Source organism: Bactrocera oleae, chromosome 3, assembly GCF_042242935.1.
Source record: "Bactrocera oleae isolate idBacOlea1 chromosome 3, idBacOlea1, whole genome shotgun sequence".
Taxonomy (NCBI): Eukaryota; Metazoa; Arthropoda; class Insecta; order Diptera; family Tephritidae; genus Bactrocera; species Bactrocera oleae.
In genome coordinates, this window is record NC_091537.1 from 12,607,652 (window position 1) to 12,896,009 (window position 288,358).

At 34.8% G+C, this 288,358-nt stretch overlaps 9 protein-coding genes, 1 long non-coding RNA gene and 5 other non-coding genes across 19 annotated transcripts; 11 read left to right on the forward strand and 4 right to left on the reverse strand.

Annotated features, from left to right (window-relative positions):
- Window positions 1–18,610: 18,610 nt before the first annotated feature.
- On the reverse strand, window positions 18,611–29,931 carry mon2 (Mon2 homolog, regulator of endosome-to-Golgi trafficking). 2 transcript variants are annotated; one of them, XM_036366515.2, is made up of 22 exons: window positions 29,614–29,931; window positions 29,108–29,239; window positions 28,535–28,960; window positions 28,351–28,476; window positions 28,089–28,289; window positions 27,781–28,015; window positions 27,568–27,709; window positions 27,369–27,495; window positions 26,985–27,288; window positions 26,613–26,914; window positions 26,347–26,541; window positions 25,897–26,285; window positions 25,669–25,831; window positions 25,182–25,607; window positions 24,893–25,114; window positions 24,667–24,821; window positions 24,433–24,595; window positions 22,265–22,549; window positions 22,010–22,194; window positions 21,441–21,914; window positions 19,687–19,769; window positions 18,611–19,626 (listed from the first exon to the last, which is right to left on the reverse strand). In XM_036366515.2, exons 1-22 carry the CDS (start codon window positions 29,734–29,736, stop codon window positions 19,421–19,423), a joined length of 5,064 nt encoding a protein of 1,687 aa, XP_036222408.2. In that variant the 5' UTR covers window positions 29,737–29,931; the 3' UTR covers window positions 18,611–19,420. The 2 variants fall into 2 exon arrangements, with proteins under 2 accessions (XP_036222408.2, XP_014092987.2); XM_014237512.3 differs by having other exon boundaries at window positions 26,982–27,288.
- A 193-nt stretch (window positions 29,932–30,124) lies between these two features.
- Window positions 30,125–31,159, reverse strand: Trf (TBP-related factor). The gene is made up of 3 exons (XM_014237502.3): window positions 30,999–31,159; window positions 30,849–30,937; window positions 30,125–30,794 (listed from the first exon to the last, which is right to left on the reverse strand). Exons 1-3 carry the CDS (start codon window positions 31,056–31,058, stop codon window positions 30,275–30,277), a joined length of 669 nt encoding a protein of 222 aa, XP_014092977.1. The 5' UTR covers window positions 31,059–31,159; the 3' UTR covers window positions 30,125–30,274.
- Window positions 31,160–31,484: 325 nt separating this feature from the next.
- On the forward strand, window positions 31,485–45,639 carry Hydr2 (abhydrolase domain-containing protein 2). 4 transcript variants are annotated; one of them, XM_014237495.3, is made up of 7 exons: window positions 31,485–31,641; window positions 32,314–32,627; window positions 42,069–42,238; window positions 42,295–42,462; window positions 42,523–42,709; window positions 42,848–43,197; window positions 43,676–45,639. In XM_014237495.3, the coding sequence occupies exons 2-7, from the start codon at window positions 32,335–32,337 to the stop codon at window positions 43,858–43,860; spliced, it is 1,353 nt and encodes a 450-aa protein (XP_014092970.1). In that variant the 5' UTR covers window positions 31,485–31,641; window positions 32,314–32,334; the 3' UTR covers window positions 43,861–45,639. The 4 variants fall into 4 exon arrangements, with proteins under 4 accessions (XP_014092970.1, XP_014092973.1, XP_014092972.1 ...); XM_014237498.3 differs by having other exon boundaries at window positions 31,490–31,641; window positions 32,395–32,627; XM_014237497.3 differs by having other exon boundaries at window positions 31,490–31,641; window positions 32,410–32,627.
- Window positions 43,513–43,594, forward strand: TRNAS-AGA (transfer RNA serine (anticodon AGA)). Its single transcript has one exon. It is a non-coding gene; the product is annotated as a tRNA-Ser (tRNA).
- A 1,756-nt stretch (window positions 45,640–47,395) lies between the features above and the next one.
- Window positions 47,396–47,477, forward strand: TRNAS-AGA (transfer RNA serine (anticodon AGA)). Its single transcript has one exon. It is a non-coding gene; the product is annotated as a tRNA-Ser (tRNA).
- A 601-nt stretch (window positions 47,478–48,078) lies between these two features.
- On the forward strand, window positions 48,079–48,160 carry TRNAS-AGA (transfer RNA serine (anticodon AGA)). Its single transcript has one exon. It is a non-coding gene; the product is annotated as a tRNA-Ser (tRNA).
- A 1,479-nt stretch (window positions 48,161–49,639) lies between these two features.
- LOC106619421 (U-Kazal-Dg21.2) lies at window positions 49,640–50,492 on the forward strand. Its single transcript, XM_014237503.3, has 3 exons — window positions 49,640–49,904; window positions 49,987–50,163; window positions 50,321–50,492. The coding sequence occupies exons 1-3, from the start codon at window positions 49,670–49,672 to the stop codon at window positions 50,356–50,358; spliced, it is 450 nt and encodes a 149-aa protein (XP_014092978.2). The 5' UTR covers window positions 49,640–49,669; the 3' UTR covers window positions 50,359–50,492.
- Window positions 50,493–55,732: 5,240 nt separating this feature from the next.
- Window positions 55,733–208,475, reverse strand: LOC106619416 (uncharacterized). The gene is made up of 11 exons (XM_036366519.2): window positions 207,610–208,475; window positions 188,089–188,223; window positions 185,189–185,302; window positions 175,044–175,240; window positions 173,671–173,791; window positions 172,567–172,704; window positions 168,629–168,760; window positions 162,273–162,416; window positions 143,874–144,649; window positions 124,501–124,667; window positions 55,733–55,856 (listed from the first exon to the last, which is right to left on the reverse strand). Exons 1-11 carry the CDS (start codon window positions 207,970–207,972, stop codon window positions 55,786–55,788), a joined length of 2,358 nt encoding a protein of 785 aa, XP_036222412.2. The 5' UTR covers window positions 207,973–208,475; the 3' UTR covers window positions 55,733–55,785.
- On the forward strand, window positions 79,383–80,630 carry LOC138856400 (putative gustatory receptor 22a). The gene is made up of 2 exons (XM_070107514.1): window positions 79,383–80,407; window positions 80,469–80,630. The coding sequence occupies exons 1-2, from the start codon at window positions 79,400–79,402 to the stop codon at window positions 80,628–80,630; spliced, it is 1,170 nt and encodes a 389-aa protein (XP_069963615.1). The 5' UTR covers window positions 79,383–79,399.
- Window positions 81,497–82,915, forward strand: LOC118683875 (putative gustatory receptor 22a). The gene is made up of 2 exons (XM_070107515.1): window positions 81,497–82,504; window positions 82,561–82,915. The coding sequence occupies exons 1-2, from the start codon at window positions 81,497–81,499 to the stop codon at window positions 82,729–82,731; spliced, it is 1,179 nt and encodes a 392-aa protein (XP_069963616.1). The 3' UTR covers window positions 82,732–82,915.
- Window positions 83,529–84,895, forward strand: LOC118681538 (putative gustatory receptor 22a). The gene is made up of 2 exons (XM_036366520.2): window positions 83,529–84,629; window positions 84,686–84,895. Exons 1-2 carry the CDS (start codon window positions 83,622–83,624, stop codon window positions 84,854–84,856), a joined length of 1,179 nt encoding a protein of 392 aa, XP_036222413.2. The 5' UTR covers window positions 83,529–83,621; the 3' UTR covers window positions 84,857–84,895.
- Window positions 85,306–86,717, forward strand: LOC118681539 (gustatory receptor for bitter taste 22e). Its single transcript, XM_036366521.2, has 2 exons — window positions 85,306–86,495; window positions 86,558–86,717. Exons 1-2 carry the CDS (start codon window positions 85,488–85,490, stop codon window positions 86,708–86,710), a joined length of 1,161 nt encoding a protein of 386 aa, XP_036222414.2. The 5' UTR covers window positions 85,306–85,487; the 3' UTR covers window positions 86,711–86,717.
- LOC138856245 (uncharacterized) lies at window positions 115,581–116,844 on the forward strand. Its single transcript, XR_011395375.1, has 2 exons — window positions 115,581–115,686; window positions 116,062–116,844. It is a non-coding gene; the product is annotated as an uncharacterized lncRNA (long non-coding RNA).
- TRNAR-UCU (transfer RNA arginine (anticodon UCU)) lies at window positions 179,012–179,085 on the reverse strand. Its single transcript has one exon. It is a non-coding gene; the product is annotated as a tRNA-Arg (tRNA).
- Window positions 208,476–224,903: 16,428 nt separating the features above from the next.
- TRNAR-UCU (transfer RNA arginine (anticodon UCU)) lies at window positions 224,904–224,976 on the forward strand. Its single transcript has one exon. It is a non-coding gene; the product is annotated as a tRNA-Arg (tRNA).
- Window positions 224,977–288,358: the final 63,382 nt, after the last annotated feature.

Here is a 288,358-nt window from a genome sequence, read left to right on the forward strand (position 1 = left end):
TTTTATTATTTGTTTTTTATAATTTGTTTTTATCATTTTTTTTTATAATATTTTGTTTTTTATTATTTGTTTTTTATAATCTGTTTTTATCATATTATTTTATAATAATTTTCTTTCAATTTTCTATCTAATACCGAAATTCTTCAATTTGTATTTCAAAAACATGCATGTAAACCAAAATTTATCATACACCACTTAAATCTAGTGTTATGTAAACAATTTGTGTGCATTGCCATTGATTAGCATAATTATTAAAATTACCCTTTTTTCTATTTATCTACAAAATTCTTCTCCCTAAATCCTGGCAAATAATTTATTTAAATAATAAACAAAAAACCAACCGTCCGTCACATCCAACCCAACAACAAATGTGCCGACGATTATTATTGCAAATAACCCCACCGTGGAATGTGTGTAGTTGATAAACGTGATGCAAGCGTCGAGTAAAAGCATAAAATTTAAACAGAATTGATTTAACGAAAAAAAAAAAAATAATAATAAAATACTATGATAAACTCCAAGCGTTAATCATCACCGACATCAACAGCATATAACCAAGTATCACCACCATGTACCACCATCGCCACAACCATCATAATCCATCAATGTTATCACTAACCCAACCAAACAACCAATTAACCGACCAACCAATAAACCAAGCAACCAATTAACCAACAACCAATTGACCAACGATTAACCCATAGCTGAATGTTTTACATACATACATACATGCATATGTATATTTCCTTAGTTTCACCAGTTTACGATGAACCTGGAGTATATAAGTTTGTTAAAATTAAGAAAAACTGTTGTTCAAGCATTTGTTTGTTGTATTGTTAAGAATGTAATGAAATATTATTATTTATTGATAAAACAGAATTTTTTATTATGAAGCTTAGTTGCACACAAGTGTATCGTACACTAGTAGTGTTGGAAAATACTAGATGAAGAAGCATTTTTCGTTTTCTAATTTAACCAAACAGTATTTATTGTTAAAAATTGGCGCAAGGCGGACATTTTATTTAAGTCTAGGTTTTGTTTTTTGTATTTTAGCAAAATAATTTATGTTCTGACAGTACATACATATACGTTTTTATACCCTGAACAGGGTATATTATGCTTGCCACGAAGTTAGTAACACCCAAAAGCAAATGTCAGAAACCCTATAAAGTATATGCATATATACCTATATGAGTCGACTTAACCATGTACATCTGTCTATCTGTCCGTCCGTCTGTATATATGCAAAATAGTCTCTCAGTTTTTGAGCTATCGATCTCAAATTTTGCACCAAGAAGCTGCTCATTTGTCGCAACGGCCGATAACGGAACATTATAACATATAGCTGCCGTACAAACTGCACGATCGGAATAAAGTGTTTGTAAGGAAAGCGTTGTCAATTGACGAAATATCTTCACGAAATTTAGCACGGGTTATTACCTTAAGCAATGATGCCATCTCCAAAGAAATTGTTCAGATCGGATCACTATAGCATATAGCTGTCATACAAACTGACCGATCAAAGTTCTTGTAAGGAAGCTTTTGTATTTGTAAAGGGTATCATGGCTTCGGTGCAAGCGAAGTTAACATTTTTTTTTTGTGTATTAATTATTGCATTCATTCATTTATCAGTTTTCGAGCTTTAAAAAGTAGTAATGTCCGCTGCTTGACAACACAATGCTGTAAAAATCCAAATAGATTGCCCTTTAGTTATCAATTAAGCATTAGTTTATTGTTTTCCCTTTTTTTTTTGAAGAATATTCCTCCGCCTTAAGCACCAGCGAAAACTTTTTCATGTGCAATTGTATGCAAACCCTTATCCTTTGGGCAAAACTCACAAGCAAATTTGAAAATATCAAAATTTATAATAAACAGTCGTAAATTCATACACTTATGCTACACTGTGTTGTATGAGCATAACACAGAGATAAAATTATTATAATGTATAAATAGTTATAAAAAACAAATTAATCGTACTTATAAGCTAATCTTAAAGATTTTTGCAAACTTTCTTCAGCCTATTATATACAAACTACCTTGAATACCTACTACTACATACTTACATAAAACATACTCACAAACCTACAAAATAAAAAAAAAATTAGCAAAGAAAAGTGAAGAGCAGTAAGAAGTAAGTTTGTTATTACACTAAAGATCACTTATTTATTATAATTACAGGAAGAAGAAAAGGAGAAATTATGATTAGATTTCCTAGAAATAAAACAGGCATACATAATGATTGTATGTATGACTCACACACAAACACTCACTGTTGCAATCGTCAAGCTTAAATTCCGAACAAATCCAAAACGCGTGTGTAACGAGTACGAGCATTAGAATATAGAAAACTACTACAACTACAAGAACAACAACAACAACAACAGCAACAAGAACAAGAACAAAAAAACATAAGAACAACACGAGCAAGAAGAAGAAGAACTTGAAATCAATTGTTTTATTGTATTGTAGTACCTAAATGTGTATTCGAAGCCGAAAGTGATAAAAACTCCCAAACAAAATATTTACCTAATTGCGAAAATTAGATAAAACAAAAAAAAAAAACAAAACAAAAACAAATCGCAAACAAACACACACTCACCTAGATACATGTTTAATAAAAACGGCGGTACTGCTGAGCGCTAAAATATTAATTGCAAAGCATGAATAAGATAATTTGTTGCGCAGCCATAAACAAAAAAATCGTATAAAACTGTACTGTAGAACTTAACGCAAAAACGCAAAAGACCTGACGAATTGATGCATTGCAGAAGGCGGACGTCGTTACTCGCGCAGAAAACTTTGCGCCACGAGTTGGGCGCAGAGTGGCGAAAATGTTTTCATAAATTATGAAAAATAAAATAAAGAATTAAATAAAAATTTAAAATGTAATGCAAAGAAACCATTAAAAAACTAAACAAAAATAAAATAAAATAAAATAAAGCAAGAGCAAGTAAATAATTATGAAGATTTTGTAATACAAATGTAAATGAAAAACTGAAAAAAAAATTATTATTGACAACAACTTGGAGAGTTAATTCAATATTTACTAATTTTATGGTGCAAACTGTTGAATTGTATAATTTAAATAGTGAAAAAAAATTTAATATAAAATTGTAATTACAAATATATAATTTATTAATTGACTAATTAGTTAATTAGCATGTGGGCAAATTAAAAGCAGTAAGTGGTGGTAGTAGCGCGGCGAAAACCTTTAGTTAAAAGCAAAATATGTTGCAGGTTATGTACGAGCTTTTAACTTGCCCTCCCCCAATGTATATGTTTAAGAAAAACTGCCAAAACTTTAAAAGTTCCGGACAGTTTTGTCGGTTAACAAATAAATAACATGAAAACTAGGATACAAAATGTAAGTTAATAATGTAATAATAATAAAACTATTAATAATATTATGAATAACAATAACAATAGTATTGAAAATTTTAAATTGATAAATAAACGCACTTTAATTTAAAGCAGAGCTTATGTGAATAAATATGAAAAATGATAAAGTTGAAATAATTTTAGTTTTTGTTATTAGTGGCCAAACAAATTTGAGTAAATAACAACAACACATTTGAAGATCCACTTTACGCGACGTAGTTTAACATGAACCTAATGCAGGTTTACATATTCGAAAATAGTTAAATGTTTTCCAAAAGCATTAAAAAGAAATAGAAAAACACTCAAGCCAACACGCGAGTCACATGTGCCCTTTCGCTATACCCAGTTATTTTCAAAACTACTAGTAGCTAATATTAGGGGCGGTTGTAGCCAAAAGACAAGAATGCAAGTTTACAAATGTTAGATTCGGTAGTTAAAAAATAGCATGCAAAACTTTTATTGAATGAGTTGCTAAACTGAAAACAATTAATCAAAAATTTTAAAGACTCAAAAATTTAGTTACTCTGCCATCCTATTAAAGAAAAAAAACAAAATAGATTACACAAATTACAAACATAATATTATGTAAAGAGCTAATGGTCAATGCGTTTTTTAAGCTCGAAAAAAATTTTTTTTTTTGTAAAAATTAAAAAAAAAAATTTCAAAAATTAATTTAGAAAAAAATAATTTAGGCAAAAAATTTGATTAAAAGTAGAAATAAAATATTCAAAAATTGTTTCAAAAATTATTTCAGGGAATTTTCGAAACTTTTTTTAAGTGGAAATCTGTAAAGAAAATATTCAAAAATTATTTACAGAAATTATTTAAATTATTTTTTTAAATTTTTTTTAAATTTAATTAAATATTTTCGAATTGAATTACTAAGCCACCCTGTATGCGGTTTTAAAAAAATCTTTTCAAAATTGTATCTGAATACATATAAAAATTTTATCGTTTTTTTTTCTTAATAAAAATAACTAAAATATTTAAAAAGTCTTCAAAAATTATTTCAGTGAATATGTATATGAATGTCTATAAAAAATTTTTTTGTTTGTATTTTCTTAATAAAAATAATTCAAATACACAAAAAACCCTTTCAAAAATTATTTCAGTGAATATATATAAAAAGTTTCTTGTTTTTTTCTTAATAAAAATAACCAAAATATTCAAAAAATATTTAAAAAAATTTTTTCAATGAATATATATTAAAAACTTTCTCGTTTTTTTCCTAATGAAAATATTCTAAATATTATATTGTAATTATACATATATATAAAAATTTATTTGTTTTTTGTTTTTAATGAAAATCACCAAAATATTCAAAAAATCATTTCAAAAATGATTTCAGTGAATATTATTACAGTGAATATGTATATGTATGGATATACGAATTTTCTTGTTTTTTTTAATGAAAATAATTAAAATATTCCAATTATCTTTTTAAAAATCTCCAATTATCTTTTTATAAAATATATAAATATGTATATGTATGGATATACGAATTTTCTTGTTTTTTTTAATGAAAATATTTAAAATATTCCAATTATCTTTTTAAAAAATATTTCAGCTAATAAACCTAAAACTTTTCTGAAAGAAAATGATGAAAATATTCAAAACATCTTTTTTAAAATTTTTTCAGTGAAAAAAAATAAATTTTTTCCTATTGGTTTTTTGTTTTTTTTTTTTGTAAATAGCATTCTAAGTGTTGGCTACAATCCCCTTAAACAGGGCTTACCAATTTCTTTTAAAGCAGCATTCCGGTTTTACAAGCATTTCGATCCAAATTTATTGAAAATAAAAAAAAATAACAGAAACATAATACAAGTCCCTTAGCAATCGCTATTAAAAGAAAATATCATGTAGATAGGTGATTTCACCGTTAACTTCATAGAAGAAGAGCAAGACGCATATTAGCGTCTGCAAATTGTTGAATATTGAATATTAATTAGTGCTTCTAGTTATGCGAATTTTCTTCTATATACGTATAACTACATAAATTCATAGTAAAGTGATTCGAAATATTTATCGTACAATTTATATGCGTGTAAATTGTAGTTAAACAATATAAGACAATGGTCGTAAAATTCTGATAATTTAATGAAATTTTGCCCTTTCGGACCGTCCGAAGAATTAGAATTAACAAAGTTAACTAAACAAAGCACCTGACAATTCGGACTGTCTGAATGGTGTTTTATTTATGTAGATGATGTCATTCTTTTTAGCTACTCTTAACATATACATATGTATGTACGTAATTAATTGATATTAACACGTAACGGAATGAAACCTTCAAACACGCTTTCGGCCTGCTGTCCTTGAACTACTACCCCTGTAACTGTAACAAACAAGAGCATTTTTCTATTCTAACAATCATTCAGTTACAATGATTACTGGAAATGAAATTTGAAATATTAACCTAAAGTTTCAAGCTTTGTTCACAAAGCTAGACGCAAACTACTTAGGTATAAAATTATTCTTTTATCATGCATCTTTTAGCGGTAGTTAGAAAAAAAAACAGCAATGAAAGCTTTGAAAGCTTCCAATGGCAAGTGACAGTTTCAATGAAAGTACCAAAGCTCTGCCGACTCACTGTGTACTGAGGTGAAAACGTGTTGGAAAAAGCTTCAATGAAAGCTACAAAGGCTTTGTAAATCTGTCTGTGTACTGTGGTAAAAGCTTCCAGTTGCATGAGTAGTGAAAGCTTATTGATATTTGTTAAGGTTATCTTTTTTTTTTAAACTGTGCGCGCATTTCTCTAAATATTCATTTATATATGTATATATTAGCCATAATTAATACATACAAATAAAAATCACTGTTAAAGGTGCCACCAAATTGTTCCTTCTATCTTTCCACACATATTTGTTTGTAAATAAAAAATTTTTTTTTTAAATATTATAAAATAATAACAACACACTTGCATACATAAATAAAGGCATAATGATGAAATAGCAAAAAAAAAACCAAAAAAAAAAAAGTGAACATTTTTTACAACGAAATTAAAATTCGGAAATTGAAGAATATCTTTTGTTTTACGTGAAAATTATAAAAACAAAAATTATGCTATGATTTACACATTTCAAATTGGTTATAATGAGTGTACTTACAATTAGAGGAAAGAAACTGAAAGTTTGTTGTATTATAAAAATCATGAAGGGCGTTAAACTGTATGACTATTTTAGACTCTTATATGACACGCGTATGTACATACATATATTGACATATATACCTGATTTGCGAATAAGTAATTTTTCAAAACTTCGTTAAAAAATTTAATTTAAGTATGCTTCAAAATTTTGCTTTTTTTACTTTTCATATTTTTGTGCTTTTTAAAGCTTTTTATACGTGTTTTCGATTTTCATTGAAAGAACGGTCGTAAAGCTCGCAGAATATATTGCATAAATATTATTAGTAACTCGATACTTAAGTATTGACGTGCTTATTCTTATTTTTTGTTGTTGGAACAAATTTTTTACGACATTTTTACGATTAGCGGTTCTGCTGTGCCGTCAGGTTCACTCAAGGGTCGACGTTCCGTAGGCAGGAATGCCTGGCATATGCCATAGAATTCAGTTATTAAAAAATGTTTAAATTTCTTTTCGCCTCAAGTTATCTTCTTGGTATATATGTATGTACATACGTCGGTGTTTTTTAAAAGCGAAAAATGTTTAAATTATTAATGCGAACGTATGAATGAAGTTGGAACAGATGTTAGCTAATTTGTATTCGTAGTATTGATGTCGAGGGCAATGAGCGTCTAAAACTTTGTTCAACCCAAACTTCTGCCTTATAATTTATAAAAAAAAAATATGAAAATAAAATATGAAATTGATATAAAAAAAATGTGTTAATTAAAATATACAAGTAGGAAAGATTCACTATACATAAATTAGTATGTATAACTTGTTGTCAAATAAGAAATTCAGTTAATTTAGTTCAATGTGTGAAATTGCATATATACATGCATGCATACATACATATGTACATACCTATATATATGTAGGTAACTTTATACTCATATACTAAATTAATTTACTGTGAAAGTTTTAATATTTTTTTTTTTGGGTTTTTTGGTCTTGGCGCAACTCAACATTAACGAGTTGCCAATTTAAGACAAATTTATATTTCATAGCAAACTTAAACATTTAAACTTACCGAAAATGTAAATTGACAAAAATTGTAGCTCTTAAATTTTCCCACTAAAAATATATTAAAATTAGCATAGCATAATGATAATACTCAAACGGTAATGTTGTAAGTAAATACATACATATATTTTTAATTAGGCATAAGAATGATTTTGAAGAAAAATGAAATAAAATGAAATAAAAATTTACACACACACACATACATTAAAACATACATACATAGATATAACTAATTGACATAATACATGCATAACATATACTCATTCATTCATACATATGTACAATCACAATTCATCTTAAAAACAAAACAGCTGCATTAGGTTATAACGTTATTACCAAAGCAGTAGCGTGTTTCATACTGGTTTTTGTATTAAAGATTAAATGTATAACAACAACAAACATAGTACATTCACCTTTATGCAAAATATTATACATCAGCTTTATGCAACAGACAGCCAGACAACATAATTGATTAATTAGCGAAAATAATTAGTAAAAGTTTTGTAAAAACTTCAAAGACATACAGACTTACTAATCTAACCTAACAAGCATACAAAACATACCCACATACATACATATAAAAACTATGCAAATAAAAGTTGAAGGCATAAAAAATTTATATAAATTAAGTAAATTAGTGAAATAAATTGATAAAGTTAATGCTTACTACATACTACGGGTAATAAACTTATAAAAAATAAAATTACAACAAAACACATATAACACACACTCACATAATTCAATACATATGTACATGCAGACAGACAACATACAAGAATAAGCGAACGACAGACAGCATAAATACTAGGGTGGGTCAAAAATATTGAATTTGTTTTCGCTTGCTGCTCAGAAAAATAAATTCTTAGTCACCTCTAAGAAAGTCTCTTCGCTGTATGCTTAATTACAACCGGAAGGTGCTCCACCTTACAATTTAAAATTTTTTTTTTATTATCAGTTAGAAAAATTAATATCTCGCTTACAACTACTTGAAAATAAAATATCTCGTTTCATAGATTTTGTAGGAAATTGAATGCTCTACAAAAGAGTCTGTCACGACTTTTGCGTAAACCCAACCATTTAAAAGATATTAAGGGTGCAAGTTTGGTTATTTTAAGACAATTTTTTTTCTTATGAATATTATAAAAAAATAAAAAAATAATTATAAATCGGAAAACTCATAGTTTTATAGGAAATTTACTGCTCTACAACTATTATCATTTATAATAAAAAAAAGAAAAAAAATTACGTGTATATGTATATGATATGCTTTGTTGTTTGGCGATGAATATCTCGTAAACGCTTAACTTAATCCAAAAATTATAAGAGACCATTTTGCAGTAAATTTCCTACAAAATCTAAGAAACGAGATATTTTTCTAGTAGTTAGAAGCGAGATTTAAATTTTTCTATACAATACAATAATAAAAAAATAAAATAAAAACTGTAAAACGGAGAACCTTGCCGTTGTAATAGAGCGCAGAGCGAAGAAACTTTCTTAGAGATGTCTTAGAACCTATACTTCAGAGTACCAAGCGAAAAAAAAATGCAAAAATTAAATTTTTTTTTGACCTACCCTAATAAATACTCATAGTATAATATTATATATAAATTTGGCGGAAGAAAATTGCATTCAACACACACATAAAATACATACACGTACATGTGTACATGCATAGTTTCAACGACAACAACAACAACAACAACAACAACTACAAAAGCAAGCAACATATACTGCTATGTTCACCAGCTGATAAATCAGAGCAAATTGTATAGAAAATAACGAAAACCATTTACATTTAGTGTTATAAAATATGAAATCAAACTAAGTATAATATTAAAGGAGATCAAGCGTTTTTAATATAGTTATGAAAATACATACATACATACATACAAACATACATAAAAGCATAAAACAAACAAAAACACTACTCCAAATGTCTTCAAAGTGTTAGGAAAGAAAAATGAAAATCACAGCGCGGCAAAATAAAGGCTGTTGGCTGAGAATTTGGAAAGTTGCAACATAGGAATTTCATAGTTATGCGAAAATAACTAAATTGGCGTTGCAAAGTGCGCAGTAGAAACTAATTAAATACATACATACATACATACGTGTTATTTTAAATGAGACACCGACATTGAAAATGCGATATAGACACAAAACTCTGCTGATAGTCGTAAAAGATATGCGAAAAGTAATGCAAAATGAACCAAAAAAAATAATTTAAAGAAAAATTTTATAAAAAATAAAAATCCACAGTGCACCCACATATATATACATACTTACGCTTTTGAATTGTTTCACAAACAAACAAATATACATACATATATGATTCAAAATCAATTAACAAAATATATTTGTAATATATATAAAAGAACCATGGCTTCAGCGATAAGCGCGCAGAAATGCATAACGAACAAACTTCAAAATTACTTGCACGCAATACATACATTCATAAATGAAGCTAAATAATAATAATAAAAGCTGAACGTTTTGCAAGCGCTAAACACTCTATGGGCGACGGATTTGGGCACTTGATTTTTGAGTGTCTATGGTTTTTTTAAAAACTTTTGAATGCAAACATTTAATGAGTGGCAACAGTTTTGCGTTCATAATGAAAGATAACGGATAATATATATAATATCTTGCATTATATTAAAATTTAAACACTTCGGGTTCGGATATGATCGGCCGCTAACTGTCAGTAGCGTTTCACAATACAGCTATCTATAGTTTATTTTCGGAGAGCTTATTGATTGTTTTGTATTATTATTTATAATACAGAATATACATAAAATTAGTATATATGCATATGTATAAAAATTTATATATGGCAGACTTTTACAACTGATATTTGTATTTATGATTTCCAACTATGTTTAACCAGTATTTGTTAATTTATTGACTTTTTGCTCAGCGGTTTTTTACCAGAAAATTTTCTGGCAGAAGCTATGAGCTCTCAGTAGTTGAGGGTTTACTCTTGTGTAATAGCTTTTCTGATCTGTGAATATCTGAAAAAATGTCATTTAATTGAGACCCTGACTATAACATTTCAATCCCGAAGACACGATTAGAACTTCTCACACAAGCCTTGAAACGATAATGCATTATTAAAACCACCGAGATGTTGAGAGAAGAGTGGAAATTTCTTTTGAATACCACACCTATAAAGATTGAACTTTTTTGAAACCAATTTAAATTTTTTCAAAGGCGATTCGCGTTATATGGGTTTCACGGCTTTAAAAAAATTGTTTTTTTTATTTTCTTTTTTAATTCTATAACATCTCTAGAAAATTGCTCAAGTTAAACTCAGTAATAGTTTTGGAGAAAAGCCTTGAAAAGTTAGCGCTCGAGTTCAGTTAAATAGGCACTTAAAACTCTAAACGCGTTCATCTCGAAAGTGTGTTTTCAAAGTCGTTTGTTAAGGTTTCTCAACCGATCTTAATGAAATTTTACACAGATCTTGAAGATATAGATTTACAAGGTCTTGAACGTGGAATTTTGCAGTTTTTTGTAAAACTCTGCCAAAAATAAAAATTTCACTTTTCTATTTTGCGCTTCGGCCAATATCTATTGTAGTTTACTATCTTAATTAAAATACGGATTTTTTTCTTTTTATTTCGGTTGATACTGTAAGAAGTTCTGCAATCAACGCGGAGACAGCTTTCTTCCGAAGGACTGCCGGAAATGTCGTCGTAATGACCGAGGTTAGAAAATTTTCCTTTGAACATTTCACAAAATCTTTGTAAACTATGTATCTTTGAAATAATTAAAAGTTATGAAATAAAAAAAATATTGAAAATATACAGCTTTTTGCACGAGCAAACCCATATAAGCGATAAGAGATACTTTTTGCTTTCCTTTTCCTTAATATTCCTTGTGTCAATAGTATTAAAAAGACGTATGGCAACAGACAAACATTATTCATATGCAAAATATAAATAATTAGTTAATTTTGTTGCTTGAAATGAGTATTCTCTCACACACTGCCAAGTTGGTATTATTAAAGTGTCAACATTTATACTGTGTGTATCTTATCAAAGCACTTCAGCGATAGGAGATACTTACGTCAGGACTGCAATTACGAAATAAGTATTTCAAAATCGATTTGGTAATCACATTTACTTTAGTTTTCATTCATTCTTCTATATAGGTGCATATACATACTTATATAAGAAAAAAAAATATATATAGTATATTTTGTACACACAACTGTACATGATAATTAACCTTTTTTTCAATCGCGCTTCGCTAAACAATTTTTATGAAATATTTTCTTTTTTTTTTTGCTTAAAATATACGTGCTTCGAACCAATCTGTTTAAAACATGAACTAGTTTTAGGTATTTTTGAATGTTACAGTTACTTTTTTTATTTTTATTATTCTCAACTACTAAGCGTTTTTAAAGAAAGTTTTAAAAGATTTGCCTTACTTGTATACACCTACATTTTCACCACACTTTATAGGTATAATACCATAACTATAGTTTAATTAGACTTCAAGCTCTGCTTCATAGAAGACATACACACATATATGTCGTTGGATATATTTGTCAAAATTAAGAAAAAGAGCACACACAGCATAGAACTTAAAAATGTTTAGTTTCAAATTTTTTTGTTTTTTTTTTTCGCTTTCGACGCCCAAAAATCAAGTGCCACCACAACACGCAAGCCATATAAAAGGAACGCAACATTTTTGAACCAGAGATGTGTTCATTAAACTAATACAACAACAATATACTTATTGAACTAAACTAACTAATGTGAAAATAAAATAAAAATTAGAACAAAAAAGTAATTAATCAAAGAGGAGCATGCAAAATGCAAACTTTAAGATACGACTTAGCCGGGAGAGAAACTAAAATCTAAAATCATTTAGTTGCCGCTTTTTGGTAATGAAACCACCTTTAGATTTTAGATAAATACTAACATACCTACATACTTTATACTAACAACAAAGTGCAACTTTACTGTAAAATATACCCCACACACACTATACTATATAGATATATACATGTATGTATGCCCCTAACTAACTACCTAACTACTACCTAACTACGTACATAATTATGTTTGAAGCACCAATTCTCAGCTTTAGTTTTTTCCAACTTTTGAGAGAAATATTAAAAAAAAAAAAACACTAAAAACCAAAAATAAAAACAAAAACTATATTTGTATTGTTGAAGCGTAACTACTTTATTATGTATTTTTATTATTATTATTATCTACACTTGGATAGCATTAAACTATTGTACACTTACTAAGTAAATATTATTGTAAAATTCGCGCCGACAGACAGACACACGCTGCTAATAGCAAACACATACATATGTACATATTACTTATACATACATATGCAAGTGGAGATGATCCATGTATTGTTAAATTTTTACCGCAAATTAATTACTGTTAAGTGTGATCATGGCCACACACCAACACCAACACCAACATACAAACACATATACATACATACATACATACACCTGAATTTACTTCAACATACTGCAAGCGTTACACCTACTGCAATAATAATTGAAAAAACAACAACATCCCATCATTGCAAAGAAATAAATATATCCTATAGGAAATTACATTATAAATTTAACAATTAAAAAAAAAAAACGTATGTAAAATGTTATTTACACAAAAATTCTACACGAAACTGAGTAAAGCAAAAGCAAACACAAACCAAAAGCGTTTAGTCTAAATGAAATGCAATAAAAACTGAAAAAAAAAATTAAAATTAAAATAAATAAAAAAATAATTATAAATTGAAATGTATTATACTTAAGAGAGTTCCATAATTAAATAGGTCCACAAAATAAACATAAACAAGAAGTGTCACAATAACTGCTGATTGTAGGCGATGATTTATACCTTTCCCTAGAGCACACACGCCACCCAACACATAACCAGATTTCAAAAAATAAAACAAAAAAAAAAAACCGAAAATAAAAATAAAAACAAAAACTAAAACTAAAGTTTAATAGTCTAATAAATTAGCAGATTTAAACTAATTGAAAACGAAATCGAAATTGCAAATGCAGCTGAAATGAATTGCAATGTACGGTATAAGTTTAGCAACACAAAAACCAAAAACAAAAAAAAACTGTGAATTAAGTAAGTAATTTAAAAACCCAAAGGCCCACAAATAAGTTAGAACGACTTTAACTAGTATTAAATGCCTGATGTGCGAATAACTGAAAATTGTGTAAAATTTACATGCATAAAACAAGACTAACGTATCGGGCAATGTAACAAAAGACGACATTTTAACAACAACAACAACAACAACGGTTACAATAAACTCAACACAGTTGTGCGCAGCGTTTTCAACAACCATGTCGCTAACATAACCACAATTTAAACAAATGAAGTCATTAGCACACACAAACACACACACACACAAACACATACACATACACTTCATATACATACACGCATACATATGCATGGTATATGCACATTGGCAAATTCGCATAAAATATTGTGACACAAAACACATGTGTATATTCCTTACAGTTTGATAACGTAAAACTCAAAAACACAACAACAACAACAACTCTGCAAAATTACCGCATGTACGAGCAATAAGATCGTTAAATTAAATAGTTTTCAGTTTTGAATCAGCAACGTTTTTCCAGTACTGCAGTTAAAAATATACCAACGGCGTTTAACGGACCGCAAACCTAAAACTAGTAACATTAATGAGTAATAAAAAACCAAAAACAAAAACATAAACAAAACCAAAAACAGGAGTTATAAGACAAACACAAACACAAACTCGTTGCATTAATTAAAGAAAACGTAGTATTAATTAATGATAAATTAATATATATCTATATATATACGTTGTATATATATACATATATATATATATTATATAATAAATAAAAATGAGTTAAGAAATTAATTTAAAAATGCATAGAGCAAAAACAAAAAAATATTACTGAAAACTTGATTGCCTAATTCTAATTAATATAAATATAAACAAAATAAGTAAAACCAAAACAAAAATCGCATATATACATATAAAAATACTGAAAAATAAAATAATAAAAAAAAACAAACAACAAAAATGTTATTATACTTATTATTAATGATAAAAAAAATTAATAAATAAAAAATTTTATTTAGATTACTACAAGCGCTTTTTTTCTGAACCACACGTCACCCTGTGCAGGTTAAGTATTATATAGAGTGATCCATTTCGAGGTTCCCTACTTTTGTAAAGAAACAAATACAAAAGATTTAAATTTAATAGGCAATGTTTATTATTATTCAAAAGAACATTTTTTTGCATTTATTTTTTGAAGATTATCTCTTTTAATGTTGGCTGCGGCTACGTCTTAGTGGTCCATTCCTTGAGTCCAATTTTCGATGACTCGTTCGAGCATTTCGACTGGTAGCTAGCGAATGTCACGCGTTTTGTTTTGTTCCAAGGGCTGAATTAAAGCGAGATTGTCCGCATAGACTTTAGACTTTACATTTCCCCACAGAAACAAGTCTAACGGTGCGATATCACGCGATCTTGATGGACAATCGACCGGCCCAAAATGTGATATAATATTATCTGCTCAACGAAGTGTTCTCTCAATAAATTCATTGGTTTATGTGATGTGTGGGAAGTGGCGCCGTTTTATTGAAACTAACCTATGTCGCCGAGATCACAAGCTTCAATTTCAGATATCAAATAGTCGGTTATCATAACAGTCGCCATTGACGGTTACGTTCTCAAAGGCATCATTTTTGAATAAATATGGACCGATGATTCCACCGGCCCACAAATCAATCCAAACCGTGGTTTTTTCTGGATGAAATGGCAGTTCTTGAATCTGTTCAGGTTGCTCCTTGTTCCAAATGCGGCTATTTTGTTTGTTTACATACCCATAATCGCTCAACAAAATTTGACTCGAAAACGTCGGATCTTCTTGAAACTTTTCATGTAGCTTGAGAAGGTCGAGCGGTTTAGTTCTTGCACAATCTGTATTTTGTACTCTTTCAATTTCAGATCTCGACGTAAAATACTCCAAGTCGTTCGATGCGTCAGTCCGAGTTGTTCACTGTGTGTTGGGCGTGGTCTATTCGGTCGAATATTGTGCAATAATGAATGTTGGGCCTCAAGATATGTGATGGTGTTTCGAACAATACTGGCAAATAGGCTCTCAAAATTATTTCAGAGTCAGTAGGAAAATTTTTGTATTTTTGATAAAACTACTGGCTTTTACTGGTTATCCGGCAAGAAAAGAATCATGATTGACAATAACCTAAGAATCTTACTCTGCTCTCATAAAATGGACAAAATAACTGTGAATCGAACTGGATGTCGACGTCGGTGGCGTGAAAGTTGTTATAAAAAATCACATTAGCACTCACTCCATAATCTTTGCGTCATCAATACTGTCTAGCTCAAACAGCGATCTCATAGAGTCAATGGATCAGTAATGTCTTTCAAGCCGCTTCTACGTGATGAGACCGAAATGCTACTACAAGTATTTAAGAAGCTCTCTATGGAAAACTAACGATCTCAAGTCTCGCGAGGAGAATATCTGAACAGCGCAATATAAAAAGATGCCTTGCTCACCTAGAAGAATAGATTCAGGTACACCTCAGAGATTCAATGTCAGCCGCACTAAAGAACACATGCAAAACTATTGTTCTCGAATATTGCGGTATCTTTTGTGAATGAAAACTAAAGTGATGCCATAGAAAATACCTTCACTGTTAGAGCTGAGCTCTGTGAAATGGTTTACGGAAAAAATGTTATTTATAAATATGTGGTGTTTAGATCTGTGTTATCTGAGTTGTATCGTTTACGTGTTCAGTGGTGGATACTTACAGCGCCAATTAGGTGGACATCATCTCCAGCCAATCGGGTCTGAGCAACCCGAAGGGAACTGATCTGTATTCGACCCAGGACTGTCAACTCGGCAATATTTATATATTTCCCAAAATTAGTTTTTTTTTATGGTAAAACAAGAAGTATCTATTCATGGATAAGCTTCAGGAATATTAGTGTGGGGTTTATGGAGCTGTGCAAGAACTTTTGTAATATAAAGTATTAATTAATTTTACTTGAGAGGACCAATGGACCTCGCGTGCGCATAGCAGACGCTGGTCGCCGACCCGCTCCTGTGCAATAGAAGGCAGGAGATCTTCTGAACTGCTTTTCCTTAGCATTATGAATATTAGCATGTTCTTACTGGACATTGTCCAATTGGCATTCATGCTAAAAATCTTGATGGTGAGGTGGAAATATCCAGCCATTTTCTCTTCCATTGTCCAGCCTTTGCAAGACTGAGGCTGAAACATCGCGGCAGACATACCTTCGGTGAACCAGCTGACATAGCCGAAACTGACATTGGCCGCCTCAACAAGTTTGTGATCGACTTCAAGCGCTTTGTTGATTTGCAAGGGTCTTATGATCTATTATATAGGAGTTTTAGTCGTTCTAAGCAGTCCAAGTGAGCTCCTTGTTACAATCGACCTCATAACCTAACCTAACCTACTTCAAATTCTATTTCTTCATTCAAAAGGGTTTCAAATGATTTAGCAGCTGTTCGGAAATTAAAATTCTATCCACGCATGCACATATTCGCTTTGTTCAAACTCAAATCTTATCAATCACGTTATCAAATATTTACTCGTTTGAAATGTCGCATTAGGAACACCTTGAAGGCAAAACAAAAAAAACGAGCTTGACGTGCTCATGCCAACATTTTATTCGCATTATTAGAGCAAATTATGCCCAAATCAAATTTTGCGTATGTGCAAACACACCTTATCTGTATAATATGTACATTGTGATGTTTATATAATGAATATATTTATATGTATTTATGATTTATGTATAGGTATGTATACCTGGCTGCCACGGCTATCAGACACTTGAGCGCAAACAATCCAATTATAATAACAGCAACTGTTGGGCATGACAAATTCAAATCAAATCAGATATTTTAAAAATTTCCAGAACATAATGACGTCTACGCTGACGTCATCACTGCGTTACGTTATATAGTCGCTGGTTTTAAAAGTGAACACAAGTTGACAACAAGAGGCAAATACTTACTTAATACGTGTATTCTCAGGGCCGTGGGGCGAAAACCGGTGCACGGGGATGATTGTAGTGAATTATTGGAGAAAAGAATTTGCAAAAAATTGTTGCAAAACACCGGGTCCCACTGAGAAATATGGGTCCGGAACAAATTGTCCGCGATCTTTCTACCTCTCTCCTTCACTGTGTATATTACATATATGTATGTATTATACTGACATAAAATTTTCTCTGAGTTTCATTAAAATACCTCCACATATTGATGAATATATAAGATGTAGAGTTAACCAGATGTTTGAAAATAATTTTATTAGTTATATTCAATTTCGTACACAATGCTTCTTCTTTATTTTTTAACATTGACTCCCCTCCCGTGTGCCAATGACACATCGCATAACACATTATGTTGCAGTCTAGACGCTCACCGCGCTACTTTTTTTTCTAATATTTACGTTTTTTAATAAGTGATATTTTTCGAATGGATTGTCCGCAAAGAATAATTTAAAAAGTTATATAAAGGTATTGAATGAGCCTTGAACATAAAGTAAATAATTTTGAAAAGGATTAGTGTTGAAGTACAAATAAAGCGCTTTTACAGCGGCGGCATTTTAATTTTTATTATTTTTTATATAAAAAAAATTAATTGTGACGTAACCATAACAGTTAGACATCTGCTGTCGCGACATTTTTTGTAGCTAATTATATGCTCTGCAAAGTCATAATACGTTATTTGGTTCTATAATCAGTATAAGCAGTAGTAATCGCAGCGCACGCTATGTAAGCAATTTTTTAGGTAATTTTTTATACTCTGAGTTACAATATTGGTGTTTTGTAAGGATTTCTAACTTTTTTAAAAATATAATATAACCTATGTTTACTGGAGAGAGTGTAGCTTCCCAATGGTGAAAGAGTTTTTCAAATTCGTCAAGCAGCTTCGGAGCTTATACAATTCAAGCAAACCAACAATCAAATATTACCTCTTGTAATATCAGTATAGATAACGGTACTAAAACGGTTGAATGAGAAACGAGTTTAGTTTTTTTGCTTTTCTTTGCCTAATACTTTGTGTTTTATTACTTTATCAATGGCTGAAAGTACAGTAGGACAAGAAATTGTGTATACTATATTATCAATATTTTTTTGTTTATCGATTTCATCTTATTAAAAACGTTCACTACAAAGATCTCTAAATATAATTAGTTTGTATAGTAAATATAATATTTCATAGGTAAGAACTTGCGTCTTGCATTTTAATGCACTAAATCTGCTATGCTATTATATAATACGTGTTAATAGTAGTAGTAATAATAATAATAATAATAGTTATAATAATAATGTACAAAGTATAAAAGCCAATTTGGATTTCATAAAACATTACATTCCAACAAAAGTTGAATAACTAAAAAACATTAAACAAACATTAAACATAAACTTGCCGCAGCACAAATAATTAATACATATGCACCGTTGCAATAAAAAATTGCCATTTTATTTAAGTTGTGAAATTTGGAATTTTCGCTTTATGCGCTAAATTTTGACGGCACATAATCATACATACATATAAAATATACGCGATTGTAAGCGCACAACTGCATACGCCGGAGTATACATAATAAGTAACAGTTGGTTAAATAAGTATGTGTATTTGGTATACTTGTATGGGTAGGTAGTTAGCTTATCTAAGCATGCCCAAAATAAATATCAAACTTTTATGTTTTTATACGCTTGCAAATGTTATTGTAAAAGTCCCATAAACGTCATTTAATTGACGGCACTAAACGTCGGCTGTATGTGTATGTATATATATGTATATAAGTATTTCTCTGTCTTTCGTTATATATTTATTCTTGTCCATTTGCCTGCGTGGCATTTTGTAGTTTCGCATTATTTGCAGTTTCGACATTTAGACACTTGGGTGGTTGCAGTAGATCTGTGTACTGCAGCAACGCTTCACGCAACGAACGCGACACCTCTGGCGATGTTGTTGTGGTACAATCAACGAGATACGGATATAGACCGATAAGCTGGTCCCACGCCGGCTTATTTACTAGATATGGCAAAAACGATAAATAATATAAACCAAATTTGTATGGCATGATTAGGTTACCTTTTGATGGCGGTGCTTTTTTCATGGACACAACTAATGTGGCGATTGCCTTTAGTACGAAGGAAATTTCCGAAAGGCGGAATCTGAAAAAGATTATGCAGATATAAGACTATATATAAACACAGTAAAAATTACAATAACAAGTTATATTTTCACTTGCATATGTTGGAAGTTTAAGGGTTAAAAATTTTGCGCTATTGTCATAAATATAGTTCGTTCTAAATTCGTTCGTTATAATTAAAGAAAAAAAATTGCTTACAAAATTTCTTGTTCCGAGAAAAAAATTTGCTTTTTTAACTTTTCTGTTATTTTTTCGGGAATTTTTATACCCTGAACAAGGTATATAAAGTTTGCCAGGCAGTAACACCTAGAAGGAAACGTCGCAGACCCTATAAAGTATTTATCTAAATTATCAGCAAGATGAGCTCAGTCGATTTAGCCATGTCCGTCTGTCTGCCTGTATATAAGCGAACTAGCCCTTCAGTTTTTAAGCTATCGATCTGAAATTTTGCACACGTTCTTTTCTCCCCAAGAAGCTGTTCATTTGATGGAATCACCGAAATTGGAACACTATAGCATATAGCTGCCATACAAACTGAACAATCGGAACCAAGTGCTTGCATGGAATATCATTACACGAGATAATTTCACGAAATTTGGCACGGGTTATTGTCTAAGACGAGGGTGCTATCTCCGAAGAAATTGTTCAGAACGGATCGCTATAGCATATAACAGCCATACAACCTGACCGATCAAAATCAAGTCCTGGCGTGGCTAAATTTTTTATTTGACAAGATAACTTTACGAATTTGGCATAGATTATTTTCTAAGGCAACGATACAGTCTGCGGACCACTATATACGGATATAGCTGCACTTTGAACTGGCCGATCAAAATCAAGATATGATTTAATGCTATAAGAAATATACCGCTGAAGTTTATTAAGGGGATATTCTAGTGTAGAATTTCAAAAAAAATCGATATTTTTTCATATTTACAAAGTTTAACTATTTAAGTATATGTCTACGAGAGGATTTTTGAAAATTTAAATTATAAAATAACAGACATACTGACCCGGCTAATCGAACAAATCACTTTACGCGAAACTTTAAATGCATTTTTCTCAAATCAGACTTTTTTTAATCGATACCCAAGATTTCTCGAGTTCTACTGGACCGATTTACTTGAACTTTTCAGAGAATCTTTTTTATATACCTTCCTCAAGTATAAACTAGCCTCAGCCCCGAATTCAATTTTTTACTTTTTTACAAAATACGAGAAAATAAAATAAAAAATGTTTTTTTTTCAAACAGTCGCCATTTTGTCAAAAATTTTTTTTACTTATCGCTAGTTCATACTTCAGATCGACAAACTTTTTTTTTTAATTTCAGATGACTAGGAGGGTTGAAATCATGGGTGTGCTTATGTGCCAATTTTTTGAGACCCCCACTTCATCAGCTGCCAGTTTTTCAAATTTTTCTTCAACTTTTTTCTTTTAAGTTTTTTCTGTACTTTTGTAACATTAATAAATAACTGATAAAAAAAATCGATAGTAAAAAAAGTTTCGGACACTTGAAAAATTACCTAAAATTCATGTTTCTCGACTAGAATACTTTCTTAAAGCTTCAGTGCAGCCGAAGTTGACATTGTTTCTTGTTTAAATTTTCTAATATTTTTTCAAGGACATTTATATGACCAGAAGGATTCACTCCAAACCAATTAGTGTTGATATATACGCCTCGCAAACTACGTACCTTGGTAGAGGGCACTTTCCACTCTGTCGTTCGTCATCGTTGAAACGCTTCAAGACCTCCTGGAATCGATGTAACAAAGCAGTAACCGCTAAGCGGCCGGCAAAATCTTTGCCACCACCGAGCACATTCGAATTCAATGTTGCATTTATGCCCGCCACCGTTGCCGATGCCGCCGTTAAGCTGTTGCGATTGTTGTTGCAAGTGTCGTCCAGCAGCGAGAATTGTAAGAGCGTTTCAAAGCAGGTCTTTGCGAAGATTTCACGTAATTTCCAATCAGATTCATAGCAAATATTCGAGTCAGATGCGGAATGTATGGAGCCTTTGTTGAGTAGCACAACAATTTGCATTATAAATTGATGCGGCATTTCGTGCGCGTATGGCAGCACCTCGTCACGCAACAGTTCAATGACCTGACAATCAATTGTTTCGTCCAGCACAATTTCATCCAGGCCACGATCTTCAATTGTACAAACGCTGCGAGCAAAGATTAATTAATTAATTTTAAATTGACAACGACGAGTAATAAAGAGGAGAATAAAGAGTGTGTGCGTGCGCGCGCGTTTACTCACCTTGCAGGAAAGAGAAATTTATCGAATGTATCGGCCAAGTCATCCCACATGCCGGTGAAATAGTTGGGTTTGGCGCGTGCCACCTTCAAACCTGTATGTAGGACGGTAATCAAACTCGAGATGGCCAATTTCCATGTGCTGGACGAAAGACACTTGTACTTCATGGCGAGCGGAGTGCGCAGTGCCTGCGCGGGTAAGAATTTACAAATGATATATTATATAAATTTAATGGCTGCAAGTTAGGTTGGTGTTTACCTTGATAATTTCATGTAAAATATTTTCATGCATGACACAATCCTCCGTAGCGGTACTTTGATACAATTTAACGCATATACTAATCGACTTCTCGCCAAACGGTATGAAATTCATGCTGACCATTTCCACGGAAGCGTTGTTTGTATAATGATTCGCTGTCTTGACGTACTTATGCTCGACGCCTGTGTATGCAGGCGGCGCACAGGCAAACTTACTGAACACCAGTAATTGGCGAAATATAACAGGAATCATATGCTTCAAGTTGGAGCCTTCTTTAGTGGCCTCCTACATAATATTAAAAAAAAATACAAATTAGAAAAAAAAATTTATTTTAAATTTAAATTTAAAAAAATTTAAATTTAAAAAAATTTAAAATTAAAATAATACAAAATTAACAATAAAAAATTAAATTAACAAAAAAAAAATACAAAATAAAAAAAAAAATCATAAATGAAACAAATATACAATATTAAAAAAAAATTAAACAAAAATATACACAAATAAAAAGCAATACAAAATTAAACAAAAAATTCCAAAAAAAAACATAATTAAAAAAAATTAAAAATTATAAAAAACAAACGAAAAATAAAAATTAAAAAAAAATACATACTTAAAACAAAAATTAAAAATTTAAAAAAGAAATACAAAATTAAAAAAAAACAAAAATAAATTTAAAAAAATCAAATACAAAATGAAACAAAAAATTCAAAATAAAAAAATACATAATTAAAACAAAATTAAAAAAAAATACAAAATTTAAAATAAAATATAAAAATTAAAACATACAAAATTAAACAAAAAATTCAAAATAAAAATAATACATAATTAAAAAAATAAAAAATTAGATAAATATAACATTAAAAAAAAAATACAAAATTAAAAAATAAATACAAAATTAAAAACAGAAATATACAAAATTAAACAAGTAAGGAAGGGCTAAGTTCGGATGTAACCGAACATTTTATACTCTCGCAAAGTCAAATGGTACACTCGTTTGAGATTTCTTTGTGGATTGGCTGATATTTTCGATAGAAGGTCAACTATCGGCACTGGGGTCCACATATTTAGTACTTAGGGGCTTGAACAGTTTCGGTTCGGTTTAGACAATTTTTTGTCACAAGGTGGCATACTTTAAACGTATTATTCACGCAAAGTTTTACCCCGATATAATCATTGTTACCTGATTTGCATAGTGGGAAGTGAAAGAATCAGATGTAATTGAAAATGGTGTTATATGGGAAATAGGCGTGGTTGTAGTCCGATTTCGCCCATTTTCGAACTATAATATAGAAATATGAAAATAACGTTATGTACCGAATTTTGTTGAAATTGGTTAAGCAGATCTCAAGATATGGGTTTTCACCTAAAAGTGGGCTGTGCCACGCCCACTGTCTAATTTTGAACGCGGTTCCTATAAAGTCATCTTATACCATCTCAGAGATAAAATTTAATGTCTCTGGCGTGTTTAGTGCTTGATTTATCGCGCTTTTAGTAGTTTTTAACAGTACCGTTATATGGGGAGTCGGCGGAGTTGCCACCCGATTTCAATTATTTTCACACCGTCAGTAGAAGTGCTAAAAACATTTGCTTCTAGTGAATTTTGTTATTATAGCATTAGCGGTTCAGGAGATATGCACATTAAACCTATTAGAGGCGGGACCACGCCCACTTTTAAAAAAAAACATCTAACTGCAGATGCCCCTCCCTAATGTGAGCCTGTGTACCAAATAACAGTCTTGTATCTTATTGCGGAGCTTAGTTATGGCAAGTTATTTGTTTTTGATTAATGGCGTTTTGTGGGCGTGGCAGTGGTCCGATTACGCCCATCTGCAATACCAACCGTCTCACGGTACCAAGAAACATGTCTACCAAGTTTCATAAAGATATCTCAATTTTTACTCAAGTTAGAGCTTGCACGGACGGACGGACGGACAGACAGTCACCCGGATTTCAACTCGTCTCTTCATCCTGATCATTTATATATTTATAACCCTATATCTAACTCGATTAGTATTAGGTGATACAAACAACCGTTAGGTGAACAAAACTATTATACTCTGTAGCAACCGGTTGCGAGAGTATAAAAAACAAATACAAAATTTAAATAATATGTATTTAAATACTCTTGGGGTGCGGGGGAAATATATGCCAGTGAGAGCAACCCAAACCTTTTGTATGAGATCCATGCAGTCGAGTATGCCGTCGTGCAACGGTGTGAGTAGTGAGTCGGACACAGAGGACATCATATATGGAACGGCGTCAGTTTGCACGGGTATACAAACCGCATTCGTCAGTACAATACAGAATTTTTCAAAGTCCTCCAAAGTGAACCTTTAAGCACAAAAATTTACAAGTTAATATGCTGTTTGGCATATATATGTTAATATGTATGTTGGGCGCACCTTTGGTGTATGTGTTGGAAAATTGCCGGGAAAATTTGTATCAATGCGGTTAAAAATGCCTGACTGGGCACGTAAAATTCCTCCTGGTTGTCGTTGTTTTTCGTTGTGATCTTTGTGCTCTCAATGCCGATATTTAGCCAAATATTCCAAGCAATCTTTTCACAAAAGCAGAAAGCGTGTTATTATTAAACATGTAAATAAACAGACACAACAACAACACACTTACCGTCCAAATTTCATCGTCTTTAACGCGTGTTGTCTCCTCATCCGTAAGTGTGGCGGCTTTATCGGCATTATGGTACATGATTTCTTGTAGCGACTTGAGCGCAGCCAAAGAGACTTCGCCATTTTTGCTCAATGCAGCATTTTGGATGAATTCCAAAACCAGCGACCAAGCGCGATCGAAATCACCCAACATTTGCAATAGCTCACGCTTGGTGTTAAACACCTGAAATAAATTGGAGGTGGTGATGGATTAAGATTGGCTATACAAATTTTTGGAATAGCTTGCATACCCTGCACACGCCGGAGAGTGTGAGCACTTGTGTCTCCGCCCACTGCTTTTGGGCGGTGTTACGCGAGTGGTGTATCAGTATATTGCCGCTGGCATCCACTTTCTCATTACTGGCCGAACTGGAGAGCGCACGCACATTATCCAAGAGTGGGAATAGTACTTGCCAAACCAAGGCTTGCCATGTGGGCGGATTCAATAAGCTGCCGTGCGCCGAAATGGTTGAGAAGAGTGTTTGTCCCGCTGATTTGCGTACCGCTGGTCGCAAGTCAACGCACAAATCACCCAGTTTAGCATACAAACACATCCAGAGCTTATCGAATTGCGGCATTTTCACTGTGCCTGGGAAATCAGGCAATATGGCCACCTCCTCCACTTGGGTCGACATTAGTTTATCTTGATTTTGATTGAAAAAATCGGAAATGTTCCACTGCGAATGTAATATAATATTATTTGTTTGCAAATTGGACCATCAATCACCATGAACTCACCATCAAACCAATAGCTGTAAGCGAAATATTCAACTCCTGCGTTTGTGAACCAAATTTGGCGGCGGTGCGAATGCACAGTGGCAGGCAACGCCAAGGCATTACAGTTAAAAAGTCGGTAATCACCAACTGAAGACACTGGAATGCGGTGCGTATTAATGGCTCGCTGAAATTATGAAGTAGTGAAGTGTAAAATATAAATATTTTTGTTTTTAAGGCAAACACACGCACCCGTGATGCTCATTCACTGCGCCAATTATCTCGATTATGGCCGGCCAACCGAAGGATAATATTTCGCCTGCGCCATTTAGTATCTGCAGCACACAGTCAAGTTGGCGCTGACGCACATCTGCATGCATGACCGTCGAAAGCTCCGAAAGTGGACTTAGCAACATCGTCTGCAGCTCCATATTTTCCTTTAGTGGCACGGTATGTTTAAATTGCAGTGCCGACTTAACCAAATAGGTAATGGCTTCCACACCCCATTCGCGCATGCGTATGTGACGATGTTGGCAAACCTCTAGCAAGTGATTGGTAAGTGGACGCCACAAAACCTCAATGCGTGGCATATTCACCAAGCCGGTTTCGAGTAGTTTTGCGACGGCGAATAAGGAGGGCTCCTAGCAATAACAAATTTATGTATGGGTTTAAATAAAATACAAGAATGTAATATTTTGTTACCCTGTTGGCATAAGCGAGTTCCATAGCTTCGTGCGAAAGCTTGCATAATGCATCGATCAGATGATGCAGCGCTATATCGTTCAAACACTGACTGGATTCGAAGAGCTGACTCAGCATTTGTGACAACACCGGCAAGTCGGCCATAACTGCCGTTTGTATGCCCACATTTGCTTCAACGGCTGGCTTTGGAAATGCCTAAGTTTAAAAAAAAAAATATATATATATATGCATGTTGTTTATCACTGAAAATACGCGAAAGCACTCACTTGCAAACTGCCGCCCGTGGATGGCTTCAAACCCAATATCCACACCAGGTGTTGCAGTGTCTGCAGCACAATGTGCCACGATGTGCCGAGTATGCTGCCGTTATTGCGCGCCAAACACAAAATTGCACGCATACACTGTAGATTTTTATTGGTCAACATGACCGGCGCTTGCATTATGCTGTGCGGCAGCGAGGCGCTGGGCAATGGCGTGCCCACAGCTACGATTTGTTGTCGAAATTCACCCTCATTGCAAGTGTTCATGAACTGGTTGTTCAAATCTTGGCTATTGCTGCGCGCATGACCTACGAATAAGAATGGCGATAATTTTTCATGCATAAAAAAAATGTGTGCTAATAATCGCTGTACTACCACGCAAATCTGCATCCATGTGTGCATTGTTGGCGAAAATTGCCGCTGCATAGTGCGGTGGGAAAGAAGCGCGGCACATGGATATTATGAACGCGTCACGCGGTCCTAGCAAGTCTAGCAGACCACAGAGAGCAGCATAACTCTGCATTGCTTTTAGTATGTTATCGGTTGTGCCTTCGTCGATTGAGGCATCTATAAGCGGCACGAATGCTGAAAGTAAACCATTCCAACTGGAGTTGATCAATTGTATGCACAACGGCTTGTGTTCCTCCTCTGTGATAATATCAGCATTGTGGATCGCTTGTTGCTACATACATTGAATGAGAAAATAAAAGAAAAGTGTTTTGTAACAAATAAAATTTTGTGGTTTTCGAATACACAACAAACCATTTCGGGTGTTCGTTGTATTACGCAGCCAATGGAGCTGGTTACATCCAAAAGTATGGCGTAAGCTACAGAAACGCCGTAACTGTCCGGTATGTTGGGTGCCTCCAACTTATCCAACATCTCCAAACTATAAATGAAAAGCAAAATTAAGTTATATTTAACTAGTTGCAGTGAATAATATAATATATTTATAAATTACTAGACTGCTTTTGCCACGCCAGGCGCAAAATTGGTGACTAGCGATAAGTAAACGCCACGAAACATGAAGCCACATTGATTGCCCGAGTTATGCGCAGTTGTGGGATTATTTTGATTAGTGGCAGGCAGCTGTCCATTTTGCACTAAAAAAAATAAAAACGAAAAATATATTATACTTTACAATTTTTTCTTTAATAACATATAGCTCACGTACAAGCTGCCGCATTTATTAACGAATATCGTACGAACGTGCCCAACGATGTGATCATATCGTGTAAAATATTGGTGGCATGATTTTTTAAATCATAGGATTTACAAAAGAAAGCGATTAAATTTGGTTTTGTGGCCAGTTTGTGTATGACTTCCAATGCCAAGGCGCGTTGCCAATGCGGTTTGTCAGGATCGAGAAATTTAATTATCAAAGAAAGAAAAATTTCACATTCAGTAACCTACAAAGCAAAAGCGAAAAATTAAATAGACATGCAAACAAACAAAATTAATTATATAAAATTTCTAACTTACTAATATCGTGTGGTACTTCTGTATTAGTATTGCCACTAAACGCAATAAACGCATACTGATGGGAAAATATGGCTTATCGTTGGGGACTGCCGTATTGCCGTTATTGGGCGTCGGTACCTGGCGATGCTTTACATTTGGCGAAAATAGTTTAATTACTAATGCACAAACGCGTTCTTTTAGCAGCAAACGAAAATCGTTATTCTAAATATTAAAAGTGTATGTTTGAATATAGAGTGAATACGATTATTGCTAGAACATTTACCTCATGAAAAACTGCGCTGAAATTAGTTAATACTGCCTCGAGTAATTCTAAACCGAAAGTGCGTGTCATTTCGGTCATACCGATAAGCCAATACGGTTGATCGGCATTTACTAGCTGCACGAGATCCTAAAAATATGTTTCTGTTATATAATACACTAGTTTAAATATATGTAAAAACACTTACTTGAAATAGGAAAAATGCATCCGCTGCAAAGGTCTGCATTTCAGCACTAGCTCCAGTACTGTTATCAGTGTCCAACGCTTCTTTATTTGCATTTTGATTTATTCCTTGTAGAGATGCCATAGAGTTTTTTTCCAAGTATACACGTTCAAAAACCAATGAAACAAGTTGACGAATAGTAGCACCTGCCGTGTTAACAATGGTGGAGTTTTTGGTGTAATGTAGTCGAAAACATAGAACTAACGATTTAGCTAATGTTTCGCCATGCACCACCGTGTTGGTAGTTAGCAATAGCGTGACAGTTTGCAAAACCTTAACCTCTTCTATGTTATTTTCCATAAGCATCCATAATGCATCGGTTATGTAGCGTGCACCCTTTTGATCAACCACCTGCTGGGTGATAAGCCGCTGCATCATGCCCAGACAATACTGTAATATACAACTTTAACGTTAGCAAAGGTAATCACACACAAAGCGGTTACTGATAAGATGGTTGGCAATATTTGTGACGAACAAATAGTTATTTACGTGCATATATTTATATATAACTGTTATGGCAAATGACACATGACTCACCTTAATAATTTTAAGGTCTTTGGTTTCGCATCCTTGCACAAGTGGATACAGAATTTGGTTTACCGTGTAGTAGACAGAAGTTTGTTGATTATTACTTGCTGCACTCAATTTGGAAATAGCCTCTTCGCATGACTAAATTGACAGAAATAAAAAAAATATATATGAAAAAATTATTAGGAATATGAATTAGTTTTCAATGAGAAGGCAACAAAGACATGAACATTCTATTCTATTGTATGTAAAATCATGCGGATTTATTTACAAAATATATACCAGTACTTAATATAACATATATAAATATTTGAAAACACCAGTAATTGATGAGAACGAAAAATAAATGACAATGTTCATATGTATGCATATACACATAACTCCAATGAACAAACACCACCCCCTACGTACGCCGCACCCAGTTGTGACACAACATTACATTTTCGATTAGAAACTGCCCATGTATGAATTTTTTGCTCAATTAAATTAATATAAATGTATATTAATTTTCTAACCTCCTTTATTAATGGATACTTCTTTTTAGTTTCCAAGGAAAGTGTTTTAAAGTCTGCCCGTAAGGCCTCAACAAATTTATGCACCGACTCATTACCACCCGTCGAGGTGCGTACGAATGACATTTTCACGTCTTTTTATATTTTAACAATTCACAAATAAAATATTAGTTCTTTTCTGCTGCTTTTTACACTCAGCATTACAACAAAATGGTTTTGTTTTATGTATAAAATTCCAAATACACTTTTCTTCCAATTGAAAAACCACGAAATTTGCCAGATACGTATCTCGTTTTCTGTTTGTATAGTTGTGTTGTTTTTGTCCAATTTGACAGCTGACGTGACAACATTCCGTTAAAGAGCCAATGTAGTTTTTTACAAATGGTCAAAAGCAGGGTTACCAGTTCCATGTAATAATAAATACAATATAAGCAATACCGAAAGGCCAACGTCTTAACGAAGCAATAAACGTTTGCAAGTATGTATGTACACAATGTAGATATATAAAATACAATTGTTGTTGTTTATTTTAATGATAATATATTTTTCTTGACACTATATAAAATATATGCATAACTTAATATTTTTTACAGGCAATATGACAATACAGCTAACATAAAATACGACACCTTAAAAAAAAATACGTTTACACTATATAGCAGAATTAATTCTTCCGGAAGCTTAGTAAAGTGGGATATATTTTTTCCAGACACTCCATTATATCCTTACGTGCTTTCGCGCCGGTAAATACAATTTTACCATTCACAAATATTAAAAGCACCATACGTGGATTAACCATGCGGTATATTAGACCCGGAAACAGTTCCGGTTCGTATGAACTGAATTGACCATGCATTTGATTTAAATTTTCAAGCCGTATAGGGAATCTCAGATCCACAGTCGCTACGATATTTTGTAACTTAAAGTCTACAAACTTCACTGGATATCCCAACTTTTGAAGTATACGTGCAAATTTTCTAGCCCCTAAACTTGCTTCAGTCTCATTGCGTGCTCCAGTGCAAATTATTTTACCAGTCCGAAAAATTAGCGCCGTACAGCGTGGTTCACGCATGCGCATTACAACACCATGAAAGCGGGAAGGAGTGTATTCTGAATTGCGTGTGCGAAAATTGATATCCTGGAGATTCAGTTCGCAACCCACAGAAACCGTAGCTACGACGTTTCTGAAAAAGCAAAAAATATATTATAGCTCACAATTTTTAACAAAGAATACTTGCTGTAGTTTGACCTCATGCTGCACATCCTTTGGCTCAACGATGGGAGTGGTAGCAGGTTGCTGTGGTTGCAATGTGTTGTGCGGATTTTGCTGGAAGCATTTTGCGAGAGCATAAAATAAATTATGCGCAATATATAACACACATACTTACCTTATTATTAGAGGTAGTTTGTAATAAATGTCGTAAAGATGAATCGTTCGGTGAATCCATGGCAAACTAACCGATATAAACAAAGTCAGCATGTCCGAAAATAAGCAGAAAAGGAATATAAAAGTGCCAGCTGTTTAAACTGCTCTTCTTCTTCTACAATGCCAAGAGCCATCATAGGGTTGCTAGTTTTCATGACACAATTTTTTACTTGAAAATAATCCGCATCGAATACATTACTGGAATGAGAATATATAATATATATATTTTATAAATCATATTTCGAAACCAGCCATACTTCAAAATTTAAATGTATCTATAATTTTATTTATAAATTTTTTCTTTATTTTATTATTGGTGAATGACTACGAATGTTAATAAATTTTTATTGTTCTATAATAATATATAATGACAGTTTTAAGTACTTTTTATGTATTACAAAACTACACTCTATGCAACCCTGTTGAATCCAGTCGTTCTCCAAAACTAATTGGAGTTGCATTATAAGTTTGAGAATCTTTGAGCGCTTCGGTTGTGAGATGTGAGTGAATTTTCCGGAAAAATAAAAGTGCAAACAAAATATTTGGGTCTGCTAAATTTTCAAGTAAAAGTAATCAAAATTTTTGAGACCGGTGGAAATTTGAATGTGAGTTTCTATTTAAACTGCTAAGAAACATGTTCAAGTGAATATTCTGGAAACACATACGCGTTTCGAACTAAAATGATAAAAAGCCAGCGGGCGTAAATAAAAACGAAAAAGAATATACGAATGACTTGTACGTGTAGTTTCAAAAAATTCCATTGGCATAATTTTTCATTGTTTATATGAAATGATGGCTAAATTTTCAGTAGGGAAATGAAAACTGCGACAACAAATAGAGTAAAAAATAATTAAAGACAACAGAAAGAGTTAATTATTGTGAATTACAATAAAATTTAATCAACTTAATTGCAAGCAAGAAAATATCTATTTCACTCGAAAGAAGTGATTGTGTGATATCCAAACAAAGAAAAACTAGCTACATCATAAAGAGACTCCGCAAAGAAAAATAGGCGAAGAGAACAAAAAATTAATTAGAACGAAAAATCGCCGGTTAACACTTCGTTTACGCATTTAGTTTCCTCGTAATTGAATTGAGGATACGTTAAAAACGATAAACTAAATATTACTCATAAAATATACAACAGCTGTATGATATTGCGCATTAAATTCGTTTTATAAATTACAAATTCTTATTCTAATTACTATTAATAATATCTAATTTTTATATAAATCACCACCGTATAACAGTTGCTTTTTTTTGATAACATACTAAAGCTTTATACAAATTCTTCGTGCATGCTTCCGGAATTGTTGCTTCGCCTACATTTATTCCTTGATGACTTACTGAAATCAAAGAACGAACTAATACAGATTGTCACCGATTTTACATTATTCTCCTTCGATCATCTACACCTGATAAAACTCATAGCTAAAATGTCGACGGCATTTCTTACCGCCATAGCGGTCATAATGTGCATCCTTTTTCGAATACTAAACGTTAACAGTCAGCCGCTTAAACCAAGCGTGTGGTGTTTGGATCAACAGTTTCTGGATTGTATCTATAAAATTGCACCAGTACTAAGAGAACCGTAAGTACGCAGTAACTGTGAAATATTCGTAAAAGATTTGTATGTATTTACATACCTCCTACCACTGAAATATCACCTCAGAAAATACGTAGTTAACTGCAAACAAGAATTTTATTTAATTAAGTTATCAAAAAGACTTCTCAAAAAGATAACATATACTAAAATTTATAACACTACTTTGAGTTTATTATTGAGATTGATTAAACAATTCGATTCTAACAATATAAATATATAATTACAGCCACATTATAAATCAATGCGATACTGGCTACTGCGACTGGCTTTATGTATGTACCTCAGCTGTTGGAAAATTTCCTTACAGCCTTATCGGTCTAGTCTTATTTTTATAATAGTAGAAATATTCGTTTATTTTTATTTTGCATGAAATAAGACCGACAAATATTGAATCCCTTGTGTTGCCAGTTTTCAAATTAAGCTAATTCTGTGAATCAAGATTTTTTACTAACAGCTGGTCACCGTGTGATAACATATCTAAAAACTTATACATACATATGTATATAAGTACATTTTTTTTTTACTTATCGGATGTAGATAAAGTTATAAGCATTTGTAAACGTAAATTCAAATTCAAATAATAATGGGTAAATATGTAGGAAGTAAGGTATGTAAATATTTATAATTATAACCGCTATATGCTATATGTACATATGTATGTGTACTCGTATGTGTAATGTTTACATATATCATATGTATAACACGTACTCTGTATATGGAATTTTAAAATTCTGACTCAATTAGATACTTTATAATATTTATATATATTATATATAGATTTATAATAGTCAAATAACTCTTATAGTCGTCTATATAGAAGGAAGGACATTTCTAGTCGTGTAAAAAAAAATAAAATTTCCAACATCTTTGCGCATCAAAGATAACATACTCGTACATGCTATGCCAATGTGGACTTGATTAGTAAGTCGTACCAGAAAGTAAATAAAAAGTAGCAGTTCTTTTAGTTCCATTTTTTAATAAATAACATAAATATTATTTTGAATATTTGTATGTCTGTACATACAATGGAAAGCCAAAAAAAACTTGCTGCGTTGATAAGCCAATTTTGGTCATAAGATCATATATTTTAGTAAATGAAATCTATATGAATATTAAGAATATTACATACATGCAAATGTATGTATGTATGTATGTATATACTTGAATGAATTTAATGTTTGCAAATCGTCTTGTCATTCAATTGATATGCTTACGCTTATTCAGCTTTGTTTAATTGAACTGAAACATTAAAAATCTAGCGAATTTCTCTCTTATCATCTATTTTAGTAATTTAATTATGATATTTTAAACGTCCTAGGAATTATATTACCCGTTTTATTTGCAATAAATGGCGATATCGGACCACTATAACACCTACCATACAAACTGAACGGTCGGAATCAAGTTCTTGTATACAAATTTTTTTTTTTATGTGTGAAGGGTTTTCCAGCATCGGTGCCATCGAAGTATCGATCATAAATGGCACTTCTAAATTTTTTAATAATTTGAGGAGGACTTATAAACCGGAATTACAGGCTTTCTAGCTGCCAGATAAACATATGTACATATGTATGTATTTTTATGGCTTGTTTGCCAAAAAAGTCGAAAAAGTTTTCGCGTAGGCGAATAAAAAATCATAGCGAACTATGTGTGAATATTTCTTCTTTTTATAGAAGATACTTTATACATATGTATATTTGTAAATAATTCCCACATGAACATGTTAATGTATACTAAGTACGCCACAATGTCTGCTTCAAAATCTGTGATTGATTAGCAAAACAAACAAAACTATTTTAAACGGAGCACATTTTGTATTCTAATTGTTATTGTAGAAAGACATTGTTGATCGCATGTCTAAAATGCATGAAAATATGTGCATGTGTTTGTATATGTTTGGTGTATACATGTATTGTATATGACATAATATTTTAAATGCCGGCAAAACAAATCGTCAGTGGAATATGCATGAGCTCATATACACGTTTTTTTTTGTATACATATGTTGACGGGCGTACATATGTATCTACGTATATGTAAGCTAGCACGTCCACTCAAATCAAATCGAAAAACTGATTTTTATTTAATAACAAAAACTTGCGTAACAGCAACACAACGTTTGATTCCACTGATGGCTATATTTGCAAACACCAACAAATGCTTTGGTCGGAGAATTCAACAAAAATTGAGTTTAGCGGTATTCACATTACTCACTTTAAGACGAACGAGAGTTTATGGTTTTATTGTTTTAAAGATGCATAAAAAGCAATAAATTTAAGTACATTTTATTTTCTATTTAAATAATTGTGTGCCAGTCATAGGATGACTCAACCACCTGCTTACACTATTTTTCATTATTATGCACATACTGCGTTATCTATGTATTTGTGGCTGTACCAAATCTCGCTTTCAAATTTATACTATTTATCTTCTACGCATGTTCCCCTAATTTACACCTATCAAAGTGCGTATTAGAATAATGCTTATTTTTATATTTTAATACAATAATAGTAGAGCAACATTCAATTCAATTCAGTTTGGTTGGCATAAAACTTGTATATACTTGTATGTATGTATACATATAAAGGCGGGTTAAACAAAAAAAAATGATTTTTTCGGTTCGTACTCTGAAAAATTGGTTAATAGACACCTTTAGAAAAGCACTCTTAAGTATGAGCGCTTAATTGTAACGGAAAGGTTACGAGATATTCAATGTCAAACATCAAACCTATCAAAGAAACACACAACAAAAAAAAAGGGGGAAAAGTGATAATTTTGTAGAGCAGTAAATTTCTTATAAGAATTTGTCCTATAAGAATATGTCTCAAAATAATTTGCTTTGCAATTTAAAATGCAATTTTTTCATTGAGTTATAAAATTGAAAAGAAAAAAATAAACTTGTATTAAAATAGTCAAATTTCCACCGTTAATCACTTTTAAACTGTTAAGTTTACGAAAAAACCGTAAAATACCATTTTGTAGAGCATATAATTTCCTACAAAATCCACAACGAATTATTTTTTCAAGTAGTTGGAAGCGAAGTATGAATTTTTCCATCTGATAATAAGAAAAAATAGAAAACCGTTAGGCGGAGGACCTTCCCGTTACAATTAAGAGTATCAAGCGAAGACAATTATTTTATTTGACTCACCCTAACGTATATACATAGGTACTTTTGTGACTCATGACTAAATGTGTGTTGTTTTTGGTACCTTCAGATATTTTTTTTTTAAACCGCCTTGTTTCACTATACACATATAATATTATATACTTATGTATATTCTTATTATTGTGAAATAATTTTGGGCGATAGATAAATCTAAAAAAAAATGTAACATTTTTATTATACCCTGAACAGTGTATATAAGTTTGCCATGAAGTTTGTAACACACAGAAGGAAACGTCGGAGACCCTATAAAATATATACATAAATGATCAGCATGATGAGCTAGGCTGATTTAGCCATGTTCGTCTGTCTGTTCATCTGTCCGTCCGTTTTTAAGATATCGATCTTATATGCAGCATACAACCTTTTCTCACCAAAAAGCTGCTCATTTGTCGAAATGACCGATATCGGACCACTATAGCATATAGCTGCCATACAAACTGAACGATCGGAATCAAGTGCTTGCATGGAAAACTTTTTCTATTGACTAGATATCGCCACGAAATTTGGAACGGGTCGTTATCTCAGGCAAAAATGGCATCTCCGAAGAAATTGTTCAGATCGAATCACTATAGCATATAGCTGCCATACAAACTGAACGATCGGAATCAAGTGCTTGTAAGGAATTTTTTGTATTTGTGAAGGGTATTATAGTCTCGGTGCAATCGAAGTTAAAGGTTTTTCTTGTTTTTAAAGAATTTTTATTACTTTATGACTAACTAATTATTCTTACTGCAATATACAGTTAAAAGTTTAACTTTCATAACCGACTTATCTCATTTACTATAAAATTTCTATGACGCACTCAACCCCTTTATTTTGTTTGAAGTTTATTTTACGATAAGTGCTAATATATACGGAAATATAGCTAATGGCTTTATATACCAAAATCCAGTTTGAAAATAAAACAATGTTTTTTTTTTGTTTTTTGTTTTGTTATGATATTTCTCGTTTTAGATATTTAAGAAATTCTTTCTTTCTTTGTATCTATGTTTATATATTTTTTAATGATAATTGCCAAGCTTTTCGTTTTGTACTTTGGACTCTAGATCCAGTGTATATACATGTGCATATATGTATGTATGTTTGGATGTATCCGACATTCACCATTTGTGATTGTGCAAGCACTAAGAATTAGCAAGAGCAAGACATAACCGTTGTTGATAAGATATAGTATTGTCAGTAAAATAATACACAAAGGCACAACTAAATATATGTATATAAATACATTATCTATTATAATGCATATATATATGTCTGTATATGATATTTTGGGCTTAGAATAGTTCCAACGAATAATACATGGATACAATAGGCATATCCACACCCATATAGTATATACATGTACATATGTGTGTATAGGCGGGATGAAAACCTGTTGTTTATTCAAATTTTCATTATTTCAATAATTGCCAATTAACGTGTTTTACTACAAAAAAAGCAATATAATTATAGGTTACATGCATTAACATTATTTGAAATTACTTAATGGCGTGAAATTACTACAATTTCCATCATAAAAAAAAATTTAAGGATGTATTTCGTACACAGATGCGTGTTTTCTTCCCAACAGCGACAATAATAAGATAATACTTTCAAAAATTATATTCGGCATGAGAACATATCATTTGCTCAAATTTGACACGGACTAACAAAAAAAAAAAAACATTTTCACAACTTATATTTATTATTGCTTTCAAAATAGGCAACTTTTGAGCCAACACGAGCATGCCAACGCTCCAATCCACTCCAATCAAATTTTCCATACACTTTTTATAACCCTTGGCTGGGTTAGCCTCCAATGCATTCAGCGAATGACTTTTCACGTCTTCACTGGACTCATGGCGCGTTCGCGGAAGCGCATATTTCAATTTCGAAAACAGCCAAAAATCACAGCGAACCAAATCGAGTAAATACGGTGGCTTAGCGATGACTCTCGTTCGTGCTTGGCCGAAGAGTCCCACACATCCGGTCGTTTACAACGATTTGCTTCATGTAGACGCCTCTAAATGGCTAAGTAGTATTCCTTATTGACTGTTTGACCCTGTGGAACGCATTCAAGGTTAACCACATCGCGGTTATAAAAGAAAACGCAGCATCGCGGCCATTTTTGGAGCGCCAGTCGCTAGATTGTTGAACAGTTTCGTGGTCATATTCATAAACTCATTTCGTTTCAATCGTAATGATAAATTAAATGAAGATAGGGCCCTCAGCTACGTTGTCAAGCATCTCTTTTGCAACCACAACTGGACAACTCAAGTCATTTGTTAAGGGTTTGGCATTTAAACGCTTCTCAACAAATTATGCTGAGTCGATCCATAAGAGACTTTGAGATTCTTTGCTATCTTTCTGATGCCAGCACGACGACTTTCAATAACTGTTTCTTTAACTTTTTGAATTTTTGTTTAGATGGTATAATATATATTAATCCAGGCAAACATTCTTCTATCCACTTGGTACTGTACCAGCAAGAATACTATAAACCAATAGATTTTCTAAGCCACGTTTTAAAATTCGCGTTCACTAAATAATAGGCTTAATTGTTTTCTAAAGTATGATTTTATGACTTTTATTACGTCATCTAAAGTTCAGATTCTAAATAGTTTTTTTTGTAGTTTCGTTCCTATTTTATATTCAATTTCATTCATTTAATCTATGTAAAATCTTGTATGCAATCAAGAATGATTTCAATTAATACTGTTTTATTATTTAATAATATATATATATTAGGGTGGAGCGAAATTTTTTTTTTTTGCTTAGCCTGAGGGTAAAATTTGTAGCTTAAAAAAAAAACTTGGAAAAAAATAAAAAAAAATAAAATTTCCATCTATAGGCTCTCTCTCTCACATACTTTTAAAGTAAATTTCGAGTTAAACTTTTTTTGAACAAAAAATTTGAACTCCACATTTATATAAAAATTACCGAATTTGACGGTTTTTGACTCAACATTTATTTCAACGCTTAAGGAAAGCATGTTGTCGTTTAAGACTTATTTTTAAAACTCCAATAATGACCACAAAAATTTTTTTTTTAATTGATAACTTTTAATTGGCCAGAAAGAGGGCTTTCCACAGAACACTTATCAAAAAAATTTTACGAAATAAAAATTTAATTTTTTTTCCAACAATTTTCTTGTTTTATAATCTACAAATTTTACATTCAGGCTAAGCAAAAAAAAAGTTTTCTTCGCTCCACTCTAATGTATATTGTAATATTATATTCCCTCGTATATGTATATTTATAACTGTATTTAGCTTTATTTGTGTTAGTTTTTGAAGGCAATTAGATTATTGATATGTTAATGATTTTGAGATTTTTCAATATTTGAATAACACATAAAGAAAGTGAGATAATAATTATACCAAATACATAGCATATATATACCATGCACTACCAAAGTGTCATAACATAAAATCCGATTTTTCGAGAGATTCAGCTTTAATTTCAGCAGCTGGCACGCGGTAACATATTCATTTTTACTGCATGAATCCTGATCGGACAGTGTCCAGGCTGGACTCCAACAATCACTGAAAGGTGGGCTTTGCTGAGAGCGAAAAGTTTCCTGGACCTTCTGCGATTTAACCTGGGCCAGAAGGACCTTATGACTGCACAGCTGCTAGTAGTTGACCAACGCTTGCCGATTTGGTGTGAGGCCCAAGTCTGCAGTAATGACCCTCAGGAGGTTAAAGAAGCTCATACCCGTACATTTTCTGCGGTTATTGAGACTGAAGTGCCTGTCCTATTATTACAGCTTCCTAATTACTTAATGTGATTGGCTCCCAAAACTTTAAATGCGTTTTTCTCAAAACGATGTTTTTTGAACTGGTGGCCACTGTAGCTCGAAAATGGCTCGGTAGATTTTAATGAAATTTATATAGCTTTTTGAAAAAATGAAAAACTAATTCAGTTTTTTTTTTTTTTAATTTCGATTTTTTAATCAACAACTAAATGTTGGGTTTTTCCCGAAAATCTGGAAAAAATTTATCCTGAGGCCGCTATTTAGTTAATTTAATAAAAAATAGCTTCGATCAGGTTTTAGATTATCTATTATTAAAACAAAATTTTTTTGTCCGATTGGTTTTAGAATCAACACAAACAGCCCTTACTTTTATAATAATTATTATTTTTTTTCATATTCAATCAATTCAAATCGAAACCTTATTTAATAATTTTTTACCTTATTTAATAAAATTTACTGACAAAAAATTATTTAAAATTGCAATTTTTTCATATCATTGACTACACCTAATCCAAAATACCAAATTCACGTAATACCAAATTGAAGTAAATGTTTCGAATGTTCGCCTCTATGTTTCCCCTTTGCTTCTAGCTTTCATGAGCAGCGAGCGCAAGCTTCAAAATGCCGCAAAGACTCGAATTTTGTTTTAAATTTGTTTAAACTTTGAACCACTTCAGTTCGTGGTATAACAATAACAACAACCATTTCCATTGCATTACATTATATCACTAATGGTAATTGTAGAAGCGGATTACACGCGCTCGCATCCTTTAACAGTACACTTCAGTAGTATACTAGTTGCAACTACGAAATTCAAGGTCAGCAACATGGATGCGCACAAATATTGCAAATTATGCAATTCGATACCCTGACATTTATGTAAGTGTATGGCACAAGGTTCAAGTTCAACGCTACAGCCAAATCGCAAGTGTTTCGTTTTAAAACAACAAGCGTAAAGAGAGGAGTCATTTAAGCAAAAACAAAATGAATGCGTGAAGTTTTAATGACACAATTCAACAGCAATAAGATTATTTAAAAGTTGAGCTCGCAAGGGAAGTAGACGAGTGGCAAAAAAATGGCAGTAATTCTATAAATGCATTATGTAAATGCTATAAATGAGATACATATATATTCACTTGTACTATATACAGTGATTAAATATTGCACATTATTTCGACATGCGTGTCTCGTTATTGCTGCGTGCTAAATCGTGAGGGACGTGCTCAAAACCTTCAAATAAACAATGATCTCTAGGGCAAACCCACGCAAAACAATCAATTATTTAACTATATGTATTTTTCTCTGCTCGAAAGAATATTTAAATTCTGTGAGAATATTTTACGAAGAAAAGTACTTTTCTCTTCCCGAAAGAATATTTTTCCCTGCTTGGTAGAATATTTAAATTCTGTGAGAATATTTTACGAAGAAAAGCATAAGCTTCAATTGAAACTTAAAAATAATCTAGTATTAAATGAACCAAGCACATGTCTGCACAAATATCCATGACATGTTGACTATTATCGCCCCCTTTCGACTAGATCAGTGCTCGCTTGTGTATAGCCGGAAAACAATTTGCCACAGCGCTATCCCAAGAATTGCATAGCGTTAACTCATTACATACATACATACATACATGCATACATACTTGTAAGTATAGTGCAAATGAAAATGACCGTAAATTGAATAAATTTGTGGAGGTCATGCCACTAGTCAGTAAATTCAACGTGATTAGACCGTCGTAAAAAGTCAAAAAGAGCAAGCAAATTTGAATGTCACGTTTTACCACTGAAAGTAGTGTTTTCAAAATACAAATTATATATGTATGCTTTAGGCAATAATCCATGCCAAATTTCGTGAAGATATCTCGTCGCATGAAAAAGTTTTCCGTACAAGCACTTGATCCCGATCGTGCAGTTTGTATGGCAGCTATATGCTTTATATATATAGTCGGATATCGGCCGTTCAGATAAATTATCAGTTTTTGGGAAAGAAAAGAACGTGTGCAAAATTTCGGATCGATATCTCAAAAACTGAGGCACTAGTTCGCGTATATACACAAAGACGGACAGTCGTACATGGCTAAATCGACGCAGTTCGTCACACTTCTGTGTGTTACAAACATTGTGACAAACTTAATATAACCAACACAGTGCATAAAAATACTTTTTAATGTAAAATAAATTAAATCTTTTTTGTAATACTCTCCCTTTCCACCTCTACCTGTCATCGACAAAATAAATTAATGGTGATTATTAAAGTTTTTAATAGCTATCATGAGAATAGTGTCTGGAAAACGGCTGCAATCGTAAAGGTGTATCATTAACAATGCATTAACTTGCTGGTCTTTGACTAACATGTTGACCACAAAGATTTGTATCACACGCCTTTCGGCTGGCAGCGAATATGTGCTAATAAACTAAAAAACAGTTTTCTCCATACAAATTATATTCTTTAAACAATTATTTTCGAAAGCACCTGCTTTCTTCGAAAATGCCTATAATTTTCTTTGTTTATTTTACAGTTATGTTCCCACGCGTTTATGGGGTTTCAGTGGTCACGTACAAACGGTGTTGCATAGCATAGTGGGCCGTGTGAAATGTCCTTGGCCATTGGGCGAGCGAGTATATCTGTTGCTACACGATGGCTCTACGCTCACCTACGATCTCTATCAACCGATAAATGAAGCTGAAGGTAAAAACAAAATACCGAATATAAAATAAGATTTTTAAAGCTTTTTGATGTTTCAGATGATGTCACCATCGCTATTTGTCCTGGTATTGGCAATACCTCGGAGAGTGTGTATATACGCACATTCGTACACTATTCACAAATGCATGGCTACAGATGTGCCGTACTCAACCACATCGGTGCATTGAATAGCGTACAAGTGACATCGACGCGCATCTTCAGTTATGGTTGGTGCATAAAGTCAATATTTTTTACATACTTAATAATACATTTTCTTTACATTTAAGGTCACACGGATGACTTTTCCGAAATGGTTAACAATTTACATAAGAAATACCCAAATAGCCGTATTGTGGCTGTCGGTTTCAGTTTAGGTGGCAATCTTGTGACTAAATATATGGGAGAATTAGCAAAGTCAAAACCGAACACCATACTTGGTGGCATATCAATTTGTCAGGGGTACAACGCAGAGGAGTAAGTATGACAATCAATTTGGCATAAGAGAGAAGGAGAACGCGCGTTCTTTCTCTATAACATATGCTCTGTCTGCATATCAATTGTTTCTTGGAATTTGAAAATGAATAGCAATAAATTGACGATTTTCATTTGCAGAGGTACGAAGTGGCTTTTGAATTGGCAAAATTTCCGCCGCTTCTATCTGTATGTGATGACAGAAAATGTGAAGAGTATTATACTCAAGCATCGTCATGTGTTGCTGTCGGACGAAGTGAAAGCACGTCACAATCTAAACGAACGTGAGATTATCGCTGCCGCCACACTGCCGGAATTAGATGAGGCTTATACACGTCGTGTGCACAATTTCTCCACTACACAGGAGCTATATAAGTGGAGTTCATCGCTGCACTTTTTGGACAACATCGACAAGCCAATGATTTTCATTAATGCTAAAGATGATCCACTAGTGCCGGAGGAGCTGTTGCCGCCCATTAAAGAATTCGCATGTGAGTACTCAAAATTTATAGTGTTTAAATTTCAATTAAAATAAATTTAAAATTTAAATTAAATAAAACAAAAAAAAATTTAACTACAATTTAAATTTATACTAGTTAAATTTTTTTAAAGTAAGCATGAAAGACAAAACAATTAAAATTGCTCATATGCTCAAAAAAGCACGGGTTGTTAGTGCAGATACATATTAGAAAATATTTGTTTAATTTTCTTGTTATATGATACACCCTGTAAGTTTCGTTTAAAATTTTCGATGCCATAAGCTTTGTAATGGTTTGTATAACAGTTTGCGCAACTAACGGTAAAAAGCAGTCGTGGCCGAGCGGTTAAGGCGTCTGACTAGAAATCAGATTCCCTCTGGGAGCGTAGGTTCGAATCCTACCGACTGCGAAGCTTTCAAAAATTTTTTTTGTTCTATTTCTTTTTTTTTTAATATGTGTATAGTTTTTATAATATTAAATCATCTTTCAGCATCCCGCCCCAATGTAGCATACATTGAATTGGCTCATGGTGGACATTTGGGATTCTATGAAGGCGGTTTAATCTACCCTAACCCAGTTACATGGCTGGATCGCACTGTGGTGGCCATGGTTGGCTCCATAGTAATGCTACATATGGATGCTGTGTCTGGTGCACAAAAAATTGGTTATGAATAGGTGAAACAACAAGTTTCACACACAAACACACAAAAACAAGTGGAAATCGCACTTAAATTAATATAAATATATACATAATGCGAATGAAGAAATGTCACAAAACAACTAACTTCTCTAAGCATATACATACATATGTACGTAGGAAAAATGCACAAGCCATGGACATTTTCTTTGATAAATTTGTAAAATTGTAATGTTTACTTCTGTTGAATTTTTAATTCGTATTTGTTCATGCAAACATAAATTCGCATTCGCAAAGAAAAAATGAAAAATAATAAAACAATTTGTTGTTTTCTGCATTTGTTGTTTTTATAAAAAATTAAGTGAACTTAACTGTATTAAAAAATTATTCAAAGGGTTTGAATAAAAAATTCCATTTATCCTAAATATATTTTTAGGTTAAATTAATTGTATGCATTTGCCAAGCAGTTATTTATGTAATTTTATATGTGTGTGTAAATTGTTTACAAAGCTATACGTACTCTTCTTTATAGTAAATGCCCATTTAGCCATAGCATTTTTAATTTTTATTTTTAAAGCAACTTATGTATATAGCTTTTTAACTATTTATTATTCTATATTTACAATTTATAATTTTAGCACTTTTGTGCGTTTCAATCATATCACAATAGCCACCAAACTGTTAAATTAACGCTGAACTTTTTTTTTTTAATATTTGTATTTTATTTTAAATTAATTGTTGCACTAGCTTAATATTTTAGTTTGGTATTCATAATAAGTTAGTTGTTTAACCGAAGACAGTAACAAGTACTCAAAATACAAATTACTATACAAAAACTAAAAAAAAAAATTTTAATTGCCGGTTCAACAATGAAAAAATTTGATTATTTGCTTTCACTGGCATTTTAAAATCCGTTAGACTTTAAGTATACATATATTGTGTATAGCAATTTTCAGGACCGTAAATAATGATTATTGTTGCGATTTTTAAATAAACAAATCAATAACTTAGAATCGTCATACAAAAAAAAACAGATTATGTCATATTAATCCTTTTGCGACGATCTAAGCATTTCCATGATGATTGATTAAGTTCTGTGTTTTATGATTTCCTTTAACGATAATGCTTAATTTTATAATAAATCATATAGAATCATTATTTTTTGAGCAAAAAAACATTTATGATTTTTAATTTTTTGTTCAAAGTAAAACTCACTTTTATATCAAAATGTGTCTTGTTTGTCGTTTTGTAATTAAAGAAAGAATCTAGTTCAGTATTCATTTAGTAAATCATCATTATATATGATTATTATTTTTTTGCTCAAAACTAATCATTAATTATGTTTTTAATTTTTTGCTCAAAACTAATCAATATTTATGATTTATTATAAAATTTATCAAAATTAATCATTATCGGTGAAGAAAATCGTAAAACTCAATGTATAGTCATAATTACGTGATTTTTAAAATAAAACCTATAATGATTATGGGCTCTGGTAATTTTGCCATTAAAGTTTAACAAATTAAAGTGTAAAAATAATACTTTTTTTTTGAAAGAACTTTCTTATGAATATGACAACTGAAATTTGTACTTAAGTTCTTTTATAAAATTTGATGAAAATAAAAGAAGCTTTTTTAATTTAATTGTATGTTAATATTTTTAGTTCTAATTAAATAAATAAGCTTACACTTTATAGTTACTTAGTCACAACACTTGCAGCAACAGTTTGCACTCATTTAAAAAAAGTTAAATATTTGCATCGTCATTTATTGTAAACGAAAGAATACAAATAAAAGCCCAACAATAAACGTAACAAAGTATTTTGCAAAGGCCTTATTTTGATAAGTAGCATAAAATTGTTCCTTTTGAAATGACATTTTTTTTAGACACTTTGTGATTTTATTGTTCTTTTTTAATAAGGTAAAACAAACAAACAAATTTATAGATATGTTTGTATGTATACTGCGGTAATGTCAAAAATATTTATAATATAATATTTATAATATTTTTGTAAAACAATGCAAAATGTTCAATAATTACAACAATTTAGTACCATATACACCCAAATCTTCAGTGCTAAATGTGAAAACTAAAAAATGTTGGCCTTGAGCTCAACCTATAGTTGGAGAATGTAGCTACAACAGTATAACTTTTCCACCGGCTCATAGTTTGCGAAAGCAGCTGAAAACTTTCACCTTTAAATGCCGTATTAAACTAGAACTTTGATAAATGTCTTGTTATATTGTTTAAAAAAAAATAAAAAAATTGAAATATTCATAATAATATGAGTGTGTTCAATGCCGCTATAAACGAAAATTATTAAATAATAACCACGAAAGTTGCTTATAAAAGTATTGCAGAAGTATAAGATATGAAATTAAAAACTATCAACTATCTCAAAATGATTTAATGTTTGTGTATGTAATTCGACAAGAACTAAACAATAAAAAAAATTAAATATTATATAAAAAAAAAAATTATGAGAAAACTTAAAAATAATATTGTGCTTTTATTTTGCGTTCTGTTAGTTGATATCACGTCGGTGGTAGGGCATTCAATGTTTCAAGGCGCTTCCTAAGCCTAAGCCATTAAATTAGTCAACGCACATTATGCTGACCATAACATATTAGCAAGACTTCAAGGCGAAACATTATATAGCTATAAGGCCTTTTTAGTATTATATAATGGATCTTAAGATTGATAGAATTGTCTGTTGTGGGTGAGTGAGTGAAGTTTTGACATATTGAAATAAATTTTCACGTAAATCGCAAAACTTATGGCTTAATCTATACTATTATTATAAAAGGAGAGATTTGAAACCACTTGACGTATTTGAAAAATACTTTCTTCGTTGGGTAGCTACACTCTCCGGTGAATATAGGCTATATTATATTTTCAAAAAAGTTAGGACTCCTTACTAAAACACCAAAAATGTAAGCCAAGATGTAAAAAACTAGATAAAAAATCCCTCAACATACATAGCGTACGCTGCGATTACTACTGATAATAGAACAAAATAATGTATTACGACTTTGCAGAGCAAATAATTATCTACAAAACATATCGCGACAGCATATGTCTAACTGTTATAGTTACGTCACAATAAGTGTTTTTTTATATACAAAAAATTATTACTAAAGTGCTCTTTATTTGTACCTTAGTATTAATCCTTAACAAAATTAATTACTTTATATTCATGACTGAATATTCGTTTCGAACTCTCGAAGTGCTCTTTATTTGTACCTTAGTATTAATCCTTAACAAAATTAATTACTTTATATTCATGACTGAATATTCGTTTCGAACATTCCATACGAAAACATAATATGCGATATAGGCGTCATTAGGCCAAGAGAGGGGAGTCAATGTCATGAAATAAAGTGCAGCGTGGCTCACTCGTCCAGTTGGCTCCCTACGAAGCGGTCATGTGCGGAATTGAATATAAACAATATTAAAAGCTCGATATTCACATAGCATCGTCAATATGAGGTCCTCTTCGCCCAAGTGGGATGATAAAAGAAATAAAAAAATTTATAACGCTTAAGTTGCGCAATGGGCACACTTATGGGGCATGCAGTCGTGGCCGAGCGGTTAAGGCGTCTGACTAGAAATCAGATTCCCTCTGGGAGCGTAGGTTCGAATCCTACCGACTGCGCAGAAAGCTTTTCGTGAGAAATTCGCGGAATGATTTGTTTTTTTTATTATTATATATTTCGTTTTGGTGTTTTTCGTAAATTTGTTATTGTAATTAGTATAATTATTAAATCACATAAAACTATTATTCATATTTTACTTGATAATGGTAATCGAATTTTGACATGCCCTAAAAAATGTTCAGCAGCAAGAAAGAAGCTAGAGACGACAAGTTGTGATAAAGTAAAGTAAATAGTAGAGATTTTAATTATATGGATTTTATTATAATTAGGAGATATAGCAATCCTCTTTCGATGGAAAAGGTGCGAAATATGTTTAATTACATTGATTAGTTGATACAGTCTGGTAAAAAAACAAAAGCTGGCACTCATAAGGTGCGATCCAGGTTTTTTTTATGTATAAGTATCCATTTTCTAAAGGGTTAGGTGAGTTTCAGTGGTTCAAAAAATTGTATTTTTACTATATCTTTCTTAATTTCAAAATTTCCCAACCCACTTTACCCCTTAAAGGGGAATGAGAGAGCGAATTACTACAAAAACTTTTATGTATGAAAACACATGTCTACGCAGTTTTGTAGCACATTATGCAGTGAAAGAGAAAAAGCAGTCGTGGCCGAGCGGTTAAGGCGTCTGACTAGAAATCAGATTCCCTCTGGGAGCGTAGGTTCGAATCCTACCGACTGCGAAGACACCTAAGTATTTTTTTTTTTAAATTTCTCACAATTTTAAAGATTTAAAATTTTTATAGTTTGTAAACGCAATCAACAGTGATGCTGAAGCGACATTAATGATTAAACTTTTGGAAATTATTTTTTATTATAATGAATATTCTTTCATTCATCTGTGTTTCGGCATGAAATATGGCGCCATCTAGCGGTAAGACATTCACAGATAAGTTTAATATGAAAGAGTTCACACACAGATGGCTGAAAAATAATTAATGCGGGTCACCTTACTTCGCAAGAAGATTCTAAAATTGAGAACACGCACACACAGGCACCTACAACCACCTCAGCAGTAAACCCCAAAATTTTTATGCTGTAACAACAATAACAACAGGTCAACTAAATTTTCTTTAAAAACGGACTTTATTTAGTTTACACGGTACTTTTCAATATTTTCCATTTTTTATACCCTGAACAGTGTATATTAAGTTTGTAATACCCATAAGGAAACGTCGGAGACCCTATGATATACACACATATAATATATAATTGATAAGTATAACGAGCTGAGTTTGTAGGAGTTGTATATCCAAACTAGTCCCTTAGTTTTTGAGATATCGATCTGAAATTTTGCATACGTTCTTTTCTCCCAAAGAAGTAGCTCATTTGTCGAAGCAGCCGATATCGGACCACTATAGCATATAGCTGCCATACAAACTGAACGTTCAAATATTGTACATGTCCTTGTATAGAAAACTTTTTTATTTGACGAAATATTTTCACGAAATTTGGAATGGATTATTTTAATAAGCAACGATACAATCTTCTATAAAAAATGCACATGTGAAGGGTGTTATAGCTTCGATGCAATCAAAGTTATAGTTTTTTCTTGTTGTAACTGTAAATGTATTTTCCACTCTCTGTTGAAAAGCTGCGCTAGCTCTTAAAGTTAGAGAAGCTGGGTTTCTTGCCGGTTTTAGGGTTTAATAGAAGAACTTAAATTCTGTCAATTCAGGATACAACTTTCCTCATTTCAAACTATTTTAAGTGGATTCTATAAAATTTCGAACTTTTCAGTTGTTTTGATAATGCTCGACCATGTAATGGGTTAGTTAATATTATTATCAGTTTGTAGCACAATGACCTGAAAAAATACCTTAACTGCTGTTAATTTTGAAAATAAAAGCGCTTGTTTGCATTTGTAATGCACGCGGCTTATCAAAATACGAAAACGAAAAGTCGGTGAGTTTGCCACTTAACTACTTAACTACTAGCCAGCTTCGTTCGGCTTCAACTTCAGTGCCAAGGTTAAGCATACAATTTGGATAACCGATAAGACTGCGTTAACTGTAAGTATTGCTAAGCAAATATAAAATATTATATATTACCGTTAAAAGTTCGCTTAACAACAGATAATTATTGAGATTGCTTAATTGTCTGATAGAACTTAAGATTTTGTATAAAATACCGCTATAAACTGACTTATTTCACAGTTCAAACGGAACAGAGCTACTTTACAAAGCATAAACATGAAATTCGCTGTAACGGTAATACTTGTGATTGTGATTTCCTTAGCAAAAGCCGATCAAGCTAATACAAGTGAGCGTTGCACAAATGCATGCCCGAAACATTTGGATCCTGTTTGTGCGGTTTCCGGTGATGAAAGTGCTGCCACGGCGTCCGGTACAGTCGGCGTAGGCGTCGTGTACCGTTACTTCCATAACGACTGCTTACGACGTTATGCGAGTTGCAGCACCGGCACTGGTGAGCGTGATTTAACATTATTTAATAATAATAATTTTTTATTATGTTTTTGTGATATAATTTATTTATTTTTTCATTGAAGTTTGGCGCATTACATCTTTGTCGCTCTGTCTCAAGCATGTCGATCCCTTGGTGCGTGAGCAGTGCTTACGTCCTTGTCCATTTATTTACGAACCAATTTGCGCTTTTAACGGTAAAAGTAAGGAGATTTTCGGCAATAGCTGCATTTTGGAAGTGGAGAACTGTCTTTCAGTTGATGGTGAGTAGAGGTGAAAGTGTGCAAAGCGAAAATATTGGTAATACTCTATAAGCGTAAATATTAGTTCATGCGAAATTCATAATTGTTCAAATAAAATTTTCGGAAATATTTTTCAATCACAAAATCCATCAAATTATATATTCTTTTTATCCTACAGCATGGACTTTGGCAGATGGCAGCGATTGCGGCTTGTAACAGCGCATATGGGCATATATACATATACACGTGCTCTATACATGCATATATATAAGACTATTTAACCAATTATGTACTTGAAATGATTACCTTGAAATTCCGCCTAATAAAATGCTTTCACATAAAAATTCAAAGTTTTTATTTTATTAATTATATTTTTTCTGTTGAATGTGTCAGAAATTATACAAAAAACGTTACCTAGTATTTATTGTTACAGTTACTTACGTTTTTCTTCTTTGCTTACAATATATTACTAATTTACTAATTTTCTACACTAATACTTAGTCTCAGTTTATATGCTTAACCATAGTCATTGTTTTTGTGTTTTATTCGTTATATTTTTTTTACTTAAATAATTATGTATGGCTTTTAGTTATTTACTTCGTAACATCTCTTCGCTATTTGTTCTCAATATTTACAGTTTAATAAATACACATTATAAATTCTTTTATTTTTGTATAGTTAGGATGACATTTAATACTTAGTTCGTTTACGCTAAATTCTTAAAATTTGCTTAGACTTAATTTATCAACAACTACAAATATTATTATTTTTTTAACTACAGTTACTTTCAACTTATTGTAAGCACATCTGGCGTAGCTTGCACTCAGCGCAGTGTCTAATTTTGTTACATTTTACTGTACTTATATTTTCTGAACTGTAACTACTATAATGTTTTTGCTGATTCCTTTTATGTGCCATTTTCAATTTATTTATAAATATTTCTATTGATTTTGAGCATAGTTTGGCTTTTTGCATGGTAATTATACACCATTTTGTAGGCCCTTACGTATAATTTTGTAAATATTTACTATTTTTTTTATGTATTTACATAAGCAAGTTTTGAGCTCAGATTTAGTTAGTTAAAAACAAAAACAAAACAAAATAAACAAAAAAAAAAAATAAACAAAAAAATTAAAAAAGTATTAAATAAATATAAATAAATAATAATAATATATAAGTACAAATACAAAAAATAAATATATAAAAAAAAAAAATATAAAAAAAATTAAATAAAAAAATGGAAAAAGTATTAAATAAATATAAATAAAGAATAATAATATATAAGTACAAATACAAAAAATAAATATATAAAAGATTAAGTAAAAAAACAAATTAAATTTTTTTTACTCGAAAATTAAATAAATAACACATTTTCCAATAAAAATAAAAACATCAAAAATTACAAAAATATAGTATTAAAAATAATATTTTTAATAAAAATGTTCAAATAAAAAGTAATATATGTAAGTACAAAAGAAAAAAACAAAAAAAAATTTAGTAATAAAAAAAAAACTATACGAAATTAAATTTTTTTTAACTCAAAAAATAAAAATAATTAGATAAAAACATATCATAATAAAAAAACAACTAAAATCATTAAAAAAATATAAAAAATTATAATAATAAACAACATAAATATATAACATAAGTACAAAAGAAAATAAAAACAAAAAAAAATTTTGTAAATAAAAAAAATATTAAATTAAAAAATTTTTTAACTCAAAAATAAAAATATCATAATAAAAACATAAACAACAAAAATTATAAAAAAAAATTGTAATAATAAACAACATAAATAGATTGTAAAATGATTAAAATATGATTAAAATATAATTTTTTTGTTAAATTAATAAGTACAAAAGAAAATAACAACAAAAAAAATTTTAGTAAATAAAAAAAAATTTTATATTAAAAATTAAAAAATTTTATATTAAAAATTAAAAAATTTTATATTAAAAATTTTTTTAACTCAAAAATAAAAATATCATAATAAAAACATAAACAACAAAAATTATAAAAAAATAAAAAAAAAATTATAATAATAAACAACATAAATAGATTGTAAAATGATTAAAATATAATTTTTTTTTAAATTAATAAATACAAAAGAAAATAAAAACAAAAAAAATTTTAGTAAATAAAAAAAAAAATCAAATTAAAAATTTTTTTAACTCAAAAATAAAAATATCATAATAAAAAAAAAAGTTGATTAAAATAATATCATATTAAAAAAACAACAAAAGTTAAAAAAAATTTAAATACAATAACAAAAATACAATTTTTTTTAATTAAATAAAAAATATAAAAAAATAACAATTATTATAAAAAAAAATTATAATAAAAAATAAAATTTAGTAATATTTATTAAAAACTTCCAAATGAAAAATAAATGAAGAAATAATATATGTATGTACCATGTATATATGTGAGTTCAAATTAATAAAAATAATTAAAACATTTTCTGAAAATTTAGCTTTTTGCAAAAAATTATAATTTTTAGTCTTAAACACCAATTTGTTATCATTTTAATTACATATCGGCATTTAAGTTTCTACATAAACTTTTTTATACTTTTCACAAATGATTTGTGTTTAAATAAATATTAATTCAGCATTAGTTTCAGTTTACAAACTTACACTAAATATACTTTAATCTACCACACTTACATATATTTTCTACAATAATATGTCTAACATAATATACATATTTTTCTAACGTTTTTATCTAGTACAAATTTGTTATGTGTCAGTAGAATAATTTTTTTCTTTGTATTACTTGTTTATATAATTTACTTATTTATATAATTTATTCATTTATATAATTATATACAATAATACACCGTTTTAATGCAAGTCATGCTTCTGTGTGTGCACATATCGTACATACATAACTACAGTTAGATCAATAGACATTAGCGAATGCCAACAAATATTATAGAATATTAAACCACGCATGAGTAAATAAGTGACAATTGAAAAAATCTCTACACAAATCAAGCGCCATAAATCATTTATTTATTGAGTGAATAAAATATTTACTTGCAAGTGTAATGCGTATCGTAAATAAAAGTCACAGCAAACAGGCAACTGCATAAATATGTAAACAAAAACTGCTCGTGTGTAAAAATGCATTAAATTCTCTCTCACGCACACACACACACACTAAATCTTAAATTCTATGTTTATTGTGCGACAAAATGTTTGTATGCGTTTTTATCACATTCAAAACAACAACAAATAAATACCATTATTGTACATTATTAATATTAATTTACAAGCATTGTATCTTCTTATCTTTAAACATTATTTACTCTCAGCTAATTGAGTTTCACAATGAATTTATACAAATTTACAAACAGTTGAGTGAACACAATGCAAATGAATTTGATAAAGATTTAATTTAATTTGCGTGTTGCCACCATGATTTAAGGAAAATATCTATTGTGAATGCAAATTAATTTATTTCATATACAAATGCGGCTTATACTTGTATATACATTTATATTGTATATATTACAATGCCACGACTATTCCAATTGTTTGATACTTTAAATGCTTAATTTTGCTCTCTCTCAGATTTAGATAATTGAACAGCCAGCATTTATTTTTAATTGTATAAACAAACATGTTCACTCTACTCTCATTTCTCTTAACAAATCCTCTAAACTTCGTTAATTATAACTTCCGGTTCTGGCAACTCTCAAGTATTGCCATGAAAACAAGCTGCTAGAATTGAAACTACCTACATGCTTTAGTTTCGTGAGATATAACATTTTTAGCGATCCAATTAATTTTTAAAGCGGTAAAATAAAACTGTTCGAAATAGCTGACGCTTCAAAGACATTAAACAAGCAACAAACAACATATAGAACATTTCATTAAATAATATCTGGTCTTGTTGATAATTGAGACTTTGCAACATTGGTGGGTCGAAGCTAGGACGGAAAGTTGAAGGGGAGTCTTTAAATTTACTACTCCGTAGTGCTGCTTCTTTCAGGTAGGTGAACATTCACACCGGCAGCACAGCGGCGATATTAGCATTGAGCTTGCAAACTATGCGCTCAAAGCAGTGTTTGTCCTCACTAGAAATAGCATCATGCTACTCGTTTGAGTGCCTAGTCATGGCGGAATCACTGGAAACAGCAAAGCCGATTAGCTAGCAAGACGGGACACCCGTACCCCGCTCACATCGGAGTGGGAATGAGTCAGATCTCCGTAGTCATTTAGCGCTCTAGCACTGGATGTGTGTACCGCTTGTGCGCTTAGCAAGCGTTGGTCGATGACCAGCTCCTATGCGAATGCGTGGTCTTTCTGACCTAGAGTAGAACGTAAGAGATCTACTGAAGTGCTTGCGCTTAGCAGCAATCGTAGGAGTTCTGACTGCACATTGTCTTATAAAATAAAAATCTTGACGGACGCAAGTTGTTAAAGTTGTATCGAAGATGGTGAGGTGGAAACATTTCGCTATTTCGCCGCTTTCTCTTCCATTGTCCAGCCTTTCACAAAGGACCGGCGTTATTAGCTGTCCAAGTGAGATCTCCTTTTTAGGATCGACCATTAAACCTAACATAACTTTGCAAATCAATAAAAATTATTTACACATATTCTTCAGAAAAAGTCTAAAGAAACGTTTCCCCTTCTTCTAAGAGGATAAATTTTCCTAAGTTTCGGAGATTATTTAAATAAATGCGGTTATGTGTCTGTCTATACTTGTATTACCAAGGGGTCTCTGTGAAAATTCCAACAAAAATTTTGAGTCACCATTTTCAAATTAGAATGAAATTATCGAAAATTAGCGCACTTTTGTGGATCAGCATTTCCAAAAATCTTAAATTTTGCTGCCAGAAAAGTAATTGAGAAGCAAATTCACTAAAATCAAATAAAAATCACTATCATCTAGATGAAAAAATGATAAAATTTTTTAACAACTGCTTGGCCGTGGTTTTGTCTTAAAATTCGCTCAATATTTCTTAACGCTTTTGTTACCTCAGTGTCAATATCTGAAATGATATTACAATTTCCCCACAACACTTCATATCTGTCATAGGAGAATTGCGAACTCGTTCCGAAAGCTCATACCAAATCGCCGATTGCTGCATCCAATTGTAATTTTTGTCATTTGTATATTAGGGTGGTGCAAAAAGCCGAATAATTTTTTTTTTAAGTCTCGTGTGAAAATATGATAGTTTATCATGTTTAGGGGCCTTGTCCACAGGACAGCTCGAAAAAAAATTTTAAGAGGTCGCTCAGAATTTGTTAAGATTTCCAAAATCACCAAAAACCCAATTTTTTTATAAATCAAATTTTTTTTCTCGTTACAGTATAATTTTATAGACTAAAAAATAATAAGTTCCTGAAAATTTCAGCTCAAAATTCAATAAATAAAAAAAAATATATGAAATTTTAATATGAATATTAAAAGGTCGCTCGAAAAAATCTAAAGTAATGTACTGATAAATTGAATAAAATTACGAGCGACCTTTTAAATTTCGAATTTTGAGCTGAAATTTTCAAAAGAAAAATAAACTTTTTTTTTCGCTCCACCCTAACATATATATATATGTCAGTTAATGTCCACTTCATGCTTAAATCAAGAAAAATGTATTCATGTTATAAAATAGTTTATTGTGCGTTCCAAGTTGTTCTAGTTGAGATCATACATGAGCTTTTCCGCATTGTTGGGTTCCTCGCAATCGAAAGAGGCCATCATTAGTTCTGAAAAGAGGCAAATAAGAGAAGTCAATTAAATTTTATTACTAATGTATCTATATCTACACATTAATGAATACTATAGTTAAACAATTTTGAGTTTAAAGAAGCTACATAATAAATGCTTTCCTACAAAGCCGTTTGCTTCACAGATGTCGTCAACAAGAAAGAAATTTCAAAATGGCTAAGGATGGGTTATGAGTTAGATCCTAACAAGGATCTCACTTGGATAGCTTAGAACGCCGATAGATTGTGTTACCCAAAACACCTATATAATATATTATAAGATCTTTACGAATTGACAAAGCGCTTTGAGCTGATCACAAATTTGCTGAGGCTGCCAATGTCAGTTTCGGCTATGTCAGCTGGTTCACTGAAGATATGAAGTTATGACTGCCGAGATGTTTCAGCCTCAGTCTTGCAAAGACTGGACAATGTAGGGAAAGTGGCTGGATGTTTCCACAACACCATCCTCCATACAACTTTGACAATTTGTGTACGACAAGATTTTTAACCTTACCGCATGAGTGCCTATTGGATATTGTCTTGTAAAAATCCCTACGAATGCGGCAATATAAACTTTGCTAAGGGAAAGTAGTTCATAAGATCTCCTGCAATCTACTGTAGGCCAAAAGGATTTTGCAGTTGTACAGGAACTGTTTGTCGCTCCTTAAAGAAAACGCCCCTTTCAACCTTTTCTCCAAAAATCAAATTTTCAAAATGGCTTTACTTTGTACACTTTCGTCGCAAAAGGTTTACTCTTTTCCTTTCCAGCATTTAAGAAGGTCAAATGCCTGCTAATTAGTTCACAATTTATAACTCTTAAACGCACATTAGTAGAAAAATCTAAGCTGTTGTTCATACTTCACTTTGTTTTCGTTTGAATGATGGCACGTGGCTGCATCCTTTCTTTTGCTTATATAGATTTTCAATGCTTTCTACAAACAATACTCACAGCAGTCTGTCTGTTGTGAACGATGTCACCGCCATTATTCTGCTGGTAAATAAGCTAGAATTTCACTATTGATAAAATGTCATAAATGTTGTACAGCTTTGTCGCAAAAACATACCCAAATAGCTGTATATCAAGTTGACATACTTTGCAAGAACAAATCACCCACCAACTGCCACCTCGTCTGCTCTCTCACCAGACGAATATGAGTAGTTGAGCGCTGGTTGTCCTTGGCAGCACTTTGTGTGTGTATGTGTGTGTGGACTAAAGTAGCACTTGGTTACAACATTTAATGGCTCGCCATTTGCTGTCATTTTCCTCTGAAATGCCAAGTTATTTACTTAGATTATTTTTTTTACGATTTACTTTATTTTCATTTCGTTCCTTTCGGACATTTGTCGTGTCGTGTGACGAAAACGCTGCATTTTCGACAGTTTGTGACTGTGTGTGTGTGTGTGTGCGCGCGCTACCACTTGTTAACAAAGGCTAATGTTTTTGCGCATGCACATAAATACACTTAAGCACACACATAAGCGGCAATGTTTAAAATGCATTAAATGCTCGAGTGCTTTAAGGGGGATATTCGAGTCTCTCAATGCAAAGCTCAATCGAAGGGTAAATATTGCATGCTAACGATTTGATGATATTTGCCATTGTGTGTGTGCGGCAATGCATAAGAATCGCACTTACGTATGCGTACACACACATACTTACGCGCTTACTTATGTACTTGCAAGCAAGATGCGATTTTGGCGTACACTTCAAATATGTATTTGGTTACGATTACAATTGGATAACTTATCACACTGCATGTGTAAAATTACATGGCAACTTGTATTTGGTGATGCTGGCGAGTTTTCCCGCTCAGCTATACCTTTTCATAAGCACTTAAGGTGAAATTGCAATTGCATGACTATGAGTTATTTTCAATTTCCGTCTGCACGTACCTTTCAAATGAATCATTAGCGCTTTGCTCACGCATCACCATTTGCGGGTAATAAGCAGTGGCACAAAGGCGCTGGATGATGCGCAATTGCAGTTGCAGTAAAAGTAATAATAATGGCGGTCATGGTGAACTCTTGCTGTCAATATGCTTGGGTGCTACGTAGAAGAAAGCCCTGTGAGAACTTGTAGAAGTGGTTGAGAATTTCAAATTCATATTTAGCTGCGAATGAAATAATTCAGTGCTGGCTATAATTTCAATATTCCTGAGTTTCGAAAATCTGTTTCAATCTAGTAAAGATCTTGGATCTGTGTGTGGCTGACTTCAGGTCTTCAATTATAACTGTCTTCGATGCGCCAAGCGTTGGAGAGTAGCGAATCGAACAAACTATATTAGTTGCTCAAACAAACGAGCAGCATTTGTGGTGCAACCCTGCACTAACATGTCTTTTGACGCATGCACAATAGTGTTACGATTTTTTTTCCCAGTAGAAAATTTCTTTTTTTTCGCATTAAAAAATGTTTCAGTAACGCTTTAGTTTTATTTTCTATAAATTGATTTAAAGTTTTTAGTTTTAAAAATAGTGTTTTTGCAGTGTAGAGAGCAGAAGTGAGTAGAGAAATGATGAATCGAAGACAGCTTACATGGCTTAATGTGTAGACCTTAAGCGATAAAGTTAAATTAACAGAACTTTTGCATTTTCCAGTAGGGTTTTTTACCCTTGAAAATGTTGGGAAATGCTATCTACATAAGTAGGTACAATGTGTAACTATAATCCACATGAAGTATTTCAACGGTTTTACGCGATTAACGAATTCTAATATCCGAATTTGATACTTGTTGCAGCTATTTTACTTGTTTTTGTGGAAATATTTTTGCGACAGGAACTGGTTTCATCTTGAACAGTAATCTTAAAATTTATAAGAATTTTATATTTTTAAGACAAGCCTTGCAGATTTCACTGCAGTTGTCCGAGCAAAAATTAAGTTCCCACGAACACGAAGACGGAATCAGGATACCGAAAAGTTCCTAATTAATTATTATTTATTTTAACGCAAAGGTGCCATTCATATGTAAACACTCTCTTCCATAATTATTTAAGTTTGCTTATGAACTTAAAAATTAATAGTATCAGTTTATAGCTTTCCCTAATCACATTATATCCAATATATCCTATGAGCTGCTCTCCTACGACCAAACACTTAATTTGGATCTATACTGTCAAAAATTAGACCGACAGCAATTGCCCAGAAACGATCAGCTTTGGCTATGGCACAAAACAGTGCATATATGACCTAAATCAGATTGTTCTATCTCGGCAGGGACACACTGAAATTTCCTACTACTTCTATTGCATTCCTTAGAATTTAGATCACTGCACGACGGAACCTTCTTCTAGCGATTTTTTCTCTGCTCACATACTTGTACTTGCGAGGGATTTGTGGGCAGGGCGAAGCTGTTTAAGAGTGCTGCAGTAAGCCTTTTTATGGATGGATCGAAGTTAATAGGTAGGGTAGCAGGTGGAATCTTTTTTCGGGAGATTTCCATCAACTCTAGTTTCAGGCTAACAGAGCACTGTAGCGACTTTCAAGTGGAGATGGCTGCCATCGAGGTATCGGTAGATACATATACTGCTACGTTTTACAGCCTCTTTCAAAGAGGTGTGCACTTCACTCCGATAGCTGAGCGACTCACTCATTGTGCGCTTAAAACCAGTCAACTTGTGCGACAGCGGGACCTTTCAGGCTCAAAGTGAGTCGTAAGTGGTCTCCCGCACTGCTTTCACTTAGCAAATCAATGTCGCTGCAATTGTAGACTAAATATTTTGTTGGAAGGTCTTTGCCACAGCTGTATGGCGGATGGCGACGTAGAATTATCCTGTCACTTTCTCCTCTATTGCCCGGATTTTGCTTCTTCTCGGTAGACACCACTTTGTAGAACCCAGCGAAGTGGCTGGGATTGATATTGACCGTCTTAATAAATTTGTGCTAAGCTCAAAACGCTTCGTCGATCCAAAACGTGTTGCACATTAATTAGTTTTTGAGCAACGCAAAGGGCAAATATCTGTCCAAGTGAAATCCATCGATTTTTTAATTAACTTTACGACCTAACCTATTTGTTTCCACATTCTTTTCAAAAATTTAATTACAAAATTGTTGGAATGAAATGTATTTAAAGTTAATTAATTTCTATAAATCAAACAATTATTAGGATTATATAATATATATAGTCCCTTCGAAAAGCTGTGCATGTGTATGCTGGTAAACGTAAGGGAATGACCAAAACACAGAAATCATTGTTTAAAATAATGAATGAGCCTATACAAAAACTTTATTTCCCACTCAAATAATTTCCCGACCTGTTGCTACTTTGCGCACTTCCACCGAAGCCAACCAACAGCAGCCAAAATATGTACGCTCTAATAAATTATGAATGAAAGGGAAAATACGATAAACAAACACCGAGATTGAAATGGGCGAACCTTGAATGCGCAAGCATAACTACAAAATTCTTTGAAATTGTTGCAGCCGGTCTTAAATTAAATTAAAATTATTTCAGAATTTCGTTTAGTTTTCCAGCTAATTCCTGCGCTCGCCGCTGACGCCGGGCAGTTGGCAAAAGGCACGTAAAACATTTGCTACAGCAACAGCAACAACAACAACAACACTTTTCCAACTTTATTAGCTGCCAAGGAAAGTTTGCAGGCAACTTAGCAGTGACGCAGGCGACGCGCATAACTAAGGATGACTGGGCAGGAACTTGAAGTATAACAGTAAAACGAAAGTTAAGTTTATTGTTATAACTATGCAGTTGATGCTGTGGCATGCGCTAATGTGCTGTTGTTGTTATGGCTGGTAAGGCAACACGAGCTTACGAGTGGGCGAGGTGTGGCCCGAGGCTACGTGATATGCCAACGCAGAAGTGACTGTTGGGAGCCATTTAAGATACTTGACCCACATATATAGTTGAAAGCGGGGCGCTACATCTACATACCTATATACATGTGCCTGCGGGCAAGCGCTGAGTGCGGTGAGCAAACTGACGCCAAAAGTAAATGTGTGTGTGCATAAGTTGTAAGCGGCGTGCTTATGAACACGCTTATAAGTCTGCATGTGTATGTGTGCGTATGTAAGCAACTGCTTCAAAATCTATGCAGAATGCATGTGTAGCATGAATATGCCTGTTTTGTATCTTTTGCAACGCTTACAGTCACTTAACGTAAACAAAAGTTTTACTCATTATTTGCTGGCCTCTTAAGATTACATTGTTATGGTCGCTCGGCAGCTGCAATGCCACCGTTCGTGCTTTAAATTTCTTCTGCTTTTGCATATATTTCGTTGACTTTAAGCTTGCGGTTAAACGCATATAAAAATCGCACACAATTACTTATCTTTGCCACAGTGTTTAAGTGAAAATGCCAGCCGCAAATATGCACGTTCACTATTTATGTTTCCACACACACATACATACACAAATAAATAACCAGGCAGTAAGGCGTTTAACTAGTTTGGGAAAAAAACTAGTTTACAAACTAGTTATAAATTCATCGGAATTATAACAAGAGTAAAACAATTTTTTAACGAATTATTATTTTTTATTTTAAATAAAATATTGAAATTTTAAAAATCTAAGGTTTCCGAAATAAATTTTTTAAATATTTTTATAGTGTGTATAGTAGTGCGACCAACTATTGCAAGCATATATTGTATTACAATTAGTTAATTTCTCTGCTGGGTTATAATGGAAAATATGCGAATACAAATAAACTGAAGAAGAAAACGAGACAAATAATGAAAACAACCAAAACAAAGTGGCACACAAGTGGTCAACTGACGGTAGAGTGGTGTTCATTATCGGGCCATACGCCTTGCTCACTACATATGTCACGTGCGCCCGAAGTATATTCGCACAATGGTGACAAATTGCTTATACTCGCCAAGGAAATGTTAATTATGCTATTTTAAAATATATTATCGTGAGCGTAAAAAATATCGTGTGAGAATTTCAAGCGTTGACATAACATGGCCTGCGGTGCAGAGCTGCTAACTTATTGTCCTACAAATATTAAACAGCGTATACTTCTTATATACGAAAGTAACTCTAACGTTGCTTTAAGAAACTCAATTAAAGTGCTGCACGGTTAAAAAGACTGCCACTTGTTGATTGTAAGTATTAGTTATACTCATTTTTTGTTATGCTTTCATACCGCCCAGCGAACGTCAACACTATGTAAAAATATATTATTATACAATCTCAGCACGTTTCGACACAATTTATGTGCCTCAAATTATATAATTTTGTTGTTTTCGCTTAATTCTGCTGTCCTTATTATATTTTCAGTTTGGCTGCGTACGCTTGACCAACGAGGCCGACATTGCCGTGCTGTGTGCTGTTGTTATTGCAGCTACGGTTGATATAGCAATTGTCAAGTTGTAAACAATATCGTTGTTGTTGAAGCTTGTTGAGTCGTGAAGTACCCAGCAAGTGGCTTCCTTATTTATGTACATTTGTGTGTGTGTGTGTGTATGCGTGAAGACAAAACCTTGTACTGAAAATGCGATTATACATATTTACAGTGTTATCACTGGGAATTTTCAGCGAACTCTGCAGATGTATATGGAAGTAATTGTTGTCCGATAGCAGCTGCTGTAGTGTATTTTCATAAGTTGCGTAAGAATTTGTATATTTGTAAAAAAGGTACAAATAAAAAGGTACATTAGGGTGCATAAAAAATAAAAATTAAAAATTTGTTTTTTGATATTCTAAGTCGCTCAATTTCACGTAAAAACTGTAGCTATAGTTATCCGATCTGTACAATATGTGCGGTGATTGTAGCATTAGCTTAAAGTTTATTTCATGGCAAATTTCTTGAAGATAGACTTGATTTTGATTGATCAGCTTGTAAAGCAACTATATATTTTAGTGGTTCGTTATCGGCGGTTTCAACAAATGAGCAGCTTATCGAGGAGGACATGACGTGTACATGATTTCAGATCGATATCTCAAAAACTGCGAAACTAGTTAGGATATATACAGACTGACGAACATAGCTAAATCGGTTCAGCTTGTTATGCTGATCTTTTATTATACATTTATATATATATATGTATATATATACCTTATAGAATCTTCGACGCTTACTACTGGGTGTTTTAAAGTTCGTGGCAAACTTAATATACCCTATACCTTTTATAACCGTAGAAAACTCTCAGCAAACATGCTCACTATTGCTCAACTCTAAGCAGTCGCACCGTAATGTACATATATACATTTTTATAATACACTTGCATTGCTTTCCTATTTTGTGCATATTAAGAAATTTCCTTACTTCTTTTTTATAATTAATTCAATTTTTATTTTCTATTTATTAAACATAAAAGTTACTCATACGCTCAGTCCAACCTCATCCTCAAAACAGTGGACAATTCAAAACAAGTGACAAAACGAGATTTTTCTTGAACGAGAACTAATAGTAAGCGCTCTAAAGTATGGTAATAGCACATAGCATTAGCGCTTATAGGAGGAGGTCACTTCGGACTGGCGGTAGAGACAGATTAGTCTACTTTCTAGCTTCTATAGCTGTGACATTTTGTATATTTTTGTACTCTACACTAAAAATCTATATATTATTGAGGATATGCAACAAGGCACAGGTTAAATAAACATTGTAAAAGCACAACAATAGCAATAAATAGCAGCGCAGGCCAGGTAAAGCGTCAACTGATTTGCATAATATACAAGTAGTTCTTCAATTTTATGTAAAATGTTGTAAATAATCAAGAGAAAGAATGCAAATAAAGAATGATTTGTCTGAAATCGTTGAAGCGAGTGGTTACTTAAAATTAGTCTGATTGCCTGTTAAATGCTGCGAAGTCTTTGGATAAGGACCAAGTGACTCCTTGGTAGTTGTATTTTGTATTTCTAGCAAATTTATTCTATTTTGAGATTTTAGTTGGTGAGTTTGAGAAAGGAGACTTCAAGGCCATTAGTACCATATTCAGAAAGTGGAACAAATTCATCTTTCTTAAGATTAAAAGCTGTATTTCGTTACTTCAAAAGTTGTTGCGATGTTTCTCTGTAGACCCAAAGCTAAGTAGATTTTTCAGCATACGGTTTAGTAATACTATCTTAACATTCACTGAACTTAGTTTTCTACGAGAAGACAGTAGTTAAAGCTTCTCCAAGCAAGCCAAGATGGCAAACAGTGACTCCAATTGTTGAGCGCGATGGCAGACGGACTTTGGTGCGTTTTTTAGACTGTTAAAAAATCATGTTTTAGCAGGCAAAAAGACTAAAATTTTGAGTAAAATTCACCTTTTTCTAAAACGGCGTCAATTTTTTAGTTTTAGACCATAGGTCATTGTACCGACAATCTCTTTTAGTAGAAAAATTTTTGTTTTACGTTTCATCCAAGAAGGCCGGAATCTCTGCAGCAAAGGAGAATCTTTTTTAGCGTATTTAGTTTTTTTCACAAAATTTTTTTTCTTTTCTAAAAATATGTATACTCATAGTTATACATTTCGTCATAACGGCTGAGTTATTGAGTGAGTTATAATCAAAGCTCAAGTAAGCAAATGCAACCTCAGTGAAGAGGGGAAAAACACACATATTTTAACCGCCAACACTTAGGTTTATTTGAATTTCGTCAAAGTGATTATAACTCCTCTTTCAAAGTCGCTCATTTAAGTTTTAAAATTTTAATCTAAAGACTTAAAAGTTTTGCCTTAGCAAGCCTTAAAAGGCATCTTAAATTAGTATGCCATTAATACGAGTAAGTGTTTACAACAATAGTTATACTCGTGAAAAAAGAGGGAAAGAGAGCAAAGTAAAATATAGAAATGTGTAAGATGAAATTTGAAAAAACGTTGTAAAAACGTGGTCCAACCATTGAAAAGCGCACCATAAACCAATGGTGGCTTTAAACTAGCATACATACAGATAAATCTTAGCAGTGCGAAAGTATGTTTCGCATATTCATAGCAAACTTGCTCGTATAAAATAAACGGCACTCGACTTACCGAACGTTGTTGGCTGAGCGGAATTTATTTTCGGATAAAATTTAACCGCTAGTGATATACTTATTTAGAGGCACACGCGCACATGTACATATGCTATATATAAGAGTGCAAACACACACACTCACTAGCAAATATTAAGCAACAGCAGCAGTTGTGCTTGTGTATGTGTGCTGCTGGCTAACTATAGGAGTGTATGCGAAAAGTTGAGAATGTTTATAATGCGAAAGTACTACACCATATGTGCCTGGGCATGGCAAAGTGCAAAATCATAGCACACAACTTGAATTACAAGAATTTCCATGTTTTTAATGGAGTCATGGTGTGTGCATTCATCAAGAAAATTCATACATGTAAGCCAACACATGTACGCACGTATGACTTGTGATATATTTACCGCTACAATATGCATGCACAGACGCAGACACACACGTATGTATGTGTATGTGTGTGAATGAATGTCTAAATTTGCGTTGCGGCGCCACATGCACGCACCCATGCAGCCAGCCGAAAATGACCCTGGCCTCATCTGGCGCCCGAGCGAGCGAGCACATACCTTTTTACCGACTGCAGCATGCAACAAATTTAAAGTTTCGTGCTGCTCTGCATATTTCATATGAGCAAACACACACACCGCTACACAAGTATTTCGTTGCATGCTGTAGCGTGTTTGCATGTGTGTTTGTGTAGTAAGTTTGTGCTGCTGTAAGATGCACTTGTGGCATGTGTGTGTGTATGCGTGCGTTCAGTCGGAATTGCGAGTGTTCATTGTAGGCTTAAGCGCCTAGACAGTATTTGCCATGCGAACATGCTAGACCTTAAAAGCTAGGAATTTGTTGTACTTGTAGTGCCTACTATGTGCGAAGGCGTTTATGAGTGCTGTGCGAGCACCAAGAGGCATACATATCGTAGAGCGCAAAAATTGTCTAAAAATCACTCAGCTCGCATTGATGCACATAGTGTATATACATATGTGTATATATTTATGCGAATATAAAAAGATGAGTATATAAGCATGTAAGTATATGCTTTTCAAATTTCATTTCATTCAGTAAGCTTTAATACATTTGAACTCTGTGTGGCTTTCTGTGACAAAGTGTTGGTATTGCTTATACGACAGTTGAATTGTATGTTGCACGCGTACAACCTGAAACTTAGGCCGTTCTGGCTTTAGGAAGGAGAGTTCTAAAATTGTTTTCAAATCTGCCAGCATGTAATTCGCAGAGAAGAAAATTGTATTAGGCGCACAGTTTAAATGGAGAATGGTAATTACAAAAAATAAGGCTGTACCAGTGCATGTGGATCGACTTGATGGGGTCAGCTTGAAGATTAATATATATGAATTAAGGTGGGGTATGTGAATTGCATTTTTTCTTTAAGAAATATATTCTGAGCTTTAGCTGTTGTGTCCGAGTGATTTTTGTAAAGATATAATATTGAAAATTTTTAGCCAAGGCACGAACCAATGTTTTAAGCATAATTTAACCAAGTTCTTTACCTGCTCACCTACAGTATTCAATAACACCTGACATGATTACGACTTCACCTCAAAAATTTAGCAATGTTGACTAGCATAAATTTTTCTCATGATCGCTTACCGCTCCAGATTTTAACAAACGCGTTCGCGCTTCTATTCGAAAACTTAAGTGCGACTTAGTGAGTTATAACACTTGTGAACTAAATTTTTTTTGCATATGTATGAAACGTAAATATGTTTGAGAATATTGTCCGAAAATTTCAAGTTGTTCTAGCAAATAGTTTCGGAGATATGAGCGTATTTGTAAATAAGAATTGTTATTGGCTCTCAAAACATTTAAGCCGTTTGTTTCAAGACGCTCACGGCCAGACATCATTTTTTGGTGGTCCTCGTGTAGGTCGGTAAGGGAATCCAGATGTTGCACAGAGTGTAATAGTTTTGCTTACCTAAGGGTTGTTTGTATCACTTAAAACTAATTATGTTAGATATGGAGTTATGTAGCATATATATAAATGATCAGGATGATTAGACGAGTTGAATTTCGAGTGACTTTCTGTCCACGTAAGCGATAACTTGAGTAAAGTTTGGGATATTGTGATGAAACTTGGTACACATCTTCCTTGACACCCAAAGAAAGTTTGAAGTGAAAATTTTACCTCACATAATCACATGATGTGAAACTTTGGCTCATAGTTAGTAGATTTGGTGGCCAAGTCAGACAGAATTCATTTATACTCAGAAGCTGTGGAGTGTTATTAATGGCGAGAACATTTTAGTGTTGCGTTGCTTCTATTAAGGATATCCAATTTATTGGGATTTGATTATTATGATCGACTCAGTCGTTAGCAACAAAATGATCATAAGCAAAAAAAAAGGAAAAAAAAAGTTTTTCAGACAGTAAATTCAAAATACGTTTTGATCACCCTAATTTGCGCTCAGCTTAAATGCTACAAACTTAATGTTATTACGAACATTGGTTTGGCAAAATTTTTTTTTTGTGAAAATTGCATGCAGTGAAAAATGAAGTACCGACTGCAAAGCGCAAAACAACTCCTAGTCAACAAGTTTGTTTGTAAATATGTGAGTGAGTATTAAAAAAAATCTTGCCGTTATGTGTGCTTGTTCCTGATAAGAGGACTAAGTTTAAGTTTGCCCGCAATGCTTCATGCGTTCAATGCAAAACTTTCTTCTTTGCATATAAACCGTTTGAATACAGTTAAGCGGCATGATATAATTGGCTTCAATAATCCAGAAAGAGAGATATACATATGCTTGTAATATAATACACAACTGGGTATCTATATAAATACTTAATTACTTGAGCTTTGGCAACGCAACACTTGGTCGTATATATCATACGAGTATGTCAGGTCAAAGGTTAATGTTAATCAACTGATTGAACTTTATTAATTGTGCTTATTATGAAGATTTCTCTCTGCCAAGAGAACAAAAGGAGTTCCTTGAATATTAATAATGCAACTATTTTCATTTGAAATTTATTGTGTTTTGATATTGTGTGGAGTTTAATCTGCTGAACAATGATAGCTTTAATAGAACTGTTTTTGTGCCAAAATATATTAGAATTGCCAGGCTAATTAAAGTTTTCTTTGACTTCGACTGTCACCCGAATATTGTGATACCCAGAACTCCTAGGTATGGATCAAAAAGACCGTCGCATATCGACAAAACGACAAGTTGGCGGATAGTGTACGGTTAGGACGCCTATCATTGCGGCGATGTGAGCCTTGCTAAAGACTAGCAGTTCAATAGATCTTTTACGTTCCTACGTAGCTAACCAATGCTTGCTGAGCTCGCGTGAAGTCCATAGATCCGGCTTCCGAATGTTTGAAGACGAGGGAAGCCCTACTCGTTACCATTCTGATAAAATTTGGGTATGGGAGCCTTTCCTTGGAAGCTCGGAATGTCCCCCTCTGAGACCCTTAATGTATCCAGTTTCCTTTTTTTGATCGGCTATCACTTAGAGAATGTAGAAAATTTCTGAAAAGAACTTGCAAATCATTACACATTGCAAAAACTCTGATCGATATTTTGAACAACTGTCCACTAGAACTGGATAATTTGAGTAAAAGCCCTAGCTTTACTTAAATTTTCTTAATTCCTCTGCAAAGACAAATTAAAATTGAATGGTGAATCATTTTTGTATTCAGTTCTAGCTTGCTTTGAGCCAGTACCCCTTTTAGTAGTATGTCTTCTGCGACTGTATGTACTTTTCCTGAACCTATTCAATGAGTCTTTAGTTCTAGTCGTGTTGATAGTTGACCCATATCTACTTTGATATCTTCGAATGGGTTATTGACTTCCATCTGTTCTGGGCTATTTGTTCAAATTGCACTCTTAATCGTTCCTAGCGGTCCCGGTATTATCCCCGCCTCAGATATGTCTGGAGAGCCTCCTAACTTGATCAACTCGTCTGCTTTTTCATTGTATTATATGTTAGCATGACCATAAGCCTTAATACATTTTTTAATCACGCTGAAGTTTATATTTGGTGTTGATAAGGCCAGCAATGTCGCCTGGCTATTTCTGTATATGTTTTCTTTTTATATCTTCTCGTATTTATACTATAGCACTTCACAGGTTTTCTCTATACCTAGTACTTCCGCTTGGAAGATGCTGGCTGAGTTTGATAGTCAGATTGCGAGAGAGATGTACAAGATCATTGGCGTATACATTCTCCCCTATGATGGAGGTAGTATTTTCCTCTCCTACTAAACATCTTCTTCATTCAAGTCTAAAGAGTAACCTCAACCGAAAGTGACTATTGAATTCTAAGCTAGGGAGGCATATTCACCACATCAGTCGGTTAAAATACAGAAAAATATCAGTCCAGGTCAAATTTGATCAATTGTTATATTGCTTGACCGGACGTAATTATGCTTTAGTTAATCGTTATTAGAACGTTTTAACCAATCTTTTACAACTCAGATTATTTATAAGTGTTTATTTGCTGTCGCAGAAGCCATGTATGTTTTGTTTAAAATTTCTATTATTAAATTTATTCAGCCAACGCTGAGTTTTCTAAAAATAACTACACTAGCTTTCACAATAAAGACAATATTTTATACTACTCCTAGAATATCAGAACTTCCTCTTCTATTAACACATTTAGAAACTTTAAATTTCGCTCGAAATCAGCACTCTCAAGTGTGATATTTTAGTGCTTGGCGCTTTGAGATTCGCCTGCATAAATTCAGAATTTTAATTGTATTTTCTCCCTCAAACATTTAAATAAAAGAAACTAGCAAAGTAAAAAGCGCAAGACAATGAGCCACCATTCGCTTGCAGTAATGTCATCAAGAAGAAAATTGAGGAAAATAGAGCAAATGGAATATAAGAATAATTATTGTAAGCATTAAAAATGGCGTTAAAATAAAGAATAAACAAAAGAGCTAAGATAAATAACGCAAAGCAAAGCCAAATAAAAGTGCAAGAAATGCCAGAAACTTGAAATCCTTTAAGCTCAGTGGGATATATATAGATATACGAGTAGGTATACTAAGTAACCACAGAGTGCAATGCCTCTTAGAGAAGATGTTGATGGGAACCTTGCAGCGGTCGAGGCAGCATGGAAGTGAACATGATGTAGTGACATTTTATGTATGCACAAAGGATAGAGCGCACGCAGTGCTGCCAGACCTGCGATTTGTGTGTGTATGCGAGTGCGCTGGCGGATGATTACTTGAGTGGCTGTCTTAGTGATGTACGCAGCGCACAAATTAAACTCACTTAGCATCCGCCAAAGCAGATAAAGCAAAGCAAAGAACAAATAAATGGCGCAGAAATGTTTCAAAGGACCTTGCGAATATGCGATGCCTGTAACGCTATAATTTCACTTCTGCTGAAATCGTTTATGTCACTGTTATTGTAGTTAATTGCATGCTGAGTCTAAAGTGTACCGCAAACATTTCTGGTGGTTGCGGAAGGACACCAACAAGGCGCCGATTTAAGGCGATTCCTCAGTATGAAAGGGGGCAAGCTTAAGTCAGCTGGAAGACGAGCTTTGGTCTAACCATTCTAATGGGCTAAAATAAGGAGCTTTTTGGAAAGGTTCTTATCGAGAGACAAAAATTACTACAAATGCCAGTCTTTCTCGCTCATCAATGTTGATCATGGAATGCGTTGTTTGTTATAACGCCACTAATTATCGGTTGAATATAAACCGGTCACTTTTTTGTGTCATGATCTGTGTTCAGAAGCTGCAAAAGTTCTATAGGAAGATTCGAAATAACGTTTAGTTGAAGCTTTTGAGCGCATTAGGTCGGATTAGATGACAATTTTAAAGCTCGAAAAAAAAAATAGAGTGGAGTTTGTTAATCCAGAGAGAAAATTTTTCCTCTATTGACTCCAAAAGAGTTGACTCATTTCTTAATTAAGATAGTCGAAGTAGAATTCAATCGGTCGTGTGTGTTTTTTTAAACGGTAAAAAAACACGAAATCAAGTCATCAAGTCAAAAACAGAGCAGATGATGCTTAAAGCAAATAAATTTTCACTAACATTTTTTCAATAATTTCAGTATTCAAATCTCTCTTGAATTGCATAGTAAGTTTCTTGCTCTCTAACTTTATTGCTAACCAAGTTACCCACACACTCAAACAAAAAAAAAAACAGGCAAAAGCGAACTGCAAAATTATTAGTTCTGACAACGGCTGCCCACAGTAAGACCTGTACTTGTTGTTGTTTTTTAGTAACTGCTTTCATAAGTGCTATTGTTGCTGTTGCTAGTGGCAACAATAACCGGAAATTGTCAACTAGAGTGTAGTTTCTTGTCGCATTTAGATTCTTGCTGAGTTAGTTAGTCAGCTGGTTGACTCTTTGACTCATTGACTCAACACATGGCTTGAGTGTTTGGTTTGGTGTGGTTCGCTTGGTTTTGGTTGAGTGGTTGAGCTAGCAACTGTAGTTAGAGTTCGTTTGGTGGTGATACAGCTATATGCTTGATACGCCAGCTTTGCTGATTTCTTGCTTACTCGTACATACTGTGCTGTCTGAGCCGTTGGTGCCGCTTCCGCCTCACCTCGCCTGACACACATTTGCACTTTTCCCAACTCAGCCAGTGCCTTCAGTGCATTGCGGTGTACTTTGGACTTGGAGTCAGCGTTGAGTGTCGCAGTTGTTGCGTCGTCGTTGCAATTATTGCTAGCTACGTCAGCAACAAGAATATGCAAAACTCACTACAGTGCAGTTATAGAGACAACAACATCACTTCCAGACTCATTATTACAAAGAATATTCCTTGCTGTAGTTGTAGTTGTAAATGTGGCAGAATATGAGTTCATCGCAAGTAGTCGAAGCAGCATTTGCTTTGTGGCATCGTGGGAGTTGCTGCCTGCGTTTATTTGCTGTTGTTGCATTTTCCATTTACCGCTGCCTGCAGTTTTAATTTGTCTCATTGGGACGCCAACAGCTGCGGCCACAGCAACAGTTTGCCTGAATGTGAAGTAGCGATTGGGTGAAGAAAGAGCAGGCAAAGCAGCGGTAGTGAAGTGTATTGTCATAGCAACGGCAGTGGCACGTATGAAACTCAAATTGTTTCTGCTCTTTGTGGGTAAGCGAGGAAACGAATGTCATGCTGCTTATTACCGCTTTATTCTTGCTGACGAAATTTGCCAAAGAATGCAGGTATTTCCATTCTGAACTTTATTGTTTTTTCCTAAATCTCATGCTTGCTCATAAATGTATGTTATGCATTTTTGGTTTTGCTTCTTTCTTTGTCTATAATTCTCCGCACATATTTTAATTTTTTTTTTTTTGAGCTTCGCGTTACAACATATATATTCTATTAATGGTTGGTGAGCGCCAGACCGCAGGCGACCGCACATAGGCCATCATTAGGTCCATTGTGCTCCGGGGCGGTAACCTATATAAGCCTTATCCAGCAACTTAGTGGATTTGGTAAAACAACCTGATTCTTTTCCACCCCAGATCCTAATATCGCTTAAGCTGGATCATTGGAAATCGTGAAATATGCCCGTGGATTAGCGAAGGTCTTGGGTATGAAATTTTGATACACTGATATTCTTGAAATTATCTTCATCACCATTTTGTTGTCTGTGCTCGAAATTTAAAGAACTGGCTCAGCGAGCTTCGCTTGAGACAAAAGTCATAGTTGCACTTAAATCCATCGTAAGATGCAAATTGTTTCCAAAATTAAGACAATAAAAAAAATTAAAAAAAAAAAAAATTCGACCTAAGCTGCGTACGAAATTCCCAGGACGTATGAACCCCAGTAACAAGGAGTTCGTAAGTAACAAAGGGGTCCGAAAGGACGCTACGATCTAGTTTTTTTGACAACGCTGGACCGCTACGTCATAAATATAGTAATTATATAATTTCAGAACCTTTTTTAGGTATACAAGTGTATGTAGCTCAATTGAAACACCCTATATGTCAAAGAATGTACATACGCAAAAGCAAAATACTCGTCATACGGCAACAATGTCTGCCTGGAAATGGCGTTATTCCACTTACCACACAAATGTATCACAATTTACTCACTGACTTGCTTACATTTATTAAATGTCCTCTTTTACAAAAGGCAATTAGTAAAGTGATTACAAGAATACAATTTACACAAATCAAATACCACAGAAGAAACAAAAGTTTAATGCGTATCTTATTTACTAATGGAAAATCAATTCCGAATCTACTCTGGAGTCTTTGCCAAAATCCCACAAAGCATATTACAAAAGTTACGCACATACATACAAATACTTTTGCAATTACCCTGCATTCAAATGTAGTAGTTGTTAACTAACCTAGAACTCAACCACAAACCCTGCTTGTCAGCCGACTATCTTTTTTCCACACAAACAACTGGTGGTTTTTACTTGGTGATACTCGCTCTACGAAGTGACATTTGTTAGACGACATATTTGTTACAAATATACCAGTCCCATACTAGTTCAAAGGAGACGAAGCAAGCAAGTACAAGTTATATGTAGATAAGAATCAGTGACTCAAAAATAAATGATTAACAATTAATTAAAAAATTTAAATAAAAAAGTAAAAGCAGAATAAAATAAGATATAAAATTATTCTTACAAAAGTCGTTTCTAAACTGGCAGCAGTTGGTTCTTTGCAGCCTAGTTCAAGGTGTAATGAAATTTTTTAATAAAAACTGGTAGTTTTTGGAGCAATTCGTTTACCGTAGAACGTCTTTAGTTGAAAACCAAATTATCCCCTAACTGCTTTAATGTTGTTCTACAGAGATGTGCATGCATTATTGTCTGTCATGCATGAATTATTTCCGAAAATGTTAGAAAACAATATTTGTTCTAAGAGACAATAGAAATTCCAAGTCGCATGACAAGTGTGAAAGAGATTTAACGATGCCACAGTGTTACATAACAAGTGAATTGCCAATGTATTGTGTGCACAATTTAACTAAATGCTCAATATTTATTTTATTTGCGGCAAGTCCATGCCACAGGTATGCGTGTGTGCGTTGTCAGTGTGTTGTACACTTAAAGTATGGCAGAATAATGAAATTGTCATTGAAAATTCCGACAATTTGCACTAAGCAATGTATTGCTGTTCAAAGTAACAACCAACCAACCTTGCGACTATTGCGCGCGTATGCGTGTGTATATGTGTATTAGTGCTTGATTTAGTTTGTGGTCTAATCCCACGCATGTGGAAAATGACATTTTGTATTTTTCAAAACCATACACACTTCTGCATAAGGCGATTCTTTGGCCAATACATGTGTAAGTATGGTAAGTATGTATATGTATATTAGGGTGCTTGTTATTTACCAAATTGATTATACCCTAAGCAGGATATATTAAGCTTACCACAATGTTTGTAACGCCCAAAAGGAAACGTCAGAGTGCCTATAAAGTGTATATATAAATGATCGGAGTGATTGAGTTCAGTCGATTTAGCCAAGTCCGTCTGTCTGTCCGTCTCTCGGTCTGTTTATATATATGCGCACTAGTCACTCAGTTTTTGAGATATCGTTCTGAAATTTTGCACTCATCCTCCTCTTATCAAGAAGCTTGAAGATTTGTCGGAACCACTATAATATATAACTGCCATTCGGAATAAAGCGCTTGTATAGAAAGCTTCTTCATTTGACGAGATATCTTCACAAAATTTGACACGGATTATTACTAAAAGCAATGATGCAATCTCCGAAGAAATTGTTTGGATCAGATGGCTATAGCATATGGGTGGCGTACAAACTGAACAATCAAAGTTCTTGAAAGGAATCTTTCGTATTTGTGAAGGGTATTATAGCTTCGATTTTTTATTTTTTTTTTCAAGCGCCCCTTAAGTTTTCCATTTTTGCCCTTAAAAAAGGATACAAGCGCATTATTTTCAATTTCATTTCACTTCTTTTAGCATTTGCATTTACAATACATTTTTTATTTTCAAAGCATATAAATCCACAACTTTGAAAATATAATATTCTAATAAAAAATTTATCTCACTACAAAAAGCTTTTAAAATTTTTTTTCATAAAAACATTCCTTTGAACGTTAGACGCAGCTAAAGTTATATATCAAATATATTGTATTCATATAATACACCATGTTGTATGAGCAACACAAAATGCATAAATCACTTGTGTGAATGCTTAGGTCATATGATATAACTTTAACTGCGTATAACTTTTAGCGTTATGCTTTTATGAAAAAAATTATCAAGAGCATTTTTGTAGAGTGGAACTTTTTTTATTAGAATATCATTCTTCTATGGCTATAGATGTACTTGCTTAATGCAAAATATCAAAAAAATCTCATGTTATGTATGGAAAAGGAATATAATTTAAGCACAGTTAAGCTAAAAATAAAGATTTTTATATCAAAAACTGAAACTTCAGAGGGCGTTTGCAAAAACACAATCAACTTGGGAGATAACGGACACCCTAATGTATGCACATATCAAATGTATGTGTGGCTGTGTATGCTACTCAGCAGGTATCTACTTGCTTGCAGCTGTCATCTGCAATTGTTGCAATACACAGGTACATATGTAGTACTATTTTACTATACAATGAAATATGGTTTTGTCCTATAAATACAAAGTTTCACGCATACACAAATATTTCATGAGATAAACCACGCACACACACACCCACTCAAAGCTTAGTTGTGAAGTCTTCTGCTGGCAAGTAGGTATTGCAATTTTTCAACAACATCAGCAGCGTTGGGTCACAGTTCATGGTTATCATCTGTGCAATTTTACAATTTTCATGGTGATTTCATTGGTCAATTTGTAACAAATACAAGCGACAATATGTCTTCACAAGAATACATATGTGTGGGTATGAAAATAAAAGCACGCATACACACTTTTGCATGGTAGTTGAAGAAAATATGAAACCTAAATTTAAAATTAGGTAAAAGGTGAATTTTGTATATAACGAACGTACCTGCTCGCCTGTGAATTGTAAAAATATTCACATGAAATTCATTAATTGGGGCCTTGAGATTGGTGAGATTCCACATTTGTCGAATAATATCAGACAACACACCAAAAAGCGGAAAATAGGTTCTTTCAAGCGTCTGTTGAGGGTGGTAGTACCAATTCGTATTATACAAATATATTAGAGTAGCTCTTAAGTGTAGAAAAAAGTTAAAAAAAAATGTTAAACCATAACCATGATCCACCATTAAAGGGTAAACCTTGGAGATGGCGAACACGATTCCCCAATCCATGACGATGAAATAGATATTCCATTATCCGACTATAAAGAAGTTCGAATAGCAATTACCCACCTGAAGAAAAACGATGCGGCAGGTGTCGATGGATTACCGGCCGAACTATTCAAATACGGCGAGCGAGAACTGATGAGGTGAATGCATATGGTTGGATGAAAGTATGCTCGACGATTGGAACCTAAGTTTGCTCTGCATAATTCACAAAAGTGGATCCCTAAAATCTGGGCCAATTATTGTGGATAAGTCTGCTTAATATTGTATATCAGATCCAATCGAGTGTAGTTTGTGAAAGTGAAAGTGTGTGACCTTATCAGTGCGAATTTTGGTCTGGAAAATCTACAATTGACCCGATATTCACCATGCTTCAAATCTTGAAAAGAAAATCGACACCCACCACCTCTTTGGTGATTTTAAAGCCGCCTTCGACAGCAGGGAAAAGAGCTGCCACTTTGCTGCTATATCTGGCATTTCCGGAAAATTAATACGGCTGTGTAAACTGACGTCAAGCAACACCAAAAGCTTTGTCAGGATCGATAAGGACCTCTCCGAGTAGTTCGATACTAAACGAGATTTCACACTGAGAGACTGCCTACCGTTTGATTTGCAGAGCTAAATAGTGTCCCCTCTATATATATACTTTTCTATATATTATATAAAAGTGTACAGCTTCCGAGATACGTCAATGATATTGATATCATTGATCCCAACAACCGCGCCGTTTGGAGTTTTTGAGAGATAGGTTCTGCGAAAGATTTATGGCTCTTTGAATATTGGCAACAGCGAATACCGAATGGAACGATGAGTTGTACGGGCTATATGGCGACATAGACAAAGTTCAGTGAATCAAGAGACAGCTGCTACGCTGGCTATGTCATGTTTCCGGATGGCTGAGAACACTTCAGCTTTGAAAGTAATCGACTCATTAACCGCCGGTTAAAGTCTAGAAGGTGGAAGACCTTCACTTCGTTGAAGATGACAGGTGGAGCATGAGCTTGCTGCACTTGTTACCACCAAATGGCGTCAAATAGCGAAAAAAAGAAATGACTGGAGCGCTGTTGTTAACTCGGCTCTATGCGTGCAAGCGGTGTCTACGCCAGTTAAAAAGAACTATTCGCGATTGATTGTAAATATTTAATCAAAACAGGTGGTAATTCTATGAAATAATATTTTTACAACACGTGTTATTACAATAATGCTTGTATATCTTATTTCTAAAATACTATATTTAATCTTATAACCCTGCTAGATATTGCTCCGACCCAACATAAAAGCGGGTCTCACTAACCCACAGTTCTATTCATTGATGTGTCTTTAAAAATGCTTAAGTTCTCTTGAAATTCAATTTACAAGTGAAACTAGTCCCCCTTTAGCACCCTGCGACTTTAAATTTTCAATTAAATACTCGCTAGATGTGCTTTCATTTTCATTTTCGCTCACATATATCCCCCCACCCTTTCAACATCAACAAGTGTTGACATTCTTCGTTTAAAATGTTGCACAATTTACGTTTCCCTCGCTGTGAAATTTCTCTTTAACTGACAGCCGCACAACGTTCGCTTTTATATTTTGTGCGCGGAAATTAAAAGCTGAGGAAATTCAAAAAACCCAATTTTACCCTCAAGCACTTGGCAGAGTTAATGAACTGTCGGAGCTGTTTTTGTGGTTAAAAGCAATTATAAAAAACCAAATATAAATCGAAAATAAAACTTTACACATTGAATATAATGCATATAGTTATGAATATTTAATAGAAACTCATGCAAATTGCTATATGGGTGGAGGAATACTGCTTCGGGGGTACAAAACATGCAGCTGCTTGAACGTTATCGATCACATGCGCGAACAGTACCTACTACATCACAGTCATATACTCATCCGACTGGAAACGGTGTATTAGGTTTCACATACAAAATTCGTTTTGTAGTACAATTGTAGCTATCTTTTCTGCCGACATTTTGGAAAAATCTGATTTTTTTTAACACATACTTTTACTTAGCTTGGCTCTTTATGGTTCACAGCAAAATGCGGCGTTTCTCTTTATACATATTAACAAACTTTTCGACTATTTTTTCCGTTAAAGTGATGATTTCGTCAGGAATGTCTACACTGACTTCGTCAATGGTTCGAAGATTTCTGGTGTACACTTTGCTTTTCAAAAATCCCACATAAAGAAGTTTCGCTAGTCAGTCAAGGTTTTGATATCATAATGTTAGAAATATGTGTCTCAGAAACTGGATATTTTAATTTGTAGTGTAACATGCCACGACGGTTTCTTTAAGCGACATTTCGAGGCATTTTTCGCGCATTGGTGGAAAGACATAATGAAATAACATCTTCTATAACGATTTCCATTGACTCTTTGCTTTGAAAACATTTCGCTCTGTGTAGTTTTTGGCACAAACGCCATCTAAAACAGACCATGCAATAAAAATCAAATAAATTTTCTGTTTACTGAAGTCAGAAATATAACCTATTAAGAGGTTACATGGGTTCCACGACTTCAAAAAAAAATTTTTTTTTATTGCATTATTTAATGCCTTAGCATCTCTGGAATATTGTTCTAAATGCTCAAGCTGATCCGGGTAATAGTTTTGGAGATACAGATAGGAATATAATATTTAATTTTTTATGTAAAATAAAAGTTATTGAAAATAGACATTTTTTTGATCGAGGAAGCCCAAGTAACATAACCCCGTAGCACTGCTTTCAGTGCCAGCCAATCTAATGCAAAAGGCTTTTTTTAAGACATGCTTATAATTTAATGTTATGACCAAGAATTTAGCTTTATGATAAAAACAAGGGTAGCCATTAAACCAGAGGCCTTATTTCAGATCACTTTCTGTAACAATTGGGGCCGTCCTTCGTGTCGGGCATATCTGTGTAGACAAGCGACTTTGTTGTGGGCTAACAAATATGCCAGCGGTGTTAAATCACACGTTCTTAGATGCCTTTCAACCAAAAGTAAGCTTCATCGCTAAACAATTTTTTTTTGTGAACATCGGAAACGCTGACCGTCTCGTTTTAGGCTCATTTACCTAAAGGCTAAGTCTATTGATTATAAAATGGCAAATAAAACTGAGTATAAATCAAGCAATAACCAAACGTGTGAATTCGTCTACTGAATTGTGGTTCGTGCATTTTAATGTTGATATAACAGTACAATTTCACATCGTATGAGTTTGGCAAAAATTAACGTCATGTGAGAGGTAGGCATATGTGTACCTGTCACCCTACTAGGGACACAAACATATGTATTAAGTCCTTCAGCTGCTCTCTGGTCAATATAGGTAATTACGACTTTTCACTTGTCATATGACAAAGCTGTCTACTACTGTTATCGATATGTGTTATCATTCATATCAAATAATAAATACTGTCAACAAATGCTGCAAAAAAGTGAAAATAATTGCAAATAATTGAAAAATAATGTTGTCACTCCAACGAAAATATTTTTGTATGTCATTTAGACTGATCATGTGGTCACGGCTTCGTGTCGGTCTTTCCCGTTATATTATAAACGCGACAGTTCGTTTATCAATTATTTTAGGTGTACTACCTTATGGTTATAACGCGCGACGCAAACGGATTGTGTCAAAGATTGATTGCCTCATCTACAGTACCCTCATAGATGTGCTTCTAATTACGGTGACGCTACACAAGTGGTACAGAGAAGTGCATGTGAACTGGGATGATGGAAGAGAGTGGTCGCTAACGAGTGCACTTAGACGACTAGTTAATACGGCGCAGTTGTACAGCCACTTTGCGATATTGTGGACCAACTGGAAGGAGTACGACTCCGTGCTAGGCATGCTCAATGAATTTACGAACATGGAGCAGTCTTATTTTGCAAAGCATAAATCTTTATGCGACAATTGTGCGACATTTCACAATTACCTTGCATGGCGTTCGTTTGTTACGCTTTTGAATTACATTGTAATTTTTTATATAACATACGATAGATTCACTAGGATCAGCATATATGTGCTGATCACATCTTTCATCAGAGCGATTCTGGCTAATGTGCTGGTGTTGGCTGTGTTGCAATTTTATACGATTGTATTGGTCATTTACCGCAACATTTGGACACTGCAACAACGTTTGAAGTATTTGGCTAGTTGTGGCATGCAGCGGGTGAATGCCGATAACTTGCGGTGCGAAATCGGGGAAATCGTTGGTATCTACATGCGTTTACAGCGGCTATCCGAGAGAAGCAATAGTATTTATGGCAAACAGGTTTTCCTTTATATCATCGCCTTTGTGGGTGATAATACCCCCAATGCGTTTCAGTTGCTCTTAATATGGAAAGGCAACGATTTCTCGTTGTATATTGTATATGTGTTTTATCTCATTGTCATAAGTACCGTAGAATTTTGGTTAATCATAGCCGCTTGTGAGTTGACTTTAAACGCCGCATATGACTTCTCGCAGCTGTTGAGGTCCTTCAATGAGTGCACGCATTTGGATGACAAGTCAGAGCGTGAGGTATATTTTTAGCTTGAATATCTTATTTTTATTGTATATTTCGAACATTTTAAAATTTCAGCTTGAAGTTCTGGCGCTCTTTTGTGCTAGTAGAAAACCACGATTCCGTTTGTGTGGCCTAATGGATTTGGATTATTCGAAAGGTTTAAGCATTTTGCTCACAATCATTTTGCATATAATTTATTTGGTGCAAACTTACTATGTAGTTTTTTCTTATGAATAGGATGAATAAAAGTATTCTGATAGAATTCTTTCTTTACAAACCAATTTATATATTCAGTATCGTACTTTTAGACAGGAATTGTTGAAAGAGCATTTTCGTCTCGTTTACTAACTAGGATTGAAAGTACTCTGTATTTAACTTCTTGTATTTATATACTTGTCTGATTTCGTATATTATTATTTGGATTGAAAAACAGGAAAAAGGTTTCAAAAAGAAATAAAACGCTTATCATTTTATCTTATGGGCAGAAATTTAGTTTTATTATAAAAATAAAGGTTTATCATTAGACGAGAGGCCCAATTTCCGACCACTTTTGGTAGCTAGTGGGGCAGTCATTCGTGTCTGTCTTATCTATGTAAACAACCGGCTTAACATAAATCCACAACAAATAGTCCAGCGGTGTTAGCTAAAGTGAGTTTCATCACTGAACAGATTTTTTTTGTGTAAATCGGGATCATGTGCAAAACCGTACTAAATTGTGGTTCCCAAGTAGACATAACAGATGGCGCACCCTGTACATCATCTAAACGTGCATTTTATTGTTGATATAATAGTACAATTTCACTTTGTATGGGTTTGGCAAAATTTGCCGCCATAAAAAAGATACCCCCTTTGCCTGTCACCCTACCAGAAACAAACATATGTATTTATCCCTTTAGCTGCTCTCTGTTCAATATAGTTAATTACGACTTTTCACTTGTCATATGTCAAAGCTGTCTACTACTGTTATCGATATGTGTTATCCTTCATATCAAATAATATATATTGTCAACAAACGCTGCAAAAAAGTGAAAATAATTGCAAATAATTGAAAAATAATGTTGTCATTCCAACGAAAATAATTTTGTATGTCATTTAGACTGATCATGTGGTCACGGCTTCGTGTCGGTCTTTCCCGTTATACTATAAACGCGACAGTTCGTTTATCAATTATTTTAGGCGTACTACCTTATGGTTATAACGCGCGATGCAGACGGATTGTGTCAAAGACTTATTGCCTCATCTACAGTACCCTCATAGATGTGGTTCTAATTGCACTGACGCTACACAAATGGTACAGGGAAGTGCGTGTGAACTGGGATGACGTAACCGAGTGGTCGCAAGTGATGGCACTTAGTCAACTAGTTAATGCGGCAAATCTGAATAGCCTGCTTGCGGTACTGTGGACAAACTGGAAGGAGTACGACTCTGTGCTAGATATGCTCAATGAATTTACGAACATGGAGCAGTCATATTTCGCAAAGCATAAAACTTTATGCGACAATTGTGCGACATTTCACAATTACCTTGCGTGGCGTTCGTTTGTTATGCTCTTGAATAACATTGTAATTTTTTATATAATATACGATGAATTCACGGGGATCAGCATATATATGCTGATCACATATTTCATCAGAGCCATTCTGGCTAATGTGCTGGTGTTGGCTGTGCTGCAATTTTACACGGTTGTATTGATCATTTACCGTAACATTTGGACACTGCAACAGCGTTTGAAATATTTGGCTAATTGTGACATACAGCGGGTGAAAGTTGATAACTTAATGCATGAAATCGAAGAAATCGTTGCTGTCTATATGCGTTTACAGCGGCTATCCGAGAGAAGCAATAGTATTTATGGCAAACAGGTTTTCCTCTACATCAACGCCATTGTGGGCGATAATACCACCAACGCGTTTCTGTTGCTCTTGATGTGGAATGTCACCGATTTTTCGGGGTATATTGTGTATGTGACTTATGTCATTGTCATAAATACCGTAGAATTTTGGTTGATCATAGCAGGTTGTGAGTTGACTTTAAACGCCGCATATGACTTCTCGCAGCTGTTGAGGTCCTTCAATGAGTGCACGCATTTGGATGACAAGTCGCAGCGTGAGGTAAATTTTTAGCTTGAATATCTTATTTTTATGTTCTGAACTTTTTAAAATTTCAGCTTGAAGTTCTGGCGCTGTTTTGTGCTAGTAGAAAACCACGATTCCGTTTGTGTGGCCTAATGGATTTAGATTATTCGAAAGGTTTAAGCATTTTGCTCACAATCGTTTTGCATATAATTTATTTGGTGCAAACACACTATGTAGTCTTTCATTATGATCGGAATGAATAAAAGTATTCTGAAAGTATTCTTTCGTTACAAACCAAATTATGAACGCAGTATCTTGCTTTTGGACAGGAAGTGTTGAAGGGGCATTTTCGACTCCTTTACTAACTAAGATTAAAAGTGGCTTGTATCAGAGCGAATATTGTGTATTTAACTTCTCATAAAAGTACTTCTGATTTCGTATATTATTATTTGGAGTAAAAACACGAAAAAGTTTTCAAGAAGAAATAAAACGCTTATAATTTTATGTTATGGCCAGAAATTTAGTTTTATTATGAAGATAAAGGTTTACTTTTAGTCGAGAGGCACACTTTCCGAACACTTTTTGTAGTCATTTCGTTTTGTTGTTTCGAAGTAAGTCTATTTATTATGAAATCGCAAATTAACTGATTATGAATCAACTAACAGCTGTCAAAAAGATCAACCCCGAAAAAAGTATTGTTTTATTGAAAACCACACGTCTAAAAACACCCATTGTGTTTAGCCATATTCTATGCGTGTGAATTCATGTGCAAAACTGTACTGAATTGTAGTTTTCAAGTTGATAACAGTACAATTTCACATCGTATGGGTTTGGCAAAAATTACCGTCATGTGAGTGGTAGGCATAGACATATGTATGTATACATAAAAGATACCCCCTTTACCTGTCAGCCTACCAGACACAAACATATGTATTTAGCCCTTCAGCTGCTCTCTGGTCAATATAGTTAATTACGACTTTTCACTTGTCATATGTCAAAGCTGTCTACTATTATTATCGATATGTGTTATGCTTCATCTCAAATAATAAATACTGTCAACAAACGCTGCAAAAAAAGTGAAAAAAATGCAAATAATTGAAAAATAATGTTGTTGCTCTAACAAAAATATTTTTGTGTGTCATTTAGACAGATCATGTGGTCACGGTTTCGTGTCGGTCTTTCCCGTTATATTATAAACGCGACAGTTCGTTTATCAATTATTTTAGGTGTACTACCTTATGGCTACAACGCGCGACGCAAACGGATTGTGGCAAAAAATTATTGCCTCATCTACAGTATCCTTATAGATGTGGTTCTAATTGCGCTGATTCTGTACAAATGTTACAGAGAAGTGCGTGTATACTGGGATAATATAGCCGAGTGGTCGCTAATGATGGCACTTAGTCAACTAGTTAATTTGGCGCATTTGTATAGCCACTTTGCAATACTGTGGACCAACTGGAAGGAGTATGACTCTGTGCTGGACATGTTCAATGAATTTGCGACTATGGAGCGGTCATATTTCGCAAAGCATAACATTTTATGCGACAATTGTGCGACATTTCACAATTACCTGGCATGGTGGACGTTTGTTATGCTCTTGAATAATATAGTATTTTTTTATATAATACGCGATAAATTCACTAGGATCAGCATATATATGTTGATCTCATTTTTCATCATAGTTATTCCAGTTAATGTGCTGTTGGTGGCCGTGTTGCAATTTTACACGGTTGTATTGAACATTTATCGCAACATTTGGACACTGCAACAGCGTTTGATATATTTGTCCAGTTGTGGCTTACAACGGGTGAACGTCGATAACTTAATGCGTGAAATCGAAGAAATCGTTGTTGTCTATATGCGTTTACAGCGGCTATCCGAGAGAAGCAATAGTATTTATGGCAAACAGGTTTTCCTCTACATCAACGCCATTGTGGGCGATAATACCACAAAGACGTTTCTGTTGCTCTTGATTTGGAAAGGCACCGATTTTTCATGGAACAACGTATATGTGTTTTATCTCATTGTTATAAGTACCGTAGAATTTTGGTTAATCATCGCCGCTTGTGAGCTGACTTTAAACGCCGCATATGACTTCTCGCAGCTGTTGAGGTCCTTCAATGAGTGCACGCATTTGGATGACAAGTCGCAGCGTGAGGTATATTTTTAGCTTGAATATCTTATTTTTATTGTATATTCATTTTAAAACTTTAGCTTGAAGTTCTGGCGCTCTTTTGTGCTAGTAGAAAACCACGATTCCGTTTGTGTGGCCTAATGGATTTGGATTATTCGAAAGGTTTAAGCATTTTGCTCACAATCGTTTTGCATATAATTTATTTGGTGCAAACTCACTATGTAGTCTTTTATTACGATTGGGATGAATAAAATTATTCTGGAAGTATTCTTTCTTTACAAACCAAATTATGAACTCAGTGTCTCACTTTTGGACAGGAAGTGTTGAAGGAGCATTTTCGTCTGAATGTTGCTCTTATCAGAGCGAATACTTTGCCACATCAGCTTCTTCAACCTTTTTAGACTGTTTTAATTTCTGCTAAAATGGTGTGGAATTTTTCGATTCACTGATGATGGTGTAAATACAGCGTTACTGAAATGAAACTGATATTTTATATACCGATTTTCAAACAATCCACATGGGGGATTTCTTGAGCGACAGCAGAGAAGTGCAGTCGCGTTGTCGTTCTCTTCGAATTTTCTTAAAGCATGCTCATGTAATTTAGAGAATTGGTTATTATGAAGTTTCAACAAGCAGTGGAAACAAGTTGCAGCAATCTAGCTGAAAATTTTAAAACTAAAATACATACAAACTCTCTGCGAACTCGAAACGAGTGTACATCGATATATTTAATTGAAATTTGTCGTGCGAACAAAAGGTGTTTAACCTGTAATATGTCAAAGCTGTCGATTTTTGATAACACCAAGTGCACGCAGTACCATAGAATGAAGGTCGACAATAGACTTCGCCATCAGACGACAGCCGGCACTCGGGGAGGTAGTTATGTGGTCGCGCTGGCGTGGCGCTGTTATTGAGCTTATTACAAATTCTACAATTTTCGCTTCCATTGCACTCGGTATATTACCTTATGGCTACGATAGACCACGTCGGCGAATTGTGTCATCGAAATGCTGCTTGATATACTGCATTTGCATTGATGTCATAGTAATTTGTTTGGCGCTGTATGTATGGCCTAAAGAGAAGCTGGTGAATTTGGAGCGAATATATTATTGGACTCTGGTCGAACTGCTCTGCCGATTCATCATCTTTGTAAATATAAGTGCTTTGCTTGTGATTATGTGGACCAATTGGAGTGAGTACACGTGTGTGTTAGGCATTTTCAATGAGTTTGCAGCAATCGAACGCACCTATTTTGCCAGACATGAACGTTTAGCCAAAAGCTGTGTTACATTCGAGAAATATTTGATTTTAAAAAGTCTGGCAATGCTTTTTAAGAACATGTCATTCCTTTACGTCGTCTTGATATTGTTTAAGGATATGAGCTTCTCCACCGCAGTGGTGCATACAATCGCAATGATTATGGTTAATGTCATCGCTCTGGTGGTTTTCCATTTTTACATGTTCATCTTGTTCACTTACCGTTATATTTGGATAATGAAGCAACGCATCAAAATAATCGCCAACTATGTTGCGTCCAACATAGATTGCGGTACTTTACAGCTGGAAATCAACGAAATCACCGGCGTATATATACGCATATTGCGCGTTTGCCAGCAATTCGGCCGCATTTATGGCAAGCAAATGCTGCTCTGCATCAGCGGCGTTGCGTCAGTCAATGTGTTGACATTAATCACACTTCTCTTCGTCTGGCGTTCCTCCGACGATACGCTGAATATTATATATTGTTGGTATGTGATCATCATAAATACTCTCGACTTCTGGCTGATCATTGCTGTTTGTGAGTTAGCTCTGGGCACGGCGTTGCAGCTGGTGCAGTTGCAACGGTATTTTAATGATTGTGCGCATTTGGATGCTGCTTTGGCGAGAGATGTTAGCTATTGTTGTAAGTAATTGTGGTAATTATGTGCTAAATATTTTTTTTTTATTTGCAGCTGGAGACTTTGGCTTTAGTGTGCGCAACGTGTTCACCGCAATTTCGTTTATGTGGCCTATTGGATCTGGACTATTCAAATGGTTTGAAAGTGTTGTTGACTGTTATTTTATTTGTGATTTGTCTTGTTCAAATTAATTATGAGGATTTGTGAGTCTTGAGTGGTTTTTAATTACAAAAAATTTCAAAATTTCTTTGGCAGTGTGTATATTCTGTGAAATTAGTTCCACTAAATCATCAAAAAATTGTTTTCAGGTTCTCGAGTGCCTTATTTTCGAGCATGCGTACAAATAAGGCATGTTATGCATATAGTAAGATATCTATCTACCTATAGTTATCATTATAATATCGAAAAAGCCAAAAAATGATTATTCAATAATTAGCGTTAGAGAGTTGGCATCTCTCACTATGGTTCGAATAAATACATTTCGCCGTGATACCTTTGTCATGAGGCGCGTGCTACAGTATGAAAATACCTAAAATTTCACATAAATAACATACGAGGCGAAGTCGTAATAGAGATGTCTATCGACGTGAAGTCAATGGTAAGACTTTTGGTTCACTAGATTTGCCTTCCGTTGAGCTTTTCCGTTTCTCAAATTTTCGAATATTTGTTCAGAACTTTATTGACTCCGCCGACATAATGTCGCAGAAGGAATTAAAGTTCATTATTAGGTGTCTTCGTTTCGTCATTTCACTGCTACCAAGTTGTTTTTTCGCATATTTTAGTTTAGTTTTACTTTTGTGAATGGTTCAAATGACAAATGAAAATAAAAATTTCTTTTTTCTGTTATTTTTCAAAATTAACTCTTAAAAACAATTACAGTTATTTATAGAAAACAAAAATAAAGGGTTACTGCAGCATTCTTTAGAGAGAGTGACGCTTGGCGAATCGAATACAGCTATTATTAATTAAAATTCAATTGAAAAGCATAAAAATTTCTGTGTTCTGGGGCTTATAATGCCAAACATCGAATTGGATAATGTCTGTTCTTCTTTGGTCTCTTTCGGAGTCTTGGAGCTTTGGATTATTCTTGAAGAAGGCTGGTTTGAAATTGTATTGAGCATAAAAGTTGTTAGATGAGCGTTTACTGAACTCCTCTAACCGCCGAAAGTTTTTTCTTATAATTTCTATATAAAATATTTTTAAGGTGTTTTAAAGTAATCAACTTGATTATTTTAGGCCTGATAAACTAATTTCAATCCTTTAATTTAAATTTAAATTCCTTGTAGGATTAAAAAATATTTATATAAATTTGCAGATAAATATTTGTTGTCATTCTCTTTTTTTTACATCAGCACACAAAATAAACTTTGTTTTACTTTGTCCAAACAAGTTTCTGCCGATGGAATATTTGTGCAACAAAAGTTTATTAACATTAGTTTTCGACAAGCAATGTGTTGGTCTACTCTTTTGAATCTGTTGTAAAGTTTTGAATTGCTATGAAACTGTAGTTTGACTAGTCAAGCAAACAAGCAACAGGTCAGCGTCAGTTGTTAGATTTCAGTATAAGCATACCAAACTAATATTCAAAGTAAATGAAAACTGTTGAATCATTATATACCAAGCTACTAGGATGAAGGGTACTATAACAGCAAGCTACAATACAAGACGCCATACCCAAAATAGGTGCTTCTTGTGCTTACAGGGCCAAGTGTAAAATACAACAAGTAGCCGGAATTTTTTATATATCAACAAAATCCTCAGCAAAAAATTAATTAATATATAAACAATTCCCGCACAATTGCTGTTACGGTACTTTTTTAACATTAGTATTCGTATATTTTTAATAAGACTAATTAAATAAAGTCAAATTTGTGAACAAGGTCGCTCAAAGCGATCAAAGTGCTTTAACTTTCAAGATGTTTTCCACCTAAATCACATTAATTACACGCCTTTTCCGATGAAAAATAGAAAAAAAAAACAAAAACGTAATGCAAGCAAGCGCTTTCAAAGTCACGGTCCATTTTTTAAGCACTTATCGCATCCACTTAAAATATTCAACTTAACGACTTACTGTTAATTCTGCAATATTAAACCTTCAGCATTTTCTCTTCAACGAATAAAGCCTTTGGCTAAATTTTAACCCCGCCTTTACGCACTTACCGCAGATGAGCGAAATTAAAAGCTTAAATAAAACGAAGCAATAAAGATAATTTAATGAGATATATGCCATGTAAGCGAAGCGTGGCAACAATTTATTTACATAAAGCACGATACTAACTATGTGTGTTTGTATTTGATACAAAGCAGTATCCACAGGGAGCGTAAAATGCGCGCTGCAGCAATGCAGTCGGCGCTAATCGGTGGAGTCGCTGCGTCGCACCGCCGGGAGAACGCAAGTTGAAAGCGGTGCTTAGTGTAGACTTAAGAACGAACGAAACGAACAGTTAAAAGGAAAAAGATATACGCAAAATATATTCTGCCAGCTTGTATAATATATAGTAAGTAAATAAATTGTAAATTTGCATGCGGTGTGATTAACATTCGCTGAAAAATTGAGAGCAGCTCCAACTGCTAGCGCGTGTAATTTGATAAAAATATATGAAATAAGTAAGGTTGTTAGGGCTTTGACTAGGCTTTGACAGTAGCTTAGACCCTCTGGAAAATTATGGAAACCACAGAAGTTATATTTTATACACCTTGTCTACTGAAAGTCCGTATGAAGAATGATGTCATAGAAAACAATATTTTCATTTGGGTGTTGGGCTTAACTATGGATCCATCGGAGGAGTCTTAAATGCTATATCTATAAATTTAGATATTATATTTTATGTGCCAGGATTAGACAAAACATGCACCGATTTTTTCCGTATGTGGAATATTTTTTTTTATATACTGTAAGCTACAACAGATGGCGCTGTTTTGAAACTAAGCTTCGATGTGATACGAGCTTCATCATCTATTTTACATTATAGACGTATTTAAACAGAATATATCACGACCTAAATTGATTTTGATGCTTATCGCATAAATTCCCCGACATTTCTCAAATGAAAAAGTTTTTCATTGAAGCACTTCCTTCCGATCGTTCAGTTTGTATGGTAGCTATATGCTATAGTGGTCTGATATCGGCCGTCCCTACAAATGAGCAGTTTCTTTGTGAGAAAAAGACGGGTACAATAATTAAGAGCGATATCTCAGAAACTGAGGGGCTATTTCGCATATATACAGACAAACGGACGGACGGACGGACAGACGGACATGGCTAAAGAGACTCAGGTAGTTATATGTAAGAAGGCGTGGAATCATCCAGATACTTTCTTCTCAACTGTCCAGATTTTGCCAGACTGAGGTTGAAACATCTCGGTAGACACACTTTCGGCAGACCAGGCGATATAGCTGGTATTGATATTAGCTGCCTGAACCTTTTAGCAAATAGGAGTTTTGGGGATCACAAAGAAACAACGTTCACAGCTGTCCAAGTGGGATCATGTGTCGCCTTTGGTACGAGGATTAATTAGGTCGTAGCTAACTTAACCTAACTCTTGCACATACGCCTAGACTTTCATGGTCCTATCGATAAGTCTTTTCAGTTCGAATCTCTTGAAATCGATAAATCTAGATAGAACTTCGTATTTGCTATTGTAAACTACCGTTAGTATGAGCAAAACTATTGTACTGTCTACAATATGCTACGAGGGTATAAACTAGACAACAAAAAAAGGAAGAAGTCGAATGGGAGTTTATAAACTGACGATTTTACGCTTCGTTAAGTTGTTAAGTGCAACGGCTAAATAACGGTTATGGTGAGCTATGAAACAGTTAGACATTAGAAGAGCATGGGAGAGCCGTTGACCGTACCCAGAAAGCAAAGGAAGTTAACGGGATAATAATACAAAAATTAAATATGACAACACACGCTATGAGTACAGTTATAGTATGCACGAACCAAACATACATATTGTACATATATCAACAGCGCACAGCAAACAGCGACATTCAGAGCGCCAAAAGTCTGTGTAAACTTTAAGCCAGAAGCAGGAGGCGGCTTGCAGCACAGCCAGGCAATTTCAATTCATGTCCTTGTAAATCAAAAGCCTTCCGCTGCCGTGCACAGCACGTAGCTCAATGATAGTGTAACTAGTTTCAGCTACTAACTATAGTAATCAGCAACATTGCGCATAAACCAAAACTCGCCTCTAATCCGAACATATGTATATGTGTATTTGTGTGTGTGTGTGTGTTTTTGTTGGTTTGGAGCGCATCAGATTCGGTTGCAGTCATACTGAAGCTCAAAGTGCACAATTGTCGCCCGACGGGATGTCATCAAAGTTGCGTTGTTGTGACCGACATTCGTACAATGCATCAGGCGCCTGATTGTATGCTACCACAAAACGACAGGCAGGTGTGTGCCCCGGCAGGAAAGGAAAAAAGTTCAGTTGGCAGACATACAATGTGGAAGCATCATACCTACGTTCACGCTGACTTCTGTATATGTGTTTGCACATGCAGGCATACGAACGGAATTTATATGCCACACGGGGTGTTGTGAAGCGTATTGTTTGGTTATTAAGTTCGTTGACTGTTGAGTTGGCCTTTGTTTGGCGAGTTATCTGTCGTTGCGTGCGGTAATTTAATGCCCCACGGAGAACTTGAGTTTTTAATTTAACTTTGTTTAACAGATAGTTTGCAGCATTTAATAATGAAAATGTGTATGCAGACGAAATTGACTGACGTAATCGCTAATAAATCACCATAATTGAAGTATTGAGGTAAATGTACTTTCAACGGATTTGTGTTATATTATATTTACAGATTATATTCATAACACCAAGAGATTAATTATAAATTATGTCATCTATTATATATTCATATTCTATTGTCCGAGTTTTTCGCAGAAACCAAATATTTTTAATCGATCCTACTAAATTCTATTTAAATTTGTTCATAAACTTAATCTTATTTATTTTATTATTATATTATCGCTTATATTCGTTCTTTGATCACAGCAATTTATTAGATCCAAATTTAGATCGGACCATTGCAGCAAATAGGTTAAGTTCGGTAAGATTCGAATCTATCCCTGTTATCTAGTAATAGGAAACACAAGAAGACTGGGTTACCGACCTCTTTCCATACTGAAAGTAGAGCTAGGGTGATTTTCTTTATCAGCTCGTCAGCTTTACATTTACCAGAGATTCCACTCTGACCTGGCACCCATACTTGTCTTATCACAAATTGACTCGATGCCATCGATAACGTGGTTAGGCATTTCCTAACCAGGCACGTGTGAGTTGTGAGTAAGTTCGAACTTATTACTATCCAGTCCATTGTAGCATATAGCTGTCATAAAAACTGGCCTATAAAAATCTTGACAAAATCTTTTTATACCCTTTTACGCTATAAGAAATGCACTTGTAAAAATTACAGCCGAAGTTTTCTTTTTGGTTTTCTTTTTGAAATAGAACACTGGGAGTCGTGGAAGATATCCCGGATCTACCCGATGAAGGCTAAGGATTTCATAATGTATTCTGCCTATTCCGCATTACCCGGGTTCTGAAGGTACGATCTTATGAGTAAGTATCCTGTGACGCTTCTACAAGGATTCTGAATTCCCTCGTTCTTAAAAGTAGAAGCCTTTTGGTGCAACCACTATTCAGATTACTCCTCTTCCGAGACCTTAGGTATTTCTCTTATATCCATTGCTCTAAGCAACATGGAGCTGAACAGTCCTAAGTATCTTATTATAACGTCGTTCCTACTGGCTATTCAAATATTCTAATGTGATGATTGCCCCACTTAGTTCATATAGAAATAATTAATATAGATAGCTAATTTTAGGCTTTTCTCCATCTTCTTTTTCTTTTTTAGCCCTAGTACCGTGGGTCGGTCTGGGCTGAGAACACTAAACTTCGCCAGTTGGCTCTATCCATTGCGAGGTCACGCCACACGTTTCACATCACTAGTGCAGTCAGGCCCCTATACAGTTGGTCCTTCAATTGGATGCGTGCCCACCATTAAGCCGTACAGTTCATACAGTTCGTGGTTCCTTCTTATTCTGTACTGATAACTAATGCGAACGGCTGCAAAGACCTGGGTTAAAATATTCAATGTTTTTGCGTCGAGTGTCATTTTTGTTCGTTGAGAAAGGGATATGCTTCTCAACTGGGATCGACCCCAAAGTAGCACCTGTTGGCAAGAGTTATTTTGCGCTCGATCTACATGCCTACAAGTAGATTATTAGCGCAATTTTTGCTAGTTCCGAGTTATACAAAGTTCTTGACATTTTTAAATTAAAAGCTGCCAATACTGATGTAGTTGCCAAGATGCGATAAATCTTTGTGTGTGGCCTCCAGGTACTTTGTCGTGTCCTTATTTACCACAAAGGGTTCAGCAGATCGAAATAAAAAATGGCTAATCTACTGTAGAACATCAGTATTTGCTTGCTTCTCTAAACAGAATTCCAGTTTTTGAAACCACGCATATAATACCGTATAGCAATTAATGAAAGCTTTCTTTCTTTCTTTCTCTCTGGCAAGTGTTGAAAGCTTTCTGATAAATAACGATTATAAGAATACCGTGTGATCGCAGTGCCATATATAGGGATACATACAGAAATTCTACTTTCAAATGATGGATAAGTGTTTATAGCTTTCTTCAAATAACGTTTTATTATTAAGATTTATTTAAAGTTATCATATATTTGAAAGAAAATAAATTTTTATACCAGAAATCAAACCTGAACTAAATTAAAGCCAAAATCCCGACCCCTTTCACATTAATTAATTAATTTTACAAGGTTTCGCACACATTTTAATAAAATTTCAAACACACTCATACGCTCCACATAAGTTCAGTAATTTCTTTGGGGATAGATTAAATTTTCTGCTTCTTTCATTCATTAATGGAGCTCTTTGTGCGCAGAATGTGTGAGTGAAATGGAGAAAAATCCGTATGATTTTTGTATTAATTTCATTTGAAACGAAAGCTACATAGCACATGCACGCGCATTTCGGTGAAGGCGTCGGGCGGTGAAAGCTCATCGCTGATGCAAGCTTTTAATGAAATGTAGCAGCACAAAACAAAACAAAAAAAAAAGAAAACTGTGTAAGTGTATGCAGAAGGTAACGAAAAAGCAGCAGAAAAACAAGCGACAACATTGAGAGAGCAATGTCATCAGCATCAAGCATGCAAGCCAGCAAGCTTATGTATGTGAAAGTTAATATGTATACATGAGAGGATGTGGCATTTCTTTTTCGCTTTTGCCGCTGCTTAACTTAATTACACCATACAGACGTACACACCTACGTAGCAAATAGTCATACATACGTAGGTACATACATATGTATATTGCACGTTCTTCACCGAAAACAAAACCGTAATGAGTGCCATGCAGCAGCAACAGCAGGAGCTACAGGAACAACAGCAGCCATGCTTGCCATGGCCAGCAAAGTGCCGGGCCAGTGACAACAAAGTAATCGCGAAATTGAGCAATGCAACAGGACAACACGTACGACATTCATTTATCTTAAGTGTAGCCAGCGAAGGGGCCAGGCACATTGCTTGTTAGCCAACAGCCAGTTACTAAAGAAGCGCGCGGTTGAAAGCGTCGAAGCAAACGGAAACATTTCAGAAATTACAATGCAGAACACATTGTAGCAAAGGGCAAGTGCAGCAATATTGCAAACAAAAGCAGCGATAAAATTACGCCAATATCAATTGGCAGCAATGCCGTAAACTTAAAGACGAGCTTAAGGCGCTAGGGCAGGCTCTTTTCGTGTGTTGTGAAATCAGCGCGAAATCAGAAATGCATTGTTCTCTGTAAGCTGATTGTGGTTTAAAACAAAGGCTGAAAACTGAACCACGTCGCGTAACGTAAGACATGGTTCCCCAGCCAAAGTGGTTATTGTGTGGGTGAAAATTTTATATGTGTATAGCCTTACACACTACCAACATATGTCATATAGAATAATAGGGTACTTTCTAGCAAAAGGTATATGATATATGTACTTGCTGTGTTCGATTCGCCATCTCTTCGCTCGAAATCTGTAGGCGATGCTCTCGAGTCAAAAAATTTACATGTAAAGATAAAGTTACCGAGTTGAAGAGAGTATAAGAATAGCTCATTAAAGTGGCATAATCGCTTATTTCAATGCTACTAAGTTTTGTTTTACAGGATTTAGACCAGTTTTCGCTACTCTCTAACGCTTGGCAAATCGAAGACGGCTATGTTTATGCTGATTAGACAAAACTAAGCGTGGTTTAATATTAGGTCAAGTAAAAAGTAGTGTTAAAAGTTTGTCTTTGACAGTTTTTCGATTGATTGACTCAGTACGTTGTGAGCATTATATCGCGACGTTGGCCTGTGTTTTTGGCTCTAAGATCGTGGAATTTAACACTAGTGAACTACGCCGTTATGTGAATTAGCTTGTCTACGCAGATAAGCTCCCGACGATTGACGCCTTCGAAGAAAATATTCGGCGCCATATTGCTGACCTACGGCTCCAACTGCTGCCAAAAGTGGTCGAAAATTGGACCTCTGGCCTGGAATTGATTTGAGAAACCCTTATATTTTAAATTAAAGTAAATTATATTTCTTCTTGAAAACCATGCTTTAGTAAAAATTAAAGCTTAGGGTAATAATACATACATTTGGAAAAAACCATGTGATTTTATTCGCTAGCAAAGCACTATTAGCTACTACGAGCAAATCTAATCTAAAAAGTTTGCTCAATCCATTGCACGCTTCTTTATAAGCTTCACAGATTGGAAATCCATCAAAGTCATAATGAAACTGCTATATCTAATAGTGAAATCAGTTTAGCCAAGCAAAGTGCTGCAGAAATTCTTATTATAAAGCATAAAGCGCGAGTACAGCATCATTTGATGATTTGGTGAAAACGCGATTTTTCAATAATAATTGATTGATGAATTGACAAAATGAAATAAATAAATGTATTGCGCTACAATCGGCAACAAGTATCATGGTATATAATTTAAAAATCGCTGTTACAGGAAACTTTATTTGTGATAGTTTTCTCATATACTACTACTATTATATATCTATTTTTCGACCAACTATAATGCCTCTTGAAAGCTTAGTTTGGAAGACACCAAAATTTTAGTTGATAGTCACACTTTGCTGGTCAGACTTTTGGTTTTTTTTTGATGGGCTAGATAATCAATGATTGGGCTTTCTGTACAGGGAATCCAGTCTCTTCTTCAAATACTTAAGGTAACATTAATTAAATCATATTACCTTTAATGCTCATTGAGAATTAAAACAAGAAAAAAATCTATGTCAAACTTTGTAAAGATACCTTGTTGGATAAAAAAATTTTCCATATAAGAAGTTGAGTTTGGTCGGTCAGTTTGTATGACAGCTATATGCTATATTAGTCCAATCTGAACAATATGTACGGATATTGTAGCGATGCCTTAAAAAAAAATCTATGCTGAAGCTTGTGAATATATCTTGTCAAATAGAAAAGTTTTCCATACAAGGACTTGAGCTTATTCGGTCAGTTTGTATGGCAGCTATATGCTAAAGTAATTCGATATCGGCGGTTTTAACAAATGAACAGCTTATTGGTGTGAAAAGAACATGTGCTAAATTTCAGCTTGATTGCTCCAAAACAGAGAGACAGACCGACGGACAGACACGGAAAAACCTAAATCGACTCAGCTCGTCACTCGGATCATTTACATATGTATATACTTTATAAGGTCTCCAACATTTCCTTTTATTACCAGCATCGTATAAAACTTAATATAAAATATATATATATTCAGGATATAAAAATGCTTAAAATAATTTTGGGTAGTAATTATAGGTAGTACTTTGGTAGCTACCCGAAAAATTTAAATAACATTTTGAACGTCAACCCCTAAATTATTTGAGGAATATTTTCCGTCATTGCGACAAAAACACGCTTTGAAATATTTTTTTTTAAAAAGGAGTAGGCCCTCCGTCTTAAACCTGCATTATGGTTCAGTTATGAAGTTCAAGTCGAAACTTGATGATAACTCTGAAAAATAGCGCACACTTGTGCTAAAAATATCAGTAAAATATTTTTTAAATATCTTGGTGTAATTTAGAAAAATAAAAGTAAGCAAAATCCGTTTCATACATTGAAAATCGTCAAAACTTTGAAAAACGAGTCACGTCAGCGACAAAAAAGTTAAGACACATTTCGTTTAGACCTCGGATGCTACGTGTAGCGTGCACTTTCGACTAACTTAATGTGTCAGCGATCATGTGCAATGAAAGGCGAAATCAAAAAGGGCCGGAGCAGCAAAAGTAAAACAAAAACCGAAAAAATGAACGGAAATATAAAACGTACGAAATAACTTTTCAACGAAGTGACATGGCAATCTTCATGTCTCTTCTACACTTTGTTGTGGTTGCTTCATTTTTTCGTCTCTCAACTTGGCTAACAGCACTTTTCACTTTCCCTAACCCAGTGTAGGTGAGCGTGTAGTTGTGCGATGTTACTGGACTCAAACACCGCAAAGCGCCGCCAGTCAGGTTTCACCGTTTACCTCACGCTGCGCTCTGCAATTTTTCTAGCACAATTGCCATTGCACGAGATTACATTTTGTATCAGCTGCTGCTGAGCCGTGCTCTGCTACTGCGCCTTCTTCGGTTGCTGCGCCTTCTTCTTGAAGCTAACTTTTGTGCAAATGACATTGATGACATTGCATTGCTGACCAATGTTGCGGTGCTGCGAAATACAAAATGCCGTAGCAGAGGTGGCAGTTGCCGGGGGTGGTGACGGCTTTGTTGTGATTGTTGGCGCTCCTGCCAACGGCTGTTTGCTTGTAATCGATGGTTGGCCGAGCAAGGTCGATTGCAGCAGCGATAATGTGCAAAAGCGTACGAAAATACAAGAGATGAAAGGCGAAAGGAATTCATTTGCCGTAAAAGTATTTGCTGTGTGTGTGTGTGTGTGTGCGTTCACTTAGCAAGTTGTGCATTAAAGTTCGCTTTGAGTTCATGTTTATCTTCGTGGCGGGTTTGCGCCACTTCGTCATTGTAGCGTGTCCTTCGTGGTGTGCCAGTCAGATATTGACAGAGCCAACAATGAATGAAAGAAGCACAAATAATGCAACAATGTTCACTACTACTTAGGCAATGCGAAAAAATAAGTTTTATACGACTGTTACTTTGTTAGTTACTACTTTCGCTGCCATTTAGCTTGTTCTCATTGTAGTTTCAGTTGAGTCATTTGGCAGTTACGCTGAAAGCTTAAAAACTAACGGAATTCCATTTGTGCACTTTTGTAATTGTGTGTGTGTGTGTGTATATATATGTGGGTGGTGTTGTATGTCTTTGACTTGTGGCACAGTGTCTCAGTGGCGTCGCTATGCTTTGGGTGACGGTATTAAAAAGCTTCTATGTGTGGTTGTCTGTATCATTGCTTCTCCAGCAACACTCTTTCAAACATAATTCAGTTTGTAAATGGAGCAAATTGTATTGGAAAGTTGGTTAGCGTTGCTTTGACATGCAATTTCAAGAAGCTACAGCTTGCTTGAGGTCAAATGGTAAATACAATCACCAGCTCAAGCAGTAGACATTAGCAATTACTGGTTTATTTTGCGGTATGTTAGTGCGAGAGTGGCAAAGAGAAGGTTATCAACAGTGAGCGTAAACTGTGTGAGTGATTTCGTTGTGGAGAGCAGCTGTCAATTTGTACAGTTTGGAATTGAAATGGATTGGAATGACAGTTTTGTAGCATGCTCAAGTTTTAAATTTAGTTGACTCTTGAGGTGAAGATGACCGTAGCCGAATAATTTTAGTGTACAATAAAAAAATAAGAAAAAATATTAACTTCACCTGCACTGAAGCTAAAATACCCTTCACAAATACAAACTAAGACAGAAACTTGATTTTGATCGGTTAGTTTGTATGGCGGCTATATGCTATAGGTGATCCGATATTAGCAGTTCCAACTACTTTTACAGGCTCTCTGATGTCTCCTTCGCGGTTTTAAAAACTTCGTGAAACTTAATATACCTTCTTCAGGGTATAAAAATTCCATATGTACCTATATATATATATTATATATTTCTGGTATCAAAACTATTTCGTTTTATTATTCAACGTATGTAATTGTTATAGAGAACAATAGACCATTTAAAGCGATCGGAAAGTTGGAATCCGATACCACGGATTTGTTGTGAAAACGGATGGAAGCCCGAGCTCGGCCGGGCGCACAGTGATTGTAGTTGCTGGCTAGCTAGAAACTGGTCTAGTAGAAACCAAGACGATCGATAGCTTAAAGTAGGGTTATAATCCCAGAACCTTAACCTTTAAACTCTGAACGAATTAACGTATTTTCAGTATGTCAGCAAGAGGAAAGCTCCAAAGATTTTCTCCAAAGGCGCTGTCGAAGAGATGACCACTAAAAACAACAACAAAATTTATAAAAAAACAGTGACTTGGAAGTATTTAAATATATAGCTGAAGCAGCAAAATCGAACGACGGCAGCAACAGTGTTGCAAGCTAACTTAAGAGCAGGCCAAGTTGCATGGAGAAGACCTTGAAACATTTATCAGTATGGAATAGAACTATGTACAAGGAGTTGTCATAAGTTTGTTAAATATATGAAATACATTTTCTATATAAAATATTTTAGAAATTTATTATTTTTGTTTGCTACAGCAGAAAGTTAATATTCTTAACTTAAGAGCCTGGGCTAGACAAACGTTTTTTTTTCAAATTTAGCATAAAATCGTCATATCAAAGTTGTTATATCGCATATAAGAGAGACAATAAGAATCTATCAAAATACCATTTTAATGCCAAAACACCCTGTATATGTATTCGTACGTACTAAATTTTGTGTTCATAGAATTTTTGGCTACCATTTTGCCAGGCAGCAGTAAAATGGATATAAGTTGGTGTCGGCTGTTGTTTTCAAGAAAATATAAAGCTATTATTTACAAGTATATACATACATGTATATATTTATGTATATATTTATGCATAGGGTTTTTCCTGATGCGTTTGTTTGACATGTGCTAATATGCAACTGTCACTTTGTGAAGGAATTAATTTTTTAACAGTTTGCCTTCGCTGGGATGTGGCAGCTTTGCTGAAGAGAGGTCTACGAAAGTACTGAGAAAGTTATTTCACTACCAACACGGCTAGTAAAAAGTTGACAAGTCAAAGAGAATTAGAGAATAAGTTTGGGTTTGTCAACTTGGCACCGTACTGCTCTCATGTTGTGTATGTTTGTTTGTATGCATGTATGTACATGTGTTTCAACTTATATTTTTCGTTAAATTTTATTATGTATTTTGCTTTAAGTCTTGTCTCCTTTGCTTTATACAAATATGCATTGGAATAAAAAAGAGAGCGTAGTAGAGAAGGCGTTGTTGGGGCAACAGCTGTAAAGTTTTTTTTTATAAAACGTAGCAGCGCATGCATAAACTTAGGAGCTACACACACACACACATTTTCAAAATATATATACATATGTCTTTGTCCTCTGTCTATGTGGTCAGCAAAGTGTTGTCGTTGCACATTATGCAGGAGCAACTTGCCGACGCTGCTGTCTCAACTTGTGCTGTCTTTCTTACTTCTGAGCGTCCTTCAACTTCCGTTGGCTTATGTGGTCACACATGTCTTATAGTCTCTATGTGGTGAAAATGTTTAATATTTTACAGCGAATTTTTAGTGGTCTTTGAGTGAGTGGGCAAATAAGAATTTATGAAATAAAGTTCATAAATAATATGTGGTCTTGAGAGGGTTTTCACACACTCACCTCTTTACATTTGGTTTACCGGAGCGGTCAGAAGTGTATGTGTGGTTTGTGTGGAAATTATTTTTAGCTTATTAATATTTTGTATTTATTCAAAGCACTAAGTTAAACATAAAAAAATAAAAATCTTGGTTATTTGAATTTTTCACATAAATTTCGAGGTTATGTGGAAAAGGCGTGCATATAAAAGTTGTGTTGTGTTGTCTTTTTATTACCTACAACTTTTTCATATAAATTTTTTCAATAGGACGCGTGGCTTTGTCGGAACCCGTTTTTGACCCTTAAAAATTTAACCACACGCCTTCCTCTTCCCGAACTCAGCTCACCTCCAAAATATTTTTCCTTTCTTTTTTGTTATTTTATCTTAATTTTTTAATGACTTTCAACCTATTTTTTCACTTTTTACCATTTTCAACGGCTTTTGCACTGATCTATAGTAAGAAAAAACGGTCGTCCAGTACTTCTAAGTGGTATTTCCTGCGTGCTGAAACTAATTCTGTCAAGAGAGCCTGCATATTGGCCGACATTCGTGGCATAAAGTTGACGAGAAAAAGAAAAATATAGATATTTATAACTATAGTCGGTACTTAGAGACTAGAGATAAAATGCAAATATAGTCATCATCAATATGCTATTTCTCTGCTCGCAATTGGGTGCTGCACTCTCTTTAAAAAACAACAAAGTTAGCGAGTTGAATTATATACTAAAGAGTGTACGATACCTTAACAAAAGTGGCAAAAACTCTTTCCTTAATGATACAGTATTGTTTTGCTAATTTTAGACCAGTTTTACTATTGTGCATGGCTCAAATGACAAAGCACTGTTAAAATGACAGTTCGTTTTCAGTGCTGTCGATTGGGTTGAACAGTTGGTATAATGTGTTTGATGCGCTACTCTCTAATACTTGGCGAATTAAAGTCTTACATTTTAATCGATATATACATCATGGAGAGAGGTCGGTATATGGGCGCTGTAAAGGAGTCAGTAAGCTTGTATTTAGAGATAGCAAACGCTACAGTTGTTGTCAGCTAATTTTGCTATTATATAATTTTACCACTCAGTAACGATATAGACATACAAGTATAAACAGTTTACTGTACAGATCAGCAAGTATATTTACATTATTATAGCTGCCTCGTATCTAAGATTTTTTTTTGTTTATACCCTGAACAGGGTATATTGTATTAAGTTTGTAACACCCAGAAGGAAACGTCGGAGACCCTATAAAACGTATACATAAATAATCAGCATGATGAGCTGAGTTAATTTAGCCATATTCGTCTGTCTGGAGAACAATTTTTTTTGCTTACAAAAAAATTCTAAAAAAAAGTATGACCTAAGAAGAGGTGATTTGATAGTTTGTGAGTTTATTTGCTATCCGTAAAAAGAAAGACTAAACTTACAACATACATCAAGGCCATTAAATATGCGAACTATAAATTACAGCCGTTCATAAAAAGCTGCGAAGAACTTTTCTACGGCGAATGCGATTATGTGGACACACCTAACTATAAGCGAACACATAAATACACACATTTATATATTTGTTTATACTTGGTCGTGCGAGTGTATTTCTACTGAGTCTATATAAAAGTAATTGATTGTGTGAAGGGAATAAAAGTTTTCAGAGCGAAACACTCTAAAAATTCAAAAGAAAGCGCAAAATAAACTGCTAAAAGAGCGAACAACAACAACAACAACAACTAAACCATGTTTTCTTCACATTTTATGGCATCAAAGTGAAAAATAGGTTAGAGAGTTTACGAGGTGAGCGCGCGAAGCAATAGGAAAACATCATCAGCCAGCAACGCAGCTGCAGTTACGGTAGAAATGCCGTTTCAAGCGCTGCAAGGAGCCGAAACCAAACACAATCAGACGTCGCAGAAACGCACAGCTGTGAAAAAGTGTGGAGAGGGAGTAGAGAGGTGGTATTATTGTAGCAGCGCAATCAAGTAGTGTAACTGCTCGCTTGCATTTATCGCCTTTCGATTTGAGTGCTGTGCGCCTTTAGAGCGCCGTGCAACTTGAAACAAAGACTAATGCCGCCGGAAATTCCCAATTGCATTTGTATTAGTTTTAGCACTGTTGGCAGCGCGTACAAAGTGCAATTGTCGATGCACGATTTTTTACGGTTGTTTTCGTAATGCTACAGTTACTTTGTTACCGCAAGTTTTTTATGGTGTTGACTCTGTCATGGAGTTACAATTCTGAATTAGTTGTGTGAAAGAAGTGAATCTTCACACGTTTTACATGGATCGATTTTTGATATTTTAAACACTTTAAAGCTTTGGTTGTAAAATTAGAGTTTTAATGGCTTTAATTCTAGAGAAGTGTGATAGGAGCCGGTCTGCATTCATAATTAGAGAATCAAAAAATTATCGTGGAATTAGTTGAGTTTCACGAAAAATGGTTGCCAAATAGCAAGCTGGGGAGTACAGAAGTTGCCAGGATGGCAATAGTTGATAATTATTGCGTTATAAGAGTCTCAAAGGGAAATAAAAATTTCTTAAATGCAACAGTTGGGTCGGTTATCAAAAATTTAGTGATGATTGTGTTTCGAAAATCATGAAATAGCATTCATTCATTTAGCAAAGACACACACCACATGCGACAATAAACAAAATAGAATATATGAATATATATTTCCCATAGTGATTATGTCGGTTCTGTGACATGGAGCCGGAAACCCCAGAACACCTGCTAGTGTACTGAATAGCAGTCTGCAGACGCAGAATTAAGACCGTGTGGTTCCATTTTTCCAAACAGGGATCGCATCACTTCACTAGTACAGATCAGTATATTGGAGTTCATTAATATGCTGGGGCTAGATGAGTCGATGTGACTTAGGGGAGTGCACAATAGACCATAGGTCGCGTTGAATACCTCTACTCATATCTATATATCTATATAGTGATTAAGTGGTATCTATTTAGTGATCAGGTGGAGCATAGAATCTTAAAGTCGGTTTGGTGTTTTAGTGTTACCTCATTCGGTTGAAAGACCATAAAAACATAATGAAAATATTAGATTAATGAGTAGTAAACTAAGGAGACCGTTCTCTCAATATACTCTCTTCTCATTAATCAGCATCATGGTGCTAGCTTATAACTGGTGGAACCTTCCATTATTAATATAACTTACAACTTATGGCTACTTACAATATGAAAACAAATTTCTGTCAAATGATTAATTAGGGTGTACATTCTTATTAATGCAACATTCAGTGTGTGTGGAGAGTTTATAATTTAGCAAGGACACGTACCAGTAAAACCAAACTAGTGAAATGCGATGTATTGGCCGAGAGAAAATAAGTTTTTTTGTGGGATGTGTATTACAAAGATAGGTAGTAAAGAAACCATAATAAACTAACTAAACATTCATACTTTTCGTCACTGATCGAAATTTTAGTCGCAGGAGTACTCCGAATAGTGATAATATAATGTTTTACTTTCTAGAAAGTCTATTCAAACGTTACCAATTCAAATGTATTGTTACAGGATAATTCTTTGGCTTCCTAATATCACCTGCGGCCTTAACACCTTAAAGTATGCTACACTTTGTTCATTTCTATTACCCGCAAATACCTGCATACCCAATTAGTTTGTTTCTATTTGCTTAAATTCTACATTAATATACCCTGAACAGCTTACCACAGTTTGTAAGACACGGAAGAAAACGGCGGAGGCTCTAGAAAATATATAAATATATGTATATAAGATTAGCAAGACGAGCTGAGTTGAACAGAATCTCAAAAGTAACGCTAAAATATCTGTAGAAATTTTTTGGATCAAACCACTATAACATATATCTGCCATACAAACTGAACGATCAAAATTAAGTTCTTGCATAGAAAACTTTTTCATTTGACGAGATATCCTTCAGAAAATTTTGCATGGTTTAGTGTTCAAAGCAACATTGTAATATTAGAGCAAATTGTTCAGATAGACACTTTAGCATATACTTGTAGCTCTCTACAAACTGAACGAACAAATCAATTCCAAGTATGAAAAGCTTGTTTATTTGACCAGGTATCTACACAAAATTTAGCAAGGATTGTTGTTCGGGGTAAGGCTACAATATCTGAAGAAACTTCCCAGATCAGACTACTATACATATCATATAGCTTTCATACAAACTGAGCGATCAAAATCAAATTCTTGTATGGAAACTTTTTTTATTTAGGTAGGGTATTCTAGCTACGGTGCAACCGAAGTTAACGTTTTATCTTGTTTCAATGTTGCATTTTAACATTTTGTTACTTTTCACACCAACATATGTGTAACGCATGTGTGTGTGTAATTGTCGGCTTGATGTCACAGCTCACTGCATACGCTGGGTTTGTTATCACAATTGCATTTTAAATGCTTGTGTTTTGTTATTGTTTTGCCATAGAATTGTGCTGGGGTTTTAGCCAGCTAGCAGCGCGGCAGCCAGCTGGTGGGCACCACAACAAATAAATAATGCAACAGCGATAAAAGTAGAAATATAAAGCTACGATTGCCTTGCATTGTTTACTTGCTGCGTTTTATATTCGGAGCTGTATGCATATGTAGGTGCATGTGTGCAACACATGTGCTCGCCAAAGTTGGCCACATGATTTGTTGCTGTTGGTGTGCGGTTGCTGGTCTTTTTGTTGGAAGAAATTTTTTATAGAATTTTCTTTGTTGATTTCCGCTTCCATTTAACTGTATTTCTTTGCGTTTTTTGCTCGTTGTTTGCTTTCACATTTGTCTTTGCCTGTCGGGAACTGCGTAATAAAATTCTGTGTATTTTCCAACCACTAAATGTGGGTTGCATGTATTTTTATTGCTTTACACCTTGCGGCTAAAAGTTTTTGATGTGGTTATCTTGTGTTTTGCAACTTTAAGTATACTTTCTTCAGCATGTACATACATACATATATATACTATTTTTGTGAACACAGCTGTATGTATATATTTATGTTAAGTTACTAATACTAGATACAGTGTTACTACTTTAACTGAGTTATTTTAAAATTTGATAGCATTAGGTGTTATAAGTGTAGGAGCCACTTAACTGATATCATCAGAGTATTACTTTTTGGTGTTAAACATTTCGCAGTACCAGAGAAACCTAGTTAAAATGGACGTGAAAGCAACGTGAAAGCAGCGGGAATACATGTATTCCATATTTTTTGATTTCTCTTACCATTTTTCAGTCAATTCGGCTCGTTTTCGCTATCAATTCTCTTATAGGAAGGCATTAGCATCAGCAACATGGTGTGTGAATGAATATATATTGAGGGCGTGGTCATTTGCATTGACCCAGCGCTACCCTTGAACATCGTCTAACTACTCGTAGAACTTTGGTTATATATTGCTCAGCCATGTCAAAGAGTGAGAGCAAAAAAATGGCCGCCATATTTCAGTTTTGATCTCAACTTCAAAAAAATAAATTTTCTTTTTTGTTTTATTATTTGTGATGGCACAGCAGAAGGCAACACAATTTGTTACCACTATATTTTTTCAATTGCAGCAAGCTTGCTATAAGAAGCGAGTTCAAAGATGTCAAGATAATAATAAAAAACCCAAAAAAAAAAAATGTGGGAAACGGTTGGCCTCAAGGGCCATCCCTGCAACTTCCCGCTAATTTCATACGCTAACGTTCAAATTTCGCTTTTTTCACTGCTTTTGAGCTCTTCGAAATTTTTCGTTTTCAATATTTCGCAAGTAAATCAACCGATTTCGACCCGGTTTGCGGCAAACGATGTGTTTTTTCAAGGTTTAGAACTGATTAGTTTTTGGTGTCGATCGGTCAAGTCGTTTGGAAGAAATTTTTATTTTTGAGATTTCTTAAAATCTACTGGTCCGATTGGGTCCAAACTCACACGAAATTCAAGTGCAATGAAACCCTTTGGAATGCCGTTTAGTTTATTCAAATCGGTTGAGCAGTTTAATAGTTATAAGAGGGTCACATACATCCACACACACACACATACATCCACACATACATACAGACATACCGACATCATCGTAGAAATGTTCGGGGAAGCTTCCTCGACCCTCAAAACGTCGAGATCTGTTGAGAACTCGATTTTTGCAAAATGGGGTGAAACCAATATCTTCCCGATTTTTAGAAAATTTTCAATTTTCTTAGCGGGAAGTTAAAAAATCATAAATAAAATTCTCTTCGCGTTGTAACGAGCACTGCCTAAAACACTTCAAATTTGATAAGAATTTTATAATTGCAGTTTCATGCCACTTTTCTAAACAATCTGGCTACCCTGTACGCAAAAAAAAAGAGTGCAACTATCATTCAACATTTGCAGTATCACGCAATGCTTTCTTGCACCCGTCGTCTAAACATATTTGCTATCCCTTTCGAATGAAGTTTTCTTGTCGAACTTTTGCATTTTGCTTACCAAAGAATTTCTGGTTATTCACGTACACATATGTGTACATAAATAAATACATGTGGACTGCAGAGTATAAATATTTGTTTAAAACAAATTTTTTTTTTAGCAAAGTTTATTTGGCAGCTTGTAAGTTGTGCGTTGCAATGAGAAAATGATTGCGTAAAAATAGTTTTATCTTCTTTGACAGCTTGAAAACTTGAAAGTTTGCCGAATTGATTTAATATTCCAATGCAGTAGGAAATATGTATGTGAAACGAAAAACGCAACTGACTAAGTAAATGAGACGCTATATTTTGTTAAGCGATTGTTATTAAGTGAAGATATATATATATATATATATATATATATATATATATAAATATAAAAAAAAATTATTTGTTGCAATACAATATTTTTTGTGCTTAATTTGTAAATTGCAAAAATATAAATTTCCTATGGATACAACCTAGTTGAGACCGTAAATCTTATCAACCATACCTGAGTCGGCCTTTATGCATAGAACTCGAGATTTCTTCACATAATCACGAGACGCGTATTTATAGTAATCATGAACTTTGAATGGAAATGAAGGTTTACATTTCTTATTTCACTGACCGGAATCGGGTGGGATCATTCCCATTATGCTACAGAAGCTAAAGGAAACAATCGTTCTAAGGCTTGAAAGGGCCTATAAGGCCAGTATCCGGTTATCTTATATCCTAAGAAGCTGAAAAAGAGTCAAGAGCTGCAGGCGGAAAAAGATACGCGACTACTAAAGATTTGACGCTTATAAGTCCCATCCTTTCATGCTGAAGGTCCAAGATAGGTTAATGAACATAAACATCAGCTCAATCATAGCGGACAACTTATCGACTGAATTTGATCAACCAATTAAAAATGCTTATATGGCGTATTATACGTGCAAGAGAATACTCAGCAGGAACTGGAACCTAATACCGAATATATACCGAAGGTCTGGGCGGATCCCAAGTTTGGATTTCAATATTGACTTCGAGGTGTGAATACCACTTTGGCGTGAGTGGAGAAGAGGTTTAGTAGGGGAACAGAATACTATCTCAATCTATACCGACGTGTGCCAAAATGGACGGGGGTATACTTCGAAAATCTTGATATCTCTCTCTCCATCCGTCTGACAAACTCTTCTAAGCGGAAGTGCTAGGCATAGAGAAGGCCTGTGGAGTTCCACTGGAAAACTATTGGAGGTTACCATAACATATACATAGATATCCGCGCGACATTGCTAGTCTTGTCGTCACCAAAGACAAGCTCCAGAATCGTCAACAAATGTAATGTACATACTATAACGGGGCATTGGCCATTAGGTGAACACGAGTTAAAAATAGCAATGTCCCATGACAATATTTGTCGTTGCTGCAAACTCGGAGAGAGTAAGGAAACGATTATACACTTCCTCTGCGAGTGTTCAGTTCTACCCAATTTCAAATATATTCATCCAATTAAAACAGATTATCGATCAAACTCTACATGTTTCATTGAATCTCACGGAAACTGTCTAAGCGTCCATTCAGTTTAGCAAATCATTTGTTAATGTTCAAGGGATTCGAAATGGAATTATATATATTCATAATAATCAAATATATTTTTTTTTATAAAATGTTTTCAGAAATACTAATATTGTAATTTTTGATAATATATTTCAATAAATTATAGTTTTTAAAACTAAAAAAACACGCTTTAAAGGAATTTTTAAACCTCCTCCTATAAAGCTCTTCCCTACCATCTTGTTTGTGAAAATTAATACTTATGGCGCACTTATTTCGTCAGTTATCACACTTTTAGTATATTTTAACATAACTGTTATATGGAGAGTGGGCGTGGTTATTATATGATTTAATAAAAGCGTATTAAAAAAAAAATATAAAAATTGGCAAGTAGTGTTTTTTAGAACAAAGATTTTCAATAACTGAAGAAACTAATAATTGATCAAAATATTGAAAATAATTATTTTATTCCTTATAAGTCTTATCGAAATCATACAATTAAATATTAATAATAATAATATTATTATTATAACTGTGAAACAATGTCGCCTTGCAACGAACAAAACCCGGAAGGATTCATTATTTTAATTTACCGTGCGACGTATGTGCTATGAAGACAAAGAAAATCATAACTGTAAATAAACTTAAAATTTTAAAAATCGATAATATTTAAATTTAACTAACCACTGCAAATGTGTATTCCATTTTCTTCAAAATCCGAAACTTGCTCAAATCGCTATATTTCTCGCATCAATTGACTGGGGATCGTGAAATTTTTACTTAAATTAAATTTTCTCTTGAAGGTTAAGCAAATGCTTGAATTTTAGTGACACCCCCAACTTTTCAAACAACAAATAATTGCAATTTTTACCATATATACATACATATATCTATATATATGTATATCTGTATCGTTGTTATAACACTAGAAAATTTAATTGTATGCTTTTGATTCTATCCTTTTCGATTCAGTTTATCGCAAATTCACGCTCCAAAGGCATCTAAATTAATATTTGCAATTAGCTGCATTTGGCTTTAAATGCTCGCATGAGAAATGCAATTTCGTCCACGCACACAACAAATATGCATTTATTAAGAATGCTTAAACAGTTAATTGTTGCAAGGTAACGCTTTGCCGCCGGAGAAATATTCCAAATGCCATTTGACTCCACTGTGAATATAATAATTGCATTTGTGCTTCTTGCAACTGCATGCATGTGGGCGTGCGCACCGAGAGCTCTTCTATCTTGTTAACTGCTATCTTCTATGCGTGCGCACAGGTATGTTTTTATGTGAGTGTGTGTGTTTAGTTGCCGGCAAATAATTATATTATAATTAGTTTTATTGTTTAATGGCAGTGGAAGTTGTTGGCAGCAAGTTAAGCGCAGCAGCGGCAGCAACAGTTTTGTGTCGCACATATGTAACAGCACTTAGAACAATAAACTCGTAATGTGTGTGCGTGTGTGTGTATACTCTTTGCTGTAGTTGCATGCTAACTCTCTCATTGCATCACTTGCCTTGTGGCAATTTGTGGAAAATGTGCGCATATTTTCAGGTACTCGTTGTTGCACGATATGGCAGTGTTGCATATAAATATGTACACACACAAGTAAATATGTGCATGTTTTGTGTTATCACGTGATAAACTCTTGCCTTTATATTAATGCCTGCACTTTTAATTAAGGCAAGCAGTGTACTCTGCATGTACACTACAGTTGCTATGTGAGCTGAGAAGCGCTTGGAATATACAATAGTACATATGGCTGGAAGTTAAAACTAGTTGATTAAATTTATGAAGAATTTTAAATAACACATTTTAATATTTTAATAGATTAAGTCTTTGACAGATACATACACATTTTTATGCATTTATGTACATACATATATTTGTATAGAGCTGGTATTTCATAAATTTTTAAAGAAAATCTCAAAATAATTTATGTATATTAAAATTTTTGGTGATACATACTAAAAATAAATTTAAAAAAAACTAATTTAGGTGGCAACACCAAAATTTTTTTTAAAGAATATTTTTTGAAATGTGTTTAAAACTGAAGTTTCTGATAACACACGCTCAAAAAAAAAGGAAACTGAGTTAGGTGGCATCATTCCAAATATTTTTTTTTAATTAAATTTGCAGAAATCACTAATTTTGAAATTTTTGAAAATACACGCTCAAAAAATTTAAAGGCAAGGTCAATTTTTTTTTATTAAAAATGCATACATTTCTGAAATCAATAACATTGAAATTTTTGATAATACGCGCTCAACAAAAGTAAAAAACTAAACTTGATGGCGACGCCAAAATAATTTTTTTATATAAATTTCTCAAAATTACAAACATTGCAACGTACACGCTATAAAAATAAAAATTAAATAAACAAGGTGGCAACAACACAAATATTTTTTTAGTAAAAACTTCCAAAATTTGTAACACATATGCTTGTAATAATACGCGGCCAAAAATAATAATAAAGGATTGAACCAGATGGCAGAGCCAAAAGGATTTTTTGTTTATATAAAAAAATTCGCTAATATTGAACGTTTTGGTAATGCACGCTTTAACAAACAAAAAATTTAGAAATAAAATATGTTGGAACGACAAAATATTTTTTTTTAATTAGAAGAGTCCTGAATTTACTAATAATGAAATTTTTAACAATATATGTTTAAAAAAATAAGAAATTGGCCACACCATTCCAACTTATAATAAAATTCAAGCAATAAGAATTATTTGAAATCGTTTAAATGGAATAAGGAATTTTTTTATTTATTAAGCAAAAATATTTGATTTCGCTTTACAATTTTTCTATCATGCAGTGTGTCTAATGTCTCTAAATAATGTTTTTTAGAGCAAAAAAGGAGGATCAAAAAAATTGTTTCAAGAATTGAAAAAACTATTTTAATATTCGATCAAAATATTGCAAGATTTTATTTAATTGTGCTTATATGTCTTGTAAAAAAAGCTGTCTATAATATAATTAAATATTAGTATTAATATTATTATTAATACAATTATTGTAACCGTAAAACAATGTCGCCCTTTAACGAACAAAAACCTGAGGCATTCATTATTTGCACTCACGGTTGAACAGGGCGTATGAGTGATATTTGATACTGCGAAGTAAGAGGAGTAATGTGTGTTGCCGCTTGTATATTTACATAGCGACTCATTCACTGTCCAAAAAGAGTTGTTGCTCACTTGTAAAACATAGAAATGTTTGGAGCTGTGAAAGAGCTAAACTGCGCTACCACTTCATAACACATATACCGCTTCAAACACGCTGCGAGCATGTGGCACGATTTATGTGGGCTAGTCGCTGCCCTGAAGTGATTCGCGTTTACTCTTTCGCTTTCATGCCATTTCAAGTGTATATTTCTAAAATACATTTCGCCAACACTGCCAACCAACTGCAAATACGGCGATTGAACCCACTTCTCAGCGCTACATGCGTGCGTACACCGTTAGGCCACAAGTTTGCTAAGCAATCGCGTTTGCTGCTGCAAAAGTCAAAGTTAACTTTCGCAATTTTACGCGAACGCAACACTTTTACTAACAACAATGACGTAGGAGCAAAAGCCCTCACACTAAGCCGGCTGCAGCAATTGCTACACGTAGTTGTGAAGGTGTGGCACGTGTGCGTGTTTAAGTGTTTATGTGTGTGTGTTTTGTATGTGTGGCGCGTGCAATCGTGCACGGTACACAGAATGCTCTCAATGGTTTTATTGCGTCTAACTGCGTTTGCATTTAAAGATAAACATGCACAGAAATGCAGATGTGTGTGTGTGGCAGGTTGTAGGAGCACATGCACACTTTGTATATAGCCATGTTGGTGTACATTAATGTAGCACGTATAAGCCAGGGTGCACATCTCGCATGTCTGCTTTTGTATACAGTTTGAAATCTGCTCTTATGTTACAAGACTCAGTCTGCTTGAACGCTAGCCACTCGTTGTTGCATGCCGCTAAAGTTGGGCGAAAAGTGTTTAAAATGAAGGCGCACAGTGTGACAATACTTGGAAGTAGAGGAAAGAGAAATAAGATTTAAAACTTGCTTGGATTTAAATATAGTTAGTTTTTGACTTTCGAAGGACCTTCAAATTAGACCTTTTTACAAAATTTGGCCTAGCTTTGCCGCTTACTTGTTGTTATTAGTTATCTAATAGGGTGACTTGAATGGTTTAAGTTGGCCGAATGGATCTGCTAGATTTTATGTATAACAGAATTTTTCTTGTAAAACATATCCAGCCAGCGTTTCCTTTATAGGTCAAGTTGATATTGATTTTGAGAAAAAAGTGTAGAAACAATAAAATTTGTTAAAAAATATATAATATTTTCTGCATAGAAATATGTCTGCTACTAATTCCCGAATATATATTATATATGGTAAGTCCGAAAAACCATACATTAGCGTAACTCTCTAAATAATTGCTGACTTTTGTACTTGCAAACAGGTGGCAATGCCAAAAATTGAAAAAAAAAAAATTTAAAAAAAAAAATGGCAACCTTGTACAAACTCATTTTTCAGTGCTCAATTTAAAATTTAATTATATTTTCTATAGTCCACAACTTTTTCAAATTAAAAAAAAATTTTTATTTAAAATCAATTGGCAACTCCATAAAATTTAATTTGTCTTCACTTGCATTACACAGCGCAACGATTTGTTTTACTGTTAGTTTATTCAACGGTTTTTCAGGTTTATGTGTAGATCTCTTCTCATCTGCCTAGAACAAGAAACAAATCGAGCAATCGCAATTGTAAAACTAAAATGCCTCTAAGACCTCTTCACATTTTAATATAGACATATTCCTATTCACGAATACAACGGAGTCTCTAAAGCGAAAAGCTTTGTCGTTCGTAAAAAATTCGAGGAGCGAGTGCTAGGGTATACAAAAGACGCATTGACGCTACAAAATCAACAAACTCGAGAATCTCAATGTGCAGGTTCTTAGTTAATATCTCAACGTGCATTATGTCAGCATCATTCCAGATTCGCGGAATGACGCACTTGAATCGCTTTAAAAAATATGTATATAGAACAATATCCGGTTGAGCTAACAGTGGTATTGTGATATTTTCTAAAGATGGTCTTCGTATATCAAGTGTGTAAAAGTAGAAGTATAAAACTTTAATTTCGGCTGCACCAAAGCTATAATACCCTTCACAGGTGCATTTTTTACAGCATAAAAAGGTATACAAATATTTTTATTCCGATTTTGATCAGTCAGTATAATTGGCAGTTATATACCCTATTCAGGTTATAAAGAGTTAATGAGGAAGCCATGGTCCAAATTTAAAAACAATTTGTATAGACCTATGTATGAGTCTCGCTATTAAATTTTAGATACCTGCTGTGCTTTTTTAGAGACCTATCTCATTTTTAGCAGTTTCGTAATACCATGTGAGAAGAACTCATAAATCGCATGTGTGGAGGGAGTCCTCTATTCAAAATACGAGTATGTGGCTAAATAGCAATAATATCGTTTTGTGGATGTGGTAATGGATCGATTTCGCCCGGTTTCAAACTCTATATATGTAAAATGCAATAAGAATACCTATTCTCTTAGCTTTTATTCTTGTTATGTCTTGTATGAATCCATTATATAACTCTCTTTCTGTGCAACATATTGCGAGAGTATGAACGTATATATGTAAAAGCGTGTATTTAAATACAAAGGCAGGTAAGCTTAAGCTTTAAGATAAACATTTGCTAAGCGAGATTAAAATTGCAAGCACAAAATAAGACACAACAAAACAACTAAGTCAGCGTGTGCCACACCGCTGCCTCCTGTGGCACTTTTAAGGCTCATATGCATTGTTATTATTATTGCTGCTACGACAGTGTCTGATGCTGAACATGCAACCGATTATAGCACACATTCACCATCATAAATATACACTAACACACATAAAAATATGCGACATACACACATAAAGACATATGACATGTAAATATGCACAATATTTACATGCGTTTGTAAGCCCTGAAGGTGGATGTGTGGAGGAAAAAAACTTGTACAACTTTGCCTTCGTCTCGCTTGTCGTGCGCATGCAATTTGCGAAATGTTGGATTTTTTTTTTAAATAAAATCGTCAACTTCATGCGCTTGCGTGCTGCACGTCGCCTGTCAACAATTCTGATGGAACTTCATTAACATTTCACTCATTTTACCTCTCGCCGATCGTGTGCTTGAAATAGCTGCGCAATTTAAGGAAAAATGTAACGTGAATTTTGTTGCAGCTTTTGATGAGATTTCAAATAAATATTTTGTAGATAACAATAAAGACATCGACTATTAGAAAACTGTTTGCTTTGGAGAAGACCTTAACAGTAGTATTTGGATGTGCGAAAGATATTTTTGTGTCTAAACCCTGATTTTCAGAACCACAAAAATATGAAAGAGACAGACATAGAGCGAAACATACGGAGGCTGAGAGTGAGGGGGAAAGAAATGCGATTTAATTGTGAAAATCATATAAATAATTCAAATCTGAAAGAGATAGATAGAGAGCACGAATGAGTGAGAGAGAGGGGGTGAGTAATATGATTAAGTATTGAAATTATTTAATTTAAATATGAATAAGAGACAGAAAATGCGAGGGAGTGAGAGAGAAAAAGTTAGAGAGAGAGAGAGACAGCGAAATATGATTGAACATTGCAAATTAAATGAATACTTAAAAGATAAAAGCGATACAGAATGAGCGAGCGGGAGAGATAAACTTACAGAAAGTGAGAGAGTGTGGAAGGGGAATCCGATTTTATATTGTAAACTAAATAAATAATTCATATCAAAGAGAGACAGAGAATGCAAGCGAATGGGAGAGAGAAAGTTAGAAAGAATGATAGTGAGAGCGAATTATGATTTAACATTGAAAATGAAACAAATAGTTCAAATATGAAAACGAAACAGAGAATACGAGGTAGTAGGTGAAAGACAATTAGAAAGAGTGAGAGAGAGAGAGGGATAGAATCCGATTCAAAATAAAAAATAAAACAAAATAATAAAATATGAAAGAGAGACTGAGAATGCGAGAGAGTGAGAGCGATCAAGTTAGAATGAGAGAGACAGTGAAATATGATTGAACATTAAAATTTAAATATATAAGTAAAATATAAAACAGATGCATATAGAGAATGAGAGAGGGAAAAATTTGATATTAACTATATCTAAATCTCTTAGAGTTTTGAAGTTTTTCGTATTTGAGTTTAAACGCTCTTATGTTTCTCTAGAAAAGATCTGACAGATTCATATTTTTCTCCAGATTGAGCCATTGTGTTAAAAGTAATGTGATTTATTGGTAGTAGAGATAGCAAAGAGAATGAATGGGTTAGTTACAACATTTCTCACTGACGAACTATTCGACCGATTTTCTTAATATCTGATTTAACTCGCAAAATAATTATTAAAATATCCAAAAGATTTACTTAAAAAAATTATACAAAAAAAATTTCGAAGTAGAATTCAGCAAATTTTGAAATATGCACATATTTCCTCCATACTAAAGAGCATCTCTAGGTCTTCTAAGTTTTTGCTTGTTTGGTAATGAAATCTTATTTTTACTCTAGAACTCACTTCTATGGACTGTCTGCTGAATATTTGAAAACTATAGCGTTGACTTTCTTAGCTCTTTGGTGTATTATTATACACCAGTGTTGCATTTAAGCTCACTACAAACTGTCAAGTTGCTAAAGTATATTTGGCGAACTTGTAGATTTGCCAAAAGAAAGATCTAAGTACTCCTACATATTTTTGGTGGTTGCTACAAGTTTTCAAGTATTTAATCAGTTTTTTCTCTTAAATTTTCTGTTTTTCTTAGCATTACTGGCAGTGACACTGTTTAACCAGTAACTGAAGTGCAGCAGTAAACAAACAAGGACAAGAAGGTTAAAGCATTTTCTTACAATATTTTTGCAGAATTTCGTACACACATTCACAAATATATACATATATACACTTGTGCGATATTGTATGCAATTTGCATGCCAAATCCAGCAAATTTGTACTCAAGTGACATATGCTGCTGCTATTACTTTTGTTGCTATTGTTGTTCTCGTACTGAGCACGCTATCAAGGGTGGAGTTGATATCAAATTTGCTGCACGATTTGGTGTGGAATTTCGAGACACGTACAACAGCTGAGGCGAAAGAAGAACGCTGAAAAGCAATCTGGCGGAACGAGAGCGAAACAGCAGAGAAATGAGTGGGGAAATGCAGACAAAAAGCGTACAATTGCATTGAAATCAAAGGCATTAAGTAAGAAATGCGGAGCAAGTGGTTTTCGATTCCACACGCAATTGAAATTCGCATTTCGTGAGTGCAAAAGCAACGCGAATGCAGTGTAAAGTAAATCAAGAAAATATTTTTGAGAAGACGCTAGTTTTCTTTGTGCACTTCAACTGCTTATTTGTCTACCCAAATGAACATAATGAGTTGTATTAAATTTCCATTATGTTGAAAAACAACAAATACAAATTTAATTGCAATGCTGGAAATCAGACGCGCAGACATTCGAAGCTTTAATTTCGCATAACAATCCACTTGATGATGATGATGATGATATATGAATGCGCCGCTTCAACAACTAATTAAACTTTGCTATTACCATCAATAGACAGTGTAAATAAAGATATGTAATAAAAGAACGTAGATCATGCGTCTGCGGATAGACTTTAATTAAAATTAATATACTTTTATTAAATGCCCTAAATGCTTTTATTTAACGCGTGAGAAAGCGCTTACTTGCCACTGCATAGCTAGCGTGCGGCATGCCACATATCTGCTAACTGTCGCTGGAGCGCCGGTGTGTGCGTAAACGCTTATAATTAGATTCTTGCTCGTTTTGAAATAGCAATTTTACATATTGCAAGCCGCGAGCTCTTTTAGGCGCACAGCGAATATGCGTTTTAAGATTGCGTATACGCAGCGCTGACCCTAAAATAGCCGCATATAACTGCTCGAAGCTAATGGCGGGCATTTTAATTTGGTAAATTTCCATTTTGCATAAATTATGTTTGTTTGACGTTGGTGAAATTGTGTAGAAATGTAATTTATAATTTAGCTGAATTATGATTGGTTTTGCGCGCACACAAACGCATACAAACGTGCGGCTGAGTACACTCACGCGCTAATTTATTATTGCTTCTGGCGAAAATAGGTTGCCTTCTACGACATTTTGCTGTTTTTTTCATCTTAGCAATTGTTGACTTAGTTCTGCACAGCTGTTTTCTTTCATATTTTTCTACAGCGTACCTCCAATGCAACGCTGCCTCTTCACTCCGTTTTACATGTTGACATCATTTTGATTTGAGTTTCTCTCTTTTTTTTACGTCATGGTAATGAAGCTATCAACTGCTGCTTGGCAGTTATTTTATTTCCGCTCTATTACATGAATTTTATTTAGTTCGGTAAGAAAGAAAATGAAATGCTGAAACTACGCTTTGTGCAGAATTAATGAGTTTTTCGCGTGCTTTGCTACCTTTTGTGCATTTCGTATTTGCTGTGATATTAATAACTCAGACGTTGTTAAAAATAACATCGTTTTCATATACTTGTAGGTGTGTGAGTTAGCTGTAGGCGATCTTCGCAATTACTAAATGTTCTGCTGTATAACATAAAAGTTGAATTTACTTATTTTTAAAAAATTTAAAAATTTCAATGCTTTTTCTTAGTAATGTTTTGTTAAAGCAATATATGTGGCGCTCTGTCGAGTTTATTAAATAATGTCTCTGATGTAGTGCCCTTGCATGCATATAAATAATGTATGGCACTATTGTGTTTCATGACTGTCTTAGTCACAGCGTTTCTACCTTTAAGAATTTAATAGTGCTCATTTAGGTTTGAAATAAGTTGAATAGGAAGCTGTTTGCCAACAAAACTTCAGCTCTGACATAGTGAGAAGTTGAATAAATTTTGCAATATCCCTCAGTTTTCGATATATCGATATCATTTGTAAGAATTGTCGATATTGAACCAATATAGCATATAGTAGCTGCTATAAAAACAGAATGATTCAACTCAAGATAAATATTTTTATATACCCTTTTTACTATATGAAATCCACCTGTGAAGGGTGTTATAGTATCGGTGTAGCCAAAAATATTTTATTTTTTTTATTTTTTGCTTAGTTTAGGGTTTTTACAATAAACATGAGATTTTTGAAAGAAAAATATTCAAGGAATGAAGAAGAAGAAGTAGTACAAATAAGGAAGTGCCAAATTCGGGTGTAATCGAGCATTGTATACTCTATAAATTTGCAATTTATGAAACCTCACAGATTGACCAATATTTATATATATATATAAAAGGAAGTATATATTATGCAAACGATAGACTCAGAAACTATTTGATAAAATGTATATGTATTCTTTCATGGAAAATACGACTATGCTATCCCCATTGAAGTAACTCGCCACCAGGTGGCGCTGTAATGTACCGACTTCTTTATAGTTTAACCGATTAATACAAAAATTAATATGTACATGTTTTTTTTTTATGGAGAAGACGATTATTCTATCCGTATTGACGCAATTCGCCACCTGAAATTTGATTTTGACTTATGAGATTTTTGTGGACTTTTGAATATAAGAGAAACGTTTTCTAAGCACAGTAATGATGATATAATAACATATTTAATAATATGCAGGTGTATACCAATATATTAGAAACTCCGAAGCGGCTAGACCGCTTTCAATGAACGGAAATCTTCAAAATGACCCAGCGAGTGATCCAGTAAAGTTTGGTGGCGATCAAATTTTTTTTTGAATGTTTGTGACATTTTTGAGCATTTACTAACTGCAACCAAATACGAAATGACCTAAACTGCCAGACAATTTCAGCACTATTATACGCGGACAAAATTAATTAATTCGCCGTATTTTCCCAGACGCACAAAATAATTACTTAAATCATAACTGGCTCGGTAATCGAACTATATAGACAGCAATTAATTTTGATAATAACATTTTACTAAATTAAAAAACTTACTCAATATAATATAAATATACCTTAGCCACAGCAAGGCGTGGCCGAGGTCTTTTAGTAAGGTATAAAGACAAGCGGATGTTTGAAAGTCCGAATATTAGGTTAATGGAGACAAGGGAAAGTAAGGCCTTGATTTGATTAATTTTAGAGAGGAGGATACACTGTTATTGGAGAGAAATTGTTTTCTGAATTTCATTGATTACATAGTTATGGCACTTTATATGTGTTCGCTTAACGGTACTTTATGAGCGTGGCAATGAACCGATTCCGCACATTTCGACCCTCTTTGGGTACCAAGGCACACTTGTACCAAGTTTCATTAACATATCTTAATTATTCAAGTTAGCGGTTGCAGAGATGGACGGACGGACAGACTAGTCGCATAATTCTGAATATTTATATACATATATGTATATACTTTCATATCTATCTTGATTAGTTTTAAGTGATACAAACAACCGTTAGATGAACAAAACGATTATACTCTGTAGCAACATGTTGCGAGAGTATAAAAAGAGAGAAACCTATATAAGAAAATTCTTAGCACCGCAGTAGATTTCTTAATAAGATAACTTCCATAAACCTAAGTGCTAACACAGTGCAATTCAACTTAATAAAAAAATTTAAATCGCCTTCCAAACCAATTTATATACAAAATTTCATATATAATTTTTTTTAGTAAATGCCTTATGTTGCTTTTTAAATTTGTTTCCGGCACTAAAATGATGTTGCCAGCCGTTCAAATTTAGGTGAGCAGCAAACACCAGCGCGCTCACAACCGCTTCTTGTTGTGCCACACAGTCTAAATGGTGAGGATTATCTAAAAGATGCAAATAAAATATTTTTACTACCCACAAGAACCAGCGTAAGGACACTAGCTGGCACACACACACACACACTCACGCATATGCATGGCGATATTATGAAGAGTGTTTTGCGAACACACACAGATACACACGTATTTTTATACATTCATGCAGACAGACAATTATCGTTATGGTCATTAGCGTTGCGCCGCCCGGCAAGTGTTGTTATCCTGCTGTGGCTGCGGTTATTGTATTGGTGTGTGTGTGTGCGTGAAAGTTAGTGCCGCTGCTTGCTTATGTCCTTGCGGCTCATGCCATTTAATTTCTGCGTTAAATTATAACAGATTTAAATGTTTTATACAAATACACACACAATCATGTGGAGACAATAACAAAAACAGGCATAGCAATAGCAACAGTTGCATAAACCAGGCGTTGTTTGTCAGCGCCGCTTTTGTGGTTGGCTGCTTGCTGGTGAGTTTGGTTGTATTTTGTGGTTGCTTTTGTTTCGTTTTTGATTTCGCGTTTGTTTTTTATTTTTGTTTTTCCAAAAAAAAACAAAAAATGCTTTTACATTGCTGTTAACACTTGCCTGCAATCGCTGCAGTTTTTGCTGGTATTTGCGTGACAGCTGTGTGCGCATGTGTGCGTGTGTGTTTACTTGCTGATGCGCCGTTTTTATTGCTGTTTGTGTTTGCATATTTATATAAAGTTTATAGCTTTATTATCAACATTTGTGTTAGCATTGTTGCGAACATAAAAACAGAGCAACTTCTTTTGGTTTATGTTCAGCTTACATACATACATACATACGAGCTGTTTATGTGTAAGTGTATGTGGCTGATATATGAAAGTTTCAGTCCAAATTTGAGAGTTTTGCTGATTTGTGAGTTTATTTCATAAGCTTATTGTGGTGGATTTCGGTGCCGCAAAGTTGCGCTCAATCGAATTTAATTTAACTTTAAGACAAAATCGTTGAAGGTTGCTAATTTTTTACATTTAGGGGCATACCTAATATGAAATTTTGGTAAAAATTAATTGTTATTTTTTTTTTAAATTTTTTTGACACATTTACCTTTAAAAATACTACAGTAAAAGTAAATATTCAATATCCATACGATGCCATAGCAGTGTGCATTATAACTGGCCAAAAACAACGAGAGTTGTCGGTAAAATTCAACTTTTAGAAAACTTTTTTAAAACGGCGCCATTTGGTAATTTTTAATTTTTTCGACCGAAGTTCAATATACAGACAATGTCTAGTAGAGATTTTTTTAGGTTCCAGCCACGAGGCAGGTGAATCTCTGCAGCAGTGGAGGACTTTGTTTTCTGCATCATCGAAAATTGTGTGTAACTCGATAAAGCACACTAGTTGTGTTCCTTAAATTCGTGCTTATGAAAGTTGTCAAACTTTCTTATTATTTCGGCAAGTTTCACACTCTGAGTAAATCATTTTCGAAGCTTGGAGGGAAGGTTGTAGAAGTAGACTTCTGTAAAGAGCTCTCGCTGAAGCTTAGCATTAGGTAATGGGACTACTGTAGTCTTTTTCAAGCAATATGGCTGCTATTAAGTTAATAGTAGATTTACTACTCTGAAGTGCAGTTTCTTTCAGGCAGGTGAGCATTCATTTCGGCAGCAGAGCAGCAGTAATATCGTTGAGCTTGCAAACTGTGCGCTCAAAGCTAGTCAAGCTGTCATTTGTCATTTTGCGTCCTATCTCTGGGCCTATAGCCGACGACTAGCTGCTATGCGACGGCGATCTACTGAACTGCTTGCTCTTAATAAAGTTCATCTTGCCGCAATCGTATGTAGGAGTACTTACTGGACATTGTCCAACAAGTATTCATGCTGTACGGCTAAAAATCTTGACGGACTCAAGTTGCCAAAGTTGTGTGGAAGAAAGTGAGGTGGAAACATCCAGGCACTTTATTCTCAATTGTCCAGTGTTGGCATGACTCAGGTAGAAATAGCTCGGAAGTCTTGCCTTCAGCGAACCAGGAGACCTAGACATTGGCCAGCTCAACAAATTTGTGATAGGCTCAAAGCTGTTCGAATGAGATCCTTGTTAGTAACGACTATACCTAAACTAACCTAGAAAAAATGTTAAACATGGTGTTAGGCACTCTCACAGACGCAGAGATACACTCAATATCAAATTGGACCAATATAAACTGTGAACGAAAACTGAATCGATAAAACTTTTCTTCTAGATTTTTAGCTTTTTCATTTTCGTGTGAAGTTTGATCTATATAAAGTATGTTCAGATCATAGTTGATCTGGAGCGTAAATCGATGTTTGTTTGGGCTGCTCTTAGCAGAATTTCAATTTTAAATCATTGATTAATAAATGAGTCGATACCGCTGCTGATTCTAAACGTTCAATTTGTAAGAGGTTTATAAAAAACTTTTGCTAACCAAACACTGCAGGACAACGAATTTCTTCTAAAGAACAGTTGCGCTTAAAAACTCTATTGCGATCGTGCAGATGCATGAAAATAGTGTAAATATTGCTTAACCAATCGTTTTACTCTCGTTTGAAGCTTTAAAGCTTAAACATAGAGAATAATAAACTGAAATTGTTTTACAAGGTTCGCTTACAAATTCGGTTAATTCAATTAAACTTTTCATACACACATGCTGTCCTTCCTACACACTGAGAGAAAGGCTGAGAGCGTAGAAAACCAAATTGAAATTTTCTACGGCAACACTGGTCAACAGGAAAGTGGCGTGCGAGCTTTTATACTCCTATAAGTAGCTTTCCGAGTTGATGCGCAAATTATACCTAAATAAGTTAATGAAGCATAAGCTTGCATAAATATTATTTAAAAAAAATAAAAAAAAAAACAAAGAATAAATTTAGAAATTCGAAAAACTATGATTTAACCGAAATCAAATGTTATAATATACAATATTATTTAAGACAGACAATCAGATAATACTCGCTGCAACTGTGTGATGGATGTTAGCCAAGAACAATACTTATTTTTAAAACATTAAATATAATTTTAAAAATATATTAAAAAATAAATAATAAATTTTTTGACTAGTGTAATGTAATTTTCGTTTCGTTACTCAACTCCATGCACGTAGTGCAATCATACGCCAACATATGAAGTCTTTTAGTTAGCTTTTGTTGCTTGAAGCAATTAAAATTTTCTAAACAGCTCCCATACCACTTAGGAAATTTTTGCGCAACCATTACTCTGAGGTTATCGTTGTTTTTATAGTTCTCAGTTGAAGTAAACTGAGCAGAGGTCAAGTTGTTGTTGGCTTAAATGTACATGTATGCGTGTGCTTGCTATTAGCTTCTTCCCTTTAAGCAGTTTACTTTGGCTAGCGCTTTAATACACTCCTTTTGTCGCTTTGTGCCAAGGGTACTTGCTTTTATGTGTGTGTGTGTGCTATGTACGTACGTGTAACGTAACTGTGCGGTACTGCGATGCAATGTGTCGATAAGTAGGTTTATTTGCCGCTTGATTGCTCAGCTGTTTCATTCCAGTTAATGTTCTGGCCAGCTCAGCGCCACTCAGCGCCGCTCAGTTCAGTTCAATTCAGTCAATGGCCAACTAAACGGCTTATTGAGGCATTTTAAACACCGTTCAATTCATTTAATGCGCGCGATGATATCTTTTATTGATTACATAAGCTTTAAAGCCGCAATATTAGTGGAAATTTAATAAATGGTTGTATGTAATAGACTGAGAGAGAGAGAGAGAGAGAGAGAGAAAATTTTTCAGTACTAAGTAATAATTAATATATTAAGTGCTGTCTGCATAAACAGCTGAACAGTCGGATATTCTATAAAGTAGATTCGATCATCCACCTGTCCGTCAATCTAAGAAGAAAAAAAGCTGCTCTTTGTCGGAACCATCAACCTCTACCATATAAACTGAACCAATCGAAATGAAGTGCTTTTATGGAAAATATTTTATTTTATATTTTAACAGATTATAATTCAAGATAGTGATATAATATCCGAACATATTGTACAGATCGGCTTACGATAGCATATAGCTGCCATCCAAACCAGCCAGTCAATATCAAGTTCTTGTATGGAAAAACTTTTTGTTTGATAAGACATCTTTACGATATTTGGTACAGATTATAATCCAAGACAGTGCTATAATTTCCGAAGAAATTGTTCAGATCGGACCACTGTAGCACATAGCTGCCATACAAACAGACTGATCAAAATCAGGAAAAAGAACTTTGAATATCCTTTGATGCCATAGAAAATGCACCTGCGAAGGCTATTACAGCTACTGTGCAGCCGAAGTTGACATATTTTGTACTGTATACTTTTGTTTTTATATTTAAATATATAATATAAGGTTTTAAATCACAATCTCTTTTTTCTTTAACAGTAGAGAGCTTACACCTTTCAAAAAAAACTTAAAAATTAAATGGTCACAAATTTCTTTAAAGTTCTTACAACTCTTAATATTTCTCTTTAAATTCAGTGCAACCACTGCATCTTTAAATACCACAGTTGAAATATACATATATATATATAGATATACACAGATACTGCTATATAAAAGTAAAGTATAAGCGCTTTAACTGACTTACCCGTTTCACTCAATTTCGATGAGCGTTGCATGTGCTGGCAGAAGGTCTTATACTCGCCAGGTGGTGCTTCGTTCGGCGACTTAACGGCATGCATGTGCTTGGTGAAGGCGCCAACAATGGCCGCCATGCGATCGAAGGCCATAATATTGATGTGACCGTTTGGCAAACTGCAAAAGCAGACAATGCACAATAGAATAACGGGCAATGTAAGAACCGAGAAAAAGTATTGTGTATAATGAAAAGGAATGCAAACGGCATGTCGGCGATGCCACGTGGCATGTGTGCAGATGCAACAAACGAGCTGCATATATGTATGCAGTTCATATATGAAAACTAAGTGAATGTGTGTATTCTTGTGTTAAGCAACCAAATAGTATGTGTGTGTGTGTGTGTGTGTACCGTATAGTAGTCTAGTTCAATAAGTTAAAATAGCCCATAGTAAAAGGTAAAAAAAGAAAGAGTTGATACTTCAGTGGCGCTGAAAGTTTACTTTTGCTAAGAAACTTTCTCTCTACTCCTCGCTCGCCACCATTCTTACACGATTTCTTTTGCAGCACAGTTACCACGTTGCTAAAGTATCGGAGAGTTTCTGTTTACACAAGCACATAGCAACCCAGTTAAGCTATGCGTGTGTATATATATGCTAATATATATACGTGTGTGTGTGTGTGTCTTGTGTACGTGCCGTTATTTCATTGTCTACATCGGTATTTGTTATATGAACCTTTGATTGGATTGACATTGGAATTCCTATATAGGCGAACGCGCACAAAATACCGTTAGCATTGAGCATAACCGGCTTAAATTTCTAAAATATGTTGGAGAAGTTGAGTACTTCCGCATGCTTGTAGATACTTTGTTCTCCATATATTGCATGTAAGTATTATTATTTTTTTGTTCTTAGTAAGCAGAATTTACTTGAGTTTAAGTACATGTGACTACTGTATATTAATTTCTTAATGATATGAACTTTTGATAAACGCTTGTGCTAGGAATAAAAAAATTAACTTTATTTTGAATAAATGTGTTGCTAAAGGAATTAATTGTTTTAAGTGAGACTTTATAAAAGTACTTTACTGTTATCTAATTTGATAATATTAATGTATAATAATAATTTTTGTAAAAATAGTTTATGTAATATTTAATGTCACAGTAGGATCACTCGCAGATGTTTAACCAAATTTAGCTCATAAAATTATCGTGACATATCCTTAACACGGCTTGAAAATTAGTAAAACCGCATTACAAGCTTCGCCCACCGCCCATATAGGTTAGTTAGGGTTTGATGGTTGATCCAAAGATCGCACTTGGACTTCCATATGCAGTTCTTTCTGAAGCCATAAAAAAAGCACTCCTGTATTCGATCTTATAAGTAAATCAGCAAAGCGCCTTGTGGCCAATATAAATTTGCTCAGGTTCGGTGGGATATCTGAAAGTGTGCGCTGCCAAGTGTTTAAGATGTTTCCAGCGATACAGCAACCTCTTTAATCTGTCTGATAATAATATAATATTATATTATAAATATAAAATATGTTATTTGGAAGTCTGGAAAATAGGCAGCCCCTGAGTTCCGGAGCCATCTACTTTGCGGTCGTTAAGATAATGCTTGCCAGCCTCGGAACAAATTTCCTGGTAAAGTCCACTATTTAGACTGTTACTTGCTCTCTAGTGTGTATACGTATACAACTATATTGCGTCGACATTGACGAAACGCTTGAGAAACTCCTAAGAACTGTGCTTAATTGAACACTGTAAGTCTAATAAAGTCGATATCAGGACAAACTACTGACGCACCCAAAATGCGGTGTGACTTATTACAAAGAATCGTTAAGACTAACTGTATATATGATACAATTTATTTTCACATGTCAGACTCGCAAATGAGTTGTGTAAATGATTGCATAAGATCTGTATATTTATAGAAACTAACGCTTTCAATTGCTGCCGAGCACCCTCCGCCAACATATTATACAAGTATGTAGGGTAAGTTCAAGTTGTAAGTGGGATACTTCGGCTGCTTACTTAAGTGATTGCTGCTCCTTGTTCTACTCTATTGGCGCTCAAGAGTTGTTCAGCTAACTTGTAAACCAACTAATCCAGCTTGTTTCGACATAATGCTGGCAAATACGCGTTCAAACATATGTATATACATATACACAGTCGATACTGTACTCTCATCAACTATATTGCCGAGCATATGCACAGAAATGTATCTCTGTATGTATGCGTGTGGCTACTTGAGTCAGTGTTCGTACACGAATTGTCTAAATGGTTACATTTCATATTGTGTTCATTTCAGTGCTTTCATATATGTATGTGTGTGTGTGTGTGCACGGAAAACAGATTACAAGCGAGTACAAATCTGTTCGGTGAAGTGCAAAAGTGGCTTACAGTTACAGATGTCGAGTTGTTGAAGAAGTGTATTCGCAGTTATCTTGAGAGTTGTGCTAACAGTAAAATTGTTAATGTATTGAGACAAGAGCATATGAGTGTGTGTGTGTGTGTTTTGTTGCCAAGGGAGAAGCATTTTGCCTATCACCAGTGGTAATTGCGCATGCGCACGTGACTTCGTTACTAAAGTGCAATTGTGGTTCGCTTGACCTATGTGTAACTCATTCACAGTTTTCGTGGTTGTAATGCAGTGAAATATAAAAAAAAATGGATAAAAAAGTTCATTATTTTGTAATTCAATGAAAAGCCGCAGTAGCACTTTTGTTATGCCGTCATATTTCAGGTACTCAAATGTTCAAGTTTGCTTTAGAAAATGCTTATTGTGAATTTGTACAAAGACTTGAGTTCGGAATATTTTCGAATACAATCCCAGCAGTTCTGTGACGTGTTATTGAAGTTCTTGCTCCAAAACAGATTTGTTATATATGTATATCTTATCTTGAGCAGATCATGTTATTTCACTCACATTCGCTTCTTTGCAAATATTTCGAAATCGATAGCCGTCGCGTTGAAGATTGATCTAGACTTTTTGTCTCAGCGTAGCTTATATAACTATGTAGAAGATCGTAATATTACAGTTAGTCTAGTTTAAGGGTTTATATCTACTTGCGAGCTTCAAAAAATCGATTAATTTTCATTATTACTATTTAGTTTCTTTCTAAAGAGCTACTTATTTGTCGAAATGGTCGATATTATACTACTAGCATATAGCTGCCGTACAAACCGAACGATCGGAATCAAGTGCTTGTATGGAAAAGTTTTTCATTTGTTGAGTTATCTTTACGAAATTTCGCGCGCATTACTGCCTAAAGCAACGCTACAAATTTTACAGATATTGTTGAAATCAAACAACTATAGCATATAGCTTTCATACAAACTGGACAATCAAAATCAGGTTTTTGTAGGGAAAAGCCTTTTATTTGACGGGATATCTTCACGAAATTTGGCATGTATTATTATCTAAAGAAATAATGCAATATCTGAAGAAATCGTTAAGGTTGGATTGCTATAGCCTATAGCTGTCATACAAACTAAACGATCTTAATCAAGTCTTTGTATGGAAAACTTTTTCATTTAACGAGATATCTTCAATAATTTATTATTAAATTTGGCATGGGTTATTGTTTAAAGAAGCGGTGCAATCTCCGAAGAAACTGTGCAGATCGAACTACTATAGCATATAGCTGCCATATAAACGGCTCAATCAAAAAGTTCTTGTAAGGAATCTTTTGTATTTGTGAGGGTTATTATGTCTTCGCTGCAAACGAAATTAACGAATTTTTTGTTAATTATATTCATTAATATTAACCTTAAATTCTCACCTAAACATTCTTTCGAAAAATCTCACCAGTTTGAGAAATGTGAGAACGATTCATATGTATATATATAATCATCGTATCGACACTCAGTTTCCTCAATGTAACTATTACTCTTACTATCATATTAATGCGCTCCAAAATAAGTTAAATTTGTTTAACTGCGGAACAACTGACACACAAACATACATATGTAGACATAGCACAGTGGCCAAAAATCAACCAAAGTCAGCTGCGACCAGCTTGGGGTTTACCTTATCACCGAAATGCGCATACACACACATTAACATTAGCGAACCACACCCGCAGCGTTGCATTACCACAATACTGCAATCGAAATGACAGAGAGCAAAGCACACACACCCAAAAAATAGCTACTCATACCAGCACATCCGAGTGCAGAGGCAGAGGCTGCATGTACGAATTCATCTGTTATGCAACAGTAATTTGAAAAATTCGAACGAGTTCGGCTATAATAATGCAGTGCTTACTGGCGAATTGTGACCGTTGACTGGCAACCGCCAACCGCTGAGGTGGCGACCTGCTTGTCGGTACGCTAACTGGCTCGCCATAAAGAGGTCGAATAATGAAAATGAAACGCGAGACCTGAAAATGCTGCAATGGTGCGATTGTATTGCCGCAGCTTATACAATATGCATTGGAGAGTCGGTCACCGATACCGCTAAAAGTCAGCGCGAGGCTTATGATGAATTCCATCAAGCACATACAGTGTTAAACATGCAAACAGTACCTACCAATAGGGATGACATGATTTTGACAGCTCGTGGCTGGCATTTTTGTTTACGGATTTGTGTCAAACTTTATCAGTGTGTTCAGTGAGGTTTGTTTGGTACAAAGCTTGGAAATTGTTTATTATGCAAACTTACGTGCTCTGGAGGCTACTGTTACTTTTTCAGCGTAAAACCCGGTCTTCTCACATAAGGCCCATTTCAGGCTTAATTAATTGTAATTGGGATGACTCAAATTTTTCTGTTTTTTCAAGAAATGGAATTGCATCCCCAAAAATTGATCAATAGTCATTATGATAACATGATATTGATCGACTTTTTTCCTCAGAATTTGATGAAATCTTTATTTCCAACAAGACGGTGCGCTGCTTCATGTTTCACGCGTTAATTTCGCGAAATGGGTCGGTCAAATGGCCGCCAAGTTCATGCCATTTAACGCCTCTAGATTAATTTCTTTGGGCGTAACTTAAATCGGTAAAGGTTCAAGACAATCAACCAGCAACACTCGACGAGTACAAAGACAACGTGCAGCGCACTATAGCCGAAGTTCCGGTCGAAATGCTGAACCAGGTCAACGAAAATTGGCGAAAACGTGTAGATATATGGAAACGTAGCCGTAGTGCTCATTTGGCGGACATTTCGTTCAAATCATAAATGGCATAAAATTATCTGCATAACAAAAAAAAAAAAACAGAACCTTTTTTGACCAAACTTGAGTGTGTTTTTGTTTATTTTAACATCACGTCGTTCTTGTTGGTAGACCCTTTAACTGTATGGTAAAACTACAAGTAAGAGCAAGTACAAAAAATAAATTTATCGAGCTAAACATTTCGTATTTGGTCTGCTATCGCTTGGGAAAAATAATGCTCAAAGCAAATTTAATATATCGGCGTTATCGATAATTATTGATAAACGCGCGTCTTCACTAGCAATTACTCTAACGTGCTTCTTTATCTAGGATTAGTTGTTAGAAGCAAAAGAAAATAAAAAAAAGAATATTACAGAAAAATCTCCGTTAAACAAATTTTGTTTAGCTCTTAATACAAAGGTAACGGACCTGAAGATATATATTTGAATGTCAACTGTATACAAAAAGGTGCAAATCTGCCTTGAATTTAGCGAATACGTGCTATAAAAATAAACCAAATCTATTTTACACTAACATTATAGTCATATAAGCCCGCCAAGTAACGCCGTATACTTAGTGACCCGCTTAGCCAAGCGCGAAAATATAATTTCTCTGTCTCACACTTTGGGAAAGTAAAAAATAGTAAATTTAAAATGTTGCAACACGCTTTTGTAGAGAAAAATTTATTTGAGTAATTAAAAAGCATTGTCTTAAATATACTATATAGATTTCAGCATGCTTAAACCATTGAAAACTCTACAACACCTTGAGACTAACCTAGATGGCAGTAATGTATAACATTCCAAGACGCAACCGGTCAAAAACGAGAGACAAGACAATGCACCGAACCAGAAGCCATGCTTTCTAAAACGTGCCTAAAACTACACTAGTGATCAAACTTCCTCGCGCGCTCCTAGTATTTTCGATTTCCTGCTCGGTTACGACTTCGCGCATCTGTAGTGGTGTGTGCGTTTTCATACAATAGTTTTCATTAGTTGTGCATTACGTGCATTAATTTCACTTAGCGAAAGTGCGTACAATATTTTGTTATATGCGTATATAGATACGTGTGTGTGTGTGAGCGTGTGAGCGCAGCACTACAACGAAAATACCGTGCAGTTGCCTAGCAATAGCTCTCATGGCAGCGCGACGCATTTAAGTGGGCGGATATCGAATTGTGGCAAAGGTCAGCGGTGGCTTTAACCGCAAGCGTGCTCATGCCGTGCACTCAAATCGGCTAATAGTGTGCGTGTGTGCTCGCATGCATGGCATGTGTGTGTGTGTGTGTTGCTGCATGCCAACCACGTACTGTGCTAATTAACCATGAAATGCAGCTAAGTGGCCAATTCAAAGTTTCGATTTATTCAACTGTGATGCTTTGTTGTTGCTGTTCTCATATTCCAAATTATAAGTACAACCACATACATACGCATATGTATGTACATGTATGCGCTTAAAAGCGGTTGCACTTTTGCATACAGCAGTCATGTATATACACAAGTTGAAGCGGACAAATGGCAAATGCCAAATCTGATAAACGACTTTTCAATTCGCAAATTAATATTGGAGCTTTTGCTCGCGATTTATTATAATATATAGCGCACAAGCACTCATATTATATATCAGTTTTACACAAACACACACGCACACACACATACTGGGCATACGCGCTTGCTAATTTGCTCTGATGGGATTATGCTTCAATAAGCCAATGTCAAGTACAATAACAAATTCAATTTGGGTTCCCGTTAAACTTTTCGCATTTGCCAATTGATGCGCTCGTTTGCATTTATATTTACTATGTTGATATTGCCATGGTTACATACATGTATAATATATTGCTAAAATTTTTGGTTGACATTTTTCATTAAATTATTTGTTAATTCAATTCAAACTAAGCAAGCATTGAAGGGAGTAATTTAATTAGTACCTGTCAAATGTAATAATCAGCGATATTTTGTTGATCACCTAGACTTCAGTTGAGTTATATTTTATTCCTGCAAATAGCATGTCACATATGAGAGGAGTGCAGAACCAAGCTATACTTACTAACCTCACTTTTTTGACGTGTGGTTTTCAATGAGGCAATACGTTTTTTGGAGTTGGTCTTTTTGGTTTGCCCTTTCATAATAAAATGATTTACGACGGCACAACGTTCCGTGCAAATCATACAAACGTATTACCAAAACAATGGCAGGGTTCGCGCAGCCTCCAATATTCGGTCAACTTAATTGCCCTGCAGTTACAATAATTCGAGTAATCATAGATCGGTTTCGCAACACGTTTACTCTAGTCGCTATTGTTGCTGTGGAGCAGAGTATCGAAGAAGAGTAAGTCGCGAACGAGTCCATCCGCCATTGCGCACAACAATTGGAGCTGTGACCAATTACTTTTTGGAAGATTTTGCGGCAGCACCTTGGTTTTCGGGCTCACAAAATCCAATTCGCACAAGAATTGAAAACGAACGACCATCAAACGTATCGCACGTTTGGTAAATGGGCTCAAAGCGCGATGTCCACCCATCACGATTTTCAACAGAACTTTTTGTTCAGCGATAAAGCTCATTTTAATTTGAATGGGCACGTTAATAAAATAAATGGTCGTTTTTGGCGTGATGATAATCCACAAGCCATTATTGAGACGCTGTTATATCTTCATAAAGTCAATGTTTAATATGCACTGTGGGCAGCGGAACTCGCTGTTCCACATATATAAAATGAAGCCGCTCATAATGTTACAGTCAATGGGCAGCGCTTTTGAGCCCTGATTAAAGACTTTTTTGTATCTGCATTGGAGAATGTTAATGTGGACGACCTTTCGTTCCAACAAGATGACGCTGCCTCCCATACAGCCAACGAAACAATCAATTTCTTGAAGGCAACTATTGTTGCGTGCTTTATCTAGCGTCGCGGGCGTGTAGCTTGGTCTCCAAGATCATGCGATTTAACACCGCTGGACTAATTTGTGTGGTAATGTGAAGTCGCTTGTCTACGCAGGTATGCTCGAGAAGTTTAACGCCTATGCAAAGAGTATTTTCGGCACGTTATTGCAGACATATAGACTTTAATTGCACATTCACATTTTTTCGAAAATTTAAAAATAATTTGAGGCCACGGCCGGGGCGTTCACTTGACCGAAGTCATTTTTAAAACATATTATAAAATCCTTTTCCTTATAATAAAACTAAATTCATGGCTACAGCATTAAACTCTATACCGAATATTTCTTCTTGAAAACCAGATGTCTAAAACAAATACACTTTTTATAATATTGTATAAGGTCTACTTAAACGAAACCCGTAATTTTTGCACTAAAATGAAGCATTTAGTATTTAGCATGTTTAGAGTGATCTACTTTAGATCAAATATATAACGTTTTGTTCGATAATTAAACTCTCATAGACTCTCATCTTTAAAAGCAAAACACTGTGATAGCTGATTTTCTCAAGTTTCTCTTGTGGCGAATTTTTCACCAGCAAAATCATTCGCCATAGACAGGAAGAAGTAGTAGTCATTTGGTGTCAGGTCCAGACTATAAATGTATGCATAATAATATATCAACCAAGCTCCTGGAGTTGTTCATGGGTCCTTATCTATCGATATTTCTGGTCTGACGTTGTCTTGCTAGAATACATTTCCTTGCCTATTGACCAAAGCCGGCCACTTCTGGGCGATTGCTTCCATCAGACGTTCAAGAGTCTGGCCGTAGTAGAGCAGCTCATAGTAGAAGATTCGCTGCCAATCCCCCAAACATATAGTAAACTATTCTTGAGCGTCTATTTCGACTTGGCCTCCGTTTGCGTCGGCTCACCATAATTGCACATAAAGTGTTTTTGCTTAACTTTTTCGCAAGTGACCCACTTTTCATCACCAGTAATCATCCGCTGCAGAAATAGATCGATTATATTGCGATTCAGCAACGGCAAGCAGAAATCCTTAAGAACATGCGGCAGAAAAGGTAGTCAAATACGGATGAAATACAACTCAACTCAATTCCAAATAGAGCAGGAAAAACGTGATGCGATAACAAGTTCGAGGGCTGAAGCGCAGAGATGAGCATATGCTAAGCTGCTTTGACCTCAACTTCGTAAAAGCTCAACATAACATGAACGGGGTATGCCTTCACCATTGGCATTCATGCAGCTACCACTGTTATTATTCTTATAAAGCGTACCAATTATTAATGACAAACACCAACAATGCCCAAAAAATAATGACAGCTTTGCACAACCGAAACCGCTTTAAATATAAAAGCACAACACCCTTCCATGATTGGGATTAGACACTGAAAGGAGGTGAGAAAGTCTTGTAGTGAACCTTCTTCACATCTCCACACAGTTTTTGCTCTTCTCTGATACGTGTTCTCGCTTCACCTTATGTTGTGTTGGTAGCATTTGAGAGACCAACATTAATTTGCAAAAGCGCAGTTAACCTCAAAAAAGTAAGTTCGAGCAAAATCCTTCACTGCTTCTATACGGAAAACAAAAAGTTCTTTAACAACTTTTCACACTTTTAAATACTTTTAATAGCAAGCTATTTAAAATAATAACGGATATTTTCATGTATTTCACACTTGAGTGTGCACCGTTATCGGCTGTGTGACAAGCGCAAGACGCTACCAGTATGCATGCCAGGTAATTTGAGTTGATTAAGAAACTTGCTGGCACGCAAACTACTCATTTTACCCAGTCGACGCCAGCTACGCGCTCGCACAACTGCCGTTATGCCGCACTAACTCACAACAACCGTTGCATTTTGACGCCGTAAAGTTTATGCTTTATTACTGTTGGCAAACTTTCTTGTCAATGCATCAATAGCTGCTTAATAACAACTTCGACTTGACGAGTGGCGTGTAGCGCGCAAAAGTGAGCGGGAGCGAATGTGAACGACCGAAAGAGTGCGCGTATGTAGAAGTAGCGTTTGTAAGGCAAGATCAAATGGTTGCTCAGACACCACTCTAGCAACTGCTGTCGGCTCGTAACACTTATATACCTAACCCTACCTCCTACCTCACGCCCGTTGCCTGTCAAGCGCTGCTGTCTGCCGCAGTTTCGCTTACGAGTGACAAGCTCATTGCTCGCAAATTTGTTTGCAACGAGTGGTAAAGTGCGCAAGTTTTGATTTTTTTTTTACCTTTCGAATTGTTATTGTTGCGCGTTCGTGTTATTCGCCCATTTTTCTTCTTCATCTGCCAGCTGGCGTACCACATATTGGCGGCTGTGTTGTAAGCGGAGCGCGCATGTGGAATTGTTCGGCACGTAAACACGCTTTGGTTGCGCCAAATTTCATTTTATTTTTCGCAATTTTTTCTTCATTTTTTGCTGCTTTTCGGCCATTGTTCTGCCTTCGAAAATGTTGCAACGATTCTTAATATTTTGCTTTTCAACTTTTTGCCCAGCTTAACCAGCTTTGCGGAATTTATGTAATTTTACGCTCACAATTCAACTCGTAACTTTATTTTGGCTGCAGGAAAAGTTGTTGCAGCTTGCGTGTCGTGTAAGCGCTTGTATGTGTGTGTGCGTGCGAGTATGCGGCAGCTTCTCAGCGCTGTAGATTTGCATGCCGGTAAGTTGTGACGCTCTCTGTGTGTGTGTGTGTGTGTTGATAACGGTATTAGTGGCTTTTGTGTCGTTTGCAATTCGCTTTGATTTACATACGAACTTTGTTCTGCAAGTTGTTACCTGCGCTGTTGTTGCTGTTGCCGTTATTGTTACATGCAAACATTGTTGATTTTCTTGTTGCAACAACGGGTAAAAGTTGTAACTGTTGTTTGTCGCTTTTGCGGCTGTCATATGTTGCCAGAGAGTTATGAATGTGCTTGCTTATATAATAAGGTATATATCATGTACACACATACACATGCATATGTAGGCTTAAATATATACCTATATATATAGATATGCTCGCATGTGTATTGTTTACGATTTGCCAATTTGCAAGTTGTAAGGTAGTCCATTTGCAATGTTTGACAGTTGCCGATTTGTTGTTGTTACCGAAAAACTTTTGCCAATTCCATGGCAGGGCAACCAACACGTCGTCTAGTTAAATTAGTAACAGCAGCGACTAGTCTGCGCTTGCTACCAGCCGTTGCAATGTTTGTTATTCATAATAAAAATGAACAAAAACAACAAGCAACAACAACATGTTAGGCGAAATGAAATTTTCACATTGATTGTTTATGTGATTTCATTAAATATATACACATGCATATAAAGTGAAGTTGCAAGTAAAAAAGGTAAAAAGTTCGTCAGCATATGTTTCGGTTTTCTTGCAACACGCAACTTCGACTTATAGCTACGGGAAATCTTTGTGCAACTTTATTTGAAGTTTTTTTAATTTATGGTTCTTTTAAGCAGCTTAGAAAAGTAATAGCCTTTGTTTGTTGTACTCTTGCAATATGTTGCACAAGCGGTGGTTGTGGCTTAATGTTCGAAAGGCTTAATTTTGATTGATAAACTCGATGTTGAGTTGCAATGCAATCGGATGCGGGGGCGTAGGAACGGCAGAGATCTTAGACGGTCACCAAATCTATCAAGATGCTGCATTTCGCGGCGTTGACCAACGCATTGATTTGATGCATTGTGCTTTTGAACACAATTATGCTACAGAACTCTTAATTTCTACGAGTGAATGCCACTTATGTACCTATATCTCATAAACGACTTGAGTTATCACAGAACAAGTCATCCAAAGTTAGTAGAAATCGGGCCATATATTTTCTAGCCCAGTTATATTGGAGATTTTCGGCGCTTCGACTGTGTTTAAACCGTTTTACAACGATTGGGAGGGATGTAGTTCAAGTCATCTCCAAGTTAGTGCACCCTGGGTGACGCTAAATGTCCTGCGGTTTTCACGGTTTTTTAACTCACTCCTGTACTCGACCTTAGCTTTTGAAGTCGATTATGAGTAGGATTAGCTCTTTCGAATTTTAGCAGAACCCTGAGCTGATGGTTGTGGCATTCTGCCACCTAAGTATGATGGAGTGACACCGATAAGAAATAGCTCACGGAGTAATGTCGCAACTGCTGCCATCCCATTAAAACCCTGGCAGGCCTCAGAGTACGTTGTTGTTAAGTTGGCATTGTAGGTTTATGTTAAGACGACACTTTATTTGCGCTGGTCAGCTCTGAAAGCATAGGCTCATAAGGGCATGCGTCAATCATCGCCTTGGCCTCGTAGTAAGACAACCTTGGTACCACTAAAAGCGACTGCCTTTTCGGGGGACGGATAGCATGGCGAGGACCGGTGAGGACCCAATTAACATGGACAAAAAATAAAATAAGAAAACAAACGATGACGAAAAGGTGACGATAAGTGAAGTGTGGCCGAAACCGACGCCCAGATCAAGTGTAAGAACTGCCAACCCAGTCATAAGAAGGTCGGCGCAAGGCTCTTTCAAAACAAATAGGTTGGGGGAAGCCGGTAGAAATCTGTCGGCAAGCGAAGTGGACCTTCATACGCGGCAGAATTGCTAGCACTTGCAAAGGAACCTCTGCCAGACTTATGAGGGGCTCTACAGTAGGCAGAAGCGCGCAGTTTAAAGGAATCAGTCCGGGTCAAATATGATCATGTGGATATATTGGCAGATTGGTTTTAAGGTCCTGTGTTCGATCTAGAAAGTTTGGGAAAATATATATATTTATTATATATTTATATATATAGGCTTCCTGGTTTCGACATTTTTTGTAAACAATTATTATATTAAAACGTTAAATTCATTTTATCGTGTCTGCACTGTAGCTGCTTGCTGCTCAAAATATGTACATATGTGCTTTTTTGTTGTAGCTGCTGCGTTCATTTTCTGTGCGTTGTAAGCACGACCAAACGCACACTTTTCAATCGGCAGCTGCTGTGGACACATCTCATTTAATATTTTGTTATTATTAATTTTTTTTATTATTTATCTTTTTTTCGCTCGACTTGTTATACCGCTTATTGTTTGGTTAGTTGCTGTTCGTGCAACGCCTTCTTTCAGCTCACTCTCACTTCCAGCAATTCTCACAAGAGAAATCGATGTTTAAGACTATGCGCCCTCTGAGCTTATGTGTACACTGCACTCATGTCTTAACATGTACATAACTGTATATAGGTATACATAGATATATACTTACATGCAGTGCTGCGGCATATGCATCCGTTGGGCGGCTTTCATTAATATTTGCGCTCTTTATAGCGATTTCATACAATGCTTGCGCTTGTTAAGCTTCAACTTGTTGTTGTCTGCACAGCTGCTGATGCTGCCACAATGTTATTGTTTTTGCGGATTTAAATTTTTCTTTCACTTGGCTAACAAGTCGTTGTTGCGAGCGTAACACATTCTTTCTTTTTTCGCTTGAAGTGGAAGTTGAAAGTGGAAAGCGCGGGGGAGCTGGACTCAAGGGATGGCTGCTGATCGTCTTAACGGTAGTGTAAAGCTGTTTGTTGGCGTTCGCCTTTCAGTTTTTAATAATGCAATTAACGCCTTCTTTGCGAACACACACACAGGGTTCCCTGTTACTTGCCTCTAAACGAGCGGGCTATTGTAGTGCCTGTTAAGGTTTTCGTTGTAGTTTAAAGTTGTTTTTGTAGTTATAGTTGCAGTTGTTGGTGTTTTCGCTTTTATTTCAAACTTGTGCTGCGCTTCTTTTCACCAGCGTCTTACTGTTTCTTCGCATTCTTCATCTTGTTATGGGCTGCATGCTTGTGCTCGCCTCACTGCCATTGTCGGCAGCTGCGAACTTGGCTAATTATAAGTTGAATTGCATTAACGCTCTATTGGCGTGGCTTAAGTTACTTAATTACAATTGTTTTCGTGTGCACTAAGGCAAAGTTTTGGCGTTCGGATTCGACTTTTATTTTAATGAAGATAACACTTTTGTTATGGCAATTTGATTGGCGCAAATACACACTGCGATTGCCAATTAATTGACTCAATTAACACAATTAGATTGAGATAAACATTTAGTTGTATATTAAAACGTAACGCTGCTTTTGTGTTCAATCATATTAAAATAAAACAAAAAACAATTGTAATTCTATCTGCTCGGCGGTCGTTCATGGATAAGCTGTTTGCGGCAGACGTTTGTTGTTTTTGTAGCCAGTAAGTTTACTGCATTGCAGCACTCGGTTAAGCAGCAGCTACGAACGCATAAATGATGCCTATGAAATAAATCGGCTTGTTGGCATTAATGCCCATAATGCCGTTAATGTTTCACCCAAAAGTGCGGCGTGCGGTCATCAGGAAATCTGACAAGCGCCCTGTAGGAAAATTTCTTAATTTTGAAGTATATAAAAAAATAAATATGAATGAAAAAAAATTAAAACAACAGAAACATTTACTTCGGTTTCATCGCAATTATAATGCTCTTCACCAATACAAAACATTCTTTACACGAACTTGATTTCTATCGGTCAGCTTGTATGACAGCTTTATGTAACAGTGATCCTATCTGAACAACTTCTCCGGAGCTTACACGATTTTTTGAGATAACAATCCGTGCTTAATTTCGTGAACATATCGATCGTTAAGTTTGTATGGCAGCTATATGCTATAGTGATCCCATCTGAATTATTTCTTCGAGTAATGTGGCGATCTTTTGGATAATATTCTCTACCAAATTCGTGAAGATATGTTGTCAAAATTAAAAGTTTTCAATACAATGTCTTGAGTTTGATCGGTCAGTTTGTATGACAGCTATATGCTATAGTAGTCCGATATCGATGCTGCCAGCAAATGAGCAGCCACTTTGGGAGAGAAGCACGTGTTAAAGATTTCAGATTGATATCTCAAAAACAGACGGACCGACAGACAGAAAGACATGACTAAATCGACTCAGCTCGCCATGCTGATCATTTATATATGTATATATTTTCTAGAATCTTCGACGCTTACTTTTTAGTATTACAAACTTAGTGGTAAATTTAATATAACTTGCTCAGGCTATAAAAATGTTAATGAACATATTCTTCTTGATCTTGATGCTAAATGAATTTTTAATAGCGATATCTAAATTCTTGAAATTACCAAAGTATTGTGCTAAGAACACCGTCGATTATAAGAGCTGAGATTCTGATCTCTGAGATCTTTTCGCCAAAAACAAAAAAACCCATGTCCAACGAGAAGCAATTTCTTTCACAGATATCTGTAGAAGGAACTAAGATAGATGCAATTTGTAGAATGAAGGACACGAAACAGATGTAAAAGCAGTTTTTGAAGAATATTTTTTGTTTACAAAAAGTAAAATAACTCATGAAATTTTCCAACTAAGCAAAATTTACTTTAATATACGTTTTTTAAAGTTTTCGTTAGGTTGCTTGGGCCAGAGAAACCTTCAATTATTGTAGTATAAAATCTTCACAGTTTTTAAAGCCGTTATAGTGCTACCATATCATATAGCTTATAGGATCGAAATCAAATTCTTTGTTTGGAAAACTTTTTTACTTGACAATATATCTTCACAAATTTTGGTAGAGATTATTTTTTAAGACAATGATACAATACCTGAAGAAATTTTTTAGATCGGGTTACTATAGCATATTGTTGCCATACAAACTGAACGATCCAAATCAAATTCTTTGTTTGGAAAACATTTGTTTTTGACTAGATATCTTCACGAGTTTGAGTAAATATTATTGTCCAAGCCACTGCTAAAATCTTCAATCAAAACCAAGATAAGATTTCGTTATTAAGTAGCGTGAATTCGAATAGAAGATTGCTTGTATCAAACAAAGTGACTACAAAGCACTTCAAAAGTTTAGGGCCCCTAACGAAAGCAAGAATAAAAGTTATACTAAAAAGTTAGATTTTTTTTGCTGCTTTGTGGGTTAAGTCTTAAAGCACAGCATAGGATTTGGTGTTCTTAAAATCAATAAACACTTACTACTAGTATTTCTAACATTTCCCATTTTCATTATTCTCAAAACTGCCATCCGAGTTTTTCTAGTACAAATTTCAAGTTATTTAGCAACATCCTACAAAGCTCTCAAAGTGCTCTAACATTTTTTTAAATAGATTATTTCAGCAAAGTTTCGCCTGCCCTTGTCTTGCTACTGCAATTCAACTCAACTCAAGTTCACCCTGTTGGAAAGTGGTCATTGTTAGCATAGCAATTGAGGCCGAGTCAGCACTCGTAAAGCAAAATTGACCGCCGGCTGAGCTTACGTTTATTTGTGTTCGTCTTAAACGAATTTCCTTTTAATATACTCATCGGCGCAGCACGAGCTCATTGCAAGCGGATTATTTAAATTTTGCACATAGTGATATATGTATATGTGTCAGTATGCTTGTGTAAGTGTGTGTGTGCGTGCGAGTGGCATGAATTGTAAGTGCGGCCTTGCTTGAGTTGAATGCGCTCACATATGTACACACATTGGCATATTAAAAGCCAGGCAAAACGATTTACAAGCGGAGCGGAGTCTATGTGCCAGCCCGCAAGGATATAGCTGCCGGCGTGGCAACAATAATTCTTAGCTATGTTGTCGGTTAACTATGCTCGATGAGACGTTGCCTGTGTGAGCTCTACACGCATACACGCATGCACAGTTATGTGTAAAGCAGCGAAGAGGAGGTTGCGAAAGTACGTGTATATTATGGAAAATAAAAATAAATATATCGCTAAACGTAAGTACGTATTTATGCGTGGCGAAGTTGGGTCGCATGAGGTCGACGTAAATGACAGCGAGCGGCATGAATGGCGGCGCTGACGCCTGATGGCCACTTGAAATTGGATTTAAGTAGAATATGGATCTGCTTACATAGGCCTTCACCAGACTGTGTGCTCAGCGCGTTGTGCGTGCCACCACTGGCAGGCGCTGGGCTGTGAAATGGTCAGCGCGTTGCTGTAACAGCAGTGATGTTGCATTTAAAGGATATAAAAACGAATTTTATTGCATTTTAACAACACGTCAAAAGTAGTGACTTTAATGGTGTTTAGTAAAAACGGAACGTGTCTAGGCGTCGCCAAAAAAGTAGAAAACATATCGTGCAAGACTTTTTTCTACACTTTTCTTATATTAAATGAATACTAAAATAATAAAACTACATTCTGCTTTGTTGTAGTTGGTCGACATTAAAGCTTTGCACCTCATTGCTGTCAGCTGTTACCCGAGCTGTTTTATTGCATTTTTATGTGCCGATAAAGCGCGCATTTTTATATTTTCGTAGTAGGCTGTTGAGCAAATTAAATCAGTGAGAAAATGGTTTAATATTATAGTAAATTGATGCGATATATAATTGTAGATGGGAGCAGCAAATTGTGTTAGCTTTTTTAAGATTTTTATACAAATATTTTATAATTATTGCTAATTGCGTGTATTAAAAATATTTATATGAGTCGCATGTGGCTTCGAATTCAATTGAGGATATATAATTTTTTGTTTAAAAATATTTATTTTTACATAAGTCAATGCTTTTATACTTTTACAACATATCGCTACAGAGTATATTATTTTTTTCAGCTAACGGTAATTTGTGTCACCTATCACGTCTACTTCTGTAGCTAACTTTTAAATTCTTTCAGTTTACAGTATACAAATGAAACATTAATGAAGTTATCAGAATAAAATTTGCACAAATAGTTCACTCAAGGTATTTCATCTAATGCCCAAAAATTGCCGAAGTCGCATTATATGTTTTCAAAGACCCAGACAACAAATATGTGCACCTCAGTGCATATGGCCGATTTTTTGCCGCACATATCGGTTAATCTGTGAGATCTGGTATAGAAATTCGAAGAGAATCTTTTTTTAATGACAGCATGCCCTTGTGCCGAAAATTGGTAATATCGGGTCAATACTTTCCTCAGCCTCCATATACCTAAAGTAAATATTTTCGTGCTATCGTTTAATTTGATAACGCATTTGTCGGTTAATATGTAAGAAATCGCAATGAAATTCAGAAATAATATTTTTAAAATAACAGTCTATGCTCTTGCCTTAAATAGACCAAATCATGGCGATACTTTCCTGGTTTATTATAAAGATTTGCCAACACTTGAAGGTGTTTACCAGGCTTGGATCCTCAAAAGTTGCGAGAGTATAAAATGTTTGGTTACACCCGAACTTAGCGCTTCCTTACTTGTTAGAATTGTAAATAAAAAAATTATATAATATTAGTGTGCAAAACTGCCACATAAGTAAAATTTGCTTAATTAGTGTATTGTACTTGTAACATGTGATGAGCAACAGGGCGTATACGTTACATATTTTTCTTAAGCTTAAAATAAAAATATAAAGATATATACTTATACCCTGAAGAGGGTATATTAAGTTTGCCACGAAGTTTGGTACACCCAGAAGGGAACGTCGGAGACCCTACATAATATGTACATATGTATATATGAAGAGCTGAGTTGATTTAGCCATGTCTGTCTGACCGTCTGTCTGTCTGTATATAAACGAATTAGTCCCTCAATTTTTAAGCTATCAGTCTAAAATTTTGCACCTGTCCTTTTATCACTTAAAAGCTTATAATTTGTCGGAATGGCTGATATCGGACCACTATAGCATACAGTTGCTATACAAACTGAACAATCGGCATCAAGTTCTTGTAAGAAACCTTTGTATTTGTGAAGGGTATTATAGCTTCGGTGCAACCGAAATAAACGCTTTTTTTGTTTTATTTAAAAGTCAGAAAATTGTGTTGCTTTTGTGTATTAAACTCACACAAAAAATCAATTACATTTCATTATTATAACCGCAAGTTGCAGTGATCAACGGGGCGTATACGTAGCATATTTTTCTTAAAAATATAATAAATTAAAAACTCCTAATAATGTATTTTTTATACACGCATAAGAAAATAGTATAATTTTGTGTATTCAAATTCTACAAAAATCAATTTCCTTTGATTATTATACCTACAAGCTGTACTGATCAACAGTGCGTATACGCAATCTATACATATCAATAACTTCAACTACTTGCAACAGATATTTCAGCTAATTATACATTGTCGCTTCGTTATAAATGCCACATGACACATTTCGCCAGTGCAATCGTGTAAGCTGCCATAATAAAACTCACATCACTGCCGGTGCCACTGGGCGTATGATTGATATACCACAATTACTGCAACGGAGGCGTAAAAGCTGGCATATTGCATGTGATGGCATCAGCATAAATACGTTTGTGTGTGACTGTGAAGCCTTTGTGTGTGTGTGTTTCGATTTGTGATTATGTGTGCACGACAAGTTGTTTGACATGTGTGAGCAAAGCTAAAACCGGAAATGTGTTGGAGTAAATTTAGGCTTACCGCTGCAGGCATTCCTCGCGTCCGGCCAATGCCAATTTAACAATATCCGCAAATACCGGAATCACAACCCAATCGTTTGGTTTCGTCACTGTCGCATCAGTTGTTAACGTTACATCTACCGGTGTTGTTGTTGTTGTCGATTTAATTATTTTTCTGCACGCCCCCACCGCACGACTGCTATTGCTGCTTGTTGTACTGTCATTGCTGCTAGTGTTGCTGCTGTTGTTGCCTTTGCCATTGCATGCAGTGTTTGCTGTCATTTCCGGTGTTAAGCGTGTTGCTGTTGTAGCTGGTGCTGCTGCCAACTCATCTAGTGTGGCGCACAGAGTGTTGGCTGTCGCTACTCCCATTGCAACACTATCGCCTACGGCAGTCTCAAGCACCTGGCCATGCTCACTTACACAGGTGCCAGCTGCTGCTACGACGGCATCGCCAACCACACAAACGAGTTCCGTGCTGAGTGTTGTAGGTGTTGCCAGCAATTGTGTCGTTACCGTTGTGCCATTTATTGTGGCGCCCGATGCCAAGGTGTCCAGTGCGCAGTCTGTCGTTGCCGCTGTACGTTGTGGCACAGTTGCTAGCGCTGTTGTTGTTGCTGCTGTTGTACTCGCTGCCCGACAGACCGCAGCAGCAGCAGCAGTAGCAGCAGTCGTTGTATCAGTCTTTTGATGACTCTCGTTCAGAATGCTGGCTTGCTTGTGCCACAAATCGCCATGTCCCTCAGCATGTCGTTGCATGCAATCCAATTGCTGACACGTCATTTGCAATTTACTCCACTAAAATGTACAAGATAAAAGAAAATGTGGCTTAAGTGAACAAAGCAGAGAATATGTGTGTGTGTTTGTACATACAAATATATTGTTATACATAAACATAGAGATGTGAAAGTCGCATTTATGAGCTTAGTTTTTCGGCAGTAAATTATATGCGGGTGAAAATCAAATTTGGTGGCGAAGATTCCATTAGGTTTTTGTGTTCAAATTGAGTGCCGGAAATGATTTGCCATTATTTATACTTTGCTTTTATTGAGCAACATAAACTTTTCTCATAAAATACACGATATTAATGGCGTATTCTCTTTGGCGTAGAATCAAGTCGTAAAAGCTTGGCAGTCCAAAGAAAGCGCGGTAATGGGGTGGAGTCTTATTGTCATTAGCGTTGTACATATGTATTGTATATGACGGAGTTCAGTGTATATGTTTACCATATGACTATATTAAGCCAATGCAATATTTTATAAATAAAGGCGGAAGTAATTCATCCATCGAGCTTTGATAGACCAGATGAAACAGTGGAATATAGAGGCGCAAGTGATCAACAAGGCGATGGATGCACGAGTACTCTTTCTGTAAGCAACGTTGAATACTTGGGAGATAGTAACTTATTACAAAAATGGTTGGCGAAAGTCCCTCGCTCAACCCTAGCCGGGGCCGCCGACTGGTAATAGATACCACAGTATCACAACGATGAAAAGGACAGGTTGGTAACAGTTAGCCCCTGTTGGCGTTTGGAGATATTAAGTTAGTTATTAGTATTAATTTGGGTGTTCGTTGCTCCTCAATAGCATAGCATTCAAATTTGAAGTCTTACTATGGTTGGGAGTACAATAAGGGTTGGATCAAGATGTCGTACGACCCATGCCATGCATCAACTTGACTGGGGGCCCTTATATAGCCCATTCTTGGACAGATCTTACAGTTACCTGGCGCCCTTCGTAATAAGATAGCTTTACTTGCGTAGCGGGAGCTATGCCAAAGCGGACCTACTTTTCCTTACACTCGTGGCCTCAGATTTTGAACCAGAGCAACAACAATATTAAAAGATTAAAGCAGTCCAGCTCTCGTGAAAAACAGGGCAGCATTTGTATCGAGCTCGAAAACAGCCAACACAAAGACAGGAGTTCAGCTTGGTCTAGGTGCAAGTGCTGGCACTAATTCTAGAGCTGAAGCTAAAGCTAGCTCCAGAAAGGCAACTACACTAGCGGTAGCCGGAAGCCAACCCTGCAGCCAAAGTATGGCTACAAAGCAGGGAGGTAATGGAGATACCAAAAGTGTTCTTGCTAGCATGCGTCTGCGAATGAATTGTTTATTTTTAAGCTCGATGGCCGAGCGAAAGCAAGGTATGCGAATAAGCGTCGTGATACCTTTCTGCTCAGAAGAATGCAGCAAACAACCGCCAACCAATGGGAACATACGAAAGCGCTTCAGAAGTCCATTGATTGCTCGATAGTGGTTCTACTCAATCTTAAGCTTGTACTGCCATATGCGTTTTGATTCTGATCGATCAGTTTATCTGGCAGCTAAATGCTTTAGTAGTCCTATATCGGCGGATCCGTCAAATGCATAGTTTATAGTGGTGTAAAGGACGTGTGTAAAATTTCACATCGATATCTTAAAAAATGAGCTCGCACATGTATGTACGAAAATACGTTGTTAAATCGACCAAGCTAGTCACGAATATTTAGATATAGGGTATTATTTAGATATATGGTCTTCGTTTCCTTCTGAGTGTTTAGGGTACAATAGTTTGGACTGTTTCGAAATACTGTTTTAAAGTTGAGTCGTCAAGACGAAAAAGATGGCCTGCAGTCTCTATTCCGTTATTGTATGAAGCAGCGCAACCTCATTGAGTGGCACTTCTTATAGGAGTGTCGTTTGGGTACGGCTCTGTTAGGTGTTCTTTGAAATGACACAAAATATAATTTTTCTCAAACCTTATGTTTATAATAGGCTTATAATGCTTAGTGCTACATTATGGTGGGGCCTTAGTCGAAGACTATCATAAAAAAGGTTTGCTTCGCTAGCAAATACTCTCCCTTACTTTTCTCATATCAAATTCTATGTCACACTAATCTTTCTTGATTTCAACAGAATCTCGTTTTCACAAGCACATGATAAAAATATACATATATTGAAAAAAGTTGCTTTGTATTTTAGCAGCATTTAGAAATAAAATATTTCGAATAATTTTTATAGAGTTCTAAGCTTCAGTTTCGGCTAGCATAGTCATTAGCTTTATGAAAAAAAAAAACAAATCATTTGAATTCCTATTGAGAAGCAATGAACATTAAACATATACATACATACCATGCCAAAGACATTATCCTTATGTCAACTGCCATATCCTTACACAAATGAACACCACAAATTGCACTTGGAATTGTCATATCGAAAGCACGAATCAGCGATTGGAAAATTGCATTCGATATGAGCAAAAGCAAACGAACAAACGAACAAACGAATTTTATGATGACAGAAAGGAGCAGACGTTAACGTCATGGGCTCCTTCAACATCATCATCAAAAGCGAAGCACCGTGCGGATGATGGGTGACGCCGAAAGCGATAACGACGCCGACAAACCGACGAGCCAGCATCGATGGCATTTCCTCGGATGGGGGGCGTTTTATTTGAGCAAATACTAAGTGGAGTAGAGACGTAGTGGCATGGAGGTCGAGCAACTTTGCTGAGCGCGCGTTGGTGTTTCTGTGTGTGTGTGCTGCTTTCGAGGCAAGGAGAAATTGCCCAACTACGCGTCATTGATGCTGGAGTAATTGTGGCGGCATAAAAGTGCAGTGTAATGTCGTGCAAAGTGAACAAATTGAGGGAAATTCTGTTGGATGGAGTACGCCATGCGGCACTTACAAGCGCCAGCAGCTTCCCTCGGCAGCCCGTTATTTTAGGTCATCTACATAAATACATATGTACATGGAATTGTGAAGCACAGAGCATAGCTTACAGTTGGTCGTCAAACAATTTAAATGCCTGTCTGCATGTATGTATGTGTATGTGTGAGTGTGCGTCCGTGATTCTTGCGCGACAATGAGTGCAAGCATTGACTGCCGCGCAGTCGGCGGATCATAAAAGGCAACGCAAGTGCTAATCAAGGTTTTATGACTTGACTTTTTATTGACGCCGACAACATGACAATGACATACACGCCAACAAACACTGTTACTACTTGTATATAGCTACCGCGCATTGCTGTTGATGTCGGCAAATGGAACAAAGTAGCGCCAATATTTGCAGTTTATCGGGAAGGAGAGATAAAAAGGCGACTTGAATTGCCGCATGTTTTATTCAAAGTGATATCGAGTCTTGAGTGGTTTCTTCTGCAATGCGTTAAATTCTGCATATCCGCGCGTGTGTGTATGTAAAAGTGTGTTCGTGTGGTTGAAACGAATGCAAAGTCGCACGAATTTGCTTAACAAACATTCATGCAATTTAATTCGCTTGCATTATTTAGCAACATTTTTACAACCCGAATGTTTGCTGCTGTTACAACGACAAATTATCAGTTATATTTTTATGAGTGTCTTGCATAATTGATACCGCATAACTTTGCGTTATTGCTTGTGTGATATAAAAATTTTCCCCAAATATGTCATGAAAATTAAATATAAATATATAGCGGTTATATCCATGGATTGAGTTGTTCTGCATAAATGATGATTTGGATGGTCACTTGGACAGTTGAAACATCGGTTCTATGCGCGGCAAAGTGCTCTTAAATTTGGGTCTAAAGATCCTCATGTATTGACGCAGCACTTTGATGTTAACAAAAATGTGTTGAGGTGGTTAATATCGATACTAGTCAAATCGACCGATTTACTGAAGATAATGACTACCGAGACGTTTCTACTGCTGTTTAGGAAAATTCCAACATAATTTTTAAAATCATCGCATGTATGGAGAGTGTGCTCGGTTAGAACTCTTACAAATGTGGCAATATGAGTCGTGATAGATCTCATGAGCTTTTAGTGGCTAGCCATGCAGCAATTAAGGCTATGCGTCGCGCCAATACTAAATCTTATTGCATTAGGTTATAAAAGCAAGCAATAACCTAACTCTCAGCGGGTAGCTCGATTGATATCATCTGGGCATAGAATAAAATGAAAAGGCAAACGAGCTGAGCTCTAAGCTACTCCAGATTATTTAATTCTCAAAGTTATTTTGGGTTAGTGTTGATGGTGGGCAGACTAAAAAGCTTCTACTTCTAAGAAAAAGGGAACTTAGTAATATTGTAAGTGTCAACCTACCCTTAAGATCCCATCTATACAACATGTCAAAAGTGGATTCAGCGGAATGCAGAGCAAACGCAGTGGATGATGAGACACTGGAACATTATCTTAGTGAATCTTAAAAGGCATGGGGTAGCTGGAGAGGAAAAAATCAGTTTTTTTTTTACCAAAGCCACTGAGTTGATGGATAAGGCTTAATTTGGTTACCACCCGGGAGCACAATGACCTTAAATATGACCTAAATGCAGCCTGCAGACTGGCGCACATGCGCCTCCCTTTTCAACCAACCAGTCAACCTACCAACTCATCCCCAGTCCAATTAATTTGGATCAAGTGTACTTTCTTTGTAGCTAGCTCGATGGCATTGCAGTGAGATCACATACATTTCTACTAGTGTTGAGCGCACTGTCACCAAAACCAGTGTCGGTATTGTTGCGGTGCTCTCAGAGCTTACTTCTCTGTAAGAGGCTATACTTCAGAGTAGAACATATACTGCTACTTTGATGGCAGACACATCTGTTTGAAAGGCACTGTAGCGGTTTGATAACCTGAGATTAGAGTTGATACAGAACTAGTTGCTAAATATTTAACTACTAAACGCAATTTGAAAAATTTGTTCTGATTGCTTCAAAGAGATAATATTTAAAACGACTTGTAATGTAATTTTACATAGAAACTGTCAATTATCATTTCTTAGAAAATTTCCAAAACCTTATCTGCTCAACTTATTCTGTATCCAGCTATTAAAAATAAGTGATTGTCTGATATGGTGTATATATTAAAGACATTATTTTTATCGTTGTCCGCAATGTTACCGTCGTTGGGGTGCCAAATGTCTGGCGGCTATCAACACCGATCGTCGCTAATTAGATTCATCAAGATGGTTAATGAGATTTACTTTCAAAAAATTCATTAGTAAATTGAGCACTTAGATTAAATGAGTTGACTTTTTTGTATTAATTTTTTGTAGGTTCGCGTTATGTTGGTAGTCTATGTCGATAACCCAATAGAAAACCATTATTTCGTACACGTTATTGACGAGTTAATACCGACTGTCCCAGAAAATGTGGCACCCATTGTAACATATTCTGTTCAAATACTAAATTTTTACATATTTACGTAGGTTGGCTTTTATATTTTGGTAATTTAGTAACCCTCATAGTGCAGAAATAAAGTAAAGTTTGAAATTTTTAATGCTATACATACTAAGAACGTTTTGACATACGAGCGCTATTGGTGTTGTTTACAGTAACTTAGAATATTCACCTCAGCCAAAATATGGAATTAAAACGCAAACATTTACGCGCGATTATTTTTAACAACTTTTTACGTAGATTAACTCAGCAACAGTGCATCGGTGAACTTTATTCAATTTTCGGCGATGAAGCTGCATTAAGGACCAGTATTTATCGATGATATGGCGAATTCAATCGAGGGGTTAGATCACTCCAAGATGAATTTCGTGAAGGTTTGTTTACGTTGGATCCCAAATAATTTGCTCATAGCTCACAAAAAACTCATGTCGATTGGTCGAGAGAAATGTTAAAAAAAAAAATACGAAAATGGTGTTTCGAAACATGTCTATGAAATCTGACAGGTGATAATTCATGGATTTACGCGTATGAGCTAGAAATTAAATAGCAATGTATGGGTGTTTCTAGATGACTTACAAGCAAATGGCTGCCTGTTTTTTTTTTAAAAGCTGGATATGTCGCAACAATACCACTAAAACAATGCAAAATAGTAAATTCAGAGTGGTACACAATCAATTGTTTGGCAGTTGTCTTTCAAGAAATCAGGAAAACCAACCGTCCAAGACGGATCACTCTTCACCAGGATTACTTTTCACACATCGTCTCAAACAACTGCATTTTTGAGCATTCAAAACATCGATTTGATGAGTCATCCACCGTATAGTCCTGACTTGACACTGAATGACTTACTTTTATTCCCGTACGTGAAAAAATAAACGAAGTGGACAACGTTTTTCTATACCTGAAAAGACGATTGATGCGTTCAGAATGCATGTAAAAGTACCTATATAGATAATAATGGAGAATATTTTGAAAAACAATAGAGCGACTTTTGATGATTAATATTTGTTTTTGTTCCATAATTAGGAAATCTAAAAGTCACACCTCTAAAATAACCCTTTATGACAACACGTGCATCCTGAACATCTATTACGAGCTTCCAACATCTGGCATTAAAGGACGAATACCGGTTTCATTGTTGCTCAATAATTATGCGGTGCTCCTTTGGCATATTGCAAGCGCTGTGCATATACTTTTAATACCCTTTGAATTATTTGCGCGACATACTTGAAGCGCTTTCAGACACAGGTGGTCTGTTTGTGGTGCACAGCGGCGGGGGAACGGTGAATATAGTGCCACAGACAGCGAGTGCGCACACATGCCACCAGCCAGCGGCATTCAATATTTGCGCCAATGTGTTTATCAGAGCAAATAATTTAATTTGATTTAATGTATATCGGCGAGACGTCATGTGAAGGCGCGGCAACATCCATACATACATACACTCACACTCACGTTAATGTGTGTAGATAAATATATAAGCGTGGTGCTGAGGGAGCATATACCTAAGTTATGAATACACTAGATATCCATACACTTGTACGTATGTATATGTGTGTGTGTGTGTGTGCATATAAATGCAAACTATGCAATGTGTACTGACGACAAATAGAACCAACGATATTATTCTGCTCCACTTATGGCTTTCAGCCGTCTCTACAGCTGCTCGTGGGCGAAGAGCGGGTGGGTGGACGGTACTGCACTTTTGGCCAAACTAAAGCAAAGGCGATGAAAGCAAAAGTCAAAATGTTATGCAGAAAGAGCTGGTTAGGTGGTTCACGGAGTCACTGTAGAATGGTGACGTACGAAAATGGCAAGCAATTTGATTTGCAATGTGGTTGGCGTTGGCTTGCGCTTTGTGTGAATGCCGGTATGCAAGTGTGTGTGAATGTATGTGTGCTAGTATGTATGTGTGACCACCAATTCTGACTTCCACCGTCGACAGTCGCTATGCCAATTCGTGGCATAAATAATGCCAAATGCCAAATAACCAGCAAAGGAAGCGTTGGCCAGGGCAACAGAAGTAGAAGAAAAAAAAAAGAGTTAGAAAAGGCGAGTGGTGCGGCAGCAGCAGTTGTAATCTAAAACTCGCTGCCGCTTTTGTAAGTGTTGGTGTGTTCACACGAACTGCTTCGTCGGTTGGCTAGCACCCGCGCTTATGTATTGGTATTGGTTCGCTTTCATTATTTGTGCTGCAGTGATATTTTCCATTTTCACTGGAAATGGCTGTCGAACCACTTACATCATAACTCTCTGCTTGTTTGTATGTTTGTGCAGCGAGTTTAACTGTGCTGGCCACTAGCACAAACCATTCAACTATTCGTATATAATTGATTAGTTTTGTGAAAGCTGCTGCCAGTACTGTCGTTGAATGCTCATTGTTGTTGTGAAATTTGGCAGTTCCTTTTTATGGCACCACCAATCGAAATGCAAGCGAACGCGCGGCGAATGAAGCGCCGGTATACAAGTATGTAAGCATGTAAGTATGTGTGCGTGTGTGGTGTGTGTGTGGAAGCTTGTTTGCGCTGCCAACGAAAATGCATTCAATGATTTAATTGCAATTTGCTAATTAATATATTGATGACTCAGCGTATGTAATGCATTAGATGCCGCTCTAGCTGCTCCATTTTGCTTTTGTTTGGATTCTTCGTATGTGATTTGGTTGACTGTTGTGAAACTCGTTGTAAACAAATAATAAAGCATGATGCGACTTGATTTCGAACTAGAGATTAAATTTTGACAGTAAGAGCTGGGTTGGTGCTGCTGCATATTCGACTCAACCATACGTAAATTTATAATTTTTATTTGAGTTGTGAGTGTCCAATGGGATGGCAGAGTTCCTAGTGACTTTTGATCCCGGTGTACTTGTTTTTGTATTGGCATCTAGTTCACTAGTCATTTTATGAGTGTTAGTATTACTTTTATACCATGAACAGTGTATAATTATATATGTATATTAAGTTTGCCACGAAGTTTGTAGCACTCAGAAGAAAACATTGGAGACCCCAAAAATATATAAATAAAGGATCAGCGTGATGAGCTGTGTTGATTTAGCCATGGCCATCTGTCCGTCAGTCTGTCTGTATATACGCGAACTAGTCTCTCAGTTTTTGAGATATTGTTCTAAAAATTTCGAGCCGTCGATAACAGACCACTATAGCATATAGCTATCATACAAAATGAATGATCAGAATCACGTTCTTGTATGAAAAAATTTTTTATCTTACAAGATAACTTCACAAAATTTGGCATGGCTTATTATTAAAAGAAATACTAAAATATTTGAAAAAGTTTTCTCGATCGGACAACTATAGCATATAGCTGCCATACAAACTGAACGATTAGAATCAAATTCGTATAAGAAAATCTTTTTTATTTGACAAGCTATCTTCATAAAAGTTCTTATGAATTATTATCCAATTCAATGCTATAATATCCGAATAAATTGCTCGGATAAGATAACTCTAGCATATAGCTGCCATAAAAATCGACCGATCCGAATTAATTTCTTTTGTGGAAAGTTTTTTTTTTATTTGTGAAGGGTACTCTAGCTTCGGTATAACCAAAGTTAACGTGTTTCCTTTTTGTTGCTGATATTGGAGAAACTTGCATGTTTGACTTTCTTTTTACAGTTAGAAGTATAAAAAAATATGTTTAACCCAATTTTAACTAAACTTAAATTAACCCAACCCACTCTGGGTGGTGTGTAGACTATAAAAAACAAGGCTTTTCAAAAAATTGCGATTAATAACTGGACATAATTTTTTTCTGGGTCGATACACTACATCCCTGGGTCAAGGATGCAGCAATCCGTTCGAAAAGTACGCGTTTTGGAGGTATGCGATGGTATATAAACCTACGTGGAGGCGATAATCTTCTCATTTGATTCCGATTTCTGTTCAGCGAGTGACTTCTTCCAGGCTAGAAACAAAGAGAAGTTATAGAGCCCAATAACTGGAGAATAAGGAAGATAGCAGTTCCTGACCTAATTCGACCAATTTTGTCGTGCTGACGGTGGAGGTTTGAGCTGATGCATTTTTTAGTGGAAAATCACTTTCTTCTTCGCTAATGGGTTCGAATTTTTTTCAATCTTGTGTCGAATCGACCTAATAATTCAGAATAGTGGTACAGTCTTCTTTGGATCGCTTGGGTTCGCTGGCTAAAGTACAAGTCGTCCGATTATTTCTTGCTCTCTGATGTATATCAGTGGATTAATTTTTCGTCGACTGCCATGAAACGAAGCAGCAACTCATTTATCAAACAATGCTGTGAAGTGATCATATGGTTCCGCTTGTTATCCGGAGTCAATAAATGAGCCGCCTACGCGCCGACAGCTTTCTCAAACAACATATTTCATGTGGCTTTTTGAGCTGCTTACTGCTTCAGCCCCGTACTTTCAATCAGCGGTCTGTCAGTACAACCTCGCAAACTTTTGTTACGTTATCCTTCGTGGTAGTTGTTTTCGGGGCACTTGGGTCTAGTTCGACATGTGACAAAATTGAAACTTTTAAATCTTTTTTGACTATTTGTAACACCAAAATAAAATAGCAGTCCTGCCACAGTCCATGTAACAAACTATAGTTTACACACGATTTTAGTGATATAAAAGGCTTCCTTTTTTATGTAAATAATTTCCGAATTAAGTTAGCGTCATACCGTTATTGTTAGTAGCATTTATGGTATCGAATCTTACCTAAAATTTCAATACAAATTGCCTACTTAGTGGCGTAATGTTAACAAAATAATGTAATTATGTGCTGTAAGCCACGGCAGTTTATGGCTTGCAAGCTGTGCGACGCTCTCTTTCTCTTGCAACTACAAGTAATTCTGCCACAGTCTTTTTACTTACAAGCAATAAAGGTATGACCCTCCATTATGCATTCTGCCGCTTAAATTAGTAATTTATTCGATTTGAAGCCCGCCATTTGCGATAATTGTAAATTTTGCGTAGCTTTGAATATATTTGGGCCACCATCCCCATTACTTACTTACCATAAATTCTCCAGACGCAACACAACACAGCAACGGCATTCGGCGTGCCGCTTTTCTGAGGCAAGCATTCATCTCTCCATTCCGTCCGGCAGTTAAGTGCGCACAGAGGAACACCATTGCCGAGCAGCGCCTGTCATTACTAGCATTGGCGTGTGTTGCATATTCTATGCAATTTGTCGCCATCGTCTTTGCTGCCGCGCTAAGTGCACATAAGCGACACACATTTAAGATGCGCTTTCGCTGAAGTGTCAGCCAGCTCTAACTACCGTTAGTCATCGTGGCACTTGTAATAGCATACAGCGTGTTTGCTGTTTATTCTTGGAGTGTGTGTTGTTGTAGCAGCAAAACTATTTACGCTTTTAAAATTTGGCTGCCACATTGCGTTAGATTAAGGAAAATGTAAGCCGAGCAACAACTACGACAAGGGCGCCAGCTTCACTAAACTGCAGCACTCATGTCGGATTTATCAGTTTTACGCCTTTTGTGTGTGCGTGCGTGTTTGGTGATTGCGAAAATTTCAGCAACTTTTTTCACTTCTGATTTTAGTGCCGTTTTATGCGCTTTTTGCTGTGCTTTAGTAAGTTGCTTTTGCTTTTGCTTTGGCGTTGGCGCATGGTGTGGCTCTTTGCTTCGTCTCCAGATCTGTGCGCCGGTGTGTGCGTTAGTGTGTTGCTACAGATAACGTGTTGCTTACAATCGCGATATCAACGTGTAGGTAGTGAGTTGCGCCGCGTCAGTTTCTTTTTCGCCTGAGACATTTCTTCTATTCTCTGCAATATACTTTGCAGTTTTTGAGGCGTTAAAGCGCTGATTTGCGTAACTTTACGTTTAAAAAAGTTTTTACTACTTAGTGATTTTCGGTGAAAGAAATGAGCTATATGTGCAAATAAGTTGATATCTATATATATAGTGTACATTAGGTTGAGAAAAAACTACCCTTTTGAATTTGCAAAAATGAAAAAATTTCACTGCAGTATATTTTTCTTCGGAATTTTATGCTACACAAGGATCCGCGATGTAAAAATTTTTATTCTGAATAGTTAAAAAGTTATGGGATTTTTAATGATAGCAGAGTTTTTTACGTATTATTTATATAAGGAATTTTGTCTGCTCACCCACACCTTTTAAATAAAAAAAAATTGCATAATAAAAACAAATTCGTGGCAGCTTAACTACGTGAGTTTAAGTTAAAATTTTAAAAATAAATCCCTTTCAAGTATATTTTTGTAGCCTGAACAGGGTATATTAAGTTTGCCACGTAGTTCGCAACACCCAGATTGAAACGTCAAAGACAATAAAATACATATTATTATTATTATAAAATATATCGATTTAGCCATGTCCGTTTGTGCATCCGTCTGTCTCTATATACACAAACTATTCCTTCAGTTTTTGCGATATCAACAAGAAGCTGCTCATTTCACGGAACGGCCGTGATCAGACTACCATAGCATATAGCTGCTTTACAAACGAACGATCGGAATAAAGTGCTTGTATATAAAACGTTTTTATCTTATGAGGTATCTTCATGAAATTTGATATAAGTGTCCAAGGCAAGGGTATAATCTTCGAAAAAATTGTTCAGATCGGACCCCTTTAGCATATGACTGTCATACTAACTGAAAGATCGGATTCAAGTTCTGCATAGCAAGCATATATTTTCCAAACAATCGGAATCAAGTTTTTGTTCGAAAAACTTTTTTACTTGACGAGCTTCCAAGGCAGCGTTACGATATCGGAAGAAATTTTTTAGATCGAATCACTATAGCATATAGCTGACATACAATCTGACCGATAAAATTGCTTGTACGGATTCTTGGAGCATCCCGATCTTTATAACGTTGATTTCGACATGAATGTTTGTCTTAAACTTGTGCAAGAATCGCTGGTCTACACTTTTGTGCCGCAGATAAAGCAGTTAGCGGTTTAAATTTGAATATTGGGGTTGGCAGGCAGTGTTAGACCTTTTTGGCAGCAGTTGTTCTCAGAAGTTTTGTTACAGTTACAGAATAGTTTGATTTGCGGTTAGTCATGTTATTTTATCTTTTAGGTAAATTTGGTAAGATTAGGTTACGTTAAGTTAGGTTAGAAGGCTGATCATACTTAGTGTGCTATGTATAGTCTTTTGTAAAGCTAGTTAAAATTTCTTTTTTTTTTAACGACAAATCTCCTTGAGCTGATTACAAATCTGCTTTGGTGCTATATTTATATTTCCGATTTTTTATCAGTATGTCTAAAAGCATAAGTTAAAAAGTATTTTAGCCTTGTTCTAGCAAAGTCGGGACATTCGAGAAAAAAGTGGGTAAGAGCGCAGACTTTTTCAAGCATTGGCGGTGGATATAATGAACCAACGTCTTTCGATGTGGATTTTCATCGACTGTATCATTTTATTGAAAATATATGGTTGAATTATGCAAATACCGTTATAACTAGTAATTTCATGCATCTCGTTCCACAAGTTTGAAAATTTATAAGATGGATATTTTAAATTCGTTGCCTTGTTTTGATCTCAGTCAAATTGCATTGAGACGTCCAAAACCTATCTAATCTACGCAATCCGTGCATAAAAACCAATGTTACATAAAACTAAATATTTAAAAGATCGCTACAAGTCTTCTAAGAGTTAAATATCGCACAATAATTTAGTATACATTTATGAAATTTTTTCTTCAAAGTTAAAAAAAAAACCAAAAAAAGTTCAAATGCTGATGTCTTTTGTACGCAGTGAAGACCCTTATTGCACTGCAACGTTGTGTTGCAAGCTGCAAATATGTTTCGTTGGTTAGTTAAAGCGTGTAAAAATGTATGCTGTTATGTCAGGATGACTGTCTAGCTGTCAGACTGGCACACTAATAGACTGCGTGTTCAGCTAGGGTGGCAAGCTGACAGCCACTGGCGCTCGGGCTTGTAAGTTCCTTGCTATTTAATACGTTTACTTAATTCTTTCACGACGCAGCTCTTCTCAATATTTTGTCAGTACGAGTAGCTAACACTTTGGATTGCAAGTATGTGGTAGTAAATTTCACATACACAAATTTGCTGTGTATGTGTGTTACTATAGAATACAGTAGATACAAATATACATACATATATATGTGTTGGAAGTGTGCGCTCAGCTAGTATGCTCTTGATGTAAGTTGTGGCAAAGTCGATGGCAGCTCTCTCGGCGACACACACACATGTAAGGGCATACTATTTTTCATATAGTTGTTGTATTTGTTCTTGGAAACCCTTTAAGTGCACTTTGTTGTTTTGTGCGTGTGTGTATTTGTGTCGGATACTTTAACTCTATCGTTTGTGTGCATTTAAATTGAAGCGGAAATGTTATTAAATCGAAAAAGCTAATTCTTCGAACGCAAAATGTGCAATATTAATAGTACTAGTTTAAATATAGAAGTATAAATTTATTGATAACTGGTGTGAGTTCTTGGCTAAACTAATTTTAACATAATTGTTTTAATTAATTGTTGCGAAGCCAGTTTAATATCTTTGACTTCATTATGTGAGTTAATGAAATTGATACCATATTAATTACGCAAATTTAATGTCGATTGGTCTCAAATTTCAAATTAAATATTTGAAATAAAACTTGTAGAATATTCTCACTTTTTGTTTATAAAAACTTATAGAGTTTCAGTTTCTTATAGTTGTCTTTCTTCTAACATTGAACTCTTTCACAGGAACGTTGGGTAAAGTAAAGCTTCTCAGGAACAAATCAATAACCCAGCAATGTAAATTAGCATAACTTTTACTCAAAAATATTTGGGTTTGCGAGGCGTTTAGTTTTTAAAAGGTGTTTAAGTTATTTAGATTTAAAGGAGAAACCTCAAGGAGTCGCAAATACATCAGCGTGTCTCTCGTGAGCATTTCATTAAGGCCTTGGTATTGTGGAATGTTTGTAAATTATCGATTAATGATAGATAACAATTAAAAGTGCAAAAAGGGCTGCATTAAGGTGTCATGTGACCCCGTGCCAAGGATCAATCTCGCTGAGGCCCATAAATAGCCCAGTTTCCAACGAAACTTACGGATATCAAGCGCGCTCCGTAATAATATAGTCTTACTTGCGTAGCGGACATACTTTCCCCTACATTCGTGGGTAAAAAATATGAACAAAATCAACAAAAATAATAAAAAATAATTAAAAGAGTTCGGATCTCCTGGAAAAAAGTCGGTGGGAAGTAGATTTATCGAGGACCCCATAGCAAAACCTGATATAGGGACTAAAAGGATCACGATGTAGATTCTACTGCTACTAATAAAGGGATATATAGAACTCCTGGCGAAAATTGGCAGAAAGATCAGCTAAGGATTCGCGAAGGTGAAAATCATGACAAACATGTCAGACGCCCAATTTGCAGACCACCCACAATCGGAAAATTAGATGGGTGTAGTCGAGGCAGATCCCATGTAGTCCCCGGGTGACGTAAAAATCATTACAAATGGTTAGTGTTCCTTGGGGTCTGAGACAGAACTAAATTAAATATGCCTGTGGTTACTTGTAGATATTTAATTGGCAAACATGCTATAAATATAGTTGAGTCTCGGTGGAGTCGATCTCTAATTTACTCAACTAGCAGGCAAACGTGGCATGAATGGAATATGAACCGCACATATCGACTATTAAAATTCAAAAGGAGCGAAGAAAGAACTCCAGTAGGAGAGCTAACAGGTCGCTGTCAAATTGGCAGACACGTCAACAGACTAGCAACACCATGCAATGTTGCTTGTGGAAGCTGTCAGGAATTAGAAGAAGAAGAGACTACAGAACATCTTCTATGCGAATATAAAATTTTTTTGTAGCAAAAGAATCGCAACTATCGGTCGATGGATTCTTGACGCTGTCTCGGTGGTTGCATAGATAAAACTTTTTGTATTGATGAACTTCATCAGAAGCACGGGTGGGTTCAAAAAGGACATAATGGAGTAAGGGAAATTTAGTCCTGGTGGTTTAAAGCCTAGGTGCATCGTCAGACATCCACTTTACCTCCTTATCTATTTTAATATGAATATACGTCAAATCTTAACTTAAATTCTACTCCATGAGTCTATATTCTGATCTCGAAACGCAAATCTCTACTCTGAAGTTAAACTGAGTTTTTGAGGTCATGAAATAGTAGTCAAGAAAGCTTCTGATTCAAAAAATGGAGAGCTATCGCTGGCGAGATTGGATTCTTAACAAAGAGAAATGAAATAAGCTGCTAAAGGTGTTTAGAATACATTGCCACACAATTGTAAAATGAATGCAGACCACTGAGGAATTATGGTATATTTTATAATTGGATGTGGTGATCAGTCCACAAGCCACATTTGCCAAAATTCAAAAAGTAGAATATTTATAAATCTTATTACAGTTGCTACTCATCAAAACATAATTATCTTCGGATTATATTTAGTATATATAAAGTCTGTAGAACATACAACTCATAACAATTTTCACAGACTCTTTCTCTAGCTTGACAACAATTAGGCATTAAGGCAATGCCTAGAGTGAGACGCTATGCAAATGGTTTTGCTACACATTTCCATAATAAAAGCCTAATCCTTAATGTGTCTGCATTTTCTTGAGCTTTAAATGGAAAAAGGAAATAACAAAGAGATGGCCTACATTAAGGCGCCCATTGTAGCAATGATTATCTACAATGGACCATGACTGAAAGCGACCTTCAAAGCTTGTACCAATTTGCGTATGAAATCCGCTAGAAACTGTTTGTGTATGGCTGTTGACATGTAGTACGAAAGCCTCTTGGCTAATACACACACACACACACACATGGCATACATGCCAATGCGCGGGTGTGAGGCATTTTTACATAAGTAAACAAGGTGGCGTCTAAAGCAAGCGTCGTTACGTGGAAGCGCACTTAATGCACAGCAAATTATTATTTCAACAATTTCACACGTACTTACTATTAAAATATAATCCGGCCGTTAAGTAACGCATACACATTTACCTTTTCGCATGAGTGGCGATATGCATTGCGTATACGCAATGTTGGCGCTAAGCGCGCAAGCAAGGAAATTGCCACAAACGCTGCACAAACGGTAATTATTAATGTCTGACGCGGTCACTGCGCCTATGTGTGGCGTAAAGCGGTGTTTTATGGCGGTGGCAGTGCGTGCCTTTGCAGCAAATCTCAGGTTACAACAACCAACTTAAGTGCTTTGGCTTATACGACGTGTAGGCTTTCACGCAGCAGCAGCAGCAGCAGCAAATTGTAGCAAGCAGCGCTGGTAAATAAATATATTGAGTGGCGCTGCGAGCGCACGAAATGTAAATAAGTATTTGTTTATGTTTGCATGTGTATATGTGTGTGTGTGCGTTTTAAAGGCGCTTCACTTTCCGCTTGGTTGTTGTTGCGCAGCCTTACCTGCGTAATATATTTATTTGCCATGAGTAATAGGTTAGCACAGGGGTTAGTGTGCGTGGTGGTAAGTGGTGTGGCAATTCTAACGCGCGAAGGCCGTGTGTGCACCTTGTGGCAGGAGGGAGCGCAGTACGCGGACTGTTATAAAATAATTTGACTGTTGTGTACTTTGTGAAATTTAATTACGCACGTACGCATAACAAAGTCAACGGGGGCAAAAAGCAGCGCAGTGGCACACAACGCAAATTCCTAATAATGCCTTTCCGCTAGCTAACAAGCGTGGCGACTGCCGCAGCTAACTAAGCGCGTGGCATGTGTGTGTTGCTCTTTCGCTATGCGGTAATGAAATCTGTTATAATTTAAATAGATGCGCCGAAAATGTTGCACAGCCAACGCACTGACGCATACAACAACAGCGCGCGCTTTCACCTCCGCTTGCCATGTCGGCATAAGCTACTGCGGCATTAATAAATATGAACTCGTGCACGCAAAATATGCGATTTTTCACTTCGACTGTCGCGCACATAAATTGGGCGTAAGTGTTGCCAGCATGGAAAATTATGCATTTGAATTAGCGCTAATTTCCATTACGCACACTAAATGCAAGCCAGTCTCATTCGTTTAAGTGCGCGCATTTATCATGCCGCATATATATTTACTGCCGTTATATATTGTTGTAGCTGCCTATAAAGTTGACCTTTTGCGCAGCTATCTATAACGGCATAGTTGTCACGTCGCTTTTGCATAAAATTTGCGTGTGTAAATTTGTTACGTTGGAATTTGAAATACATATTTATCGTTGTAATTTGTGTTGATGGCACGTGCGCTTGACTGTGTGACAGCATGTTGGCAATTAGTTTGCTTTGAACCGTTGCGCTCTTAGTTGCGCACTGGTTTTACCAGTATTCTCAATGGTTATTCACTTACCGTTATTTTCAGTCTCGCTATGGGCGGCGACTCCAGTGACTCGAGTATTGCTGTGGCACTATTGTAATTGCCCACGAGCAGACAGTACTGCGCAACGCCACTCCACAATTCAACCGTTTTACTGCGATCGCGTATGCCGATACACTGCGAGAAAAAAAAGAGAGAAAGATGAAAAAGATTGTGTGATTAAACATTTGAATATTTCTTTTGGTTTTGTAGTTATCACATTATATTACTAAGGTTTGAGCAATTTTTTGACTTTAACAACTAATCTTTTACTCTTAACTGTATTTTTAAATATGGCAACACTAAACATTATTTCTCTTCGAACTCGGAGGTATTATTAAATTTGTATTCATTGTATTTGTTTTAATATAACGTATATAATGTATATTAAAACAAGAAAAAAAGCTAACTTCGTTTGCAACGAAGCTATAATACCCTACACAAATACAACGAAGTTGATTTCGATCGGTCAGTTTGTATGGCAGCTATATGCTTTAGTGACTCGATTTGATAAATTTCTTCGAATATTGCACCGTTGCTTTGGAGCATCACCTATGCTGAATTTCGTGAGGATATCTCGACAACTCAAAAAGTTTTCCATACAAGAGCTTGTTGCCGAGCATTCTGTTTGTACTATGACAGCTAAATCATTATATCATCATAATATTCATTCATTATTTATATATATTTACTTTATAGGCTAACGACATTTTCTTTTGGTTATTACAAAAATCATGGTAAACTTAATATACCCTGTTCGGCCTATAAATATAATATAAATAAATGCGCTACCTCTGTGAGTGTCCTGCCATATGACAAACTCGACATAGCACTTGGAATCCATTAGGTACCAAACCTTGAGGTACCAAACCTTGTCGCATTTGGAGTGATATAACCTACATGCCATTGTTAAACCGTAGTTAGATCTTTAAAAAGTTACTAGTTGGTTTGCTCTATGGGCAGAAGAAATCGTTGGGCCATAGGGTAAGTTAGGTAAAGTTGATTCAAAGTCGATTAATCTCACTTGGACATATATTCGTCTTTTGTGTTACCCAAAAACACCTTAAAGTGCATCATCTCACGAATCGACCAAATTTATTAAGGCGCTTAATATTAATCCCAGTCACTACGCTAGGTTCTGCAAAGGTGTGTATACCGAGATATTTCAATGTCAGGCAGGTAAAACCCGGGCAATAGAAGAGAAAGTGATAAAAGGATTCATTGGTTGAGGCCGGTCATAATCTTTAAAGCCATGATTAAAGATTTTTTCGTGTCTGAATTGGAAGATCTGGATCTGGACGAGCTTTTGTTTCAATCAGATGGCGCTAAATGCCATACAGCCAACGATAGCATCAATTTATTGAAGGGAATTTTTGGTGAGCACATTATTTCGCCTCATGGACTTGTGACGTTGCCTCTAAGATTGTGCGATTTAAAACCGCTGAACTCTTTTTGTGGAGTTATATGAAGTCGTCTTGCGTACGCAGATGACGTCGAAATGATTGACTTCGTGGAAGAGAATTGCTACAAAAATGAGCGCATATTGGCTCTGTAGGTTGGAATTTATTCGCAGTTACTTGCTCGAAATCGTTTTTAGAACATAATGACAAAAACTTTTCTTTATAACAAAGTTAAATTTCGGGTCGTAACATTAAATTGTATGCGTTGAATTTTTTCTTGAACACCACATGTTTAAAAATACATTTTTTTTTCAATAAATATTATCTATATTTTATTTTTTGAGTTTATTAAATATTTTGAGTAATATTCCTCCGGTAGAACAATTCTGTAACTGTGATAGTGTATTCAAACATTTGATACTCCGTGATAATCTTGTGTAATCATACAGATCTGGAGTTAGCCTATCAGAGATCATAGTTGACATAATAAAGTGGAAGAGAGAGGACCGGAGCAAGAAAGTTATTACTTTCGATACTTAAAAAGAAAAACACTGCAACTCCTAAATATATGTATCTAACTCGCATTTATAGTTCAATATCCAATTATTTCAATCGCCTTGTCGCAATTACATAAATTCAATTTAAATTAAAATTTAAGCAATTATTTTGCAAGTGTTTGCCCTGATGCTTCCATAAAGTCACCGCTTTAGTGCTGTGCTTGAGAATACATTAAATACGTATTTTGATATATTTGGTGCATGGCCGGCAAACCTTCATTGCCTTTTGTAGTTGGTATTACTTTCACTAATTGGGATTGTGGTTATTAGTTAGGGTGACGAATAAATTGCCAGCGCTAGCGCCACACCAACTCAAGCTCAAGCCGATATGTACATTGTACATACATATATGGCGCTAGGGTGTAAATAGCTTAATTACTGCAGTGCCCTCAAAATTGCCAAAGCCCTCGTTACCGAGCGTTGCCAGCAGAATTGATTTAGGTGCAAATGTAAGAACATATGCACATATATACCCATTTTGTGTATTATCGCTATACTAGGCCGATACGTGACTGTGAAGTTGCTTACAAGCACTAGTACATATCTTTGCACTTAAGTGTCTACACTCACAGCAAATGGCTAGCGAATTGTTATGCAATATTCAGTGCCGTCTATCTGCCCGCAGCATTTCAAATGATTTGTAAATTTGGCTGTATTGATTTCTCAATTTGTTTTACAGCGCATTCCAACTCAATTTGGCTTATTTAGTTGTGTATGCGTCTTTGGCCAGTGCAAACATATTTACATTCCTTGATATACAATATACTAAACAGATATATATACCACACATATACATATATATATATTCGTTAATATTTGCTTGTGGCTGCTGTTCATTTGGGCAAATTTAGCAAGCCGAAGCGAAGGAAATATTTGTATAAGCTTGAGAATCGTGTTGAAGAGATTCCTTGTTCAGGCAGGTGGACAATTACAACTTCGTTCTCTCATTACTAAAATAAATCTATCGAATGAACAATAGTTTATATACTCTCGAAACCCCCTGGAAGTGGGCCTCTAAATATGGTAAAAAAAAATTTTTTTTCCTAAAATTTTCTTTTTTTATAATCTACAAATTTTACCCTCAGGCTAAGCCAAAAAAAAATTCTTTTTCGCTCCACCCTACTTTACAGTCTACAAATCAAACATCAATGAAGTTAAAATTTTGTAGATAATAGTGCCCTCAAGGTATTTTATCTTACGCCCTAAAATTGTCGAAGCCGGATTATAAATTTTCAAAGACCGAGTCACCAAATATGTGCGCTCAGTGCATATGGCTGAGTTTTTGCCGCACATATCGGTTAATCTGTAAGATCTAGTATTGAAATTCGGGGATTGGTAATATCGGGTCAATGCTTTTTTTAGCCAGCATATGCCTCATCTAAATATTTTCGAACTTACCGTTGACTTTATACCGCATCTGTCGGTCAATATGTAAGAAATCTTATTGAAATTCACAAAGAAATCTTTTTCTAACAGCAACAGTATACTCTCTCTTGCCTTAAATGTATGAAATTAGAGATCAAATCAGGGAAATACTTTCTTAAGTCCTCATAAATTTAATATTCGGATTTTCCAACATCCGCTTGACTTTATTACTTATATATTCCTTATTATATTTGACAAGATATCTTCAAGAAAATTCGCACGGATTATTGTCGCAGGTAACGCCATAACAATCCGAACAAATTGTTGAGATCGGACCACTATAGCATATAGCTGCCATACAAACTGGCTGCTCAAAATCAAAATAAATCTCTTTACTGAAGATCTTTTATGATCTCGTATATTTCTTGCAGCACTCTAATTTGCATTTGATCAAGCGTAAATCCTTGCTTTTTCTTCTGTGTCACTTTAATTCACTTCCTTTTAAGAAGAGCAAAAACAATAAAAAGTTCTGTAAACACTGGCTTCCTCATTGAATTATTTTGTATCTGAGCGGACGAGTGACATATTTTATACACCAGTATGCACACACGCACGCACACTTCCAACTTGCTGCTCCATTTTAGCTTAAAGGACATTAAGTAGCTAAAATTCGCACCATATGCATATGTGCGTGTTTGTGTGTGCAAGCATACAAAATATTTATGCAGAGAGGCAAAGTATTTTTGCTACGGCGATGAGTAAACACAGCGCAAAAAGGATGCGAGCAGGTTGATCCTACTAGCTACGGACCATGGGCCACTACAGACTGCCAACTGCTTCCAGTGTTTAACGCCGCAATTGTACGTGTGTGTGTGTGAGTGTGTGTGGCTATGTGTGACTGAAGTGAGAAGTTCGCGTGTGTGTTCATCTGTAAGCGCGCATGTAGTACTCAGATTTAATTAAATTTTCCATTACAACAAGGCCAGTAGCAGAATATGAAATGTTTAATGTGGTACCAGGGCAGAGAAATAGGGCTATACGCTAAAGTAAAGGAAGCGTATGTGTTACACATATGTATGTATGTTGCAAGAAGCAGCAGCAGCAGCAGCAGCAGTGACGCGGACTGAGCCGGGAAACTGCTGAAGTGTGGTAATGAGAGCCGAGTATGCATTGAGAAAGAGCATGTGCTGCCTGACAGGCATATGCATTGCCTAGCTTGTGGAGCCTGTGGCATGTTACAAGCAACCGACTGACCGAATTTATGACTTGAATTGCAGCAGTGAATTGCGATTGTGAAGTGGCGTTGATGTGATTTAAATTTCATGAAAATGAAAATTACATATCGCCGAAAATTAAGCGAGTGCAGTGAATGAGAAGTAGATTGGCGGAAAGGCGTTGTTGATAGCTTGCACTCGCCAGCTGCCAAGCATTGTAGGTGAATGGAGTTTAAATATATATAAATTTGTGAATAAAGGCGTTTGTGGTGAAGGAGCTGTTGGAAATTGGGGGTTAGGTAACACTTTTGTGCACAACTGAGGCTTCATGCAGAGCTGTGGCTTGCTGCTGGTTGCTGCTTTAAACTTTGCTCTGGCTTATATTCTAGGCTCGTTTTGATAAACTTGCTAAATTATTTTCACATATACATACTTCTGATATGTCTATGAACAAGCTTCTCCGTGTTATTAACAGTAACCGCATACACAGTTTGTTTTAGCTGGTTTTGAAGAGCAAGTAGTAAACGAACCGCTAACTTAAACTTCATTTAAGATGATGCTCGTATTGGTCCACAACAGTCAAACGTTGATCTCTGAAGCTCTTAAGCGAAGTTTATATTTGTATCCGTGAATTTCTTCAATCCACTCGTGTCCTTCCTGCTATCAACACATTGCTGACGTCGTAAATTCTACTCTTCCAGCATGTTAAGCCCATTCATCAGCTACAACAGCACGGAAATTGTAGAAACAGTTAATTTACCTGTATTCCCAATTGATTCTGTTTGCACACGCGTGCACAATCATACCTGCTCCTTTAAGCAGGCTACAATACAAGTATGTGTCCACTCACCACATTCACTTATGTAAATGTGCAAACACACACGCGTCTATGGAAGAAATTTCTGTGTTGTGTGTGGTGATCCCGAAACTTTTATATTTCTCAGTGCTGTTTTGGTGTCATGTTAAGACAGCTCAAAGCTTTTGAGACATTCTGAGTATATGAGCAAAAAGTAACTTTAATTTAATTTTATGGTTTAGTAAACCATATGTAAATTTTTCTTCGAGATTTGCATATAACTATACACTGAACTGGGTAGATTAAGTACTTAAATTTTTGAGATATCGCTCTGAAATTTTGTACACATCCTTTACTTCCCACGTAGCTATTTATTTGTCAGTACGGCCGTTATCAGACTACTGTAGCATATAGCTGCCATACAAACTGAACGCTCAAAATCAAGTGCTTATATAGAAAGCTTTTTCATTTGACAAGATATCTTTAAGAAATTTTTCATAGATTATAACCAAAAGCAACTCTGCCATCCCCGAAGAAATTATTTATATCGGATTACTATAGCATACAAGTATAGCTGTCATACAAACAGACCGATCAAAATGATCTTCGTGTAAAGAATTTTTCGTATTTGTTTATGGTATTATAGCTTCGGTGCGACCGAAGTTCACGTTTTTTCTTGTTTGCATAATTTTTTGCCTTTAATTTTTTATAAAATAATTCCTTTTGTGCAAAAATATTTTCATAAATTACTAAAAAGTTTTTCTAATTAACTTTAAATATCAAATTTCGCAAACTTTTCAAAAAGCAAATGAAAATTTTTTAGAAAAATATTTCACCACTGAAAATTTTCAAAACAACAAATAGGTTATGCTGCAAAAGTCCAATCTCTGTTTAGGGAAAAATCAACTATTAATCTGTAATCCCGTTATATTGATTTTAGCGTAAATGTGAAAACATTTTGGCAACACTAGCAAGCACACTGCTGCTTCATGCCATTTGTAACGTTCGTGTCACTCACCTGTAATATTTCATTGCATACGAAGAGGCGCAGACGTGCCGACCAATCCAGGTAGGTCTCCAAATTGCACGTTTTCTTAGGATCCTGGACACCGGGTGGGCCGCCCGACGTGCTCGGTTGGTCCCATTTTTTCTGCGCGCCAACGAGAAGATAAAAAGAAAAAGAAAGCAAGGCATGAAAATTCATAAACACATACACATGTATATCGTATATGTATATATATATATTTAGTATTGAGGCGAACAAGTGCAAGAAGAGATACATATGAGATAATGTCGGTGAATACAATGAGAAGAAGAATTGCTAATAAGTTTATTTTACACGCTCTCTGACTTGCTTGCCGAGCGGCCAATGAAGCCAATGTCGATGCTGATTCTCACTTGAACCCCACACACGGATTTACACACACACACACAACGCAGGCAGCCACAGGCACGATATCGGACCGCATGGCAAACAGCAAAAGCTGCCTTTCATTACGAATTGGCGGTCTCACCTTTTACCTTTGTTTGCGCGTCGCACCGCGTTTGTGTGTGAATTTAAATGAAGTGGCAACGAACGGTAATAAATTTGTAATTCTTTTAATTAAAAAGTGCATTGGGACAGATCTTTTGCATTGCGAAAGCAGGCACTTTAATCAGATTACAAACGAATACAAATATATAAAATGTAAATAAGTAAGCATGCGCAACGCTCACACACACACACATACACACACTCAATCATACACACTCGTATGTATATATACATGTGCGCAAACCAAGGTAAATAAGAACGACAGTAAACTCAAAGCTTGACAGTAGCACAGTCGGGCCCAAAATGCATTTCTGATTACATGCGAATTACGCAAGCAGTCTTAAATTTGCCCTGCCGCTTTTAATTAAATTTGGTTTGCACCAGGTCACACACACACCCGTACGCTCACCTACACAGATGAATTTGTTGCCAACTGGCTGTGATGAAAATTCTAAAAGAGTTATTAATTTCGTTTGCTTCAATGTTGTGTGTGTCCATATATATATATATGTATGTGTGTATAGTGCGTTTACACACACACAGACATGGTAGGCTGCTAGCAACCGGATGTAGCAAAGAAGCTTACACAATATTGGGTTTATCCATACACGAAAGGTGCACTTGTAACTGTATTATACAGTAGGCTATTGCAAATTTACGCACAATTATGGGTTGTTCGAAAAATAATACAAAATTTGTTAAAAAAAAAATATATATACAAGAAAAAACGTTTACTTCGATTTCACCCAAGCTATAGGACCCTTCACAGTTGTATTTTTTAGGGTATACAAATATCTTTATTCTACTTTTGATTGCTCAATTTAGTTGGCAGCTATAAGCTATAGTGGTACAAACTGAACAATATGCGCGGTCATGATAGCAATGCCTTGGGTGATGATCTGTACAAAATTGCTTGAAGATACCTTGACAAATAAAAGGTGTTTTTATACAAGTACTGTAGTCTGTTGTATGCCAGCCATAAGTTATAGTTGTCCAATATCTGCTGTTCCAACAAATGACCAGCTTCTTGGTGAGAAAAATACGTGTGCGCATTTTCAGACCAATATTTCAAAAGCTGAGCGACTAGTTCGACAGACGAACATAGCTAAATCGACACAGCTCGTCACGCTGATCATTTGTATATGTATATACTGTATGGAGTCTCGGAAGTTTTCTTGGGTGGTTAGGGTATAAAAACTGGCTGATGGCTATTCTTAGTGCTCTACATTGGACGAAGCGAATATTTGTGAGTGGTTTGCAGAATTTCGTACAAGTTACATGAAAACCGATGACGATAAATCAATTCTTGAAGAGTTGGGTAGGCGAAATTGCTATGTAAAAAAGTTGGCACGAGTTTACAATCCAGCAATTTACTCTCTTTATCAGAAATCTATGAAAACGAGACAAAGTAGCATGTTCTAATCTAGCGACAGACTTCGAATGGCCATATCAGACCTTGCACTATATTTTTGTCAGGAAAAAGCTTTTCATATTAAAACCCTTTACATATACGAGTATACTATTTGAAAGTTGGTGCAAATAAATTTGAAACTATAATTATAATAACCCCTAAATATTGAATGATTTGCTTCACTATTTGTTAGTTATATGAATCAATTCTTCATTTTTGAAACTTCGCACAAGTTTTTTAGAGATGAACAATTTCTTTCTCAACATTCACTCACATTTTGTTTCAATTTAGAACGAACTCGAATTTATTTCAATAACAGCTTTTTGACCACCTCATTTGCACAACTTCCTTAACAATTCTCCTTCTTGCTTTTTATCTACAATACATATTCTGGCCTATGAGAAATTTCCGTAAGAAAATTCAATCAATGTATCAGGTGAAATTTGCATGAAGAATGTCGGTTTCGGCATAAATTGAAGCACTTTGATGGTTGAAATTGAAAAATTTATTGAATCCAGTTGCATGGCCCTTGAGCTTTTGGCAATTAAAGATATACCTCATACTTGTATAAGTATGTTATAGGAACTTTACAGATTTTTATTATTGTAAGCAGTGAAATCGGTTAGTTTTGAATTAGTTCGCAGCTAGTATTTAAAAGCCCCCAGTTATCTATTTTTTATGGAAAGTAAATTGTTTTCCAACTGCGTCGGTCAAGTACTCGATTCTATCTGCGAATGCGATTGATAAACTCGTCCAGCTGTTCAGACTACTCTTGAAAGCCCCTGTCCTCTGAAAACTCAGAATGGTAAACGGAAACCGGTTTGGTGGACAGCGAAGCTAACAGATATCCGATTTTCAAGCAGAAAATTCTTAAACAAAGTCTGTAGAAGTTGCTCTAGTGACGACTGGGCGCTGTATAAGGCAGGACTGGCAATATACATATATGTATGGTAGAGGGCGCTCGAAGAGGCAACCACTGCAACGTAGAAGCTAAAGATGTCTACGTTAAGATTAGCTTTAGGTTACCCGGCCACATAAGTGTCTTTCAGGCAGAAGTAGCAGCCACTTTAAGTACCTGCCACGATTCCGCTTGTTATCGTGAAGTTCTTACAGCACATTGTCCAATAGGCAAACTGTCAAAATGGTAAGGAAGAAGGTTAGGTGGAAACATGCAAGCACTTTATCCTCCATTATCCAGCTTTTGCAAGACTGAGGTTGAAACATCTCGGCAGTTATAAGTTTAGAGAAACAGGAAACATAGCCAAACGGAGTTTGCCATCTAAAAAATTTGTGTGTGCGCTTTGTCGATTTATGAGGGAATTTATGAATAAATTTGCAGGAGTTCTAGGTACTAGAAGGACCCGACTGTAAGTTGTATAAATGAGGTCTCTATTCAAATCAAACTTTTAATCTAACCTTATCTAAATGTTGTTTTCAAATTTTTTCTTAGATAAGCGTCTAGATATTCTACGAGTTCATCAATTGCCAGATTTTAATCAGTAATAAAACATTTTCGTGCTAGCTCAAAATAAATACCAAACTATTGTATCTGGTTAAAGAGCTTTCAGAGAAAATTTTATTTGGATGTTTTTTTTTACAATTTTATGTTTTTTCGAAAACATTTGATGCTTTTCTGGCTAGTCCGATTTTAGTCGAAAGTCCTAACTTGTTTCGATATTTTATTGCAGGGTATGTAGTCATTGCTTTTTTACATTTATATGTTTAACATAAATCATAATCAGTTCGAATAAAATACTGTATATCCAGGCAGCTAGAGTTGCTCAAGCGCGTTCAAAATATTTTGCAAATACACAAACAAATATAAATTCTGCAGCTATAGTATAGAAAAGTTACTGCATATAAAGGCATATGGTATTTTGTGAAACGTGTAAGGAAGGCATACTGCCTCGTCATGGTTGCTTGTATCAAATTTTCATAAACCACTTTTGTTGCTCTCAATACAAAGACTTGTAAATGCAAATAATAATAATTCATTGTTTTCATATTTCACCTGTTTGTCGAGCAGCACATTACTGCTGCATTGCAGAAACTCTTCGGGGCCAATTTGCTTTGCCAACTTTTTCTCCAGCCGACAGAGGATTTGTGCGTATTGTGAAGCGGTCGGGCAGTCTAATTTGTTGAGTTCAGGCTGGAATTAAATTTTATAAAATTGTGTGAGAACTTGTTTTGGTAAATACTAAAAATATTATTATAATTGGAGTTTTCATAGATTTTGAATTTCATTACAACAGAGTAATATGTAGCAATTAAGGGCATATCATTAGCAAGTTTATAGCTTAACATATTTACATTGTCTGTGGATTGCTTAATTGGCATGAAAACAGATTTGTTTGATACAATGTGGCTGAGAATTAACTTCGAAAATATATGTGTGTATGTATTACTATACATATGTATGTATGTTTACAGTTGTACAAAGACGCAATTCGTGCTAATCAGGTAGAGTTCCTTAATAATATGTCAAAACATGTTCAATTAGAATGCGAGATTATTTGTTCAGAGTAAATATAATGTAAAGAACCCTGTTGGAAAAATAAAACGAGTCACGAATATTTGTGAGGGAGAAAGTAAAACGAGGGCGCACTAAATACGCTTTGACACAGTTCTCTGATTATGAAATGCAAGCCAACTAATAATACATTTTTATTTTTATTTTAATCAATAAGAGTAACCGTGGCGGATCCACGGACAGGTGATAGATGTTTTGGGTGTAAAAACCGACTTCCAAAATCGGAGATTTTGATTCAAATTCATAAGTATTTAAGAAGTAACAATATGTTTGAAGGAAAAACTGAAATAAATTATGTATTCGCCACTGGTTAGCATGAAAGTTGGTTGCACTATTAAACTAAGGGTTAAGAATTTTAAATTTTTTACGTTTTTTGAGTGCCAGAGATATAAGCACGGTTTATGTAAGTTTAAAACATTTTCTTCCATAGCACTTAAGAGTTAAGGCCTTTAACACTTTTTTGTTTCACAAAAAGGTAGCACCAATGGTAAACCAAGTGTTAAATATATTAAGTATTCTTAGCCGTGGTTTTCGCATACAAAACGTCGATATATAATATGTATATGCAACAAATTTCTTACTTACCTTCTCAGTTGTACTTTGACAAGCGCGTAGATCTTCTTCATGTCTCTCCAAGTCAGTCAATTGTTTCAACAAGGCACTCAGTATTTCGGAAACTACACCTTCTAGATTTGTATTGGAACATCTGCAGAGCAAACAAATGCACATATATGTAAATTATATAACACCAATATATATATATATATTATATATGTATGTAATCTTGATTGTAAGTACAATTAGGAATATATAATAAGGTGAATCTACGAATTCACTGAGTTGGCAAAAGTCAAAGGGCAAATACTAGTATTAGAGACTAGTTATTAGAAAGGCTTAGACTCATAGGTGAATGGCAATGTCTTTGCGAAAGTAATAGAGGCAATCGTTCAGACGAAATCGTACAATTAATGTGCTTTTGCTTTAATGAGCGTGCTTTATATGAGAAGCAGTATTTTGTAAGTTGAGTTTGGTATAGACATTATTCGATATGTGAGATGTGAGCGTTTCTATTTAATTTCGGTTATAAAATATTATAGTTAATGATTTTTTAACAATTTTTTAACTTCAATATTAAATATTTGAAATATACAATTTTTTTTTTATTATCGAAAAAAAGTGTCAATCTGTTTGAAATAAAGTGAGTAGTTTCGCTCTTATTTTCAGTCATACGAAAATGAGTGAAGTAATATAAACAAGTTAACTTCGGTTGCACCGAAGCTATAATACGCTTCACAGATATAAAAGATTCCTTACAAGAACTTTGATCGGTCAATTTGTATGGCAGCTATACGCTATAGTGACTCGATCTAAACAATTTGTTCGGAGACTACACCGTTGCTTTGCACAACAATCCATGACAAATTTTATGAAGATATCTCGTCGAATGAAAAAGTTTTCCATACAAGCACTTTATTCTAAACGCTCAGTTTGTATGGATGGAATATGCTATAGTTGTCAGATATCGACCGTTACAACAAATGAGCCGGTTCTTGGTGAGAAACGAATGTGTGCAAAACGTCAGGTGGATATCTCAAAAACTGAGGGACTAGTTCGTGCATATACAGACGGACGCACCTGTTCAGGGTAAAAAGATACCCAAAACATCGTATGAGAATTAGCGATTTTGATAAGATTTATAAAAAATTAAAGAAATGTTTTGGAAGTTTTGTTAAAATTACATAACCAATAAAATTCGATTCTTCTCTCTCTATTTGTTTTAATGAGTAACTCAACCTTTGTTGGTGAAGCAATGCCAGTTACTTTGGTTACTAACCTCTTAATAAGCCAAAAAAAAAAAACACTCAACCAGTAATTAAAGTAAAAATCAATTGTGAGTAAATATATTCATGTACACTCATGTGCTAGCACAAGCAGTTTAAGTAATTTGTAGCACCTACCTGGCAACGATATGTTTAACATGGCCCATCATACGTTCGTCGCGATAATCGTAGGGAAACTTTTGCGTCCACTCGGCCAATAAAGCGACTAATGATTCTAACGACTCGCTATCAGGTACTGAGGATAATAATTTGCCAAGCAGCTCATGGGGTCGTAAAAATAAACGTGACGATAATAAAAATGAGAATATAAATTCCTGCAATCAGACAAAGCGGAGAGCAAAGAGACAGTTCAAATAGCGTTACTTATATAATGAAGTGAAATATAACAGCAATACTATATATATATGTGCATCTATGTGTGTGTGTGTGTGTGCTCATATTTATTTAGTTGTAATGAGATACAGTAATGGAAATATATGCGATACCAAGAGCGTTAGGTCATATTGGCAACACTTACATATTTGTGGCATAGAAGCACACAAGTTCATTTGTACTTATACTATATTATATATATTTATACTTATAACTACTATGCATTTGTACCTATATATATATATATATATATATACTTGTAAATATCTATTTGTGTGTAGACACGTGTTTGTTTGCAACTTATGCGGTCAGTTGTTAGCCGCCAGGCTCTGCAATTACAAGTGGCGTTGCTTAAATGGCTCAAAGCGTTAAATAGGCTTAATTTATTTGTTCCCTCCACACACACACACACAGGTCTACAACTGCACGGACGGCTCGCGCCATCTTGGCTTGTCCTCTGCGCTTGGCAGCAGACAGCCGCTCTCACTCTGTTGGCTACTCAACTCTTGGTTGTGTGCTTGTTAGGTTGGCAGTGTGAAGGCTAATCCTAGCGGATTTGTTTTGCAAGAATGAATTAATTATTTCAACACGCTTTGCGCCTAATGTTATGCTACGACATTTGTATGTGTGTAATTGTGTTAAGTGCTGGGTGCCAAGTATGCTTTTGGACTGAGCGCCAATTTTTATGCGCATTGTGGAACAGCTTCCCAATGATGTATAGAAGAAACTGGACTACTCACTACCAAGCATTTGGCAACAAACGAATATAAATTATAAATGAGTGGCAAAAATATTTAAAAATTTTAAAGTTTGAGGTAAATGGTAAAAATAAAGCTTTCGAAAGTGATTATCGGCATTTTTTGCTACCTACATATTTTTGGTGGCAAGAAAATAAAAAAAGGAAGGATGTTAACTTCGGTTGCACCAAAGCTACAATAGAGTATCCTTCACAGATGTATTTTTTATAGCATAAAGCGGGATAAAAAGACGTTTATATTGATTTTTATCGCTCAGTTTGTATGGCAGCTATATGCTATAGTGCTACGATCTAAACAATTTCTTCAGAAATTATAGCGTAGTTTTGGATAATAATCTATGTCAAATTTCTAGAATATATCTTGTGAAATAAAAAAGTTGTACAGATAAGGTTTAATTTTGACCAAGCAGTTTGTATGCCAGCTATATGCTATAGGGAGCTGATTTGAACAAATTCTTCGGAGATTGTACCGTTGCCCTAAATTATAATTTGTACCAAATTAGTTGAAGATAGCTCGTCAAATGAAAAAGTTTTCCATACGAGCATTTGCTTCCGATTGTTCAGTTTGTATGACAGCTATATGCTATAGTGGTCCGATATCAATCATACCAACAGCCAAATGAGCAGCTTCTTGGTGGGAAAATGACGTTTGCAAAATTTCAGATCGTTATCTCAAAAACTGTGGGACTGGGTATTACAAACTTCGTGGCAAACTTAATATACTCTGTGCAGTGTATAAAAACGTTATTCTCAGACAAGTCAAACAATTATTTTTGCTATAAGTAGTGTCTAAATTCCGATGCAGCATTCTAAAGACATTTAAACTTCAAGCACATTCAACACTTATAAGCGAAGTTTCTCAAAATTCTTCGCATATTTTTAATTACCCACATTTACAGTTATTTGCATGCTTTGGCAAACTTATTGGCCATTTCCCAACACTGCATTTGAATTATTCATGCGCTTCTAGTATTTGCAATGAATTACTAATTACACTTTGCAGCATCAGCAGACGAGCAAATGTCAAACGCGCGTTGTTGCTCGACTTGTTAGCGGTGAGTTATGTAATTCCAGATACATATACGAGTATAAGGCGCTGCAACGCCCACAACTAACACCAGCTAACTAGTATATAAGCAGCGACTACAAGCAAGAGCAACACAAAAAAAGAAGACACAAAAAGAAAAAAAGAATACACGATTATCATTAAGTTGAGGAAAAAACAGATTCTGCCTTTTTCTCACTCTTTTTACTTTCGTTTCGCACTATTCCACGCTATTTGCTTGTGTATATGTGTGTGCGTTTGTTTTTTTGCCGACCTCCTCTTGGCAATGCATATTGCGATAATTGCAATTTAAGGTTGGCAAGTTTCTTCAACTTCATTCATTCAGTCGGCAACATGGACAGCGCGCCAACAACAACAACTTGCCACACTTGCGGTTGTGCATTTGTAAATTTTGGCTCTGGTTAGCGTTTCAGTGTTTCGGTGTTTTTCTTATTGCCGCTCGTTTGTGTACGGCCATTTCTAATTAGCCAAATGGCAGAAGGCCGCTGAAGGCGTCAGCAATGTTTGTGGGAAATTAAATGCTGCTGATTTTTGTTGTTGTTGTTTTTTGAGTAACTGAAAAGCAACAAGATGAAAATGATGAAAATATTGTGAGGTTGCATTTTGTAGTTGATGGTATGATGTTTCCTTGCCGCTTTATCTCTCACTCACTTCGCTTCTTCCGCTCATCTCGTTTAGTACATGGCATGCTCGTTCTAAAAGTTATGTTATAACAATAACAATTCAACTTTTAATTAATCCAGTTTTTATGTATTCTTCCGATTCTTATGCGCTACTCGATGAGTTGTAGTCGTCTTCTCAGTTGTTTTGTTTTGCATCGCGTGGTTTTTTCTTTCTCTAAATATTACTCATAATGATTTTATAACAAATTGATATTTGATACGAATCAAGCGGTTTTGCTTTTAATTGGAGTTTTTATAAAATTTTTTTTTTTGTTTTTGGTTTATGAATTTTACTTCATTAACGATAGCAGGAGATAAGCGCTGGCCGCGAGTGAGCTTTCATCATGAAGAAAAAAAAAGCTTTACCACAAATATAACCTATATATAACTGTGATTTCGCATTATTTTCTAAAATATCTATCGACGTAATTTTGAGTTGATTTTCAGCGGTTTGTTAGAAGTTTTCTGTTGCTTGGATTATTATTTAAGGCAACGGAATCAAAAGCTTGTAGGGAAAAGTTTTTAAGTTGACATTCACAAAATTTCGCGGGATAAACAAAGCTATAATTTTAGAAAAAAATGGTTTAGATCGGACTACTATAGCATATAGATACCATAAAAACTGTACGATCAAACTCAAGTCCCTGTTTGGAAAGCTTTTTTATTTGTCAAGGTATCTTCACGAGATTTGCCACAGGTTATTATCTTTAGCAACGCTACAATCTCTCTCTCAATATTTTTCAAATCGAACCACTATAGCTTGAAGCTGCCATATCAACTGACCGTTTAAATCGAGCTTTTGTATGAAAACTTTTTTACCTCTGAAGTGTATAATAGCTTCAGCGCATCCGAAGTTAACGTTTTTTCGTATTTAAGTACCTTGTACGAACGGAGACCATCGAATCGGTCCAGTCGTACCTGCGTTATAATTGGTGTAACTAAGCCGACTTTGTTGTATATTTATAGATTTGTATATAAGTAGAGCTCGGTGGGTGCCATGAAGCTCAGCCGCGGAAATTTTTTTGAAATATTGCTTAAAGTTTTCGAATTGCTTTCGAGCGATAATGTGCTAACTCCAAATATTTTTCTATAAAAACCTCTCATTCTGTCCATGTTTAATAGTCTTTCGAAGAAAATTTTTAATTTTAAAATATATGTTTCGCGTGAAGTTTTTTTTATTTGTTATGTGATGTTTTCTTTTGAATTTTTTTTGAGATAATAAAAAACTTGAGCCCTTGCGGGGATCGAACCCGCGACCTTTGGATTAGAAGTCCAATGTGCTATCCACTGCACCAAAGGGCCGCTTAAATAAAACACTTGGCCATAAAAACACTAAGCTTGGCTTAAATAAACATTATTTACATTTTCGAAAAACTAATTTTAGTAAAATTTGTGAAAATGTAAACCCAAAAATTAAGTTGTCAGTCAATATTTGCCAACTCAAAATACATACTTTTTTATATGTATAGTATAGGGAGGCATATATTAACATACATACGAGTTACTGTTTGTATGTATGCTTCAATGTTATTATTATAATTATTATTATTACAGCTGTTTCGCGTTGTGAGTGTATGAGTTATGAAGCCTCCATTATTACATAGTAATTAAATATTTAATTGGCACTAATCAAACACTGTGACTCGGTTATATTGCGGTCAGTTGATTTATTTGTGACAGCTGTCACAATTATGACAATGTGTGTGTGTGTGTGTTTGTGTGACAATGAGCGATTATTGAGTACAAGTAACATTTGACAGTTTCTCCGAAAATGCTTCGAGCGTGCGTTTGTACTTTAAAATATATGTGCATACATGTGTACAAATATAATACAAATGTATGAGACAATTGGTTGCTTGATTTCAAACAATTACCTAAAAGGGTTTGATTACAAATTCATTGAAAATTTAATTTAATTTGTCTTTATGAACTGTGGCATGTAGATTTCAATATGAGCAAAGCAAGTGTTTGTTTTGCACACTTGTGTAAATATATATAAATTTTGATCCAAAGGCTTCAATCTGTAATCGGATAAAATTGGGAGCCCTCCTGAGCAAGCTTATCAGCTTTGCAGTTTCCGGCGATTCCACTGTGACCGGGCACCCATACAAAGCTATTGTGGAAGAAGCTTAAAGCTATTGCTATTGAGGTCATACATCTCTTGACTAGTTTTGAGTGCACAGTCAGCGAATTCAAAGCCAGTATAGCCGCTTGGCTATTGGCTTCATTCTCTGAAGGAAGCTGTACTTCCGTGCAGTACATCTACTGCTAACTTGAGGGCAGCCACCTTCGTTTAAAATATGCTACAGTGGTCTGGTAGTCTGAAACTAGAATTGATGTCGGGAGCTTTGATAGAAGACTACGCTACTCTACCTTTTAATATCGATTCAGCCGTTAAAAAGCACGCAAGCAGTGCACCTCTTCTCCAATTGCTTTGCCCTGCCCACAAATCTCTCGGAGGTGTTTGTGTCGCGAAGGAATCGCTGGGAGAAGATTTTGCGATGCAGTAAGGAATCAAATCGAAGCAGTGGAGAATATACCCAGCTTCCCTGAGTTTAATAGCAACCTTTGTCGCCAAGCACCTACCAGCAATGTCTACAGGTGCGACGTGTAGAATAGCATTGAGAGCCATTTTTGGTGTTGTCTTTAGTGCACCATAGATGACGATTAGGGCAGCACTTTGAACACGCTCTAGCTGCTTAACTAGTGGGACTTTTCCGAGTGCCCTCAAACAGACAACGATCTCCTAAAATATTATTGGCTTAACCGCAGTTTCATAAAGCCAGAACAGCACTTTTGTTGAGAGACCTAATCTGTTCCGAATTGCTCATCCACAATAGTGTAAGGCGACCGATGACATCCTTACTCACTTCGTAATATTTGGTTTCCATGAGAACAAGGACAAACATCAAGTAGTTCAACCTCTTCATCGGTTGAAGAATAGAGCCACCCAATATGTGGAGTGAAACATTAGAATTTTGTATCTCCTAGTAAATAAAATTAGCTCAGTATTATTTGGATTAAGGGCTAATTCATTTCTCTCTGCCCACTTGCTTACCGCATTTAGATGACCTTGGATTAGATCGTAAACGGTGTTTACGAATTTTTTGTAACCAAAATTTACCAAAAGAGCTATATTGTCTGCCTAGGCATCCACCGGCAGCCTCATTCCTCGAGTTTCTTCAACAGGTCGTTCACCACTAGCATTCAGAGCAAGGGGAAAAGGTCTTGTGATAAATAACATTACATTTTTATTGACACTGTGTTACGGTTTAATAAACTTTTCAATTGAATGAAGAATATTTATATAATAACCTCAATATTGTCAGAAATCAACACACATAGAAATATAAATATATGAGTATATATACAAGAAGAAAAAACCAGATAGGTTCCCTTAAATAACTGTGTTGATAAAAACTAAATAAATAGTGATCTTAATTAAGTAAATTAAATATTCATAACCATCAATAAATGCAAAATAGACTGATTGAAAATCATGTTTAGTACATACATACATTTGTATAAAAGCACATATCAGTTTCCATTAGACAAACAATTTCATTAATAAAATGACAGCAATTCAAAAAATGCTGATAACATCAATAAAAGCAACGAAAAAAGTTGAAATGTTGAAAAATTGCTATGAGCGCGCAGCAGCTCGCAGAATTTTTCAGAGGCTAATAGCTTGCAGCTAACCTTCAGCTATATACTTGTATAATCGGAATTTTTAATTATTTATGCAACCAATATTGCTTTGTATAATGTTTGAAAAACATTCTGCACTTTTTTAGTAACTTTAATTTGCATGCATTGGCAATAATCAGAAGTGTTTTTCGAATGCAATTGTGTGCACATGAATTGGCTTCGGATATGCCAGCAGTGTAGTTAGCATATATATTGCTGAATTTTAACCCTAACGTTGTTCAAAATTTCTTTTGCTACTATTTATACGTATTGCTGTTATCTTAGCTGAGTGACTTTTATGTAGGCAAATTTATATATTTTTCAAAAACCATACATTTTTTGAAAAATTGTGTTCTCATAACGTTACTAGGTAGCAGAAATATATTTTAAATATAATAATTTTTGAATATATTTTTTGATTTATTGGTATTTCTTAGTTCTGCTTTCATATACAAGTATCATCGAATACTTTCCAATAGTATTTTTATTTTTTCAATAGCAGGCAGGCTTTGTTCTAAATTGTGCTTAAGTTGAAATTCCGAGTCTATTTCGGTTTGATTTTTATTGATGGCTGGCAGCTCTGTTCCAAAATATACTTAACTTGAAGCAGCTTTCCTTCAGCAATATAATATGTAAGTAACAGCAATATTATATATTGAATATTTTTAAATATGTTTCTCAGTTCTGCTTTTATAAATAGGTGGCAATTTTGAATCAAAAATACTTTTATATAATCGTTTTTAGATGGCAGATGGCTCTATTTTCATATGTGCTTAAATTGCAATTCTGAGTATTTTTCGTAAGTTTTGCTTTTCTTTCGTAGCTGGCAACTCTATTACAAAATCTACTTAAATTGAAGTAACGAGTCTCTTTCGGAAAACTTTCTTAAAAGCTTATATTTTCCACATACTTTTTTTAATGTTTAACTCAATTTTATCTTTTTGGACACTTGTCTAATCTACTTTAAAATAGTGTGCAATACTCAAGTGGTTTTAAAACAAAACAAGGTTGCCAACTCTTTGAAAATTAGAAGTGAAACAATTAAAGCAGTTAGGCACAACTAGAAATTTTGGTTCTTTTTAAAAATTTTACAATTACAAAAATAATTATATAGCATTGCCAACTGTTTTATTAAAAAAATCATAAAAATAAAGTATTACCAAAATATTTTCGGTTCAATATAGATTTTATTTTTTTTTACGTGAAAATTAATGTTTTATTATCTTAAAGGCAACAGAGTGCATACGTAATTTCAGTTTATGTCGAAATTTACATTAAGTGGTAACTCTGTTCTCAAATGTGTTTTATTTTCGGTTTACTTAGACGTTTATTTTTTTAACAAGCATTCTATAAATTTTAACTAATGTTACTTTTTTGGATATGTGGTAACCCTGTTCCAAGTGATGCTTAAATGAACGTCTTGTGTCTGTTTCTTTTGTGGTTTTTAAACGCTTGCATTTCTAATTCGAATTTTATAACATTTGCGTAAGTTTTACTCTTCGATTGGTGGCAACTCTATTTTACAATTATTAAAAATATTGTGGAAAGAATTTCTTATACACTATTATTTTGAGCAAACAATTTTTAATATAATATTTTCATAACATTTTCAATGCTTTGGTGGTAACACTGTTCTCAATTATTCTTAAATTAACTTACCAAGAAATTTTAGAAAGTGTTTATTAAGGCCAAATATGAAACATGTGTTTTATAATATTTTATTATATCATAATATTTAAATACATTTTAATATTTTAATTTAATATAAGTTTACATCTATAAGTGGCAACTCCGTACTAAAATACGCCTACTTAAAAGCGACGAGTATTCATCGAAATATTTATTAACGCTTTTATTTTCAATAATTTGTTTATAACATTTATCTCAGTTTATGTCGGGTGGCAACTCTGCATTGAAATATTTAATAATTAAAGTTTCCTAGATTATTTCTAATGCCATTATTGCATTAGTTTTGCTTTGTTGTGCTGAGCAATGCTTTAAGTAAACTTCTATGTCAGCTTGCTCGGGCCACCGGGCTCACCCGAGGGTTAATCCAAACAAACTCTGCATGTTTATAAAAACTTGTTTTCGCTCGCCGTTTTTTGTGCGAAATATTAATAAAAGTGTTTCTGTTTTTGTTTTGTTGTTTTTTGCCCCCGCGCGCCATCACCGCAACCACTACATTCGATTGTTTGATTGCATGAATAAAGAATAAATGAATTGGAAAAAATCAATAGTCAAAGCGAGTAAAAACTGGTCGAGTGCACAGCGCGAATTCAGTGTTGAATTATCGATGCTGAGTGTTGCACAAACACCAGCACTCACACACAAAAAGGATGCGCGGCGCAAGTGTGCCGACTCTTCACCAGTTGCTGTTGCTATCAGCCGCATTCTTCTATGCTTCATGTGGCAACAACAATGCACTTATAAGCGCGTTTGCTGAAATGTGTGTGCGTGTGTGGCGTTGCTTTGTCAGCGCATTTATTGTGTGTGTTTGTATATTGATTGTAATGTTATTGGTTTTGGGTTTTGCTGGCAAAACATAGAAATGCAATTACATCCGCTTTTCATCGCGGCGAAGCGTTCTCACTTTACACGCTTGTTTGACGCGTTGCGGTCGGACATGCCCAGTTTGACAGACCAACAACAACAACATCCGCCCTACAGACAGTGTTAAAAGCGCGATTATTACATATGTGTGCGTATGTGTGTGTGCATATGTTAGTGTGTGTGATTTGTGATATATAAATTCCATTTAATTTCACTTTTTATCTCAACTCATTTGTATTTCATTGTTGCTTTATTAATATGTATCTCTTGTATAACGCATATTTGTTTTTATTTGTTTGCAATCTCAATTGCAGCACTCATACACTCACACTAATTAATTTTGTGTTGCGGTTGCAAGTGGCACAGTTTGTTATCTTTTCGTTAAAAATAAATAAAATAAAATTCATGGAAGTTAAAATATTACAAAGTATACTATACTGTCAACGATTTTGAGATGGAATTTTTTTATGTAAGGTGATAAAATCTGACAACTGCAACGAAAATGTGTGACAAACAAAATTCCGTCACGCTCGGAAAATGCAGAGCGCCACTTAAGTGTAAATCGATTGCAAATTTCTTTTTGCATTGTACGGTGCAATATTCGAGTAGGTGCAAAAAAACAAGGTTGCCACCTAGTTGAAAATTAAAAATAAAAATAGTGAAACAGTTAGGCACAACTAGACATTGTGGTTCTCTCACAAATATTTATATTTACAAATTAAATTATATGGGGTTGCCACCTGTTTTATACAAATATCATAAAAATAAAAAGAAAAACAACGTTTGCACATTTTCATAGAAATATATCAAAAACTGAAACACTAGTTCGCGTATATTCAGAAAGACGGACGGAAAATTTTTTTAAATTTCAAATAAGTGGCAAATTTTTATATATTCATGATAGCACATGATCTTTTCTCGTGCATCATCACTTCCTGTATCTTCCACTGTAGTAAATATAATATAAGACCTCACATGGTATAGGGCTTTTTTCACATATAGCGTATAGTATGAGTATAAATATACGCACATATTGAAATAAAATATGGGAAACAAAATTCAGTAGAAAACTGTGTACTCAGATTCACTTCTATTGCTTCGATCTCTAAGTGCAAGGTTTGTGTATAGTTATTACTCTGTGTACATGGTAATATGTTGAATATCTTACCTTATCGAAATCTATGCGATTTTTTGGCACTAGCACATCTATCAAAGACTCTAGGGGTCCAGAAACTATTCTACCATTTATATACATAATACCACCGGATCCCAGTACGGAGCTCTGTAAGTAAAGAAAATGTGTAAATTATTTTATTGAATAATATAAAGTACGAAGTTATATAGTTATAAAGTATGACGAGTACAAAACTAATTCGCAAAATATTTTACTCGTATTACCTTGATAACGCACTTCAATGTATCTGAACACTGGTTAATCCGAATATAAGTTCATTTTGTCTGACTTTTGAGTTTTCTTATGGCTGATGAAGTTTTATAACAGACTTTTTCGAAAAATATGCATAATTGAGAGAACTTCATAAAATATTCTGAGTGACCCGGAAGCATGTTGAGGCCATGCTTTCGAAGGATCTGTTTCAGTTATCTTTGGTAGGTTATTAGATACGTATTATAAACTTATTATAAGAAGGAGCTTCGCCTACTTTTTAGAAAGTTTAAAACTACATACGCAACTCTACTCTAGCTATTGCATAGCACAGACATCCATCTTAAAATCCATGTACCATGATTTATTCGTTGGGGAAACAAAATTATTGTGCAATATTTTTAGGTAATATAGAAATCTAAACAATAAAATATTGTGCGATAGTTTTCGCTAGTATAAAAGTATAAAGCAAAAATTATTGTGCAATACTTTTCGAATGCATAAAATCTAAACAGAAAATTATTATGTAATATTTTTCGCTAGTAAAAAATATAAATAATGAAATTATTGGGCGAACAAAATTATTGTGCATAATTTTTGGTAATATAAAAATCTAAACAAAAAAATATTGCGCAATAGTTTTCAATAGTATTTCAGTTCCCACTAAGTATTTTCTTTTACAACCTCAATCGAGTCGAAACGGGCTCCAAGGAGTGGTAACATGAGTTTTGGAGACAAGAACGGTGGTTGATCGATGGTATTGAACGAGTTTTTGGTCTTAAAATCGTGCATTATACTCTGTAGCAACATGTTGTACCATGAAACCAGAGAGTTTCCGGAAATTGTTTTTTTTCCAACGAGACGGACGATTATTTTGAGGCGTTTGCGCGAAAGCATCCGTCGTAAACGGCCCTAACTGTAGGCCAACAATTTCCGGTAACTTTCTGGTCTAAATGTAAACTATAAAATTACTGTGCAATATTTTTCGATTGTAACAAAATTAAATTTAATTTTTATTTAATTAAAAAAATTATTATGCAATAGTTTTCACTAGTATAAAAATCTGAACAAAAAATTATTGTACAATATTTCTGTCTATTAAAATATTGAAACAAAAAATTATTGTGCAATATATTTTAGTAGTGTGTAAATAAAATATACATTTTACAATTTTTAACATTTCAACAAAACATTTTGCAACTAAATCGTTAAATTTTTGATTTTTGTGCCTATTCTATGCATGCCTATGCCATGTGTACCTATAACATATGTTATTCAGTTGTTAGTATATCCACTTGTAGTGGTCGGTAATTACAGTTAATGCATTAACGTTGAGATTTAATAAAGCTTTGTTAAATGTGCTCGTAAAATATTTAAATTTAATTATGTAAATCTGCTGGAAATACATTTTTCTCCGCTGAGGTTGGGCAATTAAACTCCTCTCCGAAATATTGCATTATTATGAATTTTTAATGTTTGTTTCCGCTTCATAATATGTTGCATGCAATATTGCTAACATTTGCCAAACACCACTGGTATGCGGTATCAGTTTAAGTGCCAATTAAATGCTAGCAGTTTGCGCTCACTGGCTTACCACTAAAATCTGGTTGCAACTACAAATAGAAAATTGTAAAATTTCGCACAAATATTGCGGCTTACAACATATTGCTTGCGGTGCAAATGTTTATTTTTTATAAAAAAAAAAAAAAATGCAAATTGTAATTACACGGAAAGCATAAATGTTTCTATATTGTCTACTCAGTACAGAGAACTTTTTGAATAAAAAGTATTTTAAAGCTTTTTTACTTAAACTAGGTTTTTTTTCAACTAAATTTTATTGGTTTTTATATAAATGTACTTTTTTTATATTTATTATTATTTTTGTTTCAAATTGCAAACAACATTTTATATTTCCTCGCTTTTGATACCCTGAACAGGGGTTTGTAACACCCAGAAGGAAACGTCGGAGACTTTATAAAATATATGAGTAATTTTTGAGATACCGTTCTGAAATTTCGCATTCGTCCTTTTCTATCCAAGATGCTTCTTATTTGGCGGATCCGCTGATATCAGACCACTATACGACATAGCTGTCATACAGACTGAACGATCGGAATGAAGTGCTTGTATGGAAAGCTTTTTCATTTGACGAGATATCTTTACGAAATTTGGTCAGGTCGAAGCACTATAGCATATAGCTGCTATATAACCATTTATTTTTGTTAAGGTTATTATAGAATCGTTGCTTTCGACTATGGTATATTTATCGGTTTTATATAATATAATTTTATTTATTTTATATTATATTTACTTTTTCAATTTGTATTCTCTCCCTGTCTTAAATGCAATTCGCACATTATATGAATCAATATTTCATAAAAATTGTCCAATATTTAAACGCATAAATTATAAAGTTCGCCCTCACTGACACAGGTTTAAATATCGCCCCATGCGATTCAAGAATTTATGTGTAGTTAAATGACATTTATTGATTGAGTTGGAAATCAATTCAGAATTTAACGTCAAATCTCCGCTGAGATTACCAGCGCGCAAATGTTTAATGCAAAATCTAATTTGCACCAATTTAAATATTTAAATAAATAAATCTGCCGCCGGATGTGTTTGTTTGTATGTATGTATGTGTGTATGTGTTGGTATGCGTAAATACACATCTATACAATCACCTCGTAATTGATGTCCGAATTGGCTCGTTTGTAAGAGTTTTTCGGTATGTCATATTGTACAATGTCAGCATCCATATTGGCGCTGCCGATGCCATAACCGGTGAATGTGTTTTTTGTTGATTTTGCCAATGAAACCTGCAAAATAAATTGAATGTTTGTAAATTTAGATTGTGTGAAATTAATACAGAAATAAATTTGGTTTAGTCGCAATTGAAATCGAACATTTACGATTGTAAATAAATATTTATGTTTTAATGCATATCAAAACTACATGTCATAATAATCAATATAGAGTGTTTTTAGTTAGTTAGAATTTGCCAGAGGCGCAGAACATTGCTAGCTGTCTTATGAACTTTCAAAATCAACAGCTGTTTCTGTCATTTATGTTGTGTATAATTTGACAGATTTAAAACTCGGTTAGGTAAATAAGCAAGACTGCTGTATTTGTGTTGGGAGAAATGCTAAAAAATTATTCAAGTTTTCTTGCAGCTGGTCAAAAAATGAAACAAACGTTACTGTTCATAATGAGTTCTACTGGCAAAGCATTTCGCGATTTCTTGGCCCCCCACAACCAACTCAAATCAAAAAGGAGCCTATAGAGTGACCACTTCGGTCAAGCGGGTATGGTAAGTGAAAAAGCTTTCCAGTAAAGTATTATAAATATCAAGAATTTGGAACTTATTAGGCCTGAGCCTTCGTTAGGTTGGTGCGAGTATTGGCTGGCTTTTGCCTGACTAAGATTTAAATATCTCGAAAAACACACCATTGCTAAACTTACCGTAGTTACTGGGATTGATATTAAGCGCCGCAATAAATTTGTGGTAAGCTGAAAGGCTTTGTCGAGCCAAGAGGATCTGCTGATTCACTTTTAGGAATCACAAAGTACGAACTATATCTGTCCAAGTGATATCCAATGATTTTGGATTAACCCTACGACCTATCCTAACTTAAAGGGAATTTTATTAATTTTTCTTTATTTGATTTTACATAAGCACCCTTTATATGCCAGACATCACATATATTACATCTAAGCAAAAAAAAAAATTATAAATACTTTGCACAAAAAATTGAATGCATGGTGTTCAATAAATAAATGCATATATTTTTAATATTACAGAGAAATATTTTCTTTAATAATTACAAATTTTTAGAATGTTTTGATATGGAAAACAAAACATGCAAAAATACTGGTATTTTTTTTTAAATTTACTAAGCACAGAAAAACTCACACATTTACATATATTTACGTATGTACCTATATTTCGTTATCTATGAACGTGTTTATTTAATTAATATATATGGCATTTTTTTCAAAAAGAATAAGTCCGAACGCTTGGTTTAAAAATGTTGAATATTTATACAACATATCTGAAATTATTATAGGGCCACAATGTTATCTCTTTATAGGTAGGGATATTAACTAATACTTAACATACAACAATCTTGAACGTTTTGTTAGCGATTTTCTTCACTACAAGCGATAAATAATTGTTTGTGTGAGCTCGTATCCTTCTCTTAATCTTCATAGTATTATGGTGGAAAGCAGTTGTTTTTGCAAATCATAAGGCTAGGTAGCGAAGAAAATCGTTGAAAACCAGGTTGAAAGTGAGAGGTAAAGCAGAGCAAGAAATTCTGTTTTTATAATATTTTACTAATATTGCTTCGTATAACATAGTGCGTAGTTTTGTTAGTAAAAATACATAATATGCAAAAAAAAGAGAAAAAATAACTAACTTTATTTAAAAAGATAAGTGTCAACATTTCAATGCATTTTTAAGCATACAGCAGAAAAACCAAAATTGAATAGCAATAAATTAATAATTTGTTGTATTTAAATTTTTTTCGGCGGAGTTTTATACTTGTATATTTAACTACAGAGAGAGGGAGAGAGAGAGTGGCAGCTTCAATTCGATTGTCTATATCGAATTTTTTTCTATTCAAACATCAAACCAAAAATTGCAAATTCGACATATTTCGGCACGAAGCGATTTTATCTTTAATGTGAAATGGAGTGTGTGGTCTTTTGTGGATAAATTTATGGCGCTCATATTTACAAAATATATACGATTATGTAAACATTTATTAACGCGTAAGCAATTCTGATAATATATTTACCACATTAGTAAAGATATATGCAGATGTGTATAATAAGCCACTTGATGCAATCCTAAGTGCCCAAGATTTACCTTTTACCTTATAATTTAAAATATTTCCAAGTTTTGTATGTACACACATACATAGTTATACTCCAGTAACATGCTGTGCGAAGATAGGTTAGTTTATGTTTCTCCATTCTCTAAAAAGCTTACAATAAACTTTTAGAGATTTTCATAAATAATTACGAAAAAATAACCACACATTAATCTGATTTCTATAAATTACCGCAATTGTGTTAATTTTCTAAATAAAACTCCAGAAATCCAAAACTTTGTAGGCGGAATGCCATATATGAAGTTCAAACGTGTATTGTGGACGTGGCCCTACGCAATTTTGTGTCGTATCTCACAAGCTACTCGACTAATTTAATAGCTTAGAATTTGGTCAATGACCTTACCTTAAAATGATCTTTTAGCAAGGTTTGTAAAACTGTGCAGGAAATGCAGCCACGTTAGCTTTGAATTGCGTCAGCTTAAGTCCAAGTTGATTTGTTTCCAAAAGCGGTCTTAACCCTTATGTTAGTAAACGGGTATCCGGGTACCCACCGCGGTATATTTGTGTGAATAGCTTAAAAAATGCAATATTTCATTTTAAGCTCTCAAATCGTCGTTTTTTAACTTAAAAGAAAGCTATTTGTAAGCTCATTTTTTATGTTTTTTATTTTTTTCTTTCTTTAAATTGTCACTGACTTAATATTTGAAGAAACATTTTTTAGAAAAAGTTTTGTTTAATAAAATAAACAAAATAATAATAATACTCAGATCGTGGGTACCCTGGTACCCGGTTGCTAAAAGACGTCGGTAAAGTTGGTTACTAACATAAGGGTTAAGCAGTTAACACCGTCTCTCATAGGTATTATAAGTTTCCTATGGTTAAGATAACGCTGAAAATATTAGTGAGTGCTTATGTTGTCTCAGCTATTTAGCTTCTTCTAAGCGTTAATATATTGCTAAAATTTAGTTTGATAAATTCGGCCTGCTAACAGAGATAAGTACCTTGGGCTCGTCCTAGACAGAAAGCTCTCGTGCCAACCCAACTTCGAAGAAAGGGCAAAGTAGACATCGGTCGCTCTGTATTGCCGCAGGTAAGCCATTGACAAAAGGTGGGGTCTCTCACCAAAGGCAGTACATTGGCTCTATGAAACAGTAGTCAAGCTTATAATATTCTATAGAATTCTTGTATGGGGGAAGACTACATTTGCGAAAAAATTGGCAAGTGTTCAACGAGCTGCTCTCATCAGTACACCACACCGACTATGACGCTGAAGACCTTATTGCATATAGCACCGGTGGATACAGCCGCGAGGGATATGACCGCAAAAGGTGCTCTCAGGCTCAGAAAATCTGAGTACTTAGATGACTGCGAGCTGCTCGTTATCTCTAGCATTATGCTATTTTATGATTTGACAGCAGTTACGGCTGCCTGGCCACAGCGATATTGCATGAAACTGTAAGCCTAATGAGTTTGCTGGAACAGGTACTTCAGTCTGAAAACTGCGGAATGAGAACGGGTAGGATCTCCGTTGTCTTCTTGTGGCTCACTACTGCACTGTTGGGCCACAGACCAGCGCAGCAAGTGTGTATCAGCTACCAGCAGCTGTGCAGTCGCAAGGTCCTTCTGGCGCAGGGTAAATCAAAAGAGGTCGATGGAGCTCGTTGCTCTCAGCAAGGTCCCCCTTTCAGTGGTTGTAGAAGTTCTAACTGTACACTGTCCGATCGGCATTCATACGATTAAACATCTTATCGGATGCCAGCTGTATCAGCTATTTGGAAGAAGATGAAATAGAATCATCTCAACACTTCATTGTCGAATGTTCCGACTTTGCCAGATCAAGCCAAACACATCTTGGATCTCATACTTCTAGACATCCAGGTGAAATAGCATAAATATATATCAAACACCTATTCAGGTTCAGCGAACTTTGCTTATTGCTAACATTTAACTACAAGAGTTTTCGGTCGGGCTTCACAAAGTTCACAACATGACAGTCTATGTTATTCTCCCGCCATGCTGAGCATTCAGCCATCTTAGTGTGTTTTAGTACTAAAATTAGCAATATTAATGCCATACCTTCCTACATTAGTCCACTTTTTCAAGCGTACTTTAGGTACTAGAATTTTTCTTGATTGTATTTAATTACGAATTAAAATTTTTCCAGTTTTCTGCGATATGTTTTGGATATGAAAAACCTTACTTTAAATTTGTAAGTCACTTTTAAAATTCAGGATTAGTTTTGTTATCATATCACCGAGAAATTTCAGCATTTCAAAACTATGCAAACTGTGCATGCAAAAATGTATTGAGCCGTACAAAATATTTCCAAAAATATGCAATATATTTTTGTTTTTTTATAAATTTAGCATTGATTTCACGCCATGTACGTGCAAAATGCTACCATGGCAACTAGCGAGCAGGGACGAAGCAATTTATGCGCCCAAAAACCTCGCCGAAGCGAATTATTTCGACAGAAGTCAATAAAAGCGGCAAAGTCACGTTCGAATGGCGTGCATGAAAACTAAAATATAATTTGCATGACAGGCTTAGAATGTAACACAACGCAAATGGGAAGCGTGGCAAGACACACACACACACATATACAAAAACATTGTAACGGAATTCGCAGTGTTTTTGATTTGGTCTTAGTTGCTGGTTGCCGGCTCTAGGCGAGTAACTAAATTAAGCGCTGGTTGATGTGCGACGCCGAGCAGAAGTCAGATATGAGGTGTGTGTGTGTATGGGCCATGCAAATGGCTGACAAATTGATCGAGCGCATATGTGTGTGTTTAAATATTTTGCATGACAGCAAGCGCTGCTGTTGCAGGAAAGATATCAGAGCACGGTAGGTGAGCGAAGAGTGCGCGTGTGTGTGGCTGTAAGCGCGTGTGTATATGTAAGTGTGCGCTGGCGTGTCACGAATAATTTACGACATTGAGACAAATGTCAGCTATTTCTCAAAATTGTTATAGCGGAAGCTGCAAGCGAAGAAACAAAAACTACTTTAACACTTCTTCTACACACTTTAGCACATACACAGCTATATGCGTGTGTGTGTGTGTACCTAAGCGCGCATTGCAAGAAAAAGCATGCGAGACGTGAATGGCATGGCGGACAAGCAAGGCAATAAGAAAACAAGATCCAGGCGATACAAGCACAGCTAACTGGGAGCGCGATGTAGCAGTTCACGAGCAACATATTCAAAGCAGACAGACTTATATGGTATATACACATGTTTATATATGTACAAAATAGTTCAGCAATCAGTGTTGCGTTGTTGGGTGTGTTTGTGTGGATGCTGTACGTCGAACTATGTGACAGGAATATCGTTGGTTGAAGTCACAGCAGCACATACACATACCCACACCCCAAATACATGTGAGTCGATGTGCTAAAGAAAACAAATTTACTCATGAGCTCACACGCTGACACACACACACATGCATACATCTGAGCACTTGTCACTACAAAATTGCATTTGCTTTGTTTCGCTTTCGTCTAAAGCGGAGCGCCTGTGTCTGCATATTAAGCTTGCCAACGTGCTGCTGCCATATACCAGCTCGTACAGCAGACACGACACTGCGTATGAGCGACATTTTACCCACATGCCGGGGCATACCAATACCAGCGCAAAGACGTATATGTCAAAATTATTGTGTGCCTGTGTGTGTGTGCGCGCTCTTTTCTGACACTTTGACAAATTGAAATTAATGGTAATCATGCAATGAATAAAATAAATATGCTCGACAGACACACACACACACACACACAAATACCGATATATGCTGATTCGCCTGTCAGAAGTGCTCTTCATATACAAATGTATGTGTATAAATACACAAGCACAGCTAATTTTTTGCGCGCAGCTGTTCGCTTATGCCGCTACTTTGTCAATTCACTCACCAAACTAATACTCGGGATTTGCGATTTGTCTGCCAGCGCTTGTAGGCAAATGGATTTTAAAGGCGCTGCGCATGAGATGTGCATCGTGTAACTATTTAGCAGTGAATCAAGCGCAAATGATACAGATAAATGTTAACCCAGTGGACTTGAGTTATTTCAGTTGCATGAGCCTTCACTATTTATTCATTTATTTTTATTTTTTGCTTGTCTCAACCTGTCATGACATTTGACGAATTCTCTGTTCATTTTTCATGCGTGTATACGAGATATGTGCATACACATGTGACTCGCACATATTATATCATTATATCACATATATTTATAAAATAACCCTGAACATGGTATATTCAGTGTAGAACGATGTTGTGTTACACCCAAAAGGAAACAGCGGAGATCTTCCTTTTGTATGACATGTTCGTCTGTCTGTCTGTATATATGCGAACTAGCTCCTCAGTTTCTTAGATATTGTCAGAACCGTCGATATCGCACCACTATTGCACATAGCTGCCATACAAACTGAGCGATCGGAATCAAATGCTTGTATGGAAAACTTTACCATTTGTCGAGATTTATTCACGAATTTAAGCATGGATTGTTACCTAAGGCAATGGTGCAATCTCCGAAGTAACTGTATAAATCAGATCACTATAGCATACAGCGGAGATAAATAACACATGGAGATTAGGGCTTCCAAAGTCCTTGAAATCTGGAATTCCTGCCGAAGCCATCGCCCTAAAGAGGGGTTTACAACTTCACATGGTTTATTGGCACTAGACAAGTGTCATCCGTTTCATACTAACATATGTTGCGGTGGTGTGGTGCAACGCGCCTGCTTGACGGAGACTACGGTCGGAATGAAAACTACATCAGCAAAGGCTTTGGAGTTTATCCTCGACTTTCGGCCAATACTTATTCAAGTGAAGTATGCGGCAATGCTACCGCCAGCTGGCTCAATATTTTAGGCCATTGGTGCCATACCCGGCGTTGGTTTCATACTCGGGCTAAATTGATAATGCGACCGAGAAAAGGAGATCCATGAGGATTTAAACACAACATTTCCATTCCTCAGGAAAAATAATGGAGCAATGGTTCTGTGATCGATAGTTCCTGTGACGAAATCTACATATATACCGACAGATCTAAGGGTAAAATAGGAACAGGAGCGGGTTTCCTGTGTTGTAAGCCATACATAAAAGAGAGCTTCCAACTTAATGTACAGCAAGTCCATAAGCCTTCTCTTGAACAGCCAAGCGGCAATTATGGCTATCCGTAGCGTCAATACTAAGTCCCACTGAGTTAGATTATGCAAGCAAGCAATAACTAGACTCTCAGTAGATAATTCTGCATACCCAGTCCTATAGGAATAAAAGGAAACGAAAATGCAGACGAGTTGGGCGCTCGGGGGTGGTTGCAAATACAATCCCCCTAAGCTGCCCCAGACCATTAAGTTTCCTCAAGGGTTATTTGAAGCAATTGCTCCTGGAGGAACACCTCAGGTTTTGGAACACAAACAACACAGAGCATACCACAAGTTACTTTGGGATAGTGTTGATGGAGGACAGACCAAAAAGCAACCACTTTAGGCAAAAGGGAACTTAGTAATATTTTAGGGATCATCACAGGGCACCGACCCTTAATAATACACTTTTTAAAAATTTGAAAAGTTATGCGGAATGAAGAACAGTATATTTTCGAATGCCCAGCTTTCAGCCGGATGACACAGGATATATTCCACGGCTTACAATGCTCCGACTTAAGAGACATTGGGCAGATGGGGTGGAAAGTAATCAGGTTTTTTACCAAATTCACTGAGTTGCTAGATAAGGCATGTTTTGGTTATCGCCCGGGAGCATAATGGTTTTTTAGATGACCAAAGTGCGACCGCCAGTGGTCTGGCGCTCGTCAGCTGCCTTTTCAAACAACGAACCCTTTTAATAAAATCACTCTGAGGTTTTCTACTCTGAGATGTATGCTATAGTTTTCTGCCGGCATTTCAAATTTGAAACTGAGTAAGCCTTGGCAATTGACTGCAAAAATCAAAAATTCAGTACTATATAATGAAACACTTCAAACAAAATGAAAATTGAAGCCAAGGAAAGCACTCATTGACCACGTACCAGTATAAGTGAAAATCAAAAATTGCATTGATTCCATTTAATTGTTCGAGGGTGTATGGAAATAATTGACAACAGTTCTGCAGAAAACTATAAAAGCTACGCTTGAGGCATACACGCAATTCACTCAAATCAAACCACCCACACAATCAAGGCAATCGAGAAGTTATTGGACATTCGCAAAAAAAAAAAAAAAAGAATTGAGAGAAGTTAACTAATTGCAGCCAGCAACAATTCAAACAAACCACTCATGCAATTAAGAGCGTGTGCCACACAAACGCCGAGTTTTTTTTTCCATTACCTGATTTCCTGCTACCCCTCGCTATAAGCGCTTGGCGATAGCTCGATGCGCCGTCAATTCTTTTATATTAGGAAAACTCTTTTTTGCCTGCCAAATTCATTGTTATTGTTCTTGCGCGCTTCAAATAAAATGAAAGGCGAATGAAAATTACAGATGGAAATCAACAGCGCCAATTAATGTGCGACAACCGTTTGCCATGTTATATGCCTACATATATATATGTATATGTACAGAACGACTTCGTGTTTGTCTTGCCCTTTCGTAAAAGTTGTAAGTGCAATGAGCAAGAAAATCGTGGGCTGAAACAAAAACCAAAAAACGCGACGCCAAAATCAACACGTAACCACTTAAGAGTCAATTACTCATTGATATGCATGAAGTGGTTTTAATTTGAGTATTTGCCGACGTTGCTCTTTTTGACGTTTCTACCTGCATTCATATTCTTAGTACGAGGGAGAAGCAATATTATGCGGTTTGCGGTTAAGAAAACGCAATTCGTTGGGTTGTGCGCGAAAATGAGTTTACTTGCTCATTTTCTTTTGATATTGAATGTTTAGTATGTAAAAATGTTTTTTTATTTTTTTTGGTTTTGTTTTATGGTATTCATAACCCTGTTTTTTTTTTTAATTATTCTAAGGTTATGTTAATGGATTTCGAGAGCTGAGTTAAGTTAACTTAAAGTGGATTTTTATTTTGAATTTTTTTTGTTTTGTCTGACAAACATTAAGTACAGTGTAAATTCTGTTATAAAAATTCATATCAAGATTCTGTTAATGCTTGTAAGGTGTTACAAGCGTTTCGTCGAGCAAAAACGGCATATTTTAAAATTTTATTTTTTTTATTATTTTAAAGTTATTACCGATTACCAACATTTTGTGAAATTTTCAAAGAAAAAAATTCAAAACTCTGCCATTGCAATGTCATTTCCCGGCAGTCCTTCGGAAAAAAGGTACCTCCACGTTAATAGCAGAACTCTTTACAGGATGATCAAAAGTAAAAAAGAAAAAATGCGTGTTTTAGTTAAGAACATAAACTAGATATTGGACGAAAAAAAAACAAAAAAGAAAATTTTATTTTTGACAGACATTTTTACAAAAAAAAATAAAAATTTTGATGAAAATTTCTCTACGTGTTTGTAGTTTTAAATAGTTGTAACTGAACACAAACAAAAAAAATCAATCGTTCAAGATAATTATTGTAGTGAATTATATCTAGAAAACCTGTGAGAAACTTCATTAAGAGCGATTGAGTAGTTCGCGAGAAATTTTGACAACCGAATTTGCAAACACAGTTTCAAGAAAAATGTGTTTAAAATTTTCAGAGACTATCTATATAGCTGAACTCGAGCGCGCAACTTTTCAACGCTGTGTCTCCAGAACTTTTACTCGGCTTAACTTGAGAATTTAGGATTACATTCTAAAGAGGTTATAGAATTAAATAAGATGCTAAAAACGTATATATATAATATAGAAAATAATATTAGGACATTTTTTGTTTTGTATCCGTGAAACCCACGTAACCGCTTAAGCCATTGGATTCCGTGAGCAATTTCTGAGTGCCGGTATACAACATTTTTAGGAAAACAATTGTATTTTACAATATTTTAGTACTCAGATTCGTTCTAGTACTTATATATATGGGAGATAGAGGTAGTATTGACCCGCTTATAACTATTTTTGGCATTACTAAATATTATTAAGGTACCTCACATACCATCACCAATATATAAGAGGTAAAGTCAACTGGATGTTTGAAAATCCTGATATTATTCAGTAGAGGCTTAAGCAAAATTTTACCCGATTTTGTCTATTTTAAACAGAAAGATACGCTGCTATTAAGAAAATACGCACTCTGAATTTCATTCATATATGCGGTATTACGTTAACCTCAAGTTCGAAAGTCTTTATATTAGCTATATGGGGGCTAAGGGAAGTGTTGCCCGATTAAACAAATTTTTGGTACACAGGCATACTATTATGTCGAAAAAATTCTGTCCAAATTCCAATTATATCTATCACAAATAGAATAGTATTTTTGGTAAAAAGTCAGGCAGTAAAACTCAGCATTGTTATTCACATATTCCGCATCTAGCGGCTTGAACAGTTGTAGTCCGATTTTGACAATATTTGATTACAAGCAGACACACCTTAACAGCACTATGTAAGCAAAGTGTGATTCCGATATATGTAGTAATTGTGTATTATTAGCGTACTGAAGTGAAAGTATCGAATGGAATTTAAAATTGTCTTAAATAATAAGTAGGCGTGGCTGTGCTCCGATTTCACTTATTTTCACACCATAATACTGGAATATCAGGATAATCTTATTTACCGAATTTAGTAGCTAGTGGTCGACTATGTAGATCCTGAGATATGTGATTTCAGCTAAAGATGGGCGGTGCCATGCCCATCGTTAAATTTTTATGCCGACGCCTATTAAACCTTCTTGTACCAGCTTGAGTATAAAATTTAATTGCTCTGTTGGAAGTACTTATTGATTTATTGCGATTTTTGTAATTTTTAACACATCCCGTATAAAGGAAGTGGGCGGTGCTATAATCCGATTACATCCATTTTAACACTGTCGTAGGGAATAACCAAAACAATTGTACTGAGCAAATGTGATTGATTTGGCTTTCGTTAATTGGACGGTTAATGGTGTTTTATGGGCGTGACAGTCTTGTCGTGTCGAACTTCTTATGGTGCCAGGAAATACGTGTTCCAAGTTTCATTAAGATATCTCAATTTTTACTCAAGGTAATGCTTGGATGGATGGACGGGCAGACTGACAGACAATTATCCGAATTTCAGTTGGCCTCGCCATCCTGATCATTTATCTATATATATAACTTGATATCTATCTCGATTATTTTAAGGTGTTACAAGAAACCGTTTGGTTAACCAAACAGTTATACTCTGTAGTAACATGTTGCGAGAATATAAAAATAAATAAAAAAAATCGCATAAAGTCAGGCCTTTTTTGTAAAAGAGGGGTCTAAGCTAAAGCGGCTATATTTGTGAATATAGGTTGAATATTCAATAGTCCTTTATATAAATATTTTTGAATATCGATCGAACTATCGATATGAAAAAAAGTAATTTTAATTTTAATTTTAAAATTAATTAATCAACATTTTTAAAATTAATTTTAATTAATTTCATTTTTAATTGTTAGAATATATGCTTCATTTAGCAATATTTAAAAGTACTGCTTCATTTAAGTACAGTTATATGTATGCTTTGAATAATTGAGTGCATACAATACCAGCTTATCTTTCACTTTTAATTGAATGAGTACAAAGAAAGGAAAAAAATATGAAATCCGAACCAAATAGTTTGGCATGTTTTGTTTAATGACTCATTTATTAAGCAGACATTATCGCTGATATTTGAATTACATGCATTAAATACGAGCGTGAAGCTGCAATACAATTGTGCACTGGCAGGAATATGAATTGATAGAGAATTGTACCATACAGTGTGCGACAAAAGTTACAAAATGTTAAGCTAAGCTCAAAATAAGATTTTAATAGAAAAGAAAAACAAAAAATAATAATTATTGCATGGAAATGAAAGCCGAATTAGAGAAATGTTGGAAACGTTTTTGCTATGTTTTGAATGTGTACATTTCCGCTATTCGTTTTTCGAAATTACATATTGTACTCGTATGATAGTTTTAAGCAAAGAAATTAGTTGCTGTTTTCAAAATATAAATTTTTCTTTAATTTGCATTTAAATAATTTTTTATGCAGACCTCTTTTCAGCCTAAGCTTCAACTGCATTATAGTGTATTTCAAAATTTCAAAAATTAATTTTGATTTTGCAACAAAATAACTTTAAAAGAAACATCACGCATCATTTGAAATCAATCATGAACATTATTTTGCCCAAAAACTTTTCCGCATGTTTTTAAATTTGCTTTTTATACGATTTCAAAACTAAAGTTGTTGACATTCAACTTATTTGGGTCACTCTGTGTTTGTGTTTGTGTAGATTTTAGCTACTAATGGCTGCCAAATTAGTGCTTTAATGGCTTCAGCAGTGCGCTGTAGCATCTAGTACAGTTTTATTGACATAACCCAAATTGTATTGCAAGTTGTATTTGCATTAATGGTACAACAGTTACTGCCGCAAGTTCGTATTTGACTTTTGTTATAGCACAACTGTACAAAGCGCTTGTATATAAAGCACTTTCACCATTCCCATGTAAATTTAGCTGTACAAATACATACAGAAAGATACTTGTATATATGTGTATATACACAGGTGCAGTTGAAAATTTTTCAGTTAAGGCTTCTCTTTTTTACTTGTTCGGTTTACTTAAAATGTGCTTATATATGACAGCATCAGTTCTGTGAATTTAGTGATTTTTAGACTTTTTATAATTTTTAAGATATTTGCTTTATTGATTGGCACGTGATTATATTGTACTGTGCATTTACTTCTAATAAAATTTTATGGTATATAAAGCCATACATTGAAAAAAATAAGAAAAAAATGTTAAAACCCTCCACAAATAAAAAAAGTTTTCATACAAGAATATGGATCAACTACTTTGTACATATATGCTATAATGTTTCGATCTGAACAATTTGCTCTAATATTATAATGTTTCCTTGTACACTAAGCCATGCCATATTTAGTTAAGATTTCTTGTATAATTAAAAAGTTTTCCATACAAGCACTTTATTCCGATCGTTCAGTTTGTATGGCAGCTATATGCTATAGAGGTCCGTTATCGGCGGTTTGAACAAATAAACAGCTTCTTGGGAAGAAAAGTACTTGTGAAAAATTTCAGATAGATATCTCAAAAACTGAAAGACTAGTTCGCCTATATACATTATGACTGATAGACAGACAGACGGACATGGTTATATCGACTCAGCTCATCATGCTGATCATTTATAATATTATATAATATATATATTTATATTTTTTTAAGTTTTTTTTTTAAATTTTTAAATATTTTTAATGGTGCTTACAGAGCCACAACAATATACGTTTTGTTGCTTGTGAATATTTGATCATGCGTTATATAACTATATTAAAACGTACTCACAGCCTCACACCCTCACATCACTCTCTATATGCGTATATAATAAGACTCTTTCGCTTCTACAACAACATGTAAACATTCGTTGGCCGATTCGATGTGGACAACAGCAAACAATGTCGCATTAATGCAAGCATGCACAAACAGCAACAAACGGTGAAGTATGTAAGAAAATATTGTTGTTGTAATGGTGCTTTTCGGCTCGTTCGACCACAATTTCAATTAAATATAATTAAGTGCATGTCAATAATTACATTTTAGCCATTAAAAAGTCATTTAAGTGTTTTATTGCATTTCGTTGGCCTTATTATGCATACAACAACAACAACAAAAAGCAAAAACAGTAGCAGGAAAGTAAGGTCGTGACGTCAATGACCAACATGTATTTTTATATAAACGCATTGAGGTTGCTACAACGCACTTTTTGTTGCTGTTGGTTTTTCGTACAGACACACACACACACACAAACATAAACACAAAAAATTAACCATCAACACCTAAGTATACAACAAACCAACACACATACACTTACAATTTCACGCTACGCATACACTACACACACTCACTGTGCCCCTTGCTCACCATTTCTCGCTTTGTTACATTTGCGCCACATTTGATTATGTAACTGTTTAATAGCGCTACGCATTTTAAATAAATTGTTCTACATTAAGCAAAAGCAAAAATGTGGCAGCAAAGTGTTACAAACTTTGCCACGACAACAACGCATGTAGCACATCTCCCGTATGTTGTAATGCGCCTAAATGTATGCTATATGCTTTAAAATTAATATCTTTTGGCGTATATCGCGTGCGTGCGCGTATTTATCGCTGTGCACTGTGGCGAGCATTGTAAATTAAATTTATTACTGTACTTTTAATTATGTTGCATTTAATGAATTAATGAGTAGCAAAATGTCAGCACAAAAGGGTGCACAAAACGCACGCCACTGATTAATGTGATATGATTTTTTTTTTCGCATATTTTTTGTGCGCCAATTTTATGCGCGAACTTTTTTTGTTGAGGTTATAAATCAAGGGTTATCTTGAAAGTTGGAATTTAATTGGAAAATACGCAGCCGTTGATAGGTTGGCGCGCTTGTTTGCTTAATAAAGGGTATAGTTTATTTTATTCTAATGAAGTACTGTTCATTTTTATTAAAAGGTAGTATGAATCTGACACATAAAAAAAATTTTTTTTTTTAATATTAAAATAAAAATAAAATTTAAAAGTATACGAGTATTTAAATTTAAATTTATAAACTTAAACTTAAACGTAACATAAGGCCAACTTATTCCAACAGGGTTACCTTAATGGACAGCTTGATACGCCAATTTGTTCTAATACCAACAACACCCATAATATAGATCACAAAGACCCTCATAAATCGCAAACCCATCACGGATTTGTTGAGACGGGTAATGCCAGTTACGGCTATGTCTCCAGGTTCGCCGAAGGTAAAACTGACGAGATGTTTCAACTTTAGTCTTGCAGAGGCTGGACAATGTAGGAAAAAGTGCTTATTGTTTTTACCTCACGCTCCTCCATAAAATTTTCACAACGTGCGTCCGACAAGGTTTTTAGTTTTGCCGCATGCATGCTTGTTGCACAGTGTCTAGAGAGAACCCCTACGATTGCGGCAAGTTAAAATTTGCAAAGAGCAAGTACAATAGTTTAGTGTATTTCCGGCGTTCTGCTCTAGAGCAAAAGTAGTCATACAAGCGCGAGTTGTCGACCAGCAGCGTTAAAAACCCACTGCTCTTCTCCAGAGACTCCTCCCCATCCATATACCCCTCGTCGGTATGTGAGCAGAGAAAAAGCCCCCCAGAGAGCCAAGTTTTTAGAATTGCAGTTGGAGGAGGAGAGAATTTCGTCGTGTCCTTGTTCGAATCCCTTCATATACCTAGTTTCTAAAAGCTTTCTCTCAAGGATAAGCCCTTCAGCTTAAATAGTGCAATGCTAGAAATAAACGGTGATTCCAAGTAATGTTTTTACAGGAACAAAAGATTAAGTTATACAGGAACCGAACATTGAATATTGGGGCATATAGACAGGAACAGATAGTAGTCACTCGGTGCCAGACGAATGTATACGAATCTCCTGACTAAGCTCCCGAAGTTGCTGCCGAGTCACTATCGATGTGTGTGTTCTGGCGCTGTTCTGATGGAACACAATTTCTCTCCTAATGCGCTGTTTCTGGTCAATTGCTTTCTTCAGATGATTAAATTTTTGACAGTCCGATTTAAAAGTTTCATCCTCAAACAATACTGAGTCAACAATTATAAAGTCGTACTGTAATTTAGTACATAATATTATTTTTCTAACGCCTTATAGCGTGGAGTCGCTTTTATATGCTACAACGGGTGATATACCTCTACTTCGCAAGTATTGACGGAATTTCATAATGTAAGGCCATTTTTAGAGATGGTGATCTTTATATCCTATATAAAGCTGCTAGGTGGAGTTGCTGCTCAAGCATTCACATTTAAAGAAGGAATATACTAGTGGAACTATTTTAGCTTAGTCTAATCCGATAGTTCTATAAAAGCTTGAGTTTTCCCATAGGTAAATAAGCAAAGGCACGTTCAGTTGGTACTCGTAATTTCTGCAATGACTGTAGACATTTTAAAACTGTTCCAAGATTCGTTGGAAAGTTAAGTATGAAAGTAATGTCTAACAACACTGTTTTATACTATGTTCCCATATCTTGCTACTTTCATATATATTGCGATAGGGTAAACTGAGAACGATTGTGAGATGTACAATACATGTATGTCCTTAGAAAAGTGGGCCAACGTTAGTCTCCCCCACTTTGTTGTCATATAAAACCTGTTGTTGGCAAAGCTATACTCCCTCTTCAACTATAAAAACTAAGTATTTTGATTTCATTTAGGTGCTTTCAAGTGATAAAATTCTAAAGCATGACTTTCATTTTCTTCCTATTACATTTTTTTGCTTTCAATTTTCAAATTTAAAATGAAAATGACTCACTCCCAACAATGCAAATAAAAGTAATAAAGTTGATTAAATTTACTTGAAATTACTTTGACAAATATACAAAATATTTTTACACATATGCACTTTTCCAACACATACGTACAGACACAAGCGTATACCCGAATATGTGATGTTTAACTTGGTTAAGCGTAAAACTTTATTTTGCTGCGTTAAGTGCCATTTTATGAATGTTTTATAAATATTTGTATATGCTATATGTATGTATGTGCGCATTGTAAATTGGAAAGGTTGTGTAAATAATAAACTCAAATTTGTTGCCATGTGCCTTATGCCATTAGTTTAATAAATTATAACTCAATTTGAAGTGAACGTACTTGAAGATATAGGCAACCCTGTTGGAATAAGTTGGCCTTATTAATTAACTCAGATTTATTATGTTACGTTTAAGCTTAAATTTATAAATTTAAATACTCGTATACTTTTAAATTTTATTTTTATCTTTAGTTTTTTTTTACTTTTTATTTTTCATTTTAATTTTTATTAATGTTTCAACAACTTTAATTAAATTTATATTTAAACTATGTTTAATTTTAATTGTTATTTTACTTGTAGCTTTAATTTTAGTTTTAATTCTAAGTTTAAGTTTAATTTTAATTTTATCATAATTTTAAGGTTAAGTTTAATTATAAGTTTAAGTGTCAGTTTTACCCGCTAGAACATAACGAATTAAATTTTGATTTTAATTTTAATTTTAATTTTATTTATAGTTTTAATTTATGTATAAATTTAAAATTTTTTTTATTTTTAATTTTAATTTTACGTATAATTTTAGTTTTATGTTTAAGTTAAGGTTTAAGTTTAAGTTTAAGTTTACGTTTAAAATTAAGTATATTTACAAAAATTTAAAATTTTAAAATTATAATTTTTTTATTTTAAATTTTAATTTTAAGTATAATTTTAATTTTAAGTTTAAGTTTATTTAATTTAAAATTTATTTAAATTGAAATTAAAATTTAATTTTAGTATGATTTGAATTTTGAGTTTAAGTTAAGATTTCAGTTTAAGTTTAAGTTAAGGTTTTACTTAAATTTAAGTTTAAGTTTAATTTTAATTTTAATTTAATTTTAATTTTAATTTTAATTTTAATTTTAATTTTAATTTTAATTTTAATTTTAATTTTAATTTTAATTTTAATTTTAATTTTAATTTTAATTTTAATTTTAATTTTAATTTTAATTTTAATTTTAATTTTAATTTTAATTTTAATTTTAATTTTAATTTTAATATTAATATTAATATTAATTTTAATTTTAATTTTAATTTTAATGTTAGATTTAACACTCATTTTTAGTTTGATTTTAATTTAAAATTTAAATTTAAATTGTGATTTTTATTTTGATTTAAATTTTAATTTTGGTTTTAATTTTATTTTAATATTAATTTTAAATTTAAATTTTAATATAAATTTTAATTGTAATTTAATTTTAAGTATAGATTGAATTTTAAGTTTAAGTTAAGATTTCAGTTTAAGTTTAAGTTAAGATTTTAATTTTTTTTAATTTTAATTTAAATATTTTTATTTTTAATTTTAAGTTTAAGTTTAAGTTAAGGTTAAACTCAAACTTAAACTTAAACTCAAATTTAAGTTAAACCTTTAAGTTTTAAGTTTAAGTTTAATATAATTTAAATTTAAATTTATTAAAATTTTAAATTATAATTTTAACCGTAAAAAAAAATTAAAATTTTAATTTAATGGTTTTAATCAGAATTTGAGTTGTAATTTTAATTTTAATTCTATTAATATTTAAATTTAAATATTAGTTTTAATTTTAATTTTAAGTTAATATTTAAGCTTAAAGTTAAGTTTAGGTTTAAGTTTTGAGTTTAAATATAAGTTTAACTCATTTTAGGAGTAACATTTTAAATGTTTCCATCTGAATCGTTGACTTAATAAAATTTCCGCTTTTTCTTACAGGCAAGTAGTGATACACACATACATCTGCGACCATTATAAGCGTATATTTACAGAAAGGTTGTCATTTGTCTGTATGCGTATTTTCATAAGTTGAAGTTCTTTTACAAGTGCGAATTGTTGTAGTAAGTAAACTCATATGTGGAACCAAGAGCAGTTGAAGAGAAAACAGCTTACAATTTAATAACATTTCAATTTACTTATTATTGTTACATATTTAGTATGTATGTACAAACATTTACATATATAAACATGTATGTACACTTTTATGTATTTGCGTAAGTAATCCTTTTTTCTCTAAAAACGATTACTACAGCATAAAAGCACATACGAAATGAGTTCGAGAGCAAGCACTTCAGTAACTTTTGAAATTTGTAAATATTTTCTCTTATTGTTGGTTGTTGCTGTTTGTTGCAGTTACTCAAATATGTGGTACGCCAAACATACATACGTACATTCGAGCATAAATTGAGCGAATATGCATGCATTTACGTAAAAATACGGTTCTGGTATTTACACAGCTGGCAGTGGAACTTTGTGTCGAAAAGTACACAGTTTAAAAAACAGTTTAAAAACTCGTTCCTTCGCCTACAGCTGAGTAGCGGTACTTCATACAACAGTAACTACTTTGGCACAGTTACACCCAAATAAGTATGTATGCTTTCCAAATGCAAATTTAAGGTAGCCGGATATTTTCGTAATGAACTTAGCATGCTTTGCCACATGGTTGCAAATATTTGCCGGAAACTATGCAGCGTCATTTCTGAGCTTTTGAACAAATATTGAAATGCTGCTTTTGAAAAATAAAATGTGAGTTGCGTTCGTGATGCAAGTGTTCGCTCTCGTTGGATAGCTAGGAAAAGTATATGTAATTTTATATTATTGCTCGAATAAGAAATGCTTATTAACGACTTGAAAAACTAAACTGGAAAAGACAATTTTTTTAAAAAAATTTAAGTTTTAAACTCTTGAAAATTTTTCGGTACATGCAATGCTACGTAAGGTTAGTATAGTGGTAAAAGGTGCTGATTATATTCTAAGTAATATATTTAAAATATTGTATCGATTCTCACCTCGAACTTCTGAAACCCCAACTCCAAATCGTAAGCATCCAATTGTTCGCTGTGCCTACGCCGATGACGTACACCGTCACCTGGCGTCGCCGTCGCGAAAGCGCTCTCCGCCGCCGTCGTGTATATGGTCATACCTGTGTTGGTAGCGTTGCCGGCACCATCCACAACAACAACACGTTCGCCATGCTCATCCATAGCCGCGACAGTGGCGCCCACGCAGCCGCCAGCGTTGTTGTCATCGCTGTTCGCCGTGACATATTTATCGCGATCACGTTGTCCGCGCGACTTCTGTAACACTGTTTGTCTGCAACGTGTACCACAAGCGATTGCCGATATTTTACTAGCATAATAGTACATAGCCATGTGTCACGTTTGGTTTAAGGTCCGGACGCGTTGGCCGGACATTTGTGTTTACTGGCGGAATATTGATGGCGTGCGACATGTGCGGGCGTGGTAGTATGTGCTGAAATGTCGGATGCACCGGTGTGTTGTCATCTTCGCAAGGGATAACGGATATTTCCGTTTTACTGGGAAGTTTGCTTTTGTTTAAGATTTATTAAAAGTCACTAACATTTTTTTTTTTGACTTTTTTGACTTTTTCCTTTTAAAATTATAATTTTCATCATTTCACTTTTATCTTTGAAACTATTTTCGCTTGTCATTTTTCTTTCGAAATTTTTACACTAACTCTTCACTGTTACACCATACATGTATTGGTATTGCAGTTGGAAAACCGTTAATCAGTTTTTGTGTGCTTTGCAAATAATTTGTTCTGATCAGCATCTTGTTAATGGATTTTTCAATTTAAACCTTAGCGCGCAATTTTTGTTTGTCGAGATTTGTTGAATTCTTTATCGAATTTTAGTCCATCTGAAAATAGAAAAAAAATTATGTCAGATGTCTTTGTGTTGTTTACAATTATTAATTTTTATATCCCAAACAGGGTATATTAAGTTTGTCACGATGTTTGTAACACCAAAGGAAGCTATCGGAGACCTTATAAAGTTTATAGGTATATAAATGATTAGCGTGACGAGCTGAGTAGATTTAGTCATGCCCGTCTGTATATACGCGAACTAGTCCCTCAGTTTTTGAGATATCGATCTGATTATTTTCTCACCAAGAAGCTACTTATTTGTCGGAACTGATGATATCGGTCAATTATAGCATATAGCTGCCATACAAACTGACCGATCAAACTCAAGTTCTTCTATGGAAACCTTTTTTTTTGACAAGGTATTTTTACAAAATGTGTCATAGATTATAATCCAAAGCATTTCTACAATCTACGAAATTGCTCAGATTGGCGCAGCCTCGCTTAATGGTTTTACTGAAGCCTACTTATCCAAACATAATGAGAAGAAGTCTTTTTAGCATTTCTTCATATGCTGTGTAATTGGGTAAAATCAAATAAAAATAACCACGCTCACTCACAATATAACGGTTATGTTGAAAACTACTTAAACTGTGACAACTCACTAAATAAATGCGCCAAAAGCATTAAATTTCACAACCAAGTTGATGCGGAAAAGCTTCATAGGAGCAGCTGTAAAAATTGGATAATGGGCGTGGCGCCGTTTATCTTCACTTGAATTCCGCAGGAACTACCCGACCAAGTTCAACCGAATTTGATATGTAAGGCTAACCAGCCTTATCTATCATACGCTGCAATGAGCGAAATCGAACAAGAAGCACGTCTTCTTCCCATATAACATAACGTTGAATTCCATCTGAATCTTTCACTGCCAATATACAAATCAAACACCAATGATTATATCGGAATAAAGCTTTGCATAAGTAGTGCTCTAAAGGTATTTAATCTTATAGCCAAAAATTGTTGAAATCGGGCTATAACTTTTCATGGACCCAGACACCAAATATGTGGAACCGAGTGCATTTGGCTGATTTATTACCGAACACATAGCTGAATCTGTGGATTCTAGTATTTAAATTCGTGGAAAATATTTATATTATATGATGACAGCATGCCTTTGTGCCAAAAGTGTGAGAATGTCTTCCTTAGCCCCCAATAACTAATATAAATACTTTCAAACTTCGGTTTTACTTTACTAAGAAATGAATGTTATATGAACTTCCTACTTTTAATTAAAATACAATATTTACGAAAATCACAAAAATCCCTTTACCTTGTATGAGTATAAAATATTTTAACTCTTTCTTACTTATTTATTATTTGTTTTTTTCTTTTTATATTATATAATTATTACATTCACTCTCAATGCTTTCAAATCAGTATAATAGTTTCGTGCCTTTCGTGAGGTTAGTTTAAAATAACTGAATATAGGTAAACACCCTAAGACAGCGCCCTTGAAATGATGCTAGATATTCAAAAATATTAGCTCTCTTGACTCTTACAATTTCTGAAAGCAAGGAAAGCTGCAATTTCGAAATTTGGATTATTGCGACATCTGTTAGATACATATTTTTTTAATATACTGTATTATCTATAAGTTTAATATACAATATATGCAAAGGGAGAATATCTACTATTTTCAAATCGTAGAGTTGATTCGCTAACCACAGTCATAATACTTGTTTGAGAATTAGTTAGCGATAGTTTTATGTATTACTTATTTACCTAAAAAGATACTAAGTACTTTTAAAGACACATTTTTTTAGTCTATCTTTAAATATATAAAAATCAACTCACGAAACAGCAAATGGGAAACGGTAATCAACAAGTCAAAACTGTTGCAATCAGTGAAATCCTTTAATCCTTTATGCCATGAATATTTAAAAATAAACTGTAAATAAGAGAGAGCAGCAAGTGCAACAAGCTTTGCGCCAAACATATGCACGCACACAGTTAAGAAGCTATGTAAATGGACTTACATGCAAACACAGGCAGATAAGTGTGTGTGGGCTAAGAAAGGGCTATTAGAAACGCCTGGGCGTCTACTTCGATATGCTAAAGCGTTTGCAAAGTCGTAAGCCGAAGCCTATGCAACAAGATATGTATGTATGCATGTCAATATATAAATATTTAACATATAAACTTGTGTTGTAATAAATTTCATATGTACATAAGTAGTGTGGTCAGAAAGCCACAAAGTCAGCGCTTCGACACTTGTCAAAGAAGTGTGAGGAAATGAAGTATGCTCTAGCCCAGGGACGGCGAAACGGCAGTTGGCAAGTCAGTGGCCTCAAGTGAAGCAGTTGTGGAGTCGAAGTGATTTCCATTGCAGCTTTCAAATTAGATTTACGCATATGGAATTTAAAATGAGCATTAGTTTTGATAGGCGAAATATTAAATAGCAGAGCTTAAGTGTTGAAAGGGGAGACACTGACGATTTAGCACAAAAATCCAATTCGGTCAAAAGAGGATTTACAACAAAATTTAGAGAAACCCAACAGCTTATACGGAGTGTTGTTGAAATTGCTACGTTGTTGTTTTACGGTAAACTTTAAGGAGAACAATGTGCTAGAAATAAGGCGATTAAATTGGAGAGTGGATGTGCAGTGCAAGATAAAGATAATGCACTATTTTCTCTTCAGCATAAGCTAATCATACTTTAGAAGGGTTCTCATTATATGATTAGGGGGATCAAGACTCAAAAGCTTTCTTGTCACAAGCATAGCTAGCGATGGAGCATTTAAGGGTGTCTATTTGTGTTGACAGCAACAAAGTAAAGGCAAGAAAAAGAAGAGAATAAATAATGTGGCTGGCAAATTTGTTAGTTATAAAACACTTTTCTTTCTTTATAATATTATTAAATTTTATTAAAAAGTTTTATTAAAATTTTTTAAAATAGTTCGACTATACTAACATGGCAAGGGATCACTTGTGCTCTTAATTAATCTATGAAATTGAGGCTTCCAATATTCAATAGCTTGTTGCACGATACTTTGCCACAAATTTTCCAGCAACGCTCACAAGAGTCCAATTATGTGGCTACAAGCAACCAGCTAATCAAATAGACATTCTCCATATTGCGAGAGCGTTTTATTCACTGATTTTTGTATTCCGATACTTTAACATATTTCCTTACCGACCCATAAATACACATAAACTATTACTGCGTCTATATATAAGTATGTGCGTGCGTTTAATATCTTACTTCGATACACATAAATCACTGACATTAAAAGTTCGTGTATTATACACTGGGGAACAATTTCGCGCCTAGAAACGGCCATTAAAGCAACAAGCTCACTTAACTTGCGTGGCATTTCGCATGTCCGGAAGTAGGCGCATGTGTGAAAGTTTACAAAAAGATTCATTTGTGTGTACGTGCTTAGCGAGCCTAGGAGCTCATCAATCGCTAGATAACTTAAATTGACTTGCAGTAAATAAATTAAGTTGAAGAATTACTAGAACTTATGTACTTAAGTAATGTGAACGGCGTAAGTTGGCTAACAACGGTAAATGTAGAAAAAAAATATACATAGATATGTATGTAAATATAAGTGAGAGTGGTTGTAGTAGGCGGTGAACGCAATGGAAAATAGCGTAGTTATTCGAATGCTACTAAAGAGGAGGACTTGTCCAAATTCTGACTTTCCTTAGTTGTGATGATGATATATAAGTAAATAAAGATCGCTTACGATTGAATGTTCCAAAAAAACCAAAAAAAAAAAAACAGGGAAGTCAAAATTCCATATCATTGGACAATACTTAGACTACTGTTGCTACAGAACAAATCTATGAACCATATATGTTTGAAATTAGGACTACAATAGTATTTGGAGTGAAACTTCATTTTTTTTTTTGTAATATGGACTAATGATTCCCTTTGACCATAGAGCACACCAAACAGTTACTTTTTAAGGATGTAACGGCGTCTGAAGAATAACTTGTGGACTAAAAGTAAGCTTAATCGCTGAAAAGCATTTCTTGTATAAAACGAATTCGGTGGTCATGGCATTTTGGACCCGTTCATCGAACTTGCGATGCGGTTGTTAGTCATTCGGCTTGAATCCCTGCACGAGTTGGATTTTATAAGCCAGAAAACCAAAATCCTTCCACAAAATCTTTCGTAAAGTGGATGGACACAGCTTCAATTGTTGTGCGCGATAGCGGATGGACTCATTCGGGTCTTCTTCGAGACTCTGCTCCACAGCAGTAATAGCGTCTTTAGTGCGCACTATATGACGTCTATGAGCATGCGCATTATCCACTAAGAAAACGTGATGCGAAACCGATCCAATGTTGCTCGAATTGCTGACTCTGCTGAGCGATTATGTTTGACTGAATATTGGACGTAGCGAACTGCAACATTGTTTTTGTTAATTAATTTGTACGATTTGCAAACGTTTGTCTGAGTATACCATAAATGAAGTAACACTTGTCAAACAGACCAACTCTAAAAAAAGTATGTCTCTTTGAGAACCACACGTCTAAAGAACACCCTTTATAACTTTTTAAAATATCAGAATTTAAGTTGTGTATTTCTCTTTCTTCTTTTATTTTGAAGTACTTTCCAAAAATTACAATAAAACTCATTGAATTCGGTTTATGAAAAACTCTTTCTTACATGCACTTTACTCGTGGTTAAAATCTAAACCTCCTGGTTTTGAATATGAACAGAGAAAGAGAGACAGATAAAGTAACATAATCAACTTAATTCCAGCTTATCTGGCTGTCTGTTGCGTGTGAAATCCAAAAGTACTTTGATTGAAAAGCGTATTTTTAATGCGAAAATTTTACACACATATTTAGTGCACAGATGCGTATATAAATACCTAGCTGGAAACAGCAATTTATTGTGAAAACAGTTTAGCTTGCAACAAGAGTATCCGAAATCTAACTAGTCTGAATCGAACTAGTCTGAATTGAACTAGTCTAAATTGGACCACTTTTGCAGCAATTTATTTTGATGTTTCAATTATATTGCGCATTAAAAAATGACCATAAATTTTGAATTATAATATTGTTGTTTTATCGCCTGTTTTGTTTTTTTTTTTGTTTTTAACTAAAAAATCTAGATTTAGCAATTGAGGTAATTTAATAACATTTTTGGAATATTTTTAACGCGAATGATCTTAACATTTTACAGACCAATATTTTACAGTTGATATAGCGAAGGTTATTTCTGTATTGCTACTTAAAACTACCAGCTGCTAGATTGGTTGTAACATATACAGCTGACTAGTTGCGCTTGCGGCTCATACTAGTTGTAAGGAGATTTAAACAAGCTCAATTCACTGCTGAATATCTTTATACATAAAAATCTGTAAGCGCTAACTCAATATACGTCTGTAACTTTCTTCGCTTTCATATTGATCACTTAATAAAAGCGTATTGCATATTTCTTTATGTGATTTTTCAGTAGCGTCTTCTTTATCATGCTACATTCACCAGTTTCCTCCATACGCCCAATGCTTAGCGGCTGCTTTTTCGAACTTATTTCATAACTTTTTCAATTTTGCTGTGTTGCGCAAAAGTTTCGCACAAAATCACCTCTTTCACTTGATCAAAAAGCGGCGAAAGGCATGCAAATAGAAAGTAAGCAAGGGTTACAATTATGTTTCGTCGGTTCTGCCATGCGTTTTATATATGCTTGCTCCTATTTTTCATTCTTCAAAGTTTTACGCTTATTTCACGCTTTAGCTTGCTGTCACTGCTTCTCCGCCGCGCGCATTATTATTGTGCTTTTAAAGGAAAAGAAAGGACTGAGCCGGCGGCTTTTAGGCGTCACCGGCAATGCTAGTTAACTTTTGGCTTATGCCTCGGGTCTCACTTTGGGTTTGCTTAGGCGCTTAAAATGTCATTATCATCAATCTTTTTTGTTGTTGGTTTTTAATACTCATATTGTTGTTGCGCGTTGAGCGTTCGATTGCAACGTATGCAAAGTGTCAAGTTTGTTGTGCGCCTGTCAGCTGGCCCGACACTTTCACTTTGATTGCGGCGACCCTTTTTCCATTTTACTTGCGTATCTGTATGCAAGTGTGTGCGTGTCAACACATATTGATGATAATTGTGTGGGTTGGCTTTTTCATGCGCTTTTGTGTGTGTGTGTGTGTTTTTTTTTTGTGTTTTTTGGTTAATACTTGTTTGTGCTTTGTGTTTGCGGATGATAGGAGGCATAATGTGGTAAATTCTTACTTAATAAACCGTTATGTTGTTTACTCTGGAAAAGGTATTTAATGCGAAAAGATATCATTCAGAAAGGTATTTGTGCGGTTGCGGTCTTTTTCTACGACATTTGAGGAAGAAATTTTAGTCTGTTAATTTATTTGAAATGATAAGAGCTAAATTTTTTTCCATTTTAAATTATGTCGAAAATCATATATTTGCAAAAAAATAACGTTTTGTAAGATTTATTAATATATTTCTCTTATTTTCAAGTTTTTGTTGTCAATATGCTATTTTTTTTTTAATTCTTCCAAATCAATTTCTTTCTCTTTACAGTAATCACCGTCCGATAAAACACATGTTTTCTAATGCTTTTTCCAGTCTTTGAAACAGTCAGAGGAATACGCTGGTTGCGGAACAATATGAGTCGAGTTTTGGAGTTGTTCGCCTCTATATTCGGTCGTTTCAGACGAAAAGCATGACGCAAATGACGCATAACATAATAAAAAAAAAATAATAATAAGTTTCTTTGTTAACTCTTTAGCCTGGCGGAAGGAATTTATAGCGCATCACACCACGATAATCACCTCAACTTACTTTTTCACAAAAGTACATATATATAATATTAGGGTCGTCCGAAATAATTGTTTTTTCTTTGCTTAGCCTAAGGGTAAAATTTGTAGGTTATAAAAAAAATTTTTTTTTTGACAGATTTTTTTTAACATCTATAGGCGGTCCACTCACTTTTAAAGTAAATTTCCACTATTGATGGCTGTTTCAGTTCTGTTCGTTCACATACCGACAAGCGTCCTTGGAGTAGAGGTGCATTGAGCTCTTTCACGGATGGGTCGATGCTAGGGGGGAAGGTTGGAGGTGGAGTTTTTTGTAAGAAGCTCTCCTTTAAGCTTAAATTTAGGGTATCGAACTATTGTATTGTTTTTCAGGCAAAAATGGCTTTTATTAAGGTATCAAAAGACGTACTGCTCTAAAGTGCAGCTTCTTTCAGGGAGGTAAGCATTCACTCTGACAGCAGAGTGGCGATGTCAGCGTTGTATGAGATGAGAGTTGTATGAAAGAAGATGAGGTGAAAACATCCAAGACTGAGGCGGAAACAACTCAGCAGTCATATTTTCGGCGAATCAGGAGACGTAGACTTTGACAGACATTGACCCCCTCAAAAATTTATGATTGATTTATAACTTTATTTATCGTCGATTTATGGGGGTCTTTATGATCAATTTTATAGGAATTCTAGAGTTATTGCTACAACGACCCGGCAATTTAAGCTGTCCAAGTGAGATTCCTATTAGAATTGAACATTTAACCTAACCTCTTACACATGTTTTATAAAAAGAATATTAAAAACTGACTTTCACAGTAAGATGAACTGAATTGGGTAGTGAAAAAATATTCTCTTACGAATTAATCATTAAGAGTTGAAGTAATCGAGAGAATTTTTCGAAGTCAAATAATAAAATTAGCCGGAATTATAGTAGTCGTTTCATTTGCATTACAAATGCCATTTAGTGAGACCTACATTTGCTAATGATTGACTTAATAGATGAGAAATGTTATCCTAATTTCATTAAAATTAATTTCAAAACTAAATTAAAGTGCGTTCCGTAAAGTATTGCACTGTTCAAAGTCGGCCGAAACAAGTGGGTAAATACTCTTGACACTTTTTCACTGTGGTGAGTTAAACGAAGTGCTTTTTAATACGGTGCGCTAAAAAGAGCAGAGGTATACTGTGAATTCAGTAGGAAATAGGTTTTTATTATAGAAAACTATTTTTTAAGGAAATAATATTTTTTTTATCATAAGAAACTACTTTTTTTTGCGAAATTTCCCCAATAAATTTAAGCGATTCTATAGTCAACACCTCAGTGTTACTTGGCAACAAATGCACAAAATTCACAATTAATTCATTATTTGGCTTCCAAGTTAATAGGTCATACAATTTTTGTCATTAAAAGCGCAATTCTAACAAAGCATTTAACACGATGGCGCTTTCGACAATGAAAATATTTGCGTTGAGAAAAAATTCTAGTTTTGAGTGGAAAAAAATTAATTAAGTGCAACAATGGCAAAAAATAGCGCTTGTCATTAGGCGAGTAATTAAAAACAAAAAGTAATGCTGCCATATGGTATATGTAATTGAAAAAATAATAATAAAGAGCGTTGTATATATATTAGATAATTTATAGCAACACACTTCTTTCGGCAAATACTTTCATGAGCTCGTTTGGCAAACTAGTTTTTACACACTTGCTGCATTTTTGCACGCGTATTACTTTTTTCACACACTCGAGTGTGTGTGTGTATGCGTGTATACACATTTTCTGAAGCGCAACCTCACTCTGTTGACTGTGAAAAGTCGTAAAAAATTTATAGCCACAAGCACATAAAAACACACATATACACAGACACAAGTAACTAACAGTGGTGGTGGTGTGTGTGTGTAATAGTAGCAGGGCGTAGTCATGGCAGTGTTAGTTATTGTATGCTTTGTTGCAATTAAGGCATGGACAAATGACATTTGTCAGGAATGCAAGTGAATAAAAAAGTGGAACTGAAACATCAAATGAAACAAGATACAAATAAATAAACAGCGTACAGTGGCAGCTAGCGAAAAAAAAGGGCATTGCATTGCTTGAAGGCAACCAGTTTTTGCAAGGCAAATGTCATGCATATGACAGGAGCAGCTTACGTGGAGGGAGCGTGACAAGTGTGCGGAGTGTGTTGCATATATGCATGTGTGGCATGCGTACAATTCGTGTGAGTGACAGTGGCCAAGTGTTGAAGCTTTTTTTGTGCCACATTGAATATATACAAACACACACACACACACACATAACATAGAGGAGTGTGGCATACATCGACACTCTTGCCGCTTTAAGAATGTGAATGACAACTTGCATGTCACACTAAACTACTCGGCCTGACTAAAGCTGTCTGTGCGTCTGTCTGTGTAAAGCGATGGCGATGTACACCGTCGATCCGTCGATCCGTCGAAATGGCTTAGCCAGCACGCTTATCTAATGCAAATGACACAAGCACTTGCATAAGAGAACATGGCAACGGTCATGTTGGCCTACATGCTCAGTCGGAGAGTGCTTAGCGCATGATGAATGCCAATTGTAGGATAGAAAAGCGAACGCTTACTTGCAGTTCGCTGTTGAGTTGCTTCAATGGTTGGGCACTGTTTCTGGGTCAGTATTTGTTTGAACAAATTGTATTGTCAGCCTTGTCGTATGTACATATGTTACACACAAATATGTATGTATATGTTTGTGTGTGGGAGAGTGGGTGTAGGAATTTCACTGCCTGCATAGCTAAATTTCAGTGCTTTTAAAATTCTTGTGTTCCCATTTCACTTGTATATTTTTTGCCATTTATTTATACTTTTTGTTGTAGCTGGCGCACTTAATGCATTTTTAATGGTTCGTGCAACACTCATGCGACAACCAACTAATCAGCGTAATAACTTTTGCTGCCTACGCTGACCCAATATCATAGATGTGTGTGCTCTTATCCACATTCACCTCTAGCTGGTTGTACGTGTAGGTATGTGTCTTTCAAAAGTGTGGCAGCATTGCCAGAATTAGTGGCACGCGAAATACCTGCTTTCTTTATTCGGAGTGTGTTCTTTTACTCATTTGAAATATGTTGCATACGTTTGTGGCATGCAACATCAATGCGTAATGAAAACCACCTCCAATGTGGAAATGCATTTCATGCTAGCGCGCATAAAAATTACCAGATTCGTGTCTAGAATGCAGGTATGAGATGCGTTTCATAAAAATAATCCTAAGCTTCAATAAAAAATGTATCCGTTTTTCTTTTTTTTTGATTTTGTATTGCATGTTGATTGTGAAATGTTTTTAAGATCAAGCTTAAGGGAATCAGTAGAGTTAAGTTAAGTTGAGTTAAGCTGAGTTAAGTTGAGTTGAGTTGAGTTCAGTTAGAATGCAGGTATGAGATGCGTTTCATAAAAATAATCCTAAGCTTCAATAAAAAATGTATCCGTTTTTCTTTTTTTTTGATTTTGTATTGCATGTTGATTGTGAAATGTTTTTAAGATCAAGCTTAAGGGAATCAGTAGAGTTAAGTTAAGTTGAGTTAAGCTGAGATAAGTTGAGTTGAGTTGAGTTCAGTTGAGTTGAGTTGAGTTGAGTTGAGTTGAGTTGAGTTGAGTTGAGTTGATATCCTTTGCAATGCTAGATAGAGGATCATTATTAATATCATCATATTCATAGACAAATATCTCGCCTTTGGTATGAATATGACCCTCGCCTCTTTCCAAAGGATAGGCACGTAGTTAACACTTAAATATTCTTCATATATTGTCTCCAAGTATGGTACCAGCACTATCGATACATGCTGAGGCTGAGAAAATACCGTCCATACCAAAGGATTTAAGCGGTTCGAAGGCGTTGAGTGCCAAAAAAAGTGGTTAAGTTTAAATTCAGTTAATTTGAATTAATTGGTTTGCTTTGATTTTAAAACAAGTGAGGTTTCAACTAGTTGAATAGTGGTGTGGTACTTTGGTGTGATTGAGAAAAGTTTCTATCAACATTTAATGCCCAAAAATGTTCAAACCTTGCTTTGATGGTATTTCGAGTTTAAGGATAGGGCTATGGAAAGTTATCTAACATGTATGTAGTTATTAAGGCAGTTCTCAAAATTTCAACAAAATTTTAATTTCAATAACTAAAATTTTCAAGTTTAAACATATTGACATTTTTAATTAAAGAATTTCGTTATTTAAAAACCAAAAATATTAGTTATATTTTTGTCACTCCTTTAGCTTACGCACCTGTATATTATTTGGCTAAGCTTGCAAAAACTTTCTTTACAAAACTAAAAAAAATAATACGCAATCGCTTATATGACTTATAGCCAATTATTTTTTAAGTCCATGTTGATTAATGCGGTATTTAATTATTCACAAAATCATTTACCATAATCCCTGATGCATGCATGCAGACTAAGCATAATCACTAAAAAATGCTCATTGCTGAATATTTATAATTGAGACACTTAGGCATTAAATGATGCAGAAGAAGGGATAACTTAAGTTATGAAACTCGCATCAAGCTATAAAGTTAAAAGCGCGTCAGCATAAATTCATATTTGTGCTATGAAGCACACATACGTTCACCTAAATGCCTGAGTTCCCACAATCCCTTACCGAAGAAGCATGAATCGTTGAGTATGTGTTTGTGTGCAACCATTGTATCCCCCAAGGATGACATGAAGTCAAGTGAAGTAAATCGAAATAGAAAAGTTGCGCTGTTGCACGATTCTGCGCCATGTTTGCGTGGCAAATTAATCATAAATAATCGTTTGTGAATCTCTAAGCCAAACGCATACAAGCACAAGGATGACAAGCATGAAATATGTTTGAAAAATAAAATGAAATATATGCCTTAATAAATAGAGGCGAAAAAAATAACAATGTAATGAATGACAAGGCTATGACACTCCCACTACTCAAATGAAGTATCACCGAAGAAAGCATGGAAACATAGAGTAAGTACAATAACGAGTCGCATGTAAGATAGAAGGCCTCAGTACAGCCAAATATTGATGTGAAGAAATTAAAAAGCAACACACTCCACCTCCATCTCCTTCGATGAAAATGGAGACGGGCAATGTCCCAGTGGCAGACACCATAGCAAACGTGTAAACACTTTGACGCAGATGAGTCCACGCGATGGCAACGAGAGCAATGAAATCAGAAACAAGGCCTAATCAAAATGGCATAATCATTTGTTTGCTTCGATTTTTTGCCCATTTGTTGTTAGCTGTTATTGGACAACGAATATTATTGACATAATCATCATTGACATTGAGCAGCAAATATGCGCACCACTGACCCATACACATATATCTGAAGGCGACGCTTGGGGATATAAGCGAAAACGGCATGTGTATGCAACGACCGCACAGTTGGCCGGCGGCAAATAACAACAAGCAACAACAAAAAAAAAAAAAGCTGCAAACACACAGTAAAGTATTTATATATTTACATGGATATGTGTGCAATCGAAAGGAAAATATTAACGCAACTGATTGGAGCGAAAAAAACCGCATGACTGTGGCAGAAAGTGTGAAAAGGCGTTCGCAGCGCCAAGCCGGGGAGGAGCGGACGCTGGAAGGGGTGGCGGTCCGAGTTGAATGTAAACGGAGACGAAAAAATTAATTTATTGTCTTTGCCAACGGCGAGACCAAAGGAAAATAACGAGAAACATGCGTAGCTACATATATAAGTATATATATTGCGTATATGGTATATGTATGTATGCATCTATATATATATTTTGTTAAATAATCTATTGGAGCTTGGTGATGTTGGCGCTTGTGGTGGACGACAAGCGGACAAATGGACGCGACTAAGAAAACATGTGTTGCCGCATGAATTGGCAAAATCAAAACACGATCTGAATGAATAGCCCAACAAAAAAAATCATGTGTATATTTGGTACTCGTAGTAAAACACGCGTGTAGCAGTTGAGCGCTGGATATGTTGGCGTTGACTACAGATGCTCCAAAATGTTGAAAATATGCGTAAAATCAAGAACATTTGTGGTGCGTCTCTTTCAAGCATGATGTCTTTAAATTATTTTTTTTTGTCATTAGGGAACCAAAATATAAAATACTGTATTAGTAAATAGTGAGGAAGTTTATTTGGTAACAGAAATCAGATCAGCTTAAATATGTCTTTATAATGCTAAGATGTTCAAACTTATCCCGATCGGACACTGTGCAGTTAGAACTCTTACAATCACCTATGCGACTGCACAGTTGCTGGTAGTTGACCAATGCTTTTTGAGCTCGTCTGAGGCCTGTAGTCTAATAGTGAATCAAAAGAAGCCAAACCAGCTCCTACCCATTCCCACTGCGCAGTTATTGAGACCTGAGAAGTATCTGTCCTAGCAAGCTCATCAACCTTACAGTTTCCTGCAATAACGCTGTGGCCAGACACCCATAGCAGTCTAATCATAAAATAACTTGCTGCCAGAGATGAGGGGTCTAGAAATCGCTTCATTAGTCTTGACCGTACAGTTAGCTAACTCAAGGCTGATATGACTACCCTGCTACCTTCAAGGCAGCCACCTCCGCTTGGAGGTCAGGAAGGCTAAAACTGGAATTGATGGAAAGTTCTCAATATTGTACTCTGCCATCAATTTTCCACGTAAGCTTTGATCCATTCTTAAAAAAGCTCACCACCTTTAAAAATGCAATCAAAGTATGTGAGGATTTCATACTAAGAAGGCTCGCAATCATCTAAGTACCCAGATTCTTTGTGTCTCAATGTTAGCTATCGCGGCCATAAATCTTACGCTTGTGTCCACAGGCGCTATATGGAGCAAGACGTTCAGGGGCTGTGATCTGTATCCAATTGTTGTGCCGTTGACAATTAAATTTGTTACTGACTTACACTATTACTAGCGCACTCCTTTTCTTATTAAATACGTATGAGTGTAAATTTCATTAACTGTTCTAAGAGCTTTCTAATTGGTGCCTTAGAATTTTTTGTTCTACTTATATGAGTATGAGTGTTAAAAAGGTTATTATATTAACTTGCCTACAAAACTTAGATGCACTTTTGCCCGAAATCCAAGCATGTCTGATATACAGTCGGATATTCATAGTACAATCCCCTAAAGGTATGCTATGATGACGTCACTTTAGAAAAACAGCGAGAGAACTGTTGTTCTTAGAAGAAGGTTAAGTGGTTGACTACACCGTAATATTTTTGTAAATGGAAATCGGAAACGGTATAATTTTTTTTTATTTAAAAATGTTAAGAGAAAAAATAGTATTGGAGAAAAGTAACAGAATGGACTAACATGAAGTATTGGAGCATGTTTGAGCTTATTTACACAGCCGGTTTGATGCTAGGCAGACAGTGATGCGACGTACGAACCAATAATGATGCCACTATTACTCAACATATTTGATTTACCTTACTGCTGTTTGGTTTCAAAGTAAGTGCCTGCTGCTTAAGATACGAAGATCACCATGCATTTTAACTACTTTAAGTGGTAATAAATAGGCCTTTTGGTGCAGTGGATAGCACATTGCACTTCTAATATAATCCAAGATAACCTAATGTAATCCAAAACATTCTAATCTCATCCAAGCTAACCTAACATAATTTCTTTCTATTAAATTTTTCCAAAAAATCTTTAGTTTCTTTCAATAAACTTTTGCATAAAGCTTTCCTGCATGGTGTTCTTAAAGTATTAATGTGTTTTTAGATATAAAACCCTCTAAGTTGCTAACTCATTCTATGTTCGTTGCCACTTGCCGAAGTCAAGTGTTGTCGCCGATGCTAATCTATAATCTAAGTTGGTCAGTGATATGCGGGGCTGCACTTAGCAGAAACACTAGCACACCCACAAGTAAATAACGACACTTAGTCTCCTCCTCCTTTTATAAAGAAATAAAAACTTTTGACGAACCTAAAATGAAAGGACGCACTGAGTTTCCCTACAAAATGTGAAAGTGGAAATTGTCAAGTCAGTTACTGCGTTGGCACATCAAAATATTCAATATTGATAACAATCAGTTGTGAGCATAAGAAAACGTTCGAAAGCACAGCATGTAGCCACAGTGTCTGTGGGCGTTTACATCCTGCACGTAAAACCGAGGGCGAGCCGAGAGCCAACTGACGGTTGCTCAAGCGTAAGCAGTTCTAAAGCGACACTAATACATGTACAGACACGAGTGGGTAGGGTTGCGACGATAAACAGCTTTGATTGCCAATATATTTGAATTGAGAATCAGTTACAACAGTTACTAAGAAATCATGACGCTACCAAACATTTTCTGCCGATTATTGGCATATTCGAAATTCAATTTGCGAAATTTGATGTGAGTACGAACAGTACTTACTTAACGAGGCTTAGCACGCATATGTATGTTCGGGGGAAAATATGATTGTATACGACAAATAATATGGTGATTCTTGAATTTTTTGTTGTGTTGGCGCAGAAATATGGAAATTTGCTGTAAACTCGGTTAAGTGCTTGATAAACTCGCCTGAGTGTCCATGCTTCTATTACTTTCATTCGTTTCTTTCTTTGTAGACATTGATGTACTCGTACTTGAGGGTGTGACTGAGAGTACATTAAATTGCTATTCTAGTCATACTTTAAGTTCGATTTTATTCGCATTACTCAAATTTAAGGTGGAGAGAGAAGCAAATCGCAGAGTAGTTTTGTGGGTACTTCTACTCTTGTTTTTTGACCAATTTATGCGCCGTTGACGCTCCAACAAACTTTATCATTTGCATTCATATTTATGGCCGAACATTTATTCAGTGTTATAGTATTGTAAAAGGAGTGGTAAAAAAGTGATACCGTTTTTATGGAAAAAGCATTTGAAGTAGGAATCTTCTTGCAATGGTTTTCGAAAACACAAGTTAATACCGTTGCTAAGAACACACACATTTTGTATAATGAGATTTTTCAAACCTAGCTGAAAATTTGAGTTAGTAGAGGTCACTACTTGTCCAAACTTGATAAAACCTTTTTTAGATAAATTTTTTTGTTGGACATATTTACAGCCTATCTGATATACAGTCGGATGTTCGTAGTACAAAGCCCTAAAGGTATGCTATAATGACGTCACTTTAGATAAATACTGAGAGAATTGTTCTGTGGTTCTAAGAAGAAGGTTAAGTGGCTCATTGCACCGTAATATTTATGTAAATTGAAGACGAAACATTTGTGTTTTCTCTAATTTAAAAATGTTATGAGATAAATTATATTCGAGAAGAAATAGCAGTAGAAAGTAACATGAAGTGTTGGAGCTTGTTTCAGCTTATTTACACAGCCGGTTTCAGGCTAAGCACACAGTGCAGCGACATGCGGACCAATGATGATGCCATTAACATACAATGCGTACTCATAAAAATTTTTTTTGGTGAAGAATTTCTTCAGAAAAAAAAGAGCATCACGTATATGGGCAAATGTTAGAAGAAGTGATGACAGAAGCTTGCAAGTTCGAATCGGTTTAAACAGCTGTTATAGTGTGTTCGTTTCACTTCTCACTACATGGTTAAACAACATATATGCATATGTATCTATATTTAAGGTAGCATATAATTTAGGCTGTGAAACCAGATGTTCACATATTTTTAGTTTAATAATTTAAACAGTTGTAAATATTGTATTTGGTATAGCCATTATTTATTATAACGAATTTTCAAAAAAATTTTTCCGGTTATAATTGTTACATATACAGCGGCCCTTTGGTGCAGTGGATAGCACATTGGACTTCTAATCCAAAGGTCGCGGGTTCGATCCCCGCAAGGGCTCGGCTAAAGGCTTTTATTTTTTAACCGATCACACAAAAAAGTCTTGATTAGAGATACACATGAGCAGCTATATGAACTGTCGATATATTAGTTTTTAGAAACCCATAAGTGGAATAGCATTATTTCAGAATCTGAAATTTTTTTAGTTCAGAAAACTCGTTAGCGATTAAAAGTTATTCTCAATAACTTCCAGGTCCCATCATGTGTCTAAGCACGAGCGCTTAATATTTGGTTTACATGCTTAAGGTCTTGAATAACTGCGATTTATTCACTAAAAAAATTTCTTCGAAAATTGCGCAGACGACATTCATGGTCAGCAATCAATGTCATTTCGATTGTCCAAATTGCAATTCGAAATTGTGGCGTGCTTTATGAAAACCCGATAATGGCTCAAGTGCGCTGACACCACTTAAATGCTGAAGTTAACCAATTGCCAAAATCCATTAACTATTTTAAACACAATTAGTAGACAATCAATAATTTCAGGAAGTTTGAAAATTTCTGCAAAATGCACACATCTGTACAAACAAACATATACCAATGGGTAGCACGCAATAAAACTTTCGCTATAATTTACAATAGCCGCTGGCATTGGGAAATGGCAAATAAATAACAACGGAACCAATTGCACACACACATAGTCTCACATATACACGCGCAATCTGTGCGAGCCAACTCGTAAAATATATGGCAGAACTTTCTCTTAAATGCGCCATTTTACTACGAGTGACTTGACCTTTAGCCAGCAAAACACAACAACAGCAATAACAATAACAATAGCAATAACAAAATGCATGATAGCCGTAGCGGTTAACGCTGGAAAACTATAAAACACGGCCATGACCACTTAGCCGGGGCTGAGCTCAATACTTTTGCGCATTATTCCTTTGTGAGTGCAAACAAATTTTTATAACTCTCAATTGCGAATTGATTTGCCAGCCATTAAGTAGTAAAATGGCGATTAAGCTCTGCAGCAAACTTTTCAATTGCGCTAAAGGTCGACTGCTAACTATTTCCCCAGCCATGGGGATTTGGAAAATCGAGTTAAAAATATATAAGCGGTATTTGTACAACGTGAAAAAATTATTCTTTAACTGAAATGCAGTTTAAACATATTTATGCTTATGTGTTATGCAAGATAGCTATGGTTTTGCCGCATCAGCTCCATATTATTAGTTGAAAGTATTGAAAAATTGTCGGTATATAAGTTTATATCGATGTCTATGTGTTTATCTTTATCTTTATCTTTATCTGTATCTTTAACTTTAACTTTAACTTTAACTTTAACTTTAACTTTAACTTTAACTTTAACTTTAACTTTAACTTTAACTTTAGCTTTAACTTTAACTTTAACTTTAACTTTAACTTTAACTTTAACTTTAACTTTAACTTTAACTTTAACTTTAACTTTAACTTTAACTTTAACTTTAACTTTAACTTTATCGTTTTCGTTACCTTTATATTTATCTTTAACATGATCTTTATCTTTAACTTTATTTATTAGTCAAAAGTATGGAAAAATTGTCGGTATATATGCTTGTATGTGCATATGTCTTTATGTCTATCTTTATCCTAATCTTCATCTTTATCTTTATATTAATATTTTTCTGTTTATATAGGTGTTCATATATATGTCTATATGTTTATCTTTACCATTATATTTAACTTTATCTTGATCTTTATCTTTGTCTTTACCTTTACCTTTATCTTTATATTTATATATTTCTTTACATAAATAAAGATTAGTCAACATTTATTATTAGTTATCTTTAATTTTATCTCTACCTTTATCTATATCTTTCCCTTTATATCTTTACCTTTAACATGATCTTTGTCTTTATCTTTAACTTTATTTTTTTTTATATTTAACTTCATATCTATGGCTATATTTATATCTATATGTGTATCTATATCTATATCTATATCTATATCTATATCTATATCTATATCTATATCTATATCTATATCTATATCTATATCTATATCTATATCTATATATTTATATCTATATCTATATCTATATGTGTATCTATATCTATATCTATATCTATATCTATATCTATATCTATATCTATATCTATATCTATATCTATATCTATATCTATATCTATATCTATATCTATATCTATATCTATATCTATATCTATATCTATATCTATATCTTTATCTATATCTATATCTATATCTATATCTATATCTATATCTGTATCTATATCTATATCTATATCTATATCTATATCTATATCTATATCTATATCTGTATCTATATCTTTATCTATATCTATATCTTTATCTATATCTATATCTATATCTATATCTATATCTATATCTATATCTGTATCTATATCTATATCTATATCTTTATCTATATCTATATCTATATCTATATCTATATCTATATCTATATCTATATCTATATCTATATCTATATCTATATCTATATCTATATCTATATCTATATCTTTATCTATATCTATATCTATATCTATATCTATATATTTATATCTATATCTATATCTGTATCTATATCTATATCTATATCTATATCTATATCTACACATATGTATCTACATATATCTAATTGATTTCAGCTCCCTCGCTCATTTCGCATAAGGAAATCCACGCATTTGTGAAACGAGTGTGTAATTAATTAATTTCATTAGCATACAGAACAAATGAGTCTGCATTTGTATTATCACCAAGCATTAGCAAGCATATGCACATGATGAAGGACCTAGAGAAATTGGCCAAAAAGCGGAGAGAGCCAGGTGTGCAACAGCTTAGCAATCAATGACTTGCTTCATTACAAGTATGTATATACGCAAGCTAATATGCAACTGTGTTTGTAAGATGCTTGTGAGGTCCAACTAATTTGCACCTACATGCATATAAGACCCTAGCACACACACCTACCCATGCAAAGATAAATATATTGTATATTGTACATGTGTAAGCTCACATCAGTATTCAGCGTCAAAATTGGACTATTGCTTTAGTAATTTCGCAATAATTATATATATGTATGTATTTATCACAAGCTGCGTACAACAGATTTGTGTACAATTCGCATGGCGAAATGTTGCTGTAAGCGCCATAGGCAACAAAAACGTTTGGGTTTCAGCTTTCGGTCTGCTGTATGTGTAGTCTTGGTGCCGTCGGTTGTTTGTCGGTTGAATTAAGAAAATATATATATTTGTATATAAATAAATCTGTAGTGTATAGTAATATATATATTTATGCCTGCAGTGCTGTACAAATGTTGTTGCATGCATTTGTTTAATATGATGATGAATTTATATTGATTGAATGGATTGAATTAATTTCTGTGTAAATTTGTCACGTGTCTACGCTCTTTCTACTCCAAAGAGAAAAGAAATATTAAGGAAGTTTTTTTATTAGTTCACTTTTCTTCGGAGTTTCAGTTTTGTTTTGCTTTCTTGGAAGCGCTTTGTTACTTTGGCGGCTTCTGTGCCCTTTAAGAGACGAATTTTAGGTTGGCAGGGTGGTGTTCTCTTTCCTTTACTGTTTCACTTCCATATTTTGAAACTCCCTTAACCACCAAAGAGAATTCCCTTCACCTCATACGTAGATGATGTCAGTAAGCAATGGATTCGATGGCATGTGTCCGTGTCCGTTTCCATAATAGTCGGGTCTACACCAACAAAAAACGCACTGACCGACATACACAGCGGAGCCATTAAATTTTCTCCGACTCCCTCTCAGTGAATGACGTATTTGGAGTTAAACCACCACCCATCCCAGACGAAGAGCTCGAGTTGCCCCGAGAATCTAGAGAGACTTTTGCGCAACTTGGTTCCGAATACTGTAGCAGGCTAAGATCCTACTTATCCATGTTCTCCGTGTAATGAGTCTCCGCATGACGCTAACCACCTCTTTGCATGCTTAATGAACCTTAATCAGCTAAGACTCATCTCCCTAAGGTCCAGCTTCGTAGAAACATTACGTTTCCTTACCACACAAGCGGGGATTAGGACTTGAATTGGATCGGTCAGTTTGTATGCCAGCTATATACTATATGTGTTCGATATCAGCAGTTCTGACAAATGAACAGCTTCTTGGTGAGAAAAGGACGTGTGCAAAACTTCAGGTCGATAACTCTTCTGGTTTATAGGAACTTCGCTGTCTCCTCTTGGATGTTACAAACATCCTGGCGAACTTAAAAGACCCTATTGAGCGTATGAAAATAGCACGCGAAACAACATAGTTTAATGACATCCAAAAACCCGCTGCTGGAATGAAATAAGAGACCTTTAAGACCCGGTAATCGAAGGAATCAGAAATGATCTCAGCCACTAGTGTGTTTGCCTTAACCCAAAATACGGTTATTTCAAAGTTTATTATGAAAACTTGACGAAGTGGTTAATAGCAATTCGTATAAAAAGCCAGCTACTGCCAGAAGACCTTCAACGCATATATAATGAGCCATAAACTTTCAATACTAACCACGCTCTTACTAAGAAGCTCATGTGTTTTTGTGTAAAAAGTATGTCAATCGATTTCATGTTCATTGAAAACGAAACGCAAACAAATCTTCTCACTACAAAAGTCACATATGAGCTTGAGAAAGGAAATGCTATTGAAAAAATACCTCCCAAATGATTATTTCATGCGAGGCTGTCGTCAAACAAACGAGCAGCAACAAAAACATTGACATACTTGTGCGCTTTGTGGCATATAACTATAGAGACCCTGACATTTTTCATCTTAATCAACGTGCTTCCCGTGAAAGCGGGAGTGAAATTCATGAAAACAAACAAAAAGAACAAACACAAAGGTTTACACAGCGTCAACACACACTCGCACACACGCACAAGCCCAAGTGACAACGCACATTTCAGCCGCAGAACAATGACTTATAAAAGCTGAAATAACAACGCCGCCTACTTATTGTGGCAGCCACAACATGTAACGGAACAAGCCATAACGACAATAATAATAACAATAACGGCGCAGCACTCAAAGCGTACAAAATAACGCTGAACTGAGGACTTCACAGGAGGTGAAGGTGGCAAGATGAGTTGTTGGCGGTGTTGACACTGGCTGGTGTTGTTGAAAAATACAGGTGAACTAAAGGATATAACAAAAGTGGTGTGAGACCTTTACAAGTGTTTTGGCTGTACTGGCTTTATCAGCAGTCTCTGTATGAGTCTTGTATACAGGAATCTCCCATCGCGAAAATTAGGAAAATAGAACGTTGAGCACCTATAACCTGCAGCACCTACTAATACAACTTCAGATAATAACTGTCATTTCGAACACAGCATGCGCTAGCGCTATGTCATGCGCAAAAACTTTATAGCCTCGGTGAGACCTTATTATGAAAACGCACAACCAACTTTATCACTTTTGCGATAGCACAATGCCTCGCCACGATGTATAGTCGCCGGGTATTGGCGAACACAACTGGGTGTGCTAACACATATACAATGTCATAGGTTGTAGTCAAAAATAAATTATTGGCACATGTGACATGCATTTGTCTACAATATTTGGGCACCCAGCTGTGCGCTTGACATATTCCTATTGATTTCATACATTTCGTTTTATTTGTCAACGATTTTGGTTTCGATTTCATGCCCATTATTTGTGCCAAGTTTATTCAACAAAAAAGAATAAAAATAATACAATAATAATAATATTTTCTAAATTTATAAATTTCTATAAAATGCGTTTTGTTTGTTGTGAATCTAGTTGAATTTGTTGTGCTGCATTCAATCAAATCTGGCAATTTAATTGGTTGAGCTGATGATGACGCTACATAGCGCTTTTTCTTGTATAACAGCAAAGTGTTTTAAAAACAGAATATCAACCCAAAATGTATTGAAGTTCTCAATAAAAGTAATTATCGAAGCAGCGATAATTTATGTATCGAAGTATACGGTATAAAGCCAAACGGATGTTTGAAATTTTTATATTAGGTATAAGCGGACTACTCCTACTCATTCTTGATGTAAGAGACTGTAGGAGCATGATTGAAATACTCACTGGTCATAGTCTGGTGGCAGCACACGCCTACAGGACCTCACATCGAGAAGTGTTTTTGAGTGTGTTCTGAGTGTCTGTTATTAAGTTTCCATTCCAGTCTTTAGAGAGGCCGGCACTGGGCTTGAAACAATTTGCTTGCTGCCTTAACATCTGATAAATGCTCGGGCCTAACTACTGCCAGCTAACAGCTCAAGCTCTTCGCACTCACATTTTGCTGTCTCTTTCTTCTTTTTGTTGAAATCACGTTATCGTTCTTTCAGAGCTCACGTCACTGTAGACTGCAAACAACAGCGGTAAACACTCACCCGAAATATAAACATATAATAGTAACTTGAAAATTCTCCATTATAGCCGTTCTCCAACAACAACAGCAACACAATGAGTTGTGCGAACTACTTACGTCGAACAGTAATGAACTGTTTGAAAAAAAAAAAACCGATTAGCGGTATGTTTCTGACAGTTTTCATTATGCCAGCGGCCCAAGGGGGTCGTTTGTTGGCGGAAAATTATAAAAATAAAAAAAACCAAAATATTCGATAAGGCATTGGTGGTAAGGCAATCGTATTTTATTTTTGAATACATACGTCTATAATTTGCACACCCACGTTTACCACGCTCCTTGTGCCTACGACAAGTACACGTTTTTGAACGCTACGTAAAAGCTACGAAAACAGCCGCTGGCAGCATAATGAGCACGCACGCATGAACATATAAAAATTTGTTTGTTATTGCACAAAATCTTCATCAAAGGCACAATCGTAATGAAAAACAACCGGTAGGATGTACTCGTTTAAATATTTGTGTGTGATTAGCGTTGAAAACAAAATTCGACAACCACAACTAAAGTGGAAAAAAACAAAACGCAATTAAACACACGACAAATCAGTGATTCTGGCAGAACGGCGGCGAAAGGTACTAACGCCTGTCAACCACAAACACACTTACATGTCATGAGTTAGTGAAGCTGTAAAGCATTGGAAAGCAAGCAAAAGGCAAGCGCGAAAACTAAACCTACCAATGGATAAACAAACAATGGCGTCTAGCGTCTCGAAGGCCTCGCATGTGCGAGTATGTGTGTGAGCGCTTGGCGCCGCAAAGTGTTTGACTAATTGAACTCAAGTGACGCGACGATTTATATTTATGAGCTTGTGCACGTTTGCGTAATAGCTCGAGCGCCTATGTATTGCTCCAGTGGGACTTGGGCTGACAATTGTCAGCAATTAATGTGAATGTGAGCAGCGGAAGCAGGCTCAAACTGACTGTTAGCCAAGAAATTATTTAATATGCAACTATATATATTTAGTATTCTTAAGATTTCAAGCAAAATACATATTAAATTGTAGACAGCGTCGAAAATTCCAATCTAAATTTTAATTTCAATATCAATAAGCACATACACACTAACGTGTGTTTACCATAATTGGTGCGGAAGACAAACAAGCCGCTTAAGCACGAAATTGGCAGAGTCTGATGAGATTCGCTTACTTATGCGTTACATAGAGACGCTTACAACAAAAAAAAGCAATTTACAGCCGCAATGAAAAATATTTATGAGCAAATGAGTGTGGCAATGAAAAAGTGTGTCATTAAATATTGTTGCCAAATACGGCATTCCCATATTTTCGATTTGCTCGGCAGTCGCTGCAAAGCGCCGTCATGCATTATTGACGTCAATGCGAAAAGTAATCATAGTTTTCAACCAAAAAATACGCTGATACATAGTCAATATATTTTTGCAATACATACATACAAATAGACACACGCATACATTACGTTTTGTCGTTTGCTTCAATGCGCATAAATTTTGATTGCCTCGCCTCGTTACATATACTTGTATATATATATTTATCCTACTTGTTGTTGTTTTAGCACTAATACCACTTATGTGTCGCTGTTATTTTGTTGACGTAAGCATTAAGTGGCTGTGTGTAAGTCACCACGGTGATTGACATGATTTTTGCATTACATATACATAGCTTTTTCGATTATCTACATATAATATATGTGCGATGCCACGGCGTATACGCAACAGCTGATTATTAATATTGCGTTGCGCGGCATGCGACTCAAAAAGATTATGAAAAAATGATTGCTGTCGAAAGCGTAGCAACAACAACAGCGTTTGCTTGCCAAAAATTGATACCCAGGATGGTGGGTGTGAAGGTTGGTATAGTAAGTATACTGTTTGGTGGGTAGTAAGCATAACAATTGTTACAAGCAATCGAAATGTACGCCGGCGGCAAATTGTGTATGTCACATGTACCTATATTTCTATATTTGGACTGCAAAGTCAATAGGAAAATATGCCAGTTGTGAATATTATGAAATCTTTACATAATTCTTGTGTTGTCTTCTGTATGAAAATGTTATACTTGAGACAAGTAATCTATTTGCCTTTGTTGCCTTTAATTAGCGAGATATACAATATTATTTCAGCAAACATTTCTATTAGGATTACTGGAAAATACAATATTATGACAAGTGGTAATAGGTAAAAGCTGTATTCAGACAGAACAAAAGTATGGCTAGTTTAAAACGCCCATCTAATAGTAAGGAGTGGTTTGTGGCATATAAAATTCGTTAATTGACTTAACTTAATTGCTAAAATTTTAGTAAATATCTTTATTGATAGATATACTTATAGTTTAGCATATTGAAATACATTCTTAAGTACATTGAGAAAAGAATAAAAGTCAAAGAGATTATGTTTGGAAGTTTCTTCATAGATTAAAATAAGCAAGTAATTCTTAAATTTTGCTTAGATCTGATTTAGAATTTACCTTTGCGTTACTATGGAATTTTATACAGACAATTTGTGGAAAAAACTTCTGCTTGCACTTTAGCGGGTTGTATCCAGTGGCAAGTCTGAAAATATTTTTTTAACTTTAAACAAGAAAAAATGTTAACTTTGGTTAACATGCCAAATTTGGTGAAGATATCTCGTCTATTGACAGAGTTTTCCATACAAGCATTTGATTCCGATCGTTAAGTTTATATGGCTCCAATGGATCCAATCTGAACAATTTCTCCGGGGACTGCACCACTGCTTCAGATAATAACTCAAGTCAAGTTACATGAAGATATCGCGTCAAATAGAAAATATTCCAATACTTCATTTGGTATGGCAGCTATAGACCATAGTGGTCCGATGTCCGCGTTCCAATAAATAAGCAGCTTTTTGGTGAGAAAATAATGTATTGAAAATTTCAGGTCGATATCTCAAAAACGCAGGGACGAGTTCGTGTATATACAGACGGACAGACAGAAGGAGCTAAATCGACTCAGCTCATCATATGATAATTTACTCATATTTTTTATAGGGGTTCCGACATATGTTTTTGGATGTTAAAAACATCGTGCAAACTAAAAATGACCTATTCATCGGTGATTGGTTTTGAGAATTTTCGATTCTCTTGATTCCATAGCCGACCTCCAGGAGCTCTTTGGAAGTGAGAAAGAGTTTTTTACTGATTTCATATCAAAAAACCTAAAAACCGAATATTACAATTATTGAAGACAGGTAATGATCGAAGGACTAGTCCAAATTTTCTTTTTGACAAAATTACGGCCTCCAAAAAAATTATATTTTTTTGAAAAAATTATTATTTTTTTTAAATTTAAATTTCAGAGTAGCATAAAAGGTCGAAATTATTACTGAAAGTCTTATTCCTTCGATAATTATCTATTATAAATGATTTATATCTGAGAAGGTCGTCTGAAAATTTCAAGTGAATTGTTCGAGCCGTTTTGTGGAAATGTTGTTCACCGTCTTTGAAAACAGCATTTCGAGAAAAATACATTTAAATTTTTATGATCTTTTTAATGTTAAGAAATTTTTACAAATACCCTCCAATCTCCGAAATTATACGCCGAATCATCTTAATACTTGCGGAGAACACAAGTTCATTCAATATATTGGAACAAAATAATTAATTTATTGAAATTTTATATAGCTGCTTATCTTAGAAGTTGAGGATATCAATATGCCTACTGAAATACGAAGTGGTGAGAAATTTTTTGTTAGTAACTTCAGAAGAAAGAGTCAGCATATTTTGCTGATATATTAAAAGTTTTCAAAGAGACTCTATCTTCCTCAATTTTAAATTCTGTATATAAAATATTAATTAGATTTCTTACTATTGTTGTTGTTTTAGTAGAATAATACTGTCACCAAATTATATTTTGGAATATTGCCGGGTTGACGCTGACCATGGTGGGATGCAAGTTCAAGCATATTTATGTTGAATAGACCCGACTGTTGTGGGAACGGATTTAAATCGGATATAAATCCGAATATATTTCTCTTAGCTGGAACCGACTGCCATGCGTATGGAGAGTTTCTGCAGCCCTTAGTGTTGCTTCCCTTATGCAGATACAAATATTATAAAATAAATCAGAAAATATTACACTGAAAACAATTTTTAAATTCATTAGGGACCAATCAAATTATTTGGATATTTTTTATAGAGTGACGGCTTATCCGCACTCCTACCGGGAAGTGTTCAAGTGTGCACGATAACAGTTATTGCGCCACCAAGGCACACATTCGCATGCAAATATATTCATCTAGCAACACATCGATACGCGTATCAGCTTATAACGAGCGACAACGGTAGATAAGCGTAAAAATCACTTATAAATATGCGAGTACACAAATAAAAATATATACCAACATAGACCTGAACATGCATAGGCATGTCAAATTGGCGGATACAAGCTTAAAATAACAAGAACCCCAACTTTTCTGCGCAGACATTTTAACTTGGCAATGGAAGGCGGAACATAACTGGCACACAAGCCAGATAAAAACAAAAATAAATAAAAAGTAGAGAAACATCATCACTAAAATAAAAAACAACAAACAAAAGCAGCTAAAATGCGAAAAAATTCATGTTTCGTTTACGGCTTGCGCAACATAGGCATTATTTGCTTGCCTTGCGGGCAGATAACATATCACGGCGCGTATGAGTAACAAAGTTCAGCGCACACGCGAGGCTGACGTCCTGATTTCAAGCATACCATACACATACATGCATGCCATATAAGATATTTAAGTAAATCGATTTGAGCACACACTTTTTGGCTGCTTTTCGCAATTTCTACGCCACAGCCATATCCCACCGCTACCTGCTGCCGTTGCTGTTTTTATTGAGTTGCTCTTGAGTTTTCACCCGTTTCAACCAGCGCTTGCAACTGTATCTGCCTAATATTAATTTATTTCGACATGATAAGTTTTACGCTTACTACAGCCTAGGCAATATTACTTGCGCGTGTTTCGTTGCGTGCGTGAAATCCTCGCTGCTTCAGAAGCCGTTTGGGTGCACGCAAAGTAGCGCTTAGCAGGGAATGCGATTTAAGCGCAAAAGTAAGACTTCAGTGATGCTTTAGAGAAAGTTGAAAATTTTCAAGCGAAAAAGTGGAAACAAAAGCGAGGGTGAGGGAAGACAGATGCCATGTTATCGCTTACAACACTGGCAATATCAATTTTTGACATTGCTAAGCCTTAATTGTGCCGCCATAAGCGCATTGTGGCATCCATCGCCGCTATAAATATGCAAATTCAAGCGCAATTTTATGAAAATACTCCAACCAACATAACCAGCAATAAAACTGTCTTTCATACAAACACAGCCATACACACACACACATATATATATATATATATATATATATATAGGCAACTCTAAAACACTCCACTCAAAACATTGCCAGATAGAAATATGTTAACAGTTCGAGTGTGTCCTCTGCTGTTGCAAGTTTACGTATGCAATTTACATGCAACATGCGACTACTTAAATTACTGCAACTCCACTTGTTATACGAAATTGCGCTGCATATGTAAATGTATACACACACACACATACATACATAGTTAGACACAGTGTATATACTGTTTGTTATGACTCTCCAAAGCGTTATTATGATAACAAACTCCATAGAAACAAGCAACATAACGGGCATCAAGTTTAAGTGCTGGATAAATCTGCAAGTGGAGGAATGCGCAGAGTCAAGTTGAAACAAGTTTGTACGCTTGGCAACCCGTCATAATACACAAGTGCCTGGGAATGCACGCTTTTTCAAAAAAATTTCTAAAATAACTGTATGTTGGCACTTTACTCATTTGGTTCAATGATCGCGTTGCAAAACTTATTTAGTAGCTCTGCATTTTTCATATATTATTTTTAGTAAAGAGATTAGATTAGATAAATAAAAATAAGTTATCATTTCTCATTTTGTAAACTATTTCTATTAATTTTTATTGAAAAAAATATTAATTTTAAGAATCTATTCCTTTTTGGCGGCTTAAGGGGTACACGAGTGTGAAATTTAGAAAAAATATCAATTTTTTTTTGTTTAGATAGTTTCAGATACCTCTAAAAATAACATACTAAAATTTCAAATTGATATCTCTAACAGTTTTTAAAGGATTGCTGCCCAGTTCAATCAGCTCCATCAGTTTGTCTTTAAACGCCTTTTTCTCAAAACAGTATTTTTCGAATTTGCTGAAGTGATAATTTGAAGACAAGTGATCTGATCATCATAAAATTTTCTGCTTGTTCTGTGTATAACTCTTTACCACAATGACTTAACGGTTTTATGATTTCATCAAAAATCGAGTTTCGCAGACCAAAAACGACCAAAATTTGAGGTAAAATTCAACTTTTATTATTAAACGCCACCATTTTGTCAAGTTTTGGTTTTTTTATCGGGTTTGATTAGCGCGGTAAATCTCTTTTAGTTTAACGAGAATTTTTTATTTTAAGGTTTCATACACAGAGAAGGACGGAATCACTGCAGCAGTGGAGGACCTTTTATTTAGCGCCGTGGGAGATCTCGTATAACTCAAAAACTATTTATATATATATATTTTTTTTTAAGAGAAAAATGAAATTAAATTATGATTAAAATTAATTTTGTGTATGTTTAAATTATAAATAAACAAATTTAAAAAAAATTATAGTAAAAATATCAAATGTTTTTTTTTTAACAAATGCCAAAAAACGTTCGAAATTCGGGCCTCTTGACCAGAATACCCTGTTGAACATAATTTGGGCTCAAATAAATCATTTGTTTTTTCCAGTTTTGTTTTAATTAGTGCTTAAACATTTATATGGAAGAGGGGGTTAAATAAAAGTTTAAGTCACTTCCATGAGTTTGAGCATTATTTCCAAGATTGTTATAAAGTATAGCCTACATTTTGGCGTAATTATAAAATAAATAAGAGTATTTGAACGGCGGAAAATTCAAACTTTTTTTAAATAAAACTTCTGACAAGGAACAAGATTGGTTCGTTTATCAGTAAAAGCTTACCTTTCAAAATTACGTAAAGGTTGCGAATGTTTGTTATCAAAGGATTGCGAGAATGTAACAGATGTCAGTGATGTTTGTGTTAATTGAACTGAATTGGGTTATAGGAGAAAATATTAGACTTTTCAATACGAGCAATTTTTTTTTACGAAATATCTATCTTTCAGCTTAACATTAGGTCTTCGAAAAAGAGCGAATATTTGGTCACCTTAACGTCAGGACTACGAAAAAGATGGAAAATTTGGTCGAGATGAGGGGGTAGCTGACTACTGTTGTTGGTGTACTAAGACAAAAAACACATTCCGCCAATAATTTTCTAAAATTCATATATAAAAAATATTTTGCTTAAGGTTGGTATCTGAAATACGATTCCTTGAATATAGCTGCCTAAGCTGGTTTCTCAAGTATATTGAATATTGGTGACGAAGTACCAGTTTCCAAGTAATTTGATAATTTTTAGCTTTGTTCTTATCTCTGCTTACAAAAGGGCAAAAACGCGCTATTAATAGATAGGCATACCCAAAAAAATATATGTTTGAAAATCAGTTCAAGAAAACTCAAATTAAATATCAAAAGTAATTAAGTAAAGGCCGCAATAAAGAAGACATTAAAGCAACAAATCAGTTTGCAAATTGAAAAGTAAACAACAACCAAGTGCTTACGCAACGAGACAAGTGTTGGCACGGCAGACAGGCATGCAGACAACCGGCGAAACCGCGCACAGCCGACAATAGAAGCCACTACACAGTCAAATGTATGTACATATATATGTTTGTCTCGGAGGTGCATGTATGTATGTATAAACCAGAGGTGTGTATGTGTGTGTACATGTGGTGTGTTAGTTTGCGAAGATCGGTGTGCGACCGAAACATGCCCAGTATGCCAGCCTGTTGGCGTAGAAACATGTGTTGTCAAATAAACGAACGACTTAACAACTGTTGTAAAACAACAAAAACAACTGTGAAATGTACAAAGTACAACATGGAGCAAATGGCACGTACACCTGCCGTACACACACACACACACACAGAGATACACACAACTGGCAGTTACTTTGTAGCATTTGTGGGCAAACTTGGCTAGTTTTCACATACAGCGTTGTTTACCTACTGCCATAGCTAGAAATGTCTGTGTGTGTGTGTGTTAGTGCAGAAAGTTAACCAACACAGTAACGCCTGAGGTGTACCATGAACATTGTTGGCGGTTGCAGAAAACAAATTATCAAATTACCACGTGTATAATTTGTTAAGAAATAGCTGTGCGTATGTTGCAACTTGGATATTACTTTGAAATTAACCAATTATTATGTGCCACAAAATAGCGGAGGATTTTCATTATTTTGCGTTTATAATAATATATATAGCTTTTCAAAATTTTTGGACCCTCCGTTTCTAGGATGACATTAGTGAGCACAACACAAATACTAACAGAAGCGTCTAGCAGCTTGTAAATATGTAAATGGCACTTACTTACAGCGTGACCTAGAAAACTGCGTGCATTTGAGTCGATAGTAGTTTTGTTCACCTAACGGTTGTTTGGGTCATCTAAAATTAATCGAGTTAATTAAGGAGTTATATATACATATATATAAATGATCGGAATAACGCGATGAGTTAAATTCCGAGTCACTGTCTGTTCGTCCGTCTGTATAAGCAATTACTAGAGTAAGAAGCGATATATCTCAATCTTGATACACATGTTTCGGGCACCTAAGAAGGGTTGGTATAACAAATGGGCGGAATCGGACCACTGACACGCCTACAAAATGCAATTAATCGAAAACCTTAGAAAGTACCATAACTAAGCTCCAAAATGAAGTACAAGGATAGGAAAGCGTGTCTGTGGCTGAAGTTTTTTTTTTAAAGTGGGCATGGTCCTTACCCATAATAAGTTCATTGTACACTTTTTTTCTTTGAAAAACTGCTTAAGGTACAGTTAATCTATAACTAAAGGCGCCAGATACATAAAATTTTACACCCGTGATGGTATGAGAGGGCTTTATAGGAGCCGGTGTCAAATTTGGACGATTGGCGAGTCACTCATGAAAACCCATGTCTCGGAACCTACAGCACCGTTTTCAACCAAGTTTCGTAGCCAATATTACTCTAACATTCCTACAGTACAGTGCGAAAATAGGAGACATCAGACAAAAACCACGCCTACTTCGCATATAACACAATTTTAAACTCCATCTAATACTTTTACTTTTCAGTATACAAATCAAAAAGCAATCAATATGTCGGGATAAAACTTTGCACGATTAGTGTCTTTGAGATGTGCCACCTCATGACAAATTGTCAAAATCGAACCAAAACTGTGCAAGCTCCTGGATATCGAAAATGTGACCCCAAGTGCCTGTTGCGCACTTTTTATCGAAAATATTGCTCAATATGTGAGATATATGTGTGTATGTCAAAAATGGGTTGAATCGGATCCCTGAGCTCCCATATATTTATTAAAAATATTTTCGAACTACCGGCTAACTTTATACCGCATATATCGGCAAATATAATATGTGTGTTTTATTAATGCAAATTGAAAGAGCAAGTTTTTTCTAATAACAATGTATCGTTGTGTATAAGGTATTTCCTTAGCTTTGATCCTCTCAAGTTGCAAGAGTATGAAATGTTCGGTTACACCCGAACTTAGCACTTTTTTACTGGTTGCAAATTAGATTTGAATATATTACGCTTACATTTTTTTGGTATAAATTGAGTTTTATAAAACTTCAAAGAATTTTCTATTTTGTACCCTTAAAGCAAGAAGAGTGCTAAAATAGTCGTAAGGGCGGCAAACAAACAGGCATTTGTTCATATCTCATACTGATAAGGACATGTTCAAATATTCTCAAATTTAATAAAAACTGGTTCCTTTTAACCGCATACATACTTGAGCAACCAACTGAGGCAGCTAGTTTCAAGAAAGCGTATTCCAAATATGAACATTTAAAAAAAATATTTTTTAAATATTCATGACATCGGAACTTCCCCACAGTCCCCCACAAGCTTTTAAATGCTATCAAACGAAATGTATTACTTTAAGTGCAAGTGCAAGCTTTTACCGATAAGTGAACCCTACTTGTTCTCTGTCAGCTCGCTTATTGAAAGTCTCAAAGTTTTCCCTTTCAACAACACTTTTTAATTTTATAATTACGCCTAAATGTAGGCTACACTTTAGAGTACAATAATTTTTTACAATAATTTAGCAGCTCCTCGAATTGCCTAAAACTTCTATTGAAAACTTCATGCAAAGTAGAAGGTTCAAACCCAACATAGTTAACAATATTTAAAATAATATTTAAATATATTCAATTGTGATCAAAAACTGAGACCTTAAAGCACAATCACTTTTATACCAATTATGAATGGATTTTTACATTTTTATACAAAAAAAAAATGCTCATTAATCCGGCGTTGCTCACAACAATTTAAAGCGCTTTCGAAAAGCACAACAACTAAAGTAGGTATACATTACCGTTACACAGTTGCGTGGATTGCAAGCCGCATGTAAATATTGATGTTGGCTGCAACACAAACACACAATAGCTATTACTAAGCGCTGTGACATCAATTTCACGAAACATTTGTTGCAATTCGCTGGCGTGGCATGCGGCAGCCACGCGCTTCATCTAAATGGCTTCTATTGAAGCCAGGCATTTCGTGCAGTTATTCCAAAACAAAAAAAAATAAAATAAAAAAAAAGAAAGAAAGCAAAACGGTAGTAACGAAATCCCCACCAAATAAGCTAGCTGCATAAACCGTTACATATACCGTTACATCTGTATTATACTATACGCTTGAACATTTTTCACTTTCCACATTGTCTGCCACAATTTTTCAACAGCAATTGCAACAAAAGCTTGATTTGTCAACTTCTCCCCGCAGTTTGCGCGAAAGTTATGCATTGATTTTTCAGCATAGCTAATGTTGGATACTTTTTTGCAGCTTTTTTGCTTTAAAGGACATCATGCATAAACTTAATTTCTCACGCACCGCGCTTTCGAATTCCAAACCGAATTGTGCTTTTCACTTTGCATTTTTCAACTATTTTTCAATGTTGCTTCTAAGCAATAGCTGTTTGTTGTTGTTGTTGTTATTGGTTGGCATGTTGTCGTTTTCCTTTTCGTTGTTTTTGTTTATAAAATTCTCAGTATATATATATATATGTAAATGAGCGGCGGTGCGACGAAAGCGCATGAGAAAGTGTGTGATTTACATAAATTGCCAACCAAGATGGTGGCAGCTGTGACAGCAGCAGCGTAAAGTTGTAGTTGTGCGCGGTATTCCAGGCAAGTGTAAAATGGTCGACCAGCTGTTTGTTGCGCCTTTTCTACGCCACCGCATATTTTAACGGTGTCGTGCAAACTACGTTTGTGGTGTTTGGTATATAAACGCCGTTCTATCATCGCTGCCACTTTCGATCAATTTCAACTTGAAGATTTTGGCCGAACAAAGCGAAAGTGAAATATTGAAGATGCCACTGGCTGTGCTGCCATTGACAGAGGTCGATTTTCTATACAATTTATGGTTTTTGGCGGTTTTGTAGAGTTCTTTAGATATTTTGTTCATTAGGTAGAAGTCTTTTGTTGTATGTGACCAGCAAATATTCGGCCCTGTTGACACTGTCTTGGTTGCACGTGAATTGCAAATGGTTTTGAATAAAAGCTAAAATTACCTTAAAAGCTTCATTAATAATTTTATTTCTTTTCACGGTGAAATCTTTTTTGTACAAAATTACTAAACGGCTGATTTTTTTATTTACATACTGTGGAGATTTATCTATATTGGCGAAGAAAAAAAAAATTTTCAAAAAAAAAAATCTTCAAAAAAAAATGTGAGTTAGAAATGAAAAAATTTTTAAAATTTAATTTAAAATATAATAGTTTGAAAACATAAGGTTAGACTACTAAGGTTGGCGACATACATACATATGGGTGAAGAAACTCGATAAGATTTAAAACTAATTTAAGACTTATGCGCTGACCTAACAGAATCAGCCTGATACGCATTGGTAATAATTTCAAGTAAAGTTAATATGAACTATTAGAATTAGGTAAAAAGAAAAAAAAGTAAAAACCTTAATTTCGGTTGCTCCGCAGCTGTTATACCTTTCATAAACACTAAAGATTCCATACAACAATGGTCAGTTTGTATGGCAGCTATGTGCAATATTAGTGTGAACAGAATAGTTTCTTCGGAGATTATACCTGTGCTATGAACAATAAGCCATGCCACATTTCAGGAAGATATCTCGTAAAAAAAAAATTTTTCTATCCAAGAACATATTTTTTATCGACCAGTTTGTATGGCAGCTATATGCTATAGTAGTTTAAACAGAAAAATTTCTTCGAAAATTGTATCACTGCTATGAACAATAAACCACGCCAAATTTGGTGTAGATATCTCGACAAATAAAAAAATTTTCCCTACAAGGACTTGATTCTGATCGGTCAGTTTGTTCGACCTAAATATTTTTTTAAGGATTGTAGCGATGTTTTAGGCAATAACCCATGCCGAATTTTGCAAAGATACCTTGACAAATAAAATAGTGTTCCATATAAGGATTTATGGTAACCTAATTCCCATTGTTCTGTTTCTGTTCAGGGTATAAAAAGGACGGTTAACTATAAGTCATAACAAAAACTATTTATAAGGTCTTGAGGATGCCAGCTAACGTATTGAGGCAAAAAAAAAAAAATTTACTCTGGACTAAGAAAGCGATAATAATTACTATATAAAATATTGCCATAATATGTATTGTTTGTCATAGTATTTTCGACTCCATTTGCTATGAGTAAAATTTCCAGTTCGTTGACTACATACATGATGCAAGGTCAACTTTTTGACGGCTTTCAACAATTTTTTCTCACTCAAACACCAAAACAACAAATTAAATTGCTGTCAAAAATTTCCTTTATGCTTTTTGACCGCGCCCGTTTTTCAGGCGCTTTTTTATTAATTTAACTTATTAGCATTATTACATTGAAGTGCTGACTGACAATGGCTGACAAGTGGTTGCTAGAGCTGCGCTGCGGCGAAACATTAAATGCGTGTGTCAAGCAATAATAAGGTCTTTCGTATGCCACCTAAAATGGCGGGGAAATAATTTAAATTAAGCGCAATAAAAGAAAAAAATAATTAAAAAATAAAGTGAAATAAAAAGTAGTCTTACAAAGAAAGTCTATAAAGTGGCAGTGGTCTTCAAAAAATATACAAGCAAAAGACATAAAAAAAATGCACTGAGTTTCTATTTTTATTTCGGTATTTTCAAATTTGTTGAATTCCGCAGCTTTGTACTGCCTCGAGCTACGCTAATACGCGCAAATTATCAACCATTATGCTTTAGAGAGAGAACGCGGAGTTGAAACGCGAATACGAAACTGAAGGCAATAGCGAAAACACAAACAAATAAACACACACCTTTAATATACTTAAAGAACTTTGAAGAATTCACAGACTAACATTTTGCCATGCCCTATTTATATATAAGCATATATATATATATATTTATATATATACATTCTCTCACTCTATTTATAGATGTACTTGTATAGTGAGCAAAACAAAAACCGTCAAATGCCGCATAGCGTACTTGGTCCGCAACAGCTGTGTAACTTGCGCTCCTTACAGAAACTTAGCTCCTTTTATTTGCCGCTGACATGGTCCATTGCGCTTTACTTTTGTTTTCCATTGGCGACCTTTTCAGTTTTATCAGCACCCTTGCTCGCATCCCGCGCTTGTATCTCGGCATCTAATCGCAAATCAGCAGTTCATTTTATGACCAAGCCGCCGCGCGCTTGTTTGTGTGCTTTGCAGACAATGTCTACCAATTTGAGTTTTACTCGCACTTTTTTACACATTTTTTTATGCTTCTCCATTTCTTTTGTCTTAACACTCACTATATTTGTTGCTGGATTTCACTTTGTGTTCGCGTAAACTCATTTGTATTGATTTTCCTACAACAATGTCACGATCGGATTTGTTATCGACTGCTGCGAATTTGATTTCACCAAATTTGCGGGGTGAGACGAAACGTGGTAATTTTGCTTTCAATGGCAGTGGTTCTAATTAAATTTGGCTTTGCTGCTAAGTGCAATATTTGTTAAAGTTCAAGCGGATTAAAATCCTTGATAAATCTTTTAACTTCGAGGTATATACGTCAAGGATTTATCAAGGAATTTAATCTGGCATTGATTTCAGATTAACCTTTTGTAGCAAGTAATATTATTTAATTAGGCTCTTGTGAGGTAAGTAAATGTTAAATTTGAAATTTAATTAAATAACTTAATTCAATTTAAAAGTTTAGTATATGAAATTAATTAAGGAGGTCACTAAAATTTGCATTTAAATGCATGTAGTCAGCTGCGAAATCGTTTTTTCACTCAATTTTAGTATTTGCAGTTATACTGAGATAATACTGAAGAGCGGATTATTTCTGTAAAATACTTCCACTATATTGTGTAGAGCTTCATACATATTGTAAGAAATAGCTTCATAGGTTTGGTTATGATCCAAAGCTCACACTTGGACTACTATTTTCAGTCCTTTGTGATGCCTTAAAAATGGAACTTTTGTAATTCGAACTTTTAAGTCAGCAAGCAATTCGGTGGGAAATCTGAACGTGTGAGCTCCCAAGTAATAAAGCCTTGAATCACAACACTGGAACAATCAAGAAGGAAGTGATGAGATGATTTCACCTCGTCTTCTTCAGTACATGCAGTTTCTGCAGCTAGCGTCCGGTAAGATTCTCAATTCTACAGCATGGACGCCTATAGGGCCTGATACAATCCCCACAACTACTACTGAGAGCAAAGAGCACATTTGATCTCTTACAATCGATCTTGGGCCAAAAGGATCTTGTTGCAGCACATGAACTATTAGTGACCCAGCGCTGGCCATGTTTCCGCGAAGCCCAGCTATTCAATAGTAGAACACACGAATAGAGGGGAGCACCGATTCGTTCCCATTCCACTGATAGCGGAGCTAGGATACGCTTTCTCGCCAGCTCATCAGCTTCACAGTTGCCTGTTATTCCGCTCTTCTTATTCTTGAAATACAATCTCAATGTGTTTTTCACACAGCTAATAATAGCTAAAGAAATTTGCTGACTTTTTGTCCACTCAGCTCTCACCATTAAATGTATAAGTTGTGGGATTTAGAAGAATGGCGAAGGGACTTAAGTAATAGCAATGGGCACAACGCAAATGGGAACGCGCATTCATTTTACGAACTAAAAGGAATATCTGATAATTTCCACGTGAATATATGGATGAATAAAAATGCGGTTTTTAGCCCATCTCCTATTGTGGAAGAATGAGGATACCCAGTGGATACCCATGCAGATGCGTGAATGGTAAGCGGGCGGTAATAAAATAACTCTGATCGCGAATGGTCCTATCCAATGCCCGGACAAAGTCGGAAGTATTAAATGCCCTTATACTGACTTTGCGGACTAGTGTCCAACCCTTAACGAGTGCTCCAAGTTTTAACAACCATAGTACGCTAGTGGAGAAAGCAAATAATGGAGCGCGTACCAATCAAAGTCTTCGAAGCGCAATTAATGAAGATAATCAACGCAGGAGAAGAAAGATATTCATAAATCAGTACCATAAGGTCGTCTTTATACTAGGCAAGATTACCAAAGTTCAGACTGCTGATTTCTTAGTTGAAGAAGGAGAAATCCAGCGCCAAAAGCAAATAGTGGAGGAGTATAAACAAATCCTGAAAAGGGAACAATCAGAACCTCCCGCTTAAACAAACAGGCAAAACGGTTCCCGGAACTCTGCTCAAAAAGCCCAAGCAAGAGGGAACAGAGCAGAAGAGTGATTGCAATAGCAAGGCACTTCTGTGATGTGGCCAGAGACAGCCCGCAGGTGGCCGACATAGACGGGAACTACTCCTCATCGAGCACGACAATTCTGCGAGTCGCCATCCGGAGTTGGACGGAAACCTAAAGGGGTTTATAGGGTCATCTAATGCACAAACCAGGCGTCCTTGGATTTATTAACAGATAGTGTCGCTTAGCGACGCCAGCAAACCATAGCAGTAGCCATATACGAGGAGTCGATAGAGGCTGATTTTATGATCAGCTTCGGTATCCACAAGGCTAGAATGAAGATTCTCTCAGGTGACCAAGGAGCTGATGAAGACGACACGGAAAAGGTCGATGAAGGCGATTTCTCAGTTGTAAAAACAAAAAAATATCACAGTCAACCAAATCTGGTGAAAACGCTGGCTGTGTGATGACTTTAGTTCCGTGTTTGGCAAAAAAGTCAGTCATAATTATACTAGAAAGTGACAAGAGATTTCCAACGCCACTGAAATAAATCAATCGGTTCAAATTAAGTTATTCGGAAGATGAGTTTGAAGTCTATTCAAACACAACCGAGTTCATTTTGAATACCTAAGTGGATACAGTTAGCCTACGAAGGGAAAAACGCATGGAACTTCGCTGGCAGACGAAATTTTTTTAATAATTTCAATAAATGTAGTTTCCGCTCCGGTCGTTTGAGTATCTCTAACCCAGTGAACAAGTGGCAATAACACACTCAACCCACTTTGACAATAAATTATATAACTTCCACTCTTGTAGCTTCCTTCATATATATTGCGCGCCGGTTTATAGCTTGGAAATAATAATAAACACATTAAACATGATATCTCTTGAGAACTTTTGTTGGCGTTTTGGACCATCAAAGTTGGTGCTGCAATGCCATCGCACGAAAGGCAATAAATGTACAATTCGAAAAGTTTGATTGCATTCTGCTGCTGTGCTTGAGGCAACTCGTGGTTGTTGTTGCTTTAATAAGCTCATTTTGCGCGGTGTGCAGCGGCGATTCGCCGGATATGATAGCAGAACTCAGCAACGGTTTTGGCTTGTTCCTGATTTTGCTAAATATTGCAATCCAATTGAACAAACAACTCGCTGTAAATACGAAACAAATACAAAGAAAATATTATGAATAATATAGATAAATGTTTATGAAAAGGTAATAGTCAGTAAGAAGGGCGGCAGCGAAAACACGACACTATGTGCGCTAGATAAACTTTTCATAACGAGCGCATAACGGAGCCGTTAAGCGTGCCGAGGACCGGCGACGCGCGACAAATCACCACGTTCTGTGAAGTAGCAAAGTTGGCTTTGGCCATCGAATGGCCGCCAACTAAAACTTTGACCTGCTGATGGCCACGTTCGCGCCAGCGCTGAGCCACCGAGCGGCGCTGGCGACGTGGCCGTTAAACGTGAAGGTACGAGTAAGACCATATTACTCATAAGATCTGCGCGAGGACACAGGATATTATGTGCGCTCGTTATACAAGCGCAAACTGGCTGTTTCCACAATGCGCTGACTGCCAACCGCCTGCTTTGAGTGCTGTCCAAAAGCCTTCACCGCACACAGCCGCTTGAAGGACGTCTTGCTGCCGTGAGCTGCTGCTACTACTTCGGTCTCAAGTGTTGTCATTTATTTAACAGTTTACTGCACAAACAAGCGCGTAAACAACAAGCGCGCAAGCAGTGAGCGGAGGTGTAGTGGCAAGTATAGCAACGCAGCAAATGAGTAACGAGTAAACAAAGTGTATAACGAAGTTGTGGTGGCACCGAAATGAAGCCAGCTATAAATAAGGAAACAAATTATGATTGCTCGCAGTAATATGCTGAGAGCAACTGGCGGTCTAACTGTCGCGCGGACGCTGAGATGGATGGCAGTGGTGGCAAGGTCGGTTGCTTGGCAGCTTGACAGTCTTGTAGCATGGACTTGTGGCGAAAGAAGTGTTGTTGGCTGTTAAGCAAGCGGTCAAGCAGTATTAATGTGACTTTCGAGCACGTTGACTGACAGTTGAGGGCGGTTAGGGTGGATTTTGAAGAAATGAAGTTCGTGCTATGTGCGCTGCCTGAGGAGATAAGACACCAAGTTACATATTTGAACAAGCATTGTTTATGCAGCTACTTTCGGAGATGTCAAAGCGGAGGCACATCCAAATTTTTGGTAAACGAGCATTTTTTATGACGAAGAAATTGGCTTAAGCGCCGCCCTCGCTATGATCACAAGCGTGGCAAGCGCGCGGAAATATCCATTTGCCATATAAATGCGTAGACATACATACACACACAGCGCGCGCTGTCGAAATGACGTTGCGTGGGGCATTAACTAAATTAAATTCACGCCATTTAAATTAAACTTTCATGCCAAAGCATAAAAACGTAATTGCATTACAAAAGTTATTGTGCAAGGGTTAATCGAGGCGACTCATAAAATTTGCATGGTGTTAAATTGGGTCATAAAGAATCAAAAAAACCAAAGCAAAAGCAAAAAAAAAAAATGATTGCTAGAAATGAGCATACTTATATTTAACGAAATATTTATCGAAAAAATTTTAGTTTTGAATATTTTATGAGCAGCTGCGGGCACAGCCACGCCAAGGAAAAAATCGCTATTGAACATTTTTTATAGTTTTCATAAAATGATTTATAAATGCATATTTAGCAGACATACCCACACAGACAAAAAAATAGATACACACACGTAAATACATATACTTGTAGTGCAAACAGTTTTTGCTAATCCACTATTTGGATAATTTTTTTTCCTGACAAAAACTGTTAAAACAAAAGCTGCAATATTATTTCAGCACAGAGTTGCCATGCTGGCATTGTATGCTACTGCAAGCTGCTTCTAGCGCCAATGCTGACAATTAATGCATGCCAGCAAAACATATGAAAAAATTTACAAGCTTGCGGGAAAAAGTTGAAATTTATGCAGCAATATAAAGCAAGAGTAATAAATGGCTTTTAATTGCTACAAAAGCGGCTTAACACAGCCACAAAATGAGAGCTGGTGGCAATCGCAATAATTGCTTAGCAATAAAAATACACAATTGGCGTTTTAAAAGTGCGCTATTTAATAGCCAAAATCATTAAAAAAATAAAAACAAAAAAAAAACATAAAATAAAAACAAAAATAAAGATTTAATGAAAACAAAAATATTTGGTCAATGGGGTATAGCTATGTATTTGTTTTGATTATCAAAATGCTTTTGCTGGTTGCTGGTTATTATGAAATATTATGACCATATGAAGTTAATGAAATGAAAATGTTAAACATTAAGTTTTTTAATATGTGGGTAATTGTAAAATGTGAAATTAATTTCTATTTTCATTTGTCAATAATATAATTTTTGCAATTAATAATTCGTTTGTATGTTTTTGTTTGTTAAGCGCTTGCAATTTATGTTACTATATTTCATGTAAACTGAGTTCGTTTAGAACTCAGAGAAATTATTCTTGCAATAAACTGCTTTTCGGTTTCTCCATTATATAAGAAAAAAAATTATTCTTATTCGCACAATACAATTTTTTACCTACAAGAAAACATACTTAAACACTTCGTTCCGCAATCAGTTGACCTCCAAAACTGGTTATTACGGGAGACATGTCAAAGTTATAAGAAACAAGAAAAAACATTTACTCCGGTTGCACCGAAACTACCATACCCATCACAAATACAAAAGATTTACATGAACTTGATTTTTAGCGGTCAGTTCCATGTCACATTTGGTCAGGTTATCTTGTCATATGAAAAAGTTTTCCATATAAAGAGTTGATTCCGATCGGTTAGTTTGTATGACAGCTATATGCTATAGTAGTCCGATATCAGCGGATTCAACAAATAAACAGCTTCTTATTAAGAAAAAGACGAGTGCAAAATTTCAGACGAATATCTCAAAAACGGAGAGACTAGTTTACATATATACAGACGGATAGATAGGCGGACATGGCTAAATCGACTCAGCGCGTCACGCTGATAACTTATATATATATTTATATTGTATATATATATATACTTTGTAGGGTCTCCAACGTTTCCTGTTGGGTGTTATAAACTTCGTGGCAAACTTAATATACTTTGTTTAGACTATACAAACGAAAGCTTTGGCCAAACTGCTTGAATGAACTTTAAACTGAAATTTTGCGGGATTTTGCTTGTATACGTGAACCATGGCGTATGAGCAACACATATATAATGAGGCATTTGTATGAATGCTCAGCACATTTGATGTATAATTTTAATTGCGCATAAATATTGCGGGAATATTTTTATGAAAGAAATATTATATTATACATTTTTATTGAAGATCGAAAAATATTGTAAAGTTCACGAACTAAGTACAGTGTACAAATTAAAAATCTCTTTTTTTTGTATCTTTATATTTCATATTAATTGTTCTCAGAATTTTTTTTAATATAGTAAACCCAGAGATTTGTTAATACAGAAAAACTATTCTCTTCGTGCGGAAAAAGTAAAGCGTACAAATAAATATTTCATTTCAAATCAAACTTAATTAAAATTTTAATTTATATGGTTACCGTTAGTTAACATACAATAATAGCATTTATACGTCTTGGCATGAATTTAATCAGAAGCGAAGGGTGGAAAGTGGTAGTTTTTCAATTCGGCTTCAATGCAATGAAACCCTTTGTTGCTGCAGCGTTATCTTGTTGGAAAAACGATGGGAAAAAAAACATCAACTTGGGAAATAGCAAACACTCCAATGTATATAAAATATAATGCCCAAGCTTAATGGCAGATCCACGAGAGTGGGTGGTTTGACACCTGCAAATCGGAGCATGATGGTTCGATAATAACAGAAGAATTACGAAAGATTTATATAGTTTATAGATCGATTTAAAAAGTCCCATAATATCATAGAGTCAGAGCGCGGAAAATCATTTTAATTAAAATTTTGAAAACTTAACGGTATTAAAAATATGTTGGAAGAAAAACCGCCGCACAGAAAAAAATCTCGCATTTGCTACTGCTCAAGCTTCTTGCTCAGTATAAGTTTTAGTTGATATGTTGCTATGGAATTTCAAATCCAAAGGAAGGCGATATGCTAACTAAGCGAAGTAACTGTTTTAATAGGTAAACAAACAAGTTATCAAAGTGTTAAAATACAGGGATATATTTGCAATCATTGAGCAAACACACGATTCAACTTCTCTTTGTGATTTTTTGGAAATTGATAATTTAGAAATATTAACAGTTTTCTCAAATGGCTCAAGTTCTTGAGAATATTCAATAAATCATTTTCTATTGCTGGATACTAAAGCTTTGTTTACAGCCTAGCTGATTAACTGTCGTTACAGCTGCACCTGACAGTCTCCACGCTCATACATTCAAGCAATCTCTTTGGATAACCTTCATTATGTGCCGTTATATTCGCTGTAGTGTGGCTATAAACATTTGTCTTCGCGCATTACTTTTTGTCCATAAATGTTTATGAGTAAGCAAAAAAAAAAAAGAAGAAAAAAAATAAACGCCACTGTAATTATTTATGCCGCCATTGTAGCCTAACAACTTTGTCTTTGCTTGGTAACAAACAATTTGCAAGTTTTCTATCACCGAACAATTTTTTCATGATTTTCTAAAGCGCTGTACGTGCTTATTCATATGACACATAGAAAGTTGTGAAAGCCATAATAAATAAATGTTATCGAAAGCGCCGACTGGCGCAACATGTTCGGCACACACAACACACACGCACACACTGTAGAACAGGCATCCGCTTGGCTGACTGGCTGACGGCGGCTGAACCAAAGCCGCAACGCTTAACTACTTGGCTGACATTATGAAAAATTATGCGCGCTTAAAGCGTTGGTAAACAGAAATGCTATTAAAACCATGAGAAAATAGAACTGACGCGTTAAACAAAATTATATACTGATTGTTTTCGCATTTCCGCGCCCAACTGCTGGTAGGCACTGCTTGAGCCTGCGGCAGCTTTTGTGGTTTCAGCGCCGTGCGTAATCTGATTTCACGCTGCTTCCGCACATTAAGCAATGCGTAAACGCCCCAGCGCTGTTTTTCGGCAAAAGTATGGCGCGAGTGTTACAAGGCGTATACGTAACGGCGCGCCGTAGCCGCTTAGCTGCTTTGAAGTTGTTGTTTTATTTCTTTCTGTTTGCTTTACGCAGCTGTTTCGATTGCGATTTATTTATTATTTTCTTAGAAATTTTATTCGCTCCCCACACTCCATTCAACGCAAACAACCCCGTACATATATACATACACTTGAACCGCCGTTATAAATATTTAAATTGCTTTTGTGTTGCGCGTTGTTGTGGGCGTTGCTCTGTTTTTATTTTCGCTTATTTTCGCTTGAATAATGATCAGCCAGCCTAGTGCCTAGTCACGCGGCGCGCAGTACAAGTAGCGGCACTTGTTAGCGATTTTGCAGCGGCGGTTGTTAACATAACTTTCTTTGGACTGTGTTACGCCGTGTACTTGTTGTCTTGAGTTAAATACTCGTTTGCTGATTGCTTAGCTGATTCGACAACAGTCTCTTTGCTTTGTGCCTAGCAACTTTAGACTGAGCTTGTAGTTGCTAGAGTTTATTAAGCTCTCTTGCACGTGCTTGCTTTGGTGGCTCCCAGCGAATTATTGGCCACGTTTTGACTATTTGCATATGAAAACATTTAACCACATATATATATATATATATATATATATGTATATCACTTTGTGTATGTGTGTTGTTGCGCGCGTTTATTTAAGATTGATTATGGCAATGATAATGGGATTTGGCCTTTAATCGTTGCCGCTCTACTCCTTTTCCACTTATTCAACGTAATGCTGTTGTTGACGCACATTATTGTGGTAATAAAATTAGGCATCTTGGTTTTATTTATTTACGTGCTGATTTTATAATTCCTTAGGCGGGTATTCGTATGCTGGCGGCTGTGTTTGCGCTTTCTTATGTGTTTTCATTTTAATTTTTTTCTTCGAGTGTTGAGTTGTTGTTCACTTAATTTTGATAAATGCTGATGTATAAATAATGTGCTCCTTTCTCTGGCTATAATTCACTCGCTATGCGATAAAAGCCAGGCTGTGGCAGCACTCTTGAAATGTGGCCGGTAAGTATGTCGGCAATAAAAGTGAATTATGACTTCATAATAATGGCAAATTTGTTTCAATATAATGTGAGACTATTTTATTGTTTTCAAAATGACATTTAAATTCATATTAATGTGAATGCGAATGAGGTGTGAAAACGATTTTATAAGTTTGACTTGGGTATGGTGATGATTTGTGTTTTATTTTTTAACTCTTTAGATTAAAATTTTTAAGTTCTTATCAGGTTATGTTGTGAGCGGCGGGAAAGAGAGAAAAATTTGATTGCGACATAACTTAACTTAACATATATTATCACATAACAAAACATACAAAAACACAACATAACATCACTTAACATAACATAACATAATATACTTAAAATAACAGAAGATAACATAACATAAAATATCATAATATAACATAACATAGGTCTGCAACAAATATGCTGTCTGCATCTTTTCAACTGATTTGTACGTATTTAAGGGTTCTACAAACACAAAATAATAATAAAATAAAAAAAGCCAAAAAATGTAACGAAGTCAGGTTTTTTTCGCCAAACGCAAAATTTTATTAAAAACAAGTGATTTTTTGGGCTCCCTTGAGGTCAGATATATATAGATTCAATTTTATTTTTACTACTGTTTTTAAATGTTGACAGGTCATAACCATATCTTTACTTTCCAAATAACAAATGTCCTATGTGAACTAAATTAACAAACATAAATAGCTGTCCGATATGCAATTCTTATGGCATAGCGCAACCAAAAAATCCTAGTGATGATTCTTACTTTTGCTCCTGTAATTTAAATGGTTATAATATAAAATGGAAGCAGTAAATTTTATACCTCAATCAGCTTTCGTTCCATTCCTCATACGACCGAAATACAAGTAACCAAGGCTCCTGCTACCTTGGAAGAGTTTCTGAGATCTGATGTTGCTTTACCTGAACCCGTTGACAAGTCCAAAATTGCTTTCCCAGGGCGAGCTAAATTATTTAGAGAACGACTTAAATTTTCACAAAAACGCTACTGAGTTACTAGAAACAACACTCAAAAATAGGAACTCACTTTTATCGTGAGTGTCTGCTGATTTAGATATCCTGAGAAGCAGTTCATTTCCTACTTTAGCCAAGAGGCCGAGTTGGTTTATTGAACCAATATTGAAGTTTTGGTGGCTTCAATTAATATCTCATATGACCAGCACAGCGGCGGATTTTTATAGATTCTTCAAAAAGAAGTCTTAGAAGAGTTCTTTTTCAAAATGGCGGTATTTATTTTCCTAATTCTGTCATTAATTCCGTATACCTTAAGGAAACTACCAAGACCTTTAAATTGGTCCTTTGCAAATAAATATATATTTATAAAGTTTTCTTGCTTTTTGTGTCTATGGGATAGTAGAGACCGAGCAAATCACTGGAACAAAAAGTATTGGTTTCCAAGGGAGTTTAAAATTTGCGAAAATGCGTTCGTAATAATTTTATTGATGGTTATAACTATTATAATTGGAGAATTTGAAAACTGACTTGTTGCTTTAATGATGGAGGCTGCTGATATGGCTTTCCTACGAATAAATAATATTATATAAGATTCTGACTGTCTGTCTTATTATAAAGTTCATCACATAAAGCTGGTATTAATAAAGCAATTAGTAAATTTTTAAATAATTGCCTCAAATATTTAGTATCAAAGTTTTTAGACCTCTCGCCGGCAAATTTAAAGAAAGGTGTTTTCGTTGAACCAAATATTCGACAGCTTATGGCTGATGCACAGTTCATGTTCATGTTCAGTCCAACCATGCTGAATCCTCAAAGAGAAGAGCAATAACAAAGACCCTAACTACAAGCAAATTGTCAAAAGAATCTTAAAACGCTGACTAAAGAGAGTTTTAAAATACATTTTCTTCATTCCCAGCACAACTACTTTCCAGAAAATTTACGAGAAGTGATTGAAGAGCGAGGTGAACAATTTCACCAAAATATTAAGGAGATGGAAAAAAATACCAAGGAGGATGGAGCATCTCAATGATGGCAGACTACTCTTGCACGCTTCAAAAAGACTTTCTAAATGCTTTCTACAAGCGAAAATTTACCAAAAAGAGTTTCACTGAGAAAAGCAAATGTGTTTAGTGCTTACTTATGCATGTATTTTGGTTAAAAAAAAGTAAGTATTGTTACGCTATTATAAATAAAAAAAATAGTTTTTTGTTCATTTATCTTTTATACTTGTAATAAGACGATACCTTGTTTTAAATAGATATCTGCATTGTCAGCAAACGTGTTGTTCTATAACCAATTGAAAGTCATTTTCAGTTTCAGCAAACCAAAAAACTTAGGTATTCATAACGGCTCTAATTTTTTTGTTTTGCAGACTTGTGTAATTAGAAAAGCATAGCCGTAATTTCTATTGCACTTTTATGTATCGAATGCAATGTTGCTGTCGGGGGAAATTTATTTAATATAAATATTTTCTTACCGATAGCGGTAATTGATATATGTGTCGAAAAAAAAAACAACACAAACTCATATTAGACAAAAGGTCAATCTACTAAATACGCGTATTTAAATTAATCGCTTTCTTTATATTAAAGTTTAAAAGTGTGAGCTGAAATTACTTTGTAATTAAGCACACGTGTGTGTGCCAAGTTGAAGTCATAATAAAGTAGTAAAAAACAATAAGAAAAAAAAATAAATAAAAAAAATAAAATAAAATAAATACGCACTTTATGCGTCTTCAAACACACGAACTGCGTTCCCAATCACACACACACACACAAACACACTCTACACATGCGACAAAAGCGCCACTGCGAGCCGCCTGGCGAATTGTGTGTGTGTGTGTGTGTAACTGTGTGCTTTGTTCTATTTGCCATTGCCTTTGGCTGTTTTATCGCTTAGATTTCTCTTTTGTCTCACACTTTTATATATCATAAATTTTTTATTGTCCTTTTTTCTGCACTTCTCCTTGCCTTGCTTTCCGCCAGGTCTTGGTGTGCTTTGTTCTGTTGGAAGGGCGGTTAAACCGGCGTTAATGTTGACATTGTTTTGACAGCCAGCGACAATTTGAGTGCAATATTTTTAATTTTGCTTTTTTTCGTTTTTTTTCTTCTTATTATTCGTATTGTTGTTATTGTTGCGCCTGTTGTTTTCGTTTTCGTTCATTTGGTTGTTATTGTTCGCTTCGGGGGCACAAGTGCGACATTTTTATGATGCTATTGTTTATTATTGTTGTTGTCTTTATTCTATGCGCTGTTGCTGGCAGTAATAATACTTAGTAATAATTTTTTGTTGCACTTTCTGTTCATTGTGCTCCCACGCTTCTAATGCACCGTTTCATTTATTGTGGTATTCTTTTTCGTTTGCGTTTTGTTCTTTACAATTTTTGTTGTGTAATTGATATCACGGTAACCGAGAAGATAAGGTACTTTTTAATTAAATTTTATGCGTTGAACTGTAATAATAATAATTTTATTTTTTAGGTTAAATTTAAAAATCAATCCGAATATATTTACCTAAACTTATTAAGAATATATATTTTTGGTAGTTTTAGGAAAAAAAAACAAGTCGAACGGCTTTAACTTTTTCGTGCATAAAATTTATCAAATTTTCTTGAGATATTCAAAGAAAACCAGAAAAAACGTTAATTTCGGCTGCATCGAGATCTTAAAGAACTTGATTTAGATAGTTCAGTTAGTATGGCAGCTATATGCTATGGTGCTCCGTTCTGAACAATTTTTTCGGAGATTACATTGATGCCTTGGCCAATAATTCATACCAAATTCCTTGAAGATGTCTCGTCAAGTGACGAAGTTTTCCGTACAAGCACTTGACTCCGATCGTGCAGTTTATATGGGAGCTATATGCTATAGTGGTCCGATATCAGCGGTTCCTATAAATTATAAGCTTATTGATGAGAAAAGTGCGTGTGGATTGATATCTCAAAAACTGCGAGACTATAGTAGAGAGAAATGAGCTATAGAAGAAATGTTTCTAGCATTTTAGCTATCCAAACGTTCGTTTTCGAACATGCTTTAACTTATTAAGTTACTGAAATTATGTAATTTCATAATGACAATTTTTGAATGGTGAACTTAGTTAAGTGAAAAATACAAGCTGATAGAATTTCGTTAAGTTATTCTTGCAAACTTTCTTGTGCTTATTTTCCTTTCCTACAAGATACTTCTCTCTATAACTATCATCACCATAACCGTGTTTGGCGCATACCACATTTTGCTTTAAATTTTATCAAAGCTGTATATATTTTATATAGCGTTATTGAAGCTGACTTTGATGTCAGCTTAATAAAAAATAAGGTGCCCTAAAAACCGCCGGAAAAGTTAAACAGACTCACAGATTACATAAAAAAAAAACTATAAATGGTGTTATAAAAGTTGAGTTGATAAATGACCGCAATGTCTGAGTGTGTACACAGCCGGCATGAAAAATGAGTGCTTCGGAGTGACATTTGCTATTAGATGGTTGTTTTGTTGCTGTTTGCTTGCGAATATGTTTCATACGACGAAATTCATCGATGTACTTTAGTGGGTTTTTATGCACTCGTATAAGTTTGTTATGACGTTGTGGGTATAAGGCTGCACGATAAGCTATGATGTGGACAGCACATATTAAATGGTTTTTATGAATTGATGTGATCTCAAAAGAAACTAGAAAAAAATATGAATATTTTTAGTAATTGAACATTTTTTTCAAATATTCAAATGTAATTTTTATGAGACAAGTGCTGTATGAAGGGATTATACACACATTAATATTTCGATGCAGGGCTGAATTTTAAAAAGTGCGTGGTTTCCAAATAAGTGGTTTTATAATAAAGTTTTTTACAATATGTCATGTTATTGTTTGTTTAAAAATTATTATGGAAATGACAAGTTTACCGTCAGCCTAAAGGTAGGCCATATATACGTTTGGAAATTCTGCTTCATCCTAACTGTAGGCAATACAATCTTTAATATAAGCACTAGTGAGCAATATTGATACCGAATTTGAATTATAGTTATAAAAATGCTAGGTTCGGCTTGGCGTAGTAGTAGAGATAAGGCGAAGTTTACAATAATGGGAGCAGCTGTCTTTTGGCATGCAACGCTAACTTTTCCAGCGCCTGTTTGCCTTATGGTGCCTGCAAAGTGGCCGCGCAAAGCCCAGCCGAGCGCAAAGTTGATGAATGCACGAAATATGCTACATACATTTTCATACGAAATCACACATGCACCGCAGAGTAGAAACCGAACGTAAGCTGTTCAATGCGAGAAAACAGTTTTAAAGCATTTTTCGGCACTGACTCGCGTTGAAACGGCGCATATATTATATATTTAAAAAAAAAAATTACGAATGACGTTTAAAATTTTTATACAGATGGCGATATGCGCCAAATTACTCTCGTTTTGTATATATCAATATTTCCATCCTTTTTTTTTAATATTTAACACAGAGCTGGAAGCAAAACATTATTTATTTGAGGTACGCATTTCTTCTCTTTTAATTTGTTTATGCGCAAATAAAATTTCCATATCAAACAGCAAATGCTTATGTGTCACTATAATAGCAATGTACTCGTGGATTTCAGAGCTGAATCTCTAATCCACTCGGCTGTATCTAAAATCGTTTAGCGCTGTTTGAAATCAGCTTGACGCTCGGTTCGGCTTTCAGTGTACACTCTGCAGGCATCCTTAGATGCTTGTATCACAAATTCTAGTTAACGAATTTTAGAAAATTATATAAAATATGGAAAACGAAACATTTAAACTCTTTTAAATTAAAATTGAAAAAAAAAATTTTAAATCAAAATGTTGGAAAACAAAAATATACGCAAAATTTTATTAAGTTGACTTATGTAGCCAAGTACGTCTGTCTGTTCGTCTGTCTGTATATACGCGAACTAGTTCCCCCGTTTTTGAGATATCGATCTGCAATTTTGCACACATTTTATTCTATCCGAGAATCGCCCATAACGGACCACTATAGCAAATAGCTGCCATACAAACTGAACGTGCGGAATTAAGTTCTTATAAGGAATATTTTGTATTTGTGAAGGGTAATGTTTTTTTTGTTTTCAATTCGTGTAAAAAATAGTCAGAGAAAAAAATATTAATTAATTTTTGATACACAAATTAATACTATGCAATATGTCTATGTAAAGTGACGAATATGTACATATATATCTATCTAGTTGTGTGCACAAACTCATATTTAGATTTAATATGCATAACTTGTCTGCATTCGCTGCAATTTATTAATTAAATCTCGCTTATTTATAACGGAAAATTAATAATTGATATGTAAGTAAGGTAAACAATTTCCACTAGTGTTAATTGATTGCTTATTTAATGCACACAAATGCAAATTTTAATGTCGATGGAATGTTTATTTGTCGCCACATATTATATACTCGTATGTGGCATGTTATAAGTTTTATTTATTGGTGTGAGATTAAAGGTTAAAAAGTGGAAAATAAATGAAAATTCTGCGTTTAAAGAGAAAACTGGGATTATAGAGTTTATAATAAATGTTGAAAAAACTAAAAAAGGCCGGCGAAAGCTAACAGCATATTAAAAAATATACAAACCGATGCCAAAAGGCTTTAAAAATCTCGAAACATATGAAAATAGTGTATATAATATAGTGAAAATCTGAAAAGTCTATCTTCACTTGTGTAAATATGTTTAAACCCATTTCAAAAATTTGAGCTTACCATGCATGTAGCATGCAAATGGGATCACATGTGGCGCACAGCTGACATGCGATTTAGCTCGTCAAAGCGGAAATACTCGAGCAAGCGAATTTTAATCCATTTTGTAAACAAGCTAAATGCAGTGATTTCAATTCAATACGGGGATTTACGTGAGTAAGCTGTGTGCGCTATTAAATGCGCATATGCCGGTCCATATATATCTAAGCATTAACGCAAATATTTATATTTAGCATATATCATTGGTCTAACTAAGCATTCAGCAGAGGTTATCACAAAATAATTCTGCTACAGAGCCACCAGTTAAATAAATCGCCAGGCTTCGTTGTGATTGAAGCTAAACCCGACAATGCGCATATAATACTGGAATTATGGCGAATTGTTAGAAAACAAAAATAGCGAAAAATGATAAATTCACGGTTGCTGAAAATATAATTAAATGAACCGCGCAACCGAACGAAAGCGTATTGCGTAAAAAGCAACTGAGCTCGTTTTATTAATTGTTCAAGTCAAAATTTTACTGCGATTTTGCGGCAGTATTAGCAGAAAGAAAAAAAAAAGCAAGAATATATTAATCTAAAATTATAACACTATGGACTTTAGATCGGCAATTTCTGTTCAATAATTGAAAAATAAGCAAAAAAAATAATAATAATTGCAAGAATCAGTATATGCTAGAGTGATTCGATCTGAACAATTGCTTTGAAGATTACAGAGTTGCCTTGGGTAAAAATCCATACCAAATTTCTTTGAGATATTTCACCAAATAAAAAAGTTTTCCATACAAGCACTTGATTTCGATCGTTCAGTTTGTATGACAGCTATATGCTATGCTGGTCCGATATCGGTGGTTCTGAAAAATGAGCAACTTCTTGTGAAGAAAAAGACGTGCGCAAAATTTCAGGTTGATACCCCAAAAACTGAGGAACTAGGGCGCGTATATAGAGACAGACATATGTACATACGGAAGAATATATAGAGGGATATGCGGGCGGACATAATTAAATCAATTTAGCACGTCACGCTAATCATTTATATATAATTTTATAGCTGTACAGGACCTCCTACGTTTCCTTTTGTGTGTTACAATTGTCGTGGCAAACTTAATAATATGTTCAGGGTATAAAAATCTACATGCAATTATTTGAAGTATAATGTTGAATAATAAAAAAAATTTATTAAATATTTTTAAATACTAAAAAGAACATATGAGCATAAATGTAGCAAATTTTTTTTTTAAACCAAAAATAAATAAATTTTAGACACGCTTTTCTATGGCGAAATTTTAACTTTTTTGCAAAGAGGTAAAATTTTTAGCAAGTCAGTTGAGTTTTTCACAGGTTTTGCCAGCATTTAATAAATTAAAATTTTTCATTTAAACTTTTGAACTTCTCTCTCTTTTTTCACCACAACTTATCCTATATGAAGTTTATGGTGTAAAATGTTAAATTCGGCGTTTGAAGTCAAATACTAGAATTTGCAATGGAATACCAGACTTTTCTAAATTCATGCTTACTCCATTTTCTAGTGGTTATCATATGTTTTTTACTGAAAACCCGTTATTTTTAAATTTTATTCTCTATAATACTATTTGTACTAAAAATAAATCACTCTTTATCAATATAACCCACATTTAGTAGTATAAATCACAGCGCTTATTCCAATGCAACACCATGGCGTATACGCAACATAAATATTTTGTACGCATATCGTCATACTATTCATTATAAAAGGAAATTGAGACTTACCTCTGATTTATCAGCGCATATTAATATTGGTGTAGGCGCATATTGGTGCACGCAGGCATCCTGCTCAACAACTAATGTATTGCAACAATACAAATATACATGTATGTATGTGTGAAGACAAACATATTAATAAACGCCAATTGAAACATTCATTTACATAATGGGATGCACGTTAATTTATGATATCTACCATATATATATGATGAAAGCAGCTGTGCTGCCACGCATTGTTAACGGCATTCCAATAGCGTTTTGTGTGGCGCCATAACAAAATTTACGTTATACAATTTTTGCATACCAAATTAATGGATATATCTATATGTGTTTATATGTCATGCTTGTATAAACACATGAGCACCTACACACACACACACACACACTATATGTGTGCGCACGCTGCCGTATGATAAAGGTAATAGGTAAACGTGCCGACACGTTGCACCAACGCAATTCACACGCTTTGTTGGCAAATATTTGCCTTCGGTTTCGGTGTGATTTGCTGACGCTGTGGCACAGTAACCGAGTGAAGGAGAACTCTATTTACGCGCGACGTGTTGCAATTGGCACTCTGCGTGCCACAGCGGTGCGGTGTCAATAAATGTTTATTTGTTGTTGTTATTGTTGTTGTTGGTGCCTTTAAGTAATTGTGTCTGCGGCGAGTATGGCTTACACAACGACCTGCTGATTTCGTGTTTTTCGTTTGAAATGTGCAAACCAGTGAGGCGTTAAAAGTAAAATGCACGCACTCTCACACAAACGATATTTATGCGTCTAGTTAACGTGATGTGCCACAGTCGAGGCCGCAATATTGATGTGGCGAAATCAGCGTTAAACAACAGCGGCGCAAACGTGCCTATTTATTTAGGTACGCAGATAGACTGCCTGTGTGACTTATAGAGCTCTATATTTTTAAAAATTTCACCTTGGTTTGCTACACACCCACATATATTTTCACTTTTGCCGTGCATATATATATACATGTATGTGCACGTTTGTGTATTTGCACAACACTGCGGTTAACACGCACATTTATAATGCTTTGTTTTTATTTTTTTATTTTGTGCGCACCTGTTTTCGCTGGTGCAAACCTATAAATAAATAATGCAAATCCATTTCATTTTACATTTACTTATTTGCAAAATTACTTTTTGCCTTGGCGCAGTAAGCCTTTTTTCTATAAATTCATATTTCTACATTTCACTTTTAAAACTTTTTTTGTAGTTGTATTTTTTCGTAAATCAATCCTTTGCTATCTGTGCGTTTGTATAGCTTTGTGTTGCGCGTTGTGTTTGAAAATAAAACGTGCAGCTGCGACCGCAATGCGCATTGTCTCGCAACGCACCACAGCTTTTCGTTGTAGCTGCGTGTATATGTGTGTATGTGTTCGACGCTATTTGTGACTGCCTGCGTTTGTGCGCTTCTGCTGGCTTTAAGCAGTTAAGCTTTCAATTTATTTTTCTGCACACGCACACACACACATACTCATCTTACAGTTACAGTGCATTGATAACAGTTGCGCTTGCTATTGGCAACAACCACTTTTCATTTGCCACAACCGTAAGCACACAAGCGGCCGCCAGCAACACGGTTAAACAAACGCTTTCATTGATTCACTGTTGCTGTTCGCAGCAGATCAGGCAACTGTGCAGCGTGTTTTGTCATTTTTTATGCATAACCATGCATGCTCTTCTAACGGCATCATTGTAATACGCTGCCGAGCAGTGTTGCGTATGTTGTACACGACGTATACGCAAACTCTTGTTTTGGCTTGAAATATATAATATGTGACAAATTACAACGTTTATATAGTAATTCATTTATTTTTTTTTTTTAATAAAATTGTTACATTTCAGTTGTGTTTAATTTATTATTTGGAATGCGCATTTTATTGGCTGCCACATTTTGCAATTAAAACGACTGTTTCAATAGCTCTTCTGCCGCACAAAAGCTGTGCGTTGCACAATATAACAATGTGTGCAAATTAAAATTTTTGCATATTATATTTCATAATGGAATTTGCATTGCATTTCAATTGCAATTATCGTTATTGTATACATTTGAGGCGTCGCACACAAACGCGCGCACGCGTGTGCCACACAAAGGCATACCGAACATTTACGATAGCAACAATAACACAATAACGGTAAACAAATAATCACAAAATTGCTTCGATCGCGTTCTTACTCGCGTGCCATCGCGCGTCCGTTCGTGCGAAATTCGCGTTCGTATTTACAGCGTGCTGCTATATCCGTTAACGCGTTGCGGCGCGCTCACGTGTACCGTACGCCACGAGCAGCTGTTTAGGACTACCGCACCAACATTCAACATGCCGTAATATCCTGCTGCTGCCTTTGTTGCTGATGCTGTTGTTTTGCTGTGTAATGTCGTTTGTTCCACTAGCGATTCACTCGTGAAAACTCGTCGTTTCATAGTTAGGGGTAATTTCCCTCGCGCGCATGGCATCCACAACAGCAGGCTGGCGTTGCAATAGCTGTGCAACTCAAGTCACTGCTGGCATGGTGAACGTCCAAATAATGTGGCACATGTTATACTTTGTTGTTGTGGAAAGGCATTACATGGCAATGAGATGAATTTAAGGGGCATATGCCAAAAATCTCATCAATGAATAATTTGGAATGATTTTGCTTTCTCCTCACATGCTCCAATTTGATAGCAACATTCATGTTGTCCCTACAAACAATGTTGCGCAACATGTTGCTAAGGTTATCTTAGAACTTATCGAACTAAGGTTTTAATAAGTGAATTTTACAAAATTGATATTTAATTGGTGCTGCCACTTTCGCTTAAGTTGTGCTAATAGCATTAGAATCTTCCTCAAGAGAATATATAAATGGTATGGTAATAGCATTATAAAACTACAGCAATTTACAGGGTGCGTTATTTTAGTATGTAAACATCACATTAATAATATGGAAGTAACTAACCGGTTGAGTTGGTTAGACAATTTTTGGACCCCTCAATCTAGTATTCGCTTAAAGGATTAAATTGAAACTTTCAGAGGAACAAATTGAGCTGTGTAATCATCGCTTTCAGCATTTTGATCACAAAAGTCTTGACGGTCAGCTAGACTTCAAGAAGACGGTGCGCTATGTAAGACTGCGAGTCAAAAAATTAAATTTCTGCAAATCAAATATGGTCATCTATGTACACCGCCAGATAATATTTCCTCTAACATCTTTTTGTAGGGTTTTATAAATCTCGGATCATTTAAGAGCTCTGATTTACCAAATTTCCGATTGAGCTGATCTAAAAGTCCGAAGTAATAAAACGTAGTCCAAAGTAATCAAACATTTTTGAAAGTAATCTAAAGTTATTTAAAATAATCAAAGGTATTCCAAAGTAATTAAAAGTAATCCAAAGTAGTAAAAGTTATTTCAAAGCAATCAACCGTTTCTAAAAGTAATTAACCATTTTCCAAAGTTTTAAAAAGTAATCCTAATCAACCCAAAGTAATTCAAAGTTATCAAACCTAATTCAAAGTATTCAAAAATTTTGCAAAGTAAACAAACGAAACTCAAAGTAAACAAATGTTTTTCAAAGTAATCAAAAGTAATGAAAAGTAGTCCAAAGTAGTCATATTCATAATAGAAGATAAGATTTTTTTTTCAAAAATTTTATTTTGTGTTGCCATATCGATATATTAAAAGCCATACTTTGTACTATGTATACTCACATTGTCATTATGAGCAAAATTTACAATAGAGAGTGAAAGCTTTCCTATCATAAAAAAATGTATTTGAAGAACATAGAAGACAAAATATACAAAATATTTTAAAAAGTCATTGAATTAATAGAAAACCGCCAAGCGATGTGAAAACATATTCCAAGCGTTTGTAATCCGGAGCGTTTAATTTCAAATATGCAACACAAATTTGTTCGCTAAGAATAATACATTATTATTCGTATCTCACTTTGTTAATGCGAAAGTAATTTGAAGTAAATTTTTATTGCGTTTGCATTTCCATAATGTAAATTACTGCAAGTACTGTTATGTAGAGCCAATTGTCGCTTACTTTATTAACTAAATAAATAAGCAGCAGCTGCTTTGCTACTTTCTGCTGATATCTTCTCACCACCAACCACCGTTATCTCTTATCTTTATGGATGACATTAAGTCGCGTGTTGGCGCACAGCAACAAATTCACACGCACGAGGTGGTGCATTTGAGTTTCGGCTGAGAAAGCTGTCGTCGGCAGGTCAAACAGTGGAGCACTACCATATTTCAGCCTCATTAGCATTACAAAAGAAGTGGACTCGGATTAACATATCACCTCAGACGGTGTCTCACGCACAGTTCAGTATGCGCAGGCACCTCGAGTTACAAACGGAGGTATTTGCTGCTTGCTGCTGAAAAGTTTCATACAAATTCTTTTACTCTATTTATTTATGTATGCAATAGCAATAAAAAAGATAATAATGATATCATGAGAAAATGGTGGCACTTTTTAAGGCCATGGCTCGATAATATTTCGAAAAAAATTCAAATATATTTTTCTTTTTCTTTCAATTTCAATACTTATTTCTGCTATTGCAGCTTAGCAACTGAGTACAGCGCCTGCTACGGCTATGTCAGTTGCAATTTTATACACAACCAACTTCAGATACACGCCAGTGCGCCGTAGAATTGCTCTACACAAATACATATCCACACATATATATATATGTAGATATGTGCAGACAGTCTCGCAATGTAAAGTGTCAAAGTCACAAGCGCCGGTGTTACACATTTGCGTAGACGCTCAGCACATATCTAATGACTAAAGTTTTAATTACGGCCTCAAACATATGCCCTCCGAGTTCAAAGGCAGCGCATTTAAATGGACCATGACAGTGGCAGAGAGAGACCAAACCGTAAAAATGTCAGTAAACAGGTGATTGGGAGTTAGGCAGGCAGCAGGGCGAAGGCGTGTTAATTACATGCCACTCGCACATATGTATATACATTTATATTTATAGTTACGTTAGCTGAAAGCGCTGTCTGGTGGCTGTGGCTATGCGCCGCTCTCTGCTTACCACCGATTGCGCTGTTCAGCTGTCGGTTTGCAAGTTTGCTTTTGAGTTTGTTTAGTGTGCGCCTATTTCCATTTAGTCGTAGTTGGTCTTAAGGCAATTCTCGTTTACACTTTAAGTTGTATATATTTGCACTATTATCTCAATTCCCTGAAGATGTCTGCTGTGAAAATTGCTCTTTTCATATGTCACACAAAATGTGCGGCACATTAAGGTGGTTTATGGCTGCTATTGCCGTGGCAATATATATATAATATTTATATGTAAATATATATATATATATATATATGTTGGCGTGTGCTGGCGAAAGACTCCTGGCATACTAAATTCAGAAAGTAAGTGTCTAAGCGTCTTGCTTTACAAGTGTTAATTTCTATGCCAACAAATTGTGTTAAGTTATTTTAATGCCAATGCAATGGCGTATGCATAAGTAAGCATATATTATATAGAGTTAAGCATTATAAGGTGATCTTAGCTTATTTTTTTTGAAATTTATGTTAATTTGTTGTGGAAAAGTTGAGGGGAGAGTAGAAGTTTTAGAAAGCTGTATGAAACAATATTACTTGTGTTGGGCAAAATGTGGGTTGTATCTAGAAGTATAGCTTGGATTTTTGTTTGAGCTAGAGTTTGTGTTAAATTATTTTTGGAAATCTGCTTGTATTCGAATTTGGCGTGATTTTTAAGCTCCACTTTAATTTAAAGTTGAGTTTATTTGAAATTCTCTGCTTAAGCTTGACTTACAAATTAATCTAACGTATTCTTAAATAAATAAACGTTTTCCAAAATAATCCAAATTAATCAAAAGCATTCCAAAGTAATCAAACGCAATCCAAAATCATCAAAAGCAATTCAAAGTAATCTAATGTAATCAAACGTATTACACAGTAATCTAACACTTTCCAAAGCAATAAAAGATAATTTAAAGTAATCAAAAGTACGTAATTCAAAGTAATCAAACGTTTTCCAAAGTAATTAGAAGTAATCAAAAGTAGTCCATAGTAAAGAAACATTTTCTAAATTAATCAAAAGTAATCAAATATAATTAAAAGTAATCAAAAGCAATCCAAAGTAATCAAACGTAATCAAAAGTTATAAAACTTAGTATACGTTCTATCAAACGTATTATAAAATTAAGAAACATTTTCCAAAAACTTAAAGTAATCAAAAATATTCTAAAGTAATCAAACGTATTCCACAGTAGTCAAACGTTTTTCAAAACAATCAAACGTTCTTCAATGTAATAAGTGTAATCCAAAGTAATTAAAAATTTCAAAAAGTAATTAAAAGTAATCCAAAGTAATCAAACGTATTCCACTGTAATCAAACGTATTCCAAACTAATCAAATGCAGTCCAAAGTAGTCAAATGTATTTCAAAGTAATTTAAAGCAATTATATTTTTCATCTAAGTAAAAAAAATTTAAAAGTAAGAAAAAGCGTGCAAATATTTAAATCAGTTTACCAAGTAGAATAAATACAAACACAAAGTCTCAAAGCTCCTCTTCCAGGATAAGAGAAGGGTATAATAACGGATATTAATTTCTGTTTTGTGAAAAGTTACCCTGGTGACACTGCGAGAAAATAATTTCATAGTCTTAATATGTATGTAATTTCGAAAACTTTTTTCGCCAATAATTTCTTAATTGCCTATTTTTCTTGAAGATTTCTTCCGTTTATATAAGTTTTATGTATAACATATGTAGGGATATTTGTGTTGTTTCTATTGTTTTTGTTTATAAGCACTAACACTTTATTGTTTTCTTAGACTTATCCGCAGTTTTCGCAGAATTCATTTCAATTATTTCTCAACTTCAGTGGCATAATTAGCTAAGATAAAACTGCAATTGAGTTCAGCGCTGAAACGAAGTAAGTATTAATGCGAAAAAGTGGAAAAGAATTAACTTAAGCATGCCAGCGATTGCTATTTATGAGTTAATGAAGTAACAATAGTGTACATATATATAGCGAGATGGGTAAGTACCCAGCAGGAAAAGATAAGCCAAGCAGACAATCGATTGTTCAGAATTAACCTGATGCTTAGAATTTTTGTTGTAGTTTACATACAAGTGGGCATTTGTATAAAGTTTGTCAGTCATTCGCACAATTTTGTATGCTTATGATTGTTCATAGGGTGTTGCATATATTAATATGGTACAAAGAGCTGTAATGTGGCATGCGACAAAAGCACGAGCAAATTAAAACACTTTAAAAATTATGAGCCTCGAAATGAATCATGGTAAGCCTCCACTACTTCATTAGTAACAATTACGTGGGCTCATTTAATGTATTTTTATGTTTACTGATGTCGATGTTCGGACTTTTGAAGCTTTCTTATTATTTTGGCATTACAAGAAAGGTATACAGAGTGTATTTGTTGACACTTTTTGGGGCATCGCAAGCATAGCACCGAACCAATATTGTGGTAGTGTATTTCTCGGCGGATAGTTACTCCATTATGATGTATTATATATATATATGGATATACATATGTCTGTATTGCGTATCACATGTGTCTACAACCAACTTCAGCTTGAAACCGAGACTTGGCTGCCACACTAAGACAATTGTGAATGCCACATTTGATGAGTTCGGCACCCACTATTTTGGTGTGTTCACGGAGTGAGCGCCGTTTAATCTGGCCGAACAGCAATCGATGTCAGCGGTGGCAGGATCGTACATGCCACTCCGGCAGCTACAGACTGACTGACCAAACATTTAATCCGATCAAAACTTTTTCATCACATTTATCTGTGGCAAAACTTTATTGCAATGCTTATATTCAATTTTGTGTTGATTGCGAAAGTTTTTCGTTATTGATAAATATTGTTTGGTTTGCTGTTGTTGCTCATTGATGCGTCTGTGTGCCGCATGTGCTTCTGTTTATGAAGTCTGCACTGGCATAATAAAATAAGTCTATAATAAACAAACAAATGTGTATCATTATGTACTTATATAACCCCTATATAGTGGTCGAGCTATGAATTCTTTTATGTGCGTCTTTGTGCAGGTAATTGAGTAGATGCAAAAAGCTTGATATAAAGCACCCTGAATAGGGTATATTAAGTTTGCCACGAAGTTTGTAACACCCAGAAGGAAAGGTCGAAGTCTACCTATCAAATTTATACCTAAATGAGCAGCATTACAAGCTGAGTCGACTTAGTCTGACCGTCTGTCTTTACTTAACCGAACTAGTTCTTAGTTTTTGAGATACCGATCTAAAATTCCGCTCGCGTCCTTTTCTCCCCAAGAAGCTGCTCATTTAACGGAATTGTCAATATCGGATCACTATAGCATATAGCTGCCATACATAGTGAACGATCCGATTCAAATGCTTATATGGAAAACTTTTTCAATTGACCTGTAATCTTCAGGAAATTTGGCACGGATTATTGTCTAGTACAATTGTGAAATTCACGAAGAAATTTTTCAGATCGGATCAATATTGCATATAGCTGCCATATAAACTGAAAGATCGAAATCTAGAGTTTGTATATACAACTTCTTATATAAAAAGATATCTTCACGAAATTTGGTTTAAATTCTTGTCTAAAGTAATGATGCAATCTCTGAACAAATTGTTCAGATCAAGTCACTATAACATATAGCTGCCATACAAACCAAACGATCAAAATCAATGAGGTTTTGTGATGGTTATTATAGCTATTTATATTTAACATTATCTCATTATTAAATCATATCTTAACCCTGTCTAACAACAACAACTATTTGTTCGATAAACAATTTTTGAAATATTTCTTCTATTTTTATATTTTTTTGATAAATATTTACCTAAGGTGCACTGCCAACTAATAAACTACAAAAAAACAAACAATGCTGCTTATAATACTCGTGCTGCCAACAATTCGCTCACTTAAATTTGCATCGCATTGCTGTTGTTGTTGCAGTTGTTCTGCCACTTGAGCACCTACTCTTGCTAACAAGCTTGTAAACGATATTCTTACTGATATTTTTACCTACAAGTATTGCTTACTTGCCGTCGCCTCATTACACACTGCCTCGCCTGCAAGCAGCTTTTGAAGCCAACTTTTCTAATAAATATTCTGCTCAGCATAATCCTGTTATCCACTCGATATGCTGCTTTATTAAATTGACAATAAGTAATTGAATTTGTGTTTACCAACAGCTATGCTACACACAAACGCACGCCACACTTCTCACTACCAACCATGCTTTAGCTGCGGTGCGTGTAGTTGTAAGACACACTATGTGCTGCTTATTCCACGGGAAATTAAAGACTGCAGCGATTCTATGTTGATTTCCAAGCGGATAAAGCATTGAAGAAGTGTTAACAAGCCGCAAGGTATGGTGTTTAAAAAGAAATTAAGTGGAAGAGCAAGTCAAAGGAGAGATAAGTGCATGTGAAAGTATGTGTGCGTATGTGTGTATAGCTGGAAAGTGGACGCCGGCTTTTGTAATTATTTGACTTGTGCATTATGAGCTTTTGAGACGAGTTCCACGACTTGCTTGTAGCCTTTGAGTAGCCTTTTAATTGCCAAAAAGCGCGTGTGTGCTTTTGACTTTGTGGCTGCTACTTTGCGAGCCATTTCTATGGCATCTTCAGTGAGCAAAGTAGCAATGATGCATCACTATAATACTAATTTAAATGATGGTATTTCAAATAGAATTCAATAGTGCATTCAAATTGAATAGAAGACTTGGTCAGCTTAAAATGTTGAGAGACGCTGGAATGTCCATTCCTTGAAGAAATGATAAAAATTATTTTGCAGTGCCAAAAAGTTATCTTCAAATTTCTTAGATACTCTACTACTTTACGAACAGCGTGTTATATATATTGTAATAATAATAATAATAATATTTATCATGAAGTTAGTAACACCCGGAAGCAAACGTCGGAGACGCTTTAAAGTACTTATATAATAGTGACTCACTTGCTGTATGAAAAAGTTTTTTTTTATCGAGTTATCTTCAAGAAATTTGGCTATTTGCTGAGACAATGATTTAGTTAATTATTCTCAGCATATTTTTGTTATACATAATAATAGACTAAAAATTTATTATCTCCGAAGAAATTATTTAGATCGGATTAATATAGCATATAGCTGTCATACAAACTGACCGGCCGAAATCCAGTACTTTAAGGAATCTTTTGTATTTATGAAAGGTATTATAATCTCGTTGCAATCAAAGTTAACGTTTTTTCTTGTTTTTGTTTTCTTATGTGTTATAAGAAATGCACCTGTAAAGGGTATTATAGCTTTGTTGCAGCTTTTTCTTATTTTTGGAACTATTTTAATCGAAAGAAGAGTTGAAAATAAGGAATATTGTGCTTTGCTTCTTATATGTGCTGAATAAGGGGGTCTAAGAAATCAAAATAGTTGGTATATGAAGTAAAACAGTAAACAGCGCTTGCTATAATAATATTAAAACTTTTATTAATAAGGCTTCCGCACATTATATGCCAGTAAAGTATAAGCTTTGTTAACCAAAGTTATTGCTTTTTCATTTCCATTTCCTTTTCCTCTTTATACATAATTGCCAATCAGAATTTTGCGCTCTTATTTTTACATTTCCCAGTAACTAACACCAAATGTGTTTTAAGTGCTGCTCCAAAGGCTCACATATACTCGTATATATATGTGCATAAGTAAATAATATTACTGCCTTAGCGCTTAGCGTTTGAGTATTTGCCTAGTCAACAATCCACCCTACCCGACTAATTGCCGACTGTACCGCACACGAGCCCAGCATTTAATTTAATTTCCCTTCATATCCGTCTAATCGCATTCGTTATAGAATTTTGCATTGGATTTATTTGTCATAGAAATCACTCAGCGCTCATTCATGTATTTACAGGCAGCACAAAAATATTTGCAGTTGTGTGCGCAAAAAATACGTAAATATTGAGAATAAAGTGCACAGCAAAATTGTAGAAAGAAGCACAAAAACTGTAAAAGAAATCCCATTTATTGGACTAAAAGGAAACAGCCGCAGCTTTGCTTTCCAATCAATTGAGGCTATTTAATGTTTTATATTTAACCATGGCAATTGGTAATTGAAAACTCAATGAACGAATGAATAGTAGGGATTCGATGAGCTTAGGCGGGAGACGGGAGGCGGCAGCGTTGGGGTGTGTGAGGCGGGTGGCGTTATTGCGCGCTATGTGTGAAGCACTGGATAAAAGCGTAGAAATAGTAAAGCCAGCGAAAAGCGATTCATGTTAATACACTCGCAAACATACACACACACACACACACGCAAGCGGTCGTTCACTTATGTAAATATATATGCTTTTCAATTTATATGCAAACTGTTAAAGTTTTCAATATGCACATACTCTCCAACCGGTGTATTGTCTATTGCGCACTTCTGAATGTATATGCGTTTGTGTGTGTGTGCGTGCTGTATTCACTCACTCATCACTGGAGACTCATTTCGGCTTAACAAGCGCCTATATATTTTAACTTGTCCTTCGAGACACGTTCACAAGTGCATTTGTGTGTGTGTGTGTGTGTGCGAGAGCAAATTGCCCGGTCATTGTTGGCTTAAAAGTGAATTTTTGCGCGCCGCCTATTCGGCTAACAGCTTTGGGTTTAGCGACTGCATAACTGATTTCCGTTTGTATCTTTTACCGCTATGGCTGCTGATAACAAAAGCTGCCGCTTATCGATACATTAGCTTAAATGGTTTTAGCCAATTCCTTTTTCAGTGGTTACAAGTGAAAATTTTTGTGTAGATACTTTGTGTGCAGCCTGCTTTTATTGCTGGCAATTTGTAAAACATTTTTTGGTGTTGTTGAGAAAGCTGGTTTAAACTGAGAGTTTTGATGGAAAAAATATTTGTTGTATTTGAGATTGCTTGCGGCATACTAAATGTAGATTTTCAAAATATTGATTAATTAGCTAAAACACCCAACGAGTTTTGATGTAAACATAGCGAATCTGCTATTATGTATCGAAATCTAAGTTAAGGCAAGTGAATTATTTGAAATGCACCTCAATAATAACCCGTTTATGAAAATACATCGGCTGCCTTTTATTTGGCGAGATTTGGCGATCTTAGTGTTGCAATCGGGTAACTCACAACTTTATCGTAAAGTTTGACATTTTTAATGGTATACATACTCAAAACCTTATGACAAGCGCTATTTGTGTTGTTTACAGTAATTTAAAATATTCATCTCGACCAAAATATGAAATTAAATCGCAAATATTTTTGCGCTATCTTTTTTATTATAAATTTCTAGGTGGATTTAGCCAGCAACAGTGCGTCTATGAGCATAGTAAATTTTTGGCGATGCAGCTCCATCAAACACCGATGGTATAGTGAAATTAGTTTTAGGTCTAGCATAGATCTCTCCAAGACGAATTACGTGAAGCTCGTCCAAAATCAGTTGTTGTTTCGCAAACTATTGATGCTGTGCACAAACTGATATTGCAAGTTCGTTATGTCACCAATCGTGAGATTGGGACAACTATAGGCATTAAAATTGCATTATTTCATATCCTATATAATCAATGTTGCATGAATATTTAACTGTAAAAAAAGTTGTTCACGTTGAACTCCACACAATTTGTTTGCATCGCTAAAAAATCGGACTCGTGTCAATTGGTTGAGAAAAATATAAAACAAGTAGGATAGCGGTGCTTCGAAACACGTCCCTGTCATCGTGGCAGCTGATAAATCGTCAAATGAATTCTTTTTACTCTCGTAAGTAAAAAAAACTAAGAGGTCAACGTTTTTCGACACCTGAAGAAGAGGAGGTTGATGAACGCATGTTTTGTAGATATGTCAATCAGATTTTAATAATATATATAATATTGTAATATTTATTTTTGTTCTCTAATCCCGAAATACAAAAGGCAACCCTCGTATACAATATGGTATTAAAAATGTGCCAGCGGAGAAATCTTGAATCAAACTTCGCGCAGCCGAAGCGGAAATTATTTCCCATGCTCGTACACTGCGCTGTGAAAATCAAGCACTTGACGGCAGTAATTTGTTAGAGTTACACAATTTTGTAAAATAAATTAAGGAATTAAAAAAATGTGTCTTGCAACTATATACTTTCTTTCTGCTTCGCTGAAAGGTTACGTTTGTGAATGTCCAGCCTGCCTAAAATAAATCGGAAAGTCAGGTTTTTATATGATTATTATTGGGGTCTGACTATAATTGTGCTGCCAACTTGGTTTAATAACGGCTTAAATGCAAGCTTAAATGTCAAACTTATCTCGCTTTTATATTTTTTCAAAACTTACATCTGTCCGGTGGAATGCGCCAAGAGTGGACTATTTAAAAAATTCGCCGACGTCACTAAACTAAGGTCCTTCACTGCTGCAGTCATTCCGGTCTTCTCCTACTGGAAGATATTGTGCATGCAATGAGCTATGGCATGAAAAAAAAATCAAAAACTGACAAAATAGCATTGTGTTAAAAAACAACAGTTGAATTTTAAAGATTCACTGATTAAGCTAAATGGCTAGACTTTAAAAGCCTATAACTTAAAAACTTTTTCAGATATCGATTTAAAAATTTTAGTATTTTATTTTTAAAAGCATAAATTATCCAAATATGATAGGTATTTAAACATTGTCGCATTTATATTTACCTACGAGTATTGTTTTGTGATAAAGTCATTCCTGGGGTTCATTTAAAAATATACATTTTTGTATTTGATATAAAATACTTGACGAAGTAACCAACGCACTCCTTTTCTGGCGAAAATAAAAATCGCTTATATTTGGAGGTTGTATTTTAAGTATTTATTAGTTATTCCCTGCTTCGATATTACGTATATAGCAGTTTCACTTTATCTATTGTCTTAATATTGCTTTTAATTTTCACCAAAATTTACTGAATACTCATTCAAACATTTCTCTACTCGCAGAGTTATTGAGCACATAGAGTTCTATATTTTTTTATTCAGAATATACCATATTTACGTATAATTGTATGCTTGCAGCACATTCTGGCTTCCTCTGCCGTTTGCTTGAAATGCCAAAATTAATTTAAAATGCTGGTTTTCTAATAAAGGAATTGTGGCTTCAAATCATTTCTACAAAGAAAGCTATTTGCTGCGCTCCTTCAAAGCAATAACAAACAGTTCTTTGATATGGTAAGTAAACTATTTTGCTGAGATAAGATTTCATATTCACTTTCTTCGTTTGCATATTCTGTTGTTTTATTGCTTCTATGTTTTATTGGGTATGTTAAATTGGCCTTTTGTGGCTTTCCGTAGTTCAGTTACAAATTTTAGTTAAATTAATATTATTGATATACTGTAGCATAAAATAAACTTTGTACTTGAAACAGGAATGTTAAATAATTGCAGACATTTTTATTTCTCACACACACTGACTACTCGATATCATTTATATGAATATATTATCGTTTTATATTTTTCATCTCGTTGTTTGTTGGTTTTTGTTTATCGCAGCAAGCAACTCTCAATTATTTGAGTTAGAGCTTATTTAGTTTTCATTAAACCATTAAATGCAATTTTGTGTGTAATTTATTAATTTATTGCAATATATCTCTATTACTGCTAGTTAAGGTGTGAAATAATATTATTGTATAAAATAGTAATTATTAGTATAAAATTCGTAAAATTTCTAATTCTTTGGTGAAATGACAACAGCTAATATAAGTTAAGTTTGGTTACACCCGGAATTTGTACTATTGGAACTTTCAAGCAGCAAAGCCGAGGTAATACCTTAAGGTCTTGGCAACACTACCATATATATTAATGGAAATGGTTCTACATTCATTATTTCGCCAAATCGTAAAAAACATATGTGGTAGAAACTCCACCGAAGCGGATACTAAAAAATATATATAGGTATTAAGTTTATATGGAAATGTCAATCAGATGATCGTTATTCATCATATTAAGAATGTGAGGTTTCAACCAAGATCTAGACTCAATTCATATTCAGTGCTTAACCATTAATATAGTTTTATAATATTTAAGAAAACTTGTCCAATTAATCTCATTAAATATCACACATTTTTACCATTTTTACCAATCACAAGTCGGAAATCACTTAACATAGTGTATTCGGGGCAGTTGTTGCATTAACCTTTGACATATACGTATACAGTATAACGCCAACCGGAAGTTTAAAAATTGTATATAAAGTTATTTACTGTTGGCATTGCTACATATTATCGCCATAAATAAATGCTTTCTGAGTTTAATTAAGGTACATCACATACCATTACCAGTATATAAGATAAGGAGTAAAGGCAACCAATCTTATAGTAATCTTATAGTTATATGAGGGCTAGTTCAAGTTTTCACTCGATTTTATCCATTTTAAGCACAAAGTTTAAGCACAAAGTGGCATCGTTAACAGAAAGACATGCTCACATAATTTTAATACGATAACTTACATATTGAACGATATATGCGGTATAAAGTCAGCCGGAAGTCCGAAAAGCTTGATATTAGTTATATGAGGGCTAAGGAAACTATTGAACCGATTTAACGCATTTTTGACATACGTACATATTATGGTCAGGAAAGGATTCTCTCCGAATTTCAAGTATTTATTTAACACGTTAACCGATATTTTTGTTAAAAAGTCGGCCGTGGTCCACATTTTCGGGACTTTAGCATTTTTGCTCCGATTTTAAGACTTCTTCAACTTGAGTTGGCATACCTTAAAGGTACTATTTGTGCAAAGTTTCATATCGATACATTCATAGCTGCTTGACTTGTATACTGAAAAGAAAAAGAATCAGATGGAATTTAGCGTTGTGTTATATGGAAAGTAGGCATACGAGGGCTGCTATATATATTTCTGGCCTAATAATGAAAATACGAATATTTATCAACGAAAATGTTTTTTTTTTCGGTCGATTGCTGTTTTGTTTCGGACTCATACGCATAGACCCATGATTCGTCACCTGTGACGGTCTTATAAACATCTTTTGAAGCACCACGTTCGTATTTTTTCAGCATTTCTTTACACCAATTCAGCCTTTTTTTCAGCGATCGGGATCCAACGAGAACAAACCTTTTTTACGGCCAGGTGTTCATGTAATATCGAATGTATGCTGGTGGGAGAAATGCATAGGCATGCCTCTATCTGAGGGTATGTTACATGACGGTCTTGCATTATCAGTTCACGTACAGCATCGATGTTTTCTGGCACAACGGCTGTTTTTGGACGACCTTCACGGAATTCATCTTTGAGCGAGCGTCGACCACGTTTGAATTCGTTGTACCAGTTTTTCACAGTGCTATAGGATGGTGTTTCATAGCTGTACAAAGATTTTAGTTCATCGATGTACTCTTGTCGTGATAATTCACGTCGAAAGTTGTGAAAAATGATCGCACGAAAATGTTCACGAGTTAATTCCATTTTTTTGGCCGAGATGAATTCATGATTAAATGACAAAACATTCTGAGTGATGTTATGCTAAAAAATTTCAAACTTTCCAATGGAAATGTCAGATTGCACCTGGCAACACTTAGTATCTCGTAGGCCAGCCAGCTATATAGCAGCCCTCGTATTGTATTAAAGTAATACTATGTAATAAATTGGTTAAGTACGTCTGAAGATATGTGATTTTGACACCGGCTCCTATAAAGCCCTCTAATATCATCTCGAGTGTAAAACAATATGTCTCTGGCGCATTAATTTCTGGATTTAACGCACTTTTTATATGGGCAGTGGACGGGGTTATTATCCGCTTTCATCACACTGTCGGTAGAGGTGCTTAAAGGATTTGTCCCAAGCAATTTTGTTTATTGTAGATTTAGTGGTTTAGGAGATATATGCATTAAGCCTAGTAGAGGGCGGGGCCATACACAATTTTTCACATATTTAGCTCACGGAGGTCGCTCCCTGCTGTGATCCCCCATACCAAATAACAGTTTGATATGTTAACTTAATGCTAAGATGTGGCACTTTATAGGTTTTCGTTTAATGGCATTTTGTGATCATGGCAGTGGTTGGATTACGGCCATCTGCAATATCGTTCTTTTTTTTTGCGAAGGAACACGTGTACAAAAGTTCATTGCGTTATCTCAAGTGAAAACTCAAGTTACAGCTGGCACAGGCAGACAGACGGACGGACAGATCGGTTCTCAACTCGTCTCTTCATCCTGATCATTTATATATATATAACCCTATATCTAACTCGATTAGTTTTAGGTGATACAAAGAACCGTTAGGTGAACAAAGCTTGTATAATCTGTAGCAACATGTTGCAAAAGTATAAAAATAACTAAAATTTCGTTTAAAATTGATTCAAAATAATTTTTTTTTTCAAAAATTTTACTGCATATTTTTAAGATATGCATAAATAAACTCTTAAAATTTTGAAATATTTGCTGCGGTAGTTTTTTTTTTTTTCATTCCGCAAACTGCCTTTGCCTGACCCTGAAATAGCAATGCTACCTAGAATCTAACATCATCGATCTCGCAGAAAGCCTTAACATAATTTAACGTCACACGCGCCTTCAAGCCATTTATTAGATGAAGATAGTCAGTAAGTTAGTATGTAGTTAGTTTGAGGACATCTCCACTTAGCATCCATTCGAGGGACAACGTGTCGTATACGTCATATTCTCAAACTAGGCATTTTGTGAACTTGTGTTGAATTTTTTCAATAAATTGTAACTGATTTTTGTGTAAAAGCTTAATGCTTAAGGCAAATTATAATGAACTAAGTGCAGTTGAGCATGCTTGCATTTACTTTACTGTTGTAATTCAGCGCGTCGCTGCAGGCAAGTAAAAGCTGCTTGTGCAATTTTTAAATAATTTAAATAATTTTTAATTGATGTAATCGCGTAATGTATTTCAATTTTGCATATCAAATTGCTGTTAATTTATTTAATTTTTACATGCCATGCTCAACTCAAGGCTCGCGGCCAGTTCGGCGCCAAGCTTGGCAATCATCAGGTGCATTGCTGACAGTTTGTTTCAGTCGCTGCAAGAGAATGCTGAAGAAAAATAACACAGACGTGTTTCTTCTCCACTGACTGACGACATATAAGCGACAATAAGTTTGAATAATCGAATCACAGACATACAAACACATATGCAGTGTGTAGTTTGAACATTTATTAAATATATTTAATCGATGTCGTCGAGCGGTGAGCGTGCTGGATTGCTGGAGGGTGAAAATGTGTGAAAAGGACAAATAATGAAATGAAATTTAAGCAGCCGCAAGAAGCTGCACATTAACGCCGAGTATATTAACTCACACATATACACATGTATACTTGTACTTTGCATACACAATACATAGTGTTGTGTTGTAACGGCAGACATACGAGTATATGCTTTGCCGGCGTAAGACGTCATACATTTATGCCGTATAAGTTGGCATTTTAACGCATGTTGCACTGTAAAGTGCTTTAATGCCATTATGCTGCTGCCAGCCACCAACAACCAGCAACCAGCAAAGTTTGGCGCTATAAAGCATTCATAATTACAGTGCTGCCATCATAATGGTTATTAAGAGCGATGAGTTTGTGTTAAATACATTTTGACACGCACACGTATGCATAGTTATTTACTTGATAGCTACCAACTGTGCTTGTGGTTGTGGGTCTGTGTGTGTGCGTGTGTCAGGCACTGCGGGCTGTCAACCAGTCACTCACCGATAGTGATAAGCTTGCTATTGGCAATGACAATCGAGCTGCAAATATGCACACACACAAACACACACGCGCAGACACACAGATATGCTTGTATATAAGGTTAAGTATTTGCGACATGATTATAATAACTCTTGGTCGTATATAAATATTTATTATTAAAATAAGTATGTGCAAGTATGTTACGTATACGCACCAACGGACCAAAGGCAAATTAAGCCGTTAGGGGTTTATATGCACTTGTTATTTCAAAATATCTACATGTTGAATATGCATACACTTTAGCAAATTGTTAGAAAATTTGAAAATGATCCGTTCAATAGTTTTGGAGACATGAGCGTGTATTTAAAATTTCTTTAACTTAGTGTAATCGGCTTCAAAAATTTTAAGAGAGTATTCTAGTGTAGAATTTCAAAAAAATCGATTTTTTTCATACTTTCAAAAGCTATTTAACTTTAACTATTTAAGAATATGTTTATGAGAGTTTTTTTGAAAATTTAAATTATTGTGGGAGATTAAGACATTTTACTGAACCAACAACCAAACTGGTTCTGCTTTACGTGAGACTTTAAACGCGTTCAGTCTTTTTCAAATCGCTGCACACGATTTTTGAGCTTCTACTAGACCGATTTATTTAAAATTTTAACAGAGTATTCTTCTTAGACTTCTCTCGAGTATGAGCTAGCTTCATTCCAAAATTTAAATTTTTACTATTTAAAAAAAAAATACCAGAAAATAAAATAATGGTAAAAAAAACGGTTTTTTTTTAAAAGTCGCCATTTTGTCAAATTTTTTTTTACTTATCACTAGTTCATACAATAGGGACTTTTTTTCATTTCTCATGTACCAATTTTTTGAGATCCGCACTTCATCAGCTGCCAATTTTTAAATTTTTTACTTTTTTTTTTAATTTTTTTCTTTACTCTTGTAACATTAACAAAAAACTGATATAAAATCTTTAGAAAAAGTGTTGTTTGCCTTTTTTTTGTGGCACTTTAAAAATTCCCTAAAGTTCATGTCTCTGTACTAGAATACCCTCTTAAACACATTTTTCTCTAAACGCTGTTTTCAGAGTCTTTGAGAATAATTTCTCCCTAACGGCCATATGCGTCGATTTGAATTTTTCACACGACATTCTTAGCTATATTTGTTAAGCCGAAGAATAAAATTTAGACAATATTTTTGATTTTTTAAACCACAACAAGGTGTACATTTTTTTAAAAAAACTCCTTTTTTGGAGAAACAGGCAGCTTTTAAAATTCAAAATTTTGACGAGTCCTTCAAATACTAGCTGTATTTATCTATTGTATTAATAATTTTTTGGTTTCTGAATTTTAGCTAATTTTAAGCAGAAGAATTTTGCTCGCCGCCAGACATATTTTTATTATTTATATTGGAGCGAAAAAAAAAATATTTTTTTTTGCTTAGCCTGAGGGTAAAATTTGTAGATTATACAATAAATAAAAATTTTTGGATAAAAATCATTTTTGAAGTAAGTTTCGAGGACACAAAAATAAATATTTTTTTGCTTAAACTCTTCACATTTATATAAAAATTACCGAGTTTGACGGTTTTTGAATCAAAATTTATTTTAACGCTTAAGGAAAGCATGTTGTTGTTTAAGACTTTTTTAAAACTCTAATAATGACCACAAAAAATGTGTTTAAGTTGATAACTTTTAATTAGCCAGAAGACTCTAGAACACTTAATTTTTATTAAATAAAAATCTTAACTCGAAGCTTTACTTTAAAAGTGAGTGGGGTGCCTCTAGATGTAAAAAAGAAATTTTTTTCCAATAATTTTCTTTATCTAATACAATCTACAAATTTGACCCTCAGGCTAAGCAAAAAAAAAAACATTTTCCAAATACTGCAAAATTTTGAAATTTTCTCAAGAAATTCGCTTTCAACTGAAGTGAAGAAGATTTATATTACGTAAAATGTAAATAATGTTCGTTACTCCACAATATGAGCAATCTCTCCGTCTGCTAGACAAAGCAACCACATTTTAACTGTATTTAACTATATACGTACACATATAGTGGTAATAGCGAATACATGCATATACTTATTTCTAAGCTGGAAGATCAAAGACAAATGTAAGTAAAAAGACTTTTCGAACCTTCCGGTCATTAAACGGAAGTCAAGCGTTTTGACCAAGAATGTTTGCCTTCATAAGAAATGAGCTGTCATTAATTTACCATGGACATAAGCTAGTAGCAAGTTATTTGAACTTTGCACACATACTTAAACATATATATAAAACATTAAGTGTGTGCGGCTACATAAAGGTAAACACATGCAACAATTATATGTGCTTTCGTTTATGATAATAATATATTAGGCAAACAGTAAGCAACAAAGTCAAACAAGCTCACCGCACGCCAAACAAAAGCACGGGTGTGTAGACAATATATGTAGTATGTGTGTATGTGTGTGTTTTTTGTACTTATTTTGGTGTTTATACTTTGCTATAATGCATGTTGGCCAAAGTAAATGCGAACCTTTCGTGATATATTAAATTATATACAATGCTTTATATATATGTATATATATATACAGGTTGGTTGAAAAGTTTCTGTTCTCTGTCGTGAGTACACATGCAAAGCTACAAGTCATTCTGTCAATTAATTATTTGTTTATAAGCCATTTGAAGTTGAGGTGTCAGTGTATTTTCTTAATATGGGAAAACTTGTATATTGCACTTTGATTAGATTCTTTATGCTGAAGGGTTTAAAAGCAAAGAAAATTTATGAATAATTTTTAGAAGTGTATAAGGAGTCCTCAGATTCAAAACACACCGTTGAAATTTAGGCTGGTGAATTTAAATGTGGTCGTACTAGACTTAAAGACGATCCAGTCCAGCGAAGGATGACCAAAACCCGCAACTACACCAGAAATCATTGAGCAAGTGCATAATATTGTTGGTGACGATCCAAGTTTGACTAAGCGTGAAATTGCTAATGCCATAAGCAACTCAGACGAGCGATTACATATTTTACATGGAGAATTACATAAAAAAAAGTTTTTTGGAAAGTTAGTGCAGCAAACATTAACAATTCAACAAAAACTGAATCGAAAACAAATTTCTCGGCATAACTTGGAGCGTTTTAAGCAGAAATAAACGGTTTCTTGCATCGTTTTAAAACTATGGATGAGACTTGGATCTACCACCATGAATCTAAATTGAAACAAGAACATTTACAGTGGCCTTAAGCTGGTTGTTCAGCTCCAAAGCAGGTGAAGTCACGATCAGCAAAGAAGGTTATGGCATCAGTTTTTTGGGATGATAAAGGAGTTTTGTTGATTGATTATCCACAGAAAGGTAAAACAATCAACTCAGAATATTAAAGCAGCCTTTTGAATCAGCTGGATGAAAAAATTCGTGAGAAAAGATCTGGTTTGCAGCACAAAAAAATTACTTCCCATCAAGACAATGCACCTGCTTACAAAGGTATTTTAACAATGGCAAATTGCAACGCATTAAAAAACGAATTACTTGAGCATCCAACGTATACACTGATTTGGCTGCCAGCGACTACTATTTCTGCAGAAACCTGAAGAAGCTATTACCGCCGTAGACGGGTATTTTGCAGAGCTTTCGGAAAGTCATTATAGGGATGGCATAAAGTTATTGGAGGATCATTGGAATAAGTCTATAGAAGTTAAGAGAAATTATATTGAATAAAATAAATATTTCGTACCAAAACCAGTATTTTTTCATTTTGAGCGCATACATTTTTCAACCAACCTGTATATATTTATATATTTATATATGTGTATTATATATGGTTGTTATATATACAAATATATGTACACGGTAATATATTTATTCTATACCTGCACTACTTAAGGCTGCACGTTAAATAATGTTTGATAGTGCAGATATCGTCCTTAAATCGCTGCAGGCTTTTTAGTTTCTATATCCTCAGCTAGAATTAGATTTTCTCCATTTCATTTCGAATACTGTTAATGGCAAAAGCTTACTTTTGTCAATAAGTACTACTTTAGGAAGTAATTAGGTCATGTATAATTCCAGCTGTAGTGACATACTATTTACCTAATCGGAAGTAAGTTGTCAAAGATACTTAAGTCATTAATGTTTTAAGGCATTATTCAAACGAAGCATTCATTAAAATCAATGCTTCTTAGATGAGAGCACTTGTAATGCAATCGAATCTGTCTGAAACGATGACTTTTATTGCACTGTTCTACATGAAAATTAAGTTGTGCTGCAGGTTTAAAGTCACCTTCATGCGGTTAATGATTTTAAGTGAAGGTGTGTAAAGCGAAAGAGCGCACGTTGTAAGAAATAAATTAGAGATATTGACCTACGAATTAGTTTTTTGTTGTAGCGGCAACTTTTCTTATTGTCAGTGACAGTGCGAGAGGCCTGAATAATATTAAGACTGCTGCCCGAAACCCATAAAAGTCTCATCATCACAAAGCACAGCAGTAATGTAACCACTTTCATAAACTTTTTGAAGGTTTGCTTAAATTTTTCGATTCAAAGTGCAAGCAACATTAAATATTATATATTGCCTACCAAACTTTCATATCAATTGGCTTACGTCTGATATATTATATAACATTAACTGTGCATCCAGATCTTATGTTTTGTCTTTTTTGAATACTTCTTGCTTGGATTTTCGAAAATCAAACAATCATAGTATTTTTGATCAGCTGAAATTATCGTTATACCACCCGAGATACTCAAAGAAGTAAAAGACAACGCAACGAAGGTTGTTTTTGTGTGAAAATGCCTTTAAAGGTAACTTGATGAAGCTAACTGAACTGAGTGGCAATATTCAGAAGCCTGTAAATCAAAAACTATTTGAAATATTAATTTTAAATTTTATTGAGTTATATTTAAAAACATAATCTATCGAAAAGAAATCGTTTTTGATAGCCAAGCCGGTGTATAATAAGTTTTTAAGTTTATACCAACAGAATCTCCCGCAGATTGGTTGGGAGGTTCTTATACATTACTGTAGCTGTCATACAAACTTAAACAACAAATTTATACTCTTACAATACTGTAGCAAAAACAGAGCATACAAGTTTTGTTCAACCAAAGGTTGTTTGTATCATTTGAACCTAATCGGGATACATATGAAGGTATATATTGTATATATAAATGATCAGGATGACGAAACGAGTTGAATTCCGAGTGACTGCAAGCGATGACTTGAGCAAATATTGAGATATCTTAATGAAACTTAATACACATGTTTCTTTAGATAAAGAATATGTTGCCCCCAGTTCTTACAGCGAACTTTTTACCGAAAATAACAGTAAACCTGTCAGATATATTATTGAAATTTTAAAATAATTTTCCCCGGCTTTCACTTTTGCTGGTTTCGAGTGTATAAAATATTTGGTTACAACCGAATTTAGCGCTTCCTTACGTTTATTTTGTAAATTTTACACTAGTAGTTCCGATTATCTTATTCTCTCCAATTGCCTTACGAATTATGTATAGAAACGGACTCATAAAAACAATTTATTTAGAATGAAAGATGCTGATCTAATATATAATTTTAATAATTATGTTTGCATATTTGCTTTATTATTAGATTTATAATTTATTATTAATTATATAGTACGCTTTAAATGAAAAGCAGCGGAGAATATACAATAAATTTATGAAAATTGCAAATCATTGTAAATTGAACTCAACTGAGATCATGATATATGCGGATATCACTTACCGAATAATAATAAATTAATTTAAAGCTAAATAAAGCACTTTGTTAGTGTTTTATGCATTGCATGCGTAAATCATTGTTCAAGCATGTTCAAGCATTAAAGCAGCAAACCATAGCTTACGCCTATAAAACACAAACACACTGACATTTGACATTTAGTTTTTCAATGCAATGTCTAAAACCTGTCTAAATACTAAATATATAGTATCTTTATTGTGACTGCTGGCTAAATTGCCAGTTTCAACTTTTGCAAGCGATGCGAGTAAGCTCGCAATTTCTACATTTGAGCTGTTGAATTTTGCTCAAGTCATGTCATACAACATGACGCTTTGCATTTAAATTAATTTACAACAACACAACAACAACATGCATAGCTACTAACAAGTGCCTGTGAAATATGTGTGAAATGTACATGTAGTGGTAGTTTCAAATAACTAGCAAACATATGTGTGTCATTTACATATACATATATTTATATAAAACACAAGCGTGGGTGTATGTGAGTGTGTATGTGTTATGCAAATTATTGCCCTCACATTACGCTGAGTGGCGCCTGAGTGCTCTTATAGAGATATAGCAATGCACTCATTCCCCTACTCGCCACACTTCGCTTCACAAATGCGCAAGAAACTGATTTTCTTACAACCACTTATACACACATACACAACTACAAGCATAGCCATAAGCATTAACATGAGCATTAGTATAAGTGTTAGCATGATCATACTAAAAATTTACATATTTGATTTAGCAAATTTTCAACAAATTGCTTACAAGCACTTATCATCAATGCAGCGAGGCAAACACAAGCGCACACATATCCCACACACACATACACATGTGCACACACGCTAATTTATATGCCGGCAGCCTAATTTACTTTTGCTTGCTCATGCTCTCGTATTATTTGCGTCGCCTCGCCGCATCAATGTTTATGTCCATCTAAATCCTCATTATGGCACTCAGCCATAAATGTAATCCAGCAGAATAAGATTGAAATTCAATTTGCAATGCGTCGAATTGCGGCACATGTAATCTCGCATATTGCAAACGTCAGCAGCACACAATCCACTCACTATCTCACTCACGCTCTATATAACTCTTTCTCTCTCTCTCTTTGTGCTGCACTGCATGTAGTTTGTGAGTAAATAAGTCTATTTGTTTTGCGCAAATAAACGCATTCGTTTCCCTTCAACATTCGACTGTTGCAATCGCAATTGAATTAGTGTTCTACATGCCACATATAACGGTCGAAAAAAGGTCATGTAATTTTATGTACGCATGCTTGTTTTCTTTTGTCGCACTAAAATTAAGTAATTTATATTATATTTGTTGTTGACTGACGTTGTTTGTGCGATGTGAGAGTGCCAACTTGAGTTATAATCGTAAGGTGGTTGTATA

Coding starts and splice junctions, on each gene's coding strand:
- mon2 (XM_014237512.3), bottom strand. CDS start 29,736: ATGTCATTCGTACGCACCTCGACGGGTGGTAATGAGTCGGTGCATAAA. Junction 26,915..26,981: donor CATGGATGCAGATTTGCGTG/GTAGTACAGCGA, acceptor TCTTATTCGTAG/GTCATGCGCGCAGCAATAGC. Junction 22,195..22,264: donor TTTTACATGAAATTATCAAG/GTAAACACCAAC, acceptor TTACCCGCGCAG/GCACTGCGCACTCCGCTCGC.
- Trf (XM_014237502.3), bottom strand. CDS start 31,058: ATGGATTCACCGAACGATTCATCTTTACGACATTTATTACAAACTACC. Junction 30,938..30,998: donor AAACTACCTCTAATAATAAG/GTAAGTATGTGT, acceptor AAATGCTTCCAG/CAAAATCCGCACAACACATT. Junction 30,795..30,848: donor CAGCATGAGGTCAAACTACA/GCAAGTATTCTT, acceptor TTGCTTTTTCAG/AAACGTCGTAGCTACGGTTT.
- Hydr2 (XM_014237495.3), top strand. CDS start 32,335: ATGCTTCCGGAATTGTTGCTTCGCCTACATTTATTCCTTGATGACTTA. Junction 42,463..42,522: donor GACGCGCATCTTCAGTTATG/GTTGGTGCATAA, acceptor TTTACATTTAAG/GTCACACGGATGACTTTTCC. Junction 43,198..43,675: donor GCCCATTAAAGAATTCGCAT/GTGAGTACTCAA, acceptor ATCATCTTTCAG/CATCCCGCCCCAATGTAGCA.
- LOC106619421 (XM_014237503.3), top strand. CDS start 49,670: ATGAAATTCGCTGTAACGGTAATACTTGTGATTGTGATTTCCTTAGCA. Junction 49,905..49,986: donor GAGTTGCAGCACCGGCACTG/GTGAGCGTGATT, acceptor TTTTCATTGAAG/TTTGGCGCATTACATCTTTG. Junction 50,164..50,320: donor GAACTGTCTTTCAGTTGATG/GTGAGTAGAGGT, acceptor TTTATCCTACAG/CATGGACTTTGGCAGATGGC.
- LOC138856400 (XM_070107514.1), top strand. CDS start 79,400: ATGTGGTCACGGCTTCGTGTCGGTCTTTCCCGTTATATTATAAACGCG. Junction 80,408..80,468: donor ATGACAAGTCAGAGCGTGAG/GTATATTTTTAG, acceptor TTAAAATTTCAG/CTTGAAGTTCTGGCGCTCTT.
- LOC118683875 (XM_070107515.1), top strand. CDS start 81,497: ATGTGGTCACGGCTTCGTGTCGGTCTTTCCCGTTATACTATAAACGCG. Junction 82,505..82,560: donor ATGACAAGTCGCAGCGTGAG/GTAAATTTTTAG, acceptor TTAAAATTTCAG/CTTGAAGTTCTGGCGCTGTT.
- LOC118681538 (XM_036366520.2), top strand. CDS start 83,622: ATGTGGTCACGGTTTCGTGTCGGTCTTTCCCGTTATATTATAAACGCG. Junction 84,630..84,685: donor ATGACAAGTCGCAGCGTGAG/GTATATTTTTAG, acceptor TTAAAACTTTAG/CTTGAAGTTCTGGCGCTCTT.
- LOC118681539 (XM_036366521.2), top strand. CDS start 85,488: ATGTGGTCGCGCTGGCGTGGCGCTGTTATTGAGCTTATTACAAATTCT. Junction 86,496..86,557: donor ATGCTGCTTTGGCGAGAGAT/GTTAGCTATTGT, acceptor TTTTATTTGCAG/CTGGAGACTTTGGCTTTAGT.
- LOC106619416 (XM_036366519.2), bottom strand. CDS start 207,972: ATGGCTATGTACTATTATGCTAGTAAAATATCGGCAATCGCTTGTGGT. Junction 188,224..207,609: donor TGGGGTTTCAGAAGTTCGAG/GTGAGAATCGAT, acceptor TTTATTTTGCAG/GTTTCATTGGCAAAATCAAC. Junction 168,761..172,566: donor ATGTGCTGCTCGACAAACAG/GTGAAATATGAA, acceptor GTTGGCGCGCAG/AAAAAATGGGACCAACCGAG.